The following is a 288,358-nucleotide window of genomic DNA, read 5'->3' as shown; positions in this document are numbered from 1 at the left end:
AAGTTAATCCAAAATATTGATGATCTGGTCACATCGAATGGGATGACCATGTACTGGAAAAAGATCAAGGGTCATTCCAACGTAGAGGGACCAAACAAAACTGGAAATGACTTAGCTGACCAGCTGGCCAAAACCGGGGACATCCAAGGGGATCTAATAGAGATTGAGTCCCTGTTGGGGGAACTCCAGGTCACTGCTATCACTAGGTCCCAGACAAATGCTCACAATGATCTTTCAACTGCACAATGGAGTAAGGAGACCCCAGATGCTGATCTGATTACGGCTCAAAAGGGGGAGCCAATAATTTGTACGTTTTACCAACACATTGAGGACCGTGAGAACTTTCCCCTGACGGATACCGATTACATTGGGAAAGAGGACCTTAGAGTGTTGATGAAATGTCCAAAAATGTTCCGAATCCAAGACGGTTTGTTGGTAAGGAAATCCCAAGCTGGCCATGATCAGTGGGTGGTTCCTACCTCATTCCAAAGCCTGATGTTAAGTCACGCCCATGATGCAGCAACTGCCGGTCATAGGGGGTTTCATACAACACTTGAGATCTTAAGAGAGGTTGCTTACTGGCCACACATGGGCAGGACCTCGACCAATACTTGAAGGGGTGTCTAGTGTGTGCACAATTTCAGCTATCAGCCCTCACACACCGTGCGCCTCTCCAAAAGAGGGGGATGACACTGCCATGGTCAGATTTGCAAATCAACTTCGTAGGCCCTGTGATTCGCTCGTCTAGGGGAAACAAGTACATGTTGACGGTCACATGCTTGTTTACCAAGTGGGTGGAATGTCTCCCGGCCCCAAACTGCAAGGCAGAAACAGCAGCTGCCCTGATGATTAACCACATCTTTTCCCGTTTTGGTCTACCTCAAAGGATTGATTCAGACAGAGGTAGCCATTTTACCAGCGAAGTAATGACAAATATGTGGGAGATATTGGGGGTCAGAAGGAAGCCACATATTGCTTACCGGCCAGCCTCTTCTGGTGCAGTGGAGAGCTACAACAGAACTATTGTGAGCATATTAAAAATGTTTGTGGCAGATTCTGGGCCAAGTTGGGATATCTGATTACTTCTGGTCCTAATGGCCATCAGATCTACCCCTTCATCTGCAACTAAAATGTCACCATTTGAGCTGATGACTGGACGCAAGATGGTGCTTCCCCAGCATTTGCTCTACAGGACCCAAGAGCAGACGTTGATCAATGCCTCCACAACCCATGAGTATGTGGAGAATTTAAGGAAACACCTTCAACATGCTTTTGCCTATGCTCAGCGGAATCTAGAAAGATCAGCTGATAGCATGAAAACTCACCATGATTTGAAAACCACCAGGAAGGAATATAAGGTGGGGGACCGGGTCTATCTATACATTTTCCAAAGGAACCAGGCTAAACAGCGAACATTTTTGCCTACATGGAAGGGACCCCTTTAAATTATAGACAAAATCTCCCTAGTTGCATACAAGATCCGCCTCCCCAAAGGCAGTTTGGCAGAGGGGGAAGACAAGTGGGTCTACATCAATCAGCTAAAGTGTTGCCATCCCAGGCACACTCTGCAGCAACTAGATGAGTCCTCTGCAATCCCAGAGGGGGCCGCTTTAGAGTAATTCAGTTCCAACCCTAAAATATCCCACATATGGTCTCTAAAATATTATGATTCTTGAAGGAAAATGTCTCCTGATTATATCTTGTTTTTAAAATAAGACTGCAAAATGTATCCTGATGTATAAAATGTATATGTTCGCCACGCCATTAAAAGTGGTGGAAAAATGTCTAGGAATGTGTATTGCCGCTTTGCTTTATCATCTTAGGAGAGATGAAACCATGGAGACTGACCAAGGAGGACGACCCAGGGGACCGGGAGCAAAGATCCGAGGGACCCGGGGTACCGCCCAATATTCCCATCAGGATTGGCGAGGAGAACCGATCGATCCAACTGGATAGAGGAAAAGATGCTGAACTGTGCCATCTACGGAATTGGAAGAAGATGATGCGGACATACCAGCGCGTGGATCAAAACATCCTTTCACCTGCCTCCCCCTCGACTCGAAATGAAAGCGCAGTCGGGCGGGGGGGCTTGTTGGGTGTCATGGCCCACGTTTGGACTATTATGATGCAACATTTGGTGCTGTGGGCTTAGGAAATTCAAGAGGGCGGAAAAGCCCACATTTGCGCCAGAATCCAGGAGAACCGTGCAGTTTTGCGCACACCAAAATGGTCCTCTGACCTGCCATCCACCAGTGCAAAGAAACATGGTTCTGTTCAAAATCCGTTTTTATTAATGTCAAAAATTGCTAAGATCATGGGCCCGGAACCACCAAACAAAAATCCAACTATGGTTGAGTGTTTTACTTTACTCTACTACAGAGCCACATCAATGCCATGTCAAGCAAGGATCATATACTATCAAGTAAAATCCTTTCCTTTTGAAATGTATTAATTCAAGACAGCTGTCAAAAATAGGTGCAGTACCGGCATTGGACACTGACCAGCGCTGGCGCTCTCTAAATCCTGACAGGAGAGCTGTCTTGCAGAACTGTGCAGTGAACAGAAGGGGGTCTTATGTAATTAAAAGTACAAAAGACATGCCTTTCCTGAGAACTCTTAACACCCCAGAGACCCACACCAGGAGGCAGGATATCACATGGCCCTGTTGATTGAGAGGGAGGGGACTTCCCTGCAGCCTGCTGGACCCATCACAATAGACACTTTCAATTGAATAGAAATGCACATTAGGGTGTAGCTGGCAACAGCTGCCCTGCCAAGAAGAAGAGACATGTGATCCCTGACTCCCCCAGTTCCTAGGGGCGGGACAGACAGGACTGCGGATTCATATTGCAGCAAATATATGTTTAAGTTAAATGCTTCTAAAATCTTATATTAAGCTCACAGAAATGTACAATTTGGGGATACTGAAAATGAAAAATGCCCTCACGATTTGAGCCCAAATTCCACTTTGTAAGGTGGTCTGGGACCGAACCCCGCTATTTATTAATATTGCAGACACTGTGTTTAGGATAGAGACATAGTAATTTCCAGTAATATGCTCAGGGAAGGGTTGCAGGTCTGTGTAAAATCTGAGGAAAAACCAATATGGCGAAAGTCACTAAAAAGCACAAAATGTTGCCATTTGTGAACCCAGGCTCTGAGGGGGATCAGAGTGGGGCGAGAGTGTATCTTAAATTAATCTGGGAAATGTGTATGTAATTTCAACGACATGTGAATCTGGGAAACCTGTTAGTTATGAAAAATTCATTTTCTAAGTAAAAGCAAAGGGGCGTTTCTTCAACAGACTGTAAGACTCTGACTCACTGCTCCCTTCTCAAATCAGGTCAAAGAGGAATCCTTGACCTATCAAATCGTGAGTGGGTTGGGCATAGAAGATAGCCTTCACACCCACTTCCCAAAAGACATAAAAAGAGCCACTGGAAGCCAGACAGGGACATTCATTTTCCAACCTTCAGCTGAATTCCTGCACAGCCCGCTGACGCAGAACTCCAGAATCCAGACCTCCAGAGATCCAGACTAACTCCAGAACAAAAACTCCAAAGAGCTGAACTCTTCAGCAGGCCTCCAAATCTTTTGCAAACTATTCAACCGCCGGGCTGTGCGGTTTGCTGCTTGCTAAGACTCCTGTGTATCCAGAACAGAACCAGTACCCAGAAAGCAGTGCGGTAACCAGAATCCACTTGATCCAGACCAGCAGAACCAGAGACCCAGACCGCTGTGAACAGAACTGGTGCCTGATGGACCCGCCGAGCAGAGAGAACCGCAGCTAAACTTGTTGACCAGATCCATGACAAGGCAATTCCTTTCAAATTTATAGTGTGAGTACCCAGCTAGAAGTGTGCAGAACCCATCTCTTAGCTTAAAATAATCTGATTCAAAACATTTAACCTGTCCAAAACTGCATCATAGGAATCGTGTGTCCCTTCTCCGATTAAAACCTGTAAAGTGTCATTTTGCCATTTTGAATCATTATTTCATTTCTGAAAAACTACCTTCACGAAATCGTCCGTATCTCTTGAACAGTTTGTGCTAGGAGCGACTTTCTATTCATCATACTTTTTCCGTAATCGCGCTCGACGCACTCGGAAAAAGTGCCGCGATTTGCGATTTGGCTCAAATTTCTTCACTTGTCAAAATAGCAGCTTCTTGCTTTCCTTTGCTGAAATTCGTTTTCAAACTGCTAATCCCACATTGAGCATTGCGAGTGTGACTTGAACTAATCTTAAATATCTATCATCTACCCTGAATCTCCTATAGGGAATTAAAAATCATTTTTAGCATATTTTTCCCTTCTTTGCATACCACATTTGAAGTACTTTGCCTGTGTTAAAAGTCATCCCTGTTTCTCTAAGCTTGCTAGGGGGGAACTGAATTCGGATTGTACTGTGATTGTATTCCTGAAGACTGTGTGTGTTGCTTCCATCTCCTTACATTGCATAGGGGGGGGAGTGAATTGTCAGAGAAAAAGTAATCATATTATCTTTTGCTGAAATCATATCAAGTTTATTTCTGTACTGCCTTTTATTCATCTTTGCATCTCCTTGAAACCATAAAGCATTCCCAGCTACCTTGTTCTTTCCATACCAACTCCTAAGTAATAAAATAAGTGTGCTAGTGTAAGATTGTCCATTGTTGATCAACATCATAATCTTAAGTGTGATATCAAATATTAATTTATTATAAAAGTGTGATATATATATTGTTAAATTTTCAATAAATCTTTTAATTTGCAAAACAAACCTACTTCTTGGCTCAGTGGGGTCAGGGGGATTCAAAGAGAGGGGTGTTATACAAGGGTTCATCATCCAGATTATAGCTTGTCATAAAAATACATCAATAAGGGTTTCCATCAGCATCCCAAACTAGGCATTGACTTAGCTGTAGTGCTGAATTCAAGCCGTTAACACAGTATTAAAAGCTTGAAACTGAAGCTGAATTAAAGAAGGCAGAATTTGCACAACAAGTGATACTTTAAGAAAAGGACACTGAAAACCAATGTCTCCAGCTGGAGAAGGCTAAGATGGAAACTACAGCTAGGTCAGTTGGAAATGTCAGTTCTTCTACCACCACGTCCTTGAGAGATTAGGTGAGTGAGTATGTGGAGGGTTCCTATATTCTCCAATAGTTAGAGGTATTTGAAATGGCCTGTGAGATCCATGATGCTGATAAAAAAGATTGGCTAAGTGTCTGCTGAGTAGGGTACCTCGGGCTAGTTATGACTATATTCTCAATCTGAGTGTGGAGAAACGGGCCAGTATGAGTGTACGAAGACTGCTCTGATTGCCGTGTTTGGCAAAACACCAGTACCTTAGCAGGTTCAGGGAACATAAGAAAAAAGAGAGTATGCCTTGGGTTCTCTCCTCCATTGTTGATTCTCCCTTCATGCTTAGCGATGCCCTCCTACACCTGCACTGGAATGAAGGCCCTCTGGGAAGTGTTGCAAAAGAGAGTGGGCATACATCTATGGACAAAAAAAAAATTGTCTTACCATAACTTTAAACAGGGCATAGCCCTCTTAGGAGTGCAAGAACGTTTCCCCGTTGGCAACAATGGACCATGTTTGTGTTTAGCTGTATCATACAGAGTCTCTTATGGCCTAGAGACCTATAACCTTCTTGCACCTGAAGTATTAACTCTAATTTTAATCAAAGAAATTGATTTTGGCTGAATTCCTTAAAAGAAGTTAAAGGAATCTATGACTACACAAGTAGTGCCCCTCTACACCCTCTATACTAGCATACATTTATGGAGACAACCATAATTCGATCCCAGCCGGCTATCTGGACACCGCTAATCCCCATCTAGGATTCAGCTATAAGTGGAGTGTGAGCCCTCCATTTCATCAACTATTGGAGCTGTTGACAGTTCAATATCCCTTCCATTGGGGTGAAGATGATTGATCTATAGAGAGAGAGAGAGTGAGAGAGAGAGAGAGAGAGAGAGAGAGGGGGGAGAAAGAGAGAGAGAGAGAGAGAGAGAGAGAGAGAGACCTCCAACCTAATGTCCCTCTGGCACATAAGTGACACCTTCTAGAAGACCTTTGGAGCTTGCTTTAGCTAAGGACCAGGAGAACAGGACTGCTAGGTAGTCAGAGAGTGACAGTATGACTGATGGTGCCTTCATACATTTCAGCCAGAGAAGACATTGCAGAAGAAAGTTTACAGGATAACCCCAAGCATCCTGATGTCCACATGGCATTTAGTGGTGTTTAGAAAGGCCTTTAATCCTGTTTTAAACACTAGGCCATGTCAGACCACGATTGTTATTTGAGATCATTTCATATTTCATGAATCTGACCTTCATGCTTGGTGACCTGCAAGCTCCTTTGCAATACTTTGATGTTCGGGCCGTGATCTTCATGGATTCATCGATGAGCTTCGGCACCATTAACCATGACATTCTGCTGACCAGGGTAGAGTAAACTGGTAATTCAAATCGATTACTCGACTGGCAGAGATCCTTCTTGGTAGTGAACTGCCTCTCTCGATTCCATAGTGTACATCTTGCTTCAAAAATGTATTTGTTGAGTTCTGGGTTGGAAGCCTGCACTTTCCAACGTGATCCTAAGGTATGATAGTACATAGGAACATCCATACCCATAATGTTTACAGATGTTTACAGTTTAGTGCATTTTCAAGATAGATTAATTCGTTCCATGATGTTTTACAAATCTACTGGGGCAGGCAGGGCAGAGTTGATGTGGAACGGAACAAGCTTGTGATACTTTTTGTATGCGTATTGTGCTGTACAATATATTGCGAAATAGACTGCATAGTTATATGATTTTTGGAGTATGCATGTTAGGCTCTGGGCAAAGACATTAAAAGATAGATAAGGATCCAGAGTGAAACCTGGCAATCTGGCAGATTCTATAAAGTGGAAGCATTCAGAATACTTTCATAGATCTGCAATAAGCAACATTGGCAAATAAGTCTGGCTTTGCAAATGTAGAGTGCAATCCCTGTTTGTGCAATTGGGGCCTTACGAAGAAATCCTACTATCTACATTTGCCACGCAAGACCTGTTGGCTTTACCAGTGCTTGATATGTGAAGCTTCAAAAGTGCTACCTAGCCTTAATGAGCCTTCTGAGAACTCTTTCTTGTGAACTATAAGTCTCTCACCTGTCGCTCTATTCTAAGATCATGGAGTCGGTCGTCTCCCGTAGGATTACCAACTGTCTTTACACTAATGATGTTTGTGACCCACTTCAATCCGCCTTTGGTATTTGTCACTCCACTGAGATGGAACTGACCAAAGTCTCTGACTTCCTATGCTCTGCTCATCAGTCTGAACTTTCCACCATCCATATGCTTCTCTACCTATCCGTTGCCTTCAACACAGACAACCACCCATGTATTGGGCTAACTTTCTATACACTTGCAATCCAAGACACTGGCCCTCATTATGACCCTGCTGGTCCGGAAACAACATTGGCGGTAAACCTGCCGCCACTGTTGTTTCCGGACCGGCACACTATGAGTTCTGCAGGCAGGTGGTCTTACTCCCACCAGGTCTGACCTGGTGGGAGTAACGCCACCCGCCTGCAGACGAAAATGGAAACACCAGCACCGTTATTTAGGGTGCCAGTGTTTCCTTGGTCCCTATCCCCATGGAGTCCTATTGGACTCCATGGGAATGGGGAGTAACGTTATTCTGCCTATGGGATTACCAGACCACTGGGGCTTTAATGCCCTGGTAAGTCTGGCAGGTCCAGAGGCAAAAATTCAGTCCGGGTCCGGCGGCAGCCTGCCGGTTTTTCCAGCATGGCTACCGTCGGACTCGTAATAAGGCCCAATGACTTCATTCACTGGATTGAATTCATCTCCTACCCTGTTCCTACTTTATTTCCTGGAATACTGGCACCACATTCTACGCCTTTCCTGTAGTTGTTCCTCAAGTCTCGTTCATAGACCCCCTACTTTTCATAAACTGCACCCATCCTTTAGCAAGCCTCAGTTATCTGACCATCTCTTTGTGGATGATACCCATATCTTCTTCCCCTTCCTTTCCTTTACCTCTGACTTCTCCTTGCGGATCTCCAATTGCCTTTGTGTCACCTGCCACTGAATGGCCCTTTATGGTCTTATTGTCCAAATCTAAAACTGAAGTCTTCTATTTTCCAGCCCCTTATGCCCCTCCTTTTTTTCCTCTATTTCGCATACACTCTTAATATCCTCTTTGGCAGTGATTTTAAAATTCAGCACTTTGCCTCCTCAAAACCCACTACCACCAGGATCAACCGCTTCAACATCTGTAATATCTTCCCCTTCACCTATCATCCATCACTCACCACTCTACCAAAACTACTTTACCCACCTTGGTCCTCAGTCACTGTTCAAGTCTCCTTCTGGGTCTCCCCTGCTATGCTATTGCGGCCCTTGACAAGTCCTAAGCTTTGCAACAAACCCCACTACAATCATTCGAGCTCCTCATACACCTCTCTTCTAAAACACCATGCAGGCTGGCCCCTCTACAACTATATTCTTCTAATCTCCAAATATGTTCATTGTCTTCCTCCCCCACCTGACATTCTTCATCTCCATCTATTCCCCTTGTAAAACATCACGGGATAGCACCCACATCAATCTATCCTTCAATCTCCTGGTGCACACTCTGGCTTTTAACTGCTCCTTGCTCCTCTCCATTTGAATTATCTCCCTCCTGACATTATAAGAAACAGTAACACTTACACATTCAAATCTGAACGTATGTTCTGCCTCGTACACATTGAAGGAACACCCACATTGTTGCACACTATAGCCACAACATACCCCAGCCCCTGATTCCTCCATGCTTACCATCACTACATTTCCCTATCATCCCTCCCCTAATCTCTGCATGGATGTAATCCTCAGAATCATACATGGTTTATGTAGTGATCTATCCCCTTCACTGCCATTTCAATATATGTACCAACCATCAAATGATAGTAATTTCCTAGATCACTGTTTCATATTAATTAGGTGTCTCTGTTCAAGTCTCACGTCCTCTAAATAAATATAAATACAAATAACATGGAAACCTGCAATAACTGTTGAACACCCTATAAATGATGTTCTTATTGCAGTGCAGCTGCTATTTCGCTACCCACCTGCCACTACATCAGCTAATTAAAATAGTGCTCAACTTTACAGTTCCTTTCTTTTGAATTGTCAGCAACAATTTGCAGCCATTAGTTCATAAACAGTGCACTGCTGGACTTTAGTATAGGTGAGTTGTCAACTATCTGCATATTGCTCCTTCTTGCTAACCATAAAATGGGCTCTTAAATGCATTTTTAAATCTATTTGCAATGTTATTTTACAACAAATTACTAACCTTGCTGTGGTGGCTGTTTGCCACCGAAACAGATGCATAATATTGTGAATATAAACAATTGGGAGATATCTTGCATCAGCTTGAGCAAGAGACCACATATGCAAGGTGATCACAGTGGGACCATGTATTGTAACAAATGAAATACCCTCACCACACGTAAACGGATTGTCCAAGTCTCCTACATGTTCTTTGACCTCTATGTGGTCAGAGATCTTTCTAACATATGCTAGTGGGTACCATAATTACTGGGATAACAGGATAGATGATTGAATATGACTTAACAATGTATCCCAGTGATGACGCTTCCTGTGGTCTATTTAGGCTATCAGCACATTTTGGTAATCACATTATCAGTATACAGGCTGTGTTAGTGCAATTATTTGCAGTCATACCAGAGATTATTGGCTGGATTCTAATTGCCTAAGAGTCAGTCAATGACAGCTGTATGCTAATGGATTACAAGGTCACAAAACAAGCATACATATTTCAGCTTTCATCACTGTTATTATCCAAGTCACCCTTTAAAATGTCTGCATTACTTCCTAGGTGGAGGTTTTCATAAATGGGCTGCCTTCAAACTGCTCTGGTGACTGTGGGTATCGATGGACTGAATCGAAAACTCCAGTTTTATTGCACATAAATCCCACCGAAGGTAAATATCTGTACTTCAATGTGTGTACTTCCCACTGCTCAATAAGTAATTTGATAAAACTAGCCATTTTGTTTACTTGTCGCTCATTCTCATTCTCTTCAACATCATGATCAGGCAGAATGTATTTTAAAGTGCCCTGACTGGTCCTCAGCACCATCTGACTTCCTCATGCGGCTCTAGGTGCCGTCTCCTGCCACAGCCACACAGCGCTTGCGGACAAGGTCATGCTTGTGTTGATTATCCTGTCCTGTGGGCTGTGTGGATGGTTCTGCTGTCTGAGGTTTTATTGATACATTTTTGCATTGTTCGTTTTCTTGTGTGCTCCATATGAGACCTAGGGAGCATGCTGCTGAACCTATTTGGTTTAATTTCAAACTATTCTATTATTTCCATCTAAAGCTGCATAGGGTGGGTATCTGTGTCGCATAATCAATGTAGATTATATTGCATCTAGTGCACAAATGTCTGCTCCTGGGGCAGGTCACGATTTGTTGAGAGTTGTCGAATATACAGTAGGAGCAGAGAAATGTGTTGGATTAAAAAAACGAAAAAGTATCTTCCAAGCAAACTGCCACCATTAATTCCCTATCACAACAGGTATTAGTGAACCCAGTTGGCATGTATAAACTTTGTAAAATATAATTGGTACCTGTCACTTTCATTTTTTAAAAGAAAAGCGCTTTGAAGCACCTCACATGTGTATAAGCGTTCTACAAATAAACAATTACAATAACAATTACAAAGCCATACTAGAAATGTCATATCTTGATTCTTCTTTAACAGTCACCTTTTAGTGATTTCTCAAGCTTAAAAAGCCTCCTTATTTCCCAACTGATCATTAAAAAATGTCACAGTTAACTATTCTGTTGCACATAAAAGTTTAGGTGCAAATTATTTCTCCAGCTTTCACAATAATGATTACAGTTACTACTGTGTACACAGTTACACATTATTTCACAATTACTAATGAGTGTTCACTAAGTAACATTCAAAAGTGACAAATACCAGTGCATTCATTTTCAAAGTTAATCCAAAAATCAAAGGTGCATTTTCTAAAAAAATAATTTCAACATCTAGTGAACTATCGCCTGATTTGCAGTTAATGTTTTTTTCATTTTCTGCTCACGCTTTATATAGTATTTGATAGTCTCATGTCTTCACAAACCTGCCACCTCACATCTATTTCTCTCCATATCTTCATCTATTGGCCCCTGATTGTGCTGTTCCTTATATACTGTTTAATTAGGTAGCCTTAAGCTGAAAAAAGGCCTCCTGACACTTTGAACAACATCTGTTTTCATAACTGGGAGGGAAGGGGCAAACTGGTGACATGCCAGACTCTTCAACCTGGAATTCATGTATGTGAACAATATTTCCAGTTTAGCGTTTTTGGGCACCAGCAGGTCCAACATAATTGCTTATTTTTGGCCAGTCTGCCTCGCACTGTACTATTCACTTTTGGGAAGCATCATAATCAGTTGTCGAATACAGTGGCCACTGTTTCCTATCTACATTTTAAATCTTCTCCTTTAACAGTACATGGTTTAATACATGAACATATCCTATATTACTTTGGATCAGATTTTGTATAATTAAGCCTGCCATCCTCTACCTCAGCAACATCAAACATATTATGTAGCTGGCACAAGCATATTTTATTTTCAAAGATGATTTCAGTTTGGAGGCCATACAGCGGTACTTGGGACAGATTTGGGTTCTCTTTGCGAAGCTGACAATATCCCAAATTATCTTGGATGCCTACACTGTTCTTACAATGAGTATTTATTTGATTTTCATAAAGCAAAAAACAGATTTCAGTACATCTTACTGCTAGTGGCTTAAATAAAACTGATAAGACTAGACACTATGTGCTTGAGTTCTAATACAGATGTAAAGCACCTTCAACACTAAATTAAATTATCAGTACTATATCAGCATATATCACACATGCCACTGAATTATTCCCATTGCTGGTGAAGATTTCCTTGTAGCACTGTGGTATGTAAGGAATCAGGAATAAGACTCGAGCACAAGGGTATTGTGTTGATTGCTATAAACTTTTATTAATAGAAAAGAGGATTGGATGAAAACCCATCTCCCCTATCACTATAAGGGGGTGCCTCAACGAAACTAAAGGATGTCAATGTCAGGATGTCCAAAAGCAAAAGAGTTCTCCATCCTGTGTCTGAAATTCTAACCTAACCCTTACATTCTAAACCCAGGATAATTTGAAAAAGGGAACAGTTCTCCAATCCAGGGGGTAGGGCCCCCTTCCCCTAAATTCCACAAACTCAAGAGATTCTCTGTCGCTCCTTGATTACACAATTTACTCAGGTTTCTTGCTCAGGGGTATGCTTCCCTTCCCCTAGAGTTTCCACAATCTTAAGAGGTCACTCTCCCTCTTCCCAACTCTTACAGCACATCACATTGCCTGGTGTACTCTCCTGCCAGGCTTTCACAACTTTCACTTTGTACTTTCACCTTTCTCCTATGCCTGAAATACTCTCCTGCCAGTGCTTCTTTGTATATCCCTTTTGGGGATGGGCCTCAGACTCACCACACATTGCCTGGTATACTCACCTGCCAGATCATTTTCAACATATATAAGTTTCGCTCAATTTTCCTTGGGGACTTCAATCCCTGTTCACTTGTTTCCCTTCTTAATAGCATTCCCGTTCCCTTGCTTGGGTTCGCTTTCACACCGTTTATGTGTGCGGCATGGTTTACACTACAAAGCGCCCTGGTGTCCCATTTCCCTTACTTGGGTTCACCGGTTTCTTGTGGCGGCTTCACCGTTCTCCTTCTTACAGCAGCTCCTGCTGCAGGCTCTCAGACAGTGCGGATAGCCAATGGCCTGCTCCCTTCTACGACTGTCAACTGCTTCGTTCCCTAACCCGTATCAGGTACATTGGATATGCTTTCGTTAGATCTCCATCTTCTTTGAGGTGCCAGGCTTTTAAATGTCCCAGCACCTATTGGATACTTCCAACAACTAGAGCACATCTTTAGTTCAGTGCTTCTCATCTCAGTCTTTCCAGAAAGAGAATGGAAGAAAGCTCATAGTAACTACTGAGTGTGGGAACGGGTTCCATGTCGCAATATGCTTTACAGGTTGGGGAATTTAAAGAGTGAGTTTCATAGCCTGAGTGTAAAGGGGAATTCCAGGTTCCTGGCAGTGAGTCTCCTTCCCTCCCATGAAGGTTGTCTCCTCTCATGTGATCCTCTTCAGGCAGCCACCCTCCGGGTCAGGATCAGGTAGTGGCTGCCCGTCCCTAGCCACATGGGGAAGAGAATTTCCCTGGAGAGGGAGTGATGAGGTCACTGGATTCACCATTGGTCTTAGAGTTTCATTGAACTCTAGCCTGCTTTTAGGCATATTGTTTTAACAGGCACTCATTCCCTTCAACATGGCTCTTGGCCTAAACTGCATTGACACATCATCTGAACCACCCGCAATTCTCCTATCACACTATGTGAAATCTCTTCCTGCGCCCCTGGAACAAACATGTGCCAGAGGCAAGTCTGTCTGCGTCCATCCATGATAGGTCTAGGACTAGGGCAATCCATAATGTTTTACATTCTTATGGTATGTCAGCCAGATACACCATCCTGGCGTGTTACTCCCACAGTTATCTTGTCATCTGTCAGCATTCTTGTAAGATCTTATCCCCTTGCAACCCACTCCCACACTGCCTAAACGTTTTGCCTATTTCCCCCATTAGCATCAACATACCTTGGGGACATTTCATGGTTCTATGGTAATATGCACCTCCTTAATAGCTGATTGCTAATTAAGCATAACATTGAGATTTGTCATCTTATCTCTGATTCTAATTCTGACCTTTGTTTTCCTTCCAAAGAGTGAAATCATGGGCTTCAGATGCCTAACATTATCCTCACTATTCCCCTGGATATTAAATCACAAGTGCTAAGAACCCCATGCACTTAAGTCATACAATTAACATGATTTATAAAGAGTCCTACTCATACAATACACTGCCCTTAATTTCTACTATTGAGGCTGAATTCATAACCGCTAAAATCAATATCTCCCCATGCCATCTGCTCAGCCTACTTTTGACCACACCGCCTCATACTCCAATTTTGCCCAATACCGTGTTTCTTAAATCTCTGTGCTTAAAGGGAATGTGTTTGTAATAGATGGTTTTAACACATGATGGTTGACACCTCTCTGCCTGCTAGCTCCAACTTTCTAGATAAACTTGCCCTGTTGGACCTCCACTAGCTAGTCGATGGCCCTACCCATGGGACAGTATGCACCATTCAATTTGTTTTTATCCCCCAAATATCTGACATTCTACCTCTAGATTGAACTGGTCATTTGTTTATATACTTAAGACTTCACAGCCCTGGCCTCGCCAAATTATCCATGAACTGCAAGGATGTGAACCAGACACAATTACCTAACCTACTCTCAGTATCCATCCCCTTTCTGTCAGACTGATATTATCAGTCTCTCAGTAGGATTACATCCTCTTAGACCTCCTTGTACCCAGTGTACCATTTTTTTAAAAAACGTGTTTTTTATTGATTTGGCTAAATTGTATTCAACCTTTCAATTTGACAATAGAATATGCAAGAAATTGATGATACAATTGAAGTTATACATTGAACACATAGAGTCACATCTAGATAGAATGGTGAATGTTAGCATGTGCCACACTCAGTTGAAAGTCCTAACCTCAGCTTACGTCACATCTAGATAGAATTACAAATGTTAGCATATGCCACACTCAGTTGATAGTCCTAGCCTCAGCTTGCGTCACATCTCGATAGAATTGTGAATGTTAGCTTGCGTCACATCTACATAGAATTGTGAATGTTAGCATGTGCCCCACTCAGTTGAAAGTCCTAACCTCAGCTTGCGTCACATTTAGTTAGAATTGTGAATGTTAGCTTGCGTCACATCTAGTTAGAATTGTGAATGTTAGCTTGCGTCACATCTAGATAGAATTGTGAATGTTAGCACGTGCCACACTCAGTTGAAAGTCCCAACCGCAGCTTGCGTCACATCTAGATAGAATTACCAATGTTAGCATATGCCTCACTCAGTTGAAAGTCCTAGCCTCAGCTTGCGTCACATCTCGATAGAATTGTGAATGTTAGCTTGCGTCACATCTAGATAGAATTGTGAATGTTAGCTTGCGTCACATCCAGACAGAAGTGTGAATGTTAGCATGTGCCACACTTAGCTGAAAGTCATAACCTTAGCTCAGGTTATGATAGCAGGCACCACACCTAGACATAACTGCAAGCACAGCAATGCCAACTAACCAATGCACTAACAATTTCATCCCTCTGCATACAGGTCTCAAACTCTAACCACACACAACCACAAGCCTTAAACGCACAAACTTCGCTACACTGCAACAACAAAATAAACTGCACATAGACCTGCACAACAGCACACAACGACTACCGACCGAAGAACACCCCAAGCTTAGCCAACGGACCCACCAGCCTGAGGATGCCAACGGCACATCACTGCTATCTTGCACTTTTCCAGCTCATTCCCACTAACCCACCCCCCTCTCCCTTTTGCAGAGCCGCCAGAGCGCCAGGGGACCACTCCGGTGGTGATAGTGTGCGGTACAAATATCCTTTAACATTAACATATAAAAAAACAAAAGCATACATAAAAGGAATTTGCATTCTTCATAAAAGGAGAAGGATATACTGTGTCATTCAATTTAACTTATAAAAACAAATTCACATATTCAAATTATGTATTATTTAATATAGTAAAATAATGATCTGTAGAAGGAAGGGGAGAAATTAGATAATGCCAATTCTGGAAGAGTGATTCTTTTGTATGGCAGTAACCGTGACAAGGTCTGGGGAGAATTCCCTCAGTGAGGATAACATCAATTATCTTCTAATTGCAATGCTTCTAAGAATTGTACTGTTGCAATTCTGACAGTTATCCGATTAGTGGAAAAAATGTGATGCCAGAGGGCAGTCAAGTGCACAATTCTGAATTCATTAAAACATTGCTTCAGATAAAAGTTACGTTTTTCCATAAGCATTGTACATTCTGTGATTAGGTGTTGTAAGGTTTCTCGTTGGTTCACAGCTTTACAGAATTGACATATATTGTCAGTCTTGCTAATGAATCATCGTCTGGATAATATATCATAGGTCGGCCACAAGTGGAATCTGAACCTCAAGTATGCATTCCTAAATCTAGCAGATGGACATTTTGCTAGGAAACTAGCATACACGCGAAGTGTTTTATTGCCAAAAGGATTCGTTTTAAAATCAATGTATGAGTCACTTATTTGTTGTGTCTTAATCCAATCAAACTGGTATAGTTTCAGTTTGGCACGTGTTGGTTTGCTCAGCAAAATATCTAATGTTATGTTGGCAGTGGTTAGAATGTCTAGTATGGCAGACTTCCAGGTAGTTCCAAACTTATGGGCAGATGTAAGAAAGTAAGTTGCTAAAGAACCTAATAGCATGTTTGATTTTGGAGCTAAAATACATTTTCTTAGAAGGGCACATAGCTTCCAGGCGTAACTGGTGTTGAGGGAAATTAAGCCCAATTCGAACCGGATCATGGCCACTGGACACACTGTGGGAGGTTTAATGCTCATTGCCAGAATCGACCTTCACTTCTGTCCCAGTACAGTTGCTGAATATGTTTTGTCTCTGCGCCATATAACAAAATCGGCACAGCCTTTTGGTTGTAATAAGTAAGTGCTGGCAAGCATGACAACTTGGTATATTTGGTTAAAATGGAATTGGTTTTTGGTATGGCTGTAATGAGCTTAGTCTTGATGCCAACAAGATACAGATCGTCATTATGTTGATCATTTATATTAGTGCCTAAATAAGTACAGTGATGCACGACCTGCAGTTGTTTAGAGTGTAATGTCCAAATAGGCTTTTTGCTTAGAGATCGTATCCTACCACAGTGCATAGCCTTTGTTTTTTCGAGATTCATTTGTGATTGATTTTTGTCTGCATAGGAATCCAACCCATTGAGTGATCTTTGAAAACCTTTGGGAGTTTTGGATAACAGCATTAGGTTGTCTGCATATAGCAGCCATGCGATGATTTGGGTTCCTAATTTAGGAGCATCAGTTACAATATTAGCAAATTTCTCTTTCAGATCAAGCATGAAAAAATTGAAAAGCGCTGAGGCCAGAATGCACCCCTGTTTTAGGCCTCTGTAAGTGGTAATGGGGGAGGATATAAGACTATCTAGTGTCAATCATTAATTAGAGTAATAATAGAGGAAGGACATTGGACATCAACCAACCCAACTTCATCAATAATATTTGCCTGGATATGGAATCAAATGCGGAACAGAACTCTACAAATGCCAATTATAATGGTTGCTTTCCGGTAAGCCGGTGTGATTTTAAAGCAGTTATAGTCATGAGGTTTATGGCAGTGCCCAGTGCTGCAATGAATCCTGTTTGCAGTGGATCATGGTGCTGTGTTCTAGTGGCCCACTCGTTGAAATCTCTTAAGATAAAGCAAGCAAATATCTTGCCGGGTGCATCTAGTAATGCGATGGGCCTATAATTGTTCGGAGTTTGTCGGTCGCCCTTCTTGAATATAGGAATTACTATTGAATGACGCCAAGAAGGTGTCAGATGATTTGTTCGAATTATGTGGGTAAAGATGGTATATAGAATCATAGCCCAAACTTGGGGGTGGGCTAAAACATTGCATTGATCATCCTGTCCGGCCCTGGGGCTCTTGGATAGCTGGATTTCTGAATGAAATATAAAATGTCATCTTCAGAAACTTGGAGTTGAAATTCACGAGTTGGTCAGTCAGAGTAATCTTTTGGTGTGGAGGGAGGGAGTGCATACAAGCTTGCAAAGTGAGCTACCCACTGTAATTCAGACACCCCATTCATTTTTACTGAAGACTGTAAGATAGAATTTGCCTGGTTTAGTAGAGACCATGTCTGTGCAGAGCTTTTAGAGGCAACAGCCTTTAGCGCGATTTCTCTGTCGTACTGATATAGATTGGATTTTCGAGTTCACAGACAATTTTTGTATCTGGTTCTTATGATTTTGAGGGCATCAGACCTTAAATCTGTGGGGAGAAATAACGCTATTCTCTTATCTCGACGATATTGTGTTTTCCTCTCTTTTATTGAGCATCATATTGATGAACATTTTTCGTAGATCTTCTTCCAAGTACTGTTTGTCTTCAAGATTAATGTGTCTGTTGTCAGAATTGTATGTTTGTACAAGACAATTATTCAAGTTGTGTAGTAATGGCTCAGACCACCGGAATCAATTTCACCCATTATTGAGTGTGAGAGAACCTTTGAATTCGTTTTTACGATGCTCATTCTCAAGTAAATTCCAAGACCATTTCGTGATCACTATCTCTTTGCTTGACAATTTCGAGGCTATCAGCCTCTGCAAATATATTTTGATCCACATAAATATAGTCAATAATGGTCTCCTGAGAGTCCCTCCTCCAGGTATTCTGAGGAGGTATGTCACCAGGCAACGAGGTCATAATCCTCTTCCTTTCTTGCATGAGTGTAGACCATTGTAGTTCTGTTGTGTTTAGCGCTGATGTGCCTGTTGATAGACAGTAAACATTTAAGTCAGCTACTAGGATCATGTTGGTTATTGACGATGTCCGCCTAATATGGTCATAAATATTTTCTCAGTCATGGAAAGCATTTTCCACTGTTATTCCCACAGGATTCCAGTAGATGTTTATTAAAGCAATTGCATAGGTCTGGAATTGAATCTTAACTAATTGCATGTATTGATTAGGAGTTGCCCATGGTTAGATCATTAATCTTGAACTGAGCTTAACAGCCACAAGCAGGCCAGACGTTGGTCTTCCTTTGGCCGCACGTTTAGCTGGATGCAAACTAATCTTATGGTCAGCCCAAGAAGGTACTTCTAACAACCACAGGGCTGATTCATGGAATTATTTGCGCCGAAAAACAGGGATTTGTGCGCCATTCTGCCAGCAAATCCCTGTTTGACAAATGGGGATTTGCGGGCAGAATGGCGCACAAATCCCTGTTTTTTGGTGCAAAAAATGTCATGAATCACCCCCACGTCTCTTGTAGAGCTACTATATCGTAGGTGTCTAAGTGGTTGTCGCAGTTACCTAATAAGTGGGAGAAACCTTGCATGTTCCAGCTTGCTAAGAAAATCTGATGCAATAGTTGTTTTTTGGGTTGTTATGTTTTAATATTCTGACAACAGCAAGTTGTAGAGACATTTGTTCTGGGGTTCTCTAGAGTTGTTAGTTTAGGCAAGAGTGAGGGAATATTGGGAAGCATGGGATTATTCCTTTGACTTGAAATTGATGTAGGGGAAGAGTCTTGGGTAATTAGAAAGCCCAAGACAGAGACTTCGATTGTTGCCTTCCAAATAGTGTTCAGGACAACTCCTGATCGAATCCATAGCCTGATTATTGATAAATCCGTCCCATCAAGGAATTCGACTTGGTCTAGATCAGAACAACCTATATCCTCCAAACTGGGAACACTAGTTCTGTTGAGGTTGTATGCCAGGTACGGGCGACACTTCATGATCAGGTGGTGATATTGTGTAGAGCGAGAATTAGAAGATGTTCTGTTTGCTTATTTTTGTTATTAGAACTGTGAGCCAGGGGGGGGTTATAGGGACTTATTTGTAAAGGTAGTTGTTTCTGTTTGTGCCATTGCATATAATTGGAATCTGCACTATGAGGGATCTCACTCTTATACATTTTTGAAGTTGTGTTTCAATCTTGTGCATATAGCAGAGGCTGGTTCTGATGTAAGGACATGTATAGGCCGACCGCTTTTCAGATTTCTGCCCATCTTTGTTCAATATCGAGATGATCAAGATTTGTCAGCAAGGATGCTGGTGTGTCTCTTAGTTTGGTCTTTGATTTTAGGATTGGATTGGGTGCAGCAGACTGAACTTTAATTTAATTCCGTTGTTCTTCAACAGCGGAGATAAGGTAATCTAACGAAGCATATGCTGCTGTTGGACACTCATTTTTAGCTGTATTATCCTTTTTCATTTGTGACATTTTTGAGTATTTTTTTATTACTGCAGAGGAAGTTCTGCCAGTTTGTTTTTTAGGAAGTGTAATGCTTTTAATAAACTATTTTGAGCTTGAGTTTGAGGGTAACTGCATCAAATTCATGTTTTTTGTTTTTTTCTCCTGTGAATGGCATTTATTGATTTATTTATTTTTGGTCTTCTTGCGGGAGGCAAAAATAGTATATGAACGTTTTTCCATTTCAATCATTTGATCTAACGGGCTAGGCATCACTGAGGCTGGAGGCAGAGAGGAAAAAACAAGAGATGGGTCGGTGTTAGTGTCGACTACTTCAATTGGTCGAATTACCCGATCGAAAGATAGTAAGACACAGTCCCCTGGGATTAAGTCTTCTCTCAATACAATGTTCTGTCTGTCTGTTACTATACACATATAGTGACATAATCTGTTCTCTAGCGGTAACGGCTGATAGGGGGGTGTAATTGCCTTATCAGCAAACATAGGAGCAGTAATTGAGTCACGGTCTAGCTGCTGCATGATGAGGGCGGACTGCTTGGTTATTTTTGCATCTAGAGTCTCAAAAAGTCTGGCTAAAGATGTTAACGCTGTGTTCATTGCGCCTAGTGTGATGTCCACAAGAGTTAACAGGGGAGCAAGTGTCTAGGTCACCAAAGTAGGCCTTGCAAATGGTATTTGTCTTGCAGAAGTGGGATGTGCAAAAGATAGTGTAAGAGCTGATGAATGTTGCAGTGAGTGTCCAAACATTATCAGAGATTGAGACAATCTACTGTTGTTCATTATAATTGGAATTATATGGCGATCTGAATCCAATTGAATCAGGGATACATTGAGTGAAACAGGAGAGTTGTGAGCTGATCGAGTTGGAATGCCTATCAGGTCTTGAACATGTTGAGCGGTCGATTGTTGGTGATCCAAGGTGTTAAGTGCTGTCATTGAGTCGAGAATTGGAGTGTCTCGAGCAGCTGCACTTGTATATGTGTCAGAGCTCAATTGGGCATTATGTGGTGAGTCATGTTCATATATATTTGTAGATGGCGCGAGATGATGGAGTGCATCAGCTTCAACTGAAACTGAAGGTTCCGATGGCAAGCGACTTAGGGATGTGTTTGGATCAGCTCAGGAGTTATCCAGGGTGCCTGCAAAGCCCACTGTTAGTAATGAGTCTGAACTTATGATCAGGCTTCCCTCGTCGGTGCTAGCCATGGAACGGATCGCGGGAGATTGCAGAATCGTAGGCTGGACACCAGGAGATTTAATGTCGCCCGGTCGGTTAAATTGTCTTATGTCAGGAGTTTGTGTATGTATTTTTTTTTTCTGGGAAGAGGAGCTGGGTAAAGGTGACTTACTCCTCAATGCAATGTTGGTGATGTTTCTTTGAGGTGTTTGGTTTAACTGCATAGAGACTTTAGTAATCTTGAGTGAGTGCAGCATGCCTGATTTTAAGGAGTATGCACCTTTTGTCATGATCACAAGGCTGATTGTCAAGGCAGCAAAAGGTGATTATTTGTGAAGCTGTTAAATGAATGGAACAAAAGTGGATAGAAATGACTTGCCTGAGGTGTGACCATGTAGACCATGTGACTGTAGAAGACACTGCTCGCCGCTCGCCTCGCTGCCAAGCGGCTAAGCGGTACGTCGGGGTACTTCCGCAGGCGGGTAAAATGGGCCGAAGCTTAACCTTCTGTCGTCAAAATGAACAATAAAGGCAATCTAAAGAAACAAAAGAGTAATATAAAAATAAGTTCAGTATCCACGTTAGTTGTTGCAACTAGATTAAGAGACCAGTAATGTTATTTTATTTAAAGGCTGACTCGTGGATTAAGCATACCGCCTCAGAGTTGAAACCTGGAGCCAAGGAATCCAGCATCTAAGCGGTACTTCGGGGGACTTCAGCGGGTGCACGTTGTCAATATGGATGATGTGTAAAAAGGGGGCGGAGCTTAATGCTCTGTGGTCCAAATGAACAATAAGGGCAATCGCCTCAGAGTTGAAATCTGGAGCTAAGGAATCCAGCGGCTAAGCAGTACTTCGGGGTACTTCTGACAATCCATAAAAAAACACGGCGGGGTAACTGGTGCTTATATTATGTCACACCTATACCTTCACAAATATGCCATCTTTGAAGCAGGAATAATTCTATATACGTATCACTTGATACTGTGTGCTCAGAAGCCTTTGCCGTGGCTTAGGAGCTGTTCAGTTTCTTGGCCTTCGCTGTCCCTATATTCTCCTCACTTGATCACCAAGATGGCTCTTGATCAGAGCCCTACTTGGTCAAAATCATCAAGGAACACCTCAAACTCTTTTTCCCAATTATCACTGATTTGGTCAGTGTATCTTTTACCCATGGTGTAGTAACTCCAGCCTTCCAGGCTGCTAGAACTACTCCTCTTCCCAAGAAACCTACACTTGATACCACACCCTCTGCTGATCTCAGAACCATCCGTTCTCTCCACCCTTAACTAGCGGAAATTGCTGAAAAAGCATCCACCCACCAAATGTGTTCCTTCATTGTAGCTAATAGATACCTTCCCCTCAAAATGCTGATTTTGCCCAGCTAGATGGATGATCTTTGCCTGTGTCATGCACCACCAACCTTTGTCTGACTGTGGATGAAGGGAGTCTATTGGATTACATGGCCACCTTTACACTGTGGACCATAGCTCATAGTATAGGATTTAAGTAAGACATACCTCTGGGATTCCTCTTAAGCCTCGATCCATCTCTTCATCAAAGATATCACCCACTCTGTCTTTATTACCTTTTCTGCCTTCAGCCTCTCTGCCATGTCATATGGTGGACCACAGGGCATCTCCCTATCTCTGGTGCACTTCAGCTTTTAACTACCTCTGGGCCTTCTGAGCTAATGTATATTTTACTCCTATGCTGATGATACCCAGTTGATTTTCCAGTTATAGGGAGACAGATGGGCATTGGCCACATTCGCCTGGCAGTGCTTATCACCTGTTAACAATTGGATGAGCATGAAATGGCTTTGACATCATTCAGTCAAAATGGACATTGCAGTGATGGGAGCCCCAACCAGCTTTGGGACAACAGTTTTTGGCCCCACTCTTTGGGACACCTGCCTCCTGCCTTCCTGTGGGGGAAACCACTAGTGTTTAAATTTGATATATCTCTTACTTGTTTGCTCCAGTAACTCAGTGGTTATTGCAAGGTTCTTAAAACTGAAGATCCTTTGCAGGCCCATGACGTTTCTCTGCAGGAATTGTGCATGACAGTAATTAGGGCAATTTTCTCAGGCAGCTGGACATCAGTAATTGTAGTTATTATGGTTGAGCTGAATTCTTAATCAGACAATTACAGGAAGAGCAGATTGCTGCTGCCCATCTCGTCAGGGGTACAGGACATTTTAAACATATCTCCCTTTCCTTTTGTTACCTCTATTGGTTCCCAGCAAACATTTGTACCTGTTTTACTGCCCACTTCATTGTCCCACAGATCCTACGAGACTGATCCCTTGTTTATATTGGAGAAATGCATTAAATAGCAGCCCTTGTGCTCCATAAGATCTACCACTGAATGTCTGCTGAGGGACTCGGTTTTGTAAATGAGATCTTGGGGCTCCGCTTTTCCCATTATGGCCCTTACAGTTTGGAGTTCCCTGTGTCTCACCCTTCACTTCATGCCCGGCCATCTGATTTTCTGTCAGGCTCTGGAAAACTGTTTTTTGCCAATCCATTTGAACACACTCTGCCTGCCACTCAATGAACTACAACACCAAAAGGCACTGGAATGATAATGTGTTTTGCAAATTCAAATACAATAAAATGTGGAATGATATCACCATGTATCCCTAGGTCTTCTTACATTTTCTAACCACTCTGTAGTTACCTCCAATGTGCCCCAATCTTGTTTCTTTGAGAGTAATGCAACATCTCCATAAACCTAGTGCATGTAAATTTCACTTTCATGCCCACAAAAGCTCCTCATGCCAAGAATTTCTCAAGGTTGGTGTGGGATATAAAACTTTCATTCCACTACACACAAATTATGTCTAGGAATCTGGCATAGCATGACAGACAGACAAACCTAATTCTCATCAAATAATAATAATAATGTATTTCTTATATAGTGCTAAACGCCCATAGGTGTCAGAGCGCTGAAATAACAGAAGAGATTATTATCCCACAGAGTGGTACTCAATGTATCGACCTCGGAAGGGGGAAAGGTTGAGTTGACCCTGCTAGGAGTTGAACCTGCCTCAGCAGGCAGTGCACATATATCAGGGGAAAGCACTTAGCTCTCTGTGCTGCCTAACCTGATCAGGGAAATGCAACCATTCTGTGGGAGGTCAAGTACAAGCATTCAAGTGCTGACAAAACAAATTTAATTAGTATAATTTGAATGAACTCAAACATGCTTTCTATTGAGATCATGCAGGCATAATCTAGAAATATTTTAAAAAGAAAGTAAACTTTTATTACTATGTTAGGGGTCAGAATGCCATTTAATTAACTCAAAGGGTTGGATAAACGCCTCAATATCCCTACCCTGACGAGGATTTCCCTGTTTAACATAAACTAAAGGAAGCACTCTAACAAAAGGATTCTGTCACTCGCACTTAAACATGCACAATTTAACAAGGCAATATATGGCAATTCAAAGACACCAAAAATAACTGTTACATTCACATCATAGCCACTGCTTCTCCTTCCAATCTGCGTGAATTCACCTTCCCCACATTAAAGTAGGATTTTGTTCAACGGTTCAAAAAGGTTCAGAAAATCCTGTATCGTAACAAAGTTCTCTTTTGGTTCTAACTTGTTAACACAAAGTTCCAACTTGATGACACCAAAAGTTCCAACTTGCTTTCAACTAATAATTCACAAGTGTTCAACAAAGTTTTCCTCTTGTTGTTTGCAACAAAGTTCTTGAAACACCTTCTGTTCCGCAACTCAGATTATTTCCTTACTTCATTGGTTTCACCGAAAGGGTCTTTTGCACAAGTTCACAACACCACTTGTTTGACAATGTTAAATGCTTCTACAGTAGTTCACTTAACTGTTTCTTCAGCGATAATAATTTGTCATGATGATTCTGTATTAATCCACAAAAACACGTTAGTGGTTTTTCAACTTCCGCTTCAAGACTTTTAACCATACCACAGTACTTCAATAACTTCCGCCTGGTATACTCCCTTGCCAGGCTTAATACAATAAAATTCTATGTTCTGTTGTACTCTACTGCCAGAACAGATCAAACCACTACATCATTCTCTGACTTGGTATACTCCCCTGTCAGGCCAGAATAAACTACTACCTGTAAGTACTTTTGTGGTAAAGGTTAAGTTTAAACAGGTTAGCAATATCTTCTTCTCCACAGCACTGGGTATTGAAAACTCTTCAAGGGAATAATAACCACACTAGTGCTATTTGTTCACCACACCTCCTGCAGGATATGCTCCTCTCCCTCTGAATGTCTTTTCTCAGAAGGCCTGCCTGCCACTCTTGTTTCTTTCCTTTGGCATCAACCAACTGCTGATAAGAATTTTGTTTCACATCACAATTCTTTGGCTTTGGCAATGTGGGTTTAAGCTATTTTTTTTTCGAACCTCCTATTGATATGTGCAACAGTTTTTACCATTGCTAATAATCTCAACTGCCTTCTTCTGGCTTGGGCAATTCTGGGTCATTCGTAATTGCCTATGTGTGTTTTTCTTTTGGCTTGGGCAATGGTAGTTTGTCTTTGTTTCTATGAATATTGCCCCTTTTTGTTGTTTTTGTTAGGCCCCACACTGTCACCATCACACCCCTTTGGTGTGATAATTAAGTTCTTATTTTGCCCTCTGCACCTCTTAATATCAGCTTGGTTTACAACCGCAACATTCATCAGCTTCAAATTTGTTCAGTATTCAAAAGACTTTTTCCTTGCAATGCTACTTTGTTTATCTGAATTCTGAGACTAGAATCCCTGGATTGGGGTAGCAGAGTGTTACGAGCGCTTCGGGTCACAATGTAACAGTGAACTCACTGGGTATAGCGTGCGCGTCTGCTCGCATCGCTGCCTCCAGGTCTGCTGCTTTGATTTCCATGCATGGCCCGCCAACCTCCTCTTCACTGCTTCCCGCAACCCACTTCTGTCAATTTCGGAGATTTGCTGACTACTGGAGCTACTCAGAGCTCATCCGCCACCAATGCGCGTCTGACATTGGGAAAAGCTTCAAAAAGATACGCTCTCCGCTGTGCGACCTCTGCAGCTGAAAACTCGATCCTGGCAGACTCTCTCAGGACCGACATTCCAATTACACACTGCTGTGGTCCCATCGTCTCTGCTCACGTCTGCCTTCTGATTCTTCTGCCAAGTGGAGTTGAAAAGCTATGTTATGCCTCCCAGTCCACCTTAGGAGTGGGTCATGTTTCATAATTGACTGCAACCTGCAGTCCTATGCCTCTGCAATCATCATCTTCATCCCAGTACTTTGGGATTTATAGGACTTGTAGACCATAATGTGAAATTCAGCGTTTCGAACAGTAAATTTATCATTACCACATTCACTATTCATCGTTATACTTATTCCCCAAAGTACTATAAGAATTCCATGAATTATTTGACTTTACAGAAGAGTATGGCTTCTCAGGATTTAAACTGGTAACATTCATAGACCTTTCTTGCTTATTTCTTTGGGACTTATACAGGCTTTCATGTTTATGAATGTCAGCTATTGTAAGAGGCTTTTTCTAATTGCCAGAATGTAACTGCTTCTGGATATTATTTCATTTTAATTTAAAAATACAAGAAAACATCACTCGAAATTGTGAAGATACAGCAAAAAGTACACAAATCAAGCTAAAATAAAAGCAACACAGTGTGAGGTAGGGGATTGAAATGGAGCTGAAGAAAAATGAGTTGAGTTGTGGCTTCAGGATTTTTCTATGACCACTTTTGATCCATTGCAGATGTTCTATGCAAAATGTTAAAAAAGGAAAAAGTTAAAACGCTTTAAAAAATAATGCAAGATGAGACAGTGGTTTAGAGAGGGGGATAAATAAGAACAAATGGAAAAATGGGTGAGTAAATAAATAAATAAATGAACAGACCTTATTAGTTACTGTACTTCAGAGCAACATTTTGACATATCACTATTTTTTCTCGTATTCGACTATTTCAATGACAGATGGCCCCAAAATGTCCCCGATACATGGTGGATACAATTCTCTACAAAATTGGCTCACGTTTTACCACTTGGCCTTTCCTTGTCATTTAATAGGGATTGTAAATGCATGCTGTGTCCTCAATTCAGGCATGTATTTTGTGCTGTAAGTAGGCTTATAAACGCTCAGGTACACATCATTGGCAAAGAGTTAGTGAACCTGAATGGAGGGCCCTTGTCTGGGAAATAAGCAGTTACCAGAGCAGTGGGTCTGATCCCCCGACCAATGTTACCATATTATGCATTGTTCTCCTCTGATTCATACATATAATAATCGCAACAATTTGATTTTTCAATATGTGCCAATTATTTGTCAGGAGATAATTGGCCAAGAAAGCCAGAACAAAAATAGAATACTGTCACCAAAAAAGAGAATAATTTGCAGATAGACATTTATTTTCTAGTTCAGCCAATAAAGCGATTTAAAGTATCATGCCATTTGTAGTTTAGCTGAGCTGTCAGAGGCCTAAATGAGTTCATTTACCCAGTGTCCAGTTTGATGTCCCAATGCTTGAAGGTAAATGGTAAACACTGGCACATTATTCTTGCCATAAATCAACATTCAGGCCCACCAGATAACCAATGTTCCTTTCCTTTAAAATTGTGGTTCTCTGCCTTTATCCCCATTATTAATAATGAGAATTCTTCGTTGAAATGGCATGTCATTTCTGCTGACTCCTGTGCCGAAACACCTCCCATCTCTTGATTATGTTGCTGTTTCAGTATGCTTCAATTATTTTCTGGGAGGCGATTGGTTGAGAAAACCTTAAAAAACACATACCATGCCGTCACATCAAAACAATTAAAAGTACGGATTGACAAATTGTTTTGTCTACTTAAGCCAGACAAGTGCTTCAGGAAGTGTTTTATTGTGTTTTCATTCAGACGTTGATGGTTGTACGACGCTGCCACTCCTGAACCTCCTGTGCTGGTGCTTGTTCTTTTAAGAGCCCAAGGACATGAAAACACTCCCACAAATGGGAAGTGTTAGCAAAGTGCTTCGCAAAGTGTTTTCTTATGTTCTGGTGTGTTTGGAGATTGGTTCACACTTCACTCAACCAGTGCAAAGACTCACATGAAGACCCCATCCCATCGCCAGCGAGGAAGCAGTAAGCCGGACCTCAACTTCCCACCGTGCCATTACGTTGTTGCCTGCTGAGGGCAGTGGGTAGCAGACTTTAGGATCTGGTCCTACGAGCAGTGAGGAATCTGAGGTTGGCGCATTACTGCACCTTAAGTTTTGAAAAGGCCACCGTCTGCCATACAGGGGTGACTGCTCGGCCGGCGAGCTTTGGAGGGATTTGTTTCTTCCCCCCGAGAGTCACTCCTCCTCTCATGGATTTGAGTAGTGGTGTGAAAACCCTAGAGGAGCTTGATGGCTCAGCTGCGCTTCAGTACGCAATACACTTACTGCTTCTTCCCTCCCCCACCAAAGAGCCACCTTCCGGTGCTGTGGACCATCACAAGCCTATTTTCAACAATACAAAGGAGGGCGAGATGGGCAGAAAAAGGAAAGATAATTTTAAAGCAGCTGAGCTGATCAGCTCATTCTTCTCAAAACAGGCAAAATTGCCCTCCGTTAACTCTGACAAACCTTCCACCTCAGAGCTAACCAAAGAGTCTTTAGGTTCTGCCATGACCCAAGCAAAACAATTGGAATCTACATCTGCCATCAAATTGACTTCTTTAGATGAATTGGAAGCTACAAGTACTGGTCAAGTCAAAGATTCTTTCCTTAACACACCACCTATATTTTCTGAAGAACAGGATTCTGACTCTGACTCTGACCCGGACTCATCTATTACCTCTTATGAGTCTACGGTTGCACCTGCGCAGCAAAGAAGGATATCATTGGCAATCAAATCAATTGATCTGCCTGTTCCAATAGCCCCAGACTCAATTACAGTGGGTGAGCACTCGACAGGTGACCTGGAGCCTCCCTCCGACATACCCCAGGCTGGCGTGGCTCCTGGAGCTCCTAACAAGATACAGCCCATTTTAAATGGGCAAGTGCCTTCATCACCCAAAGCCGTTAAGGCCAAGGATGCGGACCAAACGTCAATGCTTAGTAAAGTCCAGAGCACTGCCACTCTAAAAGCGAAACAAAAGAGAAAAAGTTCTTCAAAAAAATCAAAGAACATGGAACCAGTGAAAATGGCAAACTCTATTTCCAAGGCAGTGTCTCTTCCGGCAGTGAGGCTTCCGCCGTTTAAACAAATCTCACCCTAATTCCGTGAACACAGCCGCCCAAGTGGATCCTTTGTGTTTGGACTCTGCTGTTTCCACTACCAGAGCCTTATCTGGACCTACCTTATTGCCTGGTGGAGGGAGAATGCTGGAGCCTGCCTCAACAGACAGACAACTACAGTGTGTCTTAACCTTGCCGCCCTCCGAAGAGTTTCATAAGGGAAGAGGGGGAGGGCAGTCAGACTATAAGCAACATCTTTGCCATCCGGGTTTATTGCCAAATTCAGGTGGCCACTCCTGCCCAGTCTTAGACAATGAGGTGTGGGGGGTGGGTTCAGGAAAGATAGTTCTGCTTATTTCACAGGAGGGGGTAGTACATTAACTATTCTGAGTTAAGCATCCAGTGCAGTTCACTACATTAACCGAGGGTAGAGTGGAAGGTGAGGCAGGGAGCCTACCCCAACTCAGATTGGTGGTGGCGAGCAAGGGTGGTGGAGTCCAAAACCACACAGCAGGGCATCGACTCACCTCCCAATTCCTCCCTCCACCCTACTTATGGTAACGTGTCACTAAAATCCCACGTGGAAAGGAGTTCCAACAAACAAACAGATTTAAAAATGAGGGTCTCCTGTGCAGCATAAGAGAAGAGTTTCTTCATTTTGAATCACAGTGGCATCTTAAAGCTGCTTTCCCTAGTCCCATCCCTGAAGGCCATCTCATCGAAAGTCATTGAGAGCATTCTATTCCCCTACAAAGGAAGAACAGACATGGTTGCTCTAACATTTGTTTCACAAATGGTTTGTGATCTGGTAGCTGGTGAGATTGAATCATTGTTTGATTTAGAATCGAATGTTCTTTGGATGTTAGTAGAAGGAGGCAGCTCCAACCAGAACTACGTGGGGCAAACCTTCAAACCTCCTCTGGGTTTGTTCATGGATCCAGAGGTTCTATGCCAATTAGGCAGTGAGTGGGAGGGGTTCTGGACCCAAGAGATCGAATTTATCATTCGAAAGCAGTTCACGACTCATACACCCCAAGGCACAGTTACAGGTTCTGATAAATTCAATGTTCTTTCCTGGAATAGTTGTGGGCACACCCAGCTATTTACAAATATAGAACTGGGATTATTCCATCAAGACCACACCATAATTTATGTACAGGAATCCTGGTTGACAGAAACAACCGTAGTCAACAGCTACGTTACTTTAGCCTCTTCTATGACTAAAGGCCCGAGGGGTAGGCCATTGGGTGGGTTAGTCATCCTAGTTAAAAAGATTGCAGGGATGAGTATTGATAAGGTGGTCATCGCAAATAAATGTCTGTTGTGATTACAAACCACTATATGGCTTGACGGTAAAAACCCCACGCTGTTATTGCTGAACATCTAGTGGCATTCCAAATTGACTCCAATCCAAGTGATGTTGGATGAGGTTGTTGACCTCATTTCAAACTGGCTTGCCAGTTCCCGGGAGGGCTCTATAATTTTGAGAGGCAATCTCAATTCCTCCTGTTTTTCTGAGTCAAATCCCTGCCCAGGTCCCTGCCGACATCCAGCCATTCGAAAGATTAAACACAGTGAACTTTGGCATTAGTCCCTGAAGTCCTTGGGACTTTCTTGCTTTAACGGCTCGGTGCAGGGAGATTTACAAGGTGAGTAAGGGTTTGAAACAAGTGATCTTCGACTACCTCTTTGTGGATGACAGCCTATTCCACAAGTGCCGAAGCTTTAAGATCATATCAACTGAGCTCAGCGACCACGAGATGATCATCGCAGAGTTTGATTTTTTTAGTGAGGAAGGATACGAGTTTCAACCTCCCGCCATTTCTGTTAATCAGGGTTCCAACCGAATTTCATGGAACGTACACAGGGCCTCAGTGGTAAGCGTAAGAGCCAAGATGCTTTTGCCATCCAGCACACTGGATTGGAAAATGGATACCTTTAATACAAACATTTTTGACTCTTTTCTGTCCCACCTGCCAGGTAATGTCTGGAATAGAACTAAGGCTGCCAACAAAAAACATCTCCATCAATTCGATCAGGGCGTGGGTAACCACAAGAGGGAGATACGGGCTAAAATAAAGGCAATAAAGAGTCCCCCCCACCCCCCCGGTTGACTCTCAGTCACAGTTAGGGGAGATTAAAAAGGAAAAACATTATCGCCAAAGGTGTAGACAGTACTAGCGTCTGCTTCTCCAGAAGGATGCAGAATGTATGATGGATTCTTTATGCAAAACATCCTCTTCCTCCTTCTGGTGTCTTATAAATCATCTAGGCAGAACTCAGAGCGATATGCAGTTAAACCCTATTGGTGAACAGCATTGGGTTTCATACTATCAATCCAAATTTGGACCTTCTCAGACTCTTGATTCCCCTTTCCTTCTCCCTTTGGAGCCTAATACCGACGATTGGAAATTCCAAAATTGAATTTGATGTCATAGCTAACATCATAATTCTCCGGCCCCTGGGCCTAATAAGCTTTCCAACTTGCTCTATCCGAATGATCCAGCTTCATGGTCCACCATCTTGAATCTTTATTTTAGATAGATTATAAAAGACCAAACTCTGCCAATTGACTGGCAAATGTCTATTTAATCCCATTTTATAAGCTTAGAGACAGGAACGATCCCTGTAATTACTGACCTATCTCAGTGATGGATTCTGATAGCAAAGTTTTTACTTCAATGCTCCTTAAATATCTCTAAGCATGGTCTGTCGAATCAGGCCAGTTAAGAAAATGGCAGGTGGGCTTTCGTAAAAACACATTACTAATCTCAATGGCCTACTATTAAAATGCATCAAAGGCCTTGCCCTGAAGAGGCATGCTAAGGCCTCCTACATCATTAGCTTCGATCTCCGCTCAACTTGGAAAAAGCTTGCAGATTGGAATATACCGAGGGGTCTCCTTAGAATGATTATCGGCCCTCCATGACCTGTCCAAAATTAGCATCAGACTAAACAGGTTGGGGGGATAGATCTGTACATATAACACCATTTCAGGAGTCAGACAGGGGTGTATGTTGGCGCCCTGTTTATTCAACCTATATATGTCCTTATGTGGTATCCTAGTATAATTGTAGTGACTGCTTGAGTGTATGCAGGGGCTTCATAGAAGGATGAGGTGGAGCTTGGAGTGTGGGAGGCCTGGGGATTCCACGGAGTGTCGGTTGGGACTTGGAGATAGACTGGGAACCAGGATAGATGCATGTTACCTTCTCTCCTACCTTTCATGAACTATTCTATGTAATCAAGCAAGAATAAAGCATCTTCTGTTTGATTCTTACCTGAGTCAGCCTGGTTCCTGCTCCATGTCATCCCTGGCTCAGATACCTCATTTGGCGACAAGGAGTCCAAGAACCCGAAGCAAGGTATGGAGAGCGGAGGAGAACTGAGGAGTATAAAACCTAATCCTGTGTACCAGTTAGAGGAAGTGCTGACATGGTGAACTGGTATATGAAGCTGAAGAAACCCTAGAGATGGCCGTGGCATCAGGCAATGGTAGCAGAGTACAGCCCTTCGAAGCTAGACCGTACAGCCCATCCAAGCTAGACCAAAGAGTGAGAATGGGGGCTCGAGAGGCTGTAGGAGATAGGCAGAGGAAGATTTGCCATTTTGTGCCAGGAGCAGCTGTGATTTGTGCGAAGTGGTGCCTGCTTCATGAATGGAACGTAATGCAGGCATTACAGAAAGCGTCTCACATGTTCAAGGCACGTTGCTGTGGGCAGAGAATTTGTGCGAAATCCGGACTCTTGAAGAGGTCCCCTGGGGCTGTGGGTAGCATGTACGCCCAGCAGGCCTTCCCATGTTTGCGTCCCAGCACGCCCGTTAAGCTAGAACGCAGAGCAGGGGGCCCGACGCCATAATTCTTCTCTCCGGGCCGGGAAAACACATTGGAGGAAAGGCCCTAGGATCATGGACGGGCGTGATGACGTATCAGGAAGGACCCAAGGAGACTAGGCGTCATGCTATGTGACGCGCTTTCAGGAAGTGCAGTGTTCCTACCATCGGAATTAAAGACACTCATATTGTCCGGGGTAACTGAGTTTTATTATTTATCTCCAGTGCAAAGAAACCGTGCTGTAGGGAGCCGTAAGGAAGTGAACACTTCCAATGTGGGGACGTGCCACATTAACGCTCACAAAATGGATTGGAACTTCTGTTTGCACTGTTTTGAAGACTGAATAGTAGACTGTTTGGAGAATTACGAGGTTACAAGGTACTTTTATCGTTTTACCAACACTTTACCAGCAAAATAATTTGTTTTATTTTTTTTGAGATTCGAAAAGGAACAACTGGAATTTTGTCTGGCAGAGCGGAGTTACGTGTTTGCTGAAATGACAGTTTAGGTGGAGTTAGTTTTGTTGATGTGTTAATTATATTCAAAATGCCTAAAGGTAATTACGGCGGGGACACGTGACTGAGCTAAGTTATATGGAGGCGGTTGTTTTTTGTTTTTTTTATTAAAGTCACATTTAATTTTGCAAGAGAACTTTATAGTGGGTATTTGCAGTACATGTATTCGGAAGGGAATAGCAATCCATCTGAAGCAGTTTTTAAGAGGTTGTCATTTAACATTGATGTAATGCTGTATATTTCAAAAATTGGTAGTAGGAGATGTTTTGAAGTTGCAGGAGGACTGTTATGTTTGCATGCATGAGGGCATAAATGTTTGAAGTGCAGCATGTGTTAGTAGGTAGCACACATGCATTTTAACACTGTAATGTATAATGAGTACTCCACATGAAGTATTTTAAGTAATGATGCTATGTATTTTTTTTACACAAGAAGCATAATTATGAATTTTGGTTCTAATTATTGAAATGTCCACAGCGTTTGGTAGTAGAGGTTTAGCAGTATTTCAGGGATGTTTTTAATGTAACATGTACATTTGTTACGAGTTCATTTAGAAATCACTTTGATGGTTTTAGTGATTTTTACTTGTGCCCCCAGCATGGTGACTGATCACCAGCATGGCTGGTGGCGCAACACATCCAAATTTAGGTAATGCAAAGTTCTAATGTGAATTTGTGTGTAGTGTGTATATGTGGTGTGGATTGTAAGTTTGGAGTTTTGAGTTTGCGATTGTGAGCGCAAGTTTGTAGTATTTGTGAGCATGTGACATATGGTGTGCACATGAAGAAGCATTGTTTGTGTAACATTTGTGTATGTGTTAATGGCAATTACGTTGTAGTGGAGTTGTAGCTGTACATGTATTTAGAGTAGCATGTATTTTGGAGAGTGGCTTTCACATGCCGGCCGGGTGTGTTTGCCTAAATTTAGGAAAACCTTTTGTAGTAACCTCATGTTTTTGTGGAGGTTGGACACTTGTGGTAGTAGTGCTCCAGTTGAGATTAACCCTTTTAGTAGGGTAGTTGAGGAGACACCAGGCCATCGGGCCCGTTTTTGTAGTTTGGAGGACATTTAAATGCAAAAGTGTATGGGAGTTATGGACATGGGGTCATTTTATGAGTATGTGCGTTGAAGGTGACCTCACATGGTGGTGTCTTTTGGCAGTAGTTAGACTCCTAGTAGTTGGTCTGTAGTGCCAGGTGTTGCAGGGTAATGCGAAGTTAGTAGTTTAGCACCCCAGTTGATTTTTGTTTCTCATGGTTTTTGGAGTGGCACACAGATAGTAGGCCAGTGTTATATTTTTGACGGTGATTAATTTTGGCTAGAGTTGTGGTCGTTAGAGGACCATTTGAACCAAACACTGGCAAATTGAAATTGTTGATATTTCATAACATCATATTCCTTAATATGATGTTTTGGGATTTAGAGTGACATACATTATTCTTGTTGTGCTATAAGAATAATTTCTGCATTTTTATATTCTATGCATAACGCTACACTCCATTTTTGTAGCGGTTGTGGACAGTTTTATTTTTAGCATGGTTTTTAACGTGTTTGAGTTTACGCACCATTCTTCTTTCTTTCCGTGGTTGCGTTTTTGTGGTTCATGTGGTATTTGTCTAGTTAGTTTTTTTGCTATATTTTTCATCCTTTTTCAACGTTTTCCTTTGGGGAGAGGGGATAAAGCATTGAGGCGTGGTTGTTTTTGGATATGTTGTTTTCGTTTGTTGTTGGCATGTTAGTATTTTTTTTGTTTAGGCCATTGTGTACGCTTGTGGGGCTACACTATTTTGGAAGGTATGTTGGTCTCGTTTGAGACATGGTTAGTGCTCAGGTGTGGAAGGCTTGAGGCCAGGAGTGGCAGTTTTGGCAAAGGGTGGTAGGTTAGGAGGGTTTTTGATGGTAGTTTAGTTTGTATTGCCAATGTGGCAAGGTATGTGCTTGGTGGTGGCAGCACTGAGACCCCGGCAGGCTGGGGTAGAAGGCGTTATTTTTGTTTCTGATTGTTATCCTAGCATGATAGTGGGTGTATTTTATGGTTGTTTTGAAGGAGGGAGATGTGTGGTATCCTAGTATAATTGTAGTGACTGCTTGAGTGTATGCAGGGGCTTCATAGAATGATGAGGTGGAGCTTGGAGTGTGGGAGGCCCGGGGGTTCCACGGAGTGTCGGTGGGACTTGGAGATAGACTGGGAACGAGGATAGATGCATGTTACCTTCTCTCCTACCTTTCATGAACTATTCTATGTAACCAAGCAAGAATAAAGCATCTTCTGTTTGATACTTACCTGAGTCAGCCTGGTTCCTGCTCCATGTCATCCCTGGCTCAGATACCTCAGGTTACATTTGCATCCCCCAGGTTGAATAATCAGCTGTTAACCTGGGTGTCCTATGCAGACGATTTCCTCCTGTTCAACCTTACCCCCTGAGGTCTGCATAAACTGATCAATGCTTTCACCAGTTATAGCAGGGCAAAAATTTATTGTTCAACTGCGCTAAGACCAAAGTTATTACATTCTCCCAAAAAAGGAAGCTCCCAACCCAACAATGTGACTTCTCGTACCTAGTTGGGGTTTCGCTTTGTGTCTAAACCTACAAAGCAATTACTTGTCAAAAACGTGGTCAATAGGTGTTTAGCCCTTGGTTCACAGCTGAAAAGAATTGACAGGAAATTTGGATTGTTATTAGTGTTTCCTACTCTGAAATTTTATCTGGGGAAAGTAGTGCTCAAATTTTTTCATGCATTTGAGATACGGGATATCGGCTTGCTGAATGTTCTTCACAAGCTTGAGGCCTCCATTTGGAGGAAATTGTTTCATACTCCGAATTCCTTACCAGGGATCTTATTAAGATGGAACCTGGGAATCCAGTCACTTAGATCCAAGGGAATATGGAGTTTTATGAATCTGTATCATTAAATTCTTACTGAAGTTTCCTCCTCACTTTACGGAGCCATTCGGGCCTCTATGTCGAGACGTCCCATGATTGGTCCATTCATGTTCCAAAAAGAATTTGAAGATTTCTTATCATTGATCCGTTCCAATCGAGAAGAATTAATAAATTAACCTGAGCACACGAAACGCCGGCTTTAGTCCATTTGACTTCTGACCATAAGAATTCAGGTGTGGTAGAATGCTTCCTTTTTTGTTTATCCATCAAGGTCTGTCAGGAACAGATTTTTTAGGTTTAGGTGGAATCTGTATACACGACAGACATTGTTGAGATATAGAATGATCAAAGCTGAGGATTCAAAGTGTAGGTTTTGTGACAACCCCTTGACTGAAACAGCCTGACACTTATTAATGGAATGCCCTCATTTGCACGTCATTCTATGAAAGTATTTAAGTAGAATATTTGTGAATGATGTTACTTCTGATGAGTTGGAGGGGTGGAATAGATGTTTGAGTGGTCACATAACTTCTGACATAATTGCAGTGGTTGTTTTTTTTCAAGCCATCAATGTGGGTTAAGTCAGGAACGAAACGAGTTTTTTTAGACTTTTTGCATTCAGGTTTTTAGCTTTGGGAATTTTTTGTAATTGTATAAATTATATTGTATATGTGATTTATCTTGAATGTGGATTCTTTTCTTCTTTTGTTTGAGTTTTGTTCTTTTTTTCTTTTGTTAAAAGCTGCAAGTCAGCTAAATAACAAATACAAAATATAAATACTTAAGCTATGTAATGAGATATAAAATAAGAGCTCCATTACAGTAAAAGCTGTTGCATTTTCGCAAATATAAACAGAATGCAGTTGGTATTTCAAACAAGAGGTACACTTTTTGGCAGGCCATCGGTAGTATGGAGGAACTGGCTGAGGTCGAAACTCATACACTTCACAGAGCCTTGTTGATCCCTCTTAGTTTACCAATGCTCATAACGGAAAAGGGAAACTCATGACAGTCTTTAAATTCCTGCGGAAGAGAGACCATATAAGTCTAAAAGGTTTTCACAGACTCTAACATCTGAATTATGAGAGTGTGGGATGGTAAGCCATGTGTGCTAAATCGGGATAATTCCTCACATACTGTGGATTGATAATCCTACCTAGCTTGCCTGCTAGTTATGTGTTCTCACCTTTTCAGTATATGCTTCAAAGCCAAATCCAATGTATGCTCCATCATTTTGTCAAAAGGCTGAAATCTGTTATACTTTCATGCCTATTCCCCTTGTTTGCTGTATTAGGTTGGCCTGCCAACTGAATTGTGGGCTCAATCTAGCACTAAGGGCCTGCGTTATCACCAAGAGATCTGGAGACATCTTACCTCTGCTTATAACTCCTCGAAGGCCCTCTGCTCTCTTGGGCCACCTCACACCCCTCCATGCGCCCTCTGTGCCATTTCCCCCGGCCCCAAACAAAAATCACACTTAACTTATCTTGAGTTTCTCTGCCAAACCCCATCCTCTCTAAGCTCAACAGAGAGAAAAGAACTGTTTGATTTTAAGTACCCATCTCGTGTTTACATTTTGGACATTATTGGTGTCATTGCTTTCTTTTCATAGCTAGAGGCTCAACTAAGAGCATCCTTTCCAGAAAGGAAACCTTTTTTTAAATGAAATGTATTAACACCCTGGTTTTGATATTGTGGTGCCAAAAGCAGTAATAGTAGACTATGGGGCCATTAGTGGGCCAGATATACCCTCCCATCAAAAATAATGGTATTCGTTATATAAACTGTTTTAAAGCGTTCATGTGTTATTTTGTATTTTCTGTTTACAAAGCCCTTTAGTATGTTCCCTATTGTTTTGAAAAGGATTTTTGCTTTCGGACCACAACCACTGTCATAGATTTCACAATGAGTTGTGTTGTTACTTTCTTACTATGAATACATTTAATACATTCAATATTTTACAGGTTCATTCGAAGAAGCATCCATTTTGACAATTTCAGGATCTGGGTTTGCCAACAGCTCAAACAATGATACAACTTTGGTAACTGTTGGGACAATGAACTGTCCAGTTGTTTTGGTCACCGGTAAGCAAACTGAAGTAGCTAAGCAATTTGAATGTATTCATACTTCATTGATTGTTTTACCAGCATTATTATTAATTGTTATACAAATTGACACTCAATAGCTGTTATACAAATTGGCACTCAATTCGATTAACCGAAATATCTAATTGTCTCTTTTACCCTACATTCTTTTCAGATTGCACAAATAAAGGTTTAATGCTAGTGAACAGCATGAATAGAAATGTCTTTCCGATTATATGAAATCTCGTGTGGTAGAAATTACACTATATAATGTTTAGCATTGATGTAACACACACACTTTTTTTTATAATAGAAATCCACTGGTCCCTTGAAAAGCAATCAATCCAAATGCTCCAAATCATAAAATACTTTGCAGTGGGGATGACGATTAAGTTCTTACCCCCCACCATATACATGTCCCTCATGATGTTAACTGATGCAGGAAACAGGTCCCTTGCAGAGAAGAAGTCAAAGATATATTACCAATTCAAGTCTCCGGTTCCATTGAGAAAGTTGTATTTAGCAATTGCCCACAAAATTATAAACTGTGCTGAGGTTTTATAATCTCATTAAGAACAGATTCCCACCAGAATATCTCCTGGATTATGTTAACATATTTATCGGAGGTCTGAAAGCAGACAACCAATCAAAATTCGTGAAAATATCAGTGCAGGCCACCTGTTGAACGACTGTTGAAATAGAAAGTGACCTAGAAAATGATTTCAGGGAGGTAGAGGTGACAGCCAGTCAATAACATGAGTTGTTGTGCTTTGTACTATCGATGCAATCTCATCTGCAATTGAGACACAAAAGTCGGATGAAGGAGAATAACTAGAATTAGAGCATATTTTCATCTCTTTAGAAAATCAGAACATTTTGAATGCAGACTCTAACCGTCACCAGAAGCCTCTATTCGTTGTTTCTCTTTTGTTGTTCTCACTGTTTGTTCGAACTGTTTCCTGCTTCGTAGCCAACCCATCAAACCTGGAATGCACTCTCTAACTTTGCCATTCTCAGCTTACCAATGTGAAACACACTGGGCACCAGCAAGTAGACATGAACAAGCTCAGTCACAGGAAGCCGCAAGCGACGCTTCTTTTTTTTTGCAGCTACGCACGATCTAGCATCATTATAGCCCTTACCAGCAGGCTCTATTGTGTTGCAGGAGACCTTTGGCCTGGGACCACTAACTTGAGTGGCAGTTACCTACCTCACGATAGAGCCCTCTCATGTGGGCTCCAATAGTGATATGTTCTCATGTCAATAATGCTACCCTAGAACTCAACAAGGTGGAATTTTGTGCTCAAAAAGAGAACATAGGAAGAGCAGAACATGTTACCTATGGCAGCCCATTTTGAGAAAGCTCTGCCTCCTTTCAATCTATGTTTTTTAGGAGGATTATTTTTGCTCATCTATATTTAAGTATTCTAGACTCGGGGAGAGGCCATTATCACTAGATAATTACCATTTGAAGTTATGATTGAAGTGATACAGAGGGCCATAGGTTAGTGAACAACACATCTCTCAAGTAATAATGGGCTACTTCCACATGATGGGTAGAGTATTTATTTGTATTTTTGTGAGGTCCTACATGAAGATTGTAGTATTATTAGGTATGTAAGTACGTTATTTGATCAGTAAAAAAATGTGGTTAATATCAGAGATTATCAACTGTATTCTAAGCAGTCTGGTTGGCTAAGAGGGAGTCCATATCGACTGCTATCTGCTAATTAGGAACTTTTAACTGTTTGGAAAAAATGATATATGAAATAACTCAGTGTACAATGTAGTCTGAAAGGAGGCTCTGCTTTTTTATTATTTTATAAGACAATGAAATCCACTGCCAGATTCAACGTGGTAGCGCTGGAACTTACCCGACAACGGTCTACATTGCTGAAGTAGGGCTGGCACAGCTATCTGCGAATGCAATCTTCAACTTTACGTACCATACACATATTTTTACTGTGTCGCCGAATTCAGGAAGCCTTACAGGTAGTATTCCATTCCATGACACAATCTAATTCAATTTAGAATAGAGTCTTATTAAACATTTAACATGTTAACAATTTGTTTTCTGGTTAGGGGGCACTCTGCTGACCATCTCTGGATATGGATTCAATTCACAGTCCACTGTGATGATTGGAAACAGCAACTGTGATGTTCTTACAGGAGGTTTGAATGAGCTACAGTGTATATCCCCAACAGTAAGTGAATTGAGTGGGAGCCAGGTGATGCCTTACATATAGCTCGTTTTAGCGATGACCGCTCATTCATTGACAACATGTTTGCATATTGAATGTTCAGTTTGTGATGTTGGTATTGGACATGAAGGGAAATGTGTTGTGTGATACTTCTTTAAGTGGTATGTTGCTTGGAGATGTTTTAGATTTTAATGTTTGTACGTAGGCCTAGGAAGTCCTATGTTCAAACCATCCAGGGGTCATATTACACAAACATTTCCTAGGTGCAAGAGCAATTTTGCACAGAATCAGCACTAGGGCAAACATTGCTTTAGTGAGAAGAACATTTACTTCAACTGGATTTTTGCAGAAGAACAAGGTTTACTTCATACCATCCTGTATCAGCACTAGGTAAATCCTTTCCCTTGTGCAAAATACATTGAAAAATGTTTTTTTTACATAGACTGATAACCTGCAAAATGTCATTGTCACCAGTTGACATTTTCTGTAACCTGGCAAAAAAACAGATGGCTATACAAGTGCAGGCAAAACACTTTTCATGAAACATGTTGTGTGGAGGCTGATACATTTCATGATGAAAGTGATATAATTCAAAAACAAAAGCTATGTATTCAAACATCAAAGGGATAAACAAGTTTCTTTATGAATGTGTGCCTGTCTTGGTGTACAGCAAACGTTTACACAACTGAAAAACTGCAAGAAAAAAGAAAATATGACAAAATTGCTCTTCCAAATCGTCAATCTTTTTCACAATTTTTGCATCTTTACATATGAATTATCATATATTTATTTTGATAAACCCTGTCAATCTAAAAGGTGCTTTACATTATTCCAACATTATAAAATTACAAAATTCAAATAAAGTTGACTGCTGTTCTTGATTCTTTGCCAGAAACATTTTATTTTCAATACCGCCACCTCTCTCACAAATCTACACAAAGCTTTTTGTCGTAATGCATCTACCATTTCACATTCCACCATTAAGTCTTTCAATCTGATTAGGACCCAGTGTTCTCGAATTACTGGCTCCCATAACAACCTTGCACACATCATCTACGTCATAGGCAATAGAACCCTCCATACTCATTTCTTACAATGTATTCCCACAGTCGATGTAACTTGAAATTTAGAATCCCCATATAATTCTTGAAGTTGCTTCACGCAGTACAATTCTGCGAATGCGTTAATAAATTGCTCCCCATTTACCATACACTCGTCATTCATCAATTACCAGAATGATCAAGAATTCTTCTGTTGAAAATGACCCAGCATTTCCTCTGCATCTGCTTTTAGCAATTGGGCTCAGTGATTTTTCACCCAGTTTTTGGACGAATCATGCATCTTTGTCCTCTTAATGACTCTAATATTGGCCCTCATTTCCCTCTTATGCCTGGCCACGTCCTTGTCATACATATGAGACTTTTTATAGATTGGGCATTTAGAACGTTTTCTCTTTTTTATGCCCCCTGACATTAATTTAATAGAATCAAGCAGAAAAACATTGTAATGATCATGTGCAAAATTTAGCAGCTTTCGGTTATAACTCATTGTCACCGCCACCCCTATTTCTTTGTTCATCCTCTCGATCTTATGCTGGTTCCAAACAGTTTGGCTATTAGCTGCATTAAATGACACACTCTCTACATAATACAATCTCTCCTGCAAACAAATGAGCATCTCGACATGCTATGGTCACTCCATCCATTCCTGCCGTTCTCAAAGCATCTGCACTTCCCCAGTAAGTAGTAATCTACAAATATATAGTCCAATGTTCAACTCTGGGAACCTCTCTTCCATGTAGGAAGACCCACCCAGAGTCCTCTTCAACAGCCCCATTTAGATAGTATAGTCCCAAGTTATTTAGGCAACTTCACCATTCACTTCCATTGTTTGGATTATCAAAGGGACTAATGCAAGGATCCTTAAATATCGAGGCAACAGTACTTGTTATGTTTCTTTCTATCTCTGTCTGAATGCAAGTAGAATTGAGATTGCCGAGAACAATCACATGGCCATTAACCTGCTTCTCAATCCATTCCGTGATTAATTTGACTAAATAACCAAAAAAGTATCCAGTTGACAAATTCCTTCATGCCAGTAGATTTTGCAAATTAAATATGCATTAGAATGCCCCTTTCAAAGGTACCCCATTCTGTTCCCAACAAACCCTCTCTGGTGTCATATTTTTTTTAAGTCAAGAAAGCAACACTCTGATTTCAGCATAGTAGTAATACCCCACTTTGGTCTCCCTCAGGGCCCTTTTATTACAGATTGTGATACCACAGAGTACCCATCTAAGGCGGGTGAGCCTTTGAGTGGAAACCTCTGGATGATGGTCATTATTTAATGAGGAAGCCACCCAAGACCAATCCTGATTCATATTTCCCTGATCGATCTTCCTTTTATCAGAATTGACATATCTTTTCATTTTTGAGTAATCATTTTGTAAAGGTAATAGTAGTAAAATTACCCTTATCCATTCAAGAGTCACTATCCTTTCTAATTGGATCCGATCCCCCTTCTAGAGGAGCTATCAATTGCTTCCCTCAACAAGAATTCATAAACAGCTTTATATTCTAGACCAAGCACCACCTTATCTGTTCGATGTGAATCTGTGAATTCTACGCTTTCAATATCCTGCATAGAAATAACACTTGAATTTGTATTTTCTGAGAACAAAGTTAACACCCCTGATCGATTAAGTATTAGTTGACCACCAATACAGAAAATACTTTCCAAAGAAATTTTAATAAGTGTCTTCCTCATTGTGAAGCGCTGTTTGAGTGCTATTAATTACAATTTTCATCTTAGTCTCTTTTTCCTGTACTACCCCTCTGAAAGGATTACTTTCATCTCTTCCCCTCGCCCCTTTAAGGACAGAAAATGATCTTGCTCGATATATGTCATCGCCATGTTCATGATATCCTTTAAGGTACGAACTCCCTCTCGCACACAACTTCTCATGAATTATATTGCACCCCATTTACGTCTGTTATGTCTGAGTTAATCCTTTCATAATCATGCACCATTGTAGATATGTTATGCGTTCTGTCTCCCCAAATCGAAAATGCTTTGCTCAGCATATGCGATGAGGATGGGTAAGGCCCATTCAACAACACCACTGGACCTCTCTCCTCAAAACCCCTCATGTCTTCACAGTCATTAGTGCCCTTAGTCCAGACACTTTGTGCACCTTCATTTTGACAGTCTGTTATTGTAGGTTTGGTGGTCGTGAAGGAGGAGGATCCCACCACCGGCCAATTTATGCCCGCTTTCTGCTTTACTACTTTTTTTTCACATTATACTGCATATGACACGAGAGGACTTCCTTTGTCGGGGGACCCACCAGGGGCTCTATTTGACCCGCTTTTTCCGGCTACTTCGAAGACAATCCTACACTGAATCTGCTGTCACATTGGGTATATGAGGATCGTACAATTGGCACTTCCACAGGTATGCAAGGTTCAAATGTCTCAGCCGTAGTCATACCCCCTGTTACAATACCTACTTCCACAAAACTGCAGGCACCGCCTCCTCCTCTTCAGAGAAATTGTCAATAACAATGGTCGTAGCACCCACCTGCTCTAGTTTCTCTGCTAGTGCTGTTTTTTGTTTGTTTGCCACTACTGCCTCACAAATGGCTAGATTTCTAAGGGATTTACCTGTGCAAGCATTGACTAAATTGACAAATTGACACGGCTTGAGACAAATCTGACCTTTCAGGGAGGTCAGTTTGAAACAAAGTTTCACTGAAACCAGCACGGTTACCCAGAGCGTCCAATTTATTTTGGATCACTCCCAAAACAATAGTGTGTAGTCTCACCTCAACTTTAATGTCTTCCTATAGTCCGGCAAATGTTTATATCACGTGATTAAGAGTTGACAATACCGTCAGTGCCTTGGTTTCACTTTCCGACATCTGGCGATATTAAGGGCTGAAGGAGCCTTGTGATGCCGGCCGAGGCGTAGATGCATAGGAATCGTTTTGTCTATCTCACGCTTCACCTTCTGAGTAGAAGGAGGGCGAAAAAGCTCCACTCCGCACCACTATCTCCTCCTGCCTGTCCACGGCCCTTATTAACTCGTCCTCTAACGATTGACAGACTGCTTGATCACTCGCAGCTTGCCCCTCTTGAATGTTTCTTACTTATTTCCACGTTATATCTAGCCGTAAAAAACCCTCCTCTGACATCAAAACAATGTTGACCGTGTCCTGTTGTTCAATTGCTGATTTAGAATTCGTTACAGTGTTTAAACAGATTACATTCATTCAGTAAGTGGCACTCCTTAGCCATCTCCAGCATGTGTTCACGTATCGTTATGTATGAGTGTTTTGAGAGGCTTCAGAGACCAAACATTGTAACCGAGCAATGTTACACGGAGAACTCTCTTATCCCCTGCACAGAGTCACTAAATAAACAGTGGTGTAGAAATTGAAAACAGTATTAACCGTGTTGATGTGAAACAATGTGGACCACGGTAAACCACTCACAGCATCACTCTCCGTCAACGGGACCCAACCCAGCAGTCATCCCTAGTTCTGAAACTTGGAAATACACAGATGGCGCACCTTTTCAAAATATGCCATCTGCAGCTGTACTTCACAATGCCTGCACGCTCATTCAAGATCCAACTGGTTCATTTTCTTAAATTGCGATCACCTGTGTTCTGCTGTCAGGCAACTGATGATGAGCGTAATAATGTACCCATCAGCCGGGAAATGCGACTGCTCCTTTCTCCCAATGCAGACCGCGTTGTTTCGTTTAGTTTTTTCTCCTTGTTCCTTACAGCTCAGTCGATTTTATGCAAAGCAGACAGGAACCGCCATGGTTTGCTATTTTGTCTATTCCCTATTCTCATAAGGGTATTTTGAAAAAAGTACAACAGAAGCACACCATATAGTCCATTTCAGAATGATAAACTTTTAAGAGAAAAAATGGATTAGTATCCCTTATGATAATTTGCTTTACTTAGTAAGACAACTGAAACATTCTTATTATGAGTACAATGTATATCAGTGAGCATTAGAAATTGGAGGTTTTAAATAGGGCCATCTTGGAATGTTAATACCATTTTTTTAAAACGTCCTTTTAAAATAGATTATTTTGCTAAGAAAGAACATCATTTAGTGTCTCAATATTTCCTCCTTTTTCGGAAGGGTGAGCTCAGACTGCAACCAATGATATGTCCCCTATGAGATCAGCATGGCAATGTTATGCACAAACACTAATCATTTTGAAATAAAATAGAAAATAAGCACATTTGTAGAGGGTGCAGGCTGTCTATTGGTCCCTTGCATGGCCTGTGAGATCCCGGGCACCCTGTGCAGAGGTTTTTTGCATCAACCTCACCTTCCAATGCACTCTGTATGATGCTAGATTCCGGAAGCACAATTTACTTATCAAATATTAGGACGGTCCACACCTCTGTGGATGCCTCTGTTGCTGCTGCTTACATTCTTCTTTTCCTTAAAGAAAAGACCCTCATTCATGATGTTTTTAGTTTTTTCCATGGTATTGGTCTTGTTGCAATGGCTGCAGTCACTCTAGCAAGCACTAACCGGACAATACAACTCTCTGCCATTAGAGAAACAGAGACGTATCTTTTTTTACAATCCTCCTAACTGCCACTAGAGATGGACTGAGTCTGTTTGCACAAAAGTGCAAAAGGTCCTCTCCATGCAACTTTTGTGGGTTATTTTGATTGCTAACATACAATGCACGGAGGGGCTTCCTCTGCTTGCACTTGTGCAAAATATCCTTCACTGCAATGTTCCTCATTTCTACAATGGTGTAAAGAAGGGAGTAGTAAACACACGCAAGATCACCTTCACACTTCACATTTGCACCATGTTGGTGAAAAAGTGTAAATGCCTCCCACAAATAATGATTGAGGGATGTATTGAAGATGGCAATTTCAGATGGATTCCATAGGAATAGTTTGCATTACTGCCAGCATAAAAATAAATGCTGACAATAAAAATACGCATTTCTAAGGAAGGCAAGAATTGGGGAAGAGGGCAAAGGTATGTCTACCCCATTCCCCAACTCTGCCTTAAATATTCCCAAAAATGGGGCAGTTTGGAAATAATGGCAGTATTCACATTTACTACCATTTTTCCTTTCTACCTCTGCCTCAGAAGCCATTTCCAAAACAGAGTGCAAATCTCCTATAATCTTTAGTCCGTTTTGGAAAAAGTGCAAATGCTGCCTGCAAAATACACTTTTAAGCTAAACTTTACAATGGATTCCTGTGAAATCCCCGGCTTTTACCAGTTGTAAATGACAGGCGGATTCCAGACATATCAGTTTCTTTTCCACCAGCATGAACATACATGCTGGCAGATAACCACAGGACGATTTGAAGTCCGAGGGGTAGATCATCATGGACATGCTGTATGGCTTGTTGGTGTAATGCCATCTCCCTCAGCTGTGTGGATATCTGGTATTTCTGGTGGGGCTAGCCTCCAGGGTGTTTGCTATGTGGGCAAAGGGGCCGAACCTTTCTCTCCTGGGAAGTCTGCTGCTGTTTTTCAGTTTCAGGGACAGTGTTCTCTGAATTAACCTGGTATATCGAAATCCAGAAGACAGGCGACAGGCAAGGACTGTGCACCGGCCTCTCAGTGATAAAAGAGCCCTCTTCTTGTCCCCCACTCCTGTCCTTCCAAACAAAGGATAGAGAACAATCATTGCTTCATGTCAGGAACTCAAGGCTGGTCCTTGGGAGCTCTAGTGATGTATTTCAATCTCAAAACTAGACCCCTAAGTTGGAAAATCATCTGAACAAAAACCACAGAATCAAGTTGGCTTCTTTTTCAAACCAATAATAATGTTCACATGTTGGTATACAGAAATGAAACTGGATAATGTGTCTGATGATCACACCGGCTCTTGACTGTGAATCTATGTTTATGTCCGCACTCATCCCATGTGTTTTTTTCTTTATCTTCCTTCATCAGGGCACAGAAGGTTCTGTTAATTTGTCCGTCCTGACCAATGGCTTTACTGCAACTCTAAACAGTGGCTTCACTTATACAGCGTCACAGACCCCAACAATCACTGATTTCAGTCCAAAGACAAGACCTGTCTGGGGTAAGGTGTTCCATGAGAATTCTATCGCTTCTGTAAATGTTCGTTTCTAGCACATGTATGAAATGGCTTTATCAATGTTCATTCGATCCTTCTGAATCAGCCGAGGAAGTGGTTAACTTTTTAAGTCATGTCTATGTATCTTCAGCATTTGGGTTCCAATCTTGCATTAATCCACTGGCCACTTTCTACAATGCTTGCAAAATATTGAATTTCACTGAGTTTCAGTTCCCACATTTCTGAGTGCTGAATGATAGGTTGAAACATCATATACGAAACTGCACAATCACTTCACGTTACAATAAACCTTTCACACATTCACTAGCATGGGAGTCATTCTTACTGTGCCGGTATATTTCACTTATGTAAGTGGCCCTATATGTGCACTAATGATTCATTTTACTGACAGGTGTTGCATCTGCACAGGATACAGAGCAGACGCGGCTTCCCGTCCACTTTCGGATGCATTCATAAAACCAATTGTAAATGCCCCCTGCATCTCCTTGCATGACAGGCGGCATTCCATTGACTCTGCATAGATTCCACTTGGTCTAAACGGGATCAAAGAATAGACCGAATCGCATGTGTTTCCAGTCCCTCGGCCAGAAATCAATCTTGGTGGAGATGCTCTTGCATTTTCTGCAGATGGGCAGGTCCATCCAAGCCATTGAGCCATATATGTCCATTGGATTAAATGGATAGAAGGGATACCCACTTGGTGGACAGTAGCATGAACGTAAGCCCTGAGTGCCTCCTACTTCTATAGGAATAGATTGAAAGATGTTTCCTCTTCAAGTTAGCTCCTAAAGCAATCATGCCCACCCCGTCATCAGATATGGGCTTAAGAGAATGTGTTTTGACCTTCTGTTGTGCCAAACCTTGAATTAATGATAATTGGCAGTGCCTTGAGTGGCCAGGGCTAGCTGGTAGAGAGCCGTGGCAGGCTCTGAAAATAGCGTCTGAGACCAGGTCTGGCTGGGGCTCTCTAAAGTTCCCTGCTAATTCTAGTCCACTAGAAGCCAGGCCTTTTTATCTAAAGCCCGAAGCTCTTGATTATGAGCCTTGTCTGCCTATTCATTGTGTTACCGCCCCCTCACCAGAAATGCAGAGATCGTCACCCTTGAGTGCCAGGTGCGAGGGTGATGATCGAAGCAAAGTGGTGCCTGACAGGGGGTTGATGCCGCAGTAAAGCAGAAAATCTTATCTGATCTAAATGCCACATGTAGGCCATGGGGCTTTTGCAAAATTGAGCCGGGGCTCTTACGGGGGCGTGGCCTAACAAGTGAGGCAAGTGCTGCCTATTCTATTAATTGAAACGATGCCCCTGTGCCAGGCCATGACTATTTTACAGACACACCCCCATAAATCCCCCAGCTCGATTTTACAGTCCACTTAAAGCACTGATTATTGATCCATATTGATGGTGTCCATATATGTTCAACATCTTCAAAACAAGAGAACCATGCAGAAGTTTGGACTTTCTGGGCCTTATAATTTTGCCTGCTATTGTGTCCCTTGGTGCCCCCTGGCCCCCTGTTCCTTGTCCCCCGTTGTTTCCCAAGCATTGTTCCGCCCGCCTCCCTCCTTGCCTGCCCGTCAACCTCCCTCCCTGATTGGCTGCTGGAACTTCCCTGTTGGGTTGTCCTTCTTGTCGCGCACCGCACTCACTATTTACACCGTGCTGCTGTTCACCATCTGAGGTAAGACCCTCCTGGGCCTTATCATTTTGCCTGCTATTGTGTCCCTTGGTGCACCCTGTCCCATGATCCTTGTCCCTCGTTGTTTTCCCAGTGTTGTTCTGCCCGCCTCCCTCCTTGCCTGCCCGCCCACCCCGCCTCCCTGATTGGCTCTGCCGTCCTTCTTACAGGCCCTCCCTGGTCAGCCCCCCTGCCCGGCAGCCCCACGGATAAGGGCCCTGAGGCAAAGGGCGGCCCCTACTTGGCGGCTCCCTATAAGTGTCTGCAGGTGTCCGCAGGGGACATCAGTTGCCAGTCAGCCTTCAGGCTGGTCCCACGTGTTTCCTGCCACCTTCACACCTTTCTCGGTTGTGTTGTTCACCCTATGCTGTGAAATACTGGCCTTTTTCTCAAAGTTAGGGGTTTTCCCTGTGTTGTTTTAATAAGCACTGTATCACTATTTAAGGAATTGCATTGTGAAAAAACCAGACCTTTTTTCCCCTATTTAGGATTCTCAAACTTAGGTGTTTTTCCCGGTGTTGTTTTAATATGCAATGTATCATTATTTAAGGAATTGCATTGTGAAAAAAACAGACCTTTTCTCCCCTATTTAGGATTCTCAAACGTAGGTGCTTTTCCCCGTGTTGTTTTAATATGCACTGTATCAGTATTTAAGGAATTGCATTGTGAAAAAAACAGACCTTTTCTCCCCTATTTAGGATTCTCAAACTTAGGTGTTTTTCCCTGTGTTGTTTTAATATGCACTGTATCAGTATTTAAGGAATTGCATTGTGAAAAAAACCACACCTTTTCTCCCCTATTTAGGATTATCAAACTTAGGTTTGTGCTAACCGGTGCATTTTGAAAACTCTTATCCTAGTGTTGTCGACTGTCCTATTGCGCAGCTTGCTTGCCTCCTGCTGTCTTGTCTGCCTACTCCAGTGACCTTCGCTAGGGTCTCCCCCCCCTCAGCCCCCCCCCTTCCTCTCCCACCTACTCTATGGTGCTCTCTGTCTCCCCTATCTTTTCTAACTGCTTCACTATTGACTATCCTGCTCTCCTCACTAAATCTGGTAGGAAGAAGTTTATAAAGGACGTCCTGGTCTCCAACCCAGGCCTCCCCATCGCTGACACCTACACCAGTGCCTCCTCCAAGGAAACTCTCACTGACATCCTCTTTGTCGTGCCTTCGCCAGACCTATGGACCCTTCATATGGTCTCTGTGCTCTCCCCTTTCTCCTCTTCTCCCAATAATGGTGCCACCCGCTGGGATGCCCTCCTAGCATCCTTCCATTCCTCTAAGGTCATCATTCATGTTTACTCTAATGGGAATGTCCTGGTCCAAGGCCCTCAGGCCAACCTTCTCCTCTTTGATAGATGCTTCCTGCGCCTCATCAACTTCCTTTCTTCTCCTGCTGTCCCCCTCCCCTTTCCTTAATCACCTCCCTCACCCCTTCTGCCTCTTCCTTGGCTACCTTGCCTTCCCCTACCCTCTCTGCTCCCTCTTGGGCTCCTTCTACACCTCTGCAGGGCGTACCACTGATCTGTACCCCTCCCCAGAAGTCCGTCAAGGAGGGCAACCTTCTCCATATCGCCACTCTAAACTCTTGCTCTGCTGTCAAACACTCCTCTGATATCTGCCGCCTCCTGGAAGAACTTGACCTTGATGTCCTCGGTCTCACCGAGACATGGTTCACGACCAGCTCTGTCACAAGCTTTGATACGCTCCTACCTGATGGCTACAAGATCCTCTCCGCACCCAGGGCCAACTGCTCTGATGGGGGTGAAGCCCTGATCTTCCCCAAGTGGATTCCTGCCTCTGTCACTCCTACGCAGGCCTACTCCTCTTTTGAATGCCTCGTCTGTACGCTATCTCTCTCCCCTAGCCATTCTCTTACTATGGCTACTATCTATCGGCCACCTGGTCACATTTCATCCTTCCTCTCTGAGCGGGCGGACCTCTCCGCCTCACTCCTGGCCTCTACTACTCAACTCCTCCTTCTAGTAGACTTCAACGTCCACCTGAAGGACTCCTGTCCTCCCTCTGGATTCTTTCGTGACCTTTGAGACTCTCTCTCACTCACTATTCTTCCCTCTGGCCCGACTCATTCTGCAGGGCACACTTTTGATGCTCTGATCTCCTCAGACCTTCCCCTTTCTGTCCCTCACACCACTCCTCTCTCCTGGAGTGATCACTTTCTCCCCTCCTCCCACCGCACCCTCCCTACCTCTCAGGCCAAGCCACTTCCATCACTGCCACCCACCTTCTCGGTCATCCGACCCATGAAGCGCGTGTCAGCTGAGGCTTTCGCCGCCACCTTCTCACCCCCCTCCCCCTTTGGCTGACTCTTACCCTGACACAGCTCTCTCCAAGCTCCACTCTGCTATATCTGATGCTCTTGATATCCTTGCCCCTGTCATGAGAATCTGCCTGAAGCCCAAAGCCAAGTGCAATTCCTGGTACGACTCTGACCTCGTCACCCTAAAACGCAAGTGTAGGGTGGCAGAGAGGAAATGCCGTGCTTCATGTACATCCTCTGACAAACTGGCCTCCCGACTGCTACAAAGGCAATACTGACTCTCTGTCCTAACCAAGAAAAGAGCGCATATCCAAGCCCACGTCTCTGCGGCATCTAACAACTCAGCTGAACTCTTTCAAATCTGCAAGGAACTGGCCAATCCTGCTGCACTCTACCTATCCTGTCCCCTCCCAGGCCCTCTGTATGGCACTGGCTTCTCACTTCATCTCTAAAACTCAGGACATCGTCCTCTCTCTCCTCCTATGCCCTCCCTCCTCTCACTCTCTGCTCTTCCTCTGGCCTTTCTGCAGCCACCTCTCCTCCCTCCTTCTCTGCCTTTTCCCTGTTCTCCACAGATGAGGTTTCTAGACAAGTCTGATCTATGAAAGTCTCGTTGAAACAAGTTCACCCCTGTTCCTCCAAAACTATCAAGGACCACAATGACTCCCTGGCTTATTTCTGCAATCAGACCTTCGACACTGGAGTCTTCCCATCCCCCCTGAAGCACTCACTTGTTCACCCACTTCATAAGAAACCCTCGTCCGACCCCTCCTGCCCGGCTAACTATCGCCCAATCGCCATCACTCCCTTCCTGGGAAAGCTCCTGGAGAAACTGGCCATCTCGCAGATTAATCTCCACTCTGAATCTGTTGGTTGTCTTCATTACCATGAGTCTGGCTTCAGAACTGCCAGAAGCACGGAAACTGCTCTCCTGAACATCAGTGAAGACCTGCTCTCCAACCTTGACTCTAACACCCCTTGCGTCCTCATCTTGTTTGATCTCTCTTCTGCCTTCAATACTGTCAACCATGCAATCCTGCTCAACCGTCTCCGTGATAACCTGGGTATCACTGGTCAGGCTCTGGCGTGGATGACCTGTTTCCTCTCCAACCGACCCTCCCAGGTCCAACTTGAATCCTTCCTCGCGGCTATCTTTTTCTCTACCTGTGATGTCCCCCAGGGGTCTAACCTCTCTCCCTGGCTGTTCAACCAATACCTGGCACTCCTGGCCCACTGCATCGCCGCTCTCTGTCCTACTTTCAGTGATACGTGGATGACACCCAGCTCATCTTCAGGCTACCCTCGGCCTCCTCCTCTACTTCCCTCATCTCTGACTGTCTGGCTGCTATCCAGGAGTTATCCAATTACCTCTGCCTTAATGCCAGTAATACTGATATTCTCCTCATCGACACACCCGCTCCCTCCTTTCCTGTAGCTCTCTGCCCAGCCTCTCTTGGCACTCTTCCTGCTCCCACCTGCAAGACTAAAAACCTCTGTGTCATCTTCGACTCTACACTCTCCTTCTCTCCTCACATCTCTGATATCTCTAAGAAGTCACACTATCAGCTGCACCTCCTCAGAGGTATTCTGCCTTTCCTCTCCTTCCCCCAGAAGCTCACTGTCTCCAGAGCTCTGGTTCTCTCTAGGTTGGACTATTGCAACAGCCGCTTTCTAAATCTGCCTGCTTCTACTCTCCGCCCTCTGCAACTTATCCAGAACAGGACTGCAGGACTTGGCCTTGGCCTCAAGCCCAGGGATTGTATCTCTCCATGACTGAAATCTCGGCACTGGCTCCCAGTGGTCGCGAAGATTAAGCTCAAAACCCTCTGCATTGTCCACAAGGCCCTCTGGGGCCTGGGGCCTCAATACCTTCAACTCTCTCTTCCTAAATACCTTCCTTCTCGAGATCTTCGCTCTTCTGCCTCAAACTCCCTCAGGGTCAGTCGCTTCTCCAAGCAACAAGTTGGTGGTAGATCTCTCTCTTCGCCTGGGGCCTCCCTCTGGAACAGCCTCCCCGCCCCCCTGAAACTTGAGGAGAATCATTGTCGGTTTCGGAAGCACCTCAAAACCTTTCTCTTTGCTTCTGCTTATTCTCCTCCTCTCCCTTGCTGACTTCCTGGCTGACACTGAAACTGCACTGGTTACCTGGCCACCCTCTGATCTAGGGCGCATGTCTCCTCCCCCACCAGTCGCACTCCTGCGCTGCCTTCCTGGGAACCCCTGCACATGGGGATTGTTTTCTGTATCCCTACAGTCCCACTACCAGCACTTGAAACCTGATGTCTGCACTTACCCTTGCACTTGCCACCTGCTGGCCGTACTTTCACTTATTGTTATTTTTTCTTATCCCATGTACTGCATTGTCCTCTCCCCCTTCCCCCCCACACTTCTCTTCCCTTCCTCGTCCCATGCACTTGCGCGATCTGAATGACATCTGGCCTAGTAGGATCGTTGTCTGTCTTCCCTCTGTTCCCCCTCCCTTGCCTCGTCGCTCCTTGAAACACTTGTGTATAGGCGCGTTATAAATGCCATATCATATCATATCATAAAGTGTAAAGTAAGCTTTCACTGAAACTATAACTTGAAACAAAAAGTTGACAAGCCTTTCAAACCAAAGCATTTTATCAAGGCTTGAATGTGAACATCAAAGTAGTGTGAGAAGTGAGAACATCGAAGATGTGGAAAATAACGAACTCATATTAGTTCAAGGGAAGGTCCTATGATCTCAAATTAACTAGATACTATATCATGTGAAATGCCATAGAACAACAACCACAATCTGTGATCCAGCTATATATATACAAAAATATGTCATGTTATTCTAAATGATTCTACAATTTGTGTCACAGCTACATTAGGTTGATTTTAAGCAGTGATGTAGACTGTATGTACACAATTTAGGGTCATTGTTCGTTCAAATTGTTAAAGACCAAGGGCCTCATCACGAGTTTGGCGGTAACCCTTAAATCCGGCGGTAGCGCTATTACCGCCGGATTTAAGGGTTTAAGGGTCGGCCAAATCAGGGCTTTGGCAGATTTCTCCCCAGCTCTGAGCTTCCCGCCTCTAGCCAACTGCATGATTCGTAAACTTGTATGTTATCTTATGGCTTTGAAGGAGTTGCTTTCCTTTATATGATACATTTGCAAAATCTTGATGAAATTATTGGAAAAGCTCCCCATCTGTTTGTCAAAGTGATGAGACACACATAGATAACCGCCATACATTGATGTTTTATTATGTTCTCAGGATATTTTAACCACAGAAAAAAGGAAATACAAACTGCTGCATGCTTCTTTTGTTTTGAAGATTACAATCACTTAACATAAATCCAAGGTCCGATTCAGGGTTTATAGTCATAATGTAGAAACCAATAATGTCGAAAGTCATTTTTTCGAAAAAAAAAGTCGAATTTTTTTTTTATGCATTTTTTTTTCCAAATGGGGGGGTTCCCCCCAACCCCCTTTTTTTTTTGTTTTACCCATTTTTTTTATCCCGAACCCCAAAATAAATATATAATTTAAAAAAATGGAATTCGACATTCTTTTTTCGAAAAAATTGTCATTCGACATTATTTTTTCGGAAAAATGACCGACCACCCCTATTCAGATGGAGCCAAATAGTACCCTTACAGTGTCTACTTGAGACACTCATATCTGGGTTTGTATTCTTCAACTCCATTTGCGTGGCTGCTTCAAATCTTTCCAGTCATTCAAGCAAATTCAAATCCTAGGGTTTCAGTAGTATTTTCACTCTGACCTCTACCCCATCTGCATTTCTTTCACCACCCTTCACCCAATCATTATTTATACCCCACCCCTTTAGAGTGTGTTTGTGCTATATATGATATGATATGTCATTTATAATGCGCCTGTACACAAGTGTTTCTATGTGCGACAAAAGAACGGAGGGAAAACAGATGGAGGACAAGACACACCACCTTTCTAGGCCATGTGTCATTCAGATTGTGCAAGTGTGAAAACGAAAAGGGGTAGAGGGAGGCGGGAAGCGCCTGGGAGAGGGAAGGGGAACAGGGCAGCAATGGTCTGAGTAGTGCAGCCAGTGCAGAGTGTCTCCGGGTAAGTGCAAGGAGGCAAGGGGCTGTAGAGTTACAGTTACAGCACCTAAGTGCTTGATAGACCCAGAGGCAATGCAGGAGTGACTGGTCAAGAGAGAGAATGGTACCCAGTGGGACTGAGGGTAGCCAAGCAGCAAGTCAGTGCAGCAGACAGGTCGGTCAGGCAGGTCAGCAATTGAGGCAGAGAGAGAAAGCAGAGGAGAAGAGGAAACTTTTGAGCTGCTTCCGGAACTTCAGGTGGATTAGGTGTAGAGGGTGGAAAGTAGAGGAAGGCAGATTGAGAAAGAGGCTGTTGCAGTAGTCCAGCCTAGAGAGAACAAGGGCTCTGGAGACAGGGAGCTTCTGGGGGAAGGTGAGAAAGGGTACCTGTGAGGAGGTGAAGCTGGTAGTGGGACATCTTGGCGACATCCAAAATGTGAGGAGATAAGGAGAGAGTGGAGTCAAATATGAAAGCAAGGTTTTTTGCCTCAAAGGAAGGTGAAGGAAGAGAGCCCAAGAAGAGCGGCCAGAGAGCGCAAGGGAAAGCGGGAGCAGGGGTCCCAATGAGAAGGATCTCTGTCTTACTGGCATTAAGGCAGAGATTGTTGGAGGCCCACCAATCCTGAATCGTGGAAAGACAGTCAGGAATAAGTGAGAAAGGAGAGAAGGCTGAGGAAAGCCCAAAGGAGAGCTGAGTGTCATCTGCATAACACTGAAAGTTAGAGCAGAGAGTAGAGGTCAGGTGGGCCAAAGAGGCCAAGTAGAGGTTGAAAAACCAGCTTGAAAGGATAGAGCCCTGGGGAACGCCACAGGTGGAGAGAGAGGTGGCAGAGAAAAAGGAACCAAGTTGGACCTGGGAGGGGCAGTCCAAGTGGAAGGAGATCAGCGCCTGACCCATGATGCCCAGGTTCTCATGGAGTCGATTGATCAAGATGGTGTAATTGACCGTTTGGAAAGCAGAGGAGAGATCAAGGAGGGTGAGGACAGAAGGACAGAAGGAATGCTGGAATCAATGTTAGAGAGCAGGTCTTCACAGGTGTTCAGGGGAGCAGTTTCCATTCCTCTGACTGCTCTGAAGCCAGACTGATGGACATAGAGACAACCAACAAATTCAATGTGGATAGAAAGCTGAGAGATGGCCAGCCTTTCCAGAAGTTCGCCCAGGAAAGGGGTGATAGAGATTGGCGATGGTTTGCTAGACAGGTAGGATCGGCTTTTTGAGGAGGGGGTGCACAAGGGAGTGCTTGAGGAGAGAGGGGAAAGTTCCGGTGGCAAAGGATGGATTGCAGAAATCGTCCAAGGCTGGAGCAAGGGTGTCAATGTGGTCTTTGATGGTTCTGGAGGAGCAGGGAAGCACCTGTTTGGATGACACTTTCATAGTTCGGACTTGTCTAGAAACCTCATCAAGTGTTGTCAGAGTGAAAGAGGAGAGAGGGGTGGAGAGGGAGAGTTGGCCAGAAAGGGGGCCGAGAGAGGAAGAGGGAGAGGAATCAGGAGAGGAGATAGAGGAAAGGATGTCGTGAGTTTTACTGGTGATGTTAGAGGCCAGTGCCATACTGAGGGACTGGAAGGGAACAGGAGAAATAGAGACTACAACAGGATTGGCCAGTTCCATGCAGATTTTAAAGAGTTTGGCCATGTTGTTAGAAGCCGCAGAGATGCAGGTTTGAATGTGGGCTCTCATCTTGGACAAGACAGAGAGTCTGTATTGCCTTTGGGGCAGGGAGCAGGCCAGTTTGTCAGAGGATGCGCCCGAAGCCCTCCACTTCCTCTCAGCCACCCTGCACTTGCGTTTTAAGGCAGTGAGGTCGGGGTCATACCAAGTGTTGCACTTAGAGGTAGGCTTCAGCCGAATTCCCATGACAGGGGCAAGGATGTCCAGAGTGTTGGAGACAGAAAGGTGCAGATTAGAGAGGGTTCTGTCAGGGTGTGAGTCAGCCGCAGGGGTAGGAGGAGTAGAGAAAGTGGCGTGAAGGCATCCACTGACATATGCTTCATGGGCCGAATGACCGTGAAGATAGGGGGCAGGGCTGGAGTGGGCTTTACCTGGGGGATAGAGTGTTTCAGGTGAGAGGGCAGTAGAAAGTGGTATATGTGAACTAAATTGATGTTGTATTTTCAAATAGTGTACAGGCCCGTGTACACGGGCAAAAGTGCAGGATTTCATTGACACAGTTGGACCACTATCGATCCTAAACCTACCGCTCCCTCTACCTGTCACAACAGGCGAAGCTATGCGAATTGGCATTGTCTCTGTGTATCCTAAGTCAACAGGTCCCTCTAGCGGTGACAACAGGGGAAGCTACTGCACCGGACAAACATACAGCGACAAACATACATCTGGCCTTTGTGAGGGGTCAGAAACGTTACGCAGAAAACTTTGTGAAGGTTTTTCAAAAGATGAAATTTTATTAAATAAAAAGGTTGGTTAAATGCCTCACTATCCCTACCCTTACAAGGATTTTCCTGCCTAAAATAAACTAAAGGAAACATTCTTACAAAGGATACCTGTCCCTCATAATTATACATAAAGTAAATCAACAAGGTAATGCATGGCAGTTAAAAAGGTAATACAAATATAACAGTTAAATTCACAGTATAATCACAGCCTCTCCTTATAACCTGGGTGAATTCACCTTCCCAGGTTGAAGCAGGATTCTGCGCTACAGTTCCAAAAGAAACAAGACAATCCTGGTTTGTATCAAAGTTCTAACACAGTTCTTTGTAACTTCAACTTGACAATAGAAAGTATTAACAACAGAAAGTTCCACCACTTCAGTGGTTCAATGAAAAGGTTATTTTTCTCGTGTTTGCAATTGTAAGATTCAAAATTATCTTCTTAACAGCAACAAAGAATAATTTCTTAGTTCGTCAATGGAGACATAAACTGTCTTGGTCAGGATATTTTGCCACAATGTATTGTTTCTGAAGAAGTATAACTCTGATACAACAGTTTATACAGTTCTTTCTTCAGCACTAAAAGCAACAATATTCTTTGTCAATACCAGTTCACAGCACTTCATCAACTTGTACCTGGTTTACTCCCATGCCAGGCCAACTACCTGAATGACACCTAGTTTACTCCCATGTCTGGCCTACTACTTCAAAGATTTGCCATTCAGGCATACTCCCCTGCCTGAATAGTGATTCACAAATGGCAAGCGCTTCTGTGATAAGGATTAGATCACAATAGCTTTACAACAGCTTCACAGTGTTCATTACTATGCACAATTCTTCAGGGAAAGCAAGATTCACATTGGTGCTGTTTAATACTCTTTTGCACTCTGCAAGTTATTCTCCTGTCCTTCTGAATAACCATTTCCAGAAGGGCAGCCTTCTTGCCACTCATTTTCCCACTAAATGAGTAACCAAATATTGACAAGGATAAGGTTTTATTCTGATTCTTCCTTGGCTTTTGCAATGTGGGTTTATCCCTGATGTTATTATATGCTTCTTCAAATATGCGTAACAAGCTTCACCAACTTTGGAACTTTCATTAGTCCCCTTCTGCATTTGGCAATATCTGTTGGTTTCAAATTGCCTCGCTTTTGCTTTCTTTTGGCTTAGGCAGTGGTTGACTGCATTACATTCTAATAATATTGCCCCATCAGGTTGCTGGGTTCTCAACAAACTTACACGCTTAAAGTTACAGTAATTTGGTTTTGAGAAATACTGTTTTCACTGTTTTCGAATAGTTTGGTATTCAAAAGTGCCATTAATATTACTTCCACTCACACGCAAGTTTTTGCTACTCTGTAAACGCCTGCATCGAGCACGCGAACAGTCTCAGAGCGCTCTGGGGTCAATATCAACTGGTGAACTCACCGGGTAAGGCGTACGCACCCGATCCACTTGCTGCTCACAGGTTCTCTGCTTCAGTGGCTCCTTGCAAACCGGCAAACTGCTGCTCTTGGTCTGCCGTCGCCCGTGCCACTTGTAATAGGAGCTTCCTTTGATATGGAGGCTCATTGGTGCTCGCCGGCCATTAGAGACAGCCTCTTGGAGAAGAAAGTGTTCCACTCTTTTGCTTCCCACTGTGCAGCCTCTGCAAAACAGGTTCCCAGAGGGCAAGATACCCTCTTACACGCTTCCCACTGCATGACCTCTGTGCTCAAGGCTTCTGCTGGTAAAGACCCTCTCATGACCGGCTACTGTTTTCTACTTGACAGTGGTCCCAGAGTCTTTTTCCTCCTCCATTTTCTGCTTCGCTATCTACACGATTTACACTGCTCTCCCTGCTCACTAATGGCCTGCACCTGAAGGGGCCTTTTAAGCCTCTGTTTCCCTCAGGTGTGGGGCATTTCCACTAACAAGCTGACCACTCCTGAAGCATTGTTCCTCTTTAGCCCTCTTCTTCACCCCAGTACTTCGGGAATTGTGGGACATGGAGTCCTTAATCACAAAGTTAGTTTTTCTCACCTCCTCTGTCTTTAAATACGCCATTAGAAGGTTGGGATCTCGGGGGAAGTTGAACAAGAAGGTTTCCCATTCCTCCTGACCTGCTTCCCCCCTCATGTGATCCTTCCGCAGAACACCACCCCCAGGGTCGGGATCAGAAAGCGTCTGCCTTTCCCTGGCCACGTAAGAAGGGTCCCAGGCCACGTTTCCTGAGGGAATCATCACTGATTCATCACACCTTTTATTATATTGTTAGATTATAAGATAGTCCACCATGTATATCAGGAAAGGACCTTTTTGTGTTTACTTTGATTATTTACTGCACTCTTCTCCTTCCATCTTGCAAAGTTCGAACTCTAAAGCACAGTGGTTTGTAACAAGGCACATTAACAAGCAATACAGTTATTAGAAAAACATATAAAGGTATCACACAGTGCACTTTTGCACATTTCAGACTTTGTAAAATATCAATTCTTGGTTTCACCAGAATGCCTTTAGAAACGGTCCCCACTATTTGAAAATGTCCTCTTGATCATTATCGGAAGGTATCTCTCCAGGCACTGTGTTCAGTATCATGGTAGTCCCTCACCAAACAAACCAAGCACACGTTGTGCCCTTTGCATATCCTCTGCTCACCTTGGATACCAAAGTTCTAGAAATCAATGCTCACTGATATACTAATCAGCATTAATACAATAACATATTTACATTTTAAAGAAATTGAACCCCATTTCTTCTTAAATTACAGGTGTAAGCCAAATAATAATCATAGGCTCCGGCTTTGGAAATCCATCTACAGACAATAAGGTGTTAATTGGGAGGACTCCATGCACAATCGTTGCCTGGAATGACACATGCATCACCTGCCTTTCACCTCAGCAACCTCCTGATGTTTATGAGATGCGGGTGCAAGTCGGATTCCACTCCTTTGCATCATTCAGGTACTGCCAATCAGCGCTCATTTTTGGGAAATTGTTTAATTGCTCTGAAATCCACTGTTATTGTGCACTGCACTGTAATTGTAGAGAATGCCTCAGCTTAAAAACACGTTTTGGGTAATTTTCTAACAACACTTTAATCAAAGAGGTCTGTTTTCGCATGTAGTGCTGTTATTGAATGCCATTGTGTAAGCCTCTTGCGGGTGATAGAGACACACACATTTCTAGTGGATTCTTTCCTCCCACAGATTCCTCATCTATGATATTTCTATCCAGTGCAGCTGTTCTTTCTAAACTTTTCGGCCACTGCGGGACTGCAGTGCTTCAGGTCTGTCTGACGCCTCTATGGACCCTGTGTCGGACATGACGTTGGGACCATTATCTATTGAGGCACCACATCCCATGACCTCAGTTCCTTTTTTTCTGTGCACTATGTTCGCTAATCGAAAAAATGCTCGGCGGGAATTGAGATGTTTTCTCTGCACCATGCCTACTCAGTCAAAGGCCTCAGGCTTCAAGCTGTGTGCAGATTGCAGCGGGCAGATTTTGGTCTTGGATCTGCACCAGATTTCTTTGTACTGCTTGGGCCAGGACCATGACACCCAAGATAGCGAGTCATGCCAATCCATGGACCCAAAGGCCCTCCGAGAATGGGCAGCGAAGATCTTCATGTTCGTCCACAATCCTAAGGGTGAGGCTCTGTGACCCTGGTCAAGTTCCCAAGGTGCAGAACGCTGCTCTGAAGACAGGGTGGCTCTGCTCAGGGAAAAGGAAAAGGACAAGAAGAAGAAGAAAAAACACTGGAACAGGTCCCACTCCCCGAATGAGTCCTTGCAACAACAATCCTCTTCGTCCTCAAAAAAGAAGGGCCACTGCTCTATGGATTCACCTCAGCGGCCAGCACAGATACCTTTTACTACTCAATCCTCCACCTCAGAAAAATGGGAGAATGTCCGCCTTCAGATGCGTGACATATTTGCCAAGGTCCCAGCAGCTCTGGCCCAGGCGCCTTCAGCTTAGATGATGGTGATTGGTGATATTGACACAGCAGCTCTGCAGGGATATGGTATGCAGTCTTTATATCGAATTATTTTAAAAAGAATATTTATATATCAAAACTTTTATAACGAACAATGTTATGGAGAACGCATTTAGCGGTGGGATAAAGGGTTAAATATTTTCAGGAAACGTATGGGGTGGGTTTTTAGGGGTGGGAAACATTGGTTTGGGGCAGACTATCCAAAAAAAGGGCCTTCTATATAACATTTTTTGTTATAAAATATTTGAGATATGTTCATTCAATGTAAAATATCTTGGTATAAAGGCATGTAACCAGGGAATACGCTCCACTGCCTATGGACACCTTCATTTTAAGATGTATGACATCTGTGACGATAAGGGTGACTTGGGTTTGAACCGTTGGTTTCTACGGAGGTGAGAGGTTTTTCTGGAGGAGTTCTATAGGGAAGGTTAGGATGTACTGGGACTGGACGAAGATCAGCAAGTTGCTGTGGCCTTGATACTTCCCTTGAGATGGACAGTCTGCCAGCTCCCACCCCAGGAAAGCCTCCTGCCACTTTTCAGCGAGTGGTAGCCAAGATAGCCAGTACTCTGGGACTTTCAGCTCCGTCCAGATCCAAGTTTCAGTACAAACTGAAATATGCACCCAAGAAGGATACACTCCTGACCTTAAACATGGCAGTGGAGGTCCCCTTGCTGAAAGTGTAGGAGAAACCTGCCTCTGTTCTGGCAGTGGATTGGGAGCAAGCAAACAAACACTGTCCCGACCCATCAGTCCTGATGTTCCTCTCCTCTCATGCCTCACCGGAGAGTCTGGTAGTTCAGGCTGCTACGACTAGCACTGAGGACCTCCACCTTCCCTTCCCTTAATCTGAACAGAGTAAGTATGTATTTATGGATTTATTTGTATACAGGAGGAACAATGCTCTTTTGTTCACCCCGTTTTTAGAGGGGAGTAAATGGAACAGTCACCAGGGGACAATACATAAGGTGACATACATATATTAAGGACAATGAGCATTGGACATTTTTAAGTGCAGGGACAGAGGCAGGTTAGAGGCGAGTGTAAAAATGTTAGCTAGCAAGCAGATGTGAGGTAGGTTAAGAGCGTTTCTCAGATGTCCTGGGGAAGAGAATTCCATGCAAGAGGAAGCACAGGGAGGGCGAGGAGCCACAAGGATAGACGAGGCAGAGCGAAGATTACCAGATGGCTTGAAGAGTTGGATAGAGGAGGATAGATACAGTGGTACCTAACCGTGGATAGATTTGTGAACTAGGAGAAGAAATTTAAATCTGGCCGCGTTTTGCATCGACAGCCATCCAGCCTGATGACGGTATGAAGAAGTAGGCGTGAAGTGAGGGCATTCAAAGAGTCCTGGTAGTGAAGTCAAGGATCTTCTTGAGAGGACCGAAAGCATAGTTGGGAAGACCAAAGAGGATGCTGGCACAGGAGTCCAGTTTAGAAAAGACAAGAGTGGTTAAAGATGCTAGGCTGTGTTGCAAAGTAGTAGATGCCTGAGTTTCCTAATATTTCGGGGTGTGCTGCTGTTCCAGTTTTGAAGATGAAAGTAGAGAAGGTGTGAGAAGAATCATAGATGACACTGAGGTTTGTACCTGAAGAAGAGTAGGAGAGAGTGTCAGGTGGGTACTGGATAGGCCGAGGGAGAAAGGAGAGAGTGCTTTTGGCAGGAAATAATAGTACCTCTGTTTTGGTACAATTTAACATCAGAGAGTGCGAAGCCATCCAATATTTAATGGCAGAGAGAGACGGTTTGAACTTTTGATAGAGAGATGAGAGCAGGGTTCAGGGTCACAGAAGAAGATGTTGGTCTTGTCCACGTAGAATTGGTTCGAGAACCCAAAAAAGGAGATTAGAGCCCCAATAGCAGAGGTGTAGAGTGTAAAGAGGAGTGGACCTAAGACAGAGCCTTGCGGAACACCAACAGTTAGATGAGTGAGTTAGGTGTTGTTGCTCAAGGAGACAGAATATTCGCAAAGTGAAAGGTACTATTCAATCTAGTCTCGATCGCGAATCCCAAGTAGAAAGAGAGTGTTAAGGAGGTCAAAGTGATTAACCGTGTCAAAGGCAGCAGACAGGTCAAGAAGAATTCGGATTGAGGATAGGCTGGAGTGCTTAGCAGAGGCGATGAAGTTAGACACATTCATGAGAGCAGTTTCTGTGGAGTGACAGGAGCGGAAACCTGCGTGTAGGGGGTCCGCAAATTATTTGGATGTCTAAGAAATTGGTAAAACGGTTCAACACAGTCCTTTGAAGAACTTTACAGTAGTTCCGAAGGAGAGAAACAGGGCGAAAGTTAGCCGGTAGTTTCAGGTCAGCCCCTTGCTTTTTTAGGAGAGGGATGACCATGCCTGTTTTGAAAACAGAGGGAAAGCATGTGGAGTCAAAGGACAGGTGGACAGGTTGAAGCGTTTAGCGAGGTGAGAGGCCACTAAAGGGGCAATAGGCTTGGCTAGCTGAGGAGCAAGAGAGTCTGATGGTGCACAAGAGAGGTTAGCCTTTATCAGTTGAGATAGGACTTTGTCAGTATTAGTATAACTAATGAGGGAGATAGAGGCAGAGGATGATGGGAGAGTGGCAGAGTTTAAAATGTAGGAGGCAGGAGTGTAAGGAAGGTCAGGAGAGAGTCTCTAATTTTGGAACTTTTTGAAGCGAAGTATCAAGCTAGGTCATTAGCTTTGAGAGTGGAGTTGAAGGTCATAGATTTAGGCGCAGTGAGAAGTGAATTTAGGGTCTCCTGGCCAGCTTGATGCCTGGGGTAAGAAAGTTTTTGTGTCGGGCAGTCTTGCCCTGCATGCCCTGAATGCCTCTTGTGCCATGGCCAATGAGCATGTCCCTGAAGGAGCGATGAGGGATGGATTTCTGTCCATAGTTACTGATCGCAAGGAAGCATCCATCCAGATGTTGCAATCAGGACTGGGATCTGCAAATTGTGTGGGCAGGTCCATGGCCACACGCACTGTGGTCAGACGCCACTCTTGGCTGATGACACCCACCAGAAGTTCAAGTCATCAATGGCAACGGCTAAGTCCTTGGGGCATGCCGTGCAATAGCTCTTGCACAGTCAACATCTCAGGGTAGGGGTTTCTGTCCTTCCTTTGCCTGTGTCCCTAGAGGCAGTGGCCAGTCTGTCCTGGGAAGAATACAGTGAAGGTGCTTTGTGAGAGGTAGAGGTGCTCAGAGGGGTTGTGCAGCCTCAGTGACAGGCTATGCCACTCAACACCAATGGGGAAGGTAGGCTTTCACTGTTCAGCATGGAATGGTCAAATACCACTTCTGACGCGTTGTCCTTATAGGTCATCCATTCCAAAAATATAAGGGAGTTACCTGTTATCTAATCCCTAGTTCCTCAGGCACATATCAAGCAGACTATATAGTGGTTTTGAACCAGAAGATACAGGATGACAAGAAAATCTCTTTTAATTCGTTCTAAAAATAATTTTATTCAACATAGTACAAATTCTCTGTATGTTTAAAACCATTTACATAATTAATTCATAATAAACAACAGCATCACTCATCAACTCACACTCACAGTACATCTCACACACTCCCTTTTCTCAGTCAATCATTCCCATATTTCCAACATAGGCAATAACTCTTTTCAATTAAGTAACATCACAAGTTTTTATAACTGTTACAATATTCACTATGGATTCAATTCCACATGCACTTTTTCAACCATATCACAAATACATGTGTTGTTCACTGTTAATTCTCATTTTGGACAATTTATAATCGTCGACACATGTTTTGGTCTTATACCGGGTCCTACAAGTATAGCCCTCGAATTCTCGACCTTCTTCAGGACGTTGAACAAAGATCCTGTTATATCTTTGTCTTGTATAGACTGATATGAGCCACTCCACCTACACAAAAACATATAAACACTACTATAAAACCTGTAATTTTGTCCTGTCATCCTTATTTCTTTTTTGTGAACACTACAATTGTGTCAAGCAACTTTATACATGATTGCCTGCACCTAAACTCACCTCGACATATATCATAGGAGATGCAAGAGAAGGTGAACTGGAATAAATCCTTCATTAGGTCCAGAATGTGATATCTTCACCGCTATATTCTTTATTAACTCTCACTTTTCTGTAACATATTATTGTTATCAAACGGTATCATCAACAGATACCTGAAGCTAGACACAGATCACATTCTGCAATTGCTTGTGATTTTCATGGACTGAATTGCCCCACTACGTATCAGGTATTTCTCCTTCTTTCCTATTCCTCCTGCAACAACATAGAAACAGGTCTCTATAAGACATCACAGTTGTGTCCAACTGTTGACATGGCCATCTGCCCTCCCTGGCATCTCCCGAGAAGAGTTGACTGGCTCTCTGAGTCAAAGGTGCGGGTCATCTACCCGAACCTCAGCCGCCTGAACCTTCATGCTTGACTAATGAGAGTCTGAGATACAAGGAGTAGGTCCTGTCAAATTATGTTCTCGATGTGCTCCTTTCAGCTAGGAGGCCTGCTACGTTATCCATTTGTGCCTGCAGTTGGCATACATTTTCAATTTGGTGCCGGAAGAGGGACCTTTATCCGATCCGCAATCCCCTGTGTTGGATTTTCTGCTATCATTGACCCAAACTGGCCTGCAGATTGGCACTGTAAAGGGTTACCTCCCTGGTATTCAATTTTCAAGGGGTCGTGGAACAGGGCTTGTTTTGCACAATCCCCACTGTTATACAGTTTGTGTGGGGGGTTTCGTAACCAGATTACCCCTTGCCAATATGTGGTTCCAGCATGGGATTTCAATTTAGTTTTCACATTCTGGATGGGTGCTCCGTTTGAGCCCCTCCATTACTGGTCTATTAGATTACTTACTCTTAAGGTGATTTTCCTACTTGCCCACACTTCCACAGGAGGCGCTCCAGGCTTTGTCTATTTGGTTCCATCGGCTGGACCTGCTGCGGGCCCTCAAGTTCTACATCTCTCGTAATAGAGCTAGAGAGGCTAGGAAAGAGGACCAGCTTTTCATGGGTCACGCTGGGGCTCTTGCTGGCAAGGCTGTCGCCAGACTCTCTTGAGGTGGTTCATTCTCTGCATCTCGGAATGCTATGATCTGGCTGGCAAGGATGTCCCTGAGGGCCTCAGGACCCATTCTACTAAAGGGAGTGGCAGCCACATCTGACCTGCAGAGGGGGTCCCAGTCCTAGACATCTGCCAGGCGACAATGTGGGCTTCTCTACACACGTTTGCAAAGCATTATTGCTTGGATTATTTTGTAGGGTAGGATGCCTGTTTTGGGAGTGCAGTCCTACAGAGTTTTCTGGTCTAGGTGGTGTACTTGCTTCCTCTCTTCTCCAGATTTACATACTGCTTTGGAACTCTTTCATTGGTGAGGAACCCGTGCAATACATTAGATGAAAAAATGACTTACCTCTGGGTAATGTTCTTTCTGATGGATATTCCTCCCACGTATTCCTCATCGCCTTTGTAGAGGAGGAGCCAAGTACCCCCACTCCAACTGCCCCGCCTACATAACCTGAAACATATGAACCAAAGTATGTGACGTATACTGAACAGCTAAAACAGCAAAGAGAAGAGCGCGCAGTACCCATAAGAATACCTATACCTAAGAAAATATGGAAAGTAAGGTACCCATTGAGGAAACCATACTTGCATCCAAGACAATATGATGGCCATTTGAACGAGATTCCTGAAGAAACAAAGAAACTAAATAACAAGGATGAATTGTGATGTCATACAAAGTTGAATCGACATATAGAAAGATAAACAGACCAGAGAGGCAGATGATTTACAAAGAACAAAGTACCAAGGATAAGTGACATCTTGGGATCAAGATGAAGAGACTTATGCAACAATCTTGATGAAGATACTTAGTTAGTTTAAACGTGTACAGATGCAACGAAACGAAAGCAGCAAAGCAATCATGAAGCTAGCCACATGCTTTTAAATAGTTAGACCGCGGCAAGCGCCAACAATATACAAATCTATACCTCTATAGATACATATGGACTAAGAAAAGATGGACGTTTCCACCACGTATAAAGCAGAGTACTGAACAAAACAAGAAGGCCTAATTTTAGTGTAACAGTCAAGAAAAGCAATTGAGTTAAACAGAATACAAGTTCAGCTAAGGAGTGCACTGAGCCAAGAAAGACAAGGTCTTATCGAACTGGAGTTGGCTGACATTGGATACAATTAATGTGAAAGAACAGAAGCTCCTGTTCAGAAAGGTCAAGCAAAAACAAAAGAAATACATGAAAAGGCTCGATTTCATGGTGTCCAATGATGTGATAGAAGAAAGTTGGACGAATGAGACGATCACAGCTACGCACAGAAGCCGGCTAGTGCCCATATTCCTTAAAAATTCTCAGAGAACAGTGCAAACTCAAGGCCAACTGCAAAGTACTAATTAACACGGGACCATCAAGGTGATGATGGATGATATTTTAATTGGTGGGAAGCTGGTATCAAGATGAGCTCACCCGCACCTGGTTGTTCAGTCTGCGTGCTGCTCACGTAGGTGGAAAAGTACTCACGGGGGTTAGAAGCCAACCAATTGTAGGGGACCACGTAGTTGGGGGTCCTATAGCTTGTGTAGACAATGGAATGTTGTACATTTAGTTCATAGTGGCCATTTTGGATGAAGGGCTATCCTATTACTTCTATCTGTTACTCCATATAGATATAGAACCTATGCTTAGTCATTCACTTGGAACCAATTCTACTTCCCGATAGGCTTTTGAAGTTTGCCATGTAGGATGACGTTGGTAATGACGCAGGTCAAAATGTCAGTGATGACACATTTTATCTATAAAAATGCTGTTTTTTCTTAAATGAGTTAGAGTCAGAGTATCGAGCAATTGCTGATGTTTGTTGTACTCCCTGTTTTAGATACTTGACATTAAAACAGACAAACTTTGCCAAACTATGTGTGTCCTCTTGATTATTGATGTGTGAATAAAATCTGCATTCCCATTTATCTCCAGGGTACCGCTACTCATCTTAAAAGGCTGGAAGCCTCCAGTTCACCCTCCATACCTGCCCCCTTGGGTAGCTAGTACACTTTAGTTCTGCGGTTCCTCTGTGTCAGAGTGTTAGGTAAGAAGGCTGGAACTGAGGTCACGTGGCACGCTACCTCAATATATACTGGTCCCGAAAATCATGTCCGGTGCATGGAGGCATCAGACGGAGCCGCGCTGCACCCTCTGGCAGGGGAAAAGTTTGCAAAGAACAGATGTGCTTGGATAAGAATATCATATATGATGGATACATGGGAGGAACATCCGTCAGAAAGAACATTACAGGGAGGTAAATAATTTGTTCTTTATGCTTTGATATTAATTTCATAAAATATAAATAGATTTGTGAGTTCTGCCCTGTCCACAAAAGTGATCCTTTTTAAAGATTGGCTTTGCTCAATAGGCCTCCCCTGGCCACACACCCAAAAACAGTATCCATGATGACATGAATGTTATTAAGGGGTCGCCAGTGGTATTAATCTTTATGCCTGGTAATTCCCTACCTACTCTTGGTACTGCCCATGCAACGTCTGATTTAGAGGTTGCAGGGGTAGCACGGGTAAGAGAAAGAAAATACTTCTCCATAAGATCCGTGTTTGCTTTCTGTAGTTCCCACCCCTGGTTCTCTCCTAGATCATCAACAGCTTCCTAATGGCTGATGAGGGGGCAGGGAAGGGTTACAGGCTGAGAACTCCTATTCCCACCTTTACTGTGCCAATAGGATGAAACCAACCCTGTGTGAGTTTGAAGAGAAAACATGAATGGAAGGAGATGAAGATGCATGTGCCATCGGTTGTTGGAGCTATGAGCCAGAGCTGCACGTGCTTTGCCTTTTTAAGTGGTAGTGGTGGCTCAGTGGTTGATGTTCTGGAGGCACTACTGATGGGCTGCAACATGAAATGTAAGGCTTTACCTTCCAAATACTTGGATAATGAAATCTAGCGCTACTCATTCCCCCTCAAGAAACCATAGGTTGGCTAACATTGTAAGCATCAACAATTTCCAACAAATTCTGAAAAGGTGAAAAAGACGGAATATCCAGGGACCTAAACTATAGAGCAACCTGCATGAAAGCCTTCACTTCATGAACAACCACATGCACTTCAGAAGGACCTTGGAAACCTACCTGTTCCTCAGTGCATTTACAAACTGAATTGAACGCCTCATAAACTTCCTGACACTGTAGGTTGAAATACTATGCGCAGGCTATTGCCCCAGTCCCTGCCTCACAATTACCCCACTCTTCACTAGTCCCCAGCATTCCTGAGCCCACAAAATTATGCTCTTCCTTGTTAATGTCACCCACTTAGCCACCACATTATAACTAGGTCCTCCATGAGTGCTGTCATCTGTCCTGATGTGCACCCTACACTCTTAAGCTTTTGCTTCCCTCTTTCCCCATCATTCTTCCCCATGTTGTTACTCTGAAGCAGGCCCTGGCTGTTTATGGCACAATAACAAAGCGCATAAATAAATAAATACATAAATACATATGGTGAAGGTACCAGGCAAATCAGACATTCACTGTCTTTAAGTTGTATTATTGAAGCATTGGAGGCTGCTCTTGTAATACATTATATTTTCCGCAGTTAGTACACATCAATATTGAAGTAATGTGCTATACAAATTGTTTCAAACTGATCATTGTCTTTATAAAATGACATTCATTTAAACAAAATAGAGGCATTTAAAATGTTTTTTCTTCATTCTAAGGTAAGCTATTTTTAGACTTTTTCTCTTTCTTCAGTTATCTAATTTGTTAAACTTTGTAGCAATATCTATTTGGTGAATGCCCTTCTTTAAATGCTTTCTTTCAATCTATGTTTCATTGGTTTTCAACATACCATGGTTCTTGCAATGTCACTTTCTAGCGCATCATTGAATCCTTCAATTGAGTACCTTTTCAAAGTGTCCAGCTTGTCTCCACAACAAGGCTCTCTATACGGAGGCACCAAAATCACCTTAACTGGAGATGGATTCAGCACAAACCCCCAAGAAAATAAAGTATTACTAGGTATGAATTGCTTGTTGTTATTTGTATCATGAAACTGTGCAAACCGCCTTTGATGTATTTTTTCGTTTTGCAACTACAGTGTTGTTGGATGTCAGGCTTAACATGACAATAACGTCTCAAATAGCTTCCATTAAGGTGCACACACTTAACTACAAGTATGATAACTGACACACTTTACTCTGTGCCATTTGGCTGCAAAGGCTAAGACAAAGACATCAACCAAATTGATACCTGGGCTAGAAATGGAAAACTAGCAACACGAATCATGATAAATGAAAATTAAAGTGCGAAAAGATGTTTTCATCTGACAGTCAGAGGGACATACTGGTGAAAGCATGCTCCAAGACGAATACCCTTCTTTTCATCACCAAAAACACTGACTGCGGTGTTCAAGCACTCACTGAGCAATCCCACTCACCCACACCAAATCCACATCCACCAACCACAAGGCAACCTACACAGACTGCTCACACCCATTATATTGCATCTCACTGGACACTGGTGAACCCTACAATACAATGCAATAGGATATGGGGTGTTTGTTTCAAGGACTGCCTGCTTTTCTGTACTGTGTACTTTTGCGGTATGCTTGGTAAAAATCGCCATAGATCCCTTATTCACACCCGATCATAATAAACCTAATAACACTATCCCATCCTCCTATTGATGTCATGAATCAGTTACATGGCTTCATAAAGGTGGGTGCTATTCAGCCATTTTGACACTCTAGGCTGAAATGAAACAATGTATGATATGGACAAAAGCACTGACCTAAAACTGGATTTTGGCAGAGTTTATGCAAACTTTGCTGCATTATGAATCATTTGAAACTCTAATCTGTGGGTAGCAGCAAACCCCCAACCTCCTACCCTAACCAACACACACCTAACTCTCAAACAGCACCCTGTCTCCCTGCCTTCAGACAACAAGCCCCACACAAATCTCAAAACTCAACATCTATAACATATATATTTTTTTTTGATTTAATTGTGTTACAATTTTTACAAAAATCCGACCAATGATGATTTATTGAATTGTTCATTCTTAGTTCTGAATGGGGTCTTTTAACCGAGAAGGCCAATTTCACAAATTCAGTTTTTCCATAAACAGAGACAGACCGATAGTGCACCTTCTGTTGTTACCGCTAGCCAATAGGGCCCATAGTTTTTCTAAATCGAGGGTGCAGTAGTTCTTCAATGGGTCGGCCAGAAATCGATGTCTGTTCCCTGTTAGGCCAGGGCATTTGAGGATCAGATGTTTAGTAGTTTCCACATTGTCCGATGTTTCACAAAACCAGCAGTTGTTTGAGCTGGATTGATTTCGAATCGCTAGGACTTTGTTTGTTTTCAACTGGTTCAGTCTGAACCTTAGGAAAGTTCTGCTTAGCTGTTTATCTGGGAACTTGCATAGGTATCCACGTACCCCGTCAAGTTTCATCGGCGTGGTGGGTAGATTGACTGTCATCGAGTAGTTGTTTGCAACTTCCTGGGTCTTTATCCAGTCAGCTTCAAGAAGTTTCTTTGATACCTGGTTGGGGTTTTGTATTAATGTTTCCAGGTTGATGTTTAGTTCTTGGAGAATGAAGAGATTGTATTGGGCCCATTTGGTCAACATTGAGTTGTTCCCGTAGTTAGTTTCTCTCCTAATAAGGTCCAGAACTTTATTTTTTGGAGAGTCGAAGACTTTACGATATAGCATGATGGTCGATCTCATTTTTAAGGCCTGAAGAGAGGATAAGCACAATTCTCTTCTTATCAGTGTTATCGGTGTCGAGGTGGCCAGATTTAGAACGCCCCGCCAGAAGAAACCTTCAAGTTTTTGCCAGTTTGAATCAGGGATTAGAGGCATTGCATCCGTGCCATAAATCAGGACAGGAACGACTTTAGCTAACATCTATAACATATATCCATGCCACCTCACCACACTGATAGTTTGCCACACTGATAGTTTTCGAATTTGCTAATTTGCCACACTGTTAGCTTGCCACACTTTCCGTTTGCCACACTGATAGTTTTCGAAATTGCTAACTTGCCACACTGTTAGATTGCCACACTGATAGCTTCCCACACTGATACATGGCATTACAATAGATTTCCAACAGGTTAGCTTACCATGCTCCTAGTTTACCACATTGATAGTTTGTCATATTGACAGTTTGCCATGCTGATAGTTTGCCACACCAATACTATTGATTACTCGGCCAAAGTAACACTCTGCAAATGTAAAGTTTTTTTTTTATTGATTTGGCTGATTTAAAATCAATCTTTCAATTCCAATTAAAGATTTAGATATCAAATAACAATGAAAAATAAAATTAAGCAATTCAGCATGACAGCATAAGAGAAAAGGACACATCAAAATTTAGTATAAAAATAAATCAACATGCAAACAATTCTATGTCAATTAAAACTTTTGATCAGCAGTACAAGGACAATATTTTTAAAATAAAAGATTGGAATAAAACCGGTAAACAATATTTCTTAAATGTTTGTTACAATTATAAGCTTATTATAACAGAAAACAGATTTTCCTTAGTCAGAGTCGTAAGTACTTCATGTATTATCTAGTTGCAATGCTTCTAAGAATTTTACTGTTGCAATTTTAACAGATGTTTGATTACTGCAAAAAATGTGATACCAAAGGTCAACTGAGCGTACAATTCTGAAATGTTTAAAGCACTGCTTCAAATAAAGGTTACATGTTTCAGTAAGCATTGGGCATTAGGTAATTAGATGTTGCAAGGTTTTTTCGTTGGCCCACAGTTCTACAAATTCGACATATGTTGTCAGCCTTGCTAATAATTCTTTGCCTAGATAATATGTCATAGGTTGGCCACAGATTAAATCTGAATCACAAGTATGCATTCCTATGTCGTGCTGATGGACATTTTGCTAAGTAACTTGCCAACACACAAACATTTTTGTTGCCAAAAAGATTATTTCTGAAGTCAATATGCAATCGACTTATTTGTTGCATTTTGATCCAATCAAATTGGTATGATTTTAATTTGGCGCGTGTTGGTTTGCTTAGCAAAATATCTAATGTTATATCAGCAGACTTCCATGTGGTTGCAAACTTGTGGGTAGATGTACATACATAAGTAGCTAATATGCTTAGTAGCATGTCCGATTTGTGAGCTAAAATACATTTTCTTATCAAGGCACATAATTTCCACGCATATATAGTATTGAAGGAAATCAGGCCCAATTCAAATCGGACCATGGCTACTGGTACGTATTGTGGAAGGTTTAACACCCTTCGCCAAAATTGGCCTTCAATTCTATCCCAGAACACTTTTTGAAAGATGTTTTTTGTTTCCGCACCATATAGCAAAACCGGGACAGCCTTTTGATTATCATAAGTGAGCGCCGGCGTACATGAGAATTTGCCATATTTGGTTAATTTGGCTTTAGCTTGTGATATGGCTATAATTAGTTCGATCTTGATGTCAGTAAGATATAAGTTATCATAATCTTGATCATTTACATTAATACCCAAATAAGTGTAGTGATGCACTACTTGAAGTTGTTTGGAGTGCAAAGTCCAACTAAGCGTTTTATTTGCGTCTCGTGTTCTGCCACGGTGCATCACCTTTGTTTTATCAATATTAATTTGCAGTTGATTTTGGTCTGCATAGGAGGCCAAACCATTCAATAATCTTTGTAGACATTTGGGAGTTGTTGATAATAACACTAGGTCGTCTGCATATAGCAGTTAGCTGGGTTCCTAACTTGGGAGCATCTGTCATCATATTAGCAAACTTCTCCTTCATGTCTAATATGAAATAATTAAAAAGAGCCGAGGCCAAAAAGCACCCCTGTTTTAAGCCTCTATGAGTAGAGATGGGGCAGTCAGAAGACCATCCAATGTAAGTCGCACCTGGGTTGATGTGGCTGAATGTAATACATTGATTAAGGTGCTGATAGATGTGGGACATTGAGCTTTAAACTACTTAGTCAGTAGTATTTGCCTAGATACAGAATCAAAGGCAGAGCAAAACGTCCACAAATGCCAGATATAATGGTTGCTTTATAGCGAGGCAATGTGATTTTAAGACAATGATTGTCATAAGGTTTACGGTAGTTCCCAGTCTTGTAACAAACCCTGTTAGGAATGGGTCACGATGCTGGTTTTGGTCACCCATTCATTAAAATATGTTAGGATGAAGCGTGTAAATATCTTGCCAGGTGTATCAAGTAGGGCAATTGGCCTGCAGTTGGCCTGAGATTGTCGATCGACCTTCTTAAATACAGGTATTATTATCGAGTGTCGCCAGGTTGTCGGCAAGCGATTTGTTTTGATTATATGTGCAAAGATCTTATATAAAACCGTTGCCCAAGCTTGAGGATGCTCTTTAACCATGGCGTCGCTCAACCCATCTGGCCCGGGTGTTCTCAATTGACTAGATTTCTGGATGGAGTATAGAATATCTTCTTCAGATATTTTAAGTTTAAATTAATTAGATAGTGATTTGAAATAATCTTTGTAGGCTAAAAGGATGCGTATAGAGCTGAAAAGTGAGCTACCCATTGTTGTTCCGTCACCCCGTTAATTTGATCCGAGGTCTGCAAGACAAAGTTCGCTTGATTGAGTAGAAACCAAGTCTGAGCCGAATTTTTAGAGATGATGGCCTTCAGCATGGTTCCCCGTCTTTCATATATAGGGAGGCTTTCCGTGCTCTTAGCCAGTTTTGTATTTAGTTCTTATGGTCTTGAGTGCACCAGATCTTGCAGTCAGAGGAAAGCGCAGAGCCAGTCTTTTGTCCCGGCGAAATTTTGTTTTTCTATTCTTTAATTGAGGATTGTGAATGTGTATATTTTTGTGGATCTTGTTCCCTGTTATAAATGGATGGATTCTAAAGAGATGTAGAACTGATTCATATTGTTTATCTTCATAGTTAATATATGTATTTATTACATTTGTATAGCGCACAGCAGCCCTTGGGCATTGAGCTGCTGTTACTTGCAAAGATCTTAGTTACAGGTTGGGAGCAGCAGAAGTGGCTATACAATTATACATTAGGGTACATATTTGCATACAGTTGTACAATGGTACATTGGTATATTCATTGGGAAAACCTTGTGATTGTATGAGACAGTTATTTAGGCTATGTAATAATAGTTCAGACCACCAAAATCTATTTCTCCCACTGTTAAGTATGAGTTTGCCTTTAAATTCATTCCTACAAGGCTTATTCGAGATGGACTGCCATGACCATTTGAGGTTTAGCATTTCATGATCGCTATATTTTTGTTTAACGATTTCGAGACTGTCAGCCTCTGCAAATACATTTTGGTCTAAATAAATGTAATCAATAATGGCCTCCTGTGATTCCCTTCTCCAAATACTCTGTGGAGGGATATCACCTCGTAGCGAGCCATTGGTCATTATCATGTTTCTTTCTTTCATGAAGGTTGTCCATTGTTGCCTTGTTGGATTTGCAATTGAATCACGTCTTGATAGACAGTGAAGATTTAAATCACTTACAAGAACCATATGCGTAATTCATGGTGTCTGCCTGATAAGATTATAAATAGCTTCAAGATCATGGAAGAAATGATCAACCGTTACCCCACGGGATTCCAATAAATATTGATTAATGCAACTACTCTCGTCATGAATTGTATCTGAACTAGCCGCATATATTGGTTAGGAGTTGCCCACTGTTGAACTGACAGCCCAGAGCTGATTTGAACCACCACAAGGAGGTCAGACATGGGCCTTCCTTTGGCTGCACATTTAGCTGGATTTAAAACGATCCCATGGTCATTTCATAAAGGGGTTTCTGACAGTCATTTCTCTTAAAGAGCTAGTATATCATAGGTGTCTAAAAGGTTGTCAGGGTTGCCCATTAGATGGGTGAAGCCTTGTGTATTCCAGCTCGCTAAGGAGATTTGGTTTAGAAATTGTCTTGCAGGTTGTTATTCTTGGATATTCCAACAGTGGCAAGTCGTGCCGGCATTTAAGATCTTATCACTTATCTGCTGACATGTGTACCTTGAATTCTCTAGAGTTGGTGGGTTTAAGCAGTAATGTGGCATGCTAAATGGCACAGAATCCTCCCTTTTTCTTAGTAAAGGCTTGATGTTAGAGTCTTGGACGATCACAAAGCCTAAGGCAAAAAGTTCCATTCTTGCCTTCCAAATAGTATTTAGAACAACTCCTGATCAAATTCATAGTCTTGCTATTGATAAATTAGTTTCATTAGGGAATTCAACTTGTTCCACATCTGAGGAGGTTATGTCCTCAAGACTAGCAATATCTGCAAAAATGGCCGGAACACTAGTTTTGTTAAGATCATATATGGTGTACGGGGAGGGGCGACACTCCATGATTTGGTGGTGATATTGTGAAGAGCGAAGTTTGAATTGATTTTCAGATTTGATACAATTATTTTTATTAATGTGAGTTGAAGCTCAAATAGATGAATTTCTCTCTGAAGGTTGGAACTCCTCCTTATGCCAGAGCAAGTCACTGGAGTTTATGTTATGAGGAATCTCACTCTTGCGCATTTGCTGGATCATATTTTGATTTTGTGCATGAAGTGGGTACTGGTTCTGCTGAGAGGTCAAATATAGATCCATTGCTTTTTGTATTTCTATTTGTCTTTGTTCAATGGTGAGATAATCAAGTTTTGTCAGCAGGGTGTTCGAAATGTAGTGGAATTTGGTCCCTGAGATGGATTGGGCCGGGTAGAAGGGTCATCAATCATATCTTGTTGTTCTTCAACAGCAGAGACTAACTCATCTAAGGGTGCATAGGCTGTTGTTGGGCATTCATTTTTGGCTGCATTGTCTTCTTTTGTTTGGGAAATGTTCAAGTATTTTTTAAATACTGCTGATGAAGCTCTAACACTGTTTTTTAGGAATTGTTATAGCTTTGATAAACTTCTTTGATAAACTGCTTGGAGCTTGAATTCAAGGGCAAATGTATCGAATTCAAGTTTTTTCTTTTTTTTTCTTGGGAAGGACATTTGTTACTTTTTTTATTTTTGTTTCTTATGAAAAGTAACAATTGTATAGGATCATTTTTCCGTTTTCTGGCATTTTTTCTGATGGAAGTGGCATTGTTGTGTCCTGAGGCAATAAGGAAGTGGTCAGGGATAGATCGGTATTGACTGCTTCAATTGGTCGGATGACTCGATCAAAGGATGGCAGTGCACATTTCTTTAGTTTTATGGCTTCCCTCGATACAAGATTCTGATTGTCGGTCAAGATGGACGTAAAGTGGCATTATTTGTTCACTGAGGGCGGCAGCTGGAAGGGTAGCCTAGTGACCTTGTGTATCAGATTAACACCATTGGTTATATTGCGGTCTAACAATTGCGTGATGAAGGCTGACTGATGGCTCATTTTTGCATCTAAAGTCTCAAAATGTCTTGATAAAGAAATGAATGCTGTGTTCATTGCACTTAGTGTAATGTCCACGAGTGTTGCTGAAGGTGCAACTTTTTGACGCACTAGTGGTAATTGAGATGCACTTTTTATCTTGCAGGGTGTAGGATGTGTGAAGGATAACGAAAGAGCTGATGAATTATGAATTGAGTGTCCAAACATTATAGGAGATTGTGAAAGACTGTTGTTATTCACTATGGCGTGTATTGCCTGAGAGTCTGGATTTAAATTGGCCGGAGGTACATTGTGCGCAACAGGACTACCAGGGGCCGATGGAATCGAAATGCATGTTAGGTCTTGACTGTGTTGTTCAGCTATGTACTACTGATTTATATTGTTCGGGGCTGCTATTAAATCGTGATCTCGTGTGTCTCGTGCAATTGCACCTGTATCTGTCCTGACTCGGGATTATTTACTTGATCGTCTTCATGTCTATTTCTGTATATTAAACGGTTTTGAGAAGCATCTAAATCAGGTGAGGAGTCAGCCATAGTATCGGAGAAGCCTGCTACTACAAGTGAGTCTGGTATGACAACAGGACTTGCCTCATCAGTGTTTACTATGTGACGGGGTGCAGGTGATGGTAGAGCCATTGGCTGATTTACGGCAGATTGAATTAAGCCATAATCACCCGGTCGACAACATTTTCTGATATCAGAATTAAGTAAAGATGATTTCTTCGCTGATGTAACAGCAGTAATATTTCTCTGAGGTGTTTGTTTTAATTGCATAGATACCTTTGAGACTTCAAGTAATTGAGGCATGTTGGTCTTTAAGGAGTAATACGCTTTTTGGCATGCTCAATTTCACAATACCAACTCTCAAGACAAAAATAGGATATATTTGTGAATCTCCTTGAATGAGTAGGACCGGAAACAGAAACAAAACTTGCCTGGGATAAAATAACCTGCCACAGTGAAAGTCCTGGAAGTTGCTGCTCGCCGCACAGCCAAGCGTCTAAGCAGCACTTCCAGGCACTTTCACGGGTGGGCGCGCGCCTTCCGTTAATGTAGGAAGTTGCTGGTTTGGCAGCGGGGCTTAGTGTTCAATGCTAATAATTTGAAGTTTACCAGAGTATATCTACAAAAAGGACCAAAACAAACAATAGATAAGGATAATCACCACACCAATCCCTTAGGAATGAAAGTCCTTGTAATATTCATGGATGGCTTGCTTGTGAAAGTCACGTACTGCTAATACAGGCTGTGCAGGCAACAGAGCGGCACTTCCGGGTACTTCCACGGGTGCGTGCGTAATGTTTTAGCGATTATGATATTCTACTATTGTGATATTTTTCCAACAGGTTAGTTTAGCACGTGACTTGTTTGCCACGCTTTTAGTTTTCCCGGTGATAGCTTGATACAAAGTAGCACTTTACACATGTGATGTTTTAGCCATTCTAATATTCTACTATTGTGATATTTTTCCAACAGATTCATTTACCACACTGCTAGCTCGCCACACTGCTAGCTCGCCACACTGTTAGTTTGCCACACTGTTAGTCTGCCACACTGATATTCTGAGGGTCTGATAGACACAACACCTGTCTTAACCCGCTTTCTACCATAACCAATCCCACCTCACTTTGCCTGAAGACCATGAAAATGTCAGCGGTGCGTGATATAAATCAACATGGCATAAAATGCAGCTGCACTAGTCAGCACACAGACCATGGACCTCAGCTTGCTGAACATTAAATCCCAGCAATCCCTACTACACACAACACAAAAGGCACACTCACACCCTCTCACAGGCAACTGTAGCACCTGACCTGTCCCACTCAGTTGATCTATTAGACACCTGTGCTCTGCTCTACTCTGCTCCCTCTGCTCACAGTAATGCACCCATAACCTTACATTTACTTGCCCCACCCAATGCGCCCAGAGCTTGTGCTAGGGGCAAAAACCACTCTATAGAAAAATCCAGCAACATAATATAAACATAATATAATGTTTCCCTTTAAAGCATTTTAGTATTATTTAGAAATATGTTTTTTTGTGGAAATGTAGCAACCCTGTTTTTTTCTTTTTCGAATTCAGTGCTTTAACATGCATTTTAAGCATTTTGTATGTTTTTGGGACATTTCCTCTTCTAAAACTGTATAATCCTAGCTAATCAATGCCCCATAAAATAACGGTTCTATGTCATATTTTCGCCTTTTGTTGGTCGCCGACTAAAAAGACATATTTTTTCAGCCGGTTTTCGGCATCCCACAAAATATGAAAATATGATAACCCAGGAACCCCCTCCTCAGTTGCCCCCACATAGAACCGCCCCCACATCCCTCCCCACCCAAGCATACCACTACCCCCTACTTTCACAAACACGCAACACATTCACACCCATATAAACATTTACATGTTCTCCCGCGGCGACACTTACTGCTCCGATGTTTGTCAGCCCCTGGGACACTCGTGTGCGGCAGGGGCATGACATTTCGGTTTGGAAAGACCCTCTGTGCAGTGAAAGAACGGTCTTTAAAAATCGATCTTTTTTTTTCCTCGCGATCATTTGAAAACTATTTTTTTTTACTTAATACCAAAATAACAAGGGTGCATGTTAACACGACAGGTCATTTCTAAGAAGGTTTGTATCATTTTGGGCCCCTTATTTCTTGATAGTTAGGCCCTATTGTTACTGCTACATCATGAGGTTGACCCGTCATTATTCAGTTTAATTCAAATTAGTAAAAACCTTTATATGGCAATATGGTACTCACACGTGTACGTTTTTTCAAGGTACTTTCAAAATTGATAACTGACTCCTGCCCTACATCATTTGTTTGAATTAGGACATTTCGGGGCTCTAATATCACCCAAAAACATTCTTACATGTGCAGTGCTGTATTAAAAAACAATCAATGTCACTTCTACAATGGGGTACAAGGAAGCTTCCTTTTGACACTAAAGATGTAAGACAGGGCCCCATTGCAGGGGGAGTATGGCAGAAAATGGAGGCTCGTCTGTGGCTGTATGCATCCTTGCACTCACTGATGTATGTTGTATGATATCTTGTATTCTGCCTTCTTCCAGGATCGATTCCTTGCACTGTAACATCCTCTTCAGAAACTATGTTACACTGTGTTACTCAATCAATTGCAAACACACAGATAGTGACAAATGGCGGCAAACATCGAGGTAGGTGATATGTCTTGTATTCTGGGAATGTTCAATTCAAACCTTATTAATTGTCTTAATTATGTATCTAAGCTGTTGGCGAGGCACCTACACTTTCTAATTAAGGGTGCCCCTGCCCTCCACTAATTTCCCTGCTCATTATTGCAAACAATAGGACCCAAGTTACTTCATTTGCGCAATGTGACTATTTTGGCCCCAATGTATTTCTGATACTTGCCAGACACAGCCTCCACTGTTATCATTGCAATCCAAGGTTTTAAGCATGAGCGGGATGGTTAGTTGCAGACTTGAGCCTGTAGAGTTTCCATTTGTACACTCAAGTCACACTTGGCAGATTTTTCACGAAGTTTTACATATGAGGTGAACTTGCGCCGCAAAAGACAAGTTAGTAGAAACACGGGACAGTCTATTGTTGTGATTTAAAGAGGCAGACTTGTTAGGGAAGGGATACGTCAGTTTTAAATCATTAAAAGGGATGAGGTAGAGATAGGTTGGATTTCTTTTTGGGGAGTTGTGGGGCATATTAATTGTGAGTAGGTGGGGATGGGAATTGTGGGTGGAGTGGCAGTACTACTTAGATGCACCTTGGAGGGGCAGAAGATTCCAAGCACTATGAACCCCATGAGCATTTACTAGGGGGAAAATAAAGCCAAAGCAATTATAACTCCATGTGCATTTATTAAGCTTAGGAGAATGCCAACACACTGGCAACCTCGCATGCATTCATTAGGTTTCGGAGAAGCCAAAGCACTGAGAACCCAGGTTCATTTACTAGGAGCAGGAGAAGCCAAAGCACTGAGAACCCAGGTTCATTTACTAGGAGCAGGAGAAGACCAAAGCACTGAGAACCCAAGTTCATTTACTAGGAGCAGGAGAAGACCAAAGCACTGAGAACCCAGGTTCATTTACTAGGAGCAGGAGAAGACAAAAGCACTGAGAACCCAGGTTAATTTACTAGGAGCAGGAGAAGACCAAAACACTGAGAACACTAGGTGCATTTACTAGGAGCAGGAGAAGACCAAAGCACTGAGATCCCAGGTTCATTTACTAGGAGCAGGAGAAGACCAAAACACTGAGAACCCAGGTTCATTTACTAGGAGCAGGAGAAGACCAAAGCACTGAGAACCCAGGTTCATTTACTAGGAGCAGGAGAAAACCAAAGCACTGAGAACACTAGGTGCATTTACTAGGAGCAGGAGAAGACCAAAGCACTGAGGACACTAGGTGCATTTATTGGGTGAAGGAAAACGCTGCTAAGGTGGTGAGAATCCCCCGTGCATTTACTAAGCATAGGAGAAGCCCAAAGCACTGAAAATCACACATGGATTGGTTGGCATATGGAAAGGCCCACAGCACTGAGAGCCCCCATGTGCATGTTTTAGGTGGAAATGTCCAAAACACTGCAAACCCCACGTGCATAAAGTAGGCATAAGAAACCTCATGTGAATTTCTTAGGTATAGGAGAAGGCGAAAGTGCTGAGAACCCCATTTGCGGTTTGTATGCAGAGGAAGCCAAAGCACTGCAAAGCCAAATTAATTTATTGAAGGGAAGTGTGAATAAAATGAACCTGTCTATGTCCTGCAAGACCTAAACTTGGTAGAGGGCAAGGGAAGGGTCGGGGTGGAATGTGTCTGTTGGGCAATTTTCACCTTTAATAGGCACAGCTATTTGCACTGTAGAAGATGTGAAGGCATCATGAGTCAAGACACAGACAACAGATTCAAAGTTCAAAATAAAATATTTAATTACATGTCATGATGGTAGATGGCCTAACCTGCCCTATGCTAAGGTGGGATTTCCCTACCTGAATGAAACTAAGCAAAGTCTAAGTCAAAGAGTTCAATGTAAAAGTCTGTCTATCTCTGAAACCTATCCTTACACTCACAACTAAAGCCAAACAATGTGTAGGGATGTCAACAACGAAAGAAACAGTGTTTCTTCAGAAAAGGTTCTGAGCTTCTCGCAGCTTCCTTCTCAGCTCCCCTTCCCCAAGCTCAAGAAAGTACCCCAAAAGTATTGAGATTACCTTTACAGGTTCACACAGTTCCACAAGAAAAGGGGTCTTGAGGTTTCTTCCTCAAGACAGCATTGCAGCTCATCAAGCCTCAGGGTTCCCTTCCCCAAGACTCTAACGTATCAACTTATGCTTGGTTTCAAAACTTCCAATGTCCAGGTCAACTTGACATACCTTCTGGATGACATTAAGAGTTCACGCAAAGTGTTCCTTCTGGGTTTGTTTTACAATGTCTTTATCTTTCAACTTTGAGGGTTCCCTGGTCTAGGCACAGTTCTCAGACCACACGGTCCACCTATCACAGGTTGCGCAACTAGGAACCATAGGCTCTTCCGCCCAGACAGGTCCTTCACTTAGATTCTCCTTATTGGCCTCTTCTCTTTCTGTACAGGTTTCCATTCTCTTGACCTCTCCTGATTAGACTCTTGGCTTTGCACCACTGTGTCACAGAACTTCTGCCAGTCTTTGGCCTTTCCACATGGTAGTTATTCATAAAGTTCACTTGGCTTTGCCAATTCACTTTGTGTGGTCTTCTTTGCTCCCCACCTTTCTATTAGGCTCTTTCACATGTATGCTCCGTTAAATGGGTGCTTTCACATTTGCCTTTTATCATCTCATAGGTTTGCCCACAACGTTTCTATTTATCTATCTATCTCCATTTTTCTATAGCATCACTAAGCCATTGGCCTCAGGGCGCTTACAAAGAGAAACACAAAGACATGAAAAAGGAGGGATATCGAGAAACATTCTGAAAGTCAAAACATGGGAAGAGTTAGAGTATTAGCTTATCATTCAACCGAGTTCGGCATTCATTTCGGCATTCAATATTTGTTTAATACTTCCTTTTCAAGTTATTCAATATTTGTTAAATACTTCCTTTCAAGTGTTCACTACTTGCGTAAAAGGATCACTTGCTGTCCACAGCTATGTTCTTCGACATTCATAGTTTTCTTGTTTGATTTCATTCGGCATTTTCAGAACACATGGCAGTATTAGCAAAGTGCTCCGGACAGAGTGTTCCCTTAATTACAATGACCGGTTTTGCACATCCTGTTTCTGCAGCTTTGCCGGATCTCCCTCTGTGAGCCTCCAGGATCCACGAGCTTCGGCTCCCTCTCGGCGGCCTCCCAGAGCTTCCCTTGTTCTGCCGCTTGCCACGGCAGCTCTGAGCTTTGGGCAGAGCACAGCTTTCTGATGTTGCTATCGACAACCGGAGTTTGGCCAGAGATTTAGATCTTCTCACGGTTCGCACACAGCCTAGGCATCTCTCTCCTTCTCCGGACTCACGCAGCTCCCAGTCCTGACTCCAACTTGCTCCTCTCCAGCCCGTTTCACCCCCTGCTCTCCCTGCTCGCCTCTCTCTCTTCTCTCTGAAGCCCCATCTCTTATACTCTCTAGGAGTATTAAGGGCCCACAGGTCTGGGTCAATAAACTCAATTGCCTGAGCATCAGTCAACTTATTAGTGGGACATTCCTGACTTCCCCAATGGTGTTCCTTCACAGTTGACTTCTTTGTCTCAGTACCAGAGTGGTGAAAACACCTATTGGTTTTCGCTACTCCTAGCCGTCTCTTCCTCATCTCATACTATGACACATCAAATAAGGGGAAATGAGGCGAGATGAGGGAGGGTTAGGTCGGCCTTCAGAGGCAAAAAGGGGATACCATGTATCACCTACCTTACCCTAAACACCTATCTTGTTCACCCTTGTCCTGGTATTTCCAGATTGCTAATATCGCTTGTCTTTTCATGGGTCAGTGGGACCGGGATAGCAAAATCCCATAACTACCTCTGGGATGGAGGATTCTTGCTGAAATGGGAAACCATAATACAGCGTCTCACCTGAGGACGTCTCAGCCCCAAGACCCAATGATCCTCTAACAGGTGATCCTCCCTCACTTCTCCGCCCACAGGGTCAGGATCCAAAAGCAACCTGGCCACCTGAGGAAAGGATCCAGGGGGAGTAGATGTGAGGACGCCCTCAGGTTTCTCACAAAGATCAGATATTGTGTGGGTCTATGCACTGGCTAGATTGGTCAATTCGGAGCTGTGGGATCTCTTCCTGTGCAAAGAACCAAGGAATCATTCACAAAGATTCTTGTGCATTAGTAAGAAATGTAATTGGGCATGCAGCGTCTTTGTACATTCATCAGGTGGCAGAGGATGGAGTTCAAGTGGAGGATAATGAGAATGTTGAGATTTCAAAACCTAGTTGCAAGAGTGAGCAAATATGACATCAGCTGAACAACAAAGACATCAATTCACGGATGAGAAAGGAGAGGTGATTCCTGAAAACTCCCACCTCTGATTTCCTTTGAATCAGATGGCAATGTAGAACCTCACAAAGAGTCTGCTCCATCACCTGATTAAACTTCAAGACTCAAGTCTCTTTATTTTTCCTCTACACCACAGAGAGCAGGAGAGAATAAGAGACAGAAGAAGAGGGTGTAGGCCAGAGGTTAAGATTCATTCTAAACCTTGCAGCCATCACCTCTTTTGTTGTGCTATAGTCACCCTGAGTGGGACGGGTATGTCCAGACATGGACCCTGTGCCTGCTGGGCCTAGAGACCCAAGCATCTCCTCACTGGCGAATGATGCCGAAACATGTCTGGTGATGCTTGTGGTATCGGGCAGAAGGGATGTGACCAAGCAGTTTGGGCTGGACTGCCCCTTTTGGGTTGGGGTGTGACCATGCCTAATTGGCATAAGGCCTTTCCCCTTTTGTAATGGCTTTGCAGAACCTCCCCAGCCATCACCTCTTTTGTTTTGCGAGATGCAATTTTCAAGTGAAAACACTGACAAAGGAAGGATGCTTTTGGCAATCGCTCTGCACCGGTGTACAGCCTTTTTCAAAAACAGGCATAAGAAGCACATGCTAGTGTAGTACAACTTTGCAGTCAGTCAAATCAGCAGCACTGGCGCTTCAGACAAGTGCACTGACACAGCAGGCACTGCAAAGTACACCAAACAGACCCCAAGGCCGCTTGACGAGTAAAAAATGCAGCAGATCCTCAATAATGTCACGTTGGAATGTGTCGAGGTGCCAACCATCTGGTGTGCAGTGGGCCTGCTGAATTATTCTGGGGATAAACCAGACGTCGGTATGTGTCTATCACACAGCCGCTTACATTTTTCACACTCAAAAGGTTTTCATTGGGGCCACCTGAAGTAGTGTTAGGAGTTGTGGAGAACACATATATCCACTCTCTGATGAATACATTTGCAGTTGTGTAATCCCAAAATGGGTTGTTTAACTCTGGCCTTTGCCTCGATCTTCTTCTTCCATGCAGACATTTAAACTATCTTTTGTACATCCCTAGATATGTCTAGCCTGTACTCTTGTGAATGAAATCCCACTGCGTCTTCCTCATCATCAGGCACAGGCTGCCTAAAACCTGCCACTTTGACATACAACTGTGAGTTAGATACAGATGACAGGAGGTCATTCTTATTCCACTTCATCCCAACAATGTGTGGTTCCTGTCAGAAGGTTGGACACAGATTAATAGCCAGTTGCCCTGCTTCTGCATGATCAGGCAGTTTATAATCATGTATTATACTGGAAAAGTATAATTCCGAAAGATACACCAAATCTCAGCACTGCGCGGAGTGATACAGCTGACACGCTAACATGACGGGTGGCCGCAGTAAAGAAAAGCAATTGTCCAACGTTTACAGGTATTAAATAGGTACCATCCATTGTGATATTACAGCAGTCAATCACTGCATTGCAATTGTCCAACGTTTACAGGTATTAAATAGGTACCATCCATTGTGATATTACAGCAGTCAATCACTGCATTGCACTGTTCTCGCAGACGCTACAGCGTATGAAGGGTTGAAGTCCACTGAGTCAACATTGCAGGTTGTAAGGGCGATGGTGGCATGTCTGCAGATTTCCTAGTATGACTGCAGGTTTCCTAGCATATTATCGGCAATGGATGAGCATTTAAAGTGGACTCAGATCTTCTGGTCCACAATTACAATCCCATCTAGTAACAGGTTTTACTTTATGAAGTGAGTCACCACAAGATGGAGGACATGTGTCTATCCTTAAGGCAGTTATATCCATAATCAGAAGCCACAAAGCCTATTGTAAACCGTGAGGACTGAGCCAATAACCTTTACATTCTCCCAGATATCAACTCCCCTATCATGTTATTTTCTGACGCATGTCTATTGTTAGATGAACATTCTTACGTTCAAAGTGGTCCAGTGCCATTCCCACTACTTTCACAGCATGGTCATAGAGATGAGGTCCCGAAGTTTGCATGAAGTACTGCAAACTTCCCAACAGACATCAACAAGACCAAGGAGCCATCTGAATACACAGGTTTCTCCAAAGACAGCCGGTTATAAATATTTGACCACCATTAAACCAAGGTTGTTATTGAATCCACAGAACTTTTAGTGTATTTTGTGATATCGTGTGACACACTAAAGCCTCAGAAATTGTGGGGGAAGTAGAAGGGCATGTCTACAAGCCATGGTATCTGCAGGCAAAGGTGGTGTTCTGCTAGGACATTTGACAAACTGTCAATCAGTAAGGTCCCCCAGGCAGGGAAGCAACCAATCAGGTTGCTTGGATTGCTTGGATTACGGGCTGAATCCCTCAATCCAAGCCTGCGTTCCAAGCAAATTGACGGCTGCTTCCCCCGCCCTGCCATTTTACACCCACCCTCCTTTCCTTTCAATTTCCAGTTCCTACGACCCCCAGCCCCACTTAACTGATTACTGCAGCGGCGGCGCCTGCCGCCGCCGCTGCTGCCCCACCGTCTCCCTGCTGGCCGCCATGGAAATTACTGGATCGGGTATTATTGCTTAAGGAATACTCACATTCCATCAAGCTTAGTTCCACCACAAAAGAGGCAGTTTAGCTCTCACTGCTAGGTTACATCACTTCTACACCATGTGACCGATAGCAATCCCAGATAAGACGTTGTGGATGGATTACTTACTCATGTAGAAAATGTAGCTTTTAAAACAGATTAAAAAACGGTTGTCTTTTTTTCTGGGAACCAAATGCTAAAAGCTTACAGCAGGTTTTACAGGAACAACAATCTCTCTTTCATGAGATACAAGTAAAAGACTATGTCTAGCATTTAGTGCATTTGGTGATGAGTGCACGCTCCTGAACTCCCATTGGTAAAGGAACAATTCAGTATAGGGACGAATGGCATCTCAAGATAATATGGACAAACACAATAGCCTTTAATATAGTCATATCTTGCAGAAAGATGTTCTTCTTATACAAAGACAGAAAATGTGGGTGGAGTTGTCCGAAAGAGGGGAGAAGCCAACGTGATGCAGATGTTGATAGGAGGAGACATTACCAGTTTAACACCCCAATACAAGATCCAAATCTACATGTTTCATGAATGTTTCTGGGTGGACTGGGCAAAGCTGCTGCTTACCCACGTTTTATGCCACCTGACCCCTGTTTGAGCAAGCAAAGACCCCAGATTGGTGGCATGGGTTTCAGCCGGGGAGAGCTGTACGGGAGAATCAAAATGAGCTTCCAAATGCTATGGATGTCTGGCATAACCATGGATGCTGGTGGTGGCTCAGGAGTGTGCCCCTAGTAGCACCAGGCAGGCATTGAGTAATGTCTCACCGAGCAAGGATGCTCCACCCAATGCTGGTCGCCTGTAACTTCTCATGTGTGGCTCCAGATGTTTGGAAGGTTGTAGGTGAAAGGGTCGAATGCAATTGGTTCGAATGCATAGTTTTGAACCAAAGGGACCGGAAAAAAAGTCAAATGTACGTTAAAGTCGAATGTACGTTTTAGTGTAAAAAACAATTTTCTTTCCTATACGAAAGCAAAAAAAAAATACATTTAAAAAAAGGCATTCGACTTTTTTTTCCCGTCCTTTTGTTTCGAAACTATTGTATTTCGAAACAATGTATTCGACCCTTTGACCGGACACCGTTTGGAATGCTCCGTCCCTTGCTCTAAAACGCATGCTATCATTCTTCCTGTCGAGAGACCATTGCAAGAACCATTTTTTCACTCTTGTTGTGAATTCCAAATGAAAAACGCTTTTGTAAATCAGGCCTTATTTGTATTTATGCTGGTTTTATAACATTAATAGCCGTAGTGGTGACCTACTGGGCCGATAATGACAACTGGCTTTCGCCACAAGCCTAGAGCCATTACAGACTGAGTAATCCCACAACGATGACCATTAACAATATTAGTATCCCACATCAGTTGTTGGTTGAACTTATGCACAGTGTTTCTGCACAAAAACTTGATTGAAGGCAGTGCACAGTAATGCAACTTTCATCAAAGGGACACGTAGCACAACAGAAGATGTCCACAATGGAAATGTGAGAGGGACGCTCCTCAGTGAGCCCTTTCCGTCTTCCTTGGCGGCTTGGGCAGAGACAGTGGTAGCATGGTGGGTTCGGAGACATGAGAGGGCTGTTTGTAGGTGTACTTACTGGTGGGGGTGGGAAAGGAGGGACAAGGCTTCAGTGAGTGGAGGAACAGCTGACAGCTTCCTCAGATTACAGGCCTTCATCGCCTGGTTTGACCCATCACCCAATGGGGCTGATTGGCTGTTTCCTGCGTCAGGGTGATAATAGTAGTTCCATACAGAGCTATGTTGCCCTATTTAGTCAAGTGCATGTTCAAGTTCAGTAATGTGATCTTGCATTGTATGTATTTATCATGCATCTGAATAACCAATCAACATTTCTTCTGTAATCTAATGTATTATTGATTGCAAATGTTTCTGTCTTTAGTATATGGACTGGGATATGCCTGGTCTCCTTCAACCCTTGAGGTTTCTGTGGGGGACAGAGTGCAGTGGCAGTGGGACGCGCCACCAGCGGTCCAGGGAATAGGCTACCGTGTGTTCTCTGTCTCAAGTCCAGGAGATACAAGTTATGATGGCAGCGGATTCACCAGTGGAAATGTGAAAACAAGTTCAGGTGCGGGCATCATTTAGTTATATTAGAACATAAACAGTAAGCACACATTTTATCAATTTTGCCACTTACAAACTTTTTATTATTATTATTTAGGATCATTTTCTTACCAGTTCACATTGCCTGGAGTTTACTTCTACAGCAGTGGGTTTGTTAGTGATTCACAGACAATTTTCATGCAAGGTGCAGTTAAAGTGAAGCAACTTTCACGACAGAAAAGCCGATTACACCTGAGCATTGGCGGTACAGAAGCAACATACAATCCAGGTAATCCACGGCGGCTAAAGGTAATCATGGGAGTGTTGTAGCAATATACCATCAGGTAGTTGTCATAGCCACCATGATATTTCACTGTTTTCTGGCTACAGCACATCACAGTTCTAATCAATCTTTATAATGACAATGAATCAAATGAGCACGTGAAAGGGACATTGGGGTTATTATAAATGTGCCTGTATCCTGGCGGTAAATCTGCCAGGATACCGGAAAACTGTATTACCATTACAGGAATGTCCACCGATTACGAGTACCGGGAGACAGTGTAACTCCCCATTCCATGGAGTTTCATACGACTCATGGGGGAGTTTGCCAGTATTACAGGTGCCGGTATTACTGGCTATTTATGCCGGTAGAGTGGCAGAATGACCTCCAGCTTGAGGTAATTCTGCCACCTCACTGGCAAACTCGTAGTTGTCCGGTGCAGTAACGTGGCACTATACGACATGTTCATTCTTCACTGGCCAACTTATAATGAGCCCCATTGTGCCTGCAGAGGCATTGGTGGTAATATGTTTAACACAGACATCTAAAACTGGTGGCTAGAAAGCAATTCATCCATCATGTCAGCGGGTAGCTTCCCTTCCATCCTACATATATAATTCTCAAGAACAGATGTCTGTGCATTTGGGAACTGAGCGTCTGCACAACCATCCACACCCTGAGACACAGCTAAAACTCTAATCAGCCATTGGTCCCAGAAACGAAACTTATGTTGCAGCCATTTTATCCCTGCCTTAAAATCCTGGTGCTGTGAAAATCAATATATGTGGATCAATGTTGCAAACATTTGAATGTTACTGTGAGGGCAGTGAAAAATTCAATGATCACTAAGCCCAGTGTGCAGTAACTGAGCATACAGCCCTTTGACCACAGTGATATGTGTCACATATAAAGATCTGTGGACACACTTATGTTCCCAAAGTGCTATTTGTTTTTTTATGCAAGGTGGAACTCTTACTGGTTCTATATTTACCTTTCTCCTTACCCCATGTGTATTCTGAAATAATTCAATAGGAGTGTGCCCGACTGTCCACATTGAAATGATAACCTTCTTTCAGAAAATAATGTGCAAGTATACCGTAGATTTTTGATGATGTTCTGTAAAACATGTGCAATGTTCTTATTGTGACTAAAATATATACTGGAGCAGTTCATTAGAAATGAACATTACACAATGTTAAAAAGAAACAGCAAGTTTACAATATTACTAAAAATAAATAATGTCCTTGTTTTGTTTTTTGTAATAGCTTCTTTTGCAACCACCCCTACGGTAACGTGTCCTTTTCTCTGATCATGCTGCTGTCAGCAGCGGTAGGGGGGGCTGTAGAAAATGCGCACCTGACAAATAACACAACTCACACTCACATAGAAACAGCCAAAGGCCAAGCCTGAGAGGAAACAGTGAGAAATAGAGAGAGCAGAGAGAGGGAGATGAGTGCGGGGTAGCCTTAGATCTGAGTATGATAGGCCTGTTACAGCCAGTTGCCCTTTATCTATCTTGCACCATTACAGAAGTAAGAGAGCCATATTCAAATAAGTCTTGGTCTTGTCACTGATGGGAGTGGCTCAGGCTGGAGAGCTAGGCAAAGTCCTCTCTGAACGGAAACACAAGCAACACAAGACGTTTTAGCTTATTGGACCACCTCAATTAGTTGCAATTTCACTCCTTAAGCACAGCAAACAAGCAACCCACATTTGAGTGCATTCCTTCCTTCTTAGTGTCAATTTCTCTGGGACGCCTCCTTTCTGCTATCCTATTCTGGGCACAAGCCCATAGAGAAGAATACAGAAATAATTCACCTTTCCATTATAGCACGCACATCTCTCAGGCTAATCTTGCATTGCTTTTCCCTTATTATATCTTTACGTATGAGGATTTTTGCATCATTGAAGAAGTCCACCTGAAAGGGCTCGATCACCTTCAAATGAATGGACTTCCCAGCCTCCGGACACCACTTCCTCTCTGAGGAGCTAGACAGGAAGTGAAGGGACAAAGTGTGCTCAGTGTTGGTTCAGGAAAGAAAAAGGGGAGTGGAAGCTCTGCCTTTAGTAGAGGAACATTTGAAAAAGTGTAGGCATGCATTTTATCTAGGGAATATATGCAAAGTGAAGCAAAGTAGCGTCCTTATTAACCAATACCTGTGTTATAGGCTTGCCAATATTAACGAGTGTATTGCTGGAAGGTAAAACCATTTTGATTGAAGTACGTTTGGACTGCTAACTAAATTTGGGGCGTTATTTGGGATTTACCACAGATTATTGATGATGTTTTAGGCAGCACAATAATTTGTTCAAATATTGTGTTTGTTTAAGGATCATCTGGGAATCTCCCGCTGCCAGGATCTAACTGCATAACACAGGATCCTGGATGCAGTCAGTCCTCCAATGATGATAAAAAAGACAACTCATTTGTGTTTACATTTTTGAGCTGCTACTCGCCATCTATAACCAGCATCTCCCCTTCCAGAGGACCGGCCTCTGACCTATTAACAATCACTGGGACTGGCTTCAGTAACATCACATGCGCCAATGAGGTGAGTTGAATGGGATAATGAATAGAAATGTGGGGACTTGCAACGTTGAAGACACTGGAAAAGGGAGACATCTAGCTCACATTTTGCCCTTGTACATCACAATGCATGTTAAATAGAAATGTGTGCAAATTCTCTAATCCTAATACTTGTTGATGCTTTTGTTGTCTTGGTAAAATTATAAAACAATGCAGTGAGACATGTTTGAGATTGAGAAAGGGGGAGAAAAGGGTCAAGTGTGACAGAGGAAGAAGAGAATAACATAGAAGCATAGATAGAGTGATGATATATAACAAAATGGAATGCCCTTCATAATAATAAGAATTTGAGTACTACCAATAATGCTTAGTGTTGGGTACAAGCATTATTGCAATGCCCCCTATACTTAGGTGTAGGGCGGATTGAACGGTTGCTATCACCAGCATGAAGCCCCCACTAGACATTTCATACATTCATCGCACCAGATGTCATAAGAACCTAATCCAGATACCACCTTTGCTTCATTACTTTTTCAGCCTACTCACACAGCATCCACAGTAGCCACTTGTGTTCATATTTTACCCTGTATGGTTTGTATTTTTTAAAGCCTTCCTTCCGCCGCTTCTCACCCACCTTGCTCAAGGTGGGTGATAGAATACTTTCCAACATAAACATTCTGGTGGAAAAATAAGAGAGGACGTGGGTGATGTTAATTTTTAATGGTGAATTCAGTCATAACCGAGACAACATGTGTGTCACACAACTGTTGAAATCTACTAAAGTATTTTGAGTTCAAGTCAATTACGCATAAGCAGATTCATTGAATCACAAGACTAACGTAGATCTTAAATCCTGTTAGCAACATCGTGAAACGAAAGACGATTTCCCAGAGAGCTTGTGATGCAATTAGTAGACCAAAATAACTTTAAAATTATTTGCAGAAGCTCCTTGGTATCTGCGAGGAAAGTATTTGAGAAACATAAGTCTAATATAGGGGGCGAAACATTGTGGTCTTACTGAGCTGCCACAACACCCAAGTTCAAGCAACCCTACAAATATAGAGATGGAGGCTGACTCCTAGTTGTACACTTGCCTCTCATTTTAGGCAGTGTGATCAATCACAAGGCATAAAACAACAGAAATAAACAATGCAACCTATTCAAAAGGCAAATAGCATAAAGTACAGACAAAGGTAAACGTCCATTAACTGGATATTACAAAACGTTTGGGGACAAAGGTCAAAGCAAATAGTATGCAATTCACATTAGCAATCTGATAAGAATCAGGTGGTGGATATACACTACAAGTTTAATCTAAGGCCCTATTAATGATCTTGTGTCTGAAAGAGGCCAACTCATTCTGAATTGACTTTGCAATAGTCCCCAACAAAGGGCGTTAATGTACAAAATGATTTTGGAGCAAATGGTGGTATGAGCTTGGAGCTTGCAGTGTGGAAGAAATTAGGAAATTGAAAGGAAAAAAAGGCAGAGACTTCATCCTCTCTACATGAGCTTCATCCTGTTCTGATTAAGGTCATGCGTTTTAGCCAAGACTCCATCATGGACCTTTGCATCTCCTCTAGTTTAGCTAGGTAGGCTGCACTTTAAGACTTAAGTATAGGAACGTTTCTAAGAATGAATGATACCATTAAGCAACCATTAAGCACAATACAAGACATTCAAGGGATATGGTACTCAAGGTCCAAATCCAGGGTTATATGAAACAGTAGAAATGCACTTAGTAGTTAGTAAAATAATGAGCACAAAAATAGGCACACACTTTTTAGGGCAAAAGTAGGAGTTAGTGGAATAAACATTGTCCTAACCTTTTTATATTTTTTGTGAAATCTGCTTTATAAAAGCCATTCATCATAGGTGTCGATTGGGCACGAATATTTAGCATTGTTTGAAGATTTATTTAATGGGCTGTAAGATTGACCAGAGTGAAGTTCCCAGTTATTTGAACTTAAAGGGGGGAGTTGGTGGTGCTGTGAAAAATTAGCAAGGCAAAATATACAGAATTCCTTTAGTTGAAGCTCGAGCTAGCCACAGGTGATGTAAGAGACAAGTTCCACAGCTTTCAATCAACTTGTTGGAAATCCTGAGTGAGGAAATCTGGCATGAAAGGAAAGGTCCCGGCGGGAAAAGGTGTTGATAGAGCCTGAAGATAAATGCAGAGCTGTGAGTTCATAATTAAACAATTCCATAGATAGTTGTATGGACCAGGAGTTTGTGAAGTGGGCAGCGGTCAGACATTTAATTCATATAATGTTCAAAGATCCCTGCTCAGGCTAGTGGTTGCTGTTGCTGAAGAAGTTTGAAAATTAACAAAATGTACAGAGAGCGAGCTCCAACTGTCTCCCAGTCAGTTATTGTATGAGTGCTGAAGTATATTTGCAGGTGGAGGACCTGAGAGTATAGCAGATAGTGTTGGCCTCTCATTGGATGTGCACAGCTTATTACCCTCAATCACACTCCTGGTTTTTCAGACTTACATTTTGTCCAGCTAGTGCTACTAAATATGTGCAGTTTTTGACCAAATATGATTTGCTCCAGCTCATACAAACTTCTTGGCACCACACATACTTTCATTGGGTCTGGGCTTCAAGAAACTCTAGTGCCTTTCTCACGGGGATAACATTTTTGAGATTGAACAAGATCTTTCCTCTTGGCCAGGGTGGATGGACACTACAGGCCTTCAGGTCGGGCTCATCAGGCCTTCTTTGGCAGCAAATTACTAACACAACTTCATTGACAAAGTATTTCCCTTATCATAGAAACAGGTAGCCCTAAGACCTAAGCATAGCAGATATATTGAATGTGACCCCAAAGAGGCCAAGAGTTAGTACCATCAGCTCTACTTTTCACAGGACAATCACAAAACCTAATTGATGTCATTGCAAGTCCCAAAGAATAGTGAATTAAATATCTTTTTTTTAAACTTACTTTATTAAGCATTTTGTAAATAAACAGTGCACGTAACAACACTGAGATGTTTGCTATGACTTCCTTGTGCGTCCCTTCAAACGGTGCAGTCACTTATACTCCTTCCTCCCCCCGGGGACAAGACGGGTAAAGAATATCATTTGTCGAGCGTGTATTTCGAATGCGTCGGTGGGTGCTCTGGAGTGGAGCGCATGAATGGATTACTTATAAGTGTTGAGGAAGAGTGATAATTCTATTTCTCTGCTCGGGTTAAGTTCATGGAGGGCCCCTGTATTTTTCTCCATCTTGTATAGTTCTTTTGGCCTTCTGGGCCCAAGTTCTTTCTGAAGGGAGGGTCTGTGATTTCCACTTTATCGTGAGGCATATGCTTGCTGCCAGTAACAGGAAATGTGGCATGTGTGTGAGCCGCGACCATTGGCCCTCCGGTTCTTCCAGTCCAAATAGGACTGGTACGGTGTTGCAGTCACGTTCCACCCGATCTATTTTTTCTGATCCGGGCCAGAACCTCCTTCCAGAATGCCTGAGCTTTCGGGCACGACCACCACATGTGCCAGTAGTCCGCTCGCTCGCTGCATCCTCTCCAACATATTGGGCTCGATTCTCTGAACATTTTGGAGAAGCGCTTGGTGTCGTATTGCCACCTATGAAGGAGTGGAAGATGGAAGTATTGTGGGTATATTTGAAAAGGGGTTTCCAAAGATCTTTGTGCAATGGCAGGCACAGATCTTTCTCCCACTGCTCCCTAAGGGCTTCACTTGTGTTTGTTTGGTTGTATATCTGAGAGATGAGGCCCCTCGACGATGTGGTTTCACTCAAAATCTTTTCTAGTGGCATTAAGTCTGTAGTTTTTCCTTCCATTTTGGGGATGTCAGGACTCCCTTCAGTTGCAGGAATTGGAAAGCTACTATGGGTTTGATGGTTAGCCCTGCTTCTAGTTCCTGAAGTGAGATGTATGAGTCTCTTTTTATCATCTGTCCTACCCTTTCCAGTCCCACTTCGTACCACTCCTGGAAGCGTAGTGTTTCTTGGATCTCGTTTCTAATAGGCGGTGCCCAGATGTGGCTCAAGGACAAAGGCCACGTTGTGTGTCCCCTGATTTCGCCTTTGTTTACCAGAGTTTCAGGAGCGGGCCCAACATTTTATGGTTAATGACTTTACCACGGAATGTAGATCTTTGGGGCCCAAAGCCACTCCCCCAGTGTTAATGGTCGCAAGAGGTAATTTTCTATTTCGACCCATTGCCTATTTTTCTCCCCTCTCAGGTGCGGCACCAGGGCCCTAAATTGGGCTGCACGATAGTACGTGTAACAGTCAGCAAGGCCCACTCCCCCATCCTCCTTGTCTCGTGTTAGGGTGTTGTAAGTTATCCGTTGTTTCTTCCCTTGCCACAGGAACCTGGTGAGTTTGGTGAAGTGAATCCCTGGGATTTCTATTAGGAGCATTTGGTATTGATAGAGGAGCTTGGGGAGGATTTACATCTTGATTGCTTTAAGGCAGCCCAACCAGGAGATTGTCAATTTTGCCCATCTATCTAAGTCCGCATTTAGCTCCATCATAAGGGAGGTGGGGGATTGGCCTTGTAGAGGTCCTTTGCTTCTCTTGTGATGTTGATACCCAGCTATTTTAATGTCTGTAGGGCAACTGGGATTCCCAAGGTGTTTGAGCTCTGCTCAATGGTGTCCCTCGGGTTGTTATATGCGAAGAGTGTAGATTTCTCAATGTTGACCTTCAATTCTGCCCATTTGCCGTATTCCCTTATGGTTTGCAGAACTCTCGGTATGGAGGTTGAGAGGTTAGGCATGTATAGGAGCATATCATCAACGAACATTGCCAACTTATATTCGTGGTCCCCCACCTTAATCCCTTCAATGGTTGGGTCCTTCCTAATCATGTTCCCCAGGTATACTATGGATAGGGTGTACAGGAGGGGGGACAGCGGGCATCCCTGCCTGGCTTCCCTTGTGAGGATGAATTCCCTTGATGTTTTGCCATGACTACCACCCTTCCCGTGGGGGCCTTATGTACTGCTTGAGTCCCTTTTATGAACCTCTCTCCAAAGGCCATGGTCTCCAGTGTGGCCCAGAGGTACTCCCACTCCACCCGATCGAAGGCCTTTTCTGAGTCCATACTGAGCAGAGCTTGTCCTTCCCCTTCCTCCCTCGAGTGTTCTATGATATCTAGGGTTTTGGCCATGGCGTCTGCCCCTTGTCTCCCCTTTATAAAGCCCACATGGTCTAGATGGATCAGGCGAGGCATCATTCCTTCCACCTGCGTGGCCCGAGCTCTCGTGTAAATCTTCATGTCTGTGTTTGAAAGTGATATTGGGCAGTATGACTCGCAGCTGGTGGGGTATTTCCCCATTTTGGGGATGGCCATGATATGTGCTTTTATGAAGGAGGGAGGAGCTTGGCTGGACTTTTGAATGTGGTTGAATAATTTGGCCATATGGGGGACTAGGTTGTTTGTGAATTGCTTGTAGAAACCCATTGTGTAGCCATCCTCTCCTGGTGCCCCTCCAAGTGGAAGCTGATTTATCACCAACCTTTATTTCTTCGGGAGTGAAAGGGAACTCCAGGAAGCTTGTTCCATTTGGGAGAGTTGTTTTACCCCTGCCCTGGCAATGCATTCTTGTATCTCTGTTTTCCCCCGGAGCCTTTGGTTTTTATAAAGCTCCTCATAGTATTATGCAAAGTGGTCGGCTATTTCACCCGGGGATGTGGCCCAGTCTCCTTCCTCCTCCCTAACTCTCTCAACCTATCTCTCGGCCCACTGAGCTCTCAATTTGGAGGCCAGGATTTTATCCGCTTTGTCTCCCTTTGCGTAAAATGTTTGCTTCAAGAATTTCAGTTTACGTATTGTGTCCCCTACTCCCAGCGCACTCAGATCAGCCCTTTTTTGTTTGTGTTATCAGGTGTTCCTCCCGATAGGTCTTCTAGATGTTTTATTTCTCTGCCCAATTTCTCCTCCAGTTTCTTCTTGGCTCCTTCATTAATTAGGCCCCCCTCCATTTGGTGTTCCCAGCCTCCCATAGTGTTGTACCACCTACCTTCCCGTTGTCATTGATTAGGAAGTATTCTTCAATAGCGGCTTTGAGTTCCCTGGCGAAGAGCTTGTCTCGCCAAAGGTACTCATTGCAGTGCCACTTGGCGACCCGTCCGCCTATGCCCTCCATTTCAAGGTTCATGGTCACCATATCATGGTCTGACCACCCCGCTGCTCGGAATGCACTCTCCATTATTCACAAGTGGTGCTCCCTACTAATTAGTAGATATTCGATTCTAGTGAAGGTTGCGTGGACACTAGATAGGAATGTGTATCACTTCCTCTCGGGTGTTGGCCCCTCCAGACATCTAACAAGCCCCTGTCTGCCAGGCCTTTTTCAAATCCCCCCCCCAGTGGTGTCCCCTTTTGCTCTGCTCTCGTCGCTTGTCTATCCATTTGTGGTTCCGCCCAAGTATTAAAGTCACCTCCTATTATGGTTACCCCTCTATTTTCTGCCATAATGGTGTCGAGGGCCTCTTCGTTGAAAGCACTCTGTCCCTGGTCGGGTGTGTATACTCCTGCTAGTGTGATCCAGGTTACCTCCCAGCTTCCCTGTACCAATAGGAGCCTACCTTCCATCAATGAGTGGACCCCGAGGTTGAACATATGGACCCGCTTGTGTAGTATTAGCCCTACCCCTCCTTTTTTCTGTGCGGATAAGGCTGAATCTGTTTGTCCCACTAAATTCAGTGGCCTCTCCTCGCCTGCTTTCAGTCTGGTCTCTTGGATGAAGAGCACGTAGAGCAATGCCCTCTCGAATTCCTGCATTACCAATGACCTTTAGGTGGGGGAATTCATGCCCTTGATGTTTAATGAGCCTACCCTCAGGAGGGTGCTTCCTTTCGTCTGCCTTACCTTTTCTTCCATTCCTAGGTTGGTTCCCTTCTCTCCATTCCCACCTACTTCAGCTCTCCAGCTCCCCATCCATGTATCCTCAATCTCTCTCTCTCTCTCTCTCTCTCTCTCTTCTGGACGTGACCCCGTCTGTCTCCCTCCCCCCTCCCTTAGTAACTAAAACCGTGATTAACAGAATGTACCCACAGTTGTGAACCTAACCCGTGGTTCCTTGAGTTCAGACGCCCTCTTTAAACTGAGGGCCACTAGGTTATGAGCCCTCACTTACCAGGGATCTTTAATTCCTTCCCTTCGCCTTTCTCCTTTACCTCTTGGGGCCTTTTCATGCGATTGCCTCGGCATCCCCTTCTTGGACAGGGAGGTTTTGACGGTGATAGGGAACTCAGTTTCAAGTACTTTCTTCCTGCTTTACTTCCTTTGCGCCTTTGGTGTGGAACTTCCATTTGCAATTGCCTTGGGGAGTGGGCCCCCTGTGGGCATGCTGGGCCCCTTGTTTCTGTGTTCTCTGTTAGGTGTTGCAGAACTTGCTTATCTTCTTCCGGTGTGGTGACTCTATAATCTTCTCCCTTGACATCAAATGTCAAAGCAAATAGGTACCCCCACCTGTATCATGTTCCTTGCTCCGTAAGCCATGTGGTGAGTGGCCTACATTCCCTCCTGCGCCCTAGGGTGAAGTCTGACAGATCTTGATACATCTTGATGTTCGAACCTTGGTATTCGATACCTTGTACCTGCTTAGCCCTGCAGAGGATTTCTCTTTATACTGCAGGAATTTCACCACTACGGAGCGTGGGCCGCCGCTGAACGCTTCCCCTCCTGTGGGCTCTTTCAATCTGCACTTTCTTACCTCCCTACTCATGGGTTTACAATGTCCTGCACTTTATTTTCGACCTGGGCCAGGAACTCTGCGTCTGTCTCCTCCATGCCAATTATGCTTATGTTCGATCTCCTTTCTCTGTTCTTCAGGACGTCTATTTTCAGGGTGAGCTCTTCTTCTCTCAGCTCAATGTCCATCATTCTCGCAAACAATTTCATTCCCACAAGATCCACATTGACCTGGATGTGCTCCAGGTTTTCCACTTTTCCTTTTATTTTTTCCACTTATCCTGGCAATTCTGAGATGGATGTTTGAATGTCGGTGCGCAGGGCTCTTATTTCCGCCATTACCCTGCTATCTCTTCTTTGGTGGATGCGTCGTTCATACTGGGGCCTCGGTTGTGGGGGGGCCTCTTTCGGCGGAATTCTTCCCTCCTGAATTGTTGTAGCGCTTCTAGACCTCTTGGGGGAAGGCATCGCATTGGCTACCTTTCTCCCTCTTGTGACCCTATAATGATGCTTATTAGGTCGTCCCTTGGAACTTTCACTACTGGACCAGATGTTTTTACTTGATATTAGAATAAACAAGGAACCCCGGATATGCACTCATAAAGCAAATATCTGAGTGCTGCCTCTATCTAGTTCTGGGTAGGGGTTAACTGTGTAACAGAGGGAGGAGGAGGCAGATCTGGTAGGGTGAAAGACTGAAAGAGGGTACTTTCAGTGGTTAAATAACAAATTGAATCATCATAAAGATAAACGTACAACATCAAGGGTTAAATCATGTAAAATCATAAATAAAAGACCAACGTATGCACAACTCAGTCAATGTCCTGTACATTTGCAATCTGCCACAATGGTGGCCTGGGTATCTTAACAAAAAACAGTTGTCAATTAACCACACATTTTCTGGTTTGCATATACTGTGAAAAATCTAGAATTATTACATGCAACTTTGTATGTTTACGTTTATTTTTCACTGAATTGTCGTTATACAGGCTACTGTCTGGACATGTTTCAGTTCACAAATGGCAATAAACCCAGAACATTCATCAGGAGATTAGATCCAGTTCTTGTCAAAGCGTTTAGATTGCGCTATGGTGCTTATGAGGTATTCAGCGAGGAATTTCTATGCGTCCTTCCCCTATCAGATCAAAACAAAAGCAAATGCCTAGAGTGAGCTACTGTTCCTCAATTTTCTAGTTTACCTCCATCAATGAGTGTCACATTTCCGCAGGTTGGTAATTACATGCATCAATGTGTGTCAGAGGGCGAAACCATTCACAGTCATGGTGGTCGGGACTCAAATACAGCCTTCCTGGGACCTGGTTGGTGTAAGAGCATGGAGATATGTTTACAATTCGCTAAAAACAAATACAAAAATGGTAGAAGCCCCTAAGAGCTACAAAAGACATAGGGGGTCATTCTGACCCTTGCGGTAAGGGGTTAATGGCACCGGAAAGGATGCCAGTGCTGTTAACCCCCTACCGCCTTATTCCGAGGTCCCTGAGCGGGTCGCACCAGGGCCGGCTGGTTTTACCAGCCGCCCTTAGCGGGACCCGTTAAGGGACCAGTGAGCTAATAATGGGCCTGCAATTTGCGGGCCCATTTTTAGCTCCTTCCCCATTCCCATTGAGCCCTATGGGGGCTCGAATGGGAATGGGGAATGGTTTTCAGAATGGGGACTTACCGGGTCTTCCAAGGTTGGAGTGACCCAGTAAGTCCCCATTCTAACTACCCAGACCCGAGTTTGGAGGCAGCAATGGCGCTAATAGCTCCATGGCTGCCTCCAAACTCGGAATGACCCCCATAGTGACTATACTGTTATTGGCCTACTGTTAAAAGGTGGGTAAATAGGCTCACCTTTAGTCGAGGAGAAGAGTATTATCTATTCTCGGGTCTTGCGAACTGTAAATCCAGTGGATCCTCGCTCGTTGGACCGTTAGTGGTAGGGTTGGTAGTTCAACCCAAAAAAGAATGTCCCTATATGGGAAAGCAGGAGAAAAATATGTGACATCTTAAATATGTTGAGACAGATTGTAATCTCTGTTAGAGTCCTAAACAGATAGGAGGCACCTTCTGTAAAGGCTCACTCCCCGACTTACACATGAATTTCCAAAATAAGTATGAGACACCCCAATGGGGAATGAGACTAAGAGAACAGGTTGGATGATTCAGTTGTTTTATATAAAGTTGGCATCCAGAGAACTCTGCTGCCTCGAGAGCGCTATGGCAAACATTACAATTACATGAACTTAAGAAGGGCAAAAGCATTATCAATGATATCATTACATGTGGGACTACAGTGACACAGGATTGGACATGGATTCTGTAACATATGTTGCTTTAGGCGCTGCTTCCTCCGGATTGGCTGTTCGGTTGGTGGGAGGGTGAGCGTCACAAGGTCCATCTGCCTGTGTCCGAGAGGGATGAGGGTCAGGTTGCGGTGAGGCAGAGCTGGCACTAACTAAGCTGGCATAAGAAACTAGCATTAGACATATAATAAACAATGATTACTGCTATACCTTTGAGTAAATCTAAAAAACACATAAATTGTATACACATGATTATACCTTCCTTCAGTGGGACTTTTATGGGGTACTGGGCTTAGAGTCTGTGAGATAACGTGGGTGACAGGGTGGGTCTTCGCACATCAAGGTAAATGGTGGTGGAATGACATATGTTAGTGTTGAGACACAATATACTGTGACAGAGGTCTGGGTATTAGTGGGGGCACTCTGGGGTGGGCTGCACAGCAGGGTCACACTTCTGGTACATCATGAGAATACCTTAGGAGGGCACAGGGTTACATTGGCAGTAATTTTCCACCAGCGGGGGTAAGTGGGCACTGGTGGGTTTGTGGAGATGGATGAGCTACAAGACATGGTTCCAGCCGGTTCACACATAGGCCAGTGACCACAGAGGAAGATTAAGATGCTACATTGGACTTATTTGTTTCAATTACTTCTGGCACATTCATGGGAAAGGGATTTATGAAGCATGCAGACAGTGAGAGAAAAGGTGGGGGCTATGAGCGCACTGTGTGCGGCGCTGCAGAGTGGAGAGAAGTCTTATTATATTCTCGAAGTGAGGCCTAGTCCAAATATGGAGTCGAGGGCACACAAAATGGAAGCCAAGTGTCTCCCGCATTAGCCCCACTTATGCTAATGTTAGCATACGGGCAATGGAGGCATCCCCGCTGATGCATTTGCAAGTGGCTTCTTTCGTGCTGAATGAGCGAGGGGGGCCCAAACAACCCCTTACTCCCAGACATTCCCCCCTTTCGTTACATCTAAAGTAACAAACTAATTTGCTTTATTACTCTCACTTCGATAATACTCTGCTTCTTGTACTGCCTCATCCCATGCTGGTGTCCCTTTTATTGGCAGCCAAGCCCTGCAAACACGATGTAGGCTTTGACCTCTCCTGGCATATTTATCCGGGGTACATGTCATATATATATTTCCCCTATCCCCATCTAGGTCCACCCACACCTCCCTGTACGATTGTAATTCTAGGGGCTCTTTAATTGTGGTGTGGTACAAGTTGTCTACCCTGTCCCCATGCTGGTGATTTTCTGCTGTCAGGCAATATTTTGGTGGATTTGATTCCCCAGTCTGTATTTGTGCATCTATCATGGTTGCTACCATTGTCGATTTTGCCCATTGTCACCATCATCATTGTTGAACTAGGCATAGATTTTGCACAGCAGCATATGCCCAACTGGCACACACAGAAAAATAGCAAAATAAAAACAATTACTGGAATAAAAATGTTCATCATGACACTGAGCCATGAGGGTATCCAATTGAAGATGTTGTCGAACCAGTTGCTCGGTTCTATTCCTCTTTCCTTCCGCATTTTTTCTCCAAGGCTATGTACTGCTGAGATAACGTGGGAAAGTGTCCCATTGTCCGTGTCTTCAGAAGGTACGAATGTACAGCAGGCTCTCCTTATTTTTCGGCAAACACCGCCGTCCATTGCTGTGAGTAGGTCCAGAACGTACCGGTTCTGCATTGTCATTAGGCGTAGAGCTCGAAGTTCCACTTTTATGACATTGAACCCCTCTTCAGTGTCGTTGGCCAGTTGGAATAGCTCCCAGCACACGATCTGCAGCCATTTGGCGTTTGTTCGCACTTGAAGTCCTGGCGCCAGGAGCAAGGCAAAGCAACTTTCAGCAGAATTGAAGAGTTTATATTTGTCTGGAATCTCAGCAAGGAGGTCTGATGATTTACTTGAGATATAGTTGGATGACCTTTTTTGGCGGGACATTCTGTCGTGTAGCTCTTTTTCAGACAGAATATTGTATGTGGATGGCTCTGTTGTCGGTTTCTCTGATGCTGCTGATATGTCAGCCGAATCCCTTGCTGCCGATATGCCAGCCGAATCTCCTGCTCCCGATATGCCAGCCAAATCTCTTCCCCCTCGGATACGGCTCTCTGGGATTACCATTAGCGCCAAATGCAGTGTGGCTAGGGCGCAGGTGCCCCTCCACGATGGCGGCAGATGCAGGTATGCTTGCTTGCCACAAACCCAATACATGTCCATGAGTGCTGCCGTACCCTTTTTCATATCTGGAATGATGATCGTTTTGTTGCATTGTCTGTTGGAGCCCATTTGTACCTTCCCTTCACCATGGAAACAAAGATCATGCAGAATTTCCTTCTGTGTTTTGATGGGTTTCTCAAGTGCAGTAACCCACGTGAGTTTTGCAATGTGCTGGGACCAGACGGGAGTGCATGTCTCCTTGACCCATTGAAAGTTCTCTTCAGTGAGTCCTCGCAACGGTTCTGCCGTGCACGTGATTGTCTCTTCATGCCATTTGTTTTCTGTGAAACGTATCCCTCTGATAACAAAAAATGGTTCTTTGATGCAAATCACTCCTAGCGGCTTACTCGTTTAGGTTTTCTCATTCTGCAGCATTTCTATTGTAACTGCGTGTGACTGGAAGGTGCTCAGAATCCTACACAATACGAGATGAAGTAAACATTAGGCATCCGACAAGGGCACTTCTTGAGGTATAAGTATTTTAGGTGTGCCTGAAGCATGCGGGATAAGAGAGCAGACATAACAGTTCTTGTTTGTGGTTTGTTTGGCTGTTGCACTCATGTCTGAGTATCATTTGTTTGATTGATCTGGGTGGCGGGGGTCTTCAATTTCATCCAATCCCAGGCCATGGTATACATCATACCTTTTCCCTCCCACCCCTCTTCTTCATCTCCTCCTCCCTCCTTGGCTGTCATGTAACATTTTTACCCTCTGGTACCTTATGGGAAAGATGTCCGCCCATGTCATATCACTTTGTTCATTAACATTTTGCCAGGACTGTGACACCGGGGGGTCTTGGGTGATTGTGGTATCGGGTTTACGTGCATTACAGTGCCTTGTGAGGTAGGTTCTGTGGTTGCATGTACAGTAGTATTTGTCAGATCAGGCTCACTGAACCAGGAATAATCACCATCATACTCATTAGTCTCATTATCATTGCCTAACCCTATAGCAGCAAGTGAAAAAACGGGGGTTGTGGCAGTTCGGTTTTTATGCAACGTGGTAAGATTGTCGTTTACAGAGCCATTATGTCTCCAAATTGTTGTAACTGCGGCCCATTTGAGACTTGGGCCTTCCCGTATTAGCTTTACCCCACTCCCCCCCTCTTTCATATCCCCAGTTATGAAAGTAAATGCCCAATACCAGGCCGCAAAAAATAACATTAGAGAAAATAATATTGCTGCAAATTTCAACCCGCATTCGTAGTTGTAACAAATATTTATTCTACTATCTACTCTATCACTATCTACACTTGCGTCGTTGTTAGTGAGGGCCCTCCTTTCCGTCATGTTTTCACCTGAAGGGGCGATATAAAATTGTTAAGTACATTGCAAAAAACTTTTCATACTTTTATACATCTCTACTTTTGGCTCATTATTTCATTAATTTCTTATAGTTCTACTATCTATCATATCTATTGTTAATTCATACACTTTTATTTTACTTCATCACTGTTCCTTGGACAAGTTCAACTTAATTATAACACATTAAAATTATAGTAAGGTGGAGAATAAGAAAGATAGGAAAAGAGACAGATATGTATATTCTGTAAACTTGTGATGCAACTTTCTGCACATGTTTCTTTATAGTAAGCTTTTTTCTTTCATACTTTTCAAAATATGTTTCTTTACTTTTATTTGCACGTTAAACACTTTTATTTTATCCACATGCAATTTCTCCACGTTGTTGTTGGTCACTCTGAGGAGTTGTACTATCGTGTGCTCTTCTCACATCTGAGAGATGCACCCAATATTTTAACCCCTTCTCCTTCACTGCACTGGGTGTACAATAGATAACCTCATAAGGACGATGAAACCGCGGGGAGTTCCATCTCCGCACAAAACTTCGCACATACACTGTTTCTCCTGGCATTAACTGTCCTGTCGGTCTGTCTTGTGCTGCCGTGGTTGTATCTGTTCCACTGTTTTGTGTGAACTGTGGTGCCATTTGCTTTGCTATACTACACAATGCGTGTGTCAGTTGGGTAAGGTATTCCTTAAATTCACCCCCCAGCACTGTGGCAGCTCTGTGAGCATCTGATGCGCTCCTTACTGGTGAGAGAGGCGTATGAATGCGCCGTCCCGTCACTATTTCGTGCAGGCTCAAATGGGGGTCCTTACTTAGTTGCGTTCTGAGTTGGAACAGTGCTTAGGGCAAGCAATACACCCAATTCTTTTTGAGTGTGTTACACCGCTTGGATAGTTTGCTTTTAAGCAGGGCATTGATTTTTTCTACCAGCCTGTTGGCCTGCAGTTGATAAATAGAACATCATTTGTGCTTCACTCCTTCACAAAATGGGTGCCATTGTCTGACATTATCACATCACAAATGCCCCATCTGGAAAAAACCTCTCGTACCAAAACCTTCGCTGCACATTTTGCGTCTGGGTGTGAACATGGCCCAGCTTCCACCCACCGTGAAAATAGACAAACTATTACAATGAGATATCTGGCTCCATTACACCTTTCTCCCATATCGCCGTAATCAATGTGGAGCTCTCTGAAAGGCCCCACAGGACATGGCAGTGTACCTCGCAGCGTTCTAAGAGTCATACCTGAGTTGTATCTTTGGTATGTAGTGCAATCTATTATGAATTTGGACAAATGCTCCTGGAAATTCGCACAAATCACTCTTCCTGAATCTCTGCTGCAATGTGTTGTTTAGTTACATGTGTCGGGAAGTGTAATTGTTGAAATGCTACTTCTTACAGTTCTACTGGCATCACTACCTTTCCTGTTAGTTCTTGTCGCCATATCAAATCTGTTGGTGATAGTTTGCACCTGCTTTTTCCCCATAATTCTTGTTCCTCTATTGGTGCACGTTTTTGCAATTCAATTATCTGTGCAATTGGGGTATAACTGTATCATTCTTCTTGTGTTTCAGAACTGGTTGGTTTCGCAATACATTCTAAGTGTTGCAGTACATTGAAATATGCTGCTTCTGTCACAGCAGCGTCGGCTGCCGCATTCCCCAGCGAGATCACGTCCGTGTTATTGGTGTGTGCTTGGCACTTGACCAACGCTACCACTGGCGGTTCTGATAGTGCTTTGATTAGGTCATTTAAGAGTGCTGCATGTTGTACTGGCAAGCCATCTGCCCTTCTAAACCCTCTTCTTAGCCATCTGGATAACCCTGAATGTACAGTTGTGGTTACATATGCTGAGTCTGAGTAGATCGTCACTGCACACCCTTTAGCTGTGCGGAGTGCTTCAATCAAAGCCATTAGTTCTGCTGCCTGTGCTGAATAGTGTGAGGGGAGACGTTTTTGCACAATAATCTCATATCCTTCTTCCTCCATTCTTACTACGGCTGCTCCTACATGTTTTTCTCCTGTTTCACTGTCTATTGATGCAGACCCATCCACAAAATATATTTCCCCTACCTTGAGTGCGTTTTCGCTTGCTTTTGGGATGTCATCTCCTTCCCCTTCGTATGTGGCGCAATCATGCGCTTGCATATCTTCTACTGTGCATAGTTCTGTAATGAATATGGCAGGGTTCATTGTTTTACATCTCACCACATGGACGTTTGGGCTGGATATTATGATTTTGCATGCTGTTGCTCTTTTTGTAGTGAGTTTGGATTTGGACCTTTCTAGAATGGCGAACAGCGAGTGCTCCGCGTATAGTGTCACAGAACAACCCATTACGATGGTGGCGCTTTTCTCTATGGCGAAGGCTGCTGCTGCGAGAACTTGTTTGCACGCGAAGTGGCCCTGCATTACTGAGTCTAGTGTGCTGCTGTAATAGGCCAATGGCTTGTGGCCTACTGATGTCTTCTGTGTTAGAACTGCGGTCATCACTATACCGTTACAATGTGAAAACAGGTAGTACTCCCGGTCATAATCGGGGTGTGCTAGAACTGGCGCCTGCGCGATGAGATTTGTAGTACTGCGTCATCATCTCTTGTGTCCATTTCAAGGGGATGTTGTTCTTTTGGGCTTCTGTTAAAGCCTGTAACAGTGGGCGTGTGTACACTGCGTAGTCAAGTATCCATGCACGGCAGTAATTACAAATGCTGAGAAATGTTTGCATTTCCGTGACTCTTGGTATTATCAGGTGATGTATTGCTGCTGCCCTGTCTGGTAATATCCTTTTGCCATCTTTTGAAATCAGCTGCCCTAAGTAGAGCACCTCATCTAAGCAGTATTGCAGCTTACCTTTGTCTACCTTGTATCCTTTTGTTGCTAGTAAATTTAGCAAAGAAATCGAATCTGTCCTGCACTGTTCTTCGCTTTTCCTGCAGATGAGCAGGTCATCCACATACTGGATTATTGTGCCTTCTACGTTCACGTTACCAAGATCTTCATGCAATATTCTATTGAAAATGCTCGGGCTCTCAGAGTACCCCTGTGGTAATCTACAATGCTCATATCTGTTGCCTCCTAATGTGAATGCTGTGAGGTATCGGCAACTCGGGTCAAGTGGTACTGAGAAGAAGGCATTCTTCAAATCCACTACTGTGAAACAAGTAGCATCTTGAGGTATGCTACATAAAATTGATGCGGGATGTGGCACTAGAGGGAACTCTTTCTGAATGACGTCATTAAGTGGGCGTAGGCACTGGATCATCCGCCAAGCCATGCCCCTTGCTTTTTTGTTCGGATAAATCACTGTATTACAAGGAGAAATCGATGGCACTATAATACCTGGATCTAATAATGCGTGTATGGTCTCTTTTATTCCCTCCTCTGCTTCTCTTGGTACTGTTTTACTCTTGGCAGTATTGCACTTGGGTTCAATTTTATTTTTTGGGTGTGACCTCTTGTAATAGCCCTATGTCATGGGGGCCTGTGGTCCACAATTCTGACAATACTTTTTCCATGTCTTCCTCAAATATAGTGGGTGGTGTACTGACACTGGCCATGAGAGGGTTGTGTACTTATTTATGTTGAATCATTATGTCACAAGGCACACTTATCTCCATTATTATTTCCCCATCTGTGTCATTGTCAGTGAACAACTCCTCATCTGTCAAATCACTTAAAGCTATTTTCGGGTCTATACACAGCACTGTTGTCCATTCGCATCCATGTGTGTCCAGTCCTATTACTACAATACGTTTGCTTGAAACCTATACCCCTTCCAAATCAATCGACATGATTGTGCCTGGCACAACATCTGAATTTACAATTTGGCGGAAGACAACATCAGAAGGCACTCTCCATTCCGTGCGTGTTATCTCAGGCACTACCCTAGCAAGTACTTGTATAACATAAATGAACATGTCCATATTTATGGGCACCACCCCTCTTACTGCAATTTCATTTGTCATAGTGCTTATCATCAACATTGCTCTTACTGGGCATACTCCTGGGGTGGAGCATACTATTCCCCGATCTGTGAAGGAGATGGTCATATTCAATTTGCTCATGAGATCCCGCCCCAACAAATTTATTGGCGAGTCTTCGTGGTACAGTAATGGTGCTCGCACTGTTTTCCCTTCCAAAATAGCCCCAGAGAACCCCTGTGTTTCCAAAGTTTTCCATGAGGCACGATTCTTCAGCTCCCGAGTCCACCATAAAGATGAACTGTTTGTTGCCTATCTCTGCCCCACTAGTGGTTCCTCTTCTACACGTTTGATAATTGATAGGACTGGACACGCAAGTGCTTTCTGTGGGTTGTCATAATCTGCATATGTCTCTGTTTCCGGGACGGAAAAAACATTATCCCCCACTACTGCTGCGCCGCAAAAAGGTGCCGGCACGCCATTTGCAGCTGTTGAAAAAATGTTAGTATTTGTGTTTCCCATCGTGTTCTGACGTGCTATCTGTTGTTGCATTCCTCGCTGCTGTGGTTGCTGTCTGGGTTGCATTTGCTGCGCTCTGTGTGGTTGCTCATTATAACATTGTTCATTCTGCCCACTTCCTCCCATCAGTAATCCAGGATGTGGGTGGCCAGACTGCTGTTCGTTCCCCATCGGAGGCTGCCCTTAGTAATATCCCATTGGTCGCATGCTGCATTCTCTAGAATAATGTCCCCACCTCCTGCAATTCCAACATGACCCTTGTGGTCCTCCTCTCATTCCTTGCCCTCCAAATCCCATGTTCCCCATTGCTCCAAATCCTCCTCTCTGTCCCCTGTACCCACCTCGTCCTCTTGCGGGTCTGCCTTGCCATTGATGGCCTTCGTATTGCTCCTCTACTTCCCATTGTTCCTGTCCATTTGCGCCGACGCTGCTGTCATCCTCATTAGTGTATTTCCTGACCCCTCCTCTCCTGACCCCTGCCTGTCAGTTGATGTGTGGAATTCATCGCTGCGACCTTCACTAACTTGTTCTGGACCAATTTTGCTTCGTCTGCCAACCTCCTCTGTGCTATCTCCCTTTCTCTTTCTTTGATCCTCCTACGATGGTGTACTATTATGCTCTGAATCCCTGGCCAGCCCTTGGCCTCTATCCCAGCTATTTTATCCAAGGCCTTCTGTACCTCTTTCGGGAGCCCTTTTTTAATTATGAAGTAAAATAGGGCGGTGGATTGGTCCCACAGCGTGCCCGTTTCAGAGCTCAACACGTCTTGCACCCGAAGGATGAATTGCGTAGCCTCTTCCTCCTCTCCCATAGTGCATTGCATCACTAAATGTAAATCAGGAGTGTCTGGAAAAGTCCTTCGCAATGCATCCCACACTTGCGCCCTTACGTTGTTAAATGACGACCCATCATGGCGGTCACAGTTCATTGTTACCCTTGGGAAGCCGGCCTTCACACACACCCTGTCTGCTTGGTCACCCACGGCGGACACCAGTAAACTTTTTACATTCCCTATGGCTAAGGGTACCCCTGCAGTGTTCTTTTCGAATGGATGTATCCACTTCCCTGCCCCACCCGAAAGTGGAGGGAGGAGTGTCAACAAGTTATTCTTGACCATTTGGGCCCATGGTATGTAATGTGGTCTCCCTGCTCCCTTCTGTATCAGGGGCATCTGTAACTTGGCCCTACTTTCTTTTTTACTTACCGTTCCTTTCCTTGTTTTACTTACCAACATGTTTCCTACTCTTTGCCTCAGCCTCCCTTACCACCTTGGGAGGCTTCCCTCCTCTTCGTCAAATCGAAATAGTAGCAGAGATCCCTCCACTGCTGCATCATCTTCGTATTCATCTAGATTACTTCATACTTCATATATCTCTTCTTCTGATTCTCTTTCTCCCTGTCCTTCTCCTCCTTGGCTGTCTGGGGTCCCTGGGCGTATTATTCTAACAGGTTTGCCATTTAAATGGAAGAGGAACTCCCCTCTGTGCCAGCCCCGTTCTTGCAGTTTCTGTGTATTTCCTGGCGGCGATGGGGAAGGTGTAGATCCCCCCTGCTACACTGGGTGGAGATGTTATTTCACCTGCTCTGAGCAGTGGTACTTCTCCTCACCCGGGCAACATCAGGCCCTTATCACACATGGCCCTTAATCGTGTTATTTCCATTTAGGCGTGAGCGAGCTGCCTATCTAAATCTCCAGTTAACTGTGCTAAATTCACTGGAGGAGTGCTAGTTGGACCATATAGTCCCCCAGTTTCATACAGTGGCGGGGCTGTGGCAACAGCGGCTGTGACCCCGGTTGCTGCCAGGGGTGCTGGGTGCTGGAACATACCTAGGCTCACTGTATCCTACAGCAGGCCTTGTCAGTAATGGGTAAAGTTTAGTGGGGTCATTCTCTCTGGTTTTTACTGTGCGTTCGTCGCCAGGGACTCCCCCTCCACCTTCTACAGCTGCAGGTTTTCTATCGACATCTCTCTACTCACCTCACCGCTAGGGGCTGCCTCCTCGAAAATTCTCCATAGGTCTAATACTTCCCTCCTATTTTGCAATTGCTTTCCCCATATTTGGCTAGCTAAAGCATTGATACAGGATCTAATACTCTTTTCTCAAAGGATCCTCCCTCTGGCCATATTGGGGACACACCCTCACCTTTTATTTCTGTCAACCATTGATCATTGTATTTTTGTATTTTTTCCCTATACAATGGGAGATGCTGACAAATGTGCGCTAGTGGTGTGTTCCCTCCCATGACGTCTTGTTTTGCTCCTCAGTATGTTTATACCATTATATTGGGCATGTAATAATGCAAATAGTACACAACACCTTGTCCAACACGTCTATTCTATCTAACACGTTTTTCACTTATATTACCATACATTTCAATACTCTTTTTCACTTACACCTTTTTCAGGAACCAAAAAATCTCATAGACACTTTTCATCAACACTTATTTCATAGCCACCATAGACACATATATGCTATCTAAATCTCCAGTTAACTGTGCTAAATTCACTGGAGGAGTGCTAGTTGGACCATATAGTCCCCCAGTTTCATACAGTGGCGGGGCTGTGGCAACAGCGGCTGTGACCCCGGTTGCTGCCAGGGGTGCTGGGTGCTGGAACATACCTAGGCTCACTGTATCCTACAGCAGGCCTAGGAGGCGTCCCCGCTGATGCATTAGCAAGTAGCTTCTTTCGTGCTGAATGAGCGAGCAGGGCCCAAACGACCCCTTACTCCCACACACTTCTCAGGGGTTCCTAGACACTGGGTAAATTTAACAGATATCGTGTCTACTCCCCAGATGTCCAGCTCCCTCTTGCGTGATCTGTTGGATCCTCGCTTGTCAGACCGTTAGGAGCAGGGTCGGTAATTCAACCCAAAAAGGGTGTGGTGTCCCTATGTAGGAAAAGCAGGGAAAACATATGTGACATCCTGAGTATGTTGAACCGGGTTGTAATCTCCCTTATAGTCATAAACAGATAAAGGGCGCTTTACCTTATCAGAGGTTCCCAACCGCTAAATGGATTTGGCAGGTATTGTGTCTACTGCCCTGGTAGTCCAGGTCCCTCTTGCGTGCTGCATAGAAGGCTGTAGAGAATAGATAAATGGGCATGTGTGGTATGCCCTGTCTATCGCGTGCAATTCAACTAAGAGTTAATTAAATTGGCTGCCCTCTTAAACGCTCACCATTCTCAGCGCACAATGTCAGTATGCGTCTCTGCCCATGTGTGTGGCACAGCTCAGACTTCACTCTGCGTTCCGCGTCCCTTGTGGATAGCAACCATTACAAGTGCAAGTTTATAGCCAATTGAGACATTTTCTATTTCGGCTGTCCTGTTACTACCACACGTGCCATCTTGGAGCTATCCCTCACCTTAATGTTATAAAGGGGAAATTCCCTGTTCATAGAGGAATAACTGTGTGTTACGTGTACTCTGGTCCCGTCATGTTCACCAGGTATATGGTGTCTCCTATTCCCAAACGAAAGCTGAGACCCTAGATTTATGGGTGTGATCGCTAAAGGACATGGAGCGTCCTGGTGCTGGTCGGGGTGTCAAAGATTGTCCTGTTAGGGAAGAAAAAACAGTCTCTGTTGGTCACCAGTGGAGTGCAACTCTAAAGAGTAGGAACATTCGTGTGCACCTATATATGGATTCTAGGTGTAGCTGATCCCTTGTGGTATAGAGCATTCAGGCTGGATGCCGGGATGCAACCAATAGATGGATTAAAATGATAGGGGCAGATTAGGGGTGGTACAAAAGTGAGAGCCTACTGAATAATGCGCCCATTAAGTACCTCTTGGATTCGACTAGGCGTGGAGTCTGGAGTCTGATGGAATCTCGACCTTCAGTCTTGTTGGGTCCCCTGTTGGATGTGGGGTGATTACTTTATCCTGGGTGTCACTGTTCATGATATTAATAATTTCTTGTACCTTTTTCAAGAGTAGATTTTCTACGGTGGGATGTATCTCCCTTGAGGACTTGCAACACCGTCCAGGTGAAGTCGTCAAAGTTATGATTTTTCTCTTGAAAATATTTGACCATGGGGGCCTTTTCCACTTATTTTTTTGGCAGCTATGATGTTCAATAATCCTGCTCTTTTTTTTGCGATTTGGCTTGCCCACATAGGGCAAACCGCATGGACATCGTATCAGGTAAATCACATGGGTTGTGTTGCAATTGGAGAAACTCTGTTGTATCCAACTTTTACTGGTACTGATGTCTACTTCTTGGCATTTCTTGGTCATTTTGCAAACTCCACAAGTACCACAAGGGTGGTATCCCTTGGGTTTCCCGCTACAGGGTAGAATTGGCATTGCCGTTTTGACTGGTTTTAAGTTTGCTGGTGCTAACTTTGTTCCCAATGGAGAAGCTTTTCTTGTATGTGAAAATAGGACTTGCTAATGGTGTCTTAGAAGTCTTAAACACTTTCCAGTGTTTTTGAATCACGTTTCTTATTTTTAAACTCAGATCAGTAAAGGTGCTTACAAATACAAGTCTCTCTTCTGGAGCCTGAGCTTCTTTCAATTCCAGGAGTGCTTCCCTGTTGTTATTGCCCGCTCTCTTGGCTGCTTTTTTGATCCGTTTCTTAGGGTAGCCGCGTCTTCTTAATTAGAGCTCATGGTTTTGGATTCTTCCTCATAGGTTGCATTCTGGGAGCTGTTTCTCTTTAGCCTCAGAAACTGGCCAAACGGTAAATTGTCCCAAAGATGTTTTACATGGTGGCTACTATAGTCTAGCAAAGAATTTTTATCGGTGGGTTTATGGTAGGGTTTAACTTGTAATCTGCCTGCTTGGTGGAAGATGGTCAGGTCAAGAAAATTTGTGAAGGTTTTGTTAACTGTCATTGTGAATTGTAAATGTGGATTGAGCGCATTGATCCAATGTAGGAATCCCGCAGTTTCTTCCATTGAGCCTTCCCATATATATGATCAAGATGTTATCTATATATCTGGTCCATTTAAGGATTTCTTCCTGAATGGATTCGTGTAAGGGTAGATATGTTTTTTTTCGTAAAACTCCACATATAAACTGGGGAGGCTGGGGGCCATGGTGGCCCCCATTGCAGTCCCTTCGATCTATTGGTAGACTATACCTTCAAATTCGAAAAAGTTATTCTTCCGGAGCAGTATCAATGCACCATAGAATAAACGACGATGGTACAGGGTCTGTGTCTAGTCTTGTGAGTAGAATTTCTTCGACTGTTTCCATGGTGGCTTGCTGTGGAATGTTGGTGTAGAGCGCTATAATATCCATTCTGACCAATCGGGAGGTTTCGCTGTTAAATTCAAGGTTTTCAAAATGCCTGATAGCTGCCGTTGTGTCTTTGAGGTAAGAAGGCATTTCTTTTACATATCCTTGTATGTATGTTTTTACTTGAACCTCCTTTTCTGTGAAGCTTGAACCTAGGGCGCGCATGTTGTCTCATCTCTCTTGGTGGCCCAGTTCGTGTTGTTAGTGGGCCTGGCTAGCGGTGTTGCCCCTTCCCTTTTTGTTTTCTTTTTTTTACTTCTCACTGCTAGGTGGTGGTTTGGGTGGCTGTGGGGGACCGCACCCCTCCTTAGTTGTTCTCGACTCCTCTCTCCCCACACACTCCTTTTGTTTTGTCTTTGGGTTTGGACTCTCCCGGAGAGCCTTGTTGATGGTTCTATTCACTCCCTCTGCGGGGACCTGCCCCTTCCTGGACCTCTCCCTTTTCGTCCTCCTGGTTGTGTGGTGTGGCGATGCTCTATAGACTGGGCTTTTCTGCCTTCTGTTTTCTCAGAGGAGGCTTGACCCTTTTATGCTCTTGCGTTGGAGCTTTGTGCCCTGCCTGGCTGAGTGGGCGCCTGTTAGTCTGCCCTGTTTAGTGGCTGCGTGGGGGAGAGGATGTGCTCTGCTCATTTCCCCTTACGGTCCCCTGTGGGGATCGGTTCTGTTTTTAATTCAGGGGGTGTTTATTCAGGTCCCCCCACTCCTTCTCATGTTGCGGGTGTCCCCTTTGTGTTGTTCCGGTGGGGGGTCCCCCAGCACGAGCGCGGATACCTCTCCCTTCCTGTTCCGCAGGGTTCTGTGCGGTCTGGAACGTCGGGGCCCCTCTCACCTTTGATTATGCTTCTCTTAACTTTCTTAGCATCCCGCTTTGTCTGCTTCCCCCTGCCTTCACTTATTTCACTGCTCGGAGGGTGATTCGGGGGGCCACGGCTCTGCCACCTCTTCTTATGTGCCTCCGATGTCTATCCAATCTCGCTCACTGGGTCCGGGCGCCTTCCTCGTCACTCGTCTGCTCCATCGTGGATCCAGGGTCCCCTCAGCTGGGTTCCTCCCGCCCGCTCGTCCGCTCTCCCTCAGCTCCAGGTCACAGGACTCACGCCTGGTCTAGCTCGGCAGGCCACCTCTCTGGAACTTCTCTGTGCCGTCTCCCTCCTTCTCAGCCAGAGGCCTCCACCTTGCGGACATTGGAAATTGTTAGGGATAATTCTCCAGAATGGCTTATTTCCCTTACCTAGTGAGTCCCTCAGCATCTTTGCTTGATTTCTAGGATTTCCTTTTTTCACCTGGTAAGAGTGTGAGCCATTTTTCCCACTCTTACATGTGTTTTTGGATATGTGTTGTACATTTTTGTGTTCATAGACTATGAGCCTAACCTACTCCATAGGCATCATCTTTTTATTGTGTCTCACATGGCACCTTTAGTGCAGTGACACAGGGTTGTCTTTTTCAGACTTCCCACGTTAAACTCCATTTTCTGGGACTGGCTACCATCTTCCAGAACATGTAAAGTTGCCATTGACTTTATTAGTCTTTTTAAATTCACAGACCCAGTACAAACTATCTTCGATAGAGTACTGGAAAGCGTTAATAGTTATCCCTTTTTGTCTGTTTCTCATGGAACATTATTTTGTTCCCCTTTCGTTAAGATTTGGCTGGGGGCAATGGTACCTACCATTTTTTCCCTACCGCGGACTATGAAAATAGCCTTGGTATTGTTTTACGCTAAGTTAGTAGCCTCGAACTAAAACCTGCTGGACCCCTTTTATTTTATTTTGGTTCCTACCCCATCCTGAGAAGCCAAGTAACTAATAGACCCTGGGGCCTGCACTTTGCAAAGGTTAACCGAGGGAGGAGCAAGCAATGACACTAGGACCGAAGTCCTCACCTCAACTGCAAAAAAACATATATAACACCTGGTGAGACTGCCTCGTTGCCCCAATGCCGCTTCACAGTCAGCCATTTTGGTCAATATCAAGTTCTCCAGGCAGGACCCCTGGATAACATTAACCTTTTGGATAGTGAGTAGCAAAATGATTCAAATACCTTTATTCAAAGTAAAACTGTTACCCTGCATTTTTGTTTACCCTGATTCACTAATATAAGTTGACATTGATAGCTTAAGCACTGCTACTACTTGGTGAGCTTTGAGAACCAAACAGAAACCACGTTGCCTAGGTTCACGGAAATACCTTTAGGGAAACCTCTTTTACACCTCCCCTTCTTACCACCTTCTTGGAATCTTCCGATTTCTTTGACCCATTTAAATCATCTGGGTTTCATCCTGGCAGAGGTACGGAGTCAGTCATGGCCTCTGTACTGGATGACCTGACTCGCCTGGCGGATCAAGGTGGATTTGGCGCCTTGATTCTGCTTGATTTATCAGCAGCGTTTGTTACCATCAACTACCCTACCCTGATCTCCCAGCTTTCCACCGCTGGTCTCTCCGTCCAAGTACTGGCTTGGTTTTCCTCCTTTCTGTTTGGATTCACTCAGTCTGTTTCCCTCCCACCTTTATTTTCTTTGTGGTGTTCCTCAGGGTTCCTCTCTGTCCCCCATTCTATTTAATCTCTACATTCAACCTCTTTTGGCTATAATTCACGCTTTTGGTCTGCTTTATTATTCTTATTCCGATGATACCCAGATCTTTGTGCGGCTTAAACTCAACGGTGGGAAAACAGAGGCGTTGGTGGTGGGTTACGCTACTCCATCTCTGTTTTGACCCCAGAGATTTGGCCAGAGAGTCTTGGACCTTTCCCTCAGCCGCTCTCATCGGAAAAAGACCTTGGTGTTAAAATCTCGGCCTCTTTGTTCATGGCCGACCAGGTCTCACTTGCATGTCAAAAAGCGCACTTTATTCTACATAAAGTTCTACCGTGTATCCCGGCGAAGTTCCATGCACCCGTTGTGTCCTCGTTAGTCATTAGCAACATCAACTATTGCAATGCCCTTTACCTGGTCCTCCCCAAACATTTTCTGCGCCACCTTCAGCTGCTACAAAATGCGGCAGCCAGGACCGTTCTTCGCCCTCCTTAGGGTGCCAATATCACCACGTTTCTACGACAATTCCACTGGCTCCCTGTCGAGCAATTTATCAGGTTCAAAGCACTTTGTATTGTGTACAGGTCCATCTATGGATTGGGTGCTGAATTTCTTCAGAACAAATATGTTCTGTATACTCCCTCTAGGCCTCTCCGTTCTTAGGATCTCAGGACTCTACAACCTCTGAGGTTTAGGCTTGCTCGTACGGGCGGGTGCGCGTCTCGGTGGCTGCGCAAAGGCCTGGAACCAGCTTCCCTTCCCTTTGCACAACACTGAGTCTCACAGTCTGTTCCGCTGTGCACTTAAGACTTTTCTGTTTTAATTCTGTGTTCTGGACTCCCGCCCTCTTGTCAGCCCCAAGTTGCCTTCAGCCTTATGTTGCGCTCTACAAATTTCAGTAAGATAAGATAAGACACCACGACTTACTTCTACTACACTTATCAAAGCTCCTAATCTAATGCCATGTTTCCTCTACAGAAACCCTTGGGTTCTGGGCAAACTTTATTCAACTGATGGATCTTTGTGTATGATATGATATGATATGGCATTTATAACACGCCTATACACAAGTGTTTCAAGGCGCAACGCGGCATGGGAGGGGGAACAGAGGGAAGACCGAGACAGCGATCCTACTAGGCCAAGTGTCATTCAGATCGTGCAAGTACAGAGATTAGGGGTAGGAGGAGAAGTGCGGAGTGGGACAGGATAGTCCAGTACAAGGGTTAATAGAATAAATAAAGCAATAAGAGAAGTAAGGCCAGTTGTTGGCAAGTGCACGAATAAGTGCAGACATCAGGTGTCAAGTCCTGGTGGGGGACTGTAGGGATCCAGAAACAGTCCCCAAGCACAGGGGTTGCCAGGGAGGCAGTGCAGTTGTGTAACTGGCGGGGAAGGGGACCTGGGCCAGATATCAGAGGGTGGCCAGGTTACCAGTACAGTTTCAGCCAGGAATTCAGCAGGGGAGAGGAGGAGAGAAAGCAGAAGCAAAGAGGAAGGGTTTGAGGTGCTTCCGGAACCAGAGATGGTCCTCCTCAAGTTTCAGGGTGGTAGGGAGGCAGTTCCAGAGAGAGGCCCCAGCCGAAGAAAGAGATCTACTTGGAGAATCGACTGAACCTGAGGGAGTGGATACATACTAATGGACAATAGCTTTGTTTGGTCAAAGACTGAGTCAGCACCCTGATGGCTCTGTTATGGTTTCTGTTAGGGTCGTTACAGGGAGATCCATAGTGTTATATTTTCTCTTCTCCCATACAAAAAACCTACTTCAGTCTTCCCTGAAGGAACAAAGGATGACTCTAGTGAAATTCCCCAGAGCCATCAAAGCCGTTGTGGTTGCATGAGATGCTGGTGGTGGCCTCTTGGGTGTCAGTAGGGTTTGTGGTTGTACTTGTCGGGGCTAAAGTTACCCCCACTGTCATCAGGATCATGGTAGCGCAGTACACTTTGGTAGCTGGCATCATGGAAACATGTGTCTTTCATGATGGTGTGACCCACATCATGGTGGCGATATGGTGGACAGTCACATTCCTCATATTAAGATTTATGATAATAGCAGACTTAGCAACATTTGTACATGTTGCTCTTTTTTATTACCTTAAGTGGCCATTGCATTTATTTTACTATTTTGTCCACAGAATGTGCTTGATGCTTGGCCTATTCAGCAGTGTGAGATCCTGTCTATAATTTTGCCTTTGTCTCCTTGTCAGTCAAGAGGAGTTGAAGTCCCTGGCCGTGCATGAATTGTCCAAAACACACACATGAACACTATGCTCAGGCACATAAGCTCCCAGGTACATGTCATAGTCACAGCATTGGCGAACTAAACATTAGAACACTACCCTAAGGGAAGTGAGCAGCCATGAGTGCTCAATTCGAGTCTCATCTCCAATGCACTCCTTTTTTTATTTTAACCATTTAACAATGTTACTTAGACAGGTAACATTATTTACTATGCTCAATTGTTATTAATAATACATCTAAAGATGGGGGTATTTGAAATAAACGTTCCCAAGATAAAGCTCTACATCACGGATTCTGTCTTTAATCCTTGTTTTAGTCCGGTCAATTTACTGGTTCCGCCTGATTAAAGCCATCATCTCTACACCTACTATGTAGTAGGCACTTAAAACATGGCACACCCATTTCTCTAGTTTACTCCATCGTTAATGAACAATGCTCTTATGGAACTCAGACTACATAAATGCATAATGATGAGCCAGAATGTATTTTCTCCAGCCTGGGGTCTTGTAAGGATTCACATGCACATGAATATTCCCTGTCATCATGCTGGGAATCCTCGTGAAAAAAAAGAAAGCAGTTTCACTTTAGACTGAAAACTGCTTGTCTCCTCTATAACCAATCACTGTCCTGTCCTTTGGGCCATACTGCCCCTAGCCAATGACAGTCCTCCTCTTAAGCTCAACTCATCTTCCTATTTGTACCGCACGTTTCAGTGTTAGGAGTTCTCTAATTTTTCTCCTCGGGAATTTAGACTTTTTTGATAGTTTTGATCAGTTTGGATCGTTTTCTTCAACCCTTGACTGGTCAACCTTTGCATGTTTATTACCAGCAGCGGGGATCCATTTTCGGCAAAGATTGAGTTCCATCATTGAATCTTTTGGCAGGCCCAGGCTTTGGCCTACATCTCACCTCAGTGATGTGTCAATGGGTCAAGAGGAGTCTCTTCAGGGCCTGTGAATCTGTGGCCTGAAGAACATGTATGTCGAGGATCGACACTTCATGTGCCTGTATTGTCTACACCCGGACCACTATGAAGATGGATGCAAGATCAGCTGTGGTTTACTGGCGAAGACCAAGCTAGATTACAGGTTGGTGGCTTGGTTGAAGGAGGAGAAGGCCTCTGACGTGGCCTTCAGGCACAGTCATGCCTCGATGAGGGCTGGCAGGTCCCACAAGCATGCTCTGTCTGAGAAGAAGAGGTCGTGGTCCTGTGAGGACGCCCCTTCCTAGAGGATCCAAAAGAAAGCAAAACACCACACTTCTGCTCCCACTAAGGTCACTCCTGCTGTGGGATCTGGTTCGGGAAGGGCTTGCTCCCCATCTTCGGCTGTGTCTACGGTGAGCCTACCAGCTAGTGAGGTGTCTTCTGTGAGGAAGACCCTGACCCTGTCCAAACACAAGTCTTCAAAGGAGAGGCCTGCAAGATGCCTGTCGTCGGCTCCATTGTCTTCATCAGCATCACACCCTAGGACTCCATAGACATCGCCCTTGTGAACCAGGGCCCAGCCTCATCGATGGCCCCTTCTTCGTCGATGACCACGACTCTGTCAATGACAAGCCCACCTGCAATCTCCTCGACGACCCCGTCCACATCTACTGTCACTTCATTGTCAAGCAGTTTGGCGACGACCGTTGTTTGCATGGTCAGGAAGAGGACAAGGCCAAGAGTGGCTTTGCCTCCACGGCCTCCAGCTGCTGTTCTGACCATGACTATGTTGTTGACTATACCGATTTTGGAGATTACGATCATCGCTACTCGGGTAGTGTGAGGGAGTTGCTACCTCATTTGGACCTTGTGCCCAGGCCTCTGAGGGTTGTCTCCACCGGCTCCAGTGGGGTCTTGAAGGAAGCCCCCCACATCTACAGTAGTTTGGAGGATGAGCAGCTGCCTGAGAACTATTACTCAGACCATGAACCCTCAAGGGCCCATGTCGCAGGAAGGATGCATCCCTGCCTTTTGCTCCTTCAATAGGGTTCAGCCCTGCTCAATTCCATATGGCATTGTTTGCACCCAGACCAGCACCCAGGGACATGTCGTTGTGCATTCTTACTGCCCTGCACACTTTGATGGCTGAACTCCAACAGAGGCTACCACTTCCTCCAACTCCTTAGCCGGCTCTCAGTACTCCCAGGCATCCTGCCAGAAGTCCCCATAGGCCGAGTCCTCCAAGGCCGCAACATAATCCAAGCTTTGCCAAGCCGAAGCGTCAACCAATGCCACCCCACAGGACCTTGACGGCATTAGAGGAGGATCTGCAACATGCTGACACTGTCATCAATACAGATACCACAGCTACACATATGGACGAATTTGAGGATTATGTCCCTCTGATTGGAGAACCTCTGGCTACCGACAAACCTGTCAGGATGTTTCCACACCATGATTTCATGGGTGTCAAAACTCTTCTGTATGGTACCGGAGGAGAAGACGAAACAGGGATTTCACCTCTAACGCTGTGAATTCTCGAGGAAGACCGTCATGTCGGTCCATTGTTGGATGACGTCTGTGAGGAGGAGGTGGCCCTTATGAAGACACTGAGAACCACCCCTTTCAAGAGAAACCAGATGGTGAAAAAATACTGGGCCCTGGACTCGGCTCCCAGATGCCTGAGGTTGCAGTCCTCACCGGACTTAGTGCTGTCGGCCGCCGCCAGGAAACACTTGTCAAATCCTTTATCTTCTTCGATGGTGCCCCCAGACCAGGAGGGCAAGAAACTAGATGCGATGTGCATGTGCATCATTTACACCACAGCTTCCACCGTCAAAGCCGCCAATGCCCTTGACTTCCTGTTGCGTTACGACAGGGAGCTCTAGTATAAGCTCGGACCGAGATTGGATTTCCTGCTGGATGACAAGAATGCTGAGGCGCTGGCCATGTTCAAGGAGGGCGAGGTGACCTCTGACCATGCTATCACAGTAGTGCTGGAACTAGTGGACTCCATATTGCACCAGATGGGCAATGGGGTGGCCCTGATGCGCCAAGGTTGACTAAAGGCCACAAACTTCATGGAAAATGTCCAGTCCAATCTGGTGGGCATGCCTTTTCATGGGGACAACTTGTTCGGGAAGGCAGAGGATGAGACGCTCCAGTCTATCAAGACTAATACAGAGATGGCACGCTTCTTAGTGACCCTGCAGCAGAAGAGATTGTCATCCTTGCATTCCTCAAGAGCGCAGGCCCCCAGAACCTACAACGGATACTCTACCCTCTATCACCAGCCCTCCTGCTCCACCACCCAGGAAGCCTGCAGGGGCCGCTCCCAGGCCTACAGCAGCAGAGCGCCAATCTCGGTGCCCATAGACCGGGCACTAGCACCCAGCGCAGGCCTGAACCAGCCCTGGATCCGGGCCCCTACTTTCACACCCCAGTGGGAGCCAGCTATTAAATTTTGTCAAACAGTGGAAGCCATCACCACAGACAAATCGGTACTGGACGTTCTTCTGCAGAAACACACCTTGGAATTTCAACACAAGTGCCCTCGCATAGTTTCTGTAGCGCATCAAGAACTGTAAATAGCTGAACTGCTGCAGGAGGTTAAAGCCATGTTAAGAAAAGGGGCAATAAAACCCATTCCTCTGTAACTCTGGGGCTCCTGGGTATTTGTATTTATTTTATTTGTAAAGCGCAAATGAGCCCTGAGGAATCTGGGCGCATAATTTACAAGAAAGTGGTTACAGGTAGTCAAAAACATGTTCCCTCAAGGGAGCAAACTTAACAAGGAAGATGCAGAGACTTAAGCAGGTTACATACATAAAACTTAAGGAGGCTACATAATCGGTGCAGAATTCAAGATATAACTCGGTGAATAAGGCAGCATGCTAAGGGCAGGCGTGAGGTGATAGAAAGTGCTAGTGTAGTGGTCATTAGCGCCTATGAATAGGGTGTAGGGGACTCGTCTAGCTTGTGAAGCCAGAGTTTAGTTTTAGTTTTGAAGGAGTGGAACGTAGGTTCAGATCTGAGTGTAGAAGGAATGGTGTTCCATAGTTTAGCTGCAAGGACTGGGAAGCTTGATCGCCCGGCAGACTGTAGTTTGAATCTGGGTATGGTGAGTGTGTTGACGTAGGCTGTTCTGAGCGGTCTGATCGCAGCATGCTGCGTGAATCGGTTGGCCAGATAAGCACATGCCAGGTTGTTATTAATCTTGTAGGTTAAGGCTAATGTTTTTAGCGATATTCTTTGCACGACGGGGAGCCAATGTAGGTTACGTCTGGTGTCTGAGATGTGGGATCTTCTAGGGATATTAAGGGCCGCCCTGATGGCATTGTTTTGTGTGACTTGTAACTTGTCAATGTTTTTTTGGCTGGTCCATAGGTAGAGAGCGTTACAATAGTCTATTTTTGCCATAATAAGAGTTCTAGCCAGGATGATGCAGTTCTCAGTGTTCAGGAAGGGTCTGCATGCTGTAATGAGTTTGCAAGTATGATCCGAGGCAGACGCTACAGCATTTGTTTGTCTAGTTAAAGATAGAGTGGCGTCAAGATATATGGCTAAAGTTTTTGCCGCATGAGTCACTTTAATGATATTGCCGTCAATGGTAAATGCTTTGTAGGCGGGGTCAAGCTTGGCGAGTTTAGAATGCGAACCAAGGATAAGAAGCTCAGTTTTCTCATCATTGAGACAGAGTCCGTGATGTGCCATCCAAGGCTGGATGATCGAGTAGACCTCATTAAGTGCCTTTGTGTCAAGGGACAAGTCACCAGTGATAGGGATGAGTATCTGGGTGTCGTCAGCGTAGTTGATGTATGAGACACCCAGATAGTCAAGTATGTCAAAGAGTGGCTTGGTAAATACATTGTATAATGTGGGAGAGACACAAGACCCTTGAGGGACTCCACACGAGACAGGGGCAGGTTCTGCCGAGGCTAGAGGAGAGAAGACTCACATAGTTCTATTAGCCAGAAAGGAGCTAATCCAGGAAGATGCAGAATCCGAAAAGTGCATAGCAGTTTTGAGGTGGTGACATAGAATTTTTTGGTCGACCAGGTCAAATGCCGCTGACAGAACGAGCAGGAGGAGGAGTGCCATCTTGCCCTCATCATTTAGATAATTAATTTGAGTTGTTAAGTCAATCCAAGCAGTTTCTGTGCCGTGTCTGGGGCGGAAACCTGATTGACGGACACCTAGTAGTTGGTGAGATTCAAGATAGTCCTGAATTTGCATGTAGGCAGCGCGGTCCAGAATATTTAGTAGGTATGGTACCGTAGTGATAGGCCTATAGTTTGCAGGGTTACTTGGGTCGAGGAAAGGTTTTTTGATTAATGGGATAACACAGGCATCCTTAAGGTTACCCGGGACAATGCCAGATCTGAAGGAGGCCTTTATAAAGATAGTGATGAAGGGCGCAAGGTCACGCGCAGCTTCCTTGATAATAGGAGCGGGGCAAGTGTCTCCTTGACAGTTTGACGGTTTAAGCTTTTTGATAATATTTTCGACTTCTTCAGTGGAGAGTGGAGAGAAGCTGAAAGGTTGAAGGGGGTGATTAGGGGCTGGGAGGTTGAGCGAAGGCGAGTTCAATTTAGAGTCGGTAAGGTTGTTCTTTTTAGCATTTATTTTTGTTTGAAGTAGGGCAATTTTATCTAGAAGAGCCTTTTGAATATTAGTACACCAGGCAGTGTCGGGGGAGCATGTTACCATAGGGGCAACAGGTGACTCTAGTTCCTTAAGAATCTTAAAAAGTTCCTTTGTGTTTTATTGAGACTGTAAGATACGTTTGTTATAGACATCTTTTTTGGCTGAAAAGATAGCAACTTTATAAGTGGAAGAGGCTAGAGTTAGGTTGTTTTTGTTGACAAAGGAAGGTATATTTTTCCGGAGGGACTCTGCCTTTCTTTTTTCTTTACATAAGTCTCTAAAATGGGGGGTGAACCATGAGTTCAGATGGGAGCGAGATTTTTGTCTGCGCAATTTTAGCGGTGCAATAGTATCGAGGGCTTTGAGCATGGCGTGGTTATAAATATCCACTAAAACTGTAGGGTCTGAGCAAGTGGTCATAGTGGTATTTAGTAGAGGAAGGATGATGGGGAGAAGTTTCTCAGTCGAGATATCCTTCTTATTGCGTGTTTGGATGGCCGGGGCTAGATTGGGTTTGCAAGTTTGAGGGCTGGCATTAATTGCAAAGGTTATTTTGTAGTGGTCTGACCAAAGACATGGAGTCACAGAGATCAGGTTAAGCTTGCAGTTCAGGTCTGCAATCCAATCGAGAGTGCGGCCTTTGATATGGGTAGGCTCCTTGATGTGTTGGGTGAAGCCATAGTCAGTTAGAGTGTTAAGGAGGTCTGTAGCTTTGGGATCATTTGCGTCTTGGTAGCCTAGGTTAAAGTCACCAAGTAGAAGGATTTGCGAGTTGGGCTTAGTATTAGAGGCAGGAATTGACGATATATCGTCAATAAATGTAGTAATAGGGCCGGAGGGCCTATACAAGAGATGCACTGTAAAAGTTTGGTTGGGGGAGAGGGGTTGCTTGATGGATAGAAGTTCGGCAGATAGTATCCGAAAGTTAGGGATCATCCTAAATTCAAGTGAGCTTTTGAAGATGACGGCTATTCCTCCACCCTTAGTTTGATTGGTATCCCTGTCTTGTCTAATGATGGAGTAGTTGTCTGGAACAGCTAGAGAGAGTGAAGGTCCGGATGCGCTATGCAACCAAGTTTCGGTGATGGCCAGGATTTCTAAGTTTCCAAAAGTAATCATATCTGCAATATCAAGGGCGTGTGCCGTAAGAGATCGGGCATTCATCATAGCGCCAATGAGTTTCTTGTTATTAGATTTGCTATGGCATGTGGTCAAAGGCTGTGAAGGAGTTGTATCTGCAACAGATGCTGATGTTGAGATTTGTGTATGAGTGTGGGCGATGAGTGGTCGTGAGCGGTTGGTGTTAGGATAAGGGGTCTGGTGACGAGTCCCCAAAGGGAACCTAGATGCTAGTCTCTGGTTTCTAGCATGTGAGATACAAGGTTGACTGCAGTGAGTGCCAGCAGTTTGGTTGAATAGAGATTGGATAGGGGCTGGACATGGGCTACTGAGGCTGCTAGTGTGAGATTGGGTCATGTGGAATCTCAAGCCTAGCCTCAGATTGCGGGCAGAGATGGAGGGGGGCTGAGTGGGTGGGGTGGCTTTGGTGGCAGACTGATTAGTGGTTGCATGACAGTGTCTTGCGCCGAGTCTCAAATTTCTAGTGTTGGTGGTGCATGGCCGATTCGGTGTGGGTTTAGTGGCAAAGTGTCGGATCCAGAGGGCTGGGTCATTTAAGTACGGGTTGGGTGCAATCATGATGGAAAGGATAGGTTTATTGAATGCAAGTGAGGGGCGAGTATCATATGAGGGCAAAGGGTGCAGCTGAGCAATAGCTATGCTTGAAGGCAAAATCAGGACCAGAAAGGAAAGTAAAGCACATGATCTGAGGTATAGTGAGTGCCAATGAGTGAATTGCAACTGGAGCGGCCTGCGCAGTGGGTAGGTTGAGACTGGAGTTAGCAGCATTTTAAGCTCTACCACTGTGGCAGGTAGAGGGCGTGTATAACCCTACAAGACTCAAAAGAAATGAGGGTTTGCTAATGTGGTGTACTCCAGATACTTTCTGGTATGGAAGTAGTCACAGGAGTGGTGGGCGATTCTGGACGTAACGCACCTCAACAAGTACTTAAAGTCTCAGAAGTTCAGGGTGGTTGCGTTGCAGCACACGCTCGACCAACTGGAGGAGGGGGAATTTCTGCTGACATTGGACGTGGACGACGCCTACTTCCACGTCCCCATTCACCCTAAACATCGGAAATTCCTCTGTTTTGTGGTCCAGGGATGGCACTGCCAGTTCAAGGCCCTGCCTTTCAGGCTGAAATTGGTGCCAAGGGTGTTCACTAAGTGCCAGGCCCCAGTGGAGGTGCATCTATGCCTCACGGGCATCCATGTCTATCCATACCTGGACGACTGGCTCAACCGCTTCAGCTCTCACGCGCTGGCGAACCAGCACACAGCAGAGGAGACTATTCACCTGCTGATCGAGCTCGGATTCTCCAACTATTATCCAAAGACCTGCGTGGAGCCATCCCAGAACGCTCTGTTCCTGGGCACCCTGGAGGAGAGAGTGACGGCCATATTGGGAAAGGTACAGTGCCTGTCGTTGGCGCAATCCGCACCAGTACGCTCCGTGAAGTCACTGTTAGGCATGATGTCCTCCTGCATCCACCTTGTTCTCTTTTGCATGCTCCAGATGAGGCCTCTCCAGGAATTTTTCAATGCAAGGAGGCTGCAGGTCAAAGACTTTTGGACGGACAAGGTCTCCCTCAACCAGGAGTTCCAACAACCTCTCGATGGTGGGGGATGTGCCCATATCTCATGCAAAGGGGCTCTCTTTCAAACGCCACCATACCAAGCCCTGGGCACTCCAGATGCCTTCCTGGAAGGGTGGGGGGCCCACACCAAACAGACACAAGCCAGAGGCCTCTGGCTTCCTGGAGGAGGAAGACCTCCACATAAACATCAAGCACCTTCGGGCATTCTTCTGGGTCCTCAAATTATTCCAACCTTAGCTTCATGGGAAGGTGGTACAGATCTTCACAGACAACACCACCACCATGCTCTACATCTGGAAGCAGGACCGGGTGTGCTCCCTCGCGCTCTCCCTAGAAACCCAGTCCCTGTGACACTGGGCCATTCTTCAGGGCATGTTCCTTGTCACCTTTCATCTGGTGGGCGCCAAGAAGACCATTGCAGACTTGCTCAGCAGGGTGCTTCAGTCCTGCCATGAGCGGCAACTTCATCAGACACCGGTATCCCTTCTCTTCTTCAAGTGGGGTCAACCCCAGATCGACATCTTCGCAACTGCGGCCAACTCCAAGTGCCAGACATTCACCAGCAGGTATCCTCAGCCGAGGAACCTGTGGAATGCGTTCTCATTCCCATGGGATGGGCTCTACCTTTACGCCTTCCCGCTCATTTCCACTCCTGCTACATGTGATCAACACACTCAGACAATGTCATTGCAGGGTGACCCTCATTGCTACACATTGCTACACAGGCCTGCTTTTTAATTTTTTTTATATTTAACATGCATTAGCATTAGCCAGCACCAATTCTGACTTTTCTGTCAGTGGCTCTGCCCATCTGGCTGCTTCCACTTCCTGATCTTTTCTCCATTGAAAGCGGAAAACCATACTGCACCACGACTCAGCATTGCTGAGCCTCACGGCCTGGCCCCTACATCCCTAGAGTTTGGGCATGATTCCCTGTCATTGGAATACAAGAAGATCCTGGCCAACACTAGAGCTTCCCCTATGCTATCTTGTTACGGCAATACATGGAAACGCTTCACAGTGTGGTGCAGGACTCAGAAGATTACGCCTCTGTGAATCACGGGTCCACAGCTCTTCCCATACCTGCTTTCGCTGGCCAAGGCTGGCTTAGATCACGCCTCTATCAAGGTGCACGTAGCTGCCATATCGCGGTACACCCGGGCACCTGGTAAGCCTACCCTGTTGTCGCACAGGCTTGTCAAGGAGTTTCTCAAGGGCCTCTTCAGGACTCTTCCACCAGGGAAGGCTCCTGCTCTGGCTAGGGAGCTCAACGTGGTGTTGACTTAGTTAATGGGCGATAGTTAGCTGGGCAGGACGGGTCGGCAGAGGGTTTCTTAAGAAGAGGGTGCACAAGAGAGTGCTTCAGGTAGGAAGGAAAGACAACAGTGGCGAAGGAGTGGTTGCAGAAGTCGCCCAGAGCAGGAGCCAGGGAGTCAATGTGGTCCTTGATGGTTTTGGAGGGAGAGGGATGAACCTCTTTAGAAGAGACTTTCATAGATCAGACTTGTCTGGAAACCTCGTCTGGGGGAAACAGGGGAAAGGCAGAGAAGGTGGGAGGAGAGCTGGCCGAAGAAGGGCCAGATGAAGAGCAGGGAGTAGAGGGAGGGCAGGGGCGAGGAAGAGAGAGAAGACAGGATGTTACTGGCATCTTCTCCATGCCGGAGCCGTCCTTGGGGGCATAAGTAGCTGTCATCGTTGTTTGCCTGCCCTTGCCCCGTTGGTGCTTTTCCAGCTTTTGGGTGCAGGAGAACAATCTGCTAAGAATGAGTAATGGCTAAACCACCTACTGTACAAACCAACAGTGATTCCAATCATAAATGTAAAATGGGCACAGCCAAGCGATATACCTCCCTTGCTTTTGGGAAGAGGGAAAGATATACTCTCAGAAGGGGTATGAATGTGATCCAGTAGCAACCCAAACAGCAAATTACAGCAGTCCAAAATAAGGGAATGTCCAATCAAGGGTATATACAAATATAAACATTTTATTTAAACACACTAATGTAGAAATACCTATTAAAAGACTATATAAACCCCCCCCCTTTAGAGAGAACACAGTATATGTAAAAGATAGAAAGAAACAGACCTCTGGGTAGTGAAACAGGGGTGCAAAGGCACAGAGTAAGCATAACGAATTTAAATGAATTTATGTTTCAATGGAAATGGTGCTATTGTGACCTAATCAGTCCCCAAGGGGGAGTTATGTATCAATAGTACCTTTCCGCTATTCTTAGGTAGTTCTACAGCATCAAACCAGAGTTACCTTCACAGTGATAGTCCTGGAATGAGGAGCCTTGAAACACTTGTGTATAGGCGCTTTACAAATGCCTTATCATATCAAGACTGCACAGAGGGGAAAAGAAAATTAATTGACCAGTGTGTTTCATGCCAAAGAGCTTTATCCTGGTGAGCTAGCACAATGCACTGTACAAGGCGCAATGTCAGAAGCAAGAGAGGAATAAACAGAAAAAGACATATAGTACAAATATTTTGACATTCTTATAGATGTTTTCCTGAGTAAAAAGTAAAGAAAGTTTTGAAAAAGTAAACATTCATGTTAGAGAAAAGTAAAAATGACCATGTAACCAGTTTACACCCTAGCAGAGTGGAACACCCACATTAATGTTTCAGGGAGAGTGCATGCCACTGGAACAAAGTGACCGGCCATGAAAAAGATTAAATACACCCTTATTCCAGTCATGGCGTGTATGTGGTGTGGATCTGAGCAGTCTCCTGTGCGGTTTTTGACATAAAAACGCCCGTGGTGACTCTCTGGCTAAGCGTATTTAGAAAGATATACCACGTAGTAAGGGGGATACAGAAGAGGTGTCAACAAAGGGAGGGAACAGCCAATGGGTTTAAAGGAGGTGAAAGGTGATGTCAGAAAAGAAAAATATACACGGAGAGAGGGAAAGACAAAAGTAAAGAGCTGGAAGAGAGTGAAGCCAAGAGTGGCGTAGTAGAGCTAATAGCGTGTTCCAAAGGTGAAGTCAGGTGGTGCGAGCCAATCACGTCAAGAGAGTCTTGAGTTATTGGTCAAGATTTAGCCCTTTCATACTGCAGTATGAGGTCAGGTTCCAATGTGATTCTACTATACTAGTAACTTCCCTTGTTACCACCTTGTGTTGGGCAGTAACTTACATTTTGTTCCATGAAATTCTGCATTACCTCTATCACTTTCATTGGTGGCTGAACATCGCACGCCGCACAACACCATTAATAAAGACTATGAACATTGTGCACACTTAGTTTTATAAGAGGCATTAGCACCCTGGCAGGGGGAGTCAGCCAATCAGGTGGCTAGGAACGCAGGCTTGAACTGCAGGTGAAAGCCTGCGTTTCATCCCACCTGACGGCCGGCTCCCCCCACCGCCATCTTCCCCCACCCTCTGTCCTATTATTTATTTTGTTGTCCCTCCCCACTATTTTGTTGTCCCTTCGCCCCCACATGCCCACTTACCTTATTTCTGTGGGCAGAGGTAGGTTTGGTTGAGTCACTGACCTTGACCATAGTTATAGCTTTCCTGTAGGCAGTCTTCCGGAGCAAGGGGTTCCCAAAGTACATGAAATTCGATAATGGAGTATAGTTTTGTTTTAATGAGATGGCCATTTTCCTCAAATATTCTGGAATTCAGCACCTCAAAGCCTTTGTTTACACCCCTGCACATATATGAAAGCATATACAGTATTAAACACCTGAACTACAGGGCAATTGCAGGCAAGGCGAACTGGCTGAGGCTTAAGATACTGTAGCATCTGTTCTAAAGATTGCACTAAAAGATACACTAGTACATCTACAAGGTTTGCAGGGCCCGTTATGTTTTTATGTACAATGCCAGTGTCACTGTAAAATTTAATTTTGGGCACAGATCCCAATAATTGGAGATGAAATGTAACTTTACACTACGAAGCTGCCCTTATTCGGTAGTTTCACTGTGAGTCCCTTCTGACGAATTGCAGGATTCAGTCACTTCTCCCCACGGGGAGTCTTTCCTTGTGAGGCTAGGGAAGTGGGCGCACTATGCAACATTCCCCCTAGTTGTGTCGGCAAGCCGGATCTCGCAGGGAGACGCCCATCCTGGGGACTCCTGTTCTGATGAGGAACTCCCTTTCCATCACACTCAGAAACACCCTGAATTTATATAATTTACCAGAAAACTAGAATTCTCCTGCATCTGTTATTTCATAACCTCTGCATAAAATCAGTACTTAAATAACACTGAGACGAGTGGAAACCTAGGAGCGAGAAAGCGAGAAAGAATATCAACAAAGAAGTCATGCAGAGCGTGAGTCCGACACAAAGAAAGGACCACTACTGCAAGCTGGGGAAGCCACAGAGCAGCATCATAAAAAGGTGCAGGCCCAGAGAAAGAGAGAGAGAGACCCGGGAGTCACAAATCAGCTGGAGAGAAGCTGGTAATGGGGAGATAACGGTCCCGAGAGAGAGAGAGAGAGTTGGGAAATTCGCACAGAGGAGAGAAGCTGTGACGGAGAACTGCCCAATCTGCAGTGAAACACAGAGGGAGAGAGTTTTTACCTGGTGGTGGCTGGAGAGGAGACAGAGAGATAACGCCTTTCCACGCTGAGACCACACAGGGAGAAGGACACCGAAGGGTGTCAGAGTGAGAAGAAGAGCCAAACACAGAATCCAGTCTGACAAAACAGAGAGGAACGCCAAAGGCAATTGCCGACCCGGTGATGCAGCCCTACTAAAGTACAGGTAATGGGGAGAGTGGGAGACCTTGGGGAAAAGGCACATTTAATGAGAAACAGAATATTATTTCTCGTAGTAAGAACACAAACAAATGTGATGATTCGATTAAACCTACTCTTCACAGTTAATGTAAATGCTTTACAAAGAGTGAAAATCACAATAGGCTCAGCCTACTCGTCCCAGTGAGTATAAATACATTGAGAAGAGGGAAAATCACAAGGGGACTCTGCCTACTCATCCCAGTGCTTGGAGATTCGTTGAGAAGAGTCAGAATCACAAGGACTCAGCCTACTAGTCCCAGTGAACGTGAATGCATTGATATAAATAAGTATCACAAGGGGGCTCAGTCTACTCAACCCAGTGAGTGGAAATATATCAAGAAGAATGGGAATCATAAAGAGACTCAATCTAAGTATCCCGTGTGGGAAAGCTTATAAAAATAAATGAAACAGATCACTTGGTACATGACACAGATCACATTGGGAAGATAAGAATATCACAAGGGATACCCAATAGTAATCAAAGAGCTACCAATTTGGAGGAACTGGTGTCAGGAAAATAACAGATTCCTACAATGATTGCAGGAGCAGAGTAAATAAATGTGTGGCGGCCCGAGTCCATAGAGAGAGGAATTTAAAAGTGCAAACAGAAGTAAAGAAAGGGAAGTAGCAAAATCCCTTCAAAGAACTGAACATTCTGGAACTGGATATAGCAAGACGCTATTTGTAAATAGGAAATAAAACAGCAACATTTCTGACATCAGTCAACATCTTGCCTCCCTAAACTAAACATTTTTGCAGTGGCATGGCCCCAATAGTGAGACATAAAGGAACTAGAGGAAGTAAAAGCGCCAGGATGTATACAGATTTAACCAACCAGAAAAAAAGAATTTGGGCAATAAGGACCTTTACAAGCAACAGTGAGCAGGTGGTAGGTGGAGAGAGAAGGGAGGAGACTGGAGGTAAACTGGGAGAGCGAGGAGGTCTGAAGGTGGAGACAGAGGGAAACAGAGGCAAAGTGACAGAGATGGATTGGAATGGGTGGCACAATACAAAAACATTTAGTTCACATAGGTGTAAAAAGTGCCCATCTTTCACTTTGAACTCTATTGGCTTCAGGAAGAATATGCATAACACCCCGCCCACCCCCCCTATCTACAGAGCACTACATCTGGGGAACAGGATAGACACGTAAGAGTACTCATTGGAGAACAATTTCCAATGATAGAAGTGGAGTAAGTTACATTTTCAGCAGGCACAGTTTATTCATACAACTCAGCTGCACTTACGTGTGATGCTGGAAATGCCTTTTGGAGGGACAGGGCCTCCCAGTCCTTGTCCTACCACTTGTCCTACCACTTCTCTGTGTGTTTTTTCTATATGTTTTCTGTCTCACAAGGATAGCTTAAGAGCAACATGCTTGCCTTGGAAGCAAGACGACACAGAGCAACAGAGGTTCGATCCCCGGGTCTGCGCTTAGAAACCTCTGGGTATTAAGTGCGTTATAAATAACCTATGAAATCATCATATCATATCACCCATTGGTGGGGCTACAACATTGTGTACCCCTAATGTGTGTTTATGGGCACCTGTGTTGCCCGCAGGGTATGGGCTGGTAACAGCTATATGCTGATATGGCAGTGGCTCTGAGTGTCCTCCATTTTGGGACACTTAGGCCCTGCCATAGGAATCAATAGATTCCTGAAACAAAGGCAAGGTGGCCACTGTAGCCTCTTGGTTTCTTTTGCCTTTACACCTTGTTTTCCCATAGACCTGGTAAGCCCTGACTCTGTCCCTTCCTCCTGAATGGCTGTTGGGTGGAAGTACCATATATGTGCCCGCCTCCTCTATGACTGACTGGAGCCTTCCCAGGGACTGTGTGTTGTGGGTACACCCTTGGGGTGGGACCTGTGTAAATGGAGTTGAGAGTTAATTGCCTGTGAGCCTGATTGGTGATTGGCTGCATGAATGTCCTTCTGTGTGATTGGTTGACTGAGCCTGGCTCAACCTAAGTGAATGGGAACAAATGTGTATAACTAGGTTCTCTGCACTCACCAATGTCTTCTTCTCTGAAAATGAAGCTGACGCTGAAACCAAAGCAGGTATCCTGAGTCCAGTTGGAGTCCAGTTGGAGAAAGATGTCTGCAGCTGCATTTCTTCAAGGAATCTGAAAACTGCTGTGCTGACCCGAGGACAGAATCAAGAGAGGATTGGCTAGGAGACCTCTCCCCGAGCTACGAGGGACCATCGTGCAACCTGCTGCTCTTGATCTGATGTACCCTGGAAGCCAGTCCTGTGTGCCAGCCATCCAAAGAAGGGGTCTTCATGAGTCCAGAAGAGAAGTGCTTGGACATCCTAAATCAAAGAAGTCCAGTGGTGTCATCCACGGTCCGGAGGTGCATTTGTGATCGCTGGAAACCGTTTGCAGTGTAGCGCACAGAAGAGGGGGTACCCTGGCCTAGTGCTGCTTGACACCCAGAGCTTGTGAAAGTTCCAAACTGCCAAAGAATATTTCAAGGGACATCCTTGCCACCGTCAGTGGCCAGAGGAGATCCAGAGTTGCTAGGTGCAGAGGAAGGTCCACCGGTGGGTTTCCCGCCACCAGATTCTAACAAAGACATCCTGAGGGTCCAGATTTGGTGAACGTCCATGGTCTACTCCAGTGCTCGAGTTCACATCACCAGAAGCCATCCAGAGGGCTGTGCTGCAGCACTGAAAAACTGAAAGTCAGCAAACCGTAAAATCCTGAAACCTGACACCAAAAGTGACCTGAGCACCCATCGCCGCCAGGAGTCATCCAAGGTCCCCAAGGATCTTGTCTTCATCATCCAACCCTTTTAGGAGCCCACAGCAAGTTTCACCTTCCTACGACCTCCACGACCGGAGTAGCAACCGTTCAAAGGAGCCCACTGCAAAGATCGAATCTGCAGCCTTTTCCAAAGGTACTTTGATCACTAATTTCTTCTTGGAACCGACATCCCTGCAACTCTTTCCTGCAAAGGCCTAGTACTGTTATTTGTCTTGTCCTCCCTCTGTCTTCCCCCCCCTTGTCTTGTCGTGCCTAGAAACACTTGTGTACATGCGTTTTATAAATGCAATATCATATCAATGTGCTTCTGCGGAACCCGGTCCCTCTCGAACTGCATGCTTGGCTCTTGAGAGGCTGCGGTACGGGGACTGAGACCTCAACGAGGAGGGGCTAGAGTCGATTTGGCTGCATGTAGAGCATCCACTGTGTGTGCGCAGGTGGAGGAAGTATGTGACTTGGTGCATGGAGAAGTGAGTGGATCCCATGTCGTGTCCCACATCATTGTTGATGGAGTTTTTGTTGGCCTTAGCCAAATCAGGCCTCCAAGTGGGCACGGTAAAGGGGTATCTTTTGGCTCTTCCATGTTTAAAGGAGAAGTATCCCTGAAAGTACACCCTATGTGTTTACCAAAGGTGGTGTCAGAATTCCATCTGAGCCAGAGCATCGATCTTCCAGTGTTTTCACCTCCATCCCATCCTTCAAAGGACAAAGACAGACTCCACAGGTTGGATTCCAAGATGGTGCTATGTTTTTACCTGGCTAAAACAGGCTCTTTCTGGAAGCATGACCAGTTATTCATTGCAGTCTCGCAATCCAGGTTCGGGCGAGCGGTTACCAAGCAGACTATGGGCCTCATTATGAGTGTGGCGGTCGGAAATAAGGGTGCTGGTCAGTTTACCGGCACCATTATTATCAGGCCAACACACTACAAGTCTGCCTGCAGGGTCTGTTGCGCCCGGCATGTCTGACCCTGTACAGCGCAATGGCCCGGGTAGGCAGAGTTTCACAGAAGCACCGGCACCGTTAGCAACAAGTCCCCATCCCCATGGAGTCCTATGGGACTCCACCAGAATGGGGACTTACCAAATCCAATACCAGGACTTGTAATGTCCCGGTGGCACTGGGAAGTCAGGAGCCAGAAACAGTGTTTCGGGGTTGGCGGCAACCCACCAGTGTCATCAGCGGGTTACGGCTGATCTCGTAATCAGGCCCTATCTCTCGTTGGATAGTGCTGTGCATTTCGGAATGTTATCAGAAGGCAGGTAAGGAGGTACCAGCAGGGATTACCACCATGGCATAGGGAACACTCTACCAGAGGGGCTGTGGCCTCTTCAGCTCTCTAGAAGTGAGTACCAGCTATAGACATTTCTCGTGTGGCAACATGGTCCTATTTGCACACATTTGCCAAGCATTACAGCTTAGACATTGCCAGAGGAGCCAATGCTTGCTTTGGTAGGGACGTCCTCCAGAGTATTTTGGTGTGAGCTCCAACCCTCCACCACCATGGAAACTACTTTCGGAGTCTATCAAGATGAGGAATCTGTGGGAGAAAGCAATCCATTGAAGGAGAAATTACTTTCCAGTAATTTTCGTTCTGTGGATTATTCTCCCACAGATTCCTCATTGCTCGGCCACCCTGCCACTCTTGGAAGTCCATGGTCACAATTGCTATCTGCGGTCATGCTTCTGCGTGCCGATGACATGAGGAGAAGAGTACTACATTGGGACAGCAACAATTGGTTGCCTGACTGTCCAGTTTCTTCCTGCTTCATTTAGAAGATTAATAAAAAAGAAACAATGTAATAGCATCTAGTTTGCCATTGTTATTTGTTTTGATTGCCTTTTCCCATTACTGCATGTTCCCTCTTGCAGGCTGAGCCCGAGGAGGGGAGGGGTAGGGAAATTAGTTAAGGGGGCATAGTGCATTCCTTTAATTTGGTGATCGACATCATGTCCGTTGTCAGGGAGTGTCCAGGCCAAATAGGAGGGAGCTGTCAAAGACCATGTCAGGCGCCACTGCACCCGCCTCTCCAAAGATGTCCTGAGCAGCTGACGCTGGATGAATATTTATCAAGATTAGAAATCTGTGGGAGTTGAATCCATAGAAAGAACATCACTGGTAAGTTATTTCTCCTTTCTTTTGATTTTTTTCTAAGACCTCAATATCATGACACATTTCACTAAAACCAACTACATCTGACTGGACATATGCCCCATTTCTAAAATTATTGTTGTTAAATAGCAAAAATGTTATCTTTGAGCTGTCCATTTGTAAATGTTAATCTGTTTGCATTCATTCTTTATTTTTTAGGTTACAATTGGTGACTATCCCTGTGTTGTAATGTCAAGCACTGCATCCTCGCTGACTTGCTATATTGACCCACGTGATACAATGCCTATTTGGGTGCCAAAAATGGTGTCCCTAACTGTGCATAACATGGGCACTGCGATTAACACTGCACATCAGGAGCTTGACCGGCGCTTCGTGCTTCTGCCACACATTGAATCTGTGATGCCTAACACTGGATCGCTTAATGGAAGGACCAGATTGACCATCCACGGGTCAGGGTTTTCAGGCTCACAGAACAATATAACAGTCAAACTGGCAGCTTATGAATGTGCAATAGTGTCTGCTAATTACACGGACATTACATGTGACACCCCACCTTCGTCTGTTGCAAAAACCATACCTGTAGACGTCGTTGTTCTTGGTATCCCCGCTCAGTGCAGAGGAGCGTGCAACTTCTCCTATTCCGGGAATCTTTCACTGTCCGTTTCAAGTGCCTCCCCCACCACCCTGCAAAATATCTCTACAGAACTTCTTATTCAAGGGGAAGGATTTGGGAGCAGTGTTCAAGACATCCTTGTGTATATTGGAAATATAGCACTGCCGGCCATGACTGTCACTAATCAGAACATTACTTGCATTGTGGGACCCCTCCCGGCTGGAGACTACGTCCTGACAGTTGTGGTATTAAGTAAAGGTCTGGCTACAGGAAGTGTCACCCTTAATAGTCCTGCTGTGGCCACTCTATCACCAACTTCCGGAAGCGTCATGGGCGGCACCACTTTGTTCATCAAAGGAAATGGATTTGACATAAACAACACAAGAGTAACAATAGATTATTCCTCATGCCAGATTGTATCAGTGACACCTGGTGAAGTGCAGTGCACCACAGCAGCACACTATGCTGCAACTACCGCTGTGATCATTTGGGTTAATGGAATACAATATCCCCAGCTGACCTTCACTTTCAGACAGGATGATACACCAAGTATAACAGCAGTCAACCCAAGCACAGGTAATTCCTATATTCGTGATTGGTGGGCCATATGCATACTAGATAACAGCACATGCAGTACATTCAAATTCATTATACCTTTACCAGAATGGAAGGCAATATTGGTATGCACTCAAAGAGATCACGTTTATTCACTCCAGGTTGTACTAAGCAACAGGTTGACATCACCAGGTTGACATCACCAGAAAATGAATGCTTAGAACCAAGTTTGGGTTTGGTGTGTTTTCTAGTTGTAATATTGTTTGTTTATCGTTGTATTGAATGTACTCTTAGCCAGCAATTGAATCAGTAGAATGCAATGTGAGTCAATGCCCTTGCATGCTACTATCAAACAGTGACAGAGAATTTGTCTGACAACATGTTCAGATTTATTTGATATATTCGGCTGGAGAGACCTTGAGCTCTAGCCAAATACCGTATTATATATCACACAAGGAGTCTTCTGCTATCCAGCAGACATCGGAAGCATAATGTTCTTCATTTGATTGGTGCATTGTATCATGGCTTCTGATTCATGCCTGGACAATGCAAATTCATCTTGGTTTCCTGATTGATGGAGGAAATGTAGTGCAGTACGTACATCCCAAAAAATATAAGTTTTTGTTTGCTGTTGCCCATGGGCTACAATTTTCACTGCCTATTTGTCTCACTGTGCCAAGGACCTCCAGCCTCACTGCATCACCTCCTCTGGTAGCCCAGTCAAATTGAGACAGTAAATTGGAAAATGCAAATGCACACACTTAATGGTATCTAAAAATTCTGAGCAAGGTTAGTACATGTTTCTGTGCATTTTGTTTTGCACAGAAATATGTGCTGTACATATGCTGGAGCTCACAGGGGACACCGCAACATAACTCAGATGTATTACAGGAGTGGGATAGTGCAGAGTGGAGTCCATACTCAAGGTCCTCCATAATCAATCTAGTCTCCCTGCATCTCGTACTGAATATAGTTCCTCCAATTCGGGATCGGAAGGGTACATGGTTCCTCCTGCTGCATCCGGTGGTACCTATGCACTGTCACTTGGCCCACTCTGCTGGTCAGCCATTGCATTAGCAATTGTTCTCTGATCTGGCAGCACACTGCTGGCATGTGCTGCTAACACTCAAATAACCGGCAGGTGTTAGCTAGTACGGAGAGCAAACAAACACTTAAATTAGCACTATGTCAGTGATGGCTCAGTACAGTGCCCCACTTTTCTCCCGTAGGCTGCTGCAGTTGCTGAGAGGCCTCACTCTACTCCTCCAACTGAGACAGCCCCACTGCTCAGGAGCTGCTCTCCGGCATCTTTCCAGTATTTGCTGTTTGTGCCATAGCTCTCTGGAGGTAAACATGGGCCCATTTCAAAATGATGTATGCTCTTCTCCTCCCTGTCCGCTTCTGAAACATGTCACCCAGTTGAATATCTCACAGTTGTAATAACCCTCTGCCACAAGTTCCAGGGGTGGACTGGGAACCAAAAGAGCCCCTGAAAATGATTACTAGGAATCAAGAAAGGCCCTGGAAATAATGTTCAAAGTGACCCCATATTCCAAATTTTCAGCAAGGCACACAAAAGAGTGCCCGGGTGCAGAGACCTACTGGGAAATCTCCAGAGTTCCCTATAGGTGAGGCCGCCCCTGGACACAACACCTCACTCCAGACATCAGCTGTAGACATGAATGGCACAATCCTCATCAAATATTTTTAAGAGCATCCACTGTGGGACAGTTAAGCTCCCTCAGACTAGGTAACCTTTACCAGTCTGCAATATTTGCTACATACCTTTGCAACACACCCAGCTGGGTAGAGTGAAAGTGGGAGAAATGGAGACCTGATTGTCTAACCATATGGGGTGCCTCAGGGATCATAACCACATTGCTCTTCAGTGTTTATGCTCGTTCCCCAGCTGCATTGATTGATCTGATTGATTGCATTACTCTCCTGTTCAACATTCATGCGGATCAAACCAAACTTAGAGTTGGTCTTAAGGATGACTTGCAGGACTTCATTTCAGAAATCCCTGCATGTTTGTCCACATTCAGAATGGAGAGACATCTCTTTCTCAACCCAGAAAAATGTGAAATCCTCTTGTCTGTCTCAGCCCAAGATTCAAGCATACCCAGGCTCTACCCACCTGACCTATGCCGTCCTACTCAGCCAGTTCTTAAAGTTAGAAGCCTGGGCATCATTTTTATCCAAATCTGTCTTTCGCAAAACAAAACTCAGAAGTTTTGCAACAGCTGCTTTTCTTGCTCCATGGGATGAAGAGTCCTTCCAGATGTCCACATGAACCATAAAGTATAAATTATCCAGACCTTACAAGTCTCAATACTTGTGAGAGCATGTACACTGTCCATGTGACAATGGATATCACCATATTGCAAGCAATAGAAAACCGCATCACCAATTACTTTAGAAATGGTGTCCACAGACTTCACTGACTTCCCATTCATTATTGGATCAACTTTAAGGTTAACTGCATAACAAGAAAAGTAGTCTTGAACGCAGGGCTCAAGTACATGTCTCGGTTGTCCAAAATACTCCAATCAGAGACAGATTTGCTCCAGTTTTACGAAGGGAATTTAAGATTAAAAGAAATGTGGAAGAATTTGACCAGCGATTCATGGATCAGAACAATGGAACTCATTCTCATTGATCTTAAGTCACCTTAAGTTTATGAAAAACTTTAAAACCTTTCTTTAAATAGGTTATATATAATATTGATTGCATTGACATGTTATGCCAAGTCTGCTAAAATCAGGGACGCTAAGATTGGCAGTTTGATTTCAAACCTTGCAGGTAACCGTGTTAATTGGTCCACAAAGAACATTGAGAGGGCAAAGAAATATATGGATGATCGTGGCTCATTATTAGTTAATAACCTTGGGATGATGATTGCTGAGGATATTGTTAGGGTAGATTCTGGGGTCGGCAGAGCTGTTCCTAGGGTCCGCGGACCTCCAGCTCACGGAGGGCCCTAACTCCCTCCAACGTCCCAAATAAGTCGAGGTCCACACAAGGAGCAAAGGATAACTGCCGTTTTATTATATCAAACGAGCAGGGACAACATACTAGGCATCAAGTTCCATCCGAGTACATCTCAAAAAGTTCAGGCTCACAGGCCCTTTTTGTACACTCGTGACAATCGTCGTCACTTACAAAAATCCTTCCCTGAACCTAACGCCACGCTGGGTTGTCTCCCAGAGTGGTAGGTCCAGTATGGAGACATATAGGATTATTGGTTATTGGTGGTCGCGGTGTCAGGTGGTGTGCTTGGTTCATCCATAAAAATTGCTACCTGAGAAATGTTACATTAGAACCCCTGATGATTGGCTGGAGATTCCGTCCGCCAGCCCCTGTCCCCCAGTGTACTGATTGGTCAGGTTGCGAGCCCCCAAGCCTGGGACCATCGTTGTTCCCAGCCCACGAGACACCTGTTCTCGTATAATGTGTATCAGTAAGATGTGACTATGTGACAGTGTGTAACAATGAGGTCTTTGCTAATGCCATGAGAGCAGTCCAGTCCCAGCGCATTTTGTAGATGAATGGTTGCAATTATGTGGCAGGTTCAGTCTCAGACGTGGGATGGCTGCATCTTCCCTGCTTCCAGGTCTTGGCAACATGTCAGGTTGGCCGGATCACGTGTGAGGAGACCGCTAGGGAAGTCGAATTACTTTGATTTGATTTGTATTTTAGCTTGAGGTGTCCTGCCCTGTAGCTGGTCTCATAGTGGCACCGTGAATGAGGAATGTCACTTGCAACATTATGGCCTTGGCATTGGCAGTCCCTGCCTGGGTGATTCTGCTCGCTCAGCAGCTTGCAGCTTTGAGATCTCTGTAAAGGGAGTTTAGTGTGCTGGATTGCTCTGAGGCCTATCCAATATAATTGTTCAAGGGTTAAAAGCATGCACTGAGTGGTCAGGTCCCTTGAGTGCTCCTGTCCATCCATAGAGTAAATAGCGAATAGCACCTGCAAGCATATACACAAGCTCTTCTGGCATCTTGCGTTTCTGCAGTGCAATAGTGGCCTATATGAAAAATAACAAACGTGCAGACAGGATGTATGTCACTGTCCTCTAGCTCATAGAACTGTACGCAGATGTCCTTCGTGTGGATTGGTGTGCGAGTGTCCCGACTGTGCCTATTGCACGTATGCTTCCGGTCTAACGCGGCTATGTCGTCATGAAGTCTCTAACGACCTGCAACGCGGTTTGCGTGGACATCAATCGATTTGGTCCATATAATCGTCTCCAGCTCGGTCTTGGTTGTCGTTGGTTGTGTTGGCTAAGGCTCTTGCCATCGTGGGATTGAGTGGGCGGATGGCTGGATGTCTGTCGTGATGTGAGCTTGCGTTGGGAGCGGTGGGACCGGGTGCAATCTCGGATAGTGGATAGTTCTGTCGGGAGTGCTTCTTCCGGTTAGGGGCCCCATCAGTAGGGAAGGGACACTCGGATTTTCCCTCTTAAATATTTAAAAGTGGATCTCTCTCTTTACTAGCAGATGCGGGTAACATAAGTCTGGATTAATAATAAAGGAGAATAACACAGGCGTGTGTTTTGATAGAGAGATAAGGGACCAAAAAAGGTTGAAAAGGAGAGGGATACAACAAATAATCGCCAGTCATGTGTCCACTGTGGACAAGTTGAAGGCTACTAGGGCAATAAAAAACAGATATAGGAAGTGGATACGCTGGTGCCGATTCAAAGGCAGGAATAGTGAGTGGCAGCATAAGATAACAGTCCTAATAACCCAAAATACTGTGAACATTTGGACTATATTGGGGGAAGCTAAAAGTCCTAGGAGAGGGAAAACGGCATGCCCTATTAGTGAAGCACAGTAGAGTGACTATATCTCTGTCATTTGGTAACTGTGATAATGAAATAAAGGTTAGAGAGAGTGAGATATAATACAATTCTAATCCAGTTATAAAGATGGAATGTGTCGACATAATCCCCATGAAAAAAGAAATAAAAAATGTCTAACGCAACTGGTACAAATACACTTGCTTATGTTATACTAAAACAGGACCCAGAATTATGGGCCACCATCCTGGGTACTTTGTTTGAGAAGATTCTAAAAAATTAGATCATCCCTACCTCTTGGTGAATGGCAATTGTGATCCCAAATTATAAAAAGAGGCATGTCTAATACTGGAAACTATCGCCTATTATCTATGCTAAATACTACACAAAAGATATTTGCTTCTTTTATTCTTAAGTATTTGCAGAAATGGGCAGCCTCAATTGGCTTGTTAAATCGCTTCCAACTGGGTTTTCGGCCGGGAGGCAGTACCACGGTCACTATAAGAATTATGGATTTACTGATGGAGAAAGCACAAGGAAAGGGTAATCGGGTTTATATGCCATCTTCATTGACTTTCAATCCGCTTTGTCTCAGTGAGACGAGAAAGACTGTGGACTAAATTGGAGAACTATAACTGCACAAGTTATATTCTGCATTTGCTGAGAATGTTGCATTTGAATAATGCAGGTGATGATGGATTAAGAAAGGGCCTTGACCACCTCGATGAGTATTGAAAGTGGTGTTAAACAGGGCTGTGTCTTGGCCCCTTTGCTATTTAACATATACCTGGCTGACTTATTTCCAGCGTTAATAGAGGCAAAGGGTTGTCCCCCCAAAATAGATGATCAACACTGTCTGTGTCTTGGATATGCCAACGACTTAGTACTCATTGATCATACTATCATGGGCCTTATTAGAACTGCCAAGGTATTCTGGAAATATGGTTCAGAGAATTATTTGAAAATTAATATGAATAAAACTCAAGCAATATTAATCAGCGGAGGAAACGTTGCGAGACAGAGCAGACATTTTGATGATGTAAGAACTAAATATGTTGATTCCTACAAGTACCTTGGAGTTGAATTATAGCTAGAGTGGGGTTATGCAGATTGTATAGGTAGAAAGATGAGTAAGGCAAAAGAATTGATAGCATTGATAGACGTGAAATATTGGAGGAAAGTCTTGGGCCAACCGGACGCTGTCCCTATGGCAATCATTCGACTAGAGTTGGGGCTAATCTCTATGTAGTCTGTAGCTTTGATAAAACAAGTTTTGCTATTTTTCAAATCTAGAAATGAGGAATGTGGACAGCTCCAGGACTCTCTGGGAAACATGGTAATGCATGAACAAAAGAATAAGTGTATGGGCAGAATTAGTGCTTTGTGTACAGAGATTGGGTGGTCCCCGAATTGGGAAGAGAATTATTATGAAAAAAAAAAAGAATTTGAAAACAGATTGGCGTTATGAGATTGGGGACGTGATTGTGCCTATCTAGAAACTTTAAAAACATATGGGTTTGTTTCTAATTGAAGTCATACATATAAAAACAAACTCAGCATTACTTAAGACTATGTCCATCTAAAAATCTGCAAAGATTTATATTATTGCTGCGATTAAATCGAATTAACGACATTATCAAATACTGGGCTGTTCATAAAGTTACCTGAAAGTGAAAGATCCTGCAGATTGTGTAAGAATCCCAAGGTACTATAAACACCTAGAAATGTGTTAACAGAGTGTAGAGTAATGGGCAAGGAATATGTCCGCCTAATGGGTGACTTGGTTTATGACTTGAATTTTACCAAAGACATATGCAACCCGTGGCCCCACGGGGCCCAGCTAGTGGGCTACATGATGGCCTTCTGAGGGAACACACAGAAAGAAAATACACAGACACCAGTGTTAAAACAAAAGGTTTTATTTAAGTGTAGTGTGTGTGCGTCTTTTATTTATATACGTGTTTGGGAGAAACCATCCAGCCCACAATGCGGCTGGATGGAATGTTAGAAGTACAGGACAGCGCAATAGCAAATAACTTCACTGCCCAGGAATGGGCTGTGAAGGGCAGAGAAGAAAAGAATCCTGAAGGATTTATAAAGGAAGACAGTTGAAAGAACAGTTGAAGAGAGGGAGAGAAAAGAAAAAGACTAACCACGGGGGTTGCTGCCTCGAGCGGCCCCCTGGCGCCTAATCTGTTGAAAAGCAATGGGTGGCGCAACAGGGATCCCCTGCAGAGACTGTGCAGGGGGCCCAAACTGCTATGCCAGGAGAGGCTCGGCCGCCCCTGGGTTGTGGCGCCTGTCAGACTGCCCGGGTGCCAGACCGGACAGGCCCCAGAGATGTGTTGCCAGTCAGTGTGGCAGCGGCTGCCCAGGCCCATCAAGAATAGCCCGACCAGGACCGCTTGTTTGGGGTGGCCCGAGCGGGTTCCCCAGCCATGCCCCCAAAGGCCTGCCTCGTGGCCGCCGCCAACCTGGGTGAAGAGGAGGTGGTGCGTACGTCCTGGGTCACTCCGTTGAGCGGCCCGGGTGAAGAAAGCCCCAGGCTGCCTAGTGGAGCGGCCTGGGTGAAGAAGCGGCCCGCCTTCTGTGTTTCCACAATGCATTGCTGAGGGGGCGGGCAGGGAAGAGGCCTGACGCTCTGCAATGAGCGCGGCGATGTCCCCATAGCAGCAGGGATGCTGCCGGCTCTGATAATGGAGCTCGGGCCGCGCTGTGACTTCGGGGGGGGGCAGCCAATGGTGCCCACCCATGGACTTAAAAAAGGCTGCGATTCACAGTGGTGATGTCAGGTGGGCCCCCGAGCCAACGGGGCCCACCCTAAAAAAATATATAAATACTGCGGTTCACAGCAGTGAGTGTGGGCAGTCCCCAGGTGCATAGGGGGCCGCCCAAGACAATGAAGAAGATGCAGGATGTGCAGTGGCCCCACATAGTGCACAGGGCCATCCTGGAAGAAAAGAAGGGGGCCAGGCCTCACCCGTCATCTGTGGGGCAGGGCCCAGTTCATCATCCAGTGTCATCAGGAGCAACCCTGCACTTTGGACAGACCTAAAGGTACTGTGAAGGGGTGGCTAACTGCAGCAGTCACCCCATTGTGAGATGGGGTTTTGTGTTCGTGTAGTATGTCTATATATATATATGTATTTTATGTGTATAATTCTGCATTGTTAAATAGGGTAAATGTTAGGTACGGAAGGTTAGAGAGTTGGGGTATTAGGGGAATGTTAAGTAAGGTAATTGTTAAGTAGGAACAGATCAGATGGTAATTGGTTTAAATAAGGGGTAGAGGGGAGGCACCCTGGCATGAGGTGATGGCATAGGTTGGCGGCCTGCCCAAGGCCGCTTTGCAAGATGGGACCACCTACAGAGGCCAATCTCTGGCCTCACTCTCCATGTAGATGGTACCTGAGTTTAGGAAGGGGATTGGTTGTGGTAAGGTCACCCTTAGGGTCCCTGGGGACCCCTCCAAGGAAGGGTAAACTGACGTAGCGGGTCCCCACTTAGATGCAGGACTGGACTGGCCTATAGGGAACTTTGGAGATTTCCCAGTCGGCCTCTACATCCTGGGCCTCTTTTGAGGGGCATTTCCACATTTTCCCATAGAAAAAGGGTTGGGCTTTCTGAAAATATGTAATAAGGGGCCACTTTGGACATTATTTCCAGGGCCTCTTTTAGTTCCCAGTCCACCCCTGCTTAGATGGAGCTCATGCCAAGGGAATCCTAGCGTCTAATAAGGGTATGTTTAATAAAGAGGGACCCCTTCGAGGGTCTCTATTAACAAATTCACTCTGGTGTCTGTTCATTATCAAGGAACTCAGGGTGTGGTCCAGTTCCTGTTTGAACTCTTTTTATTTGCAGAGCAGGTGGACTGTGATGGTGGGGTGGTGTCCTTGTGGTTGACCCATTTCCTGGCCCAGAATATTTTTAATACTAGGCTTCCCAGGCCAGAAATTAAAAAAAGAAAACAGGGGCTACACATGTTTTGCTTATGCCGTTTAAACTCTCCTAGTTCATCCTTCAAGGTGGCGCTATAAAGGAGTTGGCTAATGTTTATATAGAAGTTTGTAGAAAAAGTGATGTGAATGAGTTATAATGTTGCTTTATATGTACTTAGTTTTTAAATTGGACGATTGAATAATGATATCTGGATTTTATTAATTTGATGAGAATATGACCATGAATTGTATTCTATATATGTATAAATGTAGTGTATCATTGTGTTATGTATTTTGTAATGAAAAGGTATATTTGTAAAGTTATTTTTAATGTTTTCGTTTAAATTTATGAAGTTTTTTTAACTGAAACACATAAATATATATATATATATATATATTTTTTTTAATTCTTTTTTAAAGGCTTGATACAGTACACACAAACTAAAACCCACAACAATGTTTCATGTCCACCTTTGGTGGGTTCATAAAGTGCAGTGCAAGGTCCAGGGCTTTCAGTCAATATGGTGGTGAGGTATGCAATATGCCAATACGTCTCTTAACATAACATAACATAACATAACATAACATAACATATACTTAACCCATGCTAAAATTGATTTCTAGAATCTTGCCTGTGGACAGATTTTAGGAGTCCACTCTAGTTATAGTGAACAGGGAACTCTAAGAGATTAGCCAAAACCCAATTGAGGTAGCAAGGTAGAGCAGTCATGGCTTATTCTCAGGAGAGTATGAGTGGGGTCCAGGTCCCTCAATTAGTCCACACCGTATTGCACACAATAATTCAATTTAGACAGGTAAGTATACAAATAGTTATTTATTATAGGCCTTCTGAACACACTCGAAAATTAATCTAACAGGTAGTATTATCGCACAACACTCTATGATAAAAATATCTTGTCACCGTAGGTTGAAATATACATCAAATAACTTAATCAGTAAAGCAGGTAAGTATTCTAGATGCAGTAAATGATGGAACCAGATCACAAGTTAATAACATATCTAAAGAAGCCCAACCCCTAATATAGGGAGCCCTGTGCCCAAAAGCTACAATTATTCTCAACAAAATGAAGTCTCTGTAGGTAGGTTTCAATAGACGTGTGTTGGTGATAGTTTAAAAGCTCTACAACAATGTTAACAGTGGTAAGTATGAATTTTCCTTTCTTCCAGACCCAAGACTAATCCAGGGGCAGGATACTCTACCCAGGTTCGACCACTAAAAGGTGAGTGGAATGGAATAAGGAGACAAAGGGACTTGTTCCCAATATTATCCTGTGGAGGACTGGGGGGACAAGGCAAAATGCAATTACTTACCTCCCTGACTGCGATTTTCCCAGGTAACTACTTGGGAGCCTCTGTGGGCTCGATCTCTCACAGTTAGCTCCAGTGAGAGGTGCCCAGGAGTTGCAGGTTCAAAGATTCTTGTGGTTGAATGGAAAAGCAAGATGCAACTATTTTTGGAGAAGAAAATGCAGGATCCACCAATGCAGACCTCTTCAGGACACTTCACATGTTGTAGGAAGGCGAGTTCCCGCGATGGTTTCCGCACACAGGTGTCCATCATGTCGTGGTCACAGCAGCTGCTTTAGGACAGGTTCCCTTGAAGGTGGAATACTGAAATCCGGGGAGAAGGCTGCTAGTTGCACAAGCTGGCGACCACCGAAGTTCTGAATTCGAACCCAGAACAGTGACAAGTCTGGTGAAGTAGCGCATGAGAAAGCTGGTTAGTCCACCGGGCAGTCCAGGGACACTTCTGCAGGCTCAGGAGGGCAGGATCCTTGGGAAGGCATTGAGAGTAGTTGCTCCCACTAATCCAGGGGTTGAGGCATTGCTCAGGTTTTCTGGAGATCAATCATAGGAGCAGGGCTTCACTGAGATGGCTACTGGAAGGGATCTGCAGCAGGCTGCTCTTCTTCAAGGGATTTTTGGCTCCAATGATGATCTGTGAAATTGCTCCACATCCAAGCCCACCAATGGTAAGGATCAACACCATTCAAATGGCCATTAGTTGTCCAATCAGGAACAACCACTGGTTTCACATTGGCCCTGCTCCTAGTCTTTCTGGCACTAACGGTGTGGACTGTGACTAGACTGTCCCACCTCCTTCCTGGGCCACAAACACAAAGGCAACACTAGCCCAATAAAGCAGCAGCTTTCCTGGTCAAGTGCATGAGCTTATAGGGACTTTCCTGACCTGATAAGACGGTAAGAAGGACAAACTAAAATATGAACCAAGAACAAGTGAAAATCTTGTGGCACAGACATTTTACGGCATAACCACTTTTAGTAGCCAAACACGATAAACACAAATGTGCACACTAAAAATATCGCAAACATATTAAAAATGTAACTGGTGCCACAAGCTTGTCTTTAAGCACATATACAATTAACCATAAATCACATGTGTAAAAGCAATGGTGAAACAACAGTATCCACATTGCACTTCACTGTAAAAAGTACAATATTTAAAAGGGAAACCTAATTTCCCCAGTACCGATAGTCTGAAGGACTGATCACTGTGATGAATCCTGCGGATCTCTCACTACAACCCTGCCTACATTCTACTCCCAGGTGACAGAAAGGCAGACGCTTCCTGATCCTGACCTTGGGGTGGTCTACTGCAGGAGGATCACCTGGTAGGAGACAAGGGCCCAGGGTGGTGAGGAGATCCAGTGAGATGAGACACAGAATTTATCTTTAAATGGGATGGACCTTTTAAAGGTCCCAAGACATGTAATGCCTTATTGTTGTTATGATGTGCTTGAACCACACCTTACACCTGTTGATGTGGCTAACACTGGCGTGACAACATTAAACACCGTAAGGAAGGAAAGACTGTTTGAGACTTCAAAGGTAAAAAATCTGCCTTATTCCCAGATGTACAGTGACAGGAAACCTATAAATAATGGCTTATATCAACTGCCTTCTCCTTTTCAAATACACTCTTGTAGCTTTTCCTTAAATGCACTTAAGAGAAATAAATCTGCGTTAAGAAATAAAAAGCTAACAAGAAAACCTAATTCGAATGGATTGTGTCCTCCCACGTATTCCTCATCTTGTGATAAATCGTTATCTCCAGCTTCGCTGCTTCTGAAGCAGCGAAGCTGGAGATAACGATTTATCACAAGATGAGGAATACGTGGGAGGAACATCCAGTCGAAAGAACGTTACAGTTGGTAAGTAACTTGTTCTTCGAATGGATTGTGTCCTCCCACGTATTCCTCATCTTGTGATAAATCGTTATCTCCAGCTTTGCTGCTTCGGAAGCAGCGAAGCTGGAGATAAAAATTTATCACAAGATGAGGAATACGTGGGAGGAACATCCAGTCGAAAGAACGTTACAGTTGGTAAGTAACTTGTTCTTCTGTTGGTTGGGACTACAAGTCTCATAATCTCCTAAGTACTGGGATGAGGAAGAGGGCACAAGGGCAATGTTGTAGGAGTAGTCAGCTTGTTATGCATAATGACCGACACCTGTGGGAAGCTCAGAGGCTTAAAAGGCCCCCTCAGGTGCAGGCCATGTGAGAAACCTGAGGGTATTCTCACTACTAAACCCCTAGGATCCTCTGTGCAGGGGGCCAGGGAAAGGCCATTTCTCTTGGATCCTGACCCTCAAGGGTGGGGGGAGAAACAAGGGAGGATCACCTGGGTGGAGTGTCCTTGAGGAATGGAAGTGGGTAGCCCTTGGGTGAGACATAGTATCCCCTGTTCCTAATGATGACCAACCCTTCCCAACCTTTATGGGTTACTGTAAGTCAGCTCCCCTTGTTTCTACACATTTACATCCTTACAGTGCTGAGAAGAGGAAGAGGCAACTAAGAGTAATGAAGACTAAACTCTTTCACCACTCTGGTGCTGGGACGAGGAAGATGCCTATTAAGAATAGTGAAGGTCTGGCATGTCCCGTTAGTTGTGGTCATGCTGGGCTGATTGAACATTCCCACCTGCAGCCTGTTAAGAGGCTGCAGGTGCATAAAAAGAGACCAACCCTCCAGCAATGTGAACAAGGTGAAGAGCGAGGTAAATACCAGAGTGAAGAGCGGAGACAAGGGCGACAAGAAGAGCAGCAGGGAGGGCAATGTAAGCAACAGGGAACTTTTGGAAACCACATTGAAGCACAGAGGATGGCAGAAAAGTGCAGCGCAGGATCTGGGGCTCTGTGGAACAGCGTGTGCACTGCGAGGGAAGCCATATAGAGAGGCTGTCTGTTTTCCCTGTGGTCAAGGTGCTTATTCCCCTGTGTCAGGAAGCCGCCACAGGAGTGTCTGAGAGGAAGGAGTTGCACCTGGGACGTGAAGAGCAACAGGCCATTTGATCCAAGCTGCTGGGAAGCCTATGAGTGCGACCGGTGAGTTTATAGTAAATTAGAAACCCGGTACGTGAACGTTCAAACTTGCCCACTCGACAAATACATTGTATCGGAATGGTCGTGTGTTTGAGGAAACACGTTTTCGAAGGTCTCAGATTTAATCCATTAGCAGACAACGAAATGCTAAGAATAGTATCTCAGAGTGGTCGTGTGGGGGAGAAAAACATGTTATCGAAAGTCTCTGAATGCTGGCCATTTCATTGGAAGTGAATCAAAGAGATATTACACATCAGGTTGAATATAAAGTGTTCTGAATGCAACCCGTTCCTTTTGAACAACAGCATCTAAACTTTATTGAAGAATAACCTGTGTTTGTTTTTTTAATGTCGAACTGAATGAAAACCTTAAATACTCAAGTGTATTGAATGCTTAACTAAGTAAAACATTTATAAAAGAACACAACTGCTACATATTAAGTCTAGAAGTTGAATGGAACTTTGAATTCAAGAATATTCATTAGATGCTAAACTTCCAAAAAGGAAACTTCAAATCCAAGTGAAACCAATGCATGCTGTATTCTAAAACGAAGGATGTAAAAACTGCATATAATAGAAAATAATATTGAAAGCAGAAGCAATTACAACGTTGATGTTTATTTCATCACAGCTACAATTTATACTGAAAAACTGATCATAAAAAGAACACATAAGCGTGACAAGAACTTTAAGAGACTAGGGATAATTTTGGGCCTTTGAAATTGAGTCTTGGGGACGTGAATCCAGAGACTTCAACCATTTATGTCATGACCCTTGGCCCTGGCCCTCACTGGCAAGTCAGCCTTCCGGTTAGGGCCATGTCAAAGGCCTTAAAACCTCATCCAAGACTGTCTTGGAGTCAGTCCTGGCGCCTTTGGCGCCAGGCTCATAACCATCATGAAGACCAACATTAGAATGGGACTATTTACTTGGGACTATTTAACTTGGGGGTGTTCAGCCAACATGGAGGCACACACATAGCTCAGTTACAAGGAACTGAGCTATGCGGTCTAGTCTTTTGGGTGTGGCAGGCCTAGGACTACTTTACCTGGACTACTTTGGGTGTGGCAGGCCTGGGACTATTTTACCTGGACTACTTTACCTGAGACTATTTAAACCACACCCAAACAGCAGAACATGCTTTGCGTTATTCTGCTGTGGGCAGCGTAACGCTCACCGTGTCCAGTTCTTTGATGCCAGCTTACCTGAAACCAAGGACCTGCAGAGAGAGAAAGAACACTACGAAACTTACCTGGAGCAGTATCCTGTCTTCAATCCATCGCTGACTTCAGTTCCACTCACCCATAGGTACGAACTCCATCATCCGGCACCGCATACATCCAGGAATACCATAACCTGGAAAGAGGAGAAAGAAAGACAGCATTAGTAAGCGTTTATTCACGTTTCCTCCCGAATGAAGAAAGCCACACAATTCTTACCTGGGTAGTCATCTCCTGGTCAGTATAATTGCTGGAACATTACAGCGCTCAGCGAGGAACATCGCAATGTGCAAGGAGAGAAAAGACACAGGTTAGCAATATAAAAGGCGAAACAGCGTCGCGCATCGCGCATTACTCACCGGACAGCATCGCGCACACCGCGCTTTCGCCTACCGGCCCATGCTCATCTTCAAACTGCATGACAACATCAAAATACCTTTCCATACCTAAAAGGAAAGAAGCAAGACATTATTATTTGAACTAAGAGGAACATAAGAACTGCATATAAAGACTGTAAAGCAGCAAACCTAGGGAGTCGCAGCAGGCCTGGATTCCCACAGGGGGGCTTGCACCAGTGAAGGAACTTGGCGCTGCTCGCCCCCACATCTACGCACCCCTGCCACGTGGAGCAGGACGGAGAATCCACCTTTTAGAATATTAAGGTGAGGAGAAGGCCCAAGGGGGAGAAAGGAGTTGAGGCCAAGGGAGGTGGGAAAACATAAAGACAATCTGGTATTGAATCCAGCTCTCCTATATTGCAGACCCATCTTTAACCAGAGGCATTACCAAGGGACCGGGGGAGGGTTCGAGAGTGCAAATCATCCAACCAGGGCTGGGTGGCGTCCCCGTGGATACCAGGTGAGCGTAACATTTATTGACTTTGGACTGGAGTCTCAAGGTTATTTTGTGCTTGGAACTGTATCCCTTGGAACTTGGGGAACGGAACCCCAAGTATTGGTTAAAACTGTATCATCCTGAACTCAAGGGAGGTACTTTTGAGACTTGTGTTTGAACTGTTTTATACTTGGGGAAGGGAGCTGAAGGAAGTTGGGAGCTGGAAGAAGCTCAGAACTTTATATTGGACACTGTTTCCTTTGGTTGCTGGCATCCCTACACTTTATATAGATTAATTTTGAGGGCAAGTAAAGGTTTTGGACACAGACAGGTTCTTCAGTTGAACATTTTCACTCAGACTTTACTTAGTTTTATTTAGGTTGGGAAATCCCACCTTAGCATAGGGCAAGGTAGGCCTTTTTCCATCCTGACATTTAGGTTAATAAAAGTCTGTGTCTTAATCCATGATGGCTTCACAGCCTTTAAATGGAGTTGGAGCTTGAATAGCCGCTGCAGTAGCAGCAGCAGAACAAGAGTAGGTTGTTGGCAATCCAAGCAGAGTTTGGTGGAAAGAAGGGACGCTGGGACTTTGACCAAGCTATTCCAGCTGCCTGTCTTGAGAGGGTCCTGTTCCCCCGAAATCTAATCTGGAGTGCAGAGGTTGTGCAGCAGAAGGCGTGAAGGAAGATAGCTTTTCCCCATGTGAACCTGATTGCAGAGATTGCGCAGCAAGAAGCGTGTCGGAGACTAATGCTGAAAGCTGGAATACAGCCAAGCGTCCCAGGAGCAAGAGGAGATCAGTGACTGCATAGAGGGGAGGAAGACACCTTCACTGAGGAAGGGTGTGTGTCCAAACAAAGACCGAAACAGTTCAAGTCCTGCAGCATGCAAAGGGAGCAAGACAGAAGCCAGTGAGTGTTACCGAGCGTTCTGAACCCTTGTGCACACAAAGGCAGGCAATGGTAGCCAAGCAGAATCACTCACGTACAGGTGAAAGCAGCAATAAACCAACCATTGATTGTCAGACAATGGGAAGTTACAAAAGTATCACTTGCCTGTGAGTGAACTCTTCCATAGCACTCGCATAAGAGTAAAACACTCTGAATCACGTTATTTGAATCTTAAAACTTACAAAAACATATGAAAGACTGGTCACGTGTGCTTAAAAATAACTCTGAGGTAAGGGTTCATCGAAGAGTCAATTGGGAAGTTGTTGAAGCTGAAGTAGCACTGAAGCTAAGTGACTGAACCTTGAATTGCGAGTTCTAGTTAACACGTTAACAAGTTGAGCGAGGTGCAAGCATTGTCCTAGGCTAAGAGGGGTACAAGTATTGGCCAAGTCAACAGTTGTGCAAGCATTGTCTTCAGCAAAAAGAGACTGACAACAGGCATAACATTAAGCTGCTTTTGTGCACAGAAAGCAAAAAGGTGAATGCAAGGTTGTAAAAAGGTGAAGCTGGCTGATTGTAAATGTTCCCTAAAAATTGGTAAAACTCATATTGCCAAAGCCAGAAGGAGGAAAGGAAATATTACATCCTTAAGGGCAATTTTGGTTGTTGATGTGGCAGAAAGACAAGAGTGGCAAAGAGGCTGCCCTTCTGAAAGGTGAATGTTCAGAGGAAGAGTGCCTTGCTTATTTGGAAGTGCTGATGGGCACTAAAGTGGGTGTTGTCTTTTCTGAAAAGTTGTTCAAGGTCACAAGGGTGCAAACTGCTGAAGCTGTGGTGAATATTAATGCTGCAGAAGACAACAGTGGCAAAGAGGCTGCCCTTCCGAAAGGTCAATGTTCAGAGGAGGAGTGCCTTGCCTACATGAAGGTGTTGAGGAACACTGATGTGAATATTGTCTTTTCTGGAAAGTTACAAAAAAATCACAAAGTTGTAGACTGTTGAAGCTGTGATACATCTTTTGGTTGTCAGTAGATTTAAAACTTCAGACGCCCAGTTAAATGTGGAACACTGTTGGGCAGGCGAGTAGACCTGCATGGTGAATCCTTGCAGAAGTTAACCTGGTATGAGAGTTAATGAGGTGGAAGTAGTGATTCTGTGAAGTCATCCTGACAAAGATATAAACTGTGATTCATAAAGCTATAAAGAGACTTGATAAATGTTACCACAAAGATGTGTTTCTTTTACCTTGCCAGAAGTTGTGTTTCTTTGAATCTGACAAGGAACTTCATTTCTTCTATGACATTTCTAAGTTGTGGCAAAGAATTGTGACCCAGAACATCATTGATGCTATTTGATGAAGTGGAAATTATTATTCAAGGAAGAAGAAATCTTTCTGTTGGTTGAACATTGTTTAACAGAACTTTCTTTTGACAAAGTGGAGTCAAGAACTGAGTTGGAATATTGTTGTAAACCCGGATTTCTTTTTTTCTTCATGCTGAACGTTATAACTGAACCTAACTTGAAACCTGGGGAAGGGGAGCAGGCCCAGGTTATAAAAGAGACTGTGAATATATGAGAACTGTCATTGTTGTTTGTTGTGATTTGCCATATATTTTCTTGTGTATTTTATGCTTAAGTGTGATGGCCAGATGTCCTTTGTTAGGGTGTTTCCTTTAGTTTTTGATCGGCAGAGAAATCCTGGTCAGGATACGGATAGTGAGGCATTTGATGAAATGTATAATTTAATGAAATGGCATATTTTGAGAAATCATGCAAATGTTGTCGGCCTCACATTTCTGACCCCTTACACCAGTTTCCTCATAACAATGAGCAAAAGGCAAGGGAATTGAAGTTAAGTCTATACTTTCCTTCAACATTTCAGATATGCTATAAACGGAGAAAACAACAATGGGGTTCCATGGGAATCCATGGAGGGAATGTTAGCAAAAAGATAATCTTTCCTAACACCTCACATAAAGAAAACCCCATTCCCTCTCATGGCTCCTGTGTTTGATTCCCCCAAAGAAGAGCAGTTGAGTTGAAAACATGACTAGGACAAATGATAGTGATTATAATGGTTAAAACTCATAGATATATTAGTGTTCTTATAGGCAAGGGTACGTAAATATCTTCTTGTCAGTCTGATTTCCATTAACTATTTGCAATTGCAAAAACATTCACAGAAGCATCCTGAAAAACCTGTTTTCATACATCCCCTTTTAGGAGAATTGGTAGAACACTCACAGTCCTTTGCCAGTGGTGGCATGGTCTCACTGCTGCTAGTCATTTTGGGTATAATTATATAGGACTGCATATTACATTAATTTCAGAATTTCGGGATAAGCCCGCAGCAGTGAGAAGGGTGCTGCAATTCTGTTGGGCTGTCTAGCGGTTTAGTGCTACGCTGCATTAAACTGTATTCAACTTCCCTGCAGCTGCTCCCGTGCTCTCCGTGCTTTTCGTGCACTGTCACCTTAAGGACTGGTGCCCGCCTCCAGGAGAACAGGAAACAGGAGCCGGATATAAACTGACCCATACCGCCCTTGCAGCGATAAGCCCGCAGCAGTGAAAAGGGCGCTGCAATTCTGTTGGGCTGGACGCTGGCTTGAAACCGGCTGGTAACTGTTCATTCTCGCGAAGTGGAGGCCATTAGAGTTATTAGGAGTTTGCAGGTGGGTGAGGAGGTGTGTGCTCTGGGTGCCGAAAACCACAGTTTAACTCCTAGGATGTCGGAGCGTAGCAAGGTCCACTGTCCGCTGAGCGCATGGACTACCTTCAGGTAAGGAGACGGGGGGCCGGCCTCGAACTGCTGGGGGTGGCGGAATTGGCGGATCTCGATCTTGAGCAGAGTCTGCAAACATTGTTCGTTTACGCAGTCAGGAGGAGGGTTCTGACAATCTTGCGACAATGAGTGACCAAGGGGCGGGACCCCTTCCATACCAAGAGGTGGCTGGTGATGGGGCCACTACCAACTCTCAGCTCATTAATCAATGGGGGTCGCCCTTTGGTGATGAGTGTGGCCGTAAGGGAGATTTGGATGTCACCCCCCCTCGGTGTGTGGTCTGGAGGGTCAGCCAAAGCCGGTGGTCGGCTCTGATAGGAGCACTTCGCCACCCAATGCTTTTGCCAATGGTGAATTGGCAAACAAGTTGGCCAAAGATCTGTCTGATCTTTCTTTGAAGATAGCCAGACAGAAAAGTCTGAGCCTATTAACAGTCAATGATTGCTTGAAAATGTTGGACAAATCGATGTTGAAAGCTGATAGAGAGGTTCAATGTGAGGCAAGTACTATAAGCGCCCTGGGAGCGTCCCCGAACTCGAGCAAGCTGGGTATTCTCTCCAGTGATTTGGACTGTGGGGAGATGCAAGATATTGAGAAGGATGGCCCTGCGGAAAATTCTCGGGTAGAAAGTGAAGATAGATGGCCTGTTAACGAGTGGAATCCTGGTGCCCTTCCAGGTTCCATGTCCGATGCAAGGTCCAACGAGGAGAATCATGAAAATGATGCTCCTATGGAAGCAGACTCTTCTATCTCATCATCGGCCTGGGTTTATATACCAACGCCATCACTTAAGAATAGAGGGGGAAGTCAAAAGGAAGATCTGAGGGTGGCAGTGGATTGGCACATCTGCAATAATTGGTGATTGCTTCAATCTCTAAATCCCTAATTCCCTTCACAAAGCTGTACGAAATTCTGAATAGTTCCCTGAGGGACCAATCTGTCCTGATTTCCCCAATATCAAATAAAATGCTGCTCCTGGAGTCTTCGGCTCTAAGAGTGGAAAAAAGACTTGACAAAGAAGCGGAAACTTCAGCTGTCTGGCAAGGCAGATTATGTGACTTGGCCCGACGGGAAATGAGCTGACAAGTCTGCTATGATGGAAGCCCTCATATTGGATATTGGACTGTCAATGAATGCGAATGAATATGAAAGGTGCAGCCCATATGGCTTGTTCACCAAAGGAAAAAAGGAGTGATCAGGAGATTCCCTTCTCAGAACAGGCTCCTAGTGTGTCCGTGGTGGATCTGACAGTTGGAGCGGAATTCCAGCCTGGTAACCCTTTGGATAAAATTCTGTTCTCAGTTTTTAATAAGAAAAAAGATCAGGAAGCTGATTTTCCATCAGCTGGTGGAGTAAAGAATTCTCCGGATGAAGTCTCTGGAAAAGGCCCTAAACTTGATACATCAAAGAAGGCAGTGCCTCAGCAAATAAAAAAAAAAAAAAAATATGCCTGCTAAAATGAGAAGGAAAGCAAAGGGATCTAGGGCATTTCTAAGAAACATTAGATCCCCACCAGCTGCATTGCAAAATATTCCTGCTGCAAAAAAATCTTGATGATGAAAGATCGGATCCTTCTTTGGGTCGAGAGGTGAATTCGGAAGCGAACGACTGGCCGTAATCTTTGGGTGAGCTGAGTCTGCTAGTAGAAGAATTGGAGAGAGCTGAAGAGGATTTGGATTGGAATGATTTGAGTAGGCGAAAGAACTACTTCAAAGATCTTCATTGAAAAGCTGTTTGGTATATGAGCAAAAGAGGCCTATGCCCAAAGAGGAGGCTTCAAGGAGTCAAATTGGTTGGAAGCTATTGGGGATAAGGATGACCGGAAAGGTGGTCCTGTCACAAAACCGGCACCTATTAGAGACTGGGAAGTACATGCTTCTAAAAACCAGAACCAACTCCACTCCCTGAAATGTATGGTGGCTCTAAAGGCAGTGGTGGGGATGGGACAAACAAGCCATTTGCTTGGTCAGGGTTGGCTGGATACTTGGGCAACCAGGGCAGTTGTTAGACTTTTACAGAAGAAAAACCAGAGCCCCTGAAGATCGGATGCTGGAACACTCTGGGTTTCCAAACACTCTTCTGTGAAAAGATCCCTGATTTGGAATCGTTTGATATGCTCCTATTTCAGGAAACTTAGCTTAGGCAATCCCCCCACTGTGATGGTTATCTAGCCTTTTCGAATCCGGCTCCTGATGCTTTTGAAAAATGACATGGGATGGGCGGTGGTGGAAAGCAAATGCCCTAATCCTTATGTTCAAATCATATATCTGAAACATGATAAGGATTTGAGTGCCATATCATTGGTGGTGATGAATGTATACTGACGTGTCAATATGGGGAAGGAGGTGAATTTTATGAGCCCAATCACAAGTGTAATTGATGAGATGAGATGATATGTGAAGTGGAAGGTGTTAAGATTCTGATATGTGGATATCTTAATATTAAGCTTGTAGACAACGAGCGACGAGTGCTAGAGAAGAATGAATGGAAGGATAGAGAGTTGGTTTGGATGAGAAATATGGAAGCTAGAGCTATGTCCATGCTTAATGGGCAAACGGAGGGTGATATCCCGGGATGCCCAACGTGGCGATCACGGGAAAGAGCTTCGTGTATAGACTACTGCTTTATTTCCGAGAACTTAAGGGATGGGATTGAGAGCTTTTCTGTTCGACCCCAGTGATCATGAACTGCTGGCTATCCACTTGAGAAAGTGATATGATCAGAAGCCCAGGGATAAAATGGGAGAAGCGATCCTGGGTTCTTCTGCTCCAAAAAATTCAAAAAACACCTGGGAATTAATAAACAATGGGGGTGTCTTTAGGCAGTCCTGTACTACAGTGATGGTAGCAGAAAAGGATTGGATTCTCCATTATTCAGCCCTATTCGCAGACCCGTGGTGGGTGGAAGCGATGATCAAAGAGCCTGGATTGGGGAGGTGGAATTTCAGGTTTGACAAGCATGATGCACTCCCTATGATCAGCAAGTTGAGTGGTTCCCGTACAGCTGGACCGGATGGCCTCTGCAACCAAGAACTTAAGAAAACACAGAGAACTCTGGGCCAAACAGCTAGTCATCATGTTCGATCAAATTATGATTACTAAACCCCCCCCCTCCGGGAGGGAGGCGCATATTGTACCTATCTTTAAAAAGGGCGATAGGGCTGATCCTAAAAACTATCGCCCTATTGCCCTTTTAGATTCCATTGGAAAGATGTTTGCAACAGTCTTATTGCAGGATTTAACCAAGTGGGCAGAGACGAAGGGAATATTGGACCCCAGACAAACCGGCTTCGTCAAGGGTGTGGGTATGTCCCTAAACCTTTTTTATCATTAATCTTCTTAAGGAAAAAGCCTTGGGAGATGGATCTACCCTGTTCATGGCCTTTATGGCCCTTGAACAGGCCTTTGATGGAGTCATTAGAGGCCGTCTATGGTTAAAATTGCGAAAGTGGGGCTGCCCCTGGGATTTGGTGGATGCAATCGAAGCCCTGTATACTGGTACCTCGGTAAAAATTAGACTGTCATCAAGGGGAAATCTTCACCTATCGAGGGTTGAAGCAGGGGTGCTTTTTGGCGCCTCTGCTATTCTGCCTATATATAGCAGACATGGTATCATCTCAGGTGAGGATTCAAGTTTTCCCGCCTAAAATAAACAGAGAGGAGGTTCCCTGGGTCCTGTATGAGGATCATTTGGTCCTTTTCGATCGAACTCCAATAGGACTGCAGCGCCGCATAGTGGCCTTTGAACTTTAGTTGAGGGAAAACGGTATGAAGCTGAATGCTAAAAAATCTAAAATCTTCCTAATGATGCGAGCGAGAAAGGCTCAAATAGAGAGATTCACATGGAGGGTGGAGGGTGCCGCGCTTGAACTGGTAGAATCAACAGTGTATTTGGGAGTAACACTTAATAAGAATAATAATGATGCTGCTCAATTAGAGTACTTGCGGTTAAGATTAATACCACTGATTAACCAAGGTAGAGCATTTCAACACAGATTTGGCCAATTTACCATGGTGCAAATTCTGTCCTTTTTTAAGCAGAATGTGGCCCAAATTCTAACCTACGGATCAGAGTCAACACTCCGTCTTTCTTGGCAGTCGTGGGGAAAATTGGAGGTCCTTTTTTGGAGATCGATTTTAAAATTACCCCCTTCCCTCACGCCCTGTGCTATTAGGCGCAAACTCAGAGTTCAATCTTTAGAGTCCATGGCAATTTGCAAATCCATTTCTCTCTATAGAAAATGTGCATTGGCGAAAGTGAAAAAGCCTTTTGAAATCTTGGCTTTTAATAAAACCCTGCTAGAGGGCCCCCTTTAGCTTTGGAAATTGAAGATCAAAGCTTTTCTACAGGAAAAAGACATTGCAGTGGAAATGCTGATTCAAAATCCTGACATGGTAAAAAAGAAATTAATGATAAGGGATTGGATCTCAACATTGGACCAGTCCGCTAATTTGAAATCTCGGCAAATACTACCCTTGGAGAGTGGACAGGTAAATGTTCTCCCAAAATGTCTCTTGAAGTTCCCCTCTCCTAGATGTAGGCTTAATATCCTACACACCCGAAATTTCTGTTTATGAGGAAAACTCCCGGGGTTGAAAATGCCTTGTGTCGTTATTGCATCTTTGAGAGGCATGTAGAAACGCCAGAGCACCTAGTGATGTATTGTGAGGGTTTACATGAAATACGTGTTTTTCTTTTTTAGATGAATTTAAAGTGTTGGGCGCTACCCTCACTCCTCAAGAATGGTGGAATTGGATGCTAAAGGGGATCAAACCAAACTTGTAATTGCTGTAGTGAAGATGTTAGAAACTGTCCTATGAGAATTAAGTAAATAATTATAGTTATTAGGGAATGTTGGGATTTCTTGTATGGGGATGTAATAATGTTAAAGGTTTATTTTGCATTTGCAGAAACCAATAAAACATTTTAATAAAAAAATAATAATAATAATTTCAGAATGAAACCGTTTACATCAAGACTACAACTGCACATTAGCATACTGCTTACAAACCTGAGGTAACACTAGCTTGATCGTTTACTGCCTGAAAATAAATAGCCACTGCCACAAAAGCAGAGTCTCCCCTTGACACCACAAACTGAAACGAACTGGACTGTGTATCTCTTTAGCAGGGGCGTTGCTAGGGGGGGGCTGAGGGGGCTATAGCCCCTGATCTTTTGGCTGTAGCCCCGGATAGAATCTCTGGAGCTACAGCCAAAAGACTAGCTAGCCCCCAGTCCCAACAGTTCCGACATCAGCGTAGCCCCGGGTCTTTTCCAGACCTAGCAACTCCCCTGCTTTTTAGCCAAAAACATGCCTCTTTATCTTCACCACGCATGCAATAGTATTTATCTTTTATTAGTAGTATATAATAGCTAAATGAATGGCTTTTTATACAATATATAAAAATATCAACATGATGTATATAGCTTGTTACAGCATTACAAAAGCAAATAAATAGCAAATAATTAATATGTTAATGTTCTCAGAGTTAAGCAACAAAGGAGTTTGAAAAATATGAATAGCTCATTAATTGCATTCTAAAAGCACATAGCAGTGTATATGATATAGGAATTATTTCCAATCATTATTGTATTTCACAGTTTATTCATGAATTCTTTAGTTAAGTATGGTGAGTAACAATCTGGGAAAAATGTAGTTCTTAATTCATTAGTACCCCCACATGATAGTATTAAATATGTTAGTGTTTCTGTTAGTTCAGCTTGACATAGTCGACAAACTCTGTGACTAACATGAATTTCGGTCCAGGTACCTATAACATCTAAGGTAGGTAGTGTATTCAATTTAAAGCAGATGTAGTCTCTTCTAGTTTGGTTTATTTAGGGATATTGCTGAAGTCAGGTACATATGGTAAACATTGTGACAATGATTTGGTGCGAAGATCAACCAGGTTCTGTCCGTAAGCCAGCTTGCTAATGGCATTTCTGAGTTCCATCTTCACTGATTTTTTCATGTGCTACCTAACATAGACCTTTAAGTATTTAGCCCAACAAAAAGTGTCATTGAATAGATTTACTATTGTAGTAGTGGAATTAAGAACACGCTCACTAATATTACATGCATTGTATATCTGTTTTTACAGTGTTAATCCCGAAAAACTGGGCATCCAGCTTCCTTGCCCCTGCTTATCCGTTATCCTTTACTGTTATAAAGAACATCACTTAGGTTTTTGAAATATCATTGGTTAGAGCATTTTGGCTTAAAAACTGGTGCCAGCATAGATCAGGCATTATAACCTATGATGACTCTTGTGGATCCCAGCCTAAAGTCTCCTCCATGTGGCTAGGGAAAGGCAGACGCTACCTGATCCTAACCCTGGGGGTGGTGTTAGGAGGGAGATTACATGAGAGGAGAAGACTGTCAAGGGAATGTGGTGACTCCGTCAGGAGAGAAGTGGTGTTCATCCTCTTCTGAGGATGCGGTTTCCTTAATGCCTGAAGACTTAATGGCATGTTATGATATGATATGGCATTTATAACGCGCCTGTTAACAAGTGTTTCTAGGCGTGACAAGACAAGGATGGGGAAATAAAGGGAGGACAAAATAACGATCTTACTAGGCCTTGTGTCAGAAGAGGGGTCCAGAGTTACCAAACTGTGGTGAGCGGTCTAGTGGTTGTAATGACCCACACCAGAGCGGGACCGGTAAACATTTAAGGGCCTTTCAGGTGCAGCAGGAAGAAGCAGAGGACAGAGCCACCGCTTCGCTGATAGCCGGACACGGTACCTAGAAAGTGGCAGAAGTCAGGAAGCTTGTAAGATGCAGAGAATGCACAGCAGGAAGCGGTGATAAGGCCAGCTGTCCCGAGGGATCGAAGAGCTGCTGTGTCCCGCATCCCGCTCCTGTGTGTGGCGTTCACCAAAATGTGTGTGTGGAGCCCATAAAGTTCCATTTACAGGCAGCGCGAGCAGTGGGAGACTGACCAGAGCTGTGAAGCTCCAGGGAAGACCCAACATACGAAAAAGCAGAAGCACTGAGTCAGAAGGAGACACCTGAGAAAATTGAGAGTGAATCAAAGGCAATTTGAATGTGAAAGTCCCAGGATAAAATACCCTATAGGAGAAAATTGTAAAGTACAATATCATCAACCAATTGGTGATGTAGAAAGAAATCAAAGACTGTAGGAGAAAAGCCCTCCTTTTAGAAGGGATGAAGGGGGAGAGAACTGTAACCTGCATTGCTTGGGGCAAACACATCAGTGTGACAATCATTGGCAATATATACAATATACTTGTGAAAGAAGTTGTAAACCCATTGGGCCTCATTCCGAGTATGGCGGTAAGGGATAGCGGTCACCGTTAACGAGACCGGTGCCGGTAATCCGTTACCGCCACATTCCGAGTTCCCTTTGCGCCCTCGTCCTTAACGCCTGCTTTTAGCAGGCGTTAGAGACGAGGGCGCAAAGTGGCTTTTTAGGCAATAACGGTGCCCCCTTTCCCATTGAGTCCTATGGGGGCTCATTTGGGAATGGGGAAGAGCCCTGGGGAATGGGAAATTACCGCCCTGGTCAACTCGGAATAGGGCGGTAATTTCCCATTCCACCAGGGCGGTGTCGGTACGGGTCCGGTGCCGACCAAAGCGCTACTACCGCCATTGGTTAGCGCCGGACTCGGAATGAGGCCCATTGTGTTGAAGGGTAAAAGACTCATCCAAGAAGCAGTTGGTGGTTCAAATTTCCCAATTGTGGATTGACGTGTGGAAAGTTTATAACAAACCTCACCACAAAGTACAAGTTGTAGTAGGAGGAGTATTTATCCTGGCAGGCGAGTAAACCAGGGAAGGTACAAATAGTGATTAGTCCTGGCAGGTGACTGGATCAGGAAGAAGATGATTTGAAGTACTGTGAATGTGGCAGAAGGTTGTGGTTGAAAAGAAGTGACAATTCCACCATGATGTATTGATGAACTGTTGTATGACCATCCTGACTAAATGAATGAAACATCCCGACTAATGTGTTGCTTATGAAGGAGAATTATGATGTGATGAAATGTGATTGGCCTTCGGAGAAAAGAATAATTAAAACAACTGCTGATTAGACCATGATTAATTTACACAAACACACATGGAACAAAATAGAACAAATCCTTTGGGCAAAGGTTCTCTCATTACCCAATGCTGTCCCTGCGGCACGTATACGATTTGAATTAGGTCTGCAGTCTTTAAACTCAATCATAAAATGGAAGCAACTTGACTTATTAAGGAAAATCCTGAACACTGATTGCATTCCAGCATGGGACATAGTACGTCATAATTCCACAAACATCAACGCTGCAGCTCTGAACAAGTGGATAAACCTTGTCCAAGCACAAAGGATCGTCAACAATATATCGCTGGACATGCTACTAAACCGACCACAAAAAGCAAAACTGCAGGTAGCAAGACTAGACTGGATGAAGACACAAGAAATCAAAAACCAGTATAAATTAACCCTGAACTGCACAAATGACATAAGAGCGCTTAATGAACTCCCGCCCTACCTCAAAATGGTTCCTGATCGGGGCGTTAGAGACCTATACCTTCGACTAAGATTGAACATTTTACCCACACAGGAAATCAACGGGCTTCGAAATCGAACTATCCTCTGCGACCAGACGTGTAGATTCTGCAAGAAAACAGACTCTATAGAATAGATACACCACCTGCTTATGGTATATACTGTGCTTGCACCAAAACGTACTACAATAGCTCGATTAGACCTAAAATTCACAAGGATATTGGACCCCGAAGAACGTTGGTCGTTGATATTAGAAGGAAATAACAGAAGGATGATTACAGCTGTTATACGATACTATTTTGGCAAGACATACAATCATTAATTTAATTTGATATTTTTTTCTTCAATGGTTGATGACCAATTTTTTGTACTTTTCTCTGTTGAAACATAAATATAAGGTTTAACTATATAAACCAATGGCATTTTAATAAAAAAAAAAAAGAAAAGAATAATTATAACAACTGCTGATTTGGTGTGTGAAGACAAAGGGCCTCATTATGAGGTGAGTGGTAAGGGGTTAACGGCGCCGGTAAAGGCGCCGGAGCCGTTAACCCCATACCGCCCTATTATGAGGTCCCCTTGCGGGACCCACTCTGCCAGACGTCCCTAGTGGGTCCCGCAAGGGGGCCAGCATGCTAACAACGGGCCCGTCATTAATGGGCCCGTTGTTAGCATGCTCCCCATTCCCATTGAGACCTATGGGGGCTCAAATGGGAATGGGGATGGTCCGGGTCCGGGTTCCCTGAATGGGGACATACCGGGCCCTCCAAGGTCAGAATGGCCCGGTATTTCCCCTTTCAGGGAACCCAGACCCGGACCCGAGTTTGGAGGCAGCCATGCCATTATTAAGGGCATGGCTGCCTCCAAACTCGTAGTGAGGCCCAAAGTCTTTTTGGTTTGTCAAACAGAACGTTGTGGACACTTGAACATGTGTCGTATAGAGTGAGACATCCTTTTTGGAATTAAGACAGTTAAATTGCCAAGTGAAGACATATGGAATGGAAAGGACTTTGTTACACTTGGAATGGAACTTGGCTATTGAAAGAAATCTCCTGATTTTGAACTTTGGTTTGAAATATCTTGAACTGATCCAGGGGAAGGGAAATCAACCCTGGTCACAAAGATTCTATGTTTATAATTTTTTGTTTGAATTTAAATGTTATTTTAATGAATTTTAAACAGCCAAATAATTGCTGTATTATTTTGTTGTATGTATGAGTGTGAGGGATAGATATTTCTGGACATTTTCCTTTAGCCTTAGTTTGATAGGTAGGAAATCCTTGTTAGGTTAGGCAAAGCAAGGCATCTGTCTCACCCCTATTAGTGAATAAAATGGCACTTGTGAGAAATCTCTATCTACTTGTTTGTCTAGCATTTCTGAGCCCTCACAAACCCCTCCCTTAAAATTAATAAAACAAAATCATCACCATGTTAATACGGTTTCTGGTCTAATTTCATGGGGAACATGCCCAATCATATATTGAAACCTAATGCTGCCATTAACTGTGTAGCTCTATTTGTTACCTTACATCATTTATTTTGTGCCATTCAATCATCAAAAAGAAGACCTTTGTATCGATGCTTCCTCAAAACCTTGATTTCCAGAAAACTAAGCTTCCAATTCCCTGCTTATCTTTGATTGTAATAAAGTGCATCACTTTGGTTATTGAATTATTAATGTCCTGTGGGTCATAATGCCCCTATTCAATGACAGTCATCTCCCTAAGCACGACCTCTGGTGGCCGCCTTCAGATTTTTACTGCACGTTTCAGTGTTGAGAGTCCTTTCTTGCTCTGCAAGCTTTTTTAATATTTCAAATTTTTTCAATAAAGTTTAATATTTTTTGACTGATTTTGTTCCATCGTTCTACCATCGGTCGACTACCAGCAGCAGGGACCCTTTGTCAACGAAGGTCACCCTACATCGCGGATCTTCTCTTCGAAATCTTCGGAAGGCCCAGGCTTGGGCCTACTTCGCACTTTCCATCTTGTCCGTGGAGAAGAGCAGTCTCTTCAAGATATGGGCGAAATGTGGACTAAGAAGATCAACACCACAGGTGCTTTTATTGCCTCAATCATGACCACGATGAGGAGGGATGCAAGATTTGCTGTGGTTTTTCAAAAAAGACAACAATGGACAGTTACAGCAGGTTAGCAGCATGGCTCAAGTTGGTGAAGGCCTCTGACGCGGCCTCACAGAATGATCATGCCTCACCCAGGGCCGGCCGGTACCATGAGTGAACTCTCTCTGGAAAGAGGTTGAGGTCCTTTGAGGACACCTATGAAGAAGGGGTCCAAAAGATGGCTAAACACCACACTACGGATCCCTCTGTGTTTGCCGCAGCTGTGGGTCCCAGTTTGGGAAGGACACGCTCACCGTCACCATCTATGTCTACGGCCTGCAAATTAGGGGAGCTCCTTCCAATAGGAAGTCCTTGACCCCATTAAAGCTCTGATTGCAGTCCCCAGACAAGGCTACAAAGGAGAAGTCTGCAGATGGTTCCTCTTGCCCCTATTGATGACAATGTCTGTGACGAAGAAGACTTTTTCAATGGGAACTTCATTTTCCAGGATGTCCACTACGTCCAAGACCACAACCCCGTCAGCGATCATGATCCTGTCAGGCGAGGCACGGTATCCAGCCTTTCCATTCGAGGAGGAACCATCTATCCCAGAGGCAGTCATGGGGTATTACTATTCCAATTCCACTGACCAACTATATGACAAGGGCTATGGCCAATCTAAAGGTATCAGGAAAAGGGTGAGGAAGAGAGTGGTTAAAGATAAGGACCCTCAGATAAGACACTGTATTGCCCTTTCACTATTAAAAACCAACCTAACCCTCCCCCAGCCTTTATGTGCTATTAAGGCACAACTCTCTTAATTTACCCACATTTGCTATTAGACAGTACTGGGTCAAACAAGAGGCAACTGAGAATGATGAAGATTACACATTTTCACCACCTTGGTACTGGGACGAAGAAGATGCCTGCAAGGAGCTGTCAGGGTCAGGCATGTCCCTTTAATTATGGTCAGGCAGGACTAATTGGCCATCCACACCTGCAGCCTGGCCAGGGGCTAAAGGTGTATAAGAGTAGACAATCTCAGTCAGAGAGGGAGGAAGGAGCGTGACAAGGGGAGGCACAGAGAGAGCAGCAGATTTGTGGACGAAGACAGCTGTGGTGGCACTGGAGTCACTGGAGCCAGGACGTTAGCAAAGAGTGCAGCAGGAGCTGCTGTGAAGCCGGAGCAGAGAGGATGCTTCCTGTGTGCCAAACAGAGCACCGAAGCTGCCGGTGTGCAGAGAGAAACACACAACACCTGAGCCAGGCTCGTACCAGAAGGGAAGTCGTGGGACTATGGAATAGGAAGTACAGAAGATCGGTGACTGTTGGGCAGGCGTGGAAACTCTGGAGTGCTCCAGCGGAACCGCTACTGAATAAAGGTTCACAATATGAACAATTAAATGTATATTGAATACTGAACCAAAGGAAAACCTAACTTTGAACAACTACATGTTTATTGAGGAACTTGACCTTTGAACAAGTAAATGCTTATTGAATATTGAACTAAAAGAAAACTGAACGTTGAAACAAGAAGATATCAAGTTGAATAGCACGTTTAAACATGAGCAACAACAGTGCACATTGATTTAACTGAGTTATTGAAGTCAAGTGTAAAAAGAGACAACCAGTGAGCTTTTATGAATTAATGCAGTGTGGCATGGCTCAGCTTGGCAGGTGTGTGGCACGTAGTGAAAGGGCCACAAGGCTGATAAGGAGAAGTCGAAAAACTGCAAGAATACCCATAAAGCTAAGCCACAAAAGGCAATAAGTGAAGGCGACTTTGTGCATAGGAACAAGTGCAAAGAAGTCTGTCAGGGTAATTCATGGAATAAATGTGTGTCGAAAAGGGGAGCGCAAGCCGTTCATTGATTCATGGAATGCTCTGCGCTTGTAAAACCTGGGATGTGTGCCAAATCCGTGGGTGGCGCACGCGGGCGCACATGTAACTAAACGGAGTGCGCGACGTGCACAGGGAAAGTGCACATCGTGTAACGCACACAAGAAAAGTTGGTGGAAAATGGGGCGTAACATGCGGAATGGGGAACAACGCGTGAAAATGTGGCCGTTACGGGGGAAGTACATGAGGTAAATGCTCGCAACACCCACACGCGCGCTAACAACGCGTATTCATGGAATGGATCAGGGGAAAGCCGTGCGCCAAAAAAGATGCGCTAATCCAGAAAACACGTACGTCAGCAGGAAGCAGGCGTAAGCGGCCCCACGCAGTAAAAAGTGTGCGCAAACCACAAACAAGCTCATACGCTACGATGAATATACCGTTCCTCGCAGCAGTGGTCGTGGGACACCGCAGGAGGAGGAGGATAGCCAGGCCCCGCATTTATTTACCCAGGACCAGCCTTTTTGCGATGCCTGATGACCAGGTGTATGGGAGGTACAGGTTTCCACCACTAATAATCCTAGAACTGGTCAGGGAGTGGGAGGATGACCTCACATCACCCACCCTGTGCTTCCAAGCACTGAGCCCCTTGGAAAAGGTGCTCATTGTACTGCACTTCTTGGCTACTGGGTCATTTCAGCGGACAAGTGCCATAGTTGGGGGTGTCTCACAGGCCACACAGTTATGCTGCCTACACCAGGTGTTGCCATCATGACTGCACGCCCCTCAGTCCGCAGGCACATATACATGCCCAGAACACCTGCAGAAAGGCAGGCTGTTGTCCAGGACTTTTACGGGATGGCCCACTTCCCCAAAGTGCTAGGTGCCATTGATTGCACCCATGTGGCTCTACGTCCTCCCAGGGCCACTGAGCACATCTATCGAAACCGTAAGCACTGGCATTCCATCAACGTGCAGGTTGTATGTGATGCCAAGGGAATCATCGCCCCAGTATATGCCAACTATCCATGGTCCAGCCATGATAGTTTCATATTCAGAATGTCACCCCTAAACCGGAACCTGGAAGCTGGGCGGCATGGCGACACATGGCTAATTGGTGAGTATAAATGTCTCTGCACATGCATGCATGTCAGACACTGAGAAATGTGAAAATCCCACTAATGACAACCATTATCACCTCCCCAGGGGACAGTGCCTACCCTCTGAGCACCTACATGATGACGCTAATTCGGAACCCCACCACACCACCCAAGGAAAGATACAACACAGCCCATATTGCAACCCGGGGCATAGTGGAGCGCACATTCGGAGTGCTCAAGTCACGCTTTCGCTCCTTTGACCGCTCTGGTGCGCAGCTACTATATGCACCACCAGTAGTGTGCAGGATCATAGTGGCAGCATGTGTCCTGCACAACGTTGCAACCCGGCGGGCGTGGCGGTGGACATGGTGGTGCCCCCACATCCCCAACCACATGCACGGCCGCTGTGCATGGGAGGTGAAAGGGCACGTGGTGAGGCAGCCCGTACCCAGCTTGAGGCAAATTACTTCACCTAAAATCCCACCCCTGCGGAGTGCACACAGGTCTGGCACATACCAGCTGACAATCAATGATGATGACAAAAGGGACAGTCAACTGTCACAACCATACCACCCTGAGATTGTTCACCTGAAAGTGCTACATTGTGTGAATCCCTAGCTACGTAAAGACACCCAATGCTGTGTCAGTAAAAGGCACACATTCATGCAGCATGAAGGACTACCCCCTTGCAAAATATCACTTCCAAATAGTGGCATGTCACCCAACCCCTCTCCATCTCAGCTACCCAACACACCATGGCATGGCATGCAATGTGAAGCAACCAAATGAATGCACAACACATGACACAAGTGTCACAAAGTGCACTTTCCCAAATGGAAACAGGCCAGAGACAATTTCCTCTCAGTAATGAATAAAAAACAACACACATGAACAAGACAAAACATCAGTACAGGATCCAACAGTGGCAACATATGACTGTAAAAAATGAAAGTAGTGCAAGTGTCACAGCATGACTAAGGCAGGACATCAACCCCTTCCAAGTGCAGAGTGTTGCTGGTAGGCAAATGTGGCAGTGTACTGCATACAACATGAACTGCATCTGCAAAGGAGATGGGCTACATGCATATAAGGAAAATGTCCTGGATGTAAAACCATATATAAATCCACCATGCAGTGGAGAAATGAACAACAATCCCCACTAGGGATGTATACACAGTTTGGACTACAGACTGCCCACACAACATATGGGAGCCCAATGTCTCTGTGTAAGTTACTGTCACTTGGTCACACCCTTTGCGAGCCCATGAAAAGGGGAAGCAGGAGGGGTGTGTGTGTCAGGAACCCAAGTTTCTAACCCAAACACAGGACAAGCCTGCATGTGCCCAGCTGGAATACACAATGGATGCCTACGGGAGCCACACAAAGCAACACACTGTAACATTAATTCACAATCTTAAAGGAAATGATTATGAAAATAAATGTAAATGCAAATGAAATATAGAAAAAGCAAAAGTAAATGTAAAGTAAAACAAACAAATTAAACTATTGCGTTTGAAAGTTCCCACACACCCCCCAAATACACGTACCCCGCTCCCACAAGGCCTATCGTGTGTGAAACTTCCAGCGCACCCCCCAAATACACGCACCCCGCTCACACAGGGCCTATCGCGTGTGAAACTTCCTGCACACCCCCAAATACACGTACCCCGCTCGCACAGGGCCTATCACATGTGAAAGTTCCCGCGCACCCCCCAAATACACGTACCCCGCTCCCACAAGGCCTATCGCGTGAGAAAATTCCCACGCACCCCCAAATACACGTACCCCGCTCCCACAAGGCCTATCGTGTGTGAAACTTCCTGCGCACCCCCAAATACACGTACCCCGCTCGCACAGGGCCTATCGCATGTGAAAATTCCCGCTCACCCCCCAAATACACATACCCCGCTCCCACAAGGCCTATCGCGTGAGAAAGTTCCCGCGCACCCCACAAATACACGTACCCCGCTCCCACAAGGCCTATCGCATGTGAAGTTCCTGCGCACCCCCTAAAATACACACACCCCGCTCGCACAAGGCTTATCGCGTGTGAAACTTCCTGCGCGCCCCCCAAATCCACGCAGGCACCCATCCGCCCTGGACATGCCCCAGAGGCAGCCCACGCCACAGGGGGGTGCTTTTTCTACGCAATGTACCTGGCGCGTGAGGGGTACATGTATTCTGGGGCGTGCGCTGGGAGTTTTACACGTATTTTCCTGGTTGGGGGGCTGTATGCTGGTCCACTGGCCTTTGTGCCATGTACTGGATTTGTGCGCTGTTCATGGCGCACGGGGAGGGGTTGGGTGCATAACTGGCGCTGCTGCAGGGTCGCTACGCCACTCTGCGCCACGGCTGGTTATGGATGTTGAAATCCGTGAATACGCTGTGCGCTGAAATGGGTGTTGGCGCACGCGGCTGGCGCAGACTGCCGCACGCGCACACTGTGTGCCAGCCGGTTGCACCACTTGTGCGCTGATTTCTATGAATTACCCCGAGTGTTTGCTAAGTAGTCCGGGGTCCTGGTTGCGCAACCTGTGATGGGTGGACCGTGTGGTTTGACAACTGCGCCTAGACCAGTGAGTCCTAAACTGTGAAAGGCAGAGACAGTGTGAAATAAACCAAGAAGGAGCACTATGAGTGAACTGTTGATGCAAACCAAAAGGAAGGTCAGGTTGACATGGAGTTAAGTTGAATTTAACAGATTGAAACAAACACCAACTGTTACAATGAAGTCTTGGGGAAGGGAACCCTGAGACTTTAGGAGATACAAACACTGTATTTAGGATGGAGCCCCGAGACCCTTTTCTTTCGAACCATGTTGCATTGAACTTGGGGAAGTGAACCCCAAGGATTTGTGGAACTGTTGTGAACTGGAGAAAGGTCAACTTTGAGACTCTAATATGGAACTTTTTTTGCGCTTGGGGTAAGGGGAGTTGAAAGTAAGCTGTGAGAAGCTTGGAATTTTGAGTTGAACACTATTTCCTTTGACATCCCTACACATTGGTTAATTGTAGTTGTGAGGGCAAGGATAGGTTTTAGACACAGACAGACTTTTAAATGGGCCACATCTCTACCATCAGAAAGGAAGTCCAGTGGCTCCCTATCCGGGACAGAATTAAACTGAGATCGGTCGTCATCACATACAAATGCCTTTCACTGACTGCCCCACAATACTTATCAGACAAATTCTCCAGACATTGGACTTCGAGACCCACCAGAACACCCTACAAGTACCAACTGAACATTCCCAAATTCAATATGAAAACAGCATGGGGGATCTAGTTTCCCTGTGCTTGCAGCAAAATGTTGCAACGCACTTCCCATGATAATCAGGTCCGAAGAGTCATTCTGGTCATTCAGAGGTAAGGTGAACATTTGGGTCACTTCTCAGTAAGAATATGATACCTGCATGCTTGTACTGCAATCTGTAACCTAGCTAGTCTGTAACCGTGACACGGACCACGTTGTAAACCGGTCCTCATGCTACCTAAGTTAGGCCTTCAACTATCCTGACATTTAAGTTAATAAATATCCTTTGTTTTAACTTTAAGTCTGTTGTCTGTATCGTACTTCATGATGCCTTCACAGAAAGTAATGGTCACTTTTGGCAGTTTTGATAATTGTCAAGGGTGAACAACATCCCAATAAATCATCATCCATAAATATATAGTCAATGGTGGAACTAGCAGTCCCATTGTGCCAAGTGTAATGGGCATGAGGATCCAGTTCTGCGATTGCATTTAGCATACCCAAACCCATTCCCTCCAAACAGGTTAGCCATTTCCAACCACATAAACGTCTGTGGTCATTATTCACTAACAAATTAACATGCTTCAACATTACATCCACTGGGGAAATCACCTTGTGCCATTACACATTAATTATGAGGATATGTACATCTTTTTCCCCAACCCTCCATTTCACATGAGTTATCAATAAGCCCTTCTGGGAATTATTCACAGAGACCATTTCAGTTCCTACATTGGATTTAACACTTGTTAACAGACCTCCTGACGGTCGCCCCATATGACATATGACACATCCATCCAGTACTGGGTCTGTAAACAATGTAGTGTGCCCCCTTGTGTTCCACGTGAGTAAGGACACTTGGGCATTTCTTCTAAAGTTGCTGCTTCTTCGAATAACCTCTCCTCGGGCCATTCAAGTCCTCACATACCCAGGACCAGTCTTACTCACTAAGACTATCTTTGGGCAGAGCGTATGTCAAGGTGGCTTTACTACCAGTTTCTGAGGGATTGCTTACTATGGAACTTCTCACTGTAGATGTTAAACCTGGGTATAAATCCCTTGTTCTATATCCTTTTTTCTCTGACGTCTGACAGTATAGACTTCCATCAAAGCACACTTGTCATAACGCTTAAACCTCCTGGAGGATTAAATCACCTTCGATTTAATGTACAGCTGTCATTAGTGGAAATGGCATGCAGATTTGCAACTGAGCCAAAGAGCCTTAAAATATTAGATCTGTTTAAATGCACATCCCGGTACTTCAGCAATAGACATTCCACAAATGTCAAATGTGGTACTGGTTCCAGGGCAAAGATGTTTGAATGCCCCTCGCGGTCCCCTGACTCTTCCACTCTATGCTCCGAGATGGCATCTGTGTGTGCTGTAGAAAAATCTGCCCATCGCACCTTTCAGAAAACTAAGCACTTCGCTTCGGGCGTGCACTCTTTCTCCTTCCATAATACGTAAGCGCTCATTATTGACTATCAGAAGTAACAAAGGATAGCCTGTGATGTGGAAGACTGGACCTTTAGCAAGATCCAACTTATAAGATCCAATTTAAGGCCATCCAGACTAGCCTATACCAACATGATCACCAAGCCTGTAACAGGCAGAGTGCGTGCAGGGGGCTCCAGCTTCCCAGCCATTGCTGCCACCCACTGGAACGCCCTACCCTCGCATGTCAGTGGAATTGACTCCCACCTAGCGTTCCGCAAAGCTATCAAAACAAGACTGTTTGCCTAACTGCTATCTGTTAACTCCTAAGCTCTTACTTTGTACACTACTGTAACCAAATATGAACACCCCTGACTGTACTTTGTAACTTAGCGCATATGTTGTAACCAAGGAACCACTTGTCTTAATTGTAATCCTGCCTACGTACACTTTCCTGTAAAAAGCACCTCAATGCCTTTGGGCTGTAGTGCGCTCTACAAATGTAAAAAATAAATAAAATAAAATAAATAAGATCTGCCATCTCCTCCCAGCATTTTCACTTTTCCCGTAATTGCTGTATTCAGTGAAAGCAAATTCGCTGGTGTCACTTGTGATTCCTGCTGACAACACAGCATGTGGTGCTTGTTTTAAGAGGCATTCACACTCATTTCTCACCTCTCTATTGGCAGCCCTACATAGAGGGCCAATGAACATCCTCGGGTCCGCACCCACTTCGTCTGTACGGCTAGGGATCCAAATCTATCACCCCGGTCCCATGATGTTATGTGCAGGGGACCCCAGGATTGAGTGGATGTTTCACCAGTTACGCCATTGGGCTCTCTTGCCCAAGTCGCCCGAATATCGGTTTCAGGCATATAGTTTACCCCACTGGTCAGCACTTCTGCATTTGTTTCAGATAGAGTGTGCTTAAGCCTAGCCGAGCATTATTGGAATTTAACAGGCTGCTTTGCTTGTTGAGGCCTTAAGATAGATATTACTGAGGAGTGGTTTTTCAGGGTTTTCTTGAATTTTCCAGAAGGTTACTTGAATACTTTTTGTTTTGTCAGTTCACTCGCATGACTTTCCAATGATTGTCTTCCCGTTCTTTTTCTTTGTGTTTCACTTTCTAGGTGGTTGTATTGCGGAAGGTGCCGACAGGGTATTTTCTGCCACGATTATAATGAAAGTTTCAGAATTAATTGAATTAGCAATTACCATGGGGTCAGTCTTGTTCCGTAGATCTTCATTATATTGTCTGCCCGAGTCTCACTTGTCCGGATTTCAATTATCCTCCCCATCTTGAATAAATTCAAAGAGGGTAATCTTCCTATTTGGCACAGTTGGAGGGTTTTGGGCAGACTGACATTCCATTTCTTTTTCGTTTTCATGAACAATTTGTTGCCCTATTATTTGTATAGCTTCTTGCAGCGGTTCTAGATGTTTCAAGTTGAGGAAGGTTTTAATCTTTTTTTTATATACCTATATTATTACATTTAAAAAAAAGGAACTCCAACAATGTTGTTTGATTCTTCGACTCAACTTTGAGTCCTTCATATAATGATACCAAAATGCATAAGACTTGGTTTATTTCCTCAGGTGTACTTTTGCTTGTATCACTGTCTTCCCCCATCGCATGATTCACGTGCCTCAGCGTTGCTGAAAGGTGTCTGGATGTCGCAAAGTGGGAGTGGACATATTAGTTGAAAATGAGTCTGAGTCATAAACTGATATTTTTATTAAGTCAGGGGAAGCAAGTCTGTCATTTGATTTTAAATACACTTTTATTCAGCACACATTTTGTCCGCAGCCCTCGCTCACTGAACTCACTGCACTGCCAAACTGTCAGCTGCACACAATGCACACAACGCACACAACGCATGCTGCGCAAGCTGCACATGCTGCACACTCGGTCTGACCTTTTGAGGAGTGAACTGCAGTCTGGGCCATGCCTCCAACTCCCAGAGGAAATAGACACTGAGGAAATGCTGCTCACAATGCTTGCAGGGTCCAACATGAAAGTATTCCAAACACAGCCACCAAAGGGTTCACTGCCACACTGTCATGTGCACACAACATACAAAGTATACCGCCTATGTATGATTTATGCATAAAAAGCCTGTGTAAAGACTGTTATTTACAAAAATAAATAAAACATTAAAAAAAATGTAAATTGCATGCAGGGTAATACCAATGTTACACGTTCTGTATTTTGTATAAGGTGTGAGACAGGCATGGTATCAAGAGGGACACAGACTCAAAACGGTTTGTTTGAAAACCTTTGTTAAGGCTCCTGGTTTAGTGTAATGCCTGACTGGCCCTAACTCTAGAGGGGTAATTCCCTTAACTGATGTTTCTAATGGCCGTCGTTGTCTAATAGTAAAAAATAAAAGTCTGTCTGTGTATAAACCTATGGCTGCCCTCACTCTGTATAAAAATGTGATCGGAAGTCTTTTAAAAAGTGAAAAATAGTGGTTCAACAAAAAGTGGGAAACCAAAGTTGGTTTCAGGTGGTCTTCTCACCAGGTATTGTTTGGTCAATGTCACACAAATGAGTTCAATCAACAGGGCTGTTCGTAAGACCCTCTCCACAGAGCCGTTCTAGTTATTTCAACTATCCTCAGTGTCTTTGAGTTCCCTTTCCCAAGTTTCAGCTTATTCAAGTTTCAAAACACCATCGAAGAAATGTAACACAGTTTTTTGTAAGCTTCTCGGGGGGTCCCTTCCCCACGCTTTACTCCTTTCAACAGTACAACAAAAACTAACAAGTCTCCAACTTGGCTGGGCCTCTAAGGGTTCTCTTCCTCAATCTCAGGCCCCTTCTGACCTTCAAACACAATGTCCCTGTTATTGGGATGCTTTCTTTGTTAGACCTTTCAGGGTTCTTTTCCCTGAGCTTAGGCCTCTTCCTGCTTTCAAACACAATATATCACTGTTCCTTCTTCATTTCACAGAGTGCCCTTCCCCAGGTGTAGGCCCCTCTAATTCGAAAAACACAAATTCAGCTTGTCAGAATGTACCTTTCCCTTACTAACACTCTTTTCCAGATACCATCCTTTCATGGGGTAGAATTGGAGGCTTTCGAAAACGTCAGGCTCTTTGCTTTTCCTCTGTGTAATCCTTTGCCCCGCTCCTTGTTTTCTTCTACTTTTCTTATTTATTAATTTTTTCATTTATAAAGCGCACAAAAACCCAAGGGCATTGGGGCGCTGAATTTCTTAATACCTTTTTCCCTTCAAATGCTTCCTGCAACCCTTTACTTCTTCTTTCCTTTCCATGCACACTTGCACTGTTTATTATTGCTTGTTTTATCGTGCCCCTGGCACTTGTCCTTTACTCTTCTCATGCTACCTTGCACCCTCTTTTCTGTTTCCCTCTTTATCGTGCCCCAGGCACCTTTCCTTGAATGTTCTTGTGCCCCACTCTTTTCTGTTAAGGGCCACTCACACCCTTGTGCTTTTCTTTCACTTTCTCTCACTTTTTGCTCCAGTCTGTCTTCTGCTCGCTTTCTGCTCCGATCTGCTTTTCTAACATTCAGCTTCACTTTTGCTTTTAGCTGTGCTTTTAGCCTTAGCACTTTCTGCTTTGCTCTTGTTTTCAGCTGTGCTTTTAGCCTTTACACTTTCTGCTTCGCTCTTGCTTTCAGCTTTTACACTTTCCTTTTCTTTCAATTTCATGCTGCTTTTACTGTCCATGCCTTTTTCCTGCTCCACTCTCATACAAACGCACGCTCCCGGGTTTCTCTCACATTCTCCACAAACTCACTGGGCAGCATCGCGTTGATAGGCGATTCCTCCAGGAACTGCGGTGTTGAAGTCAGGATCTCATCACCTGTCCCTCAGGCACCCTTAGGGTTGGCAGAGGCCCCAAGGGAACAAGCACTCCCCTGAACCTGGATGGCAGAATGCAGGCTGCGCTTCTCCACGCCCTGGAGGCACGGCTCCCTCGCCATGCTGTAGCCCTTAATCCACACTGGGCCAGCGCCTAGGCACGCCATCCTCCTGCAGCCTTCAGCTCCTGCTTCTCTCTGCTCCTGGGCTCCTCCAGACTGCATCCGCAGCTCGCTCATTTCTGTGTGTATGACCACACCTTTTTTAGTGGACAAACCAGTCAAGTGGAGTCAGATGTGATTAGTTACTATTGAGTGCCTGACACTGCCTGACTCCATTAGAAGGACAACCTGAGTTCTTTCTAGGGTATGTTTCACTTACTTCCCCCATGTTATTCCTATGGGTAATCTTTACTGATCTTAGTTGTCTCCTCCTCGTCTCAATATTTTTTGGAAATGGGGAGGGGGAGATGAGGTGAGATTGTAAACACCGTAGAAGGATGCGGGAAAGTAGGTTAGGGTGTTTCCAGGACTGGGGAAAATATGTCTCGCCCTCGGGTGTCCTCCTCCCAATCCCCTATCACCCTCTACTCAGGTGATCGTCCCTCAGTTGTCCACCCCCAGGGTTGGGATCCAAAAGCGATGGCCCTTCCCTGGCCACCTGAATGCATGGTCTTCTCACAAAGGCAACCCCTGTTCGCACACCTACCTATTTAACTGCAAAACTCTGTAGCACAGATGCTAGGAGCCAGGTGATTGCTAGGCTCAAGCGGGAACTGGAGTGCAAGGAAAAATCAGGAAGGAGGACTTGTATTGCTACGCCGCTGCCTACTGGAGCATTATCCTGGTGGCAATCTGGAGCATGCTAACATTCTTGAAATTCAGGAAGGAACTCAAGGCCTTACTCTTAAGTCAAAGGCCCTCATTACGAGTTTGGCCGGTAGCCATGCCGCTTTTGGCGGCATGGCTGCCGCCAAAATCGCATCTGTGTCCGGGTCCTCGGAATGAGGACTTACCGGGCCATTCCGAATTCGGATGGCCCGGTAATTCCTCCCTCAAGGACCTGGACACGGTCCTTCCCCATTCCCATTTCAGCCCCCATAGGGCTGAATGGGAATGGGAGAGGGAGCAAACAACGGGCCATAACGAGATGGCCCGTTGTTTGCTCCCTCTTCCCCTCGCGGGACCCCGTAAGCACGCCTGGTTTTCCTAGGCGTGCTTAAAGTGTACCGTGAGGGGACCTCGTAATGTGGCGGAACGGGTTGAATGGCGCCGTCACCTTTTACGGCGCCGTTTAACCCGTTCCGCCAGGGTCTTAATGAGGCCCAATAACTTGATGCCGTCTAGGCTTCTAGCATTCCCTCAACACAACTCACGTCCATGCCATAACATGGCTAATCCCTCTCCTTACCTCACATGTTACCCTCAATGGCATGTGCAGCCTCTGCTGCTTCCTAGCTAGTTTTGTGCCATGTAAAACCCTAAATACATATTTTGTTCACAGATCTTTTGTCTTTTTACTTTACTCACAATTAAACAAACCATTTTTACTTTGTAACGACAACTTTATTGGTGCCTAAAAAACAAAAAATAAGGGACCCCTCTGCAGTGCACAGCCATAGGAACACTGTGGTGTTGAGGTACGCTGCAGCAGAAGGGCAGGCATGGAGTGACGCAGCACCATGGGCCTTCTGATCAGCCCAGGCATTAGGGAGAAGGAGTTCCAAGCAGCTTGCCAGCATCTCTGGGCTAATAGTACCTGGAATTTCTCAAAAATCATCCTTTCTAATTGGTTGAGCAGATCAGAACTTTCTAAAAAGGTTACTAACAGACCATTATCAGTTTCTGATACTGCAAAAATGATGTCTTTGTGTGAATGCTCCATTTATGGCAATCTCTTGTGTTTTTATAAAAGTGCAAATTAACTCTCTTAGCGATCAGTTGGACCTCACAGAAAACTGACATACATGTGTATGGCAAACAATGCAAATGCATGGTGAAGTTTGAAAGTAATCTGTTTCAATTGAATTCTGGTGTAATTTACTAGTGACCTTCCCCAGTCATTTTCTATATCGTTTATTCATTAAGACAATATTGTGTCCCTTTTTTAGGGTCCTCTGGGACATTGCTCACCATAACTGGAACTGGATTTGGCATTAATGCCTCAGCGATATCTGTGACAATTGGCGATGTGTCATGTGATATTACTACGATCAATGACACCGAGTTGCTCTGCACTGTTGGAAGTCATGCTGGGGGGATATTCCCTGTTGAGCTCTACGACCTTCAAAGAGGCAACGCACAGACCAGCGCATACTTCACATACGAGCTCAGCATCCAAAGTGTGTCTCCAGGTCAAGGTATGCAATGATCTATAGCTCTGAGGAGTTATGTTTCTATTCTGTCATGTGCTTGCAAGGGTATACAATCATCAACATGTACAGGAAATGTAAAATATGGCTACCTCCTCGAGGCCCATCAACAATAAAAATGCATTTAAATGTTGCAAAACATACACTTTTTTTTGTGTGGGCTATTAGTTGGCGCTGAAAGCACAACCTTTAAGCCAGAACTATTGTCATTAAAATAAGAGCTTTAACATAAGAGCTTCAAATATGGTCTTTGAATGAGGGTTTGTAATGCTTTTCAATGGAAATTACATTTGAGAAGGGATGCACAGTTTATTTGGTGTTGTTTGGTTATTGAATCCCTCCCATTCCCAGGCATCTAGCCATGCTAATCCCTATGGCTAATCCCACCCATTCCTGCCCATCTCGGAAATCTATGACCTCTGAGGTCTTCCATGGAGGCAGCCATCTTGGACAACTGTCTCTAAGGAAGCTCTCTGGAAACAATCCAAACTGTCTCTAAGGCCATCTTTGAATGGTAAATATACCATGTATCTATCAAATCAAATAAAATGATACATTTTCTGACGAGTACCACATTTTTCCATTTATATTTTCTATTTATATGGAGCTGCTGGCTGGCAGGTCTCACAGTCCTCTTTTCTTTGCATCAGTTAATGGCTGTTAAGATCCAGCCCTCGGCGTGCGCGCGCGAGGGCTGGCAGGGTTATGCTAGGCCGCACGGCCTGTGGCGCAGCTCCAGCAGGAGCATCAATGAAGCACACGCACACGTGTGGATGGTCTGCCCCGGAACTGCCTCCCGAGCGCGGGGGCAGGGCTTTTATTAGGCACGCCCTGCGTCACCGCGTAGCGGGATGCAGGGCGGAACATAATATTCCTCCTTTATTATAAAACAAACAAACATAACCATAACTTGCATCAACTGTGAGTTCAAACATCGGTTCACGCTCTTAACCAATAACTGCCCGGCCATTAGTGTCCGTGGTCCAGGTACCTCAAGCTACCACACATAGTCATTCAACTTGGCCGGCGGTCTCGTAGCAGCTCTCAGACCGTATCGCCCTTCTCGGGGCCTGCCCCCCCGGCTCCTGATCTGGCTCACCTTCACTGGTCAGGTCCTCGAGGCCGTGGGCCTCCAGCTGTTCCCAGGTTCCATCCATCGCTCCTGTCTCATCCGGGATGGACCTAGGCTCGTCTTCGCTGGGCTGAGCGTCCTCGTCTTCCAGGTGGCACTCACTGTCAGTCCACAGGTTGCGAAGCACCGCCTTGAACCACAACGAGTTCCTTGTCACTTGACGGTGTCCTCGGGTCACAGTCACCATGGTTCCGTGCCGATCGCTGACGGTCCATGACAGTTCCTCGTATCTGATGTCGAGTTTTGATTTGGTGGGGTTTCGTAGCATGACGACTTGGTCCCCCACCTGATGATTGGACTGCCTCGCTCTCCTCTTGCCACTCATGTGGGCGTTGGCACTCCTTCTCCTCATTTCCGTGCGTCCTTCATTGACCTCGTCCTGGGTCCTGCTTGGATGGTGCGGAATCGAGGATCGGATGACGGTGCCGAACATGAGATCCGCCGGCGGTATGCCGGTTGTGCTGTGGGGGGTAACCCGATAGTTCCTGAGGAACCGGTAGAGGTCGACCTTCCATGGGCTGGCTTTCGCCTTGGATACCCTTAGCACCTTGTTAATGGTTCTCATGAAGCGTTCTGCGTCCCCATTGGCCTGGGGCCATCTCGGCATGATGTGGTGATACTTTATATTAAGGTCCTGCAGATAGTTTTTGAATTCCTCCCCGGTGAACGGTGGCCCATTGTCACTTTTGATGGAGGTTGGTAGTCCGTGAGTTGCAAACATTTTTTCTATGGCTGGAATGACCACTTCCGCTGCTGTGGATTCGACTATTTCAATTTCCGGATATCGGGAGTGGTCATCAATGGCCACCAAAAGGTGGAGGCCTTCTCGTAGCTTGTAGAAGTCAATGCTGATGGCCTCCCACCGAGAGCGGCCGCGTTCCGCCGATAGAATTGGTTCTGGTTCTGGCGGGGCCCCGGTTATCTGACAGGCTAGGCACGTACTAATGAGTGTCTCGACCCGTTCCTCGATCTGGGGAAACCATACCCTGTGCCGTATGCGGGCTTTTGTCCTTGCCAGCCCGTGGTGTCCTTCATGCGCTAGGGCCACTATCCTGTCCTGTATTCTGAGAGGGATTACGATGCGGTTTCCTCTTAGTATCAATCCGCCTTCGGTGATCGACAAGTCTTGCCGGACGGTAAACATGCCGGACAGAAACCCTTTTGCTTCCGCTGTTCTGTTGTGTGTGTGTCTCATGAAGGTTTTCCAGTCCCCTGAGATTATGGCATCTTTCACTAGATTGCAACACGGATCCTTGTTAGTTTCTGCTTCGATGTCTTCGAAGCTCACCGCCTTTGGTCTCATTGCGCGAACCACTTGGCATATATGTTCCTCTGTCTCTTTGGCCACTTGGATCTCTTGTTGGGTTGCCGCTCGCGGATGCCTCGCGAGAAAATCTGCGGGTTTTCCACTGCCTGGTTGGTAGATGAGATCAAAGTCGTATTGCTGGAGATGTAGTAGCCATTTGGTGATCCGTGCCGGAGGGTGTGACGACGCTCCCATGAAGATGGGTAGTAGGGGTTTGTGGTCAGTGACTGCTGTGAACCGCCGCCCATATAAGTAAAGATGAAAGTGCCTGCACCCCCACAGCACCGCGATGGCCTCTTTCTCAATGTGGGAGTACCTCTGTTCGCTTTCCGTGAGGGCTCTCGAGGCGTAGGCTATCAGTATTTTCTCCCCTTCCCTCGTCACCTGCATTAGGATGGCTCCGAGCCCAACGGGGCTTGCATCCACAAACAGTTCTGTGGGCAGCTCGGTGTTGTAATACGCCATTTTGGTGTCGACGGACAGGGATTCTTTGATACTTTCAAACGAGTCTTGGCACTTCTGCCCCCAGTTCCCACTTGATGTTTGCTTTCGTCAGTTCCCGTAGTGGCTCAGATAGGGTGGCCAGGTTTCGAATTAACCTCCCGCATTAGGTTGCCATACCTAGGAAACTGCGTACTTCTGTGGGGGTCATCAGTGGGCTTGCCGCCTGAATGTCTGCGACCTTCTGGGGATCAGGGGAGATGCCCGTGCTGCCAAACTTGTAACCAAAGAAGGTGATTTCCGATCTGAGGAATTCGCACTTCTCCCTGTGTATGGTCAGTCCAGCCTCTTGTAGTCTGCCCAGTAGGGTATGAAGCCTCTTGAGGTGCTTCTTGTCGGGGGCGTGAATCAGAATGTTGTCGCTCACGTTGAGGACCCCAGGGATGCCCCTGATGACCTCCTGGATAGTTTGCTGGAATACCTCAGCAGCGGACGAGATCCCGAAGCTCAGGCGTTAGTATCTCCTCAGCCCCAAATGCGTCGAGAATGTTGTTATCTAGTGCGAGTCTCTGTGGAGTTTGAGTTGATGATACAACCTGCCTTCAAGTCAACTTTCGAGAATACACAAGACACTGTGAGGTCCGGCACGATTTCGTCGATCGTTGGGGTGATGTGGCATTCTCGTTTGATGGCAATGTTAGGGAGACGCATATCAATGCAAATCCGGACTTTTCCGGGCTGTTTAGGCTTTCGCGTGACGACCATCGGGGAGACCCATGGTGTGGGCCCTGTGACCGCCTCTATGATGCCAGCTTCCTCCAGAGCCTTGAGTTCCTGCTCCACTTGTTCTCTCATGTGGAAAGGTGTCCTCCGATGCCGTACGGCTTTCGGCTGTACCGTTTTGTCAATGTGCAGCCTGATGGTTTTGCCCTTCAAGCAGCCTATTCCATCTTGCAACTTGGGGTATTGACTCAACATTTTCTCCACCTCCTCGGCATCATCGATATGGCAGATGAATTTGACCACTCCCAGATCTTCAGCTGCGTCCCCACTCAGGAGGCTTTCAATTCCTGCCTTCACGACATAGACTTTCGACCATAGTCTGTTTTCGCCGTGCTCCAGCGTGGTGCGGAACCTGCCCATGACTGGTAGGGGCTTCCAGCTGCCGTATACATACAACAGCATGTCTGTGCTTTTCAGGACTGGTTGAGGCTTTAGAGTCTGGAATATGCTTGTGAGCATAACATTCACCGAAGCGCCGGTGTCAATGGTCATGAGAATGCGCTGGTTTTGGACGGTGACCATGCACTTGCGCCTTCGGACAGATTTTCTTAGTGTTTCTTGACCTTGGCTTAATGCGGACACCAGGTATATCTTTCTTCCTTTCCTCTCGTTATCCTTACCGGGATCCTGCTGCCCTGTCGAGACATCATCCCCTTCTTCCTCCGTGGAAGAGTTAGCCACTGCGACCCTCCTTGCACTGGCTTGCTTCTTTTTCTTGGTCGCGTTCTTTTCTGGAAAGTTCTGTGGGGGGTGCGTGGAGGTGCCCGATGATCTGCAAACCTTTGTATAATGATCCTTCCTGCCGCAGGCGCCGCAGGTGGTGCCTTGTGCAGGACAGTTGCGGCAGCCATGTCATGGGCCACCACACCAGCCACACTCTGTGGGCCCAGGAATGCACGGTTGCCACCTGTTCTGGCCATAGCCCCCACTGTATTCTTCCCTCGAGAATTGTTTGTCGGTGATCTGGGCCACCATGGCTGTGTTGAGAGCAGGTTGCAATCTGTGCAGTGTGGCCTCCATGTTGGCCGCTCTGGTGTGGGCTAGTTCCCTTTGCCGTCCTAGTTCAAGGATCCGTTGCAGGGGGATGCCTCTCTCGCTGAGTATTAGGCGCCTTAGTTTTTCTGATTGTATGCCGTTAATGATCTGCCTCCTGATCTCCCTCTCAACATTTGTGAACTCGCAGGACATGGCCAATTTTCTCAACCGAGTGTGGTAGGCATCCAGGGTTTCGTCCGCTGCCTGTATGGTGGTGCAGAAAATGAATGTCTCATAGTCCGGGTTCAGTTGAGGGAGAAAGTGAGCCGTGAGGGCATCTTTTGCGCTTTGGTATGCATCTTGGCCATCGGCAACATTCAAGGAGTTGAAAATGCGCAGTACCTCGTCACCCACTCTGAATAGTAGGTGGCCTTCATCTTCCTGGCCGACGTTACATCTTTGCACTCCATCGCCATCTCGAATTTCTGGATCCACAGCTGCCATCTGAGTCCACTCGAAGATGGGTCGGTAAAGGGGTCAAAAGGCTGGACCAGTGTCGATGAACCTCCTTGTGTGCAAGGCTGTGGGGACGTCAGTGATAGGTTTGCCGCAATTCTGGACGGCGTGGTGGTCCCAGGGGTGGACGTACCGGCCGCCATGTCGACATGTACCTCGTCAGTGCTGGCGTGAGCTCTTCGGGCGACCACTAGCGCGGTGAAGTTGGGCCTTCCCTGGAAGTGCTGTGGTTTCCCACCACTGTGGCTGAAAGTTCAGGTGCTGGTTTACCCATGTGGTTCCGATGCCACTTCGTGTTGGTGCCCCTAGTGTGGGAGGCCAGATGCCAGATGGCTCCACACTGCCCGGCCGGCACGTAGAGGGCGAGTGATGATGAGAAGCAACAAAAAAAAAATTCTTTTTTGTTTTTTATTTTGGGGTGGGGTGGGTCACGTGTGCAATCGCCCCCCCCACCGGGTGTCCAAAAATGTTGCTGCGATGGCTGCGGGCCATCTAGGCGCCGTGAACGCCGACCGCGTGTTGATCTTCGTTCCACCTCGTCGCCATTGTTAAGATCCAGCCCTCGGTGTGCGCGCGCGAGGGCTGGCGGGGTTATGCTAGGCCGCACGGCCTGTGGCGCAGCTCCAGCGGGAGCATCAATGAAGCACACGCACACGTGTGGATGGTCTGCCCTGGAACTGCCTCCCGAGCGCGGGGCTTTTGTTAGGCACGCCCTGCGTCACCGCGTAGCGGGACGCAGGGCGGAACATAACAATGGCGTTTCTCTGCAGGTTTGGGAACTCCCATGGTGGTCCTGCGGCAGGGGCCCATAGCCAACTTTAGAATCAGGCGGGGCCGTGTGAAGGTGCCACACTGGGGCAGACTGTGGTTATCCTGTGTCTTCTGCTGCTCGTTCAATCCCCAGGCCTTGACCACTGTGGTGGCCTTAGTGATGACAGGACTCAGGTTGTGCTTAACAAAGGTATTTATTTATGACACCCAATATAACTTGCTTAACAAGGATGATAGAGTCAAGGGGCAGGGGCACAACAGTACTCCCTGGTTAGGCAGTCTCTTCTTGGCAGCTTCTTCACTGCATCATGTGTGTGTCATGGATGCACACACTACACACTCCAGAGCACTCAGGTGGCTGCCCCCAGCCATGGTATTATGCTCTGGGTTGTCAGGGCCTCAAGGTATCTCAGCCCCCTGATTAAGGAGGAGCACTGCCTGGGGCGGTGCTCGCACTGCGCTGCGGCCCGCTTCGGACGTTCTAGTGGGTTGGCTGTGCGCTTCCCGTTCTAACTCTCGCGAGATTGCCTTCCCGCGATTTTGTGATGGCTAGTCCCCAAAACCACGTTTTCCTATGGCAGTGTGCTTTTCTTCTGCACGCCCTGGCTTTACACTGTGCACACCGACAGCTCTCACTGCTCTGGCTGGTCACAGAGCACACAAGTGATCTGTGCTTTTCTACTGCAGAGTTCGTGCATAGCGCTGAGCACTGTGAGTGCGTACTGACCTGTGCTGCATTGCTATAGCTCAGCACCATCCATGCAGCAGGCACTGGCTGAGCAAGTAGTACAGTGTTAGAGTCTCAGCGCTGCACCGAGCACAACATTAGCTGCTCTACAAGCTCCCAACCAGCTTCGGCTGCAACAGGTGCATGCCAGAGAGAAGTCTGCTTTAAAGACACTAGGCTGTCGGATCTGCAGGTCCCCTGATCCCTGGCGCGGCCCACGCAGCCTCTACAGCCCAGCCTGCAGTTCAGCAGCGCCCATGCAAAGCAGGTGAGGCTGAAGGGAGCCCACAAGAGAGATCATGGTGTCCTGCAATACCTCGAGACTTCCTGTGGCAAGCAAACCAGCTCCGGGCCCAGCAATTAACATGTATGTACATTATTACTTAATTGCGCAGCCCGAGGGTGTGTAAAAGAAATCACAGGCACTAGTCACAAAATGCAAGTCAATGTGCATTGCTTTATGCGCATCATATATCCGGCTGCCTTCTGCAATCATATGGCAGGCGCACCTTCATATGTCCAGGTACAGCCGTCACATTACCAGGTACTGCCATCATATCGCACATCAGTGTCAAATGCACTGGTACTGACATCATGCAGCAGAACAGATCCATCCCCAAATGCCACATATAGCCATCATATGTCCAGGTGCCAGTGATATGCCAAACGCACAGCCTTGCATGCCAAGCTACTGTGCCAAGGTGCAGCTGAAATGCTAAATACGCCTTCACCTGCTAGGCGCAACCTCACATACCCCGGTGCAGCTCATATACCAAATACCCCTCATATGCTAGGCACAGTCTTGCATGCCTATGTGCTTCCATCATATGCCAGGTACAGCTCATATGCTAAATGTCCCTTCATATGCTACGCACAACTTTACATGCCTAGTTGCAACCCGTATAATAAACACACCTTCATATGCTAGGCACAGTCTTGCATGCCTAGGTGCTTCCATCATATGCCACTTGGACAGATTTTGCCCGTATATACCACGTATCAGAATGTGCGCCCCTTCATACAGTACAGCAGCCCTGCATGACTTCATTTCCCTGAATGATCACTGCCCTACTCAGAGCAAACAGTCAGGTACAACTGCATTCCCCACAGTGCCCTCTGCCTCATTCATTCCCAATAATGCTGTCTGCCTCGCTGCCGACTGCCTGATGTAAAGCAGGGGCTCCATGTTCAGAATGCACTTTACATCACTGCCTACAGATCAGAGGCGTTGCTAAGGGGGGGCTAAAGGGGCTATAGCCCCTGGTCTTTTGTTTGTAGCCCCGTATAGAATCTCAGGAGCTACAGCCAAAAGGCTAGCTAGCCCCCATTCCCAACAATTCCGACATCAGCGTAGCCCTGGGTCTTTTCCAGACCTAGCAACTCCCCTGCTACAGATGTTGACTCAGCACTGCATGCCCCAGAATGCATTATGCCTCATTGTCACAGATGGCCAAACAGGACGTGCCACAGAGTTCACTCATCTTTCACATTTGAGATACTCCCTCCACACTACTGTACATCACGTAATGCACTTTCCTCATTCTGTAACAAATCCCACAGATGACTACTGTAGAAATATTTGTTTGGTTAATTGGGTATTATGTAAGGTTTGTTGTAAACGAATCATAATACAAAAAAAGCAAAAATTAAAAAATAAACATTTCATATCTTAACATTTCACACCAGGATGAAAACGGAGCAAAATATTTGTGAATTATTTCTGCTATGTGTACGTAGTATATGATAAAGCAAATAAAATGTTCTTCATTTTTCAGAAGTAAACTTGGTAAATTATTGTGGTACATTCAATGGATTGCTTTTCTCCCACAGATTCCTAATCTGATTTCCTCCTCCAGCTCTGCTGCTTCAGCAACTTTTCGACAGGGGGCGTAGTGGACCTCGATGCGGCCATCGATCGTCAATCTGTCTTGCTCGGTGGTCGATTGTCGGCTCTGGACATGACGTCAGGTGTTGTGTGTATATAGATACCACGTCACTACGCCCCACACCTCAGTTCCTTTTTTCCGCGTGCTCGCGTGCTGCTTGATGGACACTACAGTTGACTAATTCATCAAATTCTTTCTCAAAACCTCGACTGTAATGTCTGCTCCCTGGATTTCTGGCTTTAATAGGTGCTCCAACTGCCATCCCAAAATGTTGTTGACCGACCTGCATGACATTTGTCTGTGGTGTCTGGGTACAGATCACAACACTAAGGGATGTGCGTTGTGCTCCAAGATGCACTGAAATCCATTTGTGGGCGGGCTGCCAGACTTGCTTTGGGCTAAATGTCCCCGAAATCTCTGGCACAGTCACTCGTCTGGTCCTCCAAGGCCAAAAAAGAGAAGGAAAAGCATTGGCATTAGCAAAAGGTCAAAAAACGTTCACACTCGAGGAGCCATTTCTCCTCGTCTTCATCGTTTAAGAGGAAAAGGTGTCACTGCCATCGACACAAGTCCAGCTCGTCGTCAGAAAAAGGTAAGCCCTTGGCTTGGCCGACCACTCGAGAGGAGTGGGAACATTTAAAAAAAGACATGTTAGAAATGTTTAAAACACAGGCAGCTGCACGTGCGGCTACCCCCCTGCGTCCCCAGAACAGCAAGCCTTGCAGAAAAGTGCTGCAAGGCACTCCTGACCCCACGCATGCCAAACCATGGATGCCATCAGCGTCAGAGAAGCTTTCGGGCTCAACGCCGAAAAAGGTGCAGTAATCATCGACACCCGGTCCGTCTCGTGAGTGTCGAGAAGCTGACCTTCCTGACGTCACAGTGGTACCAAAGCCCCGATCGACACTGACGGCCCTTCCGTCGACGTTGAAAGATAAATCCTTTATTCCCCTCTCCAGGTATGGATTATTCGAGTCCATGGCATCGATTTTCGATGCTGACCAGGGTGATGACCTGGAAGATGTTGATCCCATATATTCAGTGGCAGGAGGAGTCGATTTTATCGATGATCAGGCAGACCTTGTGGCTCTGGCCCAAGGTCTCCGAGATGCCAGTGGCCTCGACACGTCTCCAGATGTTGAGCTTGAACAAAGTCAGCCCTATACTCGCACCTATGCTAAGTTCAGGGGCCTACTGCAAAGGTTTGCGGACACTCTGGGTCTGAAGCCAGCATCAGTGCCTACCCATGCTATGAACTGACGGACATATTAGATGAGAGTCCTGTGACAGAGCACTACATGCCACCGGATACAGCAATTGCTGATCCCCTAGCATGCTTGTGGCAGCATCCCTGTTCTATTCCCCCAGTAACTCTAACTTTACGGGGAAGTACAGGCTGGCAAGAGGAGATCTATATTTCCTGGCTGTTAGGCAGAATCACCTGCAGTACCCTTGGGGACCACTACAGGCAATTAGGACTAAAATTGTAAGCACAATTTCACCTTTGGTACAAGCTTGTACTACCCAAAGTGGTAGCGATGGCTGAGCCGCCAGACTTATCTCAAGAGTTTAAGTGAGCAGTAGAACAAGTTACACAAAGGATCAACCAATACAGTGATTCAAGTAAACACTTACTCAAGGTTTCTTGGTAAAAGAATATACATTTATTTACTCAGTCAATTATAAAACATTACACTAGCACAAGCAGCTCAATATCACACACTAATACACCACAAAAATCCAACCGGTAATTAATTGAACAAGATTAGCTCAAAAATGAAGTGTGAGCAAAATGGCACTTCAGATACTTAATAAAGGAGGGAAAAGACAAGGTTATAAGAATAGACAGCCCGAATACATTCATAGGCAGGGCAAAGGGTTTCAGTTAAATACAACCAGCAATTCTTCTCAATAGGCCTGGGCCAAAGTCAATGGTTCAGAGTCTTTTGTATAGGATAGCACAGTTCTGGTAAGTAACGGTTAAGTCTTTGCCACAGATATTGAAAGGATTTGGTTAGGCAAAATGTTTGATGAATGTTTAGGTAAGGACAAGCCTTCGAAGTTGAGGAAAGTTTCACGCACTTTCTCGATGGGCAAAAATATTTCCGGACCGCGTTTGCATAGTACCTTGTCAATGAAGAAAGCTGTAGCTGAGGCAGTTGTTCCTGGCAGTTCGAGCAGATCTCGCTGTTCCTGAGCTTTAGTCATGGGGACAAGAAGGAGGAAGTTGGGAGGTTCCTGCACTGCCTAGGGAAGAGGCCAGAAGCTGTAGCAAGACGTCGGTTTAAGGTGTGAGTGCCTTAAAGTCCACAAGCTGGTTTCCTTCCCTCTGGCTATCTGGTTTTCAACAGCACTCTGATGAAAATTCGACCACATAGGACGGTGTCCAGGTGGCTTGCGAGTTGGTTGTTCCCACCAAACTTAAGGGAAGAAGTTAACCTTGAAGGGCTTCTCTGTCGTCAGAGTTTCAGGCAATTCGGACTTGCAGCAGGGCTTCACCGGTCATCCAGGAGTTGCAGCAGTCCTCTTCCTTCCTCTCCTCTTCAGTTCTTTCGTTCCAGTGGTCGACTCTGCTTTCCAAGTCCCAGAGACCTGCTTTTAAACAGTGTTCCCCCATTCATTCCAGCCTGGCGCTCACTCACACAGCAGGGTGGCTGTACTTGCCAGACATCCAGCCGGCCAATCACGCCAGAGTGCATTCAGGTCTCCTAGGAAACTAAGCACAGGGAGTTTCAGGCACCTCCGTCACATCCTGTCCACCCCAGACACTCAGGCGCCAGAGGAAGGCTTCAGCACTGAAGCCCGCCAAAGGCCAACGAACAAAGGGACCAAACCTGGTTTGGCGCACAGACAAACACAAGAAGGACCTTTCCTAAAAGAAATGGCGAAAAAAGATGACCAGAGTCTGTTTTTACAGATAGGTATTGGGCGCCAAATTGAAAAACATGGCTGACTCGATTTTTAGCTACCGTTGTTAGCGGTAGGGAAAAATCACGGTAGTTGATCTAAACCAATGCCACCAGCCATTTAAAGTAGGAAAGGGTAACATTTGACTGTTAAATGAGTGTTTTGACTCAGGGGAAGCTAGGCAACCCCTCCAGCACTCTATAGGAAGATAGGGTCTGCTGGGTCAGTTTATTTAAAGAGACTAGTAAAGTCCATTTAACTTTACATGCTCTGGGAGACAGTAGTCCGTCCCAGAGAAGGTATTTAAACCTTGGGGGGTCTAAAAGACACCCCTCTGCCACTGCACTGAAGGTGCTGTGTGACACAGAAAAAGGTGATGCCATGGAGTTTGTTTGAACACTATAACCAAAGAACACAAACATAAAACACACATCAAAATGCATGAAAGAGTGGGGAAAAAAAGGCTCACACTCTTTCCAGGTAAAAAATGTAATCCTAGAAATCCAGCAAAGTTGCTGGGGGTCTCAAAAGGTAAGGGAAATGTGCACATTTGGAGAATTCTCCCTAACACTGGCTTCTCACCCTTCTCCGAAAGGGCTTGTAGTGTAGGCAGCCACTATCTCCACCAGGCCTGCGGCTTCCATTCCTAATTTGCCTACAGATACAGAGGGCAAAAGTTTGGATGCTATGGCCAAGTAGGTCTTTACCTCTGGCAGCATGGCCTTAAAAGCAACCAATGTAGCCTGCAGTTTCGCAAAATACGCTTTTGGCTTATGGAAAGCTTTGGCGCAGGCAATGCAATAAATCCCAGAACGTGAAATGCGGGATGGGTTTGCATGGCTGGTGGAAGATGGGAAGGAGGTGGCCAAGCAGTCATTGCAAATGGGCCTTGACATGGCCCACTGCGTTGGCCGTTTCGATGGGTTCGGCGGTAGTCTTGAGGAGGCAAGCCTATCTCAAAACTTCTGGTTTTTCTCTGAATGTCCAGAATAGGCTACTGAACATTCCTTTCGAGGGAAATTTTCTTTTTGGCCAGAAGGCTGATGACTGTTTGGAAAATTTGATGCAAAATCGTTGGGCCTAGCTGCGTAGCCGGCCAAACCTACCTTCAGCTTTGCCTCTAGTGCAGAGGCTACAGGCGCTATGTCCCTTCCGGTAGGGAAGCACAGCTCCCTCAGGCCTGGCAGGGGTAGGGGCATTTCTAGCATCCCTGAAGGGGCAGAGGGACTTCCAGAGCTGCTTTGATTTCCCCTTCCACAACTTGCCGGTTGATGGACGGTTGGCAGAACATTGCCCCAGTGGCAGGAGATTACCTCCGATGCCTGGGCCCTGCAACTCGTTCGGTAGGGTCATTGTCTGCCCTTCTTAGGAAACCAGCAGCCAGACCCCCACAACCTCCAATCCAACCGGGACAGGAACTCGAGGAAGAACGGCAAGCCCTGTTGTTGAAGGGTGCCGTGGAAGACGTACCTCCTGAACAGAGAGGATTGGGTTGGTATTCCCAGTATTTCCTGGTGCCCTAAAAAGGGTGTAGGTCTTCATCCCTTTCTGGACCTCAGGGCCTTGAACAAGTTCCTGAGGAAAGACAAATTCAGGATGGTGACGTTGAAACAAATTATCCACACTCTTGAACTTCAGGACTGGCTGGTGTTAAGAGACCTACAGGACGCTTATTTCCATTTGCCGATACATCAAAAACACAGGAAGTTCCTGAGGTTCATCATAGTGGACAAGCACTACCAATTCAAGGTGCTTCCCTTTGGGTTGACCTCTGCGCCAAGGGTCTCCACCAAGCTTATAGCAGTAGTCGCGGCTCACCTCAGGAGATCCGGGGTCATGTATTCCCGTACCTTGATGACTGGTTGATCCGATGGAAGTCTTGTCTCATCTAGAGGACACCTGTCTGCTACTGAACAGGTTGGGCTTCTCCCTGAACTTGAAGAACCCCCATGTGGGTACCCCAGCATGTGATGCCAGTCCGGAGGCTCCAATTCATCGGAGCAGTCCTAGACACCCAGGTAGGGAAGGCCTTCCCTCCCAAGCATCGCACAGATGGTGAACTTGTTCCAGAACCACTCCACCTTACCAGTGGCTTTATTTCTCCACTTCTTAGGTCTCATGGCCTCCTGTATTTTTCTACTGGCAGAGGCCAGGCTGCGCATGAGATCCCTACAGTGGCTCCTACAGAGTCAGTGGTCAGAGTACTTCAGAGCCCTCTCAGATTCCCTCAGGGTGTCCAGGTCGGTGGTCAACGACCTTAGTTGGTGGACCAACAACAGCAATCTCATAGCGGGGGAACCCTTTTGGCCTCAGCCCTGAGTGGTCACAGATGCATCTCTGAAGGGTTGGGACACTCACTGCAAGGACATGCAAGTAAGCAGCCTTTGGTCAGCAATAGAAGCCAGGTGGCACATCAACTGGATGGAGTTGCGAACAATCAGGTTAGCCCTGAGGGCTTTTGTTCCATCTCTCAAGGGGAAGCATGTCCTGATGCTAATGGACAACACAGTGGTCAGGCACTACCTGAACAACCTGGGTGGTGTGCACACCTTCCCAGTCTGCAGAGAGGCGATGAAGCTGTGGTTCTGACTATTGGAGAACCAGATCTCAGTCTTGCCAGTTCATCTGGCGGGGACAGAGAACGGCTTGGCAGATGCTGTGAGCAGGCAGAGCACAGTCTCACATGGGTGGGAAGTGTGCCATGAAGTCCTGCAAGAGGTCTTCTCTCTCTGGGATAACCTAGCAGTGGATCTGTTTGCCACAGAGTCCAACAGGAAGTGCAGACAGTTTTGCTTGGGGGAATTCTCAGTGAACAGCCCACAGGGGGACACGTTCCTGGTGGATTGGACCTTCCCTCTCCACTACGGCTTCCTTCCGATCCCTATCATGCCATGGGTTAACAGGAGGTTCAAGAGGTTTCGCGCATCTGTGATCTTGATCGCCGCGGACTGGGCGAGGAGAACTTGGTACTCCGACCTCTTGGATCTGACCATCTGTCCGCCTCACCGGTTGCCTCGCCACCACATCTCCTAACCCAGTGGGAAGGTCAAGTGCTTTATCCGAACCTAGAGTGCCTCAAGCCATGTGTGGCTTTTGAGTGGATGAGCTATAACGACTGGGACCTCTCAGAGGAAGTACTCAAGGTGTTGCTGGCTGCACGCAGACCATCTACCAGAACTTTGTATGCGTGCAGGTGGAGAAGATTTGAGGCATGGTTCAGGGAATGCGAGACCACACCACTTCAGTGATGGAGTTCCTTCTGTCACTGGCATCAGCAGGCCTTCAGGTTACCACAGTCAAAGGATATTTGGCGGCCTTGTCTGTGTTTAAAAGATCTCCGGATCAAGGTTTTTTCTTTACGATCGCGGTTATGGCCGAATTCCTGAACGGCCTTGTGAATACGTGTCCGCCGACTCGTTGTCCCGGATTGGGATCTAAATCTAGTTCTGACATTTTTAATAGCGGCTCCCTTTGAGCCCATGCATTCCTGTTTATTACTATTATTATCTTTGAAAACAGCCTTTTGCAATTACATCAGTCAGGAGAGTTAGCAAACTTCAATCCTTGTGTTGCAAGTCCCTGTTTCCTAGTTTATTCTGGGAAAAGTTCTCCCTTAAAGTAAGGCCTGGTTCTCTTCCAAATGTGGTCTCTGAGTTTCACCTTTCTCAGTCCATAGACCTTCCGGTTTTCTAACCTCCACCCCATCCCTCTAAGGAGGAGGTGCGATTCCATTGCTTAGATCCAAAGAGAACCTTGAGTTTTCACGTCGCTAGGACGGCTAAATTCTGGAAGTCTGATCAGCTGTTTGTGGCCCATTCTTTGTCCCGCAAGGGTCTCGCCATAACAAAACAGACTGTCACATTGGATTATATCTGCATTGCGGAATGCTACCAATCTGGAGGCAGGGAGCTTCCTCCTGACATCAGGGCACACTCGACAAGGGAAGTCTCGGCTTCCACGGCCTTGTAGAGGGTGATACCATTAGGGACATCTGTCGGGCGGCCACTGGTCATCCTTGCATGTGTTGACCAGGGACTGTTGTCTGGATGTTGCACATGGGGCTGATGCATGTTTTGGTAGGGAAGTTCTGCAAAATCTGCTACTGTAACACTTTCTGCCCGCCTCTGTGGTCCTAACTGCTTCAGGAGTCTATCAGATGAGGAATCTGCTGGAGAAAAGCAATCCATTGTAGGAGAAATTAATTACCGTAATGTTCTTTCTATGGATTCCCACAGATTCCTCATTGCCACTCCCATCCAGCCCAGCTCAGACTGTTTCTTATGGTTTGGCACTTCTATCTAAGCGAAGAGACGCCTGGTGATCGCTCTGGGTGACTGCTTATATATGGCAATTTGTTTGCTTTAAAAAAGATATTCTGAATTTATCTATTTTTGAGAGCTTTGTTCCATGCTCTTTTCCATTCCATGGGATGTTTCCCATTGCCAGCATTGTTTACAGGCTGATTAGCCTCTCTCCCGTCGTTTCCTCTTCAGCCTTCTAGCCCGGGGGGGAGGGTGAACTGAGGTGTGGGGAGTAGTGACGTGATATATATACGACGCCTGACATCACATCCAGAGCCGACGATCGACCACTGAGCAAGATGGATTGACGAGTTTCTGATGCTGCAGAGCTGGAGGAGGATTTCAGATGAGGAATTGGCGGGAGAAGAGTCCACAGAATAATTTCTCCTTTGCACACGTGTAGGCGGTTTCCACATGCAAAATCATATTAGCATTGTTATAAATACAATTGCACTGCATTTGCCTGGTCCTAATATGTTTGTGCATATGTAAACACCATTTGGTCAAACGTGTCTGTGCCGGGACAATTATGCCATCAGCCAATCATATATTATTTTGCGTCAGTATATATTGTCGGCTTACCTGTTTTTGTCACATTATCTTTTTTTAAGAACATTGGGTTACCCTACTATTTTATTACCAAAGATGCTTTATGTGTTTAATTGATTTTGACAAAATAGCCAAAACCATTGTTACAGAAGAGATAGAAGGAATGAGGTTCTGATCTGAGAATATCTGGTTGGCATAGCAACCTGCAATGCCATGATATTAAACTGCCAAATCACTAAAATCCCATTATTCAAACTCTGCCGTACTACCCAATGAGGAATTCCCTAACACTATTTGCTCCAATCAGCAGCTTTGTAAGAAGCAAGTCAGGTGCCAGGCTTTCCTTTTCTCAGCTTATGCTATTTGGCTGATTTTGTGGACAATTGGGCTATTTTGGGGCTACGTTTGGCAACAGATCTGTTTTTCTCCTCCTTAGGCTGCCTCTCTACCTTCAATACAGATTCTCTCTACCCCCACCCAACTCTCTGTACCCCGAGCACCCCACTCTCTCTACCCTCAGACACCCACTTCACCCTGCATTACATGTGTTGGTTGGGTTTTGTCTTGGCTACTTTTGACAATTCCTCACGAGGTTTCTTTGTTCTTCATGTTTTTGCCGCGAACCAATTGCCACCACTCACCCAAACGCAACCTCTCTCCCCACCCACTCACCCAGCCCCACCATCTTTCCCCCCACTCACTCACCCCACCCACCCCTGAAAGGGGCCCCTAGGGGACCATGACGTCTATGGAAACAAGGCGGGTCACCACACACGATAGAGACGCCAGACACAAGATTGTATTCCCAAAGCTAGGGTTTTATTGCAAAGCAAAAGTCTCAGTTGGCCAACTCGGTCTCACGCCCCGCGACGTGTATCTCTAGACCTCGAGGGACGCAAGAGAGCGAATTACGTACATCAGTTACATATATACAAAATGCATACCAAACAATCAGCTATGACATGTTTAACACCCCCCTTCATTGGGTTTCTTTGAACTTGGTGTGATGATGGACATCTCCGACCACAATGACACCTTCAAACATCTATTCTAGTAACAATTTGCAATTTGTGAGTGCGAAGGCATCTTTCAGTTGTTGAATAGAACACAGTGCTTTTGTTCTTGGAAGCGAACTACATACGGGGGGAGTTGTATTCCGGACCTTGCTATCTATCAGGTGCTATTCGCATCCTGGGAGCCGACATGCTCTAGCGGGCTCAGCAAAAGGGGGGCCATAAGAAAAGCATAATTCAAGCCTTTAGCGGTATTATTCTAACATATTCTACCATATAACGAGACGGCTGGCAGCTGCGAAATGATTAAATGCCCTGCAGCTCTGCTTCAAGGCTACATTCGGGAGGGAGCCGGGCATTCTTCCTGGCGCTGCCTATGTTTGTGTTTCAGCAAACTCTTGTTATCCTCACGGCCCTGCGGCCTTGTCCTTTTCACATACAGACAACAATGTTTCACAGTCGAGCAGTGTAAGCGGAAAATATACTGCGAAGCAATAGGAACAGAAAGCAATGAGCAATGGTTAGAAATAAAAATGGCTATTCTTGTTATATCAAAATGGCCGTTCATTGGCAAACTCGAAAACCTATATTTTGTCATATCGTGCATGAGACGGTTGGCCCACGGCCACCAAAATGCGTTTGCGATCTCAAAGTAGAGGCATGCGTATTTCTAGACCCTCCTTTGGCCGTATGCCAAACGTCTCATCTATTTATTGAAACCTCCTCTAGTGATGATGAATCTGAAGTACTTATGTCTGAGTCTTGCATGCTATCGTGGACATCATTGTCTTCATCAATATCTATTTCCATCAACTCCTTTACTGCTCTCATCTCATTTGGGTCTGAGCTAGTTCGATCATGAGGTTGTTTTTTCTTTGTTATCATATGCATGCATCCTTCCGTACATCCCTCAGTTACCTCTGCGCAAACTATGGGTAAACAATGTATACAACAACAGCACGTTAGGAATATTCCGAACACCACTACTAATATTGAGATCAACTTCCATCCCCAAGATCGTAGTATTCCCCAAAACCAAGATCCTATTCCCCTGCTCCCTTCTCCAATGGGGAGTTCAGAACGTGCATTTTCTTTATTGCTTCAAAGATCGTGGGGGAATAGTCATCGACATAAACGCAACATGCTGATCCCACTATTTTGCAAATTCCCCCACGGTCAACCAGGATTACATCGAGAGCCATTCTATTTTGCAGCGTCATTAACCTTGTTCCTCTTTCTTCCAATGTCATGTTAAATAATATATCTGTTGTGTTTATTGTATTCTTTAGGATTCTGGACAGTTGCCTTATATTAAAGGAGTTCACTATCTGTCCTAAGAATGGAATGAATGATTTCGCTACATCAGTTGCTATTAAAACACCTTCGTCAGTCCTTTTGACTCTAGTTTTGGATAATCTGGCCATGGCTGCTGTTTCTAAGGGGAATACTCCTGGGAACAGTAGCCCTAGGTAACATGTACCTCCCCAGTTTCTGGGCAACCAAGGGTATGCTTTCTCTCCACATATAAAATAAACTGGATAACCTACGTATACTGGTTCTATTTCCCATTTTAGTACCATTGTATTCATACAACCAGTATATGTTCCCACTGAAATAATCTTTTCTTTTTTAGACAAAAAGGGACAGTTCTCGGGCTATAATTCACAGTGTAAGATGGGGGAATTGCATCTTTGTCCCCTTCTGTTCTTACACGAAACGTCATTACAGATGTTTTTTCTGGCGGGGACAATCTATCTCGTCTATTTTGTCGTGTTATCTTCCGTGTACTTTTCCTCGTGGGCTCTGGGGCTATTACTTGTGCTTTATGGAAAATGGAACAACCCACAGGCTTCATTATTATCTCCTCAAACTCATTCATGTTGGTTCTGTCTGATTGACCCGTATTACTCTCATTCCATTTCCCATAGAACATTGCACCTAAAGATGCACTACATGCAGAACTTAATGGTAATGGCTGCACATACCACCCTATTCCTTTTCCGGCATGCTGTGTTAAATGGGCACATACCCAGCAGTTTGTTTTCTTCAGGATTGCATGTGTCATGTTCATTATCAGCAGTAAGGTGTTATTTCCAAAACCTTCCCTGTGTTTTTCTTCCATTGGGGTAGGGTATAAGTGATCACCTGAACCGGGCTTTCAGTAGTGGATATATTAATTATTGGTAAAAACATTTCTAATGGGTGTATTGTTTCTACCCACCATAATATTAGGGCTGTCGATATTGGTGCTACCACGCTTATAAAGCACATTATTATCGTTAGTGCCAGCATACAATTTGTTTTACCATGCGTTTTTCTTAAACTTATAGTCTTTATAACTGACTCATTCTCAGCGGTGGTGGTGCAGGAGGAGGCTTGAACCGGTCCCGGCATGTTTCTCGTCATCCTTCTTCTTCCTTATCACAGTTTTTTGTGGATATCTCTCTTCGTCGCGCTTGCTCTGATGTCTAAAGTTTGGAATTCTTTGTCACAGTTCAGTTCTGCCTGTCCTTTTTAGCCTGGATTAGATTATTTGTTTTTAGGCGAGATCACTTGTCCCCTCTTTCACTGCTCAGAGGACCTTTGATCAGTTATCACCTCAGTATCATGTGCGCCCAGCTTGTCCGCTCTGGTTCCGGACACATGTACTGCTAATCAGTTATTTCACTTGCCATAGTACCATGTGCACCCAGCTTGTCCTCTCTGGTTCCGGACACATGTACTTTTTATGATCGCACCGAGGAGCCGCGAGTCTTGAATTGTCCGATTTGCACAATTCTCACGCTTCTCTCCTCTATACCTCTGGTTCCTTCTCCGTCCATGAGCTGAACCAGAGGTTGACATAAACACCAAAAAAAACTGCGGATCACTTCGTCTTCCGAGGCCGCAGCTTGTATCGCCTTGCTCCTGGTATCGTATGATCCGTGAACAGTGCCGGTGCACTTTCAGATTCAGGCTTGAAGTCACCCTGTGGCGCTACTGCAGGTGCTGGTGTGCGCCGCGCCAATGATGCAGATCCGTTTTTTGGCATGCTGGCAAGTGCTGGTGGGCGCCAAAGGAGTACACGATTTGGTTTTGCTGGTATCTGCAAGGCAGATTTCACGTCGGTCAGCAGTGATGTCGATTCTGCTGGGCAACGTTGGGGCACTCTTTGCCCTTCCCCCTCTTTGGCAATCGTCTCAGGCTTTGTTTCGAGTTTCACTTCTCGTTTTGGCAGATTAAGTGGCTGCTCACTGGCAACAGTTTCTTTTGTTTCTGGGACTGCTGTCTCTTTCCGGTCATTAGTGTCAGGCAAGACTTTCAGTGCAGTTGGAATCTTTTTGGCATGGGTGGCATGGATCCACGACTTATTTCCATCCACCCGTATTGCCGACTGCGTCGCCAAAAGTACTTGATGGGGCCCGCGACACCTGGGTGCTAATGATGACTTTCTTTCAAAGTTTTTTAGCAGCACCCAGTCTCCTGGCTCCAGCGCGTGCCCCGGACCGGTGTATCTCACTGGTAATGCCTCCTGCACCTGCTGATGAATCAAACGCAATTTCTGCATTAAAAGGCCACAATAAGTACTAAGCACAGGATGTTCTATCTCACTAAGTCGTTTTGGCTGAGGTGCGCACCAAACATTTGCCGGCCTCCCCATTACGATTTCGTACAGGGAGAGCCCAGTTTTAGCCTGTACAGACGTACGCATGCATAATAGTGCTATTGGTAATGCATCCACCCAACTCAACTTGCTTCCCGCACAAATCTTGCTAATCTTTGATTTAAGAATCCCGTTGTGCCTCTCCACAAGACCGGCAGAACTGGGATGCCTTGAACTATGGAATCTCTTATCAATCTGGAGACCAGCACATATCTGTAATACCACTGCACCCACAAAATGCAGTCCATTAGTAGACCATAGGACCCGGGGCAAGCCAAATCTGGAAAAATACTCCTTCAACATTACTTTTGCTGTACTCATTGCTGTGCAATCTTTCAAAGGATATGCCTCCACCCACTTACTGAATGCACAGATCACCACCAAGACATATTTTAAGTTTTGGCACCTCTCCATCTCTATGAAATCAAAATGAACTACCTCAAACGGCATGGAGGGCGGGCCAAAACTGCCTGTTGGAGTCACTGTTCCCTTTCCTACATTGTGTTGTAAACACGTGATACAGTTCTGCACCAACCTCTCTGCATTCTTTTTTATGTTTACATTCTGCCATAATGTAGAAAGGTGCTGTATCATTTTCTTGGCACAGATGTGCATAGGGCTGTGGGCCATTGTGACCATTGCAGTCACATACGAATTTGGCAACATCCAGTTCCTAGTTCCCTTGTCCACCCAACAACCCTCCAAATCCAACTCAGCAGATCCCTCTGCCCATCCCTGTATTTCATCGGCCGTAGTCTCGGCCTGCTTTTCTTTGACAGTTGTAATTCCATCTTCTATCATACAGGGTACTTCCTCTCTCTGAACCGTCATCATCTTGGTATTCAAATCAGTGGCAGTTTGCTTCGCAATTCTGTCTGCAAACGCATTTCCCTCTCCTACTTTGCATGTTACTTTTTTATGTGCCTCATGCCAGACACTTTGGAAACGTGAGTGCAGACAGCAATCGTACAATCAAAAGGCCATGTTGAATTCTGGCCCCATGTGATGTCAGAAACCCTCTCTCAGCCCAGAGTCGACCAAAGTTATGAACCACTCCAAAAGCATACTGACTATCAGTATATATATCCACATTCAGATTTTCAGAAATCTTGCAGGCTCTGGTCAATGCTATTATTTCCGCAGCTTGTGCTGAATTATAGGGGATTCTTTTAATTTCTACAACACTCTCTAGGGTAGTGATAGCGTATGCGGCAGTTGTCGTGCCATCTGGTAATTTAAAACATGAGCCGTCACAAAATAACTCTCCATCCGGCTCTTTCTGTGGAATATCACTTAAATCAACTCTTCCCTTGGTTTCTTCCTCAGTGACCATTAAGCAATCGTGGGGGGGGAATGATTCATTCTTCCCAATTTCTTTTAAGGTCAGTGGCATTAATTCTGCAGGATTCAGAGCGCTACACCTCATAATTTGGATATGGGGCACGAACAAGATAATCTCATATCTTGTCAATCTAGCAGAGGTGAGGTGTTGCGTCTGTGTCCTATTTAATAGAACGCTTATGGCATGTGGCACCATCAGAATTAAAGTGTGCCCCAGTACCATCCCTTCTGTTTGTTTCACTGACGCAGCAGCCGCCGCGACAGATCGCAAACATTGGGGTAGTGCGCGCTCTACAGGGTCCAGCGCAGAAGAAAAATAGCCGCACGGCCTATTTATTCCACCTTGTTCCTGTGTCAAAACCGCCAATGCACATCCTTCAATTTCACACACAAATAGTCTAAAAATATTCTCATAGTTCGGCATACCCAAAACTGGAGCCGAGCATAATGCAGTTTTCAATCCATCAAATGCTCTCTGACATTCCTCATCCCACTGCAAAGGCATAACCGCATCCTTTCTAGTTAAATTCACTAATGGTTTCACAATTAACGCAAAATTACCAATCCATTGTCGGCAATATGAAGCCATGCCTGGTATGGCTCTGACTCCTTTTTGTGTCTTTGGAAGAGGCATACAAGAAATACTTTCTATGCGTTCTGGTGTTAGTCTTCTCCCTCCTTTTGAAAGTCGGTAGCCCAAATAAGCCACCTCCTTTCGATTATACTGAAATTTCTTCAAAATAGCTTTATGGCCATGTGCCGCTAGGTGTGACAGTAGTAATGAGGGTGCTTTCTTTACAAATCTCCTCTGTGTCTGCAGCTAGCAATAAATCGTCTATGTATTGCAAAAGTACACAACCCATGGGTAATTCCAGCATGTCTAGCTGTTCTTTTAATGCTCTACTGTAAATACTTGGACTTTCTGTATAACCTTGCGGAATACGCGTAATTGTAAATGATCGTCCTCCTAATGTGAACGCAAACAAATATCTACTGTCCTTGTCCACTGGAATACTAAAGAATGCGTTTTTCAAATCTATTACACTAAAATATTCTGCTGAAACAGGTATCATTGTCAATATTGTAGTGACGTCTGGCACTAGGGGAAATTGCGGATCTACTACCTTATTCAATGCGCGTAGATCAATTATGAAACGGTATGGTACCTCATTACCTCCTTTTTTATAAACCAGAAGAATCGGGCTGTTGCCTGTACTGCCTGTGATTTCCTCTATTACCCCTAATTTCAACAAATCGGTAACAATACTCTTCAATCCTTTCTCACCTTCAACTGAAATTTTGTATTGGGGTATTCGCGGTAGGGTAACACCTTCTTTCAAAATAATCTTTACTGGCTCTATCTTTAAACATCCCACATCGTTGTCATGCATTGCCCATATACAGGTTGGTACTTTACTTAGTTCCCCTGGTGACGCTTCAGACATGAATTCTGACACAGAGGCATCGTGTGGTCATATCGTTAGAAACACTCCGTCTGCCGTGCAATGTATAACAAAACCTAGTTTTTTCAACAAATGTAATCCCAACAAATTTTCTCCACAATTTTCTGTTAGAAGGAAAGGACATTGTTCGGTAAATGGTCCTATGGTAACTGGGACTGGTTTGGACACTGGGTTTATGACTGGTGTACCTGCGAACCCTACGGAAATATTATTTTGCCCTGACAGTGGTATATTCAAAAACCAAGTGATGGTCTATTGAACACTTCTGTGCTTCTGTATCTACAAGAAAGCGGTGCTCCTCATCCCCGACTCTCATTTCTACGTAGGGTCCTCTCTGATTCACGGGAATAGACACTGGTTCCGACCCCTGTCCTGGGCTGTCCTATTGGGGAAATAACACATCCTGAGTGTCCTCTATGCTGTCTCCTCTGACCAGACCCATTTCTATTCTGTAGATTCGGGCATTGCGCTCGCCAATGTCCTTCCTCTTTACAATATCCACACTGATTCGGCCCCACCCCATGCATATTCGAACTACTCCTTCCTTGTGCGTTCCCTCGCCCTATATTATGTCCTGTTACTTGCTGCAATAGTACCTGTGTTCTAATTAGACATTCCTTCAAGTCTGCCCCCACCTGTTTTAGCAACGATAATTCGTTCACCATCTCCTTCTGCCCCGGCGATGGTAACTGCTGCCGTTTATTATGCGACCCCTTTCCCCCCTTCCCAGGTCTCCCAACTTCCCTACTCCTGTACGCAGGATCAATCACGTACATTCTCTACTCTTCTACCCATCTGTCTCTCCTCGTAGTGTGGCTTTTATTCTCTTTCCTCCATTCCCTTCACACCATTGTCTCTCATTCTAACCATCTCTGATCGTATTAACCCTGCCGTTCCCTCTCACTGCCCCTCACTCTAAAGTATTTCTCTACTAGCTTTTATTTGCTTGCTTACAATTGCCTCTTGGCCTACTCGTCTCTTCCCGCCTCTTTCAGTCAACTAGTCTCCCCCTTTTACTACTTCCTTCGCCCTGTCTTTCAATTTACTTGCTACATCTCTTCTCTCTGAATTCAGTGTATGTGTTATTATTTCTCTTCCCCGCTATCTGTGTTTATCTCTATCCTGCTCTCAATTTCTCAATCTCTTTCTCTCTCTCTGTCGCCCATTCTTCTGCCTCGAAGGAAAAACAGACATGAGGATGTAAGTCAACTTTATTTCTTTTCAGCCAGGCTACTCATTCCTCACTCAAGCTGAACTCTCACTTAACCCGCATCTAAGCTGTTCTTATGCATCCCCATCCCGAACCTCACCAAAACTGAGCTCTGCTGTCTCGAAAGACAACGTTATTCTTCCCGTTACATTTGGCCACTTCAGCTGCACAGGCATGACAGTTTATGGGTCTCCACAAAATGCTGTCTTTGTTAAGAATGTTTGTTTAAAGTGTAACCATGAAGGTAAATATGTTCCTTGCCTCTGTTAAAAACAAGCATTGGCAAAGCCAATAGTTTAGGCATTTACTGCTGTTCTTTGCATTTTGCATTTTGCATTTATATGAATAGTTTAGGCATTTACTGCTGTTCTTTGCATTTTGCATTTTGCATTTATAGGCATCACGGAGCAAGAAGGAAAGTGCAAAGTTTCAAAGGAGAATGGGGGAAGGGATGAGGAGGGGATGTAGGGTGGTTGCATAGGTGTAGAGAGGTTAGGGTACGGTGGGTGGGTAGGATAGGAGAGGGTGGGGATAGGGTGGTTGGGTGGGGATAAAGAGATTTTTTTTAGGGTGGTTAGTGGAAGACATGGTGGGGGTGTCAGTCTAGAAATACGGATACCTCTACTTTGAGACCGCAAACGCATTTTGGTGGCCGTGGGCCAACCGTCTCATGCACGATATGACAAAATATAGGTTTTCGAGTTTGCCAATGAACGGCCATTTTGATATAACAAGAATCACCATTTTGTTTTCTAACCATTGCTCATTGCTTTCTGTTCCTATTGCTTCGCAGTATATTTTCCGCTTACGCTGCTCGACTGTGAAATATTGTTGTCTGTATGTGAAAAGGACAAGGCCGCAGGGCCGTGAGGATAACAAGAGTTCGCTGAAACACAAACGTAGGCAGCGCCAGGAAGAATGCCCGGCTCCCTCCCGAATGTAGCCTTGAAGCAGAGCTTCAGGCATTTAATCAATTCGTTATATGGTAGAATATGTTAGAATAATACCGCTAAAGGCTTGAATTATGCTTTTCTTACGGCCCCCCTTTTGCTGAGCCCGCTAGAGCATGTCGGCTCCCAGGACGCGAATAGCACCTGATAGATAGCAAGGTCCGGAATGCAACTCCCCCCGTAACTCCCCCCGTATGTAGTTCGCTTCCAAGAACAGAAGCACTGTGTTCTATTCAACAACTGAAAGATGCCTTCGCACTCACAAATTGCAAATTGTTACTAGAATAGATGTTTGAAGGTGTCATAGTGGTCGGAGATGTCCATCATCACACCAAGTTCAAAGAAACCCAATAAAGGGGGGTGTTAAACATGTCATAGCTGATTGTTTGATATGCATTTTGTATGTATGTAACTGATGTACGTAATTCACTCTCTTGCGTCCCTCGAGGTCTAGAGATACACGTCGCTGGGCGTGAGACCGAGTTGGCCAACTGAGACTTTTGCTTTGCAATAAAACCCTAGCTTTGGGACTACAACCTTGTGTCTGGCGTCTCTATCGTGTGTGGTGACCGGCCTTGTTTCCATAGACGTCAGGGTCGCCTAGGGGCCCCTTTCAAGATGGCGCCTGAATAGGGACCCTCCCCCACTTGTTCCTTCGCGTAACGTTGTAATTGAGAAAGGCAGAGAACGGCGAGGACGGGACAATCGAGCCGGGATCAAGAGGTGTTCGGGGTGCCCTGTAAAAGTGATGAGAGACTCCTTTGCATATCTGCACACATCTGATCCCTGATCGACGTGCCTGGCTAGAGAACAAGGAGGCGAGGGTCCGAAACGAGGCGGAAGCCAAGAAACGCAGACACGACATCCTTTCGTGCGTCAGTATACAGGCGACTTGATTTATCAGGTGAGTCATTCCCCGATTCAAAGCATCCTGATATTGGTTGAGAGTTGACTTTGCAAAATCAAACGCCCTAGGTAAGGTTGATTAACCAGGGGGAAGGTTGAAACATGCCTGGGGTATTGTCCACCCTAGCAGGGTTTTTCCGCTGTGGTAGACAATCTTTGGAAGATGGCCAAATTGTACCACCTGGGGGAATGCCGGCGTATGAGATGTATGTGAAGTACGGAGTGGGTGCGATAATATTCTGTGAGACTTGGCATAAGCAAACCAGAAAGCAACAAGACCATCAGTGGCCGATTAATGGTAGTTTTGAGGTGGCGAGGATAGATAACTTGGAAAGGGTGTTGATAAGAAAGAAAGCGCGTCCTGCAGCATTTGAGACTATTAAAGACTGGAGAAAGGAAGCAATGCTCCGATTTAAAAGCAGAGCAAAGCATGCGCGCAGGCATAAATCAAAAGGTGAGGTAGCGGAAGAAAAAGAAGAGGAGGAGTGGACTGAGAGTCTAAGAAGGGCAGGCAGGCGTGACCAGTTGAATATAGAAAAGATATACCCACAACGAGAATTACACATAGCAGATGAATTGATAGAAAATATATTGACCCATACAAAACAAGGCCCAAGATCAGAAGTAAGACCAGACACGTCAGTAGCTATTGCCCAGACCCCGCCCGTAGCCCAAGCTCCCTCTCCGGTAGCTCAAGCCCTCCCACAGCCACAGACCGCACACGTAACACTTCCTATTAGCCAACCAGGCCCACAACAGACACTCCCTTTTCCCATTGTCCCATCCGCACCTCCCGCCTTAGACACAGACTCGGTACCGTGACAGAACAGTGGGAGGGACCAGAAACAGAACTGCCTGGAAGGATGTGACACAGAATGGGATATTTGAGAAAAAGGAAGAATGAGCCAAATAAAATGAGTGACGATGGCTATGTGAGACAGAGAAAGAGAGGGATGTGATGTCAGTAGACAGCCCGAGTCATGTGACAAGGGACAGGATGAAGGAAATAAAGCAGGGAATGCCCGGAAGGGGATTACCCAGTGCCACTGACTCCTGGCTGGTCATGTCTTGTTTCGCTCCGAAATACCAGTACAAGAGTGAGTGTGTGAGAGCCGTCCCAACCTCCCCATGCGCATCAGGAGGTCGGAACAAACACCCATCACAAGGGATTGAAAGAATACGAAACAAGAGGAGGGCAGATTAGAGAGAAATTCATAATGGGAGAGGCCCAATTTCCGGTTTCTGAAGCAGAAAAGACAATAAGAGAAATCAAGGAAGAGCCAGGTGCAATGAAAGGGGAGGTCAAAGATAGGCAAATATAAAGTCTAGCGAAATGAGAAGACAGCCAGAGAAAGAATGGGAGATTGAGAGGGAGAAAATTAGACCAAGCGCAGAATAATATTCACAGTCGGAGCAAACTAGATAGTGAGCAATGTCATGCTGGCTGGCAAAATGCACTGGATTCCTATGCAGCCTGACTTTTACTCCTGCTGAAAGCAGGCAGATTCAATAGGAACTAATTGTAGATGCTGCCTACCAAGTTTACATTGCAAGGAGCCTTTACTCAGTTTGCATTGCGAAGTGCAAAAAAAGGTGTAATGACAATTACACCTCCTTCTTTCACCTTCTTCTTGCACTTCGTAATGCAAATGAGAAAAGCTGCATGGAGGGGACCTGGTTCCACTGGTTACTGTCGCTGGATCTTCAGGACGCTTACTTTCATCTGTGGATCCTTCGAAAGCAGGTGGTTCCTGAGAATCATCATTAGGGACACTCACTATCAGTTCAGAGTACTGCCTTTTCGTTTAACCTCCACACGCAGGGTTTTCACCAAGCTGATGGCAGTGTTGGCAGCGCACCTCAGGAGATCCTACGTCCATGTATTCTCTTATTTGGATGACTGGTTGATCCAAGGAAGGTCTCCTGAGCGGGGAGGCTTTCCCTCCCGAGGAGAAAGTCACCAGTCTCCGACAGATGGTCGAGATTTTCGATAACCACAACAGCTTACACCAGCTTAATTCCTCTGCCTCTTAGGCCTCCTGGGCTCCTGCATTTTTATGGTGCCAGAGTCCAGGCTGCAGATGCAATTCCTTTAGTGGCTTTTGAGGGATCAATGGTCCTAGTACTTTGACAGCATGAAGGACGTCCTCAAGGTGTCGAAGTCAGTGGCCAATGACCTGTCATGGTGGGCCAGGAGGAAGAGCCTGATGGCTAGGGACCCCTTTTAGCCACTGTGGCTAAGGGCTGAGGGGCTAGGGCACTCACTTCAGGGATCTGCAAGTGAACAGCCTTTGGTCCCCAGTCGAACTCCTAACAGGTTGGAGTTGCGAGCGATCAAGCTGCCCTGATGGATTTTGTGCCTTCTCTCAGGGGGAACATGTCCTGATTCTGACAGACAACACAGTGGCCATGAATTACCCCAGCAAGCAAGGGTGTGTGCAATCCCTTCTCCTATGCAGGGAGGAATTGCAACTGTGGTTCTGGTTGCTGGAGAACGAGATCTAAGCTTCTGCAGCCCACCTGTCTGGAGTAGAGAATGGCCTGGTGGACTCTTTGGGCAGGCAGAGCACAGTCTCACATGAGTGGGAAGTGTGCCTGGACGTTCTGAAGGAGATCTTCACTCTGTGGTCTACCCTGGCGGTAGATCCGTATTCCACGAGGGCCAATGTGAAATGTGAAGCGCAGGTAGTTCTTCTTGAGGGGCTTCCATGTGGGGGGTGCACTAGGGGACACGTTCCTGGTTGATTGTGTCTTCCACTTCCATTAAGCGTCCCCGCTGATACGTGTCATCCCATGGGTTCTCAGAAGGTTGAGGAGGTTCCAGGCCACCATGATCTTGATTGCCCCAGATTGGGCAAGGAGAACATGGTACTTGAAGCTCCTAAAAATGGCCATCGGTCCACCTTGCTGGATTTCTCAGACGCCAGACCTCCTATCCCAGTTGGAAGGCCGGGTGCTCCACCTGAACCAAGAGTCCCTCAACTTACACGTGTGGCTCTTGAGAGGATGAGGTATGATTAATGGGACCTCTCAGAAGAGGTACTTGAGCTGCTACTGGATTCACACAGACCTACTGCTAGATTGTTGTATGTGTGCAGGCAGATAAAACGTGAGGCATGGTGTAGAGAGTATGCAGTCGAGCTCATCTCATGCCCTACAACCATGGTGTTGGAATCACTGGCCTCATTGGGACTTCAGATAGGCATGGTAAAAGGTTTCTTGCCGGCTTTGTCTGTGTTAAAGAGGTCTTCGGATAAGGGATCATTCTTTAATATACTGATAAAGACGACATCTCTGAAGGGTCTTGTAAATAGATTTCCGCCTCTACCGTTTGTGGCTCTGGATTGGGATCTCAATTTGGTGCTAACTTTTTTGATGGCGGCTCTTTTCCAGCCGATGCATTCTTCTTCTGTTAGACTGCTCAACTTTAAGACAACATTTCTGGTGTAACTCCCGTCAGCAAGGCGTGTAAGGCTGTGTGTTCTGAGGCTTGAATTTTGATTAGATTTGTATCAGTATTTAGCCTAACGTGATCTAAACATGATTTAAATTTAACCAGATTACAATTTGTTTTCATTTTGACAGTAATTCCATTAGTAATCTTCAGATGTGACTTCAAACTAGAACACTCTTGTGTTATTTAAATTGTCTTTTTTACTGATTGCAACACCTTAGACTAAGAATTGTGCAGGCACACGTTTGTTTAGCACACACTTTATTACATAGCCTACTGAAATTGCAGAGTTACCTGCTTGCTAATATGCCAGGTGTTTACTTTCCTTTAGTAGTCCTCGTGAACTACAGTACCCAGCAGAACCTGGGATTTAAAAGTACGTCTGCGGCCTGTTAGTGCCGGTACGTTTGGGAGGCCAGTTATCACCGTTTTGCCCAAGTTTCCCGCTTCTGAGCAGGGAATTATTCTTGCTCCCATTTCAGAAGTGGCAGGACTTCCTACAAGCACTTCTACCGACTGCCTGGTGCAAGTACAAGGAATCAGTGCAAACATTCAAACACACCATCATAGAAGCTAAGACTAAGATTTATAACTCAAGAATTAATAATGCAAGATCCAGCTCCAGGGTGCATTTCAAAATTCTTAAAGAATTTGAGTGTAAAACCTCCCCATTCCCTCCCATGACCTAAGATACGGCCTGGTGACAGGAAGTACAAACTTCTTTTGTCAATAAAACCACAGGTCATCTGCAGGTAACTGACAATCGACAATCCTGCTTAAAAGGTACCCATGCAGATATGGAGGCATTACACATCCAACTATGGCCAATAGCAATTTAACATTTCCTAAGTTCGACTTTCAAACATGTACAGAAGCCAAAATCTTCACCATAGTTTCTGAACTCAAACCAACTTTATGCTTAGGGGATATCTTCTATGCCAATATCTTCAAGGAATCCTTTGACATTCTCATCCCATGGATCACTAAAATGATGAACATGTCCTTCAGGGATGGTACAGGTCCCTCCTCCCTGAGGGAAGCATGGATTATTCCCCTACTTAAGAAGACTACTTTGTACCCTGCATTGGCTAAAACCTATCGTCCCATAACCAACATCCTGTATCTTCTTAAAATAATAAACAGAGCAGCCTATTTACCACTGCAGAAATTCATAGAGAGTAATAAAATCCTGGGCACCCGGCAATCAGGATTTAGAACCCGGCATGGGATGGAGACTGCATTGTAGGACCTTAAATCTAACATTGTTGCCATTGTGGAAAAAGATCATCAGGCAATCCTGATGTTATTGGATCTCTCAGCAGCCTTTGATCTCATTGATCATAACTTCCTGCAAGAGAAATTGAAAGGCATTGCTGTTAAGATGGATTTCTAAACTCTGGCAGAAGTTTAGGATGCCACCCTCGGTTTAATGAATCAGGGGAATCTTCTGGACAAGCCAGACCAATTTAGGTAGCTTGGCAGGCGGTCAAGATGAAATCTCTGGAAGGGTGAGAGTGATCGGAAGCCCACAATAAGCACACACAGCAACAAACCACAAATTACTCTTAGACAAGTGTTTTTTAAAAATATCTATACATTTATTGTCAGCCGGCCCAATAGACACAAGTAACTTTAGTAATGTGAAAACAGTTATCACACAAAATCCTTATACTATACAATATAAATACATTACGTTTCCAAATGCAATTCAGGGATAAAATACAGCCACAAACTGTAAAGAGAGGGTTGAATTAGCACATTATTAGCATTAGGCAATTCTTCGGAGTTGTTCAGCCCTAAGAAGAGTGGAGTCTTGTGCTCAACAGTACAGTTGTGCGTAAAAACAGTGTTCAAATGGCGAGAATAGCTAGGGAGTGCAGGCTAACCCAGCCAAGTTTGAATACCTTTTAAGGGATACTCGTGCGTAAAAGTGATCGGCTGTGCCAGATGGCCACCGGTAAGTGATGCAAGTACTCACCGACCCTCGGCACAGTCCAGACCAGACTTTGTCAGTTTAGTCGTGGTTGCTAGTCAGTTGGTACTCATGTGCTGAGGTACATAGAGGCACCCAAGGTATCCACCAGCTCATTAGGGGTGTAACAGTATACCGTTATAGATACCGTGAACAGCTTAATTGAACTATAATAACCGTCACGTTATTTATACCGGTATACCGTTTTAGGGCCTGCAGCTATTAAGTGAGCTTTTCAATCTGATTTGGAAAGGCTGCAGTAAGCAAGTGCTGCGCATTCTGGATCTTGCACTGTGGGATGTGGCGTTTGGCAGTCAAGAGCATAGGGAAAGTGAGGCCACATTAGTTAATGCAGCTTTGATGCTGTGACCACTCTTTCTCTGTGATCAGTAGAGTTGGGTTAAAGATCATCGGATTAGTAGTTTTCACACCAATTTGAAAGATTGGGGAACTACACATCCCAGAATTCAAAGGGAGGAATGAACTGGATGCACTTCTGACACATGTCCACAAAAAACATTAGCTCTGTAGACTGTTTGAACACTGGGCCCATCAGTGCTTTGTGTTAGTATATAAACTGCCCTTCCCCCCCACTGTCCTCTGTGTAGATTTACACTTTGGCACTAGAGTTGTTGCTTCGCTTGATCCTTCACCTGCCTTCTGCATATGGCACTGGACTCAAGCAGCAGGACAGATTCTACATTCAATTCGAAGTATCCAGAGCAATGGGGGTGAGCTATTTCTCAGGTCTATCCTCTATTTGTGACACCACCCATGAAAGCATTCCGCCGTCTCAACTCACATGACAATGGTCCTAATGCGCTCAGACCAGGGGAAAATGGTAATGATGGGGCTGTGGTGATGTGGTGGTCTAGGCCATATTTGTGCTGATATGTATTTTAACTTTGTCATTTTCAAAAGGTTTTTGTGCCACTATCTTTAAGAAGGTAAATGAATATGTATTGCAAGAATCAAGAAAGAAATCAACAGCGCCCACTGAACGCTGTCCTGTTAGGATTACATGGCCAGTGGTGACTCCAACATCAGACCTTTATAATACACCAGGCAGATGGTAAACAAGTTATAGTGATTTGATCAATATGCAACCTTTCAGTCAGTGTGTGTTGGCTATGACATTTTGACAAAAGAAACATACTGACATGGGCTTTCAGACCTCACATGAGTGACTTTTCTCCCTTTAATGGGATAAGGCGTTATCAAAACAAACTTTTATGACTGATCGCACAGGGGGTCATGATGCCCATGCCATGTGGTTCCAAAATAATGCAGGTTGAGGCCAATTTTCAAAGCGATGACCTGTGACTGAGCAGCAGGCTCATTGCTCAAAATGTGCATTTTAACACTTCCACTAGTCACTCTTTCATTCAAGGCGATCAACGAATGAGCTCCATGAAAGACCAAATCTGCAACTGCCTTAGATTCCTGGAGCATCAGCTAAAAATGTACCGTCATTTGGCAAGAAGGTTATCATACCACCATAAAACCAATACTGTGACACCCCTACAGAGCTCATCAGATCTAGTTAGGGGGTGAGCATCTGTCCTGGTTACAGCATTCAGTGCCCTGTAATCCACACAGAGCCAAAGTTCATAGGTACCAGCTTTTGCACTAAGACCACTGAACTGGATCAGGGACTACTAGAGGGTTCAATCACACCAAGATCTAACATCTTGTTGACCTCCACCTTGATATAGGAGCTCACCTTTTCTGACATTCTGTATCCCTTATTTTTGGTAGGTACACTATCTCCAGTGTCAATCTCATGTTTGCACCAAGGTGTCAAACCTGGAGTCAGTGAGAACAAGGAGGAGAACTGCCTCAGCAAAGTTCTTATTTCCCCTTGTTGGTCAGATGTCAGGTGAGGGGCCACTTGGACACCCTCAATGGAGCAATCTGAAGGACCATTCTAGAATAAGCGAGGTAGAAGATCTGATTCCTCCGCTTCCATATTTGATGCCAGTAGCAGTGCAGCTATTTCAACCCTACGGATGAAAGCCTTCAGTCTATTTATGTGAAACACTTTTGGGGCCTGTCCAGGCCTTCTAAGGTCCACCAAATAGTTAACCTCCCCCAGATGCTCCAGAACTGTGTAAGGGACTGAACACTGTAGGGCTCGAGGCATTATAGGGTTCATGATCAGAACTTCTTGGCCTGGGGTAAATTGACCAATGCCTGACCAGCCCTCATCCTGTCACTGGCCTGAGCCATCAGGAGGACCATCCTCTTCCTTATCCCAGCATATAGTCTACTACATTGGTAGTGACAGGAGGAGTGGGAGCTCCCACCCTTCCTCGACTATGGCCAGTGGTCCCTTTACAGGGTGACCAAAAAGAAGCTCGAAGGGGCTGAAGCCAACCCCCTCTTGAGGCACCTCTCTGTAAGAAAAAAGTAATCATGGTAACAGGAGATCCCACTTTCTCCTTTGGGGTTCTTCCAGAGCCCCAATCATGCTCGAGCAAGTTCTATTAAACCTCTCAACTAAGCCATTTGTTTGTGGATGATAATCTGATGAAAACATATAAGTGGCCACACACTCCTTCCACATGGCTTGCATATACTTGGACATACAGTTGCTGCCTCTGTCAGACACAACTTCTTTAGGGAAGCCAACCCTTGTAAATATGCCAAGCAAAGCTTTAGCAACTGACTTGGCAGTCACTGTCTTCAATAGGATGGCTTCAGGATATCTGCTGGCATGGTTGACCAGTACCAAGATAAACCTATTGCCAGTGGATGATTGAGGGTCAAGAGGACCAACAATGTCAGTCCCTACCCTCTCTGATGGCACTCCCACAACAGGGAGTAGCATCCAATGGAGCATGGATTGTTGCACCACTTTTTCCAGGGATCTGGCAAGTGGCACAACTCCTTCAATGGCATTCTACTTGCAACCCGCATCTTGGGCCAGCAAAAGTGCATGGATAAACTTTGCTTGGTTCTCTTGATCCCAAGGTGACCAGCAAGGGGGACTTCATGCGCCAATTGCAGGAGGGGGACCACCAACCTTCTATGGTCTCCTTCAGTAGACTCTGTGGGCTCACTGTACTGAAACCCACCTTCACAATATATCCTATGCTTCCCAGGAGGTTCACCCTCAAGCTGGGAGCAGGCCTGTCTCATAAGGCCTTCTAAAGATGGGCACTCACGCTGGCCCTTACTAAACTCTTCCCTCTCAGGAACACCTTCATCCAATAAACTTTGGACTTGAAGATTGTCATGGGGGTTGAGTATTTCAGGCAGCACCTCTTCCTCGTCAGGTTCAGGTGCTTGGCCAACTACCTCCATCTCAGTGGTAGGTGAGTTTGGGGGAATATTCTCTTTCCCTCTTTTTGTTTTTCTGATTCCCTTACCCTTGGGTTTCCCCTTTGGCTTTGGCTCAGCCCTGGACTTGGCCAGGGCAGCTCTTGTTTGTGACCTTGTGCAGGGTATCTCTGCTGTATACCCCACAAGACCTAGGTCTCTGAGGTCATTACCCAGCAGGACCTTTCCAGGGACTTGCCGCTTTATGCTCACAGGAATCCTCACTACTGTACCATTGATAGTTAGATTTACCAGCATTACTGGGAACTTAAGAGGGGCTCATCAGCTAACTTGGTGGACATCAGGGGAGCTCTGGCAAGCTTCTCCTGGTTGACCAGGGACAAAATGGCCGTGGGACAGAACAAAAGACTTTGTGGCTCTGCCATTTTTGGACATGCACACAGTCTTGAACCAAACGCGGTAAACGTGATATGATTCAGTAAAAAGAAGTAAAACATTTTACAAAGTAACTGCTGCCACCAGTTAATCCCAGGCACACTGGTACAATCACCAAAAAATCCTTCGAGGGTGTCTAGGGCCATATAACAAAAAGGGACCCCAGGGCACGCTACTGGAAGGTATATTGTTCTGGTCACTGTTAAAAAGTTACAAAGAAATGGCAACATAGTCAAAGACCAGTACTGGAGGACGTGTCAGTTTCCCCATAACAAGTGAGCAAAAGCCCAGGGGAGTTAAGCTGAAGGATGGGCTCCACTAGAAAAAGTCAGGATAGGAAAGCCTAACAAAAACAAAAAGTTAAATCTTTCCTAACATTCGCCAACTCTTCTGAGAGGGCCACCCAATGGACTGTATCATTCTTAGTTCCAATGACATCAAGAGTAGCTGTTGAGAATGCTCATGCCTCCCCAATTACTACCACTTGCGGAGTACCACAGGGATTAATTCCATCACCCACCTTGTTACTTGACCTCCTGGACAGCCTCAGTGTCCAGTGTCCAGTGTCCAAATTACGCTGACGACACCCAGGTGCTTTTGGGTCGCATGAAGAGAGTGCTATCACTGTATGTGGGACACTGTCTATGGCATCTCGGATGCTGACTGCACAGTGGGTGTTCTCACATTGAGTGGTGCACTATATAGCGTTTCTATAGTGCAGACTGGGTGTTTTCAAATTCATGAGCTACATGCAAGATCTGAGGTGTAGGCCTAGGGGAGCAACGTTAGCACAGGGGTGGGCTATATATAGCCCCTATGATGGGTCACCAGCCCCCACCCCAAGGTTTCCCAGGTTAGAATGACAGGAAGATTGTGTGATGCACGTGAGGTAAGAAGGACAAGGAGGGGTTGTGAAAGATAACAGATTCCCGCGTAACATTCAGACAGGGAACTCAGGTTTATCTGCGTCTTTGCGGCTGCTCTGTGATTGTCACACCTCAGCCTCTGCCACAGCCTTACACCTGCAGAAAAGCACTGCACTTCTTCTGCCTACACTAGAGCACTGCACGTCTGCACCCGTGCCACTGATACTGACGGAGCACTGTCTGGTGCATCTGTAAAACACAACCTGCAGCACTAACAAGTGCACTAGAGTATAGCACATGCCTGCAGATCTGCTACCTCTACTAGAGAACTGCACGTGTGCTACTGCTGCAGAGCACTGCCTCTGTAAAATACGACCTGCAGCACTGACAACTATACCAGAGTGCTGCACATGTCGCACCACCACTGGCAACAGCAGCACCAGTAAAGAAACACTTTAGTAACAACCCCAACCACAGCACCACTTGCAGCAGAACACTGCGCCTATACTACCAACTGCAGCACCACCACCTGCCGTAGCAGCAGGACCTGCCACATCACCACGTGTAACGTCACCTGTAACATCAGCCGTGGCACTGTCTACTGCCTGAGCTGAGCACACATGACAGCAGAATGGCCTGTTACACCCCCACCTTCAAAATTACCACCTCTAGTGCCACGACTTGAAGGTCAACAGCACTGGCACCCTAGTAGTTGTCAAAGCAGCTCCTGCTACATCCCTGTAATACATTGCAAACAAAATGCGCTCATAAAAAGCTGCATAATTTATGCCGAGTCTGTGGAGAAGCAGGATAATGAAATAATTGTGAAGAGGCGGTTGGAGCATCGCCTACAAATAATTCAAACCAAAAGGTGAATGGTGTGCATTTTGAAAGCAAATCTCGCAATATTCTGTTGTAAAGAAAGAACACAAATGAGGACAAATATTGAAGTTAATGGGGAAGTGTGGAGTAACCTCACAAAATATTTTCACAGAAAAGGAAGGAAGCATAGCATTTTCAAAACACAGAAAAAGAAAACGAATATGTAGGTGGGCCCACAAAGTACCCTGGGGTGGGTGGGCAAGGTGGCACCCAGGAGAGGAGTGGGTGCGCGCCTCATTTGCAGTGGGTGGATAAAAGTCAGCCAGAGGCCTATGTCCTCAGTGCCAGCACAGCAGCATGTCCATAGCGTGCAGTGGAAGGAAAAAGTTGGATCAGCGTGAGGCATCCATCAACCACTCATGGCAAGCTTACATGTTTCTCATTCTCTGCAATTTTCTTAGCTTCGATGGGAGTAGATTCCCCACAGCGGGTGAGGTGCTTTGTGCATTCCCCTGGGTTGCGAATGCCAGACCAGGCTAATGGCACCAGACATGTTTGACTTATTTGTAAATGATGCCCGGACTGGCGCAAGAATTGCAGGTTTTCACACTCTTGTTTTCCCCTACGCATAGTGGCCTATATGTGCCAGAGGTACTGCATGCCGTCCTGGCGCTACATTTCTCTCTTTCCGGTTGCTTACATGGTGACTAGATGGCACGAGCGTGGGAGTGGCATGGAGCGTGTTGTACGTTCCTGCTATGCCATGGTTTATGGGTCTTCTCCCCTTTAAAACCTGGTGAGCCAAGCCTGTTTCCACAGAAGGTGGAGGGAGTAGGGTTTTCATAAGGGGAAGCAGGCTCTGAGTAAGTTCATGTGCCTGAGAAGGGCCACAATGCTCGTGTCAATTCATCTTATTGTAAATGCCCAACCATTAAAATTCCATACTCCGGGTCTTTCTGGCGATTCTTCTCCCTTATGTCCTCCAAGAATAACATTGAGGTCCATTGCCTTCCAGTACACCAGGCACTAAAGGTGATTGTACTGTCAACTGCAAATTGCTAGTAACAACTTTGCCTTCATCTATTGACGGAAATCTTCATTAGTTTGAGCCTTTTCGCAGGTTTCTAAGTCATAAAAGGCCCAAAATGCACAATAAAACATAAGCCAGGAAGTACAAAATGTAAATGTTTTAATTTTCCTTGAAGGTCTATCGTAGTCCCTTCCTCTACTCCCTGTGGTCAAACTGAGACCTTTCAAATATAATCAAGACCTCAGACTGTAAAAAGAGCAGCCAAAGCAATTAAGACACTCCTTTGACCCAAATATTGGCTCCTATGTTTTTTGCCATGGAACCTGGGCAGTATTTTCCTCTTTCCATCCAAAGGGGCACGCATCCCACTCTCCAGAACCCACATCCCAGGTGCATTTGTTGATTCTGCTGGCCTGGCCCCGGCACTTAAAACCACCAACGGCTGCACCACTCCCTCCGCGCCCACCTGCCCGAGGCTCATTTTATGATGATGTAACTAGCACTTTCTAAACCAGGGTGACAACGAAAGAAGTGAGGCAGGAGCAAGTGCTTCGGGAAACGGCTATCTGCACCTTTGCGGGATAGGTGACAGTCAAAATGCATCAGGCACTGTAGGGAATGCTTCAGGAAATGGCGGCTTCTAACTCCCTGAGGCCCTGAGGGAGGCTTTGTGGGCGGAATGGTTAGAGGCAAGAAAAGAGGCTGCGGGAAGGACGCAGCTGCTGCTCAAGGAGAGGCTTCCCATACTCAGGCCATGATTGATTACAAAGCTCTCTCTGCGTCTTGAGGGAACATGAGTATGCCAAGCTAGCCTAGCAGAAAGCCTCGAGATGTAATTCTGGGCTCGCCTCCGGACACCACAACAGTGCATAAATAAGGCAAAAATGTCTTGTTAGTACTTACCCTCCAGTGTCGGGCATGGTGGGGCGCTGCCGGCAACACACAGCTCTGAGCCTCCGGGTTCAGGACTTCCCCTCAGGGCCAGAGGGCAGATATGCAGAGAAAGGTATGGGGTCAGCCGTCAGCATGGCGAGTTAGGTGAGGGCACGCGGCCTGGGTAGGAAAAAGCTTGATAGGGCGAGGCCTCAGAAGAGCAGCACTTGGGGCCTTGTGATCGTGCAGAGCTTGACTGTGCATGCAAGAAGGAAAGAGCCTTGAAGAAAACACGCCCACAAATTCACATCAACCAAATACCATTGGCTCACAGAAGCTGCTGCATGCATGGCAACAGACGTTAACCAATTGGTTGATGTGTTGTGGGGCAGAGGCAGAAAAAATTGTGATTGATGGGGCTCCTGTTGTCCTGGCCCCAACAATCACAATTATTTTTTTCCTGTCATCAAAAAAATGTGTTCCGTTGAAGCCAGACACACTGGCACTAGAGTGACCATGTGGTCCACGGCATGGTGTACAAATCTGTAAATGAAATGCTGGGGTGGGGGTACTGGCAAAGCAGGAGCAGCAGAATCAATTCTGAATTGCTCAATTAAGCCTTTAACGTTGAAATCACTGGAGCGGAGGAGCTCAGCCACGTGCAGCCTCCTGCTGCAGGCACGTGTATGGTGTAACATGTGTTGTGTCCACACACACTCACTGTCAGCACATTGTGCCCAGCCCAACCCAACCAACCAACAAATTAACATGTGGCCCGGCCCTCCATGGGGGCCCCCTCCAGCCTGGGGGCCCGAGGCACGTGCCCCATTTGCCCTCCCATAGAGACGTCTCTGGGAACAACCAGTAACTACCGAAGGTGTGTGCCTGTAGGCTGACAGCGCTTCAGACAAAACCTCGGTCCAGCACAAACCATTTTCCACCGCTAACTGTACAGCACCCTTGATGAAATGGTTAATTCTTTCCACTAAACCATTTGTGGATGTATTATAAAGACCAGCCTTGTGATGCCTTATTCCAAACTCCCTCATAAAATCTTGCATGCAACCCACTACAAATTGCACTCTGTAATCCGTCGCAATGCTGGCCAGTTCTCCTTCCCAGTCAAAATCTTTGCTAAGAAATGACACGATCTTTCCTGCAGTGACCGTTTTCAATGCCATGGCCTCCACCCAGCGTGAGGTATAATAGACTAACACAACGATGAATCTTAACCCTCTGCCCAAAACATACATGGGACCCATAATGTAGACCGCTCCCTTAGACCATACATCCTCAGGAACCTCCACTGGATACACAGGCTGTGCTCTAAGTACCTTACTTTTGTCACTCATGGCACATGCAGTGTAATCCCTTACAACCATTTCCACCACCTCATCTATCCCTGGCCACCAGTACGAATCCCTTAATATTCTCTTCATCAATGACCTCCCCAAATTTCCTTCATGTGCCAAATTAACTGACCTGGACTTCAAACTGCATGGGGGAACTAACCTCTCTCCTCTCGCAACATCCCATCGGCCTTTCCGATAACTCGTGCCATACATGCTCATTGCCCTTTCATAGCACCTTGTCACCAAACTCTGATACTCAGCCCTCTCTGATCTTTGTTAATACCGGATCAACAGCACACTCCCTGTCCCACTCATCTTTCTCTACTGCACGAAACACACTGCCCACTTGTGCACTTTCTTCCCAAACCTACTGGGAATCCTTACTCACCGGCTGAACTAGGCAATCGCGATAAATAATCTGCCACTGCATTTTTCGCCCCTGGAATATACTTGACTCTGAAATTGAACTCCTGTAAGTCACCCATCCATCTGGCAATCCTAGGAGAAACTGAAGGCGTCCCCTTTGTCGTCAACACATATATGAGTGGCTTATGGTCCGTGTGGATAACATGAGAAATACCCCAAAGGAACGTTCTAAAATGCTTTGACACCCACACGGCAGCCAAAGTTTCCCTTTCTATGACGGCACACCCCTTCTCAGTGTCCCTCAGCACTCTAGAAGCAAATGCTATGGGTCAGCATATCCCGTTCTCCCACTGTTCCAGCACGCCACCCAAACCCATGTCGCTAGCATCAATGGTTACTGGGACTGAATGAACCCCAGGGACGGGGCATGAGCCACATCACTTTTTAAATCCACAAACTCTTTTTGGCAACTCTCAGTCCACTCAAATCAGGCACTTTTCTTTAACAACACCCTCATGTTCACTGTTTTTTTCTGCATACAATGGAATTAACCTTACGTAATATTCAGTCATTCCTAGAAATGATCTAAGCTGCTCCTTGTTCACAAGAGAAGGTGCCTCTCTCATCACCCTCACCAACCCTTCCTTGGGACGTATTCCCTTCTCATACAGCATGTGGCCCAGGTTTGTTACACTTAGTACGGCCACATGGCAGTTCTACCACTTCACTGTTAATCCACTTTTCTTCAGCACTTGCATCATCTCAATTACCCGGCTGTCATGTTCCTTGCGATCTTTTCCCCACACCAATATATCATCTTAGAAATATAACACCAGGCACACCACCAAATAAGGGTCGCATGTGCCTTTGAAGCACGGCAGATGCTGATGCTAACCCAAAAAGCATACGACAAAAATGATATCCCCCAAAAGGCGTGATGAACGACGTCAGGGCAGTTGACTCTTCGTGTAGATCTATCTGGTGGTAAACAGAAGATAGATCAAATGAGGAGAAACATGTCGCTCTTCCTACAGATACCAAAAGCTTGTTGATATTGGGAAGGGGATGGCAGTCAACCCATATATTTGCATTGAGTTCCCTTAAATCCACACACATTCTTAGACTTCCGGCTGCCTTGCATGCCAACACCACTGGTGACAACCACTTAGAACACTCAATCTCTTCTTTTATACCTGCTTCTATAAGCTTTGTGAGCTTACTTTTTAATCCATCCCGGGCCACCATATGTACTCTCCTCACCTTGTGAACTTTGGGCATAGCACCTCTCTTTAGGATGATTTTGTGTGAAAAGCCGTTAAGCCTACCCAGTTTTTCTGAAAATATAGTAGGGAAAGCTTCTTTGAGACTCTCAGCCATTATGATCCCCTGGGTTAGTGTTCCTTCCCCGCGCTCTACACATAACACAGGAATTGGTTTCCCAGGGCTTATCTCTATCGCTAAAGCTGCTTGTTCGTCCCAACCAAGAACTGTGTGCCTCTTGTGGGCAACATAGAGCTTAACCTCTACAGTGTGCCCCTTGAAATCAGTCCTGGCCCACTCGTCCCCCTGCACCTTTATGGGTATGCAACCATAGGCGTATGTATTTATGTCAGAAGTAATCAGGGAGGACACATACCTACCAAAGCTCTTGACGTATAGTTCTAGAGACATCATGATGTACGGGGACTCTGAGTCTACAAGTATTTGCAGCTGGACGCCATTTACCATTAGAATGGCCCACTGTCCTTTCTCCTGTGCATCGCCCACACTAAAATAACACCCCTTTGCGCAATTTATCACACACTCTGTTGTGTACTCCATCGCTGACATATCCAACCACACCGTCATAATTCCCTTCGGGATCTAACATCCTCACTGTCTGTCTGTTCTCAGCCAGTGTCCTGCTCATGCAAGCAAAATTCCCCCTTTCTTTGCACCTCCTGCACTCCACATTCCATGCTGGGCAGTCCTTAGTTCCCGTAGCGTGCCCCTTCCAACCACATCCCCTGCATGCTTCTTCCATAGTGAACATTCCCTTGTTCTCTCTGGAGGACAAGTTTTCTCCTCTGTTGGGTCTCCCCTTCTCTTCACCAGCACCCTTCTTGGCCACCACTGAGTACACCACAGTACTTTGGTTCCTTTCAGTCACTTCCTGCACGTTTACTCAGGACTCTTCAATAGCCCTTGCTACCTCGATCACCTTCTCAAGTGGCAGATCCTTCTCAATCAACAGCCTCTCCCGCACCTCGGCATTACTAGTCTTCATCATCACTGGGTCTCTTATGTACTCTTCCAAAACGCCCTTGAATTTGCAGGTGGAGATGTGTGCATGCAAGGCTATTACGTACGTCTATGCCTTCCCCACCATGCTCTTCAAGTTTCTTGAGTGCAGTCTCATAAAAACTCACCACACCTTCTCCTTCGCTGGCACCCAGAACATGCACATCATCTCCAGGCAGGTGTCTAAACATGCATAGTGCCTCTGTTCCCAAACAGTTCAATAGTGCCGCCTCTTTTTCGTTGTCATCATACCTGGCTCCTCCTGACGCTCTAAGGTACACCTTGAAAGTGTCCATCCAGAAGTCCCATGCTATGGGAGGTTCTCCCGGGTTGGGTAAGAACGCAGGTGGGGGACGGACGTGGCTCTGCTGCGTTCTTGGATGTGGAGATGCTGATAAGTCTATTGCTGGGATGGTCTGCGCTGTTGGGTGCTGAGCTGTTGGGCGCTACTTGCTTGTACACCTAAACACACACTGTTCGGTGTGGCTTCACTTTGTAATTTGCTAAAATGCATTGTTGCTGTGGCCTCACTCTGCACACCCTGAAATGTATTATTGGATGCCACCCTGTTTGGAATTCCTAAAATCCATTACATTGTGAATTGCTGAAATGTATGCTGTGCCGCGTGCCCCTGTTTGCAATTCTTAAATCTGTTCCCTTCACCCTGGGAGCAATGTTCTTCCGTTCAAGGACAGTATGTGGGGGAGGGTCCCGAAACTCCCCAGTCCTTTGTCTCTAGGAGTGCCTAACCGAAACTAGTCCTGATTGGCCGACTGGACAGCCACCCTGCTGTGTGATTGACAGCCTAGGCTGTGCATGAATGGGAAAACTTGCTTAACTTAAAAGGCGAGCATCTTGGGACTACAGGCAGAGTCGACCATTCTCTCGCCAGACGCTGGAGACGCTTTGGGACCCCAGAAGCTGAATTGTGATTCTGTTGGTTGCATAGGCAACAGCCGTGTGCGCGCTCACTCCCACACAAGGCCTTCCTCTAGCACCGGATGTGTATGGGGTGTGCCGGGCTACTATTCAGGGCGTGCGGCACCCAGTGCTCTGTTACGCTGCTCCCCCTTCGTCTCACTTATTAGTTGCAGGGGCTGGGCCTGGGAGGGGGTTACCGCCACGCTCACCCAGCTCGTTCTTTGACGGGGACCCCTTATCAGATTCTTTCCCCACCTTGCCTCCACCAATCAGCAGAGCACCGGCACACTGGCAGTCTCCCCATGCTGCTGAAGGAAACTCGTAGAATGGCTGCAGGACCCGGATGGTGAGGTGGTGCTGCACACGTGGTTTCCTTCTGCTGGGGTTTGTCGCTGTTGTCGTCCAGTTCCTCCTCACCACTGAAATAACTCAGGTAAGCATAATGGAGGGGTTAACTGGGGTTTAGTGTACGACAAACCCCAAAGCCCTGCAGCTCTAACCCCCAGCCAACAACTGTAAGAAATGTGGAACCTTGAACCTAGATAAACAGTCCAAGGTTCCATTACAACACTCTTGCTATAGTTCTAGGTGATTTAGTCGAGATTATTTTCTCGAAGTACATTTTTTTAATGGGTGATTCTGCCGCAAATTTATGCGGGAGTGGGGGGCTGCGCAGACCCCTCCTCCTTAATCTCCTTCACTCAATATTAACTGAAACCCACTCCCACATATATTTGCCACACAATCAGGGAAACAAGCAAAAAATGCTGCTGCAAAATCTCCCATTCCGACTTGCCATGCACTGTCGTAGTGATATTAAGTAACCATTGATAGTAGGTGCAAAATGGTGCGCGTACCTAGAGATCTAATAGAAGTGCTTGGAAAATGCCTACTACCTATGCGCAAGCCTAAACTGTTGGTTTAGCCAATGCTTGTTTTTAACAGGACTTCACTGATAGGCACGTATAGTGCTCATAAATCGAATGGCTGAAAACAGGGTCGAAATCATCCCTGGGGAGTCGGGGCCGGCTTCTGGCCATGCCTGGGCCAGTTTGTAAACTCAAATGACTTCTGGTGATGTCATCAGAGGTCAAGGGCCGTGAGGCGGACGGTGGGCCACTTTTTTGAGGCGAGGGGTGGGCCACTTTTCTTTGGGTGACCATGCCTATTTCTTGTCCCAGTCCGACCCTGCTGAAGACATTTTTATTACACCATCAGTGCGTTTACATCTACAATTAAATCACTTTTTCTTAAAAGACCGCTTTAAAAAAACACTGGTAGGCATTTCGAGGGCACAGTTTGATGGCAAGGTTTGATTAAAGCTTGCTCAAAGAGATCCCACGAGGAGGTGTTTTGCGTGGAAGGGGCAGGAACTGGGTGGGAATGGCCATATGGATTAGCAGGGCCAGTCCATGGGTGGGCATATAACCAAACACCAGCTACATGCTTTGGGCCTGTCCTCATATGCATTTCTCCCTATCCGCACTCTTATGCAATAGTTTCAGCTTGTATGTGGCGCTAAAGTAACACCACCTAAGAGGCCAAACTAAAAATGGAATGATGGACTTTTCCTGTACATTTAATTCCTGCCAAAGACACATGCAGATCTCTCACGCTCCCCTATTCCATATGTGAGAAAGGCATTCAGTGATGCTTTTTCCTTGTAATTCTGATTTTTGTAGTTCTAAATTTAAAATGGAAAAGATAAAACTACAAGTCCCAGAATTCCAAGGGAAAACCCAGCCTGGATGGCTTTCTCACGCATGAAATTGGGAAACTTGCCAGCTCTGCACATAGACTTGGTTTCTCATGACTTCCAAATTAGTTAATTATACCAAGTGCCCCTAGAATCGTGCAGCCGATGTTGTACATGAATATGTAATTATTCAAATACATCAACCAATTCAATGGCTTTCATTCGTTGAATGCTTGTTTTAGACGACACTGCGAGCTTGAGGCGACAAAGGGACATGCAGGTAATATTCACGTTTTCCAAGTACTCCTTTTAAAGTAAGTTATTGTGTTGCTGACCCTTACTCTTCATTTCCTAGAAACTAAAAATGTATTTTAACAGATTTCCATTGCTGTCTCTTCTCAGACACGTCCTGTGCCGTGTAATATAGTTCAAGCATATTGCTATTTCTTCTGAATTATCTTATTTCCCTTTGCAGGAAGCTTTGGTGGAGGGCTGGTCCTGACTGTGTCCGGTTCCGGGTTTGACGCGCTCACCTCCAGTGTGTTTGTATGTGATGTGCCATGCACTGTGGACATACTCAGCTCAACTTCGAGCCTCTTGTTTTGTGAAGTGCCCCCTGGTAATGGTGAGTAGATGAAAAGGGAATGGTTTTCACTTGGCTCTGGGATATATTTTATTTTAGGGATATTCATAGTTTACGATTGTTTTAATCATGTACCAAGTAAAAGCGGTTTACATTGTGGTAATGGAAGAACATATTGTAATGGCGTTTACATAATTCCATTTTCATTGGAAGCAGACGATGCCTGCTCCACGGCTCTATTATATACTGCTGTGCTTTGGTGTGGTATTGGGTATTTGTATGTTGCCTAACTGCCATTGTTATGGCCTCGAAGCGCTGTAGGTGGACATGTGCGGGAGATCATAGGAAGATTGCCATTGGGTGCTGTCTGTATTTGCCAGCAGTTTGCCATGTAATCTACCAATGTAAACTGAAATAAATACCAGTAGCATGCCTCCATAGCACTCCATGCTTTATGCATGCTTAGGCAATGAACTTTGCAATCGCAAGGACACACGGCATAGAATGGTTACATCGCAGTACTTTGCCCAGCCAACACCACCCTAACCACCTCCAAGTGCTTGAAGAATTTGATAGCTGTAGCACAAACCAGTCTAAACGAAAAATCTGGGTGAAACTTTACCATTTCACTGGTCAAGTTGATGGAGCCCCTAGGGGACCCTCGCATATGGAAACAAGGCACAATCACCACACACAAACTGATATGCCAGACACAAGGTTCAATTCCCAAAATCTAGGGTTTATTGCAAAGCAAATAGTCTCAGTTGGCCAACAGTTGCAATATGCGGAAAATTAGTCAAAATGGCGAATTCTATTCCATCAAAATGGACGCTCTCTGATCATGCTTATGAGTCTGTACTAATAATACCGAACATATGACGCGGTTGGTTTTCAGCCAACAGAATACATTGCCTATGTTATGGGAGGGTATTTTCTGGACTCACAAAGTCAACACAACTGGTGAACAGTTATAAATAGCTTCTACTGGGCACAGTTTCTGGCATATGGCACTATTGGACTGCTGGAGAGACAAATCCTGTTGCATCTTGAAGTAATTACTTAATGCCACTATGTTAGGTAGGAATTGGTGCAGTTACACTGTGGAAGACTTCACAGGACATACCTGCTTTGAAGTAGGTAACCCACCTTTTGGTATAGGTCTGTACTACATAAGTTGGTAGTGTTACTGAGCAGCCAGGCCTATCTCAAGAGGTGTATTACCTAATACCAAGCAGATAAGTCTAGTGTAGTCTCACACAGTGTGATTGCACCAATTCTTACCTAACACTGGTGGCAGTTGTGGGATCTCTTCGATTCAGCTGCACTTTGCTGTTTCAGCACTTCGCAAACAGCACTGATGCAGAACAGTTGACACCGGTTGGACTTTTCTTACTCCCTTGATGTGCAACTCTGGTGAGGGGACTCTGGATCGGGGACTCTGGATCAGGAATTCCTGCATCTGGAGGGTCCTTAGGAGCTTTTGATGGACACTCGACCCCTGGCATTGGGCTTCTGCAGCAATGGAGAGGCACCGCAAGTCAGCGATTGCACAAAAGTGGAGTTCGTCTTGGGGTTGGTTGGTCCCATTTACCCAAGAGGAGAAGTTGTTCCATCCGGAGCTTCTTTGTTGAGGTGAAAATGGAGGTCAGCACAGCAGCAGGGCTTCACCGGGCAATTCAAGGTCCAGGAGGTTGCAGCAGGCTTCTCTTCATGGTGTCTTCGTCAGATGTTTCTTCCATTGGTCGACTCTGTCTGTAGTCCCAAGAACCTCGCCTTTTAAGTTAAGCAAGTTTTCCCATTCATGCACAGCCTAGGCTGTCAATCACACATCAGGGTGGCTGTCCTTCTAGGACAGCCAGCCGGCCAATCAGGACTAGTTTCGGTTAGGCACTCCTAGAGACAAATGACAGGGGAGTTTCGGGACCCTCCCCCACATCCTGTCCTTCCAGACACACTGGAGCCAGGGGAAGGCTTCAGGGCTGAAGCCCACCAAAGGCAAGACAAACCAAGGGCTCAAACCCACTTCAACGCACAGAGTAAAAGCCAAGAAAAACCTCACAAACAGAAAATGGCAAAAAAAGAAGACAAGGGCTATTTTGACAAAATCGCACCCATGGGTGCTGTACTGCAGCTGAGGGTTCAGCATGCGGTAAAAAATCACAATGGTAGGAAAAATGTAAACCACTGCCACCAGCCATTTAAAGTAGTGAGGGTAACATAAAAATATTACATGAGAGAGTAGGATAAGGTGCTCCTATGTAGCCCCCATCACTTCACATACGATGGTGTGTGTCTGACCTACAAAGAGAAAAGGTAAGTAAAGTCAATTTCACTTTACTATTCTTGGGAACTGTAGCTCACCCAAGAAAAGGTATTTAAACCTTAGGAGTAATCCAAAGGACTTCTCAGTGACATTGCACTGAAGGTGCTGTGTGCCACTATACAAAAAGCAGATGCCTATGGAGTGTGTCATACTCCAAAAACAGTGAAAACACACAATCTAAATCATGGACAAATACATGAGAGAGTGAGAAAAAGGTCTCACTCACTCCAGGGTTAAACCTAAAAAGTACTAAGTCCTGCAAAAGAGCTATGGACCTCTAAGGTTGAAGGGAATTAGCACAGAAATGAACATTCTCCCTAACACTCTACTTGCTCTTACTTGCTACTAATAGTTTGTAATGGTTTCTATTGATTTATACGATTGCACGCTGATAATTGGCAGCTCGATCCAACTGTACATCTGCTAGAAATTAACAAGTTTACTTAAATATTATACTCATAAATTGGTAAATAGTTTTATGCCAGCATAAGAACCTTGCATATTTTAGTGAGTTGTTCATATCTTTACATTCATGAATCACTTCTAATCATAACGTTCCCAATTATATGTTTAAAGGAAATGGTACGCTGCAAAACTGTGACGTTCGTGTGGATAACCCCCGGTTTTCAGTCCAGTTGGCAGACGCCTTTAACTACAGTTCAGCTTTGACACCATTAGTGACTTCCATTTATCCGAAACGAGGAGGGACAGCGGGGGGAACCAGGCTTACCATAACCGGATCAGGATTCAGGTAATATGCTTCTTCTGTTATTCAAATGTCTGCTTTGGACCTATAGTCCATTTGCGCCCATCTTGGTGTGAACAACCAACCAGATTGATCATATCGCAGGCAAATCCTATTAGTATGGGACCTGTCTTCAAATCTCTAAGGGTAGGAGTGCACAGTTGCAGGTTGTTTTGCCTTGTAAGGTCTCCTCCCGACTTTTGCGACTAATCAACTGCCATCTAACTTTCACAACACACTCAAAACCCTTTCACTACACACAAACAAACCCATCCACAGAAGGCCGCCACAGACCTAGCCGTGAGAACATCAACACTAACTGATCCACGACTAAGCTCCCAGCTCCCTCTTTAGCCCTGTTGCACCCGACAACATCAGTGGCTAACCAGACTCAAAGCGCTGTAGTCTATCAAATCTTGGGCTTTTACTTAGGTATAACATACTTGCAAGTTTCTTTCCACCAAACACATAAATTGGTATCAGAACCAGGTACCAACTTCCGGCAAGCACCATCAACACCACAGGTTTTGCATCTGCATTTCCTGCTGTCCTAATTATCCCCACTCCCTTCCCTTACATATCCAAGAACAGCAAGGCCACCAATAGTGACAGGCGAGCTCTATACAAGACCACTTACTTTATATTACACTATAAGCCTACATTCAAAGCAAGGTGTTATCTCCTTCCCGCCACCCCACTTGCACGACTCCTTCAAAAAATTAAGTCAAAACACCAACTTTGATGCACTGGTTCCACTGCCAAACCACCTTTGTTCCCACTCCCACTCCTTGTTCCTCAGTGATGCCATGGAAAGGAAAGAAGGGCTCCGCCTGCAGCCTTTTTATTTTCCCATGGCGGACATCTTGTTGAATTTAGTTAATGATGGCAAAAAAGTGTCACAAGCTCCTTACGGTCAGTATTTTCTCTTGAATAAATTGGCTCTTAGCACCCTGGGTGCTACCCAGGGTGCTAATAGTGATAAACCTCAAAGTGGCAAGCCCTATATAATTACTTTCGCTTAACTTCATCTCTGACCTTGGCACAGCTGTACAGCCCACCACCTTGTGTTATATTGTCATAATAAAGTGAAAAACTCAGAGAAAGCATACTATGTGTGACTCCTTGGTACAGACCCCACACCTTGTGTAGTGGGCTTTGGCTACACTGAGAGATGTAAAATATGGATGCTGTGTTTCATGCACAGTGTTTTGCACTGCTGTACCAATTGAAAACCTTACTTTCTGGTGCATAAAGCACTGAGCGGGAGCAATTTATACTCATGTCGTGCCCCATATAACCCACAGACCATGTTGGTGCCCGCGTGGACCTGCTAGGCAAAAGCCTACATGGCAATTTCTCTAAATCTTAGAGGCCTTTGCTAAGAGTAGGGCTGCATTGAATTTGGAATCAGCTACCAGTCAACGCAAATGGACAGCACCATGAGGTGTTCAATGTATGCTCAATTGAGAACGGCTGACATTCAGTTACCTAATTCAGATGCATACGGGTAACCTCAAATTTGCATTCTGCATTGTGCAGTAACCATTGCGATGTTCTTTGTTGCCCCCCATTCCGTAGGACAGCATGTTTTTACTCTTATGAAAGACTAGACGAATACCAACAACCTGAACACTTATGCTTACATATTAGACCAAACACACAGTTTCAAGAAATGCATATGGACCAAACCACCATGTGACTGTGGAGTGCATGCTGCAATTGAAAGAAGACATTTTGATTGCTTGGTTCCCCTTATTTCCCATGACCGGCTTGCCTCAGAACTCAAGTGGAGTCTCTATCAAATGGCATGCACCCTACGAGCTAATCTTGTATTTTGAGACAATCAACAATATGATTAGGAACCTATGCCTCTCTGTAACCAAAAGGAAGACGTTTCACACTGAGACTTTCTGCAGAAGCACTAGGGGAGGGACATAGGCCCAGGCAGTCTGGCCAGTACTCAGAACTCCAGGCGGTTTCATCCGTCTGGGAGCTAAGCACCAGGACCACTGTTTTCTTGCTATTTTCTCTTCAGATGTGTGAACCCACTTCCTGTCAGGTGTCAGCAGTATGCAAATATGACACACAACTGTTGATATCTTATCTATATTCTGCTATGGGCCAAAATAGCACATGTTTGGAACGGAATGTCTTTGTCCCGACAGTTTAACAGGCATCTACCAACCCAACAGCAAGTCTGCCATCAGGATCATAGCTTCCATCATGTTTTATGCATGTTCACCTTCCTGTGATATCATGTATTTGTGTCAATACGTCTCATTGTTTCTTTCATAATGAAGCCGCCTCCTAGGCTACAGGCTATGATGCACAAAACCACACATCATAAAGTTTGTATTTTGTAATATGTATAAGCTCATACACTTATAAAGTTCACTGTATCCAAACTTCACATTTAACTGTCAAGTCACAGAAGACAATTCTATTGATGGTTTTTCTGGGCTCTTGGCTAGTGTTTCATACCCCTTCCATCGCTGTCTAGGAAATCATCTAGCTTGCAACGTGGTACATTGTCAGCAAAAACACTCACGGGCACACTGCGCTTTCACAGCTTCCTGTATGACGTTAACCAAAATGACATCCCCCAGTTTTCCCAGTCTCCCTGGCAGCCATGACACTTTGGCTAAATCCACTTTATTGTCACTGCTTCTATGATATGTAAACTACTACACGTGCAATAAGCATGGGGTAAAATGTACTGTACCCTGCACATAAACGTCCAGAAGCAACGAATTTGCCCGTTTTTTTTTAACTAATTGTACATATTCCATCTATTGTGGCATACAGAATAAGGAACAGGTGCACATATGCTGTAGACTTGTGGTAAATAAAGCATGTGGATTTTAAGGGGCTCGCAATCAGACAATGCATTCGAGTAAACTGCATCAGGTCAGATCGAGTGCAATCCATCAATTTGCACTGGGTAGGGATTACAGATACAGCCAGCGCATGCTTGGCAGATGGCGTATGTGAACATGACATTGGAAATAACAGAATATGTGCTCCATCTATGCACCCTCATCCCGCAACATAAACATTTACTGCATTGATGCAGTAATTCCCCATTTCATCTCCTGGTCTGAATGTCCCAGGAAGGCACAAGTGGGGTGGATTAATGTTGTGCTTTTTCGTGAGCATTCCCCACCCTCTAAGGCAGTGGCCTGCAACCTTTGGTTCTCCTGATGTTTTTTTTTTTCAATGTTGAATCTTTATTAATTTGTACGGGTGATAAGACACAGGCAATACACAAATAATACAGTAAGACACTATCAGCAATAACGTATCATTAATCTCCACCTCTTTCCCTCAAATTCACCCACCCCCCACTATATGCCAACACACAGCCCCACCTAGGTATAATATTCTACACACACATTTGTTCGCTGCATTGTCTCTAAAATGAACTACAAAACAATATTAGTTATTTTGAAATCTTCCCGTATTTAATAAAAAAGAAGCCACCACTCCTCTATGTTGCACCTGGATTCATCAAGCAAATATGTGAGATATGCCATGGAGTATATATCCCTAACCCTCTGAAGCCACTGTTTCTTCGAGGGGACTGCAGCCCTTTTCCATTGCTGTGCAACACCACTCCTCACAGCTATTAACAGGGTATGAGACATATGTTTCCAATGTACCTTCCCTCACCCATAGCATAACCTTTTTCAGAACTCCTGTATCTTCCCACACTCCCACCACATGTGGCAGAAATCCATCGATTTGTAATAACACTTCCAGCAATTTGGATTCACTCCAGGTTACATCTTGGCCAGTTTATTAGAGGCGAGATACCCCCATGTTGAGTTGCCTGCCATCTATATTGCATGTAGACAGTGCCCTGGAAAAACCTCACTAGACATTTTTTTAACCATGGTGAATCCAAAACCTCCCCAGTCAAGTATTTCTCCATCCTGCAGTAGCCTTTGCAGACCCAGGCGGTTCAGCCAAGAGTAACTCTCTATAGATAGCAGACACCAGACCCTTTGTTTCCCCCCTTCCCAGAAGGATTTCTTCAAAGGCCGTCCATTCCCTACGAAGGTTGTCTCCCCACCTCGGGTCCAGGAGTGCCCACTTCAATTGTATTTAACGAAATACCGAAAGATCACCAATCTGAAGGTATTCCCCCAAAAGCTCAATGGAAAGAAACTGTCCCCCATCCCACATATGTCCTGTTTTCCCCAGCCGGCCTTCAACTAACCACCTTTGCAAACCCAGCGGCAAATTGATCAAGTCTCGCAGTGGTGTGGCCCATATGCAACTAAGCAGAAAGGGCCATGATTTGAACCATTGAGTATGTTCCCCCCCCTTCCATACATTTCACAGTACCGAAAATACCAGACGTTCCAGGACTCTCTCAGGAATTCTATTCTGAGGGACCCACAATCACTCTTCCAGGGAAACCAGGGCCTAAACAGCATTTCCCAGACCCACCAATAGCTTAGATCTGAGCCAGATGAGATGATCCACCAGAATACGAAGCTGTGCCACCCTGTAATAGCATGACAAATCGGGGAGTCCCACAAAGCCCCTTTCTCTTGGAAGGATGAGGGTATCGTACACGATTTACGCGATTCAAAACTGTGCAGTACTGGCATGGAAAACATCATGATGGCCAGAACTCCCCAGAGAGTGCACAGGGAAAACATGAAGAAAAGGCTGCCACCCATTTTTGCCTATGTTGTGAGCACAGGAGGGCACTGCCTAAAACCACCATTGGGCTACACACACAGTAGCCTGAAACTATTGGGAATGGCAATGCTGATTGCCAAAAAAGCAACTCAGAACTGTGGGGAATTAATTTTCTTAATCCCAAAAATGGTTGCAATACCGGTACTCACCACTATCAGTAAACCAGCGTTTTAAAACCACCAGACTTTTGGGTAAAACTGAACAGAGGAACCCAAACCAGACCAAGGAAAGACTTGCGAAGAGGTGGATACAATGTAAAACTATATTCTGAAAGGACTTGAAGGAAGTAATTATTTAATGTATATGTAAAAAGTGTAAGTTTGATTTAAACTGGGAACTAAAGTGACATTTAGCTGAATTCTGCCTAACAACTACCCCCGACAGGAGAAACTTGCTCAGCCACTCTTCCCAGGCCTAGCTGCATCCTGCTTCCCCACAAAAAAGGAGGTGACACCTCTCTGATTGAATTACCTGGGGACTGCAGGAAACTGAACAATGGACTCAGGCAAATGTTATATTGGGGGGGCCGTAAAGTGGCTTCCTCTTGGGAGAAGTGGGAGGAGAAGTGCCTGTGAGAGGCAGCTGAGCTTGGGGGAAGTGGATAAACCAGTTCTTCCACCATGTGATGTGGGAAGCCACACCCCTTTTTGACCAGGGCATAAGTTAAAAAGATAGATAACTCATAGTGCGGACTGGTCAAAATTATATCAGTAATATCATTATTCTTGTGATTTTTCTGTGCACGTTTTAAGAGGCGTTAGGACCCTGTGGTGTATTCTGGGGGGTTGCTAGCGGAAAATAGGGCCTCACTCAAAATGTCTGCATGTTAAAAATCTGACACTTCATCAATTAATGTCCATACTCCTTGCGCACATGTGTATAATTTTTGGTAAATGTCCGATATTGGTAAACCAGTCAAAAAGCGCAAAATGTTGTCATTTTTGAATGCAAGCCCCCAGGAAGATCAGAGGCGGACGGACAAGCATGGACCATAAGGAATATATAATGTGTACATGTAATTTCAACAAATTGTGTATCTGGGAAATATGTATTTGAATCAAATATAGATTTGTGGGCAAATTGGCCAGGGGAGGATCCTCTGACCCATAAACAGACCTCATCACTCTGACTCACATTTCCTTCCCCCAATCATGGGAGAGGGGAGAATTGGGCCAATGACAAGTAGAGAGGGGCAGGCTCAGTTATGCCATGCACACACCCACTTCCAAAACACATAAAAAGAGACTGCTGGGACAGGTAGAGAGATTCAATTCCATTTTCTGCGGGACGCTCTGCCGAGAGACTCCAGACTTCACATCCATCAATCTTCAGAGACTAGAAATTTACTTCAGAACTTAAAGCAAGGGCCTAAACCCACAAACTGAGAACTCTTCTCAGCAGGCCTCAGCATCCTTAAAATCATTTGCAAACTATTCCACAGCCGGGCGAGCTGTCTGAATTCTTTTGCCAAGAACTTTTGCCAGTACCCAGAAAGCAGTGTTACATCCAGAATCCACTTGATCCGGACCAGAAAGCAGAGCAGTATCCAGAACCAGAGGCCGCTGTATCCAGAGAGGCTAGACCAGCAGAGCAGAGCTGACCCAGACCGCTGTGAGCAGAACCAGAGATCCGGATCGCTCTGAGCAGAACCGGTGCCTGATTGACCCGCCGAGCAGACAGAACCGCCGCCATTTTAAATCTGTGATGCTAGGCTTTCCAACGAACCTAGAACCGACTTCCTACTCCCTATACTTTTTCCGCGATCGCAATTTACGCACTCGCGAAATTTACCGCGATTTGGCTCAATTTCTCCACTTGTCAAAATAGCAGCTCCATTCTTTCCTTTGTTAAAATCCGTTTGCAACCTGGTAATAACTCATAGAGCATTGCTAAAGTGAGCCTGAACTAATACCAACAAGCATCTCTCACTCACCCTGAATCTCTAGTGGGAATTAAAATCAGTTAGCACATTTTCCCATCCATTGCCATCACATTTAAAAGCATTTTGGGCCTGTGTTTCAAACTCTGCCTGTTTCCTCTAAGCTTGCTGGGGGGGAACTGAGTTCCGTATTGTATATGATTGTATTCCTGAAGACTGTGTGTGTTACTTCCATCTCCTTGCATTGCATATACGGGGGGTGAATTGCCAGCAGGGGAAAATTGAACATATTGGCCCTCATTAGGACCCTGGCGGAAAGGGTTTTACGCCGGCGTAAACCATGGCGTACCTTTCCGCCTGAGTACGAGTTCCCGTAGCGCCATGGTGATTTTTACGCCTGCTTTTTGCAGGCGGAAAAATCCATGGCGCTACGGGACTTGTTGTTAATTACGCCACCGTAATTTACGGTGGCGTAATTAACGCCTTCCCCACTCCCATTATACCCTATGGGGCAAAAATGGTAATGGGGAAGGGTAAATGGGGATTGGGGACTTACCGCCCCGCCAAGGTCGGGATGGAGCGGTAAGTCCGCCAACCACCATGGCGGAGTTGGCAGCTTAGCGCCATGGACCATGGTGCAAATTGCACCATGGTTCTCCGCCAGGGTCGTAATGAGGGCCATTATCTCTTGTGAAACCATATCAGTTTATTTTCTGTACTGCATTTATTCCACCTTGCATTTCCTTGAAACCATAAAGCATTTCAGCTACCTCATCCTCTATACTACTCCTAAGTAATGAAGTGTACTACTGTAACATTACCCATTGTGGATCCACATCATATGTCTAAGTGTACTATCAGATATTAATTTGTTATAAAAGTGTGACACATATATATTGTTTAATTTTTTAAATAAACCTTTTAATTTGCAAAACAAACCTATTTCTTGGTTCAGTGGGGTCAGGGGGATTCTAAGAGGGGGGTGTTATACAAGGGTTGTCATCCAGAGTACTGAACTGGACATAAAAATACATCAATAAGGGTTTTCCTCAGCATCCCAGACTAGGCATTGACTTAGCTGTAGTGTTGAAGTGAAGCCGCTTAACAAAGTGGGGGCTCGTAGCCGGAGATTCTGGGTTAGATCTATCACTTGTGCAGATTAATACAGTGTGCTAACTGACAGGAGACATACATCCGGTCGGATCATCACGCTGCGTTACGCTGTAAAGCACTCCTCAAAGGAACGCTCTAAGGAAACGGTCTGTTTTGCAAAAATAAAATACAAACTTCTGTAAGTTAGGAAGGAACTCAAATTCCAGAATGACGACACTGGTAGACATCAAAATAGCCAGAGAGCACTTCTTACATAAGCTGTTTGTGAGAGGTGAGTGGACTCATCAGGACCAAACGGTCTGGTTGCAGGCAATCGCGCAACAGGTCACTGAAACAGGGTCAGATATATGGAGAGATCAGGGTCCCCTACATGTGGCCCTGAGTGAACTATATATGGCCCCTAAAGCCAAAGATGAACATAATAAGATTGCCAGGATGGCGGCATATTTGTATCTACATATGGGAGCCATGCAGGACAAATGTGCTGAAGGCCAAGATCTGGCAAATAGGCAACAGATGGCGTTAGAGAAGGCCCAATCTGATCTGGACTCTTCTGAGCAGAGGCTGCTCAGGAGCCAGGAGTCCGAAAATGACAGCAGACAGTACATCACTAAAATAAAGGAGGATATGGATGTGCTGCAACAGGAAAAGGCTGACCAGGATACCAGATTTCTGGCCGTACAGAGGGAGTACCAAGAAGGTTTGGACTCCCTACTGCAGAGCCAGAAAAAGCTGGAGCAACAATTAGATTTCAATAGGGCATGTGCTGAGCAGGTAGTCACCCTGCAAAGCCACCTAGATAGGGAAAAAGAGGAAAGCAATAAACTGATTTTGAAAGACCTGGATAGCCAAGCAGAGTTTGACCTGGAGCGCCAGAAAGCTGGTGCCTTCCAAAGGCAAAGGGACGACCTGGCGGCACAGATGCAGGCTCTTAGTCAGGAAAGGGATACCTTAGGCCAGGAAGTCTGCCACTTAAAAAGGAAAATAGAAGAAAATCACCTGGCCCTCCAGGGACTGGGTGACCTCCAAAAAGAACACCAGAACTTGTTAGAGCACACCAGGAGGGTGGAGGAGGCTCTGGCAAGAAAGGAGCAGGCCAGTAGGGATGGGACTCAGGAGGTAATTCTCCTGCAGCAGAGACTGGCCCAGTACTCCAGGACCAATCAGGAGGCACAGAGAGAGAATGAGGCTCTCTGCCAGCACAATGATAGGCTCCAGCAACAGGTAGCGATGCAGGAGAGACTGATAGAGTCTAGTAAGGCCTTAACTGAGGAACTGAAAGCGCAGGCTCTTGCATTGCAACAGGGAACAGGGGCGGATAGAGATGAGGTTCGCTGGGAAAGAGAAACTCCTGAGCATAACCTCAGGAGCCCTAGTGCCAGAGGCCTTCATCTCTCCCAGTCCCTGGACTCTGCCACCCCCATTTCCCCTCGTGCACATGAGCCCAGGGCCACGGGGTTGGCAGATTACTATCCAGCTAAAAGTATGGGGCTCATAGGCCAGTACCTCCCAGGAATGGATGGGCGGGCATCCGGGTATGGCACCCAAGCACCGTGCAATTTAGTGGGGAACCACAGGAGAGTAGGCCCATTAAGGGCATCCTGAAAACCTCTGCCCAGTTAGGTCAGTGGGGGGGGTACCCATCAAATCCTGGCAGCAAGGAGGGATCTGAAGACTCCTCTGAGCGTTACAGGACACAGGAGACCAGGTCCCCACATTCAGCCAGCCATTCCCAGGCTCGCAGAATCCGGGAAAACCTGGAAGATCAGACGGACACCTCTGGGAGCAGTGCTTCGGAGTGAGAGGATGAATGGACCAGGGTTACCCGAACCAAAAAGGCCAATAAGGCAAAAAGGGCCTTGCTGAAGGACCCATTGAAACAAATAAAGGCAATAAGGAGTGTCATCACGCCTTATCATAAGAACGCCAAGTATTCTGTTTGGGAACACTTGGAGCTCTATGAGCAAATGATGGAGATTTTCCATTTGAAGGACAGCAGTAGCTGCATCCAGTACGTCAAATGGACATTCTCCCCAGAATACTCCAGTTTCTTTGCAGGGCTGGAGGATCAAAACCATTCAAGGTGGTCCACATACAGGGCGGCCATCTTGAAACATTTTTCTGTGGACAGAAATCCTCAAGAGGCTCGCAAGGCAGCCTACAATTTGCAATGTGGGGAGGATCAGGCCCCACAAGAGTTTGTGCAAGAATTAAAGCGTGCTTATGCGCAGACCACCAGAAGGGTGCGCACGGATAGCAGAGAATTTATCAATATGTTTTTCAATGCCTTACCCAAATACATAATGACCCAGCTCGTGAGAGATTTTCATGAGAAAAGATCTTTAGACTGGGTCATTGAACAGGCTACCCGGATCTATGAGGTGCAGAAACCCATCGAAAATAAAAATAATGCTCAGAAAACCCCCAAAACCAACAGCACCCCTGCTGCTGCCAAGGTGGCAGAGGTAAATGTCACCCCCGTTTTGGATTTGGAGATGGGGGGGCCTAAAAACCTACCTGCACCCAATAATGCCAAGCCCAGAAGGCCCTCGGGCCAGTCACAGACAGGGAGTCGAGGAGGTAGTCCCACAAATGGGGTCCCTCGCTCCCCTGATTATGTAAGTCCCCGCTACAAGGGAAATCGACACATCCTGGGTTATGTGTGGACTCCTCCAGCCCAGGGGGGGGGATCCAGCCAAGCACCTGACCCAGGGAACTTCCCTCCTCACGTCCCCCAGGAAGGCAGAAATTCACCAAATCCTGGGCAGAACTTTTTCCCCAGGTATCCAACCAATTTCCAGCCCCAAAATCATCCATCCTTCTTTCCCCAATTCCATGAGCCCAGACAACCTAATCCGGGAGAGGGGAGGCCAAGGGTGGAGTGGTACCCAAATCTTCCCAATCCGGGGTATTACCAGAGAAGGGATAGTTACCCTTCCCGGGATCAGCCCAGGGGAGAAAATAGAGCCCCGTATCAGCCTGAGCGGGTTTCACAACTTGAGCGCCAGGTCCAAAATATGGCACGGGATCTGGGTCACATACTGAGGGCTCAACAGAACCCTCAGATGAGCATGCCACCGCAGAATGCCCCAAACTCTGGACCTGGTGCTCCAGAACAATGACGGGGGCAGCACCCCGATAACCCACCGGTTCCCAGGGAGGAGGCACAAGGGGAAGGGGGGTGTAAAGCCTTGGAGGAAGCTTCCTTCCCAACTTGTAAACAGCCCCTGGAAAACCAGGAACCGGAAACAAAATCTCTTGCCCCTGAAAGTCTGCCACCCAAGGAGCAGAGGGGGGGGTAGGAGAAACAAAGGACCTAAACAGGCACAGTTTGTGGAGGAGGTACAGATCTTCCAATTTGAGGGAGAGGGATCCTCAGAGGATCCTGGGAAAAGGATCTTCTCCTTTAGAGATGGGGAACTCCTCCCAAAGAAAAATGGGTCCCAAGGGATTCCAATCCAGACTGGGGAGATATGCAGACTGAGCTACCGCCGCCCATCATCTCATCCCAGAACCCACAATACCGAAATCCCATGGGTCAAACCCATCCTGGTGACTGCCTCCAAAAAGTGGGGGGCGGCTCAGAACCGGAACCAGGGGAACCCACAATGGCTCTGATCTCCAGTTGCCAACTTTTTCATTCAGATTCCCAAGGCTCTCCACAGAATTCTGCCCAAATCTCTTCTCTCGCTATGTCCAAAACCAGAATATTAGCCCACCAGTTGTCCAAAAATGTGCATTATCTGTGCCCCCTAGAGGAGAAGGAGGGAAGATACCATGCCCGGTACAAGTACAGGGGCAGGGTACAATTTTGGCACTGGTGGACACTGGATCCCAAGCTACCCTTCTGTCCAAAAGGGCCTTTGATGAACTAAATGCAGGAAGGGGGGAGAATTACCGTATTCCTCTCACCTCTCTTCCTGGGGACAACTGCAGAACTTTGACGGGAAGGAAATTCCTGTCGAGGGGACTGCAGATTTGGACATTAAAATTGGGCGTCACAGGTTGAAACACCCGGTCATAGTAGTGACTCCAGAGGCCACCCCTTGTTTACTAGGGAATGACCTCCTGAGAAGGTTGTCACCTCTAATAGATTGTGTAAACAAGGTCCTCTGGACCCAGACTAGCCGACCAATAAAATTAAAACAGAGTGTCAACCATGTTAGTTTAAACGGCACCTGCCACATGGTTGAACAAAAATCTGACCAAGTAGAATTTCACTTCCAGAACAACCAAATTCCAGACGTGACAGTAATAGCAGTAGGACAACAGACTGGTGATGGGGGGGTCCTCTCTATTTCTGAAAATCAACCTTCCTTCCAGTTTAAGGTGGTATTCCACACAGGAAGGAAACACTCTGAAATTCTTTACCAATCCACAATCAGACACTCCCACTCCTATAGTCCAGAAAGAGGTGAACTCAGCTCAGAGCCTGGCTGATATTCAGCAAATTGGAGAGCAGTTGTCCATCCCTGTTCAGTTAAATGATGGGAAGGACTCTGTTCTCGCCCAAGTGTGTGTGAACAACGGTAAGAGCTTCATCAGTGAAGCGATGTTCCGCCAACTCCCAAAAGATCCAGCCATTCCCACATTCAAACCGATAGACAAATGGGAAATGGACCTGGAAGCACCCAATTCGAAACATCTCCTGCCAAGCAGGTGTATGCTCAAAATCTCCATTGGCAACAAGAGCATAGTCCATAATTGTTGGGTCGTGCGAGATGTCACTGCCGCCTTTTACTTAGGCAGTGACATTCTCAATCGCTTTGCCATTAGTTTGGACCTAATAAACTTCAAAGCTTGGTCCCGATTAGCGTATAATCCCATGGGCTTTGATGATCCAGAAAAAGCATTTAGGTCAGCTCAATTGCTACCTTATGCAGTTGAAATTCAGATTAAAGAGGAAGTCACCATCCCAGAAAGGACCCGACAATTCTCCCTGGAAGTGAAAGTTAAAAGAGGACAAAAATTGAAAAACCCTGATGCTTACACATATCTAAATGCTTCTCTCCAACAGCAAGGGTTGGGGGTAAACCCAACTCCATTAGTCAACATAGAAAATGACACCATTCCAATAGAGGTGGATAACAGCGACTTAAAGAGTATTACTCTAGCCGCAGGCACCATTATTGGAATGGCGGTTGATGACCGACATTTTTCCATTGATCTAGGAAGTGAACTGTTAGGACCAATCCCCAAGGACTGTTTTGACAGTGACAGTGATGACAACACAACACCAGACAGGATTTTCACCCGGCATGGGGGGGAACTTCCTGGTGTACACTTCTTGCCCTTATGGTAAGGAAGATGTGAATTGTGACTTCAGGAGGGATGAGGTGATTTTCCAGGTCCATGAGGGCTGCCTTTCCCACCTGAAGATTCCAGTCCAAATCAGCACTCTGACCAGGGACTTCTCCATCCAGCTGGAGGGTGCCGCTGAGATAGCAAAACCAGAAGTCTTTCCAGGCTTCAGGCATATGGTGGAAGAGAGAGTCAACCTAGCTGATGCCTGCGTGACTCTGGAACAGAAGCAAAAGTTGAAACAAGTTTTCTTGGATTTCCAAGATCTCTTTGCGGTAGACTCATATGACTGTGGTCGCACCGACATCCACACCACAACAATTCCCACGGACCCTGAAATGACTCCAGTGTTTGTGAAGCAATATCGTTTGCCTCTCGCATCCATGGAGTCCCTTACTGAAATAATTAAGAACCTTGAGTCCCGTGCAATAATCCGTCCAGTACACAGCACCTTCAATAATCCGGTGCTGGGAATATTGAAGCCAAACAGCCAGTGGAGACTCTGCGCCGACCTTAGGGAGCTCAACAAATGGGTCCATACTTCCCGATGGCCTCTGCCCTACATTGACCAAGGGCTGGCCCAGATTCAAGGGTCACAGGTATTCACAGCAATAGACCTGACCAATGGATACTGGACCGTGTCTGTCAGTAGGGAGGACCAATACAAACTGGCTTTTACCTTTGGGGGCCAGCAGTACACATGGACCCGGACTCCCTTCGGATACCTCAACTCCGGCAATGAATTCAACATTTTCCTACATAAGGCCATGCCCGACCTGGGTGTGGGGGGTAAACTGGCTTATGTAGATGATGTCCTCATCAAAAGTTCATCTGTGGAGGAACACATAGCGGAGATCCGTTATGTTCTGATGCAGTTGAGGGCCGCCGGAGCAAAACTTTCCTTTCAGAAAGCACAGTGGTGTAGAACCCGTGTTAATTTCTTGGGGCATGAGATTACTCCTCAGGGTCTCTGTCCCCAGGAAAAGAAAGTGGAAGCACTTCAGAAACTGAAAGACCCCACGACTCTGCGGGAACTAAGGAACCTCCTTGGACTGACTAATTACAGCAGGAAGTTCATTGAGGGCTACGCAGAGATCACTAGACCCCTGATTCATCTCTTGAAGGGGGGGGTCAAGTGGGAATGGGGTCCAGAACAATTCGAGGCAGTAAGACAACTCAAGAGAAGCCTCTCACAAGTGCCTTGCCTAGCTTACCCTGTCCGAAACAAGGAGTTCTTCCTGGAGACAGGGTTCTCTAATACGTGCTTGACGGCAGTATTATACCAAAAGCATGACAAGGTCAATAAAGTAATCTCCTATGCAAGCAAAACTTTATCCTCTGTGGAGGAAAAATTCAACGATTGTGAGAAGGCACTCCTGGCAACGGTGTAGGCATTGAAGAATTACCGCCCGTTTATCCAGGGGGAACACATCATAGTGGAGACTTCACACCAGCCTCTGCAATATCTCCAAAGTGAGAGAATCCGGGCCGGAAATGTGAGTATTTCCCGAATTACTTCCTGGATTCTGTCAATGCAAGGCTTTCCTGTGGAGGTCAGATATGGCCAAAACAAGAAGAGTCCCCTCGCGCAAGGTCTGGCTGACTTGCATGATTGTGCCAGAGAAAACTGTCTCGAGGACGAAAGTCTAAAAATCGAGGACAACATGGAGGCATACCTTAATTCCCCACACAAAGTCTTTGAAGAAGACAAGTGTGAGGGAATGCCCACTGTCTATGTGGATGGATGCTCTTACCATGTTGACAACAACGGGGAGAAAGAACTGGTTGCCGGCGTAGGGAATGCATGGGTGAAGGAGTTTCCAGAACCCTCCGCTGGATACAAAATTGGTCCCCGAAGTAGTCAGGTGGCAGAATTGATGGCTGTGCATCAGGCCATCCTCACTGCTGTCCAACATCAACTCCACAAACTGGTCATAATCACAGATTCGGATTATGTACGGAACGGGTTCGTGGAGCACCTGGTTAACTGGAAAACCAGAGGCATGTTATGTGCTAATAACAAACCCCTGAAACATGGGAAGTTAATCCAAAATATTGATGATCTGGTCACATCGAATGGGATGACCATCTACTGGAAAAAGATCAAGGGTCATTCCAAAGTAGAGGGACCAGACAAAACTGGAAATGACTTAGCTGATCAGATAGCCAAAACCGGGGCCATCCACGGGGATCTAATAGAAATAGAGTCCCTGTTGGGGCAAATCCAGGTCACTGCTATCACTAGGTCCCAGACAAATGCTCACAATGATCTTTCAACTGCACAATGGAGTAAGGAGACCCCTGATGCTGATTTGATTACAGCTCAGAAGGGGGATCCAATAATTGGTAAGTTTTACCAACACATTAAGAACCCTGAGAACTTTCCCCTGACGGATACCGATTACATTGGGAAAGAGGACCTAAGAGTGTTGATGAAATGTCCAAAAATGTTCCGGATCCAAGACGGGTTGTTGGTAAGGAAATCCCAAGCTTGCCATGATCAGTGGGTGGTTCCTACCTCATTCCGAAGCCTGATGTTAAGTCATGCCCATGATGCGGCCACAGCCGGTCATAGGGGGTTTCACACAACACTTGAAATCTTAAGAGAGGTTGCATACTGGCCACACATGGGCCAGGACCTCAACCAATACTTGAGGGGGTGCCTTGTGTGTGCACAATTTCAGCCAACATCCCTCACACACTGGGCGCCTCTCCAAAAGAGGGGAATGACACTGCCATGGTCAGATTTACAAATCGACTTTGTAGGCCCCGTGATTCGCTCAGCTAGGGGGAATAAGTACATGTTGACGGTGACATGCTTGTTTACCAAGTGGGTGGAATGTCTCCCAGCCCCAAATTGCAAAGCAGAAACAGCAGCTGCCCTGATGATTAACCACATCTTTTCCCGTTTTCGTCTACCTCAAAGGATTGAGTCAGACAGGGGTAGCCACTTCACCAGTGAACTAATGACAAAGATGTGGGAGATACTGGGGGTGAAAAGGAAGCTACACATTGCTTACAGGCCAGCTTCTTCTGGTACAGTGGAACGCTACAACTGGACAATTGTGAGCATATTAAAAAAGTTTGTGGCAGATTCTGGGCCAAGTTGGGATATCCGAATACCTCTGGTCCTAATGGCCATCGGATCTACCCCTTCATCTGCAACCAAAATGTCACCATTTGAGTTGATGACCGGACGCAAGATGGTGCTTCCCCAGCATTTGCTCTACAGGACCCAAGAGCAGACACTGATAAATGCCTCCACAGCTCATGAGTATGTGGAGAATTTAAGGAAACACCTCCAACATGCTTTTGCCTATGCTCAGCGGAATCTAGAAAGATCAGCTGAGAGTATGAAAACGCACTATGATTTGAAAACCACCAGGAAGGAATATGATGTGGGAGACCGGGTCTATCTATACAATTTCCAAAGGAACCAGGCCAAACAGCGAAAATGTTTGCCTACATGGAAGAGACCCTTTGAAATTATAGACAAGATCTCCCCTGTTGCCTACAAAATCTGCATCCCGAAAGGTAATTTGGCGGAAGGGGAAGATAAGTGGGTCCATATTAATCAGCTGAAGTATTGCCATCACAGGCACACTCTGCAGCAACTGGAGGAGTCCTCTGCAATACCAGAGGGGGCTGCTCCAGAGTAATTCAGTTCCAACCCTAAAATATCCCATATATAGTCTCTAAAATATTATGACGCTTGTAAGCCACTGTCTCTGAATTATATCTTGTTTTTAAAAATTGGAATGCTATGTCTATTAAAGTATAAAATGTAGATGTCGCCACATCATTAATAGTGGTGGAAAAATGTCTAGGAATGTGTATTGCCGCTTTTGCTTTATCATCCTAGGAGAGAGGAAACCATGGATACTGACCAAGGAGGACGACCGGGGACCGGGAGCAGAGACCCGAGGGGCCCGGGGTACCGCCCAATCCTCCCATCAGGACCAGCAAGGAGAACTGATTGATCGACTGGAGGGAGGAAAAGATGCTGAACTGTGCCATCTATGGAATTGGAAGAAGAGGAGGCGAACATCCCAGATCTTGCGAGTTCCATCAGTGAAAGGACAGAATGGCCATCGCAAGAGGGGGGGCTTGTGGGATGTTTTTACCCATGCATCCAAGCCCTACCATAAAACTGTGCAATACTGGCATGGAAAACATAATGATGGCCAGAACTCCCCAGAGAGTGCACAGGGAAAACATGAACAATAGGCTGCCACCCATTTTTGCCTATGTTGAGAGCACAGGAGGGCACTGCCTAAAACCACCATTGGGCTACACACACAGCCTGAAACCATTGGGAACGGCAATGCTGATTGCCAAAAAGCAACTCAGAACTGTGGGGAATTCATTTTCTTAATCCCAAAAATGGTTGCAATACCGGTACTCACCACTATCAGTAAGCCGGCGTTTTGAAACCACCAGACTTTTGTGTAAAACTGAACAGAGGAACCCAAACCAGACCAAGGAAAGACTTGCTAAGAGGTGGATACAATGTAAAACTATATTCTGAAAGGACTTGGAGGAAGTAATTATTTAATGTATATGTAAAAAGTGTAAGTTTGATTTAAACTGGGAACTAAAGTGACATTTAGCTGAATTCTGCCTGACAAATACCCCCGACAGGAGAAACCTGCTCAGCCACTCTTCCCAGGCCTAGCTGCATCCTGCTTCCCCACAAAAAGGAGGTGACACCTCTCTGATTGAATTTCCTGGGGACTGCAGGAAACTGAACAATGGACTCAGGCAAATGTTATATTGGGGGGGCCGTAAAGTGGCTTCCTCTTGGGAGAAGTGGGAGGAGAAGTGCCTGTGAGAGCCAGCTGAGCTTGGGGGAAGTGGATAAACCAGTTCTTCCACCATGTGATGTGGGAAGCCACACCCCTTTTTGACCAGGGCATAAGTTAAAAAGATAGATAACTCATAGTGCGGACTGGTCAAAATTATATCAGTAATATCATTATTCTTGTGATTTTTCTGTGCACGTTTTAAGAAGCGTTAGGACCCTGGGGTGTATTCTGGGGGGTTGCTAGCGGAAAATAGGGTCTCACTCCAAATGTCTGCATGTTAAAAATCTGACACTTCATCAATTAATGTCCATACGCCTTGCGCACATGTGTGTAATTTTTGGTAAATGTTCGATATTGGTAAACCAGTCAAAAAGCGCAAAATGTTGTCATTTTTGAATGCAAGCCCCCAGGAAGATCAGAGGCGGACAAGCATGGACCATAAGGAATATATAATGTGTACATGTAATTTCAACAAATTGTGTATCTGGGAAATATGTATTTGAATCAAATATAGATTTGTGGGCAAATTGACCAGGGGAGGATCCTCTGACCCATAAACAGACCTCATCACTCTGACTCACATGTCCTTCCCCCAATCATGGGAGAGGGTAGAATTGGGCCAATGACAAGTAGAGAGGGGCAGGCTCAGTTATGCCACGCAGACACCCACTTCCAAAACACATAAAAAGAGACTGCTGGAACAGGTAGAGAGATTCAATTCCATTTTCTGCGGGACGCTCTGCCGGGAGACTCCAGACTTCACATCCATCAATCTTCAGAGACCAGAAATTTACTTCAGAACTTAAAGCAAGGGCCTAAACCCACAAACTGAGAACTCTTCTGAAAACTGAACAATGGACTCAGGCAAATGTTATATTGGGGGGCTGTAAAGTGGCTTCCTCTTGGGAGAAGTGGGAGGAGAAGTGCCTGTGAGAGCCAGCTGAGCTTGGGGGAAGTGGATAAACCAGTTCTTCCACCATGTGATGTGGGAAGCCACACCCCTTTTTGACCAGGGCATAAGTTAAAAAGATAGATAACTCATAGTGCGGACTGGTCAAAATTATATCAGTAATATCATTATTCTTGTGATTTTTCTGTGCACGTTTTAAGAAGCGTTAGGACCCTGTGGTGTATTCTGGGGGGTTGCTAGCGGAAAATAGGGTCTCACTCCAAATGTCTGCATGTTAAAAATCTGACACTTCATCAATTAATGTCCATACTCCTTGCGCACATGTGTGTAATTTTTGGTAAATGTTCGATATTGGTAAACCAGTCAAAAAGCGCAAAATGTTGTCATTTTTGAATGCAAGCCCCCAGGAAGATCAGAGGCGGACAAGCATGGACCATAAGGAATATATAATGTGTACATGTAATTTCAACAAATTGTGTATCTGGGAAATATGTATTTGAATCAAATATAGATTTGTGGGCAAATTGACCAGGGGAGGATCCTCTGACCCATAAACAGACCTCATCACTCTGACTCACATGTCCTTCCCCCAATCATGGGAGAGGGTAGAATTGGGCCAATGACAAGTAGAGAGGGGCAGGCTCAGTTATGCCACGCAGACACCCACTTCCAAAACACATAAAAAGAGACTGCTGGAACAGGTAGAGAGATTCAATTCCATTTTCTGCGGGACGCTCTGCCGGGAGACTCCAGACTTCACATCCATCAATCTTCAGAGACCAGAAATTTACTTCAGAACTTAAAGCAAGGGCCTAAACCCACAAACTGAGAACTCTTCTGAAAACTGAACAATGGACTCAGGCAAATGTTATATTGGGGGGCTGTAAAGTGGCTTCCTCTTGGGAGAAGTGGGAGGAGAAGTGCCTGTGAGAGCCAGCTGAGCTTGGGGGAAGTGGATAAACCAGTTCTTCCACCATGTGATGTGGGAAGCCACACCCCTTTTTGACCAGGGCATAAGTTAAAAAGATAGATAACTCATAGTGCGGACTGGTCAAAATTATATCAGTAATATCATTATTCTTGTGATTTTTCTGTGCACGTTTTAAGAAGCGTTAGGACCCTGTGGTGTATTCTGGGGGGTTGCTAGCGGAAAATAGGGTCTCACTCCAAATGTCTGCATGTTAAAAATCTGACACTTCATCAATTAATGTCCATACTCCTTGCGCACATGTGTGTAATTTTTGGTAAATGTTCGATATTGGTAAACCAGTCAAAAAGCGCAAAATGTTGTCATTTTTGAATGCAAGCCCCCAGGAAGATCAGAGGCGGACAAGCATGGACCATAAGGAATATATAATGTGTACATGTAATTTCAACAAATTGTGTATCTGGGAAATATGTATTTGAATCAAATATAGATTTGTGGGCAAATTGACCAGGGGAGGATCCTCTGACCCATAAACAGACCTCATCACTCTGACTCACATGTCCTTCCCCCAATCATGGGAGAGGGTAGAATTGGGCCAATGACAAGTAGAGAGGGGCAGGCTCAGTTATGCCACGCAGACACCCACTTCCAAAACACATAAAAAGAGACTGCTGGAACAGGTAGAGAGATTCAATTCCATTTTCTGCGGGACGCTCTGCCGGGAGACTCCAGACTTCACATCCATCAATCTTCAGAGACCAGAAATTTACTTCAGAACTTAAAGCAAGGGCCTAAACCCACAAACTGAGAACTCTTCTGAAAACTGAACAATGGACTCAGGCAAATGTTATATTGGGGGGCTGTAAAGTGGCTTCCTCTTGGGAGAAGTGGGAGGAGAAGTGCCTGTGAGAGCCAGCTGAGCTTGGGGGAAGTGGATAAACCAGTTCTTCCACCATGTGATGTGGGAAGCCACACCCCTTTTTGACCAGGGCATAAGTTAAAAAGATAGATAACTCATAGTGCGGACTGGTCAAAATTATATCAGTAATATCATTATTCTTGTGATTTTTTTGTGCACGTTTTAAGAGGCGTTAGGACCCTGTGGTGTATTCTGGGGGGTTGCTAGCGGAAAATACGGTCTCACTCCAAATGTCTGCATGTTAAAAATCTGACACTTCATCAATTAATGTCCATACTCCTTGCGCACATGTGTGTAATTTTTGGTAAATGTCCGATATTGGTAAACCAGTCAAAAAGTGCAAAATAGTGTCATTTTTGAATGCAAGCCCCCAGGAAGATCAGAGGCGGACAAGCATGGACCATAAGGGATATATAATGTGTACATGTAATTTCAACAAATTGTGTATCTGGGAAATATGTATTTGAATCAAATATAGATTTGTGGGCAAATTGACCAGGGGAGGATCCTCTGACCCATAAACAGACCTCATCACTCTGACTCACATTTCCTTCCCCCAATCATGGGAGAGGGGAGAATTGGGCCAATGACAAGTAGAGAGGGGCAGGCTCAGTTATGCCACGCACACACCCACTTCCAAAACACATAAAAAGAGACTGCTGGGACAGGTAGAGAGATTCAATTCCATTTTCTGCGGGACGCTCTGCCGGGAGACTCCAGACTTCACATCCATCAATCTTCAGAGACCAGAAATTTACTTCAGAACTTAAAGCAAGGGCCTAAACCCACAAACTGAGAACTCTTCTCAGCAGGCCTCAGCATCCTTAAAATCATTTGCAAACTATTCCACAGCCGGGTGAGCTGTCTGAATTCTTTTGCCAAGAACTTTTGCCAGTACCCAGAAAGCAGTGTTACATCCAGAATCCACTTGATCTGGACCGGAAAGCAGAGCAGTATCCAAAACCAGAGGCCGCTGTATCCAGAGAGGCTAGACCAGCAGAGCAGAGCTGACCCAGACCGCTGTGAGCAGAACCAGAGATCCGGATCGCTGTGAACAGAACCGGTGCCTGATTGACCCGCCGAGCAGACAGAACCGCCGCCAGACGTGTTGACCAGATCCGTGATGAGGCCTAGTTCAAATTTATATTGTGAGTACCTAGCAGAACTGTGCAGAACCAATCTCTTAGTTAAAATAATCTAATTCAAGCTATTTTAACCTAATTAGAACAGCCTCCTAGAAATCGTGTCATCTGTCATTTTTAAAGCTGCACAACTGTCACCTGTCAATTCTAAAGCTGCAGGCTGTCACCTGACATTTTGAGTTTTACTTTAAATCCGAAAATCTACCTTTATTAAATCGTCCGTATCTCTAGGCTTTCCAACGAACCTAGAACCGACTTCCTACTCCCTATACTTTTTCCGCAATCGCGATTTACGCACTCGCGAAATTTACCGCGATTTGCGATTTGGCTCAATTTCTCCACTTGTCAAAATAGCAGCTCCATTCTTTCCTTTGTTAAAATCCGTTTGCAACCTGGTAATAACTCATAGAGCATTGCTAAAGTGAGCCCGAACTAATACCAACAAGCATCTATCACTCACCCTGAATCTCTAGAGGGAATTAAAATCAGTTAGCACATTTTCCCATCCATTGCCATCACATTTAAAAGCATTTTGGGCCTGTGTTTCAAACTCTGCCTGTTTCCTCTAAGTTCCGTATTGTATTTGATAGTATTTCTGAAGACTATGTGTGTTACTTCCATCTCCTTGCATTGCATATAGGGGGGGGGTGAATTGCCACCAGGGGAAAATTGAACATATTATCTCTTGTGAAACCATATCAGTTTATTTTCTGTACTGCATTTATTGCACCTTGCATTTCCTTGAAACCATAAAGCATTTCAGCTACCTCATCCTCTATACTACTCTTAAGTAATCAAGTGTACCACTGTAACATTACTCATTGTGGATCCACATCATATGTCTAAGTGTACTATCAGATATTAATTTGTTATAAAAGTGTGACACATATATATTGTTTAATTTTTCAAATAAACCTTTTAATTTGCAAAACAAACCTACTTCTTGGCTCAGTGGGGTCAGGGGGATTCTAAGAGGGGGGTGTTATACAAGGGTTGTCATCCAGAGTACTGAACTGGACATAAAAATACATCAATAAGGGTTTTCCTCAGCATCCCAGACTAGGCATTGACTTAGCTGTAGTGTCGAAGTGAAGCCGCTTAACATAGCAGACACCAGACCCTTTGTTTCCCCCCTTCCCAGAAGGATTTTTTCAAAGGCCGTCCATTCCCTACGAAGGTTGTCTCCCCACCTCGGGTCCAGGAGTGCCCACTTCAATTGTATGTAACAAAATACCGAAAGATCACCAATCTGAAGGTATTCCCCCAAAAGTTCAATGGAAAGAAACTGTCCCCCATCCTACATATGTCCTGTTTTCCACAGCCGGCCTTCAACTAACCACCTTTGCAAACCCAGCGGCAAATTGATCAAGTCTCGCAGTGGTGTGGCCCATATGCAACTTAGCAGAAAGGGCCATGATTTGAACCATTGAGTATGTTTCCCCCCCTTCCATACATTTCACAGTACCGAAAATACCAGATGTTCCAGGACTCTCTCAGGAATTCTATTCTGAGGGACCCACAATCACTCTTCCAGGGAAACCAGGGCCTAAACAGCATTTCCCAGACCCACCCATAGCTTAGATCTGATCCAGATGAGATGATCCACCAGAATACGAAGCTGTGCCACCCTGTAATAGCATGACAAATCGGGGAGTCCCACAAAGCCCCTGTCTCTTGGAAGGATGAGGGTATCGTACACGATTTACGCGATTCTTTGGTAAGCTCCCTTACAGAGGAAGCACAACAGAGCCTGCTTAAGCGTTTGGAGAAATGTGTCCGGCACTACCCTGGGCACCATTTGAAACAAGAAATCAAATTTTGGAAGAAGAGACATCTTAATGCAGTTAGGCATAGCCATCCAAAATAATTGCATCTTACCCTATCTTTCAGATCATGCCTAAGTCTGGCCTATTGGGGAATATATATACCTCAAACATTTCAGTCAGTTCCTTAGATATTTACACTCCTAAATATCGGAAACCATCTTCGTTAATTACAAAAGGCAGGGTCTGAAGATATTCCAATTTGTACGCACTGTCGGTCACGCCTGGAAGATTACGGACTTGGTGTGATTTATCGTAAATCACAGAATTCTACCATAGCCCTGCAAACCCCATCAAGAGGGCACAGGAAAGACTCCCTCAGCTTGACCACATGGAGCAAAGTATCATCTGCAAATAGGGCCAATTTATAGGTTTGTCCTTGGGCCGAAATTCCCTGAATATCCTTATCTTTTCGTGCACTGGTAGCCCATAATTCCATAACTAGAGCGTACAGCAGAGATGAAAGCAGGCAACCCTGTCTACTACCACCATACAGGGGAAAAGAACATGACTCTATCCCATTAACAATCACTTTGGTGGAGGAAGCCGAGTATAATGCCCCGACCCAGCCCATCCACATCTCACCCATACCCACCTTCCTCAGTACCGCTCTCATAAAGGACCAGGGGGCACACGGAGACCCATCGTCTTTCTAAGATTATCTGCCCCTTGCCTATTCTTTACGAAGCAAGCCTGTTCCGGGTGGACCAATTTCGTGAGAATGATCTCAATCCTTGACGCCAGGTCTATGTGGAAATCTTGGAATCTATATTCAAGAGTGATATTGGTCTATAAACTGAGCAGTGGGTTAAATCCTTTCCCTCTTTTGGGGTTACTGTTATCAAGTCCTCCAGGAAGGTGGCGGGGGGCACATCACCACCCACTTTAATACTATTAAAGACCTTAAGCAATGGGCTAGCCAGCAGATCCACACTTTATTAAAAGCTGACGCGAAACCATCTTCCCCTGGGGCCTTCCCCATCTTCATATGTTGAACGGCCCTCTGCACCACGCCCAAAAGTAATCTCAGCCTCCAAGGTCACCCTATCTTCAGACGACAGAGAGGTGAAGGGGGACATCCCTCAGGTAACTCTCGACCTCAGATTCTGAGGCCATTCCCTCATTGCTGTATAGGACCTTATATAATTCTGCTAATCTCTGCAGAATCCCCTCAGGTTCCCTTATATAATTTCCGACCCCATCCCTTATCAGCTCTACCCTCCTCTCATTTCTGACAGCTCGGAGCCTATGGATCAGAATGGATCTCACCCCTATCCCCTTTCTCATAGTATCTATATTTTTTGTGAAGTTCATAGTTCTGATAACTTCTCCCAGAAGCAGGGAGTTGCCGCCACAACATCCTTTCTCTCTTGATATTGGCCCTCAACTGGGTAATGTCCTCCCTTAATCTCCAATCCACCAAACACCTTTCCCGATTTTCTAGCCCCTTCAGCAATAAAGAAACGGTCTTTGCAGCCTCCCAAATATGCTGTTGCGAGTCCTCACATGTATCATTCGTCTCAAAAAAGCATCTAATTTTCCTTTCCATAGACTCCCTAAATACCACGTCCTGAAGGAGTGAATCATTGCAGCGCCACCAAAGGCCACCCCGTTTACGGTCCCCCAAGGTTTATGTCATCACCACCATGTCATAGTCAGACCACGCTAAAGGTTCAACCGCAACTGTTTTAACGGTTCCCCCGTAGTCCTGTGATATGAGAAGATCAATTCTCAAGAGTGTGTTATGCAGCGGGAGAAGAAAGATTACCCCCCCCAGCAGGCTATTCTGAGATCTACACACATCTAGCCAAAAATAAACCCCAAGAAGGTTAGTGAATTTCACATTTTCCCAATCAATCTCCCTCTGAGCTCCAGCCCTCCCTGATTTTCAATCCAGTCTAGGGTGCCGTATCATATTGAAATTCCCACCCACTATCGTCAGTCCCCCCCATTCTTTGTTCCACAGCAGCAAAAGCCAACCCAATAAAAGGTATCTGACACCACTGGGTGCATGAAGAGCAACCAACGATATGCTCTTCCATCCCAAGAACCGCTTAACCATGAGTAGCCTCCCCTCTAACGCCCTCTTTACCTGAGCGTCTTTCAGTATCTGTCACGATTCATACCCCTGGTGACCCTACCCCTGGTGATCCTTTACATATTTGCCCCCAGGTCACATTGCAGTGTCTGAGATTGGCCCCATGGGTCTCAAAAGCCATAAGGAAGAACTCCTGGTCCGAGTCCTGACGCCTATGGCGCCAGGCTCATTGCAGAAAAGAAGGCAAGTGTCAGGTTCTGATATGAGTCCAACATGCAGACTAGTGTTTTGGGTGTGGTTGGGCCCTCGGCAGTGGCTGGCTATATAAGCCTCTTCCGGCGGGAAATCGTGCTCCGTGTTATTCTGCACCTTGCAGCGTAATGCTCACCCTGTCCAGCTACAGCTTACCTGATCTCCGGGTCGGAAAATCTGCTCTGGAAAACAACACCGCCGATCTACAAGGAAAAAGAACAGAACTCATTATTCTGTACACTTACCTGTAAGCAGTGGACATCGAATTCCATCCAGCTTGTTCACTCGTGTACCGCTCCAGGAAACCACTGCAACCTGCAACATAGGAAAAGAGAAGAAACAAGACAGGAGGTTAACAATCTTCATAATAGCCTCAAGCCCAACGCCAGCGCTTTGCGCACCTTACCTGTCATCTTCATGGGTCTCGGCTCAGCGCTTCCCCGTTCTTCATCTGGCAGCAAGAATAGACTACACGCGGTTCACATTGCGAACACCGGCTGAGGCAACACCTGCAGAGACAAAAGAACATCACATTAGTCGGACACATTCCGAACGTAGGAACAGACATTGTAAAGAAGAACAAACACGGGAAAGGAGGAAAGGGACAGGAGAGAGTCTGAAAGACAATTGGGAAAGAACACAAGAGACTTACAATTTACAGTGAAAAGACACTCTTCACTCACCTGAAAACAGCAAAAAACAGAGTCGGAGCCTCAGCCAGTCTTGGCTCCAATCGCAGTCCCGTGGACCAGTGAAGTAACTAGGTCCATAGGATACCCACACCGGTAACGGCGCCCCTGCGTTGAGAAGCAGGACAGAGAGCTCACCGCTCACAAATACAAGGTGAGAGTTAACCCTGAGGGAAGGGCTACTGACCAGAGGGAGGTGGGCCACTCCAGTCACAAATGTTTCTCTAATCACTCGCTCCCTTCACCTATCATAGGAGCAGACTTCCCCAAGGTGCATCATAGACCGGAGTGACCATAGAAGTAGCATTCGCAATCCAGCATCGTCCGGCGTCCCCGCAGAGACGAGGTGAGCGTAACAGTATCAGGCACTTCACCAGGATAATGCCCATTCCACCTTTTTTCCTTTACCCTGCCGAAGCACAAAACGACTGTGTCACCATCTTGCCCCCCAAGTGAGCCTCATCTCCAATCCTAAAGTGAGTCTCCTGGAGAAACAAATCCACAAACAGTCCCTCAGCAGTAATGATCGCTTATGGGTTCATCCCCTGAGTTTACCCGCATCGACTGATCAATATCTCAACTCAAACTGATCCTAGAGCCATGCAGCCTTCCCAATCGACTCTATTTGTCTTCATACCTAGGAAGCACAACCCTTCCCCAAGCCACCCACTCTAATCCCCCCTCCATATCCCAAATGCGAGAACTAAAACAACCACACAACCCATATGAATAACATGAACAATATCTTGACCAATGAGATGCACAGATAACTCTGGGGCACTAGGAGTGCAGATCACCACACACCTGACGCTTCCTCCAAACGAAACCCTGTCACTCCACTGCATCCATGCTTAACAACAATCTCCCCTCCCCGATATCCACAGCTACAAACAAAATACCAAGCAATACCAACATTCCCTGCTGTAAGAGGCACATCTATGAGACAGTTTTTGGGGGTGAAGCATTCATCTTTCTGAACTTCCTAGGATCAGTCACTTTTTATTATTATTTTATTATTATTATTATGGTATTTGGTGAGAGTGGACCTAGCTTCAAGAAGCAAAAGAGCGCTTTACAGAGGTATTCAACAATACAGATACACAAGAGAGCGCTTTTCAGAGGTAACAACAGAACAGATATACAGCATGGAGTAGGATACAGAGGGGCGCAGAGGAGGGGTACAGCTGTACAGGGTGGTGAGTCAGGTGGGGCGGGAGGCCACGTGATGGCCTAGATGTTCAGGAGGAGCGACTCCTTGAATAGCTGGGTCTTGAGTTCTTTTCTGAATTGGAGGATCATGGGGGGCGAGTCTGATGCTGACAGGGAGGAGGTTCTATAGTCTTGGGGAGTAGGCAGAGAAGGCTTGTTTTCTGGTCCTTGTCTTTTGGCAGCAGCAGATTCCAAGTCGACACGTGTCCTGGCTTCGGTGGTGCGCTGTCCACCAGAGATGCTGAGTTTCTCCATGAGGTAGCAGGGTGAGTTGAGGGCGACTGCCTCATAGATGATGCAGCAAGACTTGAAGGTGATATGTTTGTGCAGTGGGAGCCAGTGAATATCGATGAGAGCTGGGGTGATGTGGTCATTTCTGCGTAGACCCTTGATGAGGCAGGCAGCCGTGTGTAGGACACTTCTTAGTCGCCCAAGGGAGGACGACAGGAGGCTTTCGAGGGCAGCACTTTTCTTCTTGCCCCTGGATGTGCAAAGGTGTTTTTGAATCTTTCCCTCGTCTGCCATTGTTCTTACTGTTATGATTGCTGGTGCCTCATAGTTCCTGGAGAACCTGCTCGGACTTATTCCCTTCCTTTAATATTGTAACTCTCCTCTGACCTGAAAGGACAGCACAAAGGGGTATCTCCATCTGTACCTAATCCCTTCTGTTTGATGCCAAGGTCTCAATAGCCTACACTGTTTCCGTAGATCCAGGGTGTATGCCGACAGATCTTGAAATGATTTAATCAATTTCCCTTCCCATTCAAACGTTCCCAGGCTGTGGACCTTCCTGAGAATGGCCTCCTTAACTTGGAAGTAGTAGCACTGGACCACGACCGATATAGGCCCTGACCAGAACCCGCACCTCTATTATTCCTGTCGAACACCACTGTCCTGGAATCTTCCGGAACTAACAAACCTTTAATCAAGTCCTTGACCCATCTCTCGAGATCAGAGGATGATTCCCTGTTCTTCTGGGGAAGTCCCCACAGGCGTATGTTGTTCCGCCGTGTTCTGTTCTCCACATCGTCCAGCTTACTTCGCATCTTCTTCTCCCTGTCTGTTTGTTTATTTATTTGTAATGTGCGCTAGACCCGAGGGTATCAGGGCGCAGGGGGTACATGAATATTTTCAGCTTAAGGATACATAGTTACATGGTTACACAGTTATAATACAGTCAAGAAGGTCAATTGCAACAGTAAGATATATGCATACAGTAAGCATAATCAGGAATACATTAAATGAAAAAGAGCGGTTCTACATAATATAGGCATAGTGGTGTCTATTCACATGTGCAAAAGAGTGGAGATAGTAGGACAGTAGCTGAAGTGCATTTAGTGGCCATTTTATTTGAACCATTTGACATTGTAGTGTCTGAAGTTCGGGTATGTTTGGTTCGCCCTCAGGGAGGGGGGTAAGGAGTTCCAAAGCTGGGCAGCTTTGACTAGGAAGCTGTTCCCTCCAGCTTTTGTCTTTGAACCTTGGTACGATCTAGCAATTAGTATTAGCAGTTCTGGTGGGCCGGTTGGAGGATTTTCTCTTAATTCTCTCTATGAGATAGTGGGGTGCAGTGTTATTTAGGCACTTGTGTGTTAGTGAGGCAGTTTTAAGCAATATTTTGTCGCTAGTGGAAAACCAATTATTCTGTCTCCCTGCCTCAGAGATGTTCTCTTTTATGGCTATGCCCAGTGCTGCTCTAAGAGCATTATTCTGTGGAGTCAGAATTTTACTGACGATATACTTATTGGCGCTTAGGTAAAGGGCGTTACCAGTTTGGACAAGATTAGAGCTCTGGCCAAGATAGTACCGCTATTTTTAGATAAAAATGGTTTGCCGGCTCTAATCAGCTTACATGTGTATGCTGTGGCATAGGCCATGGAATTAACCTGTTTGGCAAAGGTAAGGGTAGAATCCAGGTAAACACCTAAGGTTTTTACCTCTTTGGCGACCTTGATAGTGTTGCCATCAATATTAAAGGAGGTGTACTTGTGACCAAGTTCATTAATGTTAGGCTTAGTTCCCAGAATGATGAGTTCAGTTTTGTCATCATTCAGGCATAGACCATAGTAAACCATCCATGCCTGGATGATGAGGTAAATTGTGTTTACGAAGGCCAAATCCTTATCATAATCCCCAGTGAGTGGTATGAGAATCTGGGTATCATCTGCATAGTTGGTGTAGGTGATACCAAGATGATCCATATCATCGAAAAGGGGCTTAGTAAATATATTGTACATTGTGGGTGAGACACATGAGCGCCGAGGCACTCCACGAGTGATGGGAATTGGGTCTGCTGCTGCTGAAGGTGATAAGACGCTCATAGTTGGGTTGCTTAGAAAGGATTGGATCCAGACTATGGCCTTCTGGGAGAGGTGTGCTGCTGAGTCAAGGTGATTGCAGAGGACCTTATGGTCCACCAAGTCAAATGCTGCCGAGAGATCAAGAAGGAGTAGTAGGGCTGATTTCCCTTTGTCTCTCAGCTCGTCAATTTGGGCCCTGAGGTCAATCAGCACTGTCTTGGTACCACGTTGTGGCCTGAATCTTGATTGCCTGGCTGCTAGTAGCTGGTTATGCTCCAAATAATCCTGTATTTAGAGATAAGACACACTATCTAAAATGTTTAGTACGAATGGCACTGTTGTTATAGGCCTATACTTGGTGGGTATAGTAGGATCTAATTACTGTTTTTTGAGGAGCGGTAGTACCCCAAACTCTTTTAGATTACTTGGGATGGTGCCGATAGAGAATGAGGCATTGATTAGCTTCGATATGAAGGGTGCTAGGTCTCTAGCCGCATCTTTGATGATTTGGGCTGGGCATTTATCTCCCTGACAGTTAGACGGTTTGAGAGAGCGGATGATTTTTTCGACCTCTCGAATTGAAACTTTGGCAAAGCTAAAACGTTGTGCTGGTTTAAGTGGAGGCGATGCAGTGCTAACGGGTGTGGTAATGTTGGGTATGTTTATTTTTTTGGGCAATTTTATCCTGAAGAGTGGTGATTTCTTTAGCGAGGGCCTTCTGTATGTCGGAACACCAACTTTTATCCTTCACACAATTATCAGGCACAAGGATCGGGGCTTCAAGTTCTTTTAGGATAACAAAGAGTTCCTTTGTACTTGGGTTAGCTTGCAGGATCCTTATGTTGTACGTTTCCTGCTTGGTGCGCATCATTTCTTTCTTATAAATGGTTGAGGTATTGATAAGGTTAGCTTTGTTTACATCAGAAGGTATCTGCCTTCACATGACTTCACATTTAATGTTTCCGTTCTCAGGGTTTTGAGGTGTGGGGTGCACCAAGAGTTCAGATGTGCTCTGGGTTTACTTTTTCTCATTTTTAGAGGGGCAATGGTGTCTAAGGCTTCAGTCATGGTTTTATTATATTCATTAACTAGGGTGGTGGAATCAGTGATATCTGGTAGTGAATTGAGGGCTGGTAGTATTAGGGGTAGGAGTTTATCTGCGGTAATGTTCGTTTTATTCCTCGTTAAGGTCGGAGGAGCGATTAGGTTATTTTTGCTTGAAAGCCTTTGGCATCTAATGTAAAGGCCACAAGATGGTGGTCTGTCCATAGCCGAGGGGATATGGCCGTGATAGAGGTATTGCAATTGTAATCTGCCACCCAGTCAAGTGTTCTACCTTTGTCATAGGTTAGTAGTGTCACTCTTTGAGTGAGGCCGAGATCAGTGAGGACATTGCCTTTTATTGCTGCTTGCTGGTCTTTGGGATCATTAAATCCCAGGTTGAGATCCCCAAGCAAAAGTACTTGCGAGGTATTTTTTAAATTGTCAGAGAGAATGGTGGAGATGTCATCCTCGAATGCGCCGATGGGGCCCGGAGGTCTGTATATTAGATGAATGATGAGCGTTTGGGAGTCAGAGATGGGTAATTTGGCAGTGAGGGATTCACAGGATTTGACATCAGGAGAGGGGACTAGTCTTAAGGTTAGGTTGGATTTGGCTATGAGAGCTATGCCTCCTCCACGAGTCCCGATTCTGTCTGCTCTAAGAATGGTATCATTGTCGGGTATAGCGAGCATAAGGGCAGGGCCTGCTGCTGCATGTAGCCATGATTCAGTAATGGCTAGAAAATTATAGTGGTCTTCCTGAATTAAGTCAATTACCTCCGTGGCATGAGCTACTAAGGCTCTAGAGTTTATTAAGGCCCCCTTAAGGTTTGGGGCATGATTTCCTGTCAATGGAACGGGTAGAGTACTGTTGTTAACCTCATCAGTCGATGTTGATAAGTGGGGTTTGTTCTGCTGGTATTTTTTATAGAAAGGATTGTTCATCTTTAACGTGGATAGAGTAGTGGGATTAGTATTTTTGGTTATGATAGTTTGTTTGTTATGGGGTATTTTCTCCTATGGCCAATATTGGTTATTAAGCTGGCAGGTAGTTCGAATAATTTTGTCAGTCTAGAGCGGAGTCTAATGTTTCTGGAAGGAAAGTGACAGGGTATATTAATTCTAGGTAGACTCTGGGTAAGATTAACAGTGTGTGACAATTGTTGTTGGCTCAGATTGCTGGGTAACGATGGGGTACATGCAGCACTCGCTAAGACTACCATATTTCTAGTTGTAATAGAGTCTGAAAGAAAGGTCTGTGGAATCTAGAACTAGTGCCAGTTGGCTGTGAGGCAGAAGCATACATAGTGCACTTAGGGCTAGTTAGAAAGTGGTGTTTCACAAACAAGAAGTTCCAATTTATACGTGGATGGTGGGTGGCCTGTGTGGTTTGCACTCTAGTAGCATAGGTTACTTCACTTGGCTAGCAGTGTATCAGAGTACATTTTGGTAGTATAGGCTAATTGGGATTACAGACAACAAGGCTAATTGCCTTCAAGTGGGCTGTGTTCAAGTTCTTTCAAGCTAGTCTCCATCTTTACTTCCAGGACATCGGTAGAGAGTAGCTTATGTTCTAGGGCCTCCACCCTGTCCTCCACCTTTTCCACTCACTCCTTGATCACCAAAAAGGTGTTATGTGCCTCCGCTCTAAAGGTATGTACGATTACACACTGTGGATGTCTGTCTGGAGTACTCTCAACTCTCCCCCCATTTGCTGAGCCTGTGCCTATGTCATGTCATTGATTCCAGGCCACCACTCGTGGATCCACTCATGGATCTCAAAGGACAATCATAAGTCAAGCGGTCTCCCGCAGCAAGTCAACAATCCACCTCCTTTGGAGTATCCCCTCTACTCACCACAACAAGAAAGTTCCAAGATATCCACAGCCATCGGGGTAAACTGCCAGCTGGTCACATGCTGTCTTCCAGGCCTCCCTCATCTCTATGCTTCAGGTCCCTTCTGTGCCACTCATTGCCACCTCGCCCTTCACTCAGCCACTAGCAGGGGTATTTCAATCCTTGAAATGTGACCAAACTCACAACAGTGCGGCTCAATCAACTTGCACCTTTGCAGGCACTGAGGGTTCCATCTATAGGGGCATATACCAATCTTTGTGGCTGACATTGATACACCTTTCACCCTCACTCTGGCGATGGTTTCTGCAGACAGCCACAGACACCTGGTTTTCACGGGCAACTAAAGTCTTTCCAGCCCTTGTTGCCAGTGCCACAGTCAGACACCTCTCCTGGTCCAGCTCGGTGGAGGTGCATAACACCATGTCGCTGATCAAGCTCAGCTAATTGTACTGTGAGCGTAGCTGGACCTCCCTCTGACACCTCAGCAGATACTACTTGTAGCCACTGAATATTCCAATGGCCACGGTTGTGGCAATCCCAGGGTGATCATCTTCAGAGATCTCGAGTTGGCCCTATTCCCTGTAGTGTCTTGGCAGTTCCACGTTGGATCTTGCCTCCTCCACAGGACCATGACAGAGCTCCATATAGCAGCTTGGAGCAGGGAGGCTTGTCCTTAGGTAGCTATCTTTATCCGCGCCCCCTAGTAGTCTCCTCTACAGATGTGTTTAACAACATCTACCATAAGTTCCAGCTAGCACAATCATTGGTTAGGGATCATGGGAGTCAACATCTAGGGTGCCGAACTTGGAGACCTCTGTCCAAGAATGAGGCTAAACAGAGCAGGTCTGGGTTTTCAAATCTTACCCCAAATGTTTTGCGTCACTAATTCAAGCAGAAGCAAGTGGAAGTGTCTGATTTCAAGAAAATGTAAATTGCCACCATGATTACACTTTATTTAATATGTTCTTTGGAGCTTTAAATATCTCCCTATAAAACACAGTGGGACTGATTTACAAACCGTTTGTCAATATAATTTTCGCGTTGAAAAACACCTTTGTAAATCAGGCCCACCTTGTTCTATTTTAGTTTAGTTTATTTACCCTTCCTCAAAAATTGAATGAGGAGGAAACTCCCCTGCATCTTTTTCCTGAAAAAAGTTCAACATGCCACTTTACACAAATTGCCTCTAAAACATGACCTGTCATTAGTCAAAATATGTTGGGAACCCTTATGTAAGCCTTTCTCTCTTCTAAACAATCCCCAGAGACTGGTCCTTCAGTGATGTCATTTCACCAAAATGCCAGAGATAGCGGAAATGATATCACATGACCCTTGACCTCTGATGACATCACATGAAGTGATGTAAATTGACCCCATCCCGAAGTGACATCACCCCTTGAGAAAACAGGAAGTGGCATCACATAGCATTGTTCCTAAGTACCCTATGAAAAATATGGTTAAGATATCACTGTAATGTGATATACATTTCATACAAGAATGGATCACCATATGTATTGTTAATATCAGTGTGTATAGCCCATGTTACCAAATTACTATGAATGCAAGCAGACGTCCAAGGCTAAATGATAATGATGTGTCATTACATAGCAATTACGCTTAAGCGCTTTATATAGTACAAATATACATACAATATCACCCAACCTGTGTTGGTACTAATTTATCAACCTCAGAAGGATAAAAGGCTGAGATGACCTTGCTGGGATGTGAACCTGGAACCTGCAGACCAAACACACATCGCTGCAGTGAGCGCTCCACCCACTGAGCTATCTTACCAGCTATAGCTATCTTACAGCTATAGTACAATGAGCAATTCCATGTCTTAAACTAGTAACTGAGATTTAACAGCAGGCCAGTTCATCTGCAGGTCTGGTGCAAAGTGTTACACTTGTCGAACCCCCTTTTTTTAAGAGGCCTGAACAAGAAAGCCAGCCTCTCCAGAAACAAAGAAACACATGGCACTGGCCACAGCCCAGGGGCTTCAATTGAACCCCCCCCTTTATTTTAGGGGTAGCATGGGAGACCACAGAGGTAGCAATGGAGAGCTCAGGGGTCGCAGGTGCGACCCCTGGAGGCCCCCAAATGAAGTCCCTGTGGTCCTACTTATTCAGTTTTCTCCATCCTTCTTCTCTTATCGGCCCTTTTACTCCCATTAATCTATGGCTATGCTTTTTTAGTCATTAGCCCTCCTCGCCTGTCCATCTGTTGTATCTTTGTTGATAGCACATTTCTTGCCACATTTTATTTTTTGAGTTATTGAAATTCATAATCCCCTACATTTTTTAAAACAGGGATTTCTCACTGAAGCAGTGTCCTTTAGGTACTTATTGTACACTTGGCAAACCATTTTAGTACTTTTTCTGTGCAGGGATTGAGTAACTGGACAAAAAGTGACTATGTTTTTTCTTTAATGTATGCACCATTTTTACAATGTTTTTAAATTTCTAGTATGCTTTTAGCTGATTAGATAATGTGTTTGGAATTTGTTCACATTTTCTTTATTGTCCTACTAATTTTACTTGTAATAACAAATTCAACATGTATGTAGATGGCTAGATAAAAGACGTCATAATAGGTACATTAGATCTTGTTACACCTGCTTTTTTTAATACTCGTGTCTCGATGAATTTGCTGAAATCAATAAATGCATCTTAGTCCATGGGCAAAGTCACTTGGGAAGATGAATTGCTAACTGTTTGGGGATCCCACTGGAGACATTACTTCCAGGGGAAGGCATTTGTTTGAAGCAAAGGATGAGAGCTATCTCAGGTACCAGTTACATTTTAAATTTTGGATATTTGGAGTTGATCATTTAACCCACTGTGGAGCTCTAATCCATTCCAGCTCTGACCTTGGAAGCGTGAATGTCACCATCGCTGGAACAGTATGTGATGTACAGAGTGTCGCCAGCACACAAGTCATCTGCATCACAAATGGTCACAGTCCCTCAGGTCATGTTAAGGTGAAAGTCAACATCGAAGGACAAGGCATCGCTAACCTTGTAAGTATAAATCTTGTCATCCCATTTTTATATATTTTTGAAAAACATAACATGATTTCATATATATATATATATATATTATAAATAATTATTTGTACAGCCACCAACTTTTGCCACCTAGTAAATCAATACATAATCCTGCATCCATAAGAGAGGCAGGAAGGAGACATGCAAACATTAACAAGATATTTAAGAGGATGTAATCATTAAGATGAAAAATATCAATTGTGGGTGCTGATTACAGATATCAGTTCATTATTATTTTTCAAATATTAATGTATTAGGTAATGAGCTAGAAAATAATTTTAAAAAGAATGTGCGCACTGTAATTGTTGCACTGCAGAGTTGGTCTAATGACCATTTGGTTTATTTGTTTGTTAAACTGTTTAATTAAAGCAATGAGGAAATATATGTTTACTTATCCAACGTTACTAAATAAGTATGAAGTAATTTTGGATAATTTTAACAATATTTAAGACAACAAATCCCTATTGTTTGCAACAATATTATAAAGCTAAAAACAAACCAGATTTTGAAATAAACTCACTAGTGAAAGACATGGAAAATTAATGGTCACTTGAAGACCTTTCTTCTTTAAAACAGTCATTGTGAAATCCAAGCAAAATTGCTCATACATTTATTTAGAGAAATATTGTACTTCATGTCGCCTACGCCTATTTATGTATTTACTTATTTCCTTACGTGTAGTGTTTGATTTATACAGTGCTTAATGCCAGACTCCTCCAGCTGCTAAGTACTCAACCGATGATCAAACTCATGGCGCATGGTATCAGCTTCAAAGTGTATCACATAAGCTTTAGGAAAGCCGCAATATATCCATCCCGTGGTGCCAATATACATAATGTTCTGGAATAAGTATGGCAAGGTGCTACTTATTAGACTTCCCAAATAGAAACCCGTCACCCTCAAACAGTGTGGGTACGATAGTGCGGCTGATATCAGGCTCCTCCCTTAACAAGTATCTCACTCCAATTCTGATGCCACTGTATTAGCCTTGTAATGAGGCATGATCTGCATCCAAGACTTACTGGTTAACATATTAACTACCATGCGGACATACATATACTTCCATGTGTTCATAGCCATATTTGCCATACAGTGCTATGTTTGCCTTCGTTTTTCAGAAGGTGGAGAGAACAGTGTATTATTGGGTGGAGTGAATTACGTATTAAGTAAATGGGACCTCAGTTTGGGGCACAATAACTACTCTAGATTCATGAGTCTACTTTAAGTAAAAGGCTGGCCATTCATCACCACCATAGTCTGGACCTTGTGGCAGATGCATATCATTGTGGGAACAAGGAAATGGCTACCGAGCAGATAGGAGAGGCAAAACGTCCCGCATCACTACTTTTCTCATCTACAACACAACAGCCTCTAGCATTGTCCCATGATCTGAACATTCTGCATTGTCAGGCTGGGAATCCTTGGTACAATTTAAACAGTAAAAAAACTGCAGGCTATCCACCACTATCTGCAGAGTTTGCACACCAACTAATGAGGTGGACAGAATCTTAGGCCCATGCTCAGACCCCACCCCCAAATGCTATATGCTCTGTGAAAGTGATTCCTCATTGGACAAATTATTCTTTTTCATGAGATTTCCATAGTCTGAAAGGACTGTCTGAAAGTTTTGAGCATGGTTAAAACTTTAATCTGCAGCCACATGTTCATGGTAAACACTGCCAGAGGCCCTGTAAACAAAAGGCCAGAAGAAAAGCCTACAGCTATTGCTTCCAAACCAGGGCTAAGATTTGAGTTCCTACTGTCATGGAGAGGCCTTGAAAATCATCTTTTATGTGTAATATGTATGTGGAAGACAAGGGTGTATGTATTGCTTGCACCCGCTCCACACTGACTGTAATGCAACACCTTCAGCAGAGACAGACACAGATGACTCATCTGCTTCGTTAATGAAGGATCTTATGCAGGATCTGAGGCTGAATCTAACATGAAAAAAAGACAAGCCTTCATGATAGATACCTGCCAGTAACAGAGCCAGGCCTGCAGAGGGGCTATTCTCTACAGGGGATGAAGGGTTGAAACATGCTGGCCTGACCCAGGGTCCCTGGGGAATAGTCTCTAGGTCCAGCCTGGTGATCTACTTGGAAAGAAATATTAACCATGGGAATAATACTCAATAAAGAGTCAACCCCATTGAGCATCCTATCACCTTATAAGTAAGTGAGAGATGTAGGGCTAGACGGCACAGTTGCTGGAGTACTATTCACTCGATGATAAAAATGATGCATACAGCATTTTGAACAAGAATGAAGCTACCTTAAAACATCGTTCAAAATTGCAAAAGTGGTTTTCCGAAGCCAAGGCTGGTTGATCCGCTCAATGTTTTACCCAGAGATACAGTCTAAGGTATCAGACATCCCTTTTCCTGATGAGGGCTCTTTCGGAAGAAGGTAGATGGGGCATTGCACGGTATCAAAACTGACCTGGAGCCAGCAACAATTATTTAGGGTCCAAGAGCAGAGTAACAATTATTCAGAGAGGGTGCGGTAGGTACCACACACAGTGCTTCAAGTGCAGCTATAAAGCCGACAGAAAATGAAACAGCGTCTGTTCATACAAAAGCTCAGGCTAGCGTCTCCATCCAAAATTCGAAGTCACTTTAACGCAGTCCAACGATGCCACCTCCATTTTCTGTGAGATAGTCATTCATGGCTGGCTCTTTCCCCTCACTTTTCATTCTGGTACTTGTAGTTGCACATTTCTGATAGAAATAAAACTACAAGCACTGTACAGGAATGCAAAGTGACACCTGGTTCAAGAACTGGACTTGAAGAATATCACTTAAGAAATGCATATTTCGTGAGATCTGATGTTTATTAAGAACTGATGTAAAGTGAATGAAGTGGGCAGTAATTGGGTGCAACGCGAGAGTGGTTGCTTTTGGTTCCTGCACAGAATGACAAGATAATTCAGCATTTTATACACTTCAATTAAACCAATGGGACAAACACAGCTCACCACCTGGTTATTCCATCCTCAGGAAAGACCGCACCTCTCAGAGAGGTGGAGGCGTCGCCCTCATCGCCAGAGACACACTCTCCATCAGAGTAGTTGAAGGCATCCTTGACAGCAGCAGCGACTACCTCCCTTTAAAAATTAATTTCTCACCCAACTGCACCATATCCATGCACATTGCCTACAGACCTCCAGGACCGTGCACCGACTTCCACGACACCCTTATCACTGCACTGTCTCACAACATCAAAAAGACCTCACAGGTTCTACTCCTCGGTGACCTCAACTTAGGGCTGAACGACCCCAAAGACTCGCCTGCGAAACAACTCAAGAAGGCACTATCTAACCTAGGCTTCATTCATTCCATCTCCCAGCCCACACATATCAAAGGACGCACCCTCGACTGGGTCAGCCATCACAATTGCTCCCTTCTCATCAAGGACAACAACCCTATTCCTTGGTCCGACCATCACTACATCCAATTCAACCTCGGAACCAACAAAGTGGCTCTTTCTCCGCCACCACCATGTCCCGCCACGTACGCCAGGAGCTCACACAGTGGAGAACTTGGCACCCTACCTCCTTAACACAGCCCTTCAAACTCCCTCTTCGAACAACCCTGATACCTTAGCTAACACCTTTAAGGATGTCATCACGTCAGCTGTGGATGCTATTGCCCCTATGACTCTCAAAAAAGCTAAAAAAGCCAAACATGCCAACTCATGGTTCTCCAAAGAACTCCTTGACCAACGTGCGCAGAAGAGGATTGCATTATCCACATGGAAAGCAAACCCATCTGAAGCCACTAAACAGAAGTTCAAAGCCATCTCCAAATCATACAAGACAAACATCACTCTGGCAAAGGCCGCTTCCTTTAACACCCGGATCTCTGACGCTAAGTCAGGATCTAATGAACTCTTCACCATTTTCAGGGAACTCGAAAAACCATCTGCCCCCCCCTCCTCAATCATTAAAGATGACAAATGCTGTAACAGCATTCAATCGGCCATGCTAGAGAAGCTTAACACCCTCCAAAGCAAAATTCGTGGCCACCAAAAAGCCCTCTCCGACACTATAGCGAACATGCACGCTAAGCCACCCACCAAGACCACGTCCTCCCCGCTGTTCGAATTCAAAAAGATTACCGAGCAAGAGGTCATCACCTTGCTCAATTCCATTAAACCCTCCAATTGCAAAGGTGATGCCTGCCCCGCCAGCCTCATCAAAGACTCCGCACCCAGTCTAGCCCCCTTCCTTACGGCCTTCATCAACTCATCCTTCCAATCAGGCCATGTCCCATCAGGACTTAAGGAAGCTTGGGTATGCCCACTTCTCAAGAAACCTTCACTCGACCCAACCATCCCAGGGAACTACAGGCCCATCATGACCGTACCGTTCCTGCTCAAAATCCTGGACAAAGCAGCTTACCTACAAGTCCAGAAGTTCTTAGAGGACAACCGTCTCCTCGGCTTATGGCAATCAGGGTTCCGCCCCCGGCATGGTACTGAAACGGCCCTCCTAGACCTTAACAATCAAATGGATGAGCTCAGAGACGCAGGCAAACCTGCCCTACTACTGCTCCTTGACCTCTCCGCAGCCTTCGATTTGGTTGACCACAATACTCTGTGTCACCACTTAGCCACCCAAGCAAACTTCTCCCCTAAAGCCTGCCAATGGATCACCTCCTTTCTCCAAGAAAGGGCCATGAAAGTCTTTTATGAAGTTGCCACCGCCACCCCCAGCCTCCTCACCTGCGGTGTCCCCCAGGGATCCTGTATCGTACCAACTCTCTACAACCTCTTTACGAGGCCCCTGTTTAGCATCCTGGACTCCCTTGGTATCTCATATACCAACTATGTGGACGATACGCAGGTACTCATCCCACTCACGGGCGACTACCTAGCAGACTCCAACACCCTTTCCTCTATCTACTCTACCATCCAATCCTGGATGGCGGAGAATTGGCTTTGCCTCAATAGTGAAAAAACCGAACTCCTTCTTATTGGTTCACCTTTCACTCTCGGCAATCTTGGAGAACAGTACGCCTCCTTCACTATTGATAATATTCCAATTATGGTCTCAAACCATGTTAAGACACTCGGAGTCTACCTTGACTCTCACCTGTCAAAGGACAGGTCAATGCCATCGCTGCCTCCTCAGCCTACTACACCAAAGTCCTCAACGCAGCCAGGCCCTTCTTGGCCCGTCAAAGCTGCCTCACGATTGCCAGGGCAATCATCGGGTCAAGACTTGACTACTGTAATGCCCTTCTCGTCGGGACTTCCAACATAAACCTCGCCAAACTTCAGCTAGTCCAGAACAATGCACTAAGGGCAGCCACCGGCACTGCAAGGAGAAACCACATATCCGAAATCAGAAGGCAAGTACACTGGCTCTCGGTTAAAGAAAGAATTGTCTTTAAAACTCTTACCCTCACCCACAAATGCCTTCACGAACTTGCCCCCCCTTACCTAACTAACAGAATTACCAGGCACTCCGCCACAAGACCGCTCAGATCCATCTACGCCAACACCATTGTGAGGCCTACCTCTCGGAAAGTGCGTGCTGGTGGCTCCAGCTTCCCTACCCTAGCAGCCCCGCATTGGAACGCCCTGCCTCCTCACCTAAGACTCATTGAGTCCCACCTAGCCTTTCGTAAGGCTATCAAAACCAGACTCTTTGTGTGATTTAAATCTGTATCCTCCACTGCCTATTTGCCTGCCAAATTGTAACTAAGAGCCTCTGGCACCAGTATGTAATCTTAAATATGTGTATCCTCTGTAACTAAGAGCCTCTGGCACCCGTACGTAATCTTAAATCTGTGTATCCTCTGTAACAGCGCCTCGATGCCTTTTGGGCTGCAAGTGCGCTTAAAAAATGCAAATAAATAATTAAATAAATCACAGCCTATTACAGTAATTTATTAAAAAAAAGAAAACGGAAGCATGAAAAATACTGTGGCCCTGTAAATCAGACCCTTCTGGCACCCTATTCCTGCAGCAGCTGGTCACTCTATGCTCCTCCATCTCTCTCTCTCACTCTTTTTCTCCCTCTTTCTCTTTTTCATTTTAACCAATCTTCCTTCTTTCCCTTGACATTCTGCTCCCTCTTCTGTCCACTCTCACTCCTGTAAGAGAGCACACGATAGTGTTGAGCATGAGGAAGAACTCTGGGTTCCCATCCTTACTTGCAACACGTAATATTGGCAGCAATCAATACAATGAAGTAATATACTGTAAAGTTACGTGTTAAACACATGTTCAATGAACGTGGCCTAAAATCATAAAATGGAAACAATATACTATTATCAAGTAAATAAAACAGTTATAGTTTGATGGGCCAAAGCTAAAAAGAGCCCTTCAAAAGACGACAGGCCTGATTATTACAAGCGCGTTTTTCAATGGAAAAATCAGGCCCTGTTTAAGGCACAGAACTATGCAAATTCTGGGTGTCAGTACAGTGCGTGTGTTCATGCTTCTGAACACCTGATCTGCTCTATGCAAACTTTTACCCAGGTGCATTACAATGTTACTTTGTCATTTTCACCATCTTGCAGCAATGCATGTTTGGACTACAGCAATTGTAGTGCACCCTACTGCAGCAATGCATGTTTTCACCATGCCACTTTTCATTTTCAATGGAAATACACAATTGGACTGCCCTGGAGGTACGTTTTTGTACTTGCCATCCTGTTGTTGGGCCGGGGGCTGTTCCTTTGTCCATTGGAAGCATTTAGATTATTTAGGAGTTAGTTTTGTTACCAGCTGATACCAGCAGCAACGCATTTAGAACAGCTGGTGTTTCTCTTTAAACATCTGCAAATCGTGTTAACATTCAACTGCTCCGACTTCTTGTCACTCCTCCAGCTCTGTTTTCCTCGTCCCAGTACTTTCTATCTTGAACGCAATCTGCCTTTACAACAGTGATTCCGCAAATCTCCAAAGAATCTGGTAAGGCATTTGAATATGCTCCGGGATCCTGCATTAAACTACTACAGAACAAGCAAGACTGGATTATTTATGTTCGCTGGTGCCAGTGATAAGCCAGGTTGCCTCATTTCCAAATACTTTTAGTACTGTGAGTCTGTTTCTTTGGAGACCCTTTAGAAGTAAGGTGCGATACCAGTGTGTATTTTGATCACAGTACGTGAATGAGCACATTCATGAATAAAGTTAGAGCTGGAATCCAGTTTTGGATTATCGGGCGGGTGGGGATAGTTGTAGGGAAGAGAAATTATGTTTCTTTGCAGATTAAGAGTCATGTATGAGGTACAAGCAACTGCAGTGATTTTACCGAGAAGACAGAGTTCGTCTGGTGTGCAATCCTGGATGTGCATCCAGTATAGTGTTTTCAAAGCAGATGGCTTCCTCACATGGCTCCTCCCTCCAATGCTAGTCTCCACATTCAGAACCTATCGTTCACTTTGGTTACACTGTGCCGTGTGTGCATTGCATGCCCTCCTTAACTATTATTTACACGTTTAAATATATTTAATGACATTTATTCTATCCTACTTTAGGACAATGCTGACTTCTTCTATATTGATGTGTGGTCCTCCAATTTCACCTGGGGAGGAGAATCGCCTCCTGATGAAGGTTTCCTTGCAGTTATCACACAAGGACAATACATTTTGCTTGATGTAAACACACCTGTGCTGAAAATGCTCCTTATCCAAGGTACTGCTTATAACCACCCTGTATTTTTCACTATCTTGTTATCGAAAATGATATTTTGTGAACAGTTTCTAATCAAATGGTAATTAGTTAAGGAATGGATATCAAATTAAATTTGCCCGAGTAAACAGGTGCATGATATGTAGCATCCTGTCTATGTAGTAATTCAAGTTTTTATACTGCTTCGAACCATGTAGGCAATTGACTCTGGACCATTTCATGTTTCTCAAACTCTGATGGTATTACAGGTTACTGTTACTTGTAACGGTTTATTGAGATGCCAACCTCAACACAGGAAGTTCCTCCCCTCCCCATTCAAGAGGTCACCCAACACACTGCTTAATAAGTTCACTATTAGCTCTACTCTTGTCCCATCCATGACAAGTAGACCCCCACCCCCTGTGCCACCAATGAGTCGAGAACCAGGCTGGTGTGCAGAAAAAAATATATATTTGTTTGATTATATGTTAAAAAAATCACACTAAAATGACACACACCACCTTATCGGTGACACAACAGAATAAACGTAAGCATATAGGTACTTATCGTCTAAACAAACTGTCAACGATTACTGAATATGATTTCAATTTCAACAATCACAGGTTCATTTTGATCACAAGTCACACATGACATGTACAGCGCTAGATATATGGGGTTGCACTGGACACTTGGAAGCTTTCATTTTTGAGAACACCTCATCTTTCAAATTGCATGTAAAATGTCAAAGAAATCAATGAGAAAAAAGTTTTGAAACAAAAATACATTCAAAAGAAATGCACAGTTTTGCAAAATGCAATCAATGATATTCTTCACTTGAGAACAAAAGCACATTCACATGAAAGGCAGGGTTTGGGGATTTTCGTTTTGGGGTAAGGAACCCTTTTCCTTAAAGGACGTCTGTGGTTGAATGGACACATAGGACTACCCAATTACCTTACAGTATATAGTTTTCAGCACACACTGGGAATGAGTTTTGTTAATTTCGAATTTTAACAAAGATCACCCCGTGGTGTTTTGTCAAAGGTAATTAATTAAATAAATATTTTGAGTTAAATCTGCTAAGGGGCTACACGGTTTTGCCCCCACACCCTGCTATTCAAGGTAAAGGTTAAGCCAGACACGTTGCCCACACTCATTGGAGATCAACTCCAACTCACCTTGCCCCCTTATTCTCCTCGACCTGTCCTCTACCTTTGACACCGTCAATCATTCCATCCTCATTAATAGGCTCTGTGAAACCCAGGGCATCACGGACTCGGCACTGGTTTGGTTAACCTCTTTCCTCTCGAATCAGACCTTACATGTTCAACTGGGCCCATTTCTCTGCTCTATCTCACTCTCAACTGCGGCGTCCCTCAGGGCTCTATCCTCTTGCTGTGGCTTTTCAACATATACCTTGCCCTCCTTGCCCACTTGATCTCCATCATCTCTCCTCATTTCCAGTGTTATGCTGACGACACACAGCGTTCCTTTAAGCTTCCCTCCTCTTCCTCCTCTTCCTCCTCTTCCTTCTCTCCCTCCTCTATCATTCCGGACTGTCTGACTGCTATTCAGGCATGGTGTGCTGCTAATGATCTATGCCTTAACGCCAGTAAGACTGAGATCCTTCTCATTGGGACCCCTACTAGCTCCTTCCCACCTACACTCTGGCCACCCTCCCTGGGCCCCCTCCCCTCACCCTTATATGAGGCTAAAAACGTGTTATCTTCAACTCCTCTCTCTCCTTCTTAGCTCATATCGCTGACCTTGCCAAGAAGTCCCTCTATTAGTTTGACCTCCTCAGAGACATTCTCCCTTTCCTCAACTTCCCCCAGAAACACAATGCGGCTCATTAGAAGTCTGGTGGTAACCGTGCCGGTACTACCAGCGGGTTGCTGCCGGACCAGAATAATTTACCAGTGCCTGACTTGCCGGTAACACCATGGGATTACAACCCCGGTGGTCCGGAAAGTCAGGTGCCGGTAAATTGTAAATCCTCATTCCCATAGAGTCCCAGAGGGCTCTATGGGAATGGGGAACACGGAAGCACCGGCACTGTTATTAACAGTGCCGGTGCTTCTGTGCCGGTCTGCCTACCATGGCCACTGTGCCTGGCAGGGTCCGACCTGTTCGGCACAGCGGCTCCGGCAGGCAGACCTGTAATATGCCAGTCTGGAAACAATGGTGCTGGTAAGCTTACCGGCTCCATTGTTTCCAGACCGGCATAGTCGTAATGACCCACAATGTCTCCAGAGCTCTGTTTCTCTCAAGGCTTGATTATTACAACATCCTCTTCCTTAATCTTGCTCTCTCCTCACTCCGTCCTCTTCAACTAATCCAGAATAGGACTACAAGATTTATCCTTGCCTCAAGCCCAGGGACTGCATCTCTTCAGCCCTAAAATCTCTCCACTGGCTCCCGATGGCTGCAAGGATCAAATTCAAGACCCTCTGCATCATCCACAAGGCTTACTGGGGCCTGGGACCTCAATACATTCAACTCTCTCTCCCTAAATACCTCCCTGATAGAGTCCTTCGGTCCTCTAGCTCCAACTCTCTGCAGATCAGACATTTCTCCAAGCAGAGATTGGGGGGTAGATCGCTCTCTTTGGCAGGAGCCTCCCTCTGATACAAACTCCCTGCCCCTCTCCGTCTTGAGCGGGATCTCCTTAAGTTCTGGAAGCTCCTCAAAACCTTCTGTTTCTCCACCTCCTTCTCTCTCACCCTCCTTTGCTAGTCTCCTACTGCTGCCATGACTGGATGCCTGTGTCCCTTATGAGTCTACCCGGGGCCAGACCATCCCTTGTCCAGTCTCCCCTTCTATCCCCTTCCCACTAGCACTTGCCCTCAGGCTCCCTTCCCTGATTAGCCTTCCAAGGCTGGTCCTCCCTCCCCCATCACATTATTACCCTTCTCCTGGTTCCCCCTGGCACTAGCGCACCTGGGCACCCCTTAGCATTTGCCCACCCCCCTGGGCCCCCCTCTCTCCAGCACTTCTCCACTTTTCCCCCTATCCCATCCCTTTCCCTGACCTGCCCCTTCCCCCTGCGCTTTGATACTGCACTTGAACAATCTGAATTTCACATGGCCTCGTAGGACGGTTATTGTTGTTTTCTCCTATGCCCACCCCCTCGTTTTGTCTTGTGGTGCCTGGAAACACTTTCCGCTGTATAGGTGACATAAAAATGTTCAATAAATACAAAAATAAAACATTGGGTCATATATATATATATATATATATACTTACATTGGAGAGTTCAGTTTAAGGTTCAGGAAAGCCTCAAGTTCCTCTCTGGTACAAAGCAGTTCTGGTCACAGCACAGTCACCAAAGGGTCCAGTCAGGTTTTAGGCTTGCCCAGTTGGTCTCCCTCTTGCAAGGTCAGGGAGATGTCTCAGAGCCTTCAGTTAGGTTAAGGGCAAACTTCAAGATGTCTTAACTCCCCCCCACAAAGTCTCCCGCAGAATCACCAGCAGAAATGCCTCTCTCTCCTAGTGCTTTGACTTTATGTACCAGGTATGACACAATCCCAATTTCATTATTGGGGAGGGTCCTGTAAGAATTCACGCACATATGATGGGTCATTTATTTTCCTCTCCACCCCCCAGTCCGGCCTCTCTCTACCAATAGGGTCTGGGATGTTGACATTTAAATTATGGAAAATGAATGGAGGAGAAAATCATTGTCTAAAATACCATTTAAATATTGCAGATTTTTCCACTCAGAAAGTCCCAACATGGGAACATTTGACAATTTACGAATAAACATAATAATATGCATATTTTCTGATTCATCCATGATGGACCTAGAAAAATTACTTTGGTTTTGACAGGACATTCCTGGGACGTGCTATGATTTTTCGCCCTTTATTGAAAAATGAACATAGTTGGAAATATGAAACTCCATAATCCAAGCACTAATTTACCATGCTATTAGCCCCCAATTTCCTGATTTCTAACATTTATGCTAAAAACATGTATTCTACAATAACACAAAATCCATATATTGCACGTATATGGAATTCACAGGAACATGACTGGCTCGTCCTGAAGTTTATTATGATATCTGTCTTGATTCTATGTGTTCTTCAGTTCACCTATTATTAAGGGAAAATGATGTGTCCAATGTTAACCAATATACATATAGTTAATATGGGAAATAATTGGTTAAGTTTCGATTCAGCTCACAGTACTGGATTCCATGAAGTCGCATGGTGTAGAACATCTGCTCTGGGTCAACAGGGAAGTTTATGCAGTCTCCAATTTAAGTCCATTAGCAGCCTTTGGCTTGAAGCTGATGGTCAGTTTATGGCTGCCAAAACCAGCTTGGATGTGCAGGGCCAGGGTCTTCAATGGTCAGGCCTGCATCTGTTATCTGAAGTCCACCACAAATTCGATCTACAAGTGTATTTCTCTTTGCATGTTCTACTGAGCCAGGCAGCATTCCTGATATGCTTCAGCCGAGGTCTCACAGATCAAAGATCAGAGGTCTGATGCAGAGAACGAGTCCAGCAGCATTTCAATGGGGGATGTGGAAAAATCTGCCCAGAGACCCACATGACACTGTCCGGAGCTAACTGAAATGTACATGTGAAATCTCAAAGAAATAGCCTTTTAAATTGGTAGCATGTATTTCTCATACCACCCCTTCCCCATTGTAACATTTGTTCCTTAATCGGACAGTTGAAAATGCAGGGCTGTGTATTACAAGTTATTCACAACGTGCATCTACATTTAACATGTAATGAGTGTCAAGGTTGAAAAGTGGGTTTTCCCATTTCATATAGTGTACGTTTCTTTGTTAAAATGTAGGTTTTTAGTCGCTTTAAACAAAAACTATCACTTGGCTTTGCTTCCTCATGCAAGACACACTTGGCCCACCTTTCCAGATGCACTGCTTTGTAGTGTGTGGGGTTTTCCATGCGAACTGTTGCTGTTTAGTCTCTCATTTCATGTGTGCCTTTTCCTTCTGCACCTTCCTCGTGTGCTTTGGAGAAATATCTGTCTTTGAACCTGTTAGGCACATACCACAGTATGAGAGTTTTAAGGCAAGATTTCCATTCTATTGACCAGTGTGCCTTTCCATTGCCACCGATGAATATCGCATTTGAGGACTTGCTTGGCCTTTTGGTTCACATCATCTTGGGGCTGAATTTAAACCCCACATACACAAACATGCCTAGATAACTTGCTGTTTAAATAATAACCAAAAAAGGATAATTACCTGACAATATATGGCAGGAATACATTTGTTTGTTCATAAATTCCATACTAACGAGTTTCAGATTAGACGTCCAAGACCTGATCATCTCCCACCTGAACAGAGACTTCGCATATGTCACTGTGGCTCTGTTGCAAGCTGGCCAGCACGATCACACCTCAATATAGGATCAAGAGGACTCACCCACATTACTCACATTCTCAAGGTGTTGCACTGGGCACCACTCCAAACAACATGTTTAAGACATCATGCATCACCTAAAGAGCAGTTACCACTACAACACCACTCTGTCTAGTAGAAACATGCACCATCTCTGCAGGTCAACACACCAACAGAATCCATACCATTGCCAGAGTGGAAACAAAGAACTACAAGAAGGGAAAACCACGAAACGTGACCTTTCCTGCTACATACCTTTCCATGGAACAAGTTATCTGCGCAGCTCAAAATGGCCCCACACACAAAGCTCACAAACGTCCTGCCTAAACTTTTGGAAGGACCTGCAAACCCTACTATTCAAAGAAAATCTTGCCAATCACTGAACACTCCACCCAACACTACTTCTCCCCTTCGAGAACTCTCCTCCTGTTCTGCTCCCCAAACCACACTCTACCAACTTCTTTCTAGTATTCATGTTTTAGTCCTTTCTTGCATTTTTGTAAACGAAGGATAGCACCATGGCTACCGAAGTGGAACTCTTTGTTCATCTCCCGCCCACTTTCCTCCTTGCTGTGTGTGTGTCAAGTGGTGTCGAGTATCATGTCAGCTACGGTGTGTATGGAAGCTAACAGGGATCAGTGTGCACAGAAAGGTGGGTGCTGGCATACAGGGGAGGTGGCGCTAGGGGGAGAAGACATTACAGCTGCCCATGAAGCTGAAGAAAACATGGTCTCACACAGGATTATATCAGACAGACCAAGACCTCCCTTCCATAACCTGTCTACATTTGTGCACTAACATCCAATAACTAAACAACAAGTAGCTTTGTAAATACAGGTTACTAAATTGCTGCCTGTGTTAAAAAACATTGTGCGTTGATGTTTTACTAAAATGTAGCACCAAGAAATGCAAACAATGAGGAACAATAGTGAGGGCACACAGGACAGTTTTTGATCAAGGTGGATTTAAATACAAATGTAAGCTAGTCTCAATAAAGAACAAGTAATAGAGCGTGTTACTGGTTTAAAACTGAAATTGTAGGTTTTGGACCTTAAATATCAATAGTGAAAGTAAATGAACAACCACAGAAGTAGTAACACAGATGGGTATTGCACCCACAATAACCTACATCAATGTTCATATGGCTTATGCTAAAATGGAATCAACCATAAATAATTCTTAGTGCCCTCCACGTTTTCATAGAAGAATACAACAATCATGGTTGTTGGGTGTTGTTGGAAGGCTGGATATCAATATGTATGTATGGAATTTATAATGGAGAAACATGTTTGGAAAGCATCAGAGGGCTTCTATATAGATGACACAACCGGGGGCTGCAAGAACAGTGAGGAACCTGGATTGATAGGGGGAGCATTATGCTCCTTTTGTGTATGATACAAAGATTGTTTCGAATTAATGGAAATCTTTATATGTTTGGAGTCTGTTATCTAAGAGATGGAAGAACGAGAGAACACCACAGATATAGTCCATTTCTAAGCTCTTGATAGGTGATTCACTTCTGCCCTGATGTAAACTTGAGATGCAAATGCAAAAAGGATGGCCAGTCCTTCTGTGACTCTAAACTGAAATATATACAATACAATGTTACACTCTTTTAAATGTACGAATAACCAATAGAATAGCACCCATCTCTCTTTGTAGAATGTAAACATGCATCTATCTTTTCATGTGATATTTACTTCATTTTTTTATTTACCCATAGGGGGGACCCTCGTATTTGATGAAGCTGACATTGAACTGCAATCAGAGTACATTCTAATTACTGATGGCGGAGTGCTACAGGTACAGAAAATTTAAAATGTTAGAGTCACTTTGAGGAATTGCTTTCTGGCAAGGGCGTAAATGCCCTGGCTTTTTTATTTTTATACATTAATATAATGATATGGGTAATTCTCTCTCTGAAAGGGCAATCTAGTGAGAGATTCCCCTTTCATAGACTACATGCAGTAGCATAGTTTACACTTGTGTGGTGCTGCATCAGTATCCTGATCTATCAGTGGCACAAAGCAGGGTCAGAGGACAAAAGTGCCCATTTGACAGCTGCAGTGACAGACAAGTCTGCAAGTGACAGACTAGACCTTTATCCCTGTACCAAAACACGTATTATCCTGTTGGCCAAATAATCTGCAAATGTAAGACATACCTAAGTTAGGACATGGGGGATGGTATTCTCCTAACAGCCACAGCAGTTTTATATCACACATATCAGTTCTAAGAGCTGAGCTCGGCTGTGTGTATTTTCCCCAGACAGGGCTGTCTCTGCCTTCTGCTAGCCTTGGGGATTGACTCTCTTTGATTCCTTTGTGAGGGTTGGTAACTCATGCCCAGAGAGAAGACCCCTCAACAGGAAGATGGCATTGGAGCAACGATCAAAGGAGCACAACCATTCATACAGGAGTAGTCTCACACCATTGTGCTGCATATCTAAAGGGCTTCGATTCTTTTGAGAAGGAAATAGGGCAGGGTTAGTGTATACAGAGGGAGCTCTTGGCAACTGGAGGAGGGTTCTACCATCTTGTTTCTCTCCGTCAATTTGGGTGTGATGTAAGAAGGAAAAGCCCCTCTTTTCAGCAGCAGGGATTGGAAACCTAAAGCAAGTTAGCTTTAGTCCAATCACCTGTGGCCATTTACCTTTAAAGGAAGGGGTATCCCGCCACTTAATTTATTCACCCTGGAACAAACACCTGAGAATGATTCATTGGACCGCTTTTGGGAGAGTTGTACTTTCCAAATCCCTCAACCACTGAGGTGAAGAGGGAGCATTCTAAGGCAGAATAAAGCTCTGCTCCTTAAACAATCCCAGATCACATTGGAGGTGACTCTTGCTGTGGACCAGGACCTGCCACTCTGCACTAGGATCTCCCATGGCTGGAGAGCACACCCTGAAATGACTCATCCTGTCCGACAGCCCCTGCAATGGGTCCCATAGCATCTGGAGGATCACCTCAGCTATGGCTCTTTATTGTGCTGCACCAAACCTGTCGAACTGTCCTTGAGTCGCGTTCATCGCTCATTGAACTCGAGGGATCCAGCCGGTGCTTCCTTTGGTACACGTCCATTCGAACCAGCTCCATCATGCCCTCGCTGAGCCCGTCACCTGCTGGGCTCAAATCGCTGCTCATCACCGGGAGCCAGCTGGAACTGCTGGAGAGTCACTTGCCAACGCGAACACCACAACTCAATCAAACTGCCGCTTCGCCAGAAAAACTAAACCGGAGGAGCTAGATCACCATTTCAAACCTTAACCTTCAATCACAGACTAAAACCACTGGAGCATCAGTCAACGACCATTCCTGACAGTCACAATCCAACTCAACCCAGCTCGACCTTGAACAGATCTGGGTGAACCTCCCGATTTGCTTTGCCGAATGTCAGCTACGAACCGCACAAGGCTACCGCGTTTGATCCTGCTCGCTTCGGCACACACGATCCAACATACATGAACTGACCTTGATCTGCTTGCATCATCGTTCAAAGCTAGGTTAGACCCAGTCGAACTACCAAAGAACCAAAAAAAGGCATTATTGACCAATAAATGCCCCCATGTACATTTTGAGCCCTAGAGACTGGTTACACTTGTGCATTTTTGCCATCTGAAGACGTATTCTTTTTTGTAGATAACAATTCGCCTATCAACCCTGTATTCATACTCATCGTGCTGCATTCCTCTATCTGTTGCATCGTCTCTGTTCTTTTCGCAGGGTAGGGTTTTGTAGTGTTTTCTACTTCGTTTTCGTGCAGATGTTTGTTTAATTTAAATACATATTTCTCTGTCGTCCTGGCTCTCCCTCCTTCCCAACTGGTTGGGAACTCCTGCACCTGCAGGCGGGCGGAAAAGCAGGTTGAAAAAGATAGCTGTCACTTTAGGAGTTTAGAAGGGGAAGGGCCTACATCATGCATGCGTCCCTCTGTGTGCTGGGCACACACTTTACCCTCACTCCACAGCCAGTTCCTGTTTTTCCGCGTACTGGGCGGGTCGGAATTTCTTTTGCTGCGTTGCGACTCCTTTTTCTGGGTGTTCCTTTGGCTGTCCATCCCTTTTTTCCTAGTGATTAGTTCTTTATTTTATTTTTTTCTATTTTTGGTGCCTCCATCTATGCCGTATGCGACAGGCTTCAAGCAGTGCATCCATTACCAGAGGCATTTTTCAGCGACTGATCCCCACCATGCCTGCATCTGCTGTGTAGGTACACATCACCCGGTGAGTACCTGCATATTTTGCTGTGGAATTCACCTGAGGTCTCTGCGGACCCGCCTTCTCTCCATGTCTGAGCTGCGACCTGTACCAAAGGTGAGCGACGACTTCGTTCGGAACAGGAGGGTGGCTGATATCAGCAAGAGGGGAACTATACCTTCAGCTGAGGTACTAGTTTTGGCACCGGCTGTCGGTATCCAAGGGAAGACTGCCTCTTCAGTTCCAGAGTCTTCATGGGACCGGTCAGGGGGAAACCCCCGGCCTATTCACCTGAAAGTACCTCTGGGTGGGAAAGCACTAGTACGTCCAGGTGGGAAAGTGTTAGCACCTCCAGGTGGGAAAGGGTCACAGAAGACCCACCCGTTACTGGAAGAGTTATTTACTCTGGACAAAATAACAATGGTACCTGCAAAACCCTCGATTGCCTCGGTACACCGAACAGGCAGTGGTATGTGCAAAGAGGCTCGCGCCTCTGGGGTTGATTTGGTCCATTCCGATTTCCCTGTACCGGACAAAGCCAAATCGGATTCTGCACATAAAACTTCTGGTACTTCAGTACCGAAAGAAAATGTTTTACCCTCCACTACCGCAGTTGAGCTTGCAAGCTCCTCAGTACCAAGGAAATCTCATAAATCCTCTCATAAGAGGCATAAGCACTCTCATTCAAGAGCTAGTCTTGTACCAAATTCTCTGTGAAAACACAAACGGAAGAAATCTCCCGTGGCTTCTGTCTCGGGCTTGGTAACGGAGAGCCAGAAAGAAAATTCAACTTAAATTTCTGACTCTGAAGACTTTGACACTTCCAAATATGTTACTGTTCCACCAGTACAATTCTTCAGCACTTCGGTGAGGGCTCACACTCCTCACATTGTGCCTCAATTTTCTCCTCAGTTTGAGGACAATTTGGGTCAACCTGCATTAGGGCCATCACAACCTGCACCCCAACTTGTTCAAAACAACATTCAGGTACCTAGACTGGTGGTGTTGAACATTTTCAATCCTAGCCAACCGCTTAATAGGGTTGATTCTTCTACATCTCCTATCACATTGTAAGAACCTCTACCTAGCCCTTCCCATATGGAAAATGACATCACTAACAATGTGCTGGAAACTATGCTTTCTGAGCCCTTCCTTAAAGTCTTGGCTCAACACATCAAGGACAAAATGTCACCAGTACTACCGCAGGGATCGTTTTCAGTTGACCCTACTCCCGACCCTTTACCGGTACCAGTGGATTATGTGGACCCTGCTCCTCCACTCAAAAAACAGAAAATGTCAACGAACACTGACTCAGATTCAGAGGAGGACCCCACTCATTCACCCTCTAAAGTGTTTGATGACATTGTCACTAAAGCCATGCAGGCTCTTG

General features: G+C 45.0%; 1 long non-coding RNA gene across 1 annotated transcript; it reads left to right on the top strand.

Annotated features, from left to right (window-relative positions):
* Positions 1-38,580: 38,580 nt before the first annotated feature.
* LOC138498207 (uncharacterized) lies at positions 38,581-40,869 on the top strand. Its single transcript, XR_011278717.1, has 3 exons — positions 38,581-38,702; positions 40,530-40,694; positions 40,785-40,869. It is a non-coding gene; the product is annotated as an uncharacterized lncRNA (long non-coding RNA).
* Positions 40,870-288,358: the final 247,489 nt, after the last annotated feature.

This window comes from Ambystoma mexicanum, chromosome 5q (genome assembly GCF_040938575.1).
Source record: "Ambystoma mexicanum isolate Mex_15411 chromosome 5q, UKY_AmexF1_1, whole genome shotgun sequence".
Lineage (NCBI taxonomy): Eukaryota > Metazoa > Chordata > Amphibia > Caudata > Ambystomatidae > Ambystoma > Ambystoma mexicanum.
This window is presented reverse-complemented; position numbering and strand designations above follow the sequence as displayed.